At 33.8% G+C, this 217,975-nt stretch overlaps 2 protein-coding genes across 7 annotated transcripts; one reads left to right on the top strand and one right to left on the bottom strand.

The window, feature by feature from the left end:
- Positions 1-22,418: 22,418 nt before the first annotated feature.
- On the top strand, positions 22,419-159,969 carry LOC126773519 (microtubule-associated protein futsch-like). Its single transcript, XM_050494469.1, has 22 exons — positions 22,419-22,635; positions 104,109-104,207; positions 110,957-111,129; positions 112,352-112,577; positions 119,072-119,230; positions 123,967-124,148; positions 124,274-124,445; positions 125,050-130,226; positions 130,587-131,546; positions 131,907-133,586; positions 133,617-134,246; positions 134,487-135,086; positions 135,117-137,913; positions 138,994-139,226; positions 139,257-140,438; positions 140,799-140,885; positions 142,620-142,739; positions 143,874-144,467; positions 144,498-145,754; positions 145,785-147,494; positions 147,525-156,420; positions 156,524-159,969. The coding sequence occupies exons 1-22, from the start codon at positions 22,479-22,481 to the stop codon at positions 156,691-156,693; spliced, it is 27,261 nt and encodes a 9,086-aa protein (XP_050350426.1). The 5' UTR covers positions 22,419-22,478; the 3' UTR covers positions 156,694-159,969.
- A 4,153-nt stretch (positions 159,970-164,122) lies between these two features.
- Positions 164,123-208,895, bottom strand: LOC126773199 (myogenesis-regulating glycosidase). Of its 6 annotated transcripts, none has more exons than XM_050493927.1 (9): positions 208,767-208,895; positions 194,404-194,970; positions 183,704-183,798; positions 173,183-173,327; positions 169,568-169,790; positions 168,904-169,083; positions 167,208-168,616; positions 166,302-166,479; positions 164,123-165,954 (listed from the first exon to the last, which is right to left on the bottom strand). In XM_050493927.1, the coding sequence occupies exons 2-9, from the start codon at positions 194,938-194,940 to the stop codon at positions 165,815-165,817; spliced, it is 2,907 nt and encodes a 968-aa protein (XP_050349884.1). In that variant the 5' UTR covers positions 194,941-194,970; positions 208,767-208,895; the 3' UTR covers positions 164,123-165,814. The 6 variants fall into 6 exon arrangements, with proteins under 6 accessions (XP_050349884.1, XP_050349885.1, XP_050349886.1 ...); XM_050493928.1 differs by lacking the exon at positions 208,767-208,895 and adding an exon at positions 197,727-197,905; XM_050493929.1 differs by lacking the exon at positions 208,767-208,895 and adding an exon at positions 196,531-196,651.
- Positions 208,896-217,975: the final 9,080 nt, after the last annotated feature.

A 217,975-nucleotide genomic window follows, 5' to 3' on the forward strand; every position in this document is an offset into this window, starting at 1 on the left:
CTTTTCTGTTATGTTTGATTATCAGCGTTTTTCCAGGTCTTCTTATTCGTGTAACTTCCTTTGCAAAATTAATAATTGAATAGCTTCATATATTTCTTACAACATAAATGTTCTTTAATGGCCATAATGGTTGTAAATAACTCTAATATGAATTCTAATTCCATCACGTTTATTTGCAGACGTCACGCAATATACTCTGCCAATAATATGAGTAATCGCATCACTTACATATCATTATAACGTCATTTACAACTGGTGGTAGAGCTTTGTGCAAGCTCGTCTGGGTAGGTACCACCCACTCATTAGATATTCTACCGCTCCTTGTGTTCCGGTTTGAGGGGTGAGTGAGTCAGTGTAATTACAGGCACAAGAGAAATAATATCTTAGTAGCCAAGTTTGGTGGCGCATTAGCGATGTAAGCGATGGTTAAAATTTCTTACAATGCCAATGTCTAAGGGCGTTGGTGACCACTTACCATCAGGTGGCCCATATGCTCGTCCGTTTTCATATTCTATAAAAAAAAGCCGAGGCGGTCTTAAAGGTACTAAAGATTTCTGGAGACGTTTAAGTTTTTGACTAACCACAACAGTAATTGTTAGTGAAGTCTAAATTATCGGTTTAAATTATTACAATTTAAAAGTTCATATAACATAAACTTAAATTAATAAAGTACATAGAATAAGAAATTCCGCCACGGTGGCCATTTGTAATTAGACTAGACTTTCCAATTGTAGCATAGCAGTAGATACTATAATACACAAGTGTGTCCCCAAACATGAGAGAATTGTATGTTCCTTCAATCACACCTCTTCAATAATCTAATTAGACGGCCACCCAAGGCGACCGCAGAGAGTTTCGGCACGGTGCCAACTTTAACGTGCTTTCCGAGGTCCGAGGAAGTGTAAAGTGTAGTTCTGTGCTGGCATTTATAATTTCTTAGAAGAAAAAAAAACAATCTTTCCCCTAGCCTGACTTGGGATTTCAACCCAGGACTCTGTGTTTTGTAGCCTTATATACTAGCCACCAGAAAAACGAAATATAAAAAAGAAAATTACAAAAACTTGACTCTTAGCTTAAAGAAGAGCTAACTTTATTCAATTTAAAAGAAAACCAAGTTACTCGTTCCTTTCAAGAATTAACGGTTCCGATTTCGTAGGATTATGGCTGGAGCCGTAACGAATTTAGATTTCGTTTCGATTGGTTCTCTTTGGCGAGTTGTACTTTCAATTTTTCGATAAAATGTTTTATACATTTTGTAATTTATGTAACTAAATAAATTAAACTATGTTTGTGTTAAAATATACGTTCCTCAATAATAAAATGAGACGGAGATTAAAAATAAATAGCTGAGATGGAACAAAGGTTAGGGCACGTAAATCCTAAACCCATCTTGACTTCGCACGGGTAGAATAAGAGTCTACACAAAACGTTTATGTCGTAAAACATAACTATTTTGACGCACACAAATAAAGCTCTCATGGTTTTCCGATTTCTTCAACAATCATCGTCATATTTACACCAATTTATATGAAAGCATTACACTTGTACACCTTCCTCCTAAGTTTTAAGAAGAAAAATCCATCGTCCATTGTTAGAAGCTGTATGAAAATTCGTTCGATAGTTTTTAAGTTTATCGCGTTCAGAAAGACAGACAGACATGACTGGAGGAATTTATTTTTAAACATATAGTGATGTTTTTATAATTTAAAATTCCTAAAGAAAACTTGAAGAAGAAGAACGGGATAAAGAAATTCAGTTTTTTATAACCCTACATTTTTTGTTTTATGAATGAAAAGCCTTGAGGCGATCATTTCATTTTCATAGAGTGCTTTCTTTAAAAATATATATTACAATGTTATTACAATTTAGGTTTATTATTACGGAATTATTTACATTAAAGCTTTAAATATAAACATATCTGTACATATAAATAAAATTGAAGTGTCTGTCTGTGATTTTAAAATTACTGCCTCTTTTAAAGTTAATATGGCGATTTGCGATTTACCAAAACCTAATCATTTTTTTTTATATTTGTTTGTCTGTTTGTCCAGGCTAATCTTGGAAACGGCTAAAAATTACAAATTGAAATTACTAATTTATCATAAGAAGTATTTCCAAGGTCTTTATTTCATCAAAATCGGTTGAGTCTATCAAAAGTTATAAAAACAAACGTATTTTTGTTGATTGTTCCTGACTGATTCATCAACGCAGAGCATAAGCCACAGGGGTTAGAAATTTGAAATTTTGGGATTTGATACATTTTATGATGTAAACATCGACTAAGGACGGATTCTGAAAATTCCATTCCTAAAAGGGTTAAAATAAGGGATGAACGATTGTATATAAGTATAAATTTCATATACAAGCTACTGGTATAAATAAATAAATATGTATTTAAGTGTTTTTGAAAATTTGCCCCTTAAAATAGGGGTTGAAAGTTTGTATGGGGATTCCATCATTTTTGATATAAGAAGAAAGATATTTAATATTAAAGCTTCTGATTAAAAAAAATCTGAACAAATTCATACATATTTCGTCGTTTTTAAAAATTCAACTTCAAACTTTTCGTTTCTTGTTTGAATTGATATACATGTATTTCAAAGATTTTAGACATTCTACCACGGGTGGCAATATTTTTAGCTTTATGTTTTGATCGGTCGTATGTATATATTCGCTTAAAAAACTTCATTCGCATACATCTGGGTGCAAATAACGAAATGAAAAATACACAATGTTTTAATATCAATATCTTCTAGGGAGGTGCAAGTAATAATTTTTTTTTAACAAACTTCAACATGTTAGTGAAGTTTGTATAACGAAAACTTATTCCATTATTGCCATGTGCACCACTTAATTGATAATCTCGAAGCTTTACCTCAACCTGACCCTCAATTCCTACAGATTTATTTTAGGATGTGCTCGAGGAGAGTAGTTTTCATTCCAAGAATACCACCTAGGAGAATATATCATTCGAATTTGAAAGTATATAGTTCCCTCTTAAAGTGTGCTTCCTCGTGACATTAAAAAGTCCCATTGCCTATCTGCCTGCCTGATTTTAGTGCCTGCCTGATTTTAGTGAGAACTGTTATCACACGGACAGTTTTTATGTTGCATGCTCCAGAGTCAGCTCTGCGAGTAACTTAGTAATTTTAGCCCCAAAAGTAAATACCTCAAACGTCGATTTTATTTAAATAATATGTATTTATATAAATAATATCAGAATCGCTGACTCGGATATTACAATTAATATTAGTTTCGGAGTCAGAGGTCCACCACCTATGTTGCTTATGTAAAAACCCTAGATTTAGATAAAACTGCCAAATAAAATTATGTACATGTTTTTGGGTGTAAACAAAATTTATTATTATTATTATTATTTATGTTTTAGATAGCCGGACAGACAAATGAGCCATCTGATGTTAAGTGATAGCCACCGTCCTTAGATATTGGTGCTGTAAGAAATATTAACCATTCCTTACATCGCTAATGCACTACCAATCTTTCATCCTTCAAACCGGAACGCAACCATAGTAAGTATTGCTGTTTAGCTGTAGAATGTTTGATGAGTGGGTGGTACCTACCCAGACGGGTTTCGGGGTCGGGCTTGATAGGGCACAAAGCCTAACATCATTTACAAAGAGGTGCTTTAATTATTATTTGTAAATAAAGTTTACAGTGAGTTGAATAGTTTTGCTTAACATGAGTTTGATAGAATTCAAAAAAATGGTATTCTTGCTCAATTACAGTATTAACTATATCCAACGGCGTGGGTACATGCCGAGGTATTTAAGCAACCATTGAAGAACCATTTTTTTTCTTCAAACCATTGAAGTCACTATAAAATATATTAAGTGAAACTACAGGGATTCACAGTAAGTTCACTGATGATTATTAAAAGAATAACCATTAATCTAAATATAAAAAAGACCATTAACTTACTTTTTTCTAACCAGAATAACATTTCATGCTTCTTACTTTAAATTCACAGACTTCCAAACTATCATTTATCCTTTCCTTATAGTTAGGCGCGTGTAAACCGCGGGCAACAGCTAGTATAAAATAAAAATAGCTAATGCTCAAATCGTGCAATTTATAATTTTATTGTTATTTCTGTAAACGTAATTTTGTAAAATGTACACATACGTTCTTTGTTAGCTTTATAAATAATGTATATAAATTTAATAGATATTAAATAAGTAATGATTACATACAAACATAAATTAGACGGCAAATACTCGGTTCCATTATATTGCTATTAAAATTAATTAGGCGTCTACATGCTGACGTCACACGACCCAAAGTTTGGATAGTGCCATTAGTATTATTTATCTTAATATTACAAAATAGATATATAAATAATTATGTTTGTATATATTTATTTTTTTACTTAAATAAACTTGTTCAGTATGTCAATTGTCATTTGGTCCAGCGCCTGGACGTTATCCAATCGTATCGGATTGCCGTCCTGTTGCATTATGAAAGTGAAGGAATAGGTACCTGTGCTTGCGCACAAACTTGTGCACTATAATATGTCCGGCGCATTTGGCTAGTCTCCCGTGAGATTGGCCGCCGTGGCCGATATCGGTTAGGAGGACATCATATATGATATATAAGTTGATGATTTGCTGCTCCATTTACTATCGAGTAACAATAAAGTGCTATAAACACCTCCATGAAAGTGTCATATAAGAGCAATATTTCATGATACCTAGTAAAATGGTGTCCTGGTAAAAAGTCTTTTAATGATAAACATACACAATAATATCAATATAAATAAAATCCGTAAATATATACTGCTCTTTAGGCTTTATGATTTAACTGTTATATAACTATATTATATGTATATATAACGAGCGTGGATGGTATCAGTTGGTGGTGGGTGAAGTAATAGGCTGATTACGGAATCGATACCGATTTTATTATGGTAATTTGTTAACATTCCTATATTTGTAAAATACCCCTCGAGAAATATTTACGAGTAATACATACATATTTAAACCATGTACTGTAATAATATGTATATTCTTCAATTTAAATTAGGTTATGGGGCAAATGGGCCACCAGATGGTAACTCGTCACTACCACCCGTTGAAAATACTAACCATATTTGACATCAACAATCCATCCCTGTCGAACAATTATACTTAATATTATTAATATTTTCTCGTTCCTCTAGTGTCACTGGCTCACTCATATATCAAACTGGAAAACAGCGTTCGAAACACTGTTTAGCGGTACAATATGTGATGTGTGTGAGGTAGCTCTTTTTTCTCGCTGGAAATTACTCAATTACTCATTTCCCCCATATAAAATGGGGAGTGGGTTAGTGGATTCGTCGGCGCCTAGTGTGCGTATTTAAAAAACTACTGCTTGGGCCTACTTAAAAAGCAACTCTGTCTATTCGAGGGGCGTTGCGGGAGCGTTTGCGCATGCTACCGTGACGCTCCAATGGTTGGTTCGCTTATGCGGGCCTCTATTTCTAGGGTGGTTCCCTATGTATAAACCCTCCTAGCTCAAGCAGCACTAATGAAGCGGGGAGAAGGTGAGCGTAGCGCCGACGCCTCCTCTCCAGTCTTCTTCTTTGGATCGGGTCAGCGGAGGCACTATTCTGAGTATGTGATACCTATCCAGGCTTGTACAAATCCCTACCATCAAGTTGAAATTTATATTAATTACATAAAAGGCTATTGTTACTACTGTACTACTATTATGACGTGAAATTTGGTAAAGATATTCAGTTCGTTATGTACATTGACGCGCCCTGAGGATTCTTGTGAACTTGTGATTTTAAGCGGAAGTGCGGTAACTTATCATCAACTTCATCCAAACGAACCCTTGATACTCATTATTTGTTAGACACCGTTACAAATAATCATGACTATTTACGTTGATAATAACTTGGGGCGTGTAACTAGTTATAAAATATGAAACACCTAAATCTGAATAGCTTTAAGATTTTTTAATGTAAACACAGAATTAACAGCATTATCAGTCTACTTTTTGTGTTCTTTATCGAAGATTGAGAGTTCAATCCCAGGCAAGCCCTACTGAATTTTTCATTTGCTTATTTTAGTTTATAATTTATCTCGTGCTCGTGAGTTAAGAGTAAACATCGTTGGAAAACCTATGCGTTGGATGCGAAATCTGACACATATGTATCCAAAAACCCGCTTTAGAGTAGTATCGTGGAATATGCTCCAAACTTACAACTCAAAAGGAGAGGAGGTAACCTAGCATTAGGCTATTTACGTGGAGATGCAGATCCTGCTCCACAAGATTACCTCTCCCTGCAAGCCACGAGTAGAGCAAAGCACCGGAGAGGCTATGCGTTATATCGATAAAATCCTGCATCCTCTCCTATTTTTTTCTTCTTGTATTGCAGTGTACTATTGTAGTGACTTTTTATTTTTAATTTGTTATTATGTCGATAGCGTTTCTTATATCATTCAAAATTGGATTGTCTGTCACTGAATACAAAATAACTGCCCCTTTTTTATTTTAATATGGCTATCTAATAGATAAAAAAACCAATACAACCATCTTTTTTATTTTAAGCCGCTGCTACCTAACAATTTGAATATTTTATAAGTATAATTCGAATAGGCATTATATTATGTATGTTAAAATAGCAGGTTTTAAAGGATTTACGTCACAAAATTATTCGCTGTCGAATCCGAGGGTTTTGCTAGTAAATAAATAAAAATGTACATTCTTATTGAGAAAAGACGCTTATTAATATGCTGCATCGTTTGATATTCTCTATAATAATATTTGCGACGGTATCTATCGAAGCGTAATCTTGCTTCACAACTTGTTATCTGGAAAAGAACAAGAAAATAAGATTGTTATGAATTTATATTTAATATTCAAACATTAGATTTATTTTATGTTTGTAAAGTTTCAACCTCAAATGGAATTAATTTGTGATAATAAAGTGAATGGTTAGTTTATGCTTATTGACGAGGTCTTGGATTCATACCTCGGGTGAAGGAAATAAAAAAAATATCTGGGTCGTGAATTGCTCAGTTCACTGGAGTCTGGAAGGTAGCAATATGCTATATTAGCGGAAAGTGGGTTATATAGCATGACATTTTCAGTTGTGATACAATGATCAATCTATCAATCGATCGATCAACAATGACAGGTGCGAAGCTCTCCAAAATAAAAAAGGTATGATTGATTATTGTTTTTTATCGATATAATGTAAAAATAAAATCCTATTGGTAAAAAAATCATATTATTTTAGTTTAAAGCTTCAGAACTGACATTAGCTGTATTTTATTTTATTTTTTATTTTTTTTTATTTTTTTATAGAATAGGAAGGTGGACGAGTATATAGGCCACCTGATGATAAGTGGTCAAACGCCCTTAGACATTGGCATTGTAAGAAATGTCAACCATCGCTTATAGCCAATGCGCCACCAAACTTGGGAACTAAGATTTTATGTCCTTTGTGCCTGTAATTACACTGGCTCACTCACCCTTCAAACCGGAACACAACAATATCAAGCATTGCTGTTTTGCGGTAGAATATCTGATGAGTGGGTGGTACCTACCCAGACGAGCTTGCACAAAGCCCTACCACCAGTTTACTATAGTATGTACTATAGTATGTTAATATGTTGTAAATATAATATATTTAAGATATAGCTAAGTAAAGACCGACAATTGGTTAGCTCGTGCAGCGCGGTCCAGACGCTTTCGAAGCGAGCACTGCCAAAACTAACAAATACTAAAATTATGAGAGATCTCAAAAATATCTACAGAAAAGTCAGTCAGTCTATCCTTTATAGATAACTCCTTTCTTTGTCGCACTACCAAAAAATGGAATTCCTTTCCAGCTCACGTGTTCCCCTCCTCTTACAACCCGGGTTCCTTCAAACGAGGCGTGAAGAGGCATCTTGCGGGCCGGCAAGGCGGTGACGGCTAGTGCAGAACATTCTTCCCGACTGTACTGGCCGTCGTCGCGTTTGGACTCTACTACCACTTACCATCAGGTGGAGTAGAGTCATTTGCCATCCCGGACATATAAAAAAAAAAAACTCACATTAACCATTGTTATATTTAAAAATATAAGAATAATGACAATTAGTTAGTTAGTTTAAATTAATTAAAACAGAGTATTATTCCTTATCAAAGTAAATTTAATATTTTAAACGTTTTAGGAAGATAAATATTGATTCATTAAAATTCGAACCAATAAATTTAGAAATATTAAGAGATAAACGCGTGGAAATATTCGCAGGGCTTGTTCTACGATGTATAAGTAAGGGTGAATAGAGCGGTTAGCCAATATTTATATTTCATCGGTTAAAAAAAGCACGGCATAATATTATTTTACCCGTGCGAATACGTAACGGGTAGACAGATTATTCATAAATATGGATAATACATATGTACACGACATGTTATTTACTCATTATTGAATCAATGACTTGGTACACGATGATACGCTGTTTATTAAGCAATCATTTTGGTATAAAATATCGAGATATCTAACAACTGTAGAGCTATTCGAGCTAACTCAAAACGCATCGAAGAAAATGGTCGTAAAGCGTTCAAAAAGTGATATGCCACTTTGACCATAATAATAATAACATTTCAATAATACACGCATCAAAATAGCATATCACCATAAGTCGTTTGTAAACATTTCACGGGTGAGTAATGAAGTTAGTTCTCACAGAATCGTACTGCTGGGAAAAAGTATGAATTTTAAAATGAAAAAAAAAAGAATTGTGTCACAAACGGTAATTGTGTAAAAAAATACACTTCGTTCATTTTTTCACCCAGAGAATCAGAATTACGATCCAGCCGGGAAATGCTGCTGGCATTTTTGCTACCGTTCCGCGCGGCTTGGATTTGTACAATACTTTTGCGGAATTTAAAAAAAAAAAACAATAGTTTATTTACCACTTCTTTCAATTGTTATCGTTTAGATTTATTTATTTTAGTTATTACTGTCAAATCAAATCTAAAAATGTGTAAATAGATGTAATTTGTATTCGAGTAGAATTTTTTTTAAGTAAATAGCCTATGATTGCAGTGAAGCTAAACACTTGTTGGCTTCCTCACGATGTTTTCCTTCACTGTCGAACATGAGATGAATTATAAACACAAATTCAGTACTGATTGCCTGGGTTGAACCTGCTGCTTGAAATCGGTGACGAATAAGATTCACACGTTCTAACCACTGCGCCATCTCGGTTTCCATCTTTTTTATAAGAATTCTTAATAAAATTTGCAATATAATACAGAAAACACTATAAAGTAAACTATTATCTGCCTTAGATGATTATAAACTATTTTAATCAACGAGTAGATGCAGAAGCGTTGTCCATTTAACGCTGAGTGATTTTTCACACTATGAATTGTACGATGCAAATAATTTCCCGGCATCTTCCGAATCTGGGAAAGCCAATTCTTCTGTTAAAAAATGGTTTACCGAGCTTATCAGATGTAATCTTATCAATACAAACTAGTATGTTAGGGTGAAATTTTAGACGATTTTAAAAATAGAACTAAAAATAGCAATGCACAAAGTAAAGTCAAGTAACAGCCTGTAAATAGGGCGTCCTACACTACGTTTGCCTAAGCGTGGTCTCCGCTTTAACACGTGTCAGCTCCATAGGTCATCAATGCACCTGGAGCCATGACCAGCCCACTTACACTTCAGCGAGCTAATATTATACGATATGATATGAAATTAGTTACATTTCTTTAATTTATCGTTTACGTTTAGGTTACGTTTCTGAAGAGAAGTCACCATGTCACAACAATTTGATTACAATTATTTTGCAGCCGTTATATTTGAGTACAAACCACTGTAAGATTGATTACAAAATCCTTGCAAGAGGCTGCTTTAATAATTCATCTCGCGTTCAGCGGAAGGGAAAAAATTGCGATGAAAATTGCGTATTTCGGATTATATTATGGATACAGATATATAGCTTAATATGTTTATCCATCTACCCGCACTGAAGCATAATGGAATGAGCTCCAAACCTTCATATTGTGTCACATTTAAGGGCCGCTTTATTTTTTTCTATATTGTTCATAGTTTGCAGACTCAATATATTATTCGCTTCGCTAGGTTAAGCGAGTGTTGAACTCACTTAGAAGAAAATTGAAAACTAAGACAAAAAAACTGAATACTTTAAACAATGTAAGCACGCGTGGATTTGATAAAAGTTTTCCTATTTAAGTTAGGTAAAATCTATGCAGCGCTATTAGAAAAAGTACTCGCAAGTTAGTTTATTTGCTTATAATAAGACAGCGGTTGAAGTCTGTCCGTGAATTTAAATACCATGTACAAACCACTTATTGTTAATATTGGATAATTGGAGTGACAGTTAAAAACAGAAATAAAGATGGTTGCAGAATTCGAACTGAAGGATCAACAGGGTCAGGATACTGAAGGACGAGCTCACCGCGTTTCCGATTCAGTTAATTCTGTAAAGATAATTTACAATCTGTGTACGTTGTCGAATAAACGGACTTTTATATCAAGTGCCAAGTGTGTTGTAAGATTATATATATATATATATATATATATATATATATATATATATATATATATATATATAATCTTATATATATATATTATCTTATATATATATATATATATATATATATATATATATATATATATATATATATAAGATAAATATGAGGATAAAAGCATAAACATAACAAAGTATGAATTCTGAGATTGTGGAGGCACTTGGTAGTTTATTGGATTGAAAATTAAATAACTTTTATTTATAAGTGAATAATGTTAAAACAATGGAACACCGATTTTATAGTATTATTAAGTTCATTATATTTCTCTCACTTATAATTTTTTTTTCAAATATTTTATTTTATTTTACTCTATTTAAGTAGGCAAGCAGTTTTATATCATTTTATTTAAATTAAATTATAAACTACCACCGTTTATTAAGAAACAGTATCCTGCCCTAGTGTATCATAAGTAAATAACTTGTATATTATAATAGGCTACATAGCTGTAATAAGCGCCTAATGCCTATAAGCCGCTGCTTATGGTCTTAAGGAACCATTTTTCAAAGATCTGCATCGGAATCACTAATTCCATAAGGAGCAGCAATCTTCCGTAACAGCCTTTAAATGTCCTACTGCTGGGCTATAGGTCCCCTCTCCCTTTTTGAGGAGAAGATTTGGAGCTTATTCCACCACGCTGCTCCGATGTGGGTTGGTGGATGAATTATAATCACAAATTAAGCACATGAAAATTCAGTGGCGCTTGCCCGGGCTTGAACCCACGATCATCGGTTAAGATTCACGCGTTCTTACCACTGGACCATCTTGGCTTTTTAACAGAAACCTTCAACTAGTTCAAACGCTAACAAGGGCTTAATATTCAACCCATAAACTCACTAATTACGCCTATTACAATACATCTTCATATCAACAGACTATTTGTGATAAGTGACGAATATATAAGTAACAATTCAGATTCATGCGAATCCAGTCACTTGTGTTATCATGATAAAGGTCATTATGACATGCGTGATATATATGATAATATCTCTACAATTAGTTCTGCATAATATTAATAAAATATTCTCTAATCTCGGTCAGATGAAAATACAAATTAAATAATGGAGTGTTTGTGGAGATATGGAATATAAATGTGTGATTTTATAGTCTCGTTTGCGTGCTCCTTAAATATTGAGCTGAAGTGCAGTTTTTGCTGTCTCTAGACCCTTTTTTGACCGTATTTGTCGAAATAAAAAGCGTCCTTTTCGTGACTTAGAATAAATATTGCTATGCTTAGTCTTATTCAAATTCAAAGAGAGATTTATTATTATCTCATACGATATTAGGAATAGGATTTTCTTTAAATATTTAATAGTTCTAGCTATTATAAGCTAAGAATTGCATGTGACTTTTTGGTTTAAGTTATATGAGTCCAGTCTAAGATCCTCGTGTACCAACCACTATGCCGCTTCTGAAACAAAAGCTTAAATAAGCAATATATACTTAAAACAAGATATTGTTACTTGGCAAGAGAGGCTTCTATCAATCATAAATATGTATTACCTATTTACTCCATAATATATAGCATTACATCCATTCACATAAGTCCTTAAGTAAATTTACGAGCAAAACTAAGTTACATAAAATCGCTTTACGATAACAAATAGCCACGTGTGTGACTACATATCGATAAGTTCTTATACACAACAACGCAGGTTGCACCGGTTTCTAGGGTGGACACTATGGTTTAAGGCCTAATGTTTTTTAAACTATTTCGTGCATATTGGTAGATGGTAAACGAGCATTTAAGCCATTCCACCCATCCATCGCCCCTTGACATTGACATTGGAGTATTGACTATTTCTTCTCAGTAGCAGTTCAGGGTAAGGATTTTGACTGTGTAAACTGAACTCTCACTCTGGATGGATTTGCCATTCCATTGGATTGTGAGATCGAGGGAACATAGAGTACACTTTTGTTTGCAAATACTCTTGTGGACTATACTATGCCATGTACAGTTCTCTAGTCTCCCTTTAGGATATCCGTATCCATCATCAATCACTTTCTTTCGACAAGATATTTGGGATAATCTGAATATTTACGATGCGTTGAAGCGTTGAGCTGTCATTTTTGTATCACAAGCGCTTGGTGACAGACGTGTTGCTAGCCAGCTATCGAGAGTGACATCTCAAAGGCTCGTATATTAGTTAGTAGGTCAATAATAGACGCTTGGACGCTCGCCAAGAAAGTGGAGCCTTGTTTGTTGATACATCTAATGGACTAGAAGTCTAACCTTAATGTGACATTTTCTTTAAATCGATGACGTAAGATATTAGCGGAGTATTCAAAGTAAATAAAAAGGTGATAGTGGTTATACTGAATTAACTAAGATTTTATATATGGTTGTACTATATTGAAGATCCGGTTGTCGTGGTTGGTAGATACTTGCCTTTCACGCCGAAGGTTGTGGGTTTGATTCCCACCCAGGACAGACATTTTTGTGCATAAACATGTCTGTTTGTCCTGAGTCTGGGTGTAATTATCTATATAAGTATGTATTTACAAAAGAAAAGTATTATAGTATATCAGTTGTCTGGTTTCCATAGTACAAGCTCTGCTTAATTCGGGATCAGATGGCCGTGTCTGAATAATGTCCTAGGATATTATATTATATTCCCTGATAGTATTTTTTTATAGAATAGGAAGGCGGACGAGCATGTGGGCCACCTGATGGTAAATGGTCACCAACGCCCTTAGACATTAGCATTGTAAGAAATGTTAACCATCGCTTACATCACCAATGCGCCACCAACCTTAGTTCCCACTAAGATTTTATGTCCCTTGTACCTGTAATTACACTGGCTCACTCACTCTTCAAACCGGAACACAACAATACCAAGTACTGCTGTTTTGCGGTAGAATATCCGATGAGTGGGTGGTACCTACCCAGACGAGCTTGCACAAAGCTTTATCACCAGTAAATGTGGTAGTATGACTCTGTGCAGACTTGTCAGGGGTACCTTCCACCCAATAATTCTACCGCTAAGCATCAATATTCATTCTCCGTTTAATAAATTACAATCCGTTTAATATATATATATATATATTAGATATATGCTTCCTGGTTTGAAAATATTGTAATCAAATCAAATCGAATCTTTATTCATCATAGAGGCATTACAATTTCTTATTGATTGTAAAAAAACAAAAGAAACAGCGGGTTTTTTATTAAAATTTATATTCGCAATTGTATTATTTATCTTTGAAACGGCTTCACCTAATTGTAAGAAGCATGAATGGTAAGAAATATATAAACCGCTCCTTACAACACGCGTCGCCAGCCATGGGATTTAATTTGGCCTATAAATGAATTTCAATCTAATATTACATAAATAAAGCTTATTATCGAGTAAAGGTAAATAATAAAAAAGCCTTGAGTTGGTATTCGTTGAATATCACCGTGCAGGATAAATAATAATGATTTCATTATATAAATATACATAGTTATTTCTTTCCGGTTCTTGATTGTAGAATCTACATTCCAAACCGATGATAGCTTTAACTTTATTTTCAATTGCTTATATGAATTGGATAAATAATAATTTGATTTTGATCTAAAGTATTAACCATCTATATAGAATGTCAGCTATTTTCATATTTCCCTTGTGTATGTTATTACATTATATTTTGTCGAATAACAATGTAGGCTTTTAATGTTTTTTACGACAGATTGTAAATATCAATGCTGGGCTAAGGCCGCTACTCGTCTTGAGAAGGTTTGCTACACGTAGTGAGGTGTTGCTCCAATGCTGATACAAAAGTGGTGGAATTTCATTTGACACATATTGACTACCTCATGATATTTTCTTTTATCGCAATTGAAATATAAACACAAATAAAGTACACGTAAACACCGTGGTACTTGTTTTGATTTAAACCCTCCATCCGCAAGAATTCGCGCGTAATCATTGAGATCTCTTTCGCTTGTAAGCTACAATCGTCTACAGTGCGATTTTAAGAACTCAAACATTTTTACAGGTGGTAGAGCTTTGTGCAAGCTCGTCTGGGTCGGTACCACCCACTCATCAGATATTCTACCACCAAACAGCAGTACTTGGTATTGTTGTGTTCCAGTTTGAAGGGTGAGTGACCCAGTCTAAATACAGGCACAAGGGACATCTTAGTTCCCAAAGTTGGTGGCGCATTGGTGATGTAAGCGATGGTTAAAATTTCCTACAATGCCAATGTCTATGGGCGTTTGGTGACCACTTACCATCAGGTGGCCCATATGCTCGTCCACCTTCCTATTCTAAAAAAAAAACACTTCTTTCTCACGCGTTAAATGCTTAAACCAGACTAACGGTTATACGCTATTATGATAAGTCTTTTAAATGTTATCATAAAAATAGCTGTGACATTTATTTACATGAGAGTTATTTACTTAATCTGTAAATAAATAAAACTTAAAAATAGCTACTGCAAGCAAGTCATGACCGCATGGAATGGTGGCAAGGATTCTAGCAGCATTTCCCCGTTGAATCGCAATTCCAGGAGCGTCAATGATGTCGTATATACTCTTCGGCAATTTCAATTTTCGGAGATTCTGTTCTTACAGAATATCTGTTCAGGTATCGATCCGGTTGAACTGGATGAAAATCAATTATCTTGTGCGGAGGCGGACCCTCCGGGCGCCAACGTGTCTACTAGTCGTATGAATGTAACATGATCATATTATGTATACCTCACGTGTACTATTTGAACTGTATTTATTTTAACAATAACAACAAATTACGAAAATGTAGGTAGATATATAGGTTTCATGAATTCTTGGTGGTAGGGGGTTATTTGTGTCCACCTGGGTAGGTACCACCCACTCATCACATACTCTCACGTCAAACATATAGCTGTTTGTATCTTTGTTTCGCTATGTTCCGGTATAAAGAGTGAGTGAGCTAATGTAACTGAAGACACGAGGGACATTATATTTTAGTTCCCATGGTTGGTGGTGCATTGTAAGTAATGGTATACCTCTTCCAGCGACAATATCTATGGGCGGTATATGATGGTAGACTACTTTCCATCATTTGGTTCATTTGACTGTCCGCCTACCGATTTTATACATATGTACCAAACTGAACTTTACGTCTTCAAATGTAAAGATTTTTAAATAAATGTAAGCTTCCAAAAAATAATACTGGATGTATTATTCTAAATAGAAAGTTCTTAAAAACGAACGAAATACCTCTTTAATTTTAAATATTATACTAAGTTCTTCCAACGTTTTTAATTATTGAAATAAGTTTTGATGTCAATATTGAGAAGAAAATAAGATATTACCGATTAGAAAAACCCAACAGCACAGCTGTATTATTCCAGGAAGACAACAGGACGGATATGACGTCACTCACCCTCGTTCACCCTCATGAGGGAAGCCGTGCCATGCGTCATGCTTCGATAATGTTTCATTCCGTATATGTTTTTAATTAATTACTTTATATACAATACTCATTTTTTTTAATATTAATGAAATTTGTTTATTAATTATTTTTTGTTTTGTTTTTAAATTTTGAAATGTTTTAATTTTAAATTTTATTATTTTTTGTAATATTTGCTGTGGCTTAGTTATATAAGTTGGATGCAGTGGTTTCCTATAATTCTATATAATATTATTCTATATATCTATAGAATTCTGTGTGCATATAAATAAAATGAAAAAAATCTTCCTTATATCCTGTAGGTTTTAAAGTATCACTCAGAGAGTTAATAATTAATTAAATATGAATATTGTAAGCTTGTGATTAAAATAAAATAATTAGTGAATGAAATTGTTATTCTGGTAATACACGCAGATGTTATAAAATAATTCCGACAAACATACATATAAAATTAATGAAAAAAGGTTTTATTTATTTATATAACTTGTAATTTAATATCGGTTTTTTCATTGTATATTCATTAAAATTACACCTTACTAATAATGAAAACTTCTAAGACTGTCGATGTCCTACATTAGAAATGTCACTCAACTTATGTGAAAGGTATAATATATATATTTTTTTTATAGAATAAGAAGGCGGACGAGCATATGGGCCACGTGATGGTAATTGGTCACCAAACGCCCTTAGACATTGGCGTTGTAAGAAATGTTAACCATCGCTTACATCACCAATGCGCCACCAACCTTGGGAACTAAGATGTTATGTCCCTTGTGCCTGTAATTACACTGGCTCACTCACCCTTCAAACCGGAACACAACAATATCAAGTATTACTGTTTTGCGGTAGAATATCTGATGAGTGGGTGGTACCTTCTCAGAGGAGCTTGCACAAAGCCCTACCACCAGTAAAAATTTTAATTATTACAATTGTTAAATTAATTATTGTAGTGTTCGCCCAGCGGTTACGTTTACGAGTAGACCGTAATCATTATTGAATATTTGAGGAATAAATGTGTGTATTTGCATGTTTTAAGCATTTTTTTCTACTCTGCTTTCTATTTATTTTTATTGATAACACGACAGCTCCGTGTTTACTCCCATATGTATGAAAACCTTATACTCTATCTATTACTCCTTAATACAGATTATTTTATAACCTTTTTTTTCACGCTGGAAAAACGCATTACGCGTTTCCCTGGCGGGAATAGTGGGGGGGGGGTATGTTGGGCTCGCTGGTGTCCAAGGCGCCGATTGCGCCCCAAACATCGGAATACCCACTAAAAAACCAGCGCTACCGCGAAGCTCTGACGGACGGCATGCCTATGCAGGCCTCCATTCTCTAGGAGGATTACCAGGCTGCTGAGAACCCCCCTAGTCCCGGAGACGCCTATTGCAGATTATTTTATAACCTAGCGAGGAGTACAGTACGACACTTACTTGATTGGAATTAAATTAATTTGTACAAACCAAATTGTAATAATTACTGTGTTCAATCTCTATTATGAATAATGATATATAATTATTAATATTATAAATTAAGTAAGTAAATAAAAAAAAGGTTAATGACCGCGTGGAATGGTGTAAATGCTAGCAGCGAATCGAATCAATGTGCTGTGAACGAAAACTGAAGCCTTCCTGTTAAAAGTGGGAGCAATAAAAAGGGGCACTAAATTTTTATCCATCGCATGCGCTATTACAGTATTCCGCAGACAATTTTTGATTTATCAAAGGCTTTTTATAGGATAAGGATTGTATAAATAATAAAAGAGTTTTTAGTTAGTATTCGTTTATATAAACGATACACAAATACAATTGCATAGCATTATTTATTACATGACTGTATATTATTTAATTAATGACATAGAGTAACTGCTATTTTTTTGACGGTTCTTGTTCATAGAATCTACATCTCGATCCGTTGGTAGCTTTCCATTAATATTAATCTTGTAAATGATAATCCAAATACTTGTATGAGCATACTTGTATAAAGTGTTCTTTGATTTTGTTTGGTAGGATTTTGTGAAAGCCCGCCTTTGTAGGTATAATCCGCTTATCACATATTCTACCGCCAAACAGCAATACTTAGTGTTGTTGTGTTACGGTTTGATGGGTGAGTGAGCTAGGGTATTTATAGGTACAAGGAACTTACGAGTAACATCTTAGTTCCTAAGTTTGATAGTGCATTGGTGACGTGAGAGATGGTTAATATTTCTTACAGAGCCAATGTCTATATGCCTATCACGTAATTGGCCTAATTGTCAGCTTGTCTATATTTCAATAAAATAAAATAAGCTACCATAGCTTTGGAAAACGAAGAGAATATTTGCCACTCCCTTTGAAGTCTTAATAATTTTCAGATGTTCATTTAAAACTCATGTTTTAAAAGATATTAATAAATAAGGCTTATTGCCGTAAGCCGTAACAGCCTGTGAATGTCCCACTGCTAGGCTAAAGGTCTCCTCTCCTCATTTTTGAAGAGAAGGTTTGGAGCTTATTCCACCACGCTGTTCCAATGCGGGTTGGTGGGATAAGCAGAATTTCAGTGAAATTAGATACATGCAGGTTTCCTCACGATGTTTTCCTTCACCGTAAAGCACGAGATTAATTGTAATCAAAAATTAAGCACATGAAAATTCAGTGGTACTTGCCCGGGTTTGAACCCACGATCATCGGTTAGGATTCACACGTTCTTGCCATTGGGCCATCTTGGCTCTTGAACTTATATAAGGCTTATTGAACAGGATAATATAAATGAGTTTTTAGTTATATAATATAATAAAGAGTATCTTTATTATATTATATTGTATAAACATAGATATTGACATACAAGAAAGATGTACAAGAGGCGGCGTTTTCGCTAAAACAAAGTCCTCTTCCAAGGAACCTTAAATACAGAAAAAAGAAAGGGATGTATATACCAAAAATAAACATAATATATAAATACATTATAATGAAGTAACATCATAAATACAATAAGGGTTATTTAAATATATTGACGCACTGGATGTTTATTTTGTATTTTTTTTTCTACTAAACTTTTAAAAAAAGCAATTTTTTGTGTGTCTACATAAGTTATATACAGACATGTATAATAAATTAGTTGTTATATAATTTTTGTCCAATTAAAGCTTCTTGATCCGTCTAATATAAGTAATGTGAAATCATGAAAAATGTAGGCCACGGCGGCAGTCTTCGTATAATTGTATTGAAAATTTCATCCTAACTTAATTTTAAATACGGCTCATTAGGAAGTTCTCGATGCTTACTTTTCTTAAAAATGAATCTTCAAGCTTTAAATGGAATTCACTTTTTGGGGAAACTAATTACAATTTTATACTTGGATGATAATAGCATCGACAGCGTGTAGTCATATTAGAATGGTAAATGCTTATTTCAGATGATGCTGCAGCATCAGGTCATCATGTTCTTCTCCTGACCGATTTCGGCCACTACAGGCAATCTCAAGAAAGTTTTTTTTTTTTTTATAGAATAGGAGGCGGACGGACATATGGGCCACCTGATGGTAAGTGGTCACCAAAGTCCATAGACATTAGCATTGTAAGAAATATTAACCATCGCTTACATCACCAATGCACCACCAACATTGGGAACTAAGATATTATGTCCCTTGTGCCTGTAATTACACTGGCTCACTCACCCTTCTATCTACCAAAAAAATCTGCAAGAAACTTAGTACTTACGCTTTTTCACCCTTATAATTAATTTACTTAATAAAATAAATTGAATACAACAGAAGCTCATGTATAGGATTCTAATGAATAATTTGCGTATTATTTATTTTATTAATGTACCTCGAAAAAGGCCAGTTCCCATTCATCTGTATATGGACATAAACGTTTCATGTATATGTTTTTATTTGCGAACCGATTATGATGTTTCTTTTTCGTAGGGTATTGCCTTTGTTATTCATATTTGAAGTGTGTATACAGGCAATTTTTTTAAGTATTTTTGTAAAATGCATTGTTTGTATATAGTTCAAGTTTTGTAACAACGTAGGCGAATTGTTTTAATCTATAGCCGGCACATTTGTAAATCGCTCTCCGATTGAATCTTTAATTAATTAATGCGCTACGATTTTCAATTCCATTCGAAATTTAAATTAATATCATCGCTTAAAATCATGTTTAAATAAACTTGACTATGGTATAGTAATATACATCCAAGCGCTCATGAATGTAGTATTTACTTTTTATTAATAAATTCGATGATACATTCGATAATTCAATTATTTAATAAAATTTGCTTTAATTTATATATATTAGAATGTCCAGACAGGAAAGCCAAAGTAGGCATGGAGTGGAGGCCAGTGGAAATACCACTCGCTGATTGGTCAAATAAGGGTTATTTAAATGAAGCACTTAGAACAGGACCTTGAGAGTTGCCGCGCAGGAGAGTCAGTGGTGCTTGCCCGGGTTTGAAACGGGATTGTCATGTTCTAACTACTGGGTCATCACGGCTCTGTCATTTAATGTCGGTTGGAATTGAAACTATCAATCAATCAAAAAATGTTTTCAAATTGAAACTAAAATTTACCCAAATGGGCTTTGTGCAAGCCCGTTTTTGTAGGTACACCCACGTATCCCATCTTCTACCGCCAAAACAGCAATACTGAGTATTGTTTTGTTCCGGATTGAAGGTTGATTGAGCCATTGTAATTACAAGCACAATGGAAATAACATCTTAGTTGCCAACCTTGCGAATAATGTTATATACGTCGTGACTATACTGGTTCACTCACCCTTTACGAAGAACCGCCATGAGTATCTTTTCGACAAATAATTACAAATATATGATTACTTATATTATAAATGCGAGAATTCATTCATTTGTTTGTTACTTTATCACCGATCGTCATGAAATTTTGCATAGTCTGGGACAAAAAGATATACATAGGAAACCTACCCCTTGAAACTAGCGTAAAATAAATTAAATACGATTACACTATTTTTTATCGCTTTGAGTTTAATTAAATTTAATTATAACCTTTTAAAACATCACTATTCTTCAGATGAAATAACAAAGGTGGTTTTACTGGTGGTAGGGCTTTGTGCAAGCTCGTCTGGATCCAACCACTCATCAGATATTCTACTGCAAAACAGCAATACTTGGTATTTTTGTGTTCCGGTTTGAAGTGAGCCAGTGTAATGACAGGCAAATGGGACATAACATCGTAGTTCCCAAGGTTGGTAGCGCATTGGCGATGTAAGCGATGGTTACACTATACTTACCATCAGGCGGCCCATATGCTCGTCCGCCTACCTTATATTTCCCTTATACACTTGACTGCAAAAAGGCAAGTTATATAAATTATTAATTATATAAATTAAGCCGAGATGGCCTAGTGGTAGGAACGCGTGAATCTTAACCGATGATCGTGGGTTCAAACCCGGGCAAGCACCACTGAACTTTCATGTGCTTAATTTGTGTTTATAATTCATCTCGTACTTAACGGTGAAGGAAAACATCGTGAGGAAACCTGCATGTGTCTAATTTCACGAAAATTCTGCCACATGTGTATTCTACCAACCCGCATTGGAGCAGCGTGGTGGAATATGCTCCAAACCTTCTCCTCAAAAGGGAGAGGAGGCCTTAGCCCAGCAGTGGGACATTAACAGGCTGTTACTGTACTGTTATATAAATTATTTAAGCCCACAAAGCAAAGTTTACAAATAATAGAATGTGATATTATTTCAGTCAAATTAAGCAACACAAAATTTTCATGTGCGTAGTATCCACGGGTGAAACATCGTGTGAAAATGTACATGTGTCGTGAATTTAATGGGTCATTTTTTTATGATGATAATGAAAAGCGGTCTTAGGTATTCTCTTTATAATACATTATTATATCATAATATTTTTTATGAAACAAAAATTATTTTATTACATTTTTCGATTTTGAATATTGTTAAATAAATATTTTTTTTATAAATAGAAAAGTACTATTAATTTTATTAAAGTATTTTATCTTTGAAATCTACTTGAGATTTTTATTTGCAAACTTGTGCCGCAGTTATTAAATAAACGAGACGATGTTTTATTGTATGCGAGGCGCTAAGGAAGTTTGGCTCAAGAGCGGAAGGCAATAATGCAAGTGGCCAGCATTCAGATATCCGCAAACAGAACCGCGGCACCACCACGGTTATGTCATTATCGATTGTACAACCTTTGGCTAACAGCTGAGACCGAGGTTATTTAGCCGGCTTGTTTAGACGCAATGCAGATCACGTGTGCGCCGCTCAGCCTAGGGCCTCCTCTGTATACGCCCTACGAATGCACCGTCTCGCTCTTATAAATGGTGAAAGTGACGCGTCGATTGAGAGAGAAAGTCGGGACCGGAGAGACGTCGGCGCGTCTGCGTGGCGCGCACCTAGCACGGTCGATTGCTGAGCATTGCGCGCGCAAACGGGTAGCCCGTCGTCCAAATAGTGACATTCCGTGCGGAGTTGTCGTCCGAAGCGGTCGGTTCATTACGCTTGTACTGGGCGAACCGTCGGCAGTAGCGCCGGCGCCGCCGTCGGCGATGGACCACGACGAGGACAGATCTTTGTCCCTGGGGACGGAGGTCTCGGCCTCCGTGCCTCCACCGAGCCCCTTGACGGGATGCTATCTGCTCGCCGTCATCGGGGAGCCCCACACTGATGAACACAAGGAGATTATCCTTCAGCGGCTCGTTAAAGGTAGGTCTCGGTTGAATGTCAAATTGACAGCTGTCAAATCCCAAAGGGCAATTCCCAGCGCTTTCACCGGCTCGATTCTAGAAAGTTTCTCATTAATTTTTTTCGCGATTTTTGCGTTGTGTAAGTTAGCATTGTTTAATGGCGCTAGAATTTTCTCGGACAGAAAAAGGGTAGTTATTCTTGTAGACAGGATTATTTTTTTCATTAAACATTCGTTTTTCGTGACGTCATCCGTGACGTGTCTAGTTTTTCTGAGCCGGCAACCTAATTGAATCAATTGACCAAGTATATTCGAATAATTTTACTGTTACCGTGTTAGTATCAGATGTAATATATTTTTTGCCGTACGTTATTTATTCACGCCTATTATTGTAAACGGAATTGCTATCGGAAATTAAAATTTAGAATTTAAAGTCTCAAAGAAGTTAGCATAACATTATATATTAGATTTTTATTATAAATTCTTTTAAATATGTAATTTACACGCCAAGGTATATAATTTAAAATCAATTTAATTTTAATGAACATAGCAGATTTATCTTAACATAAAGCAAATCACATTAAACGTAAAACAAACAGACATGTTATGTAACCGTTATAAGCAAGTTTTATAGCTATTCGCGAACAGTACAAACATACATATTGCGCCGACGGCTATGTACTCTACCGCCGGCGAAGGATCAGCTTCTACGTATCGATCTAGTCATCGCATGCGTACAAATATCCAAAGGATGAATCTAGTATACTGTTATACTGTAATACTGTTACAGAACACAAAATACGACAAACAGTTTATAAAATACTGTTCTTAAAAAACCTATTTAAACATATTTTGACATTAAAATATAATCAATTATTTTTAAACAAAATTATTAATTTGGTAAAGTTGCCAGCAATGTAATTAATATAGAACTGCATGTAAAACCTTTTTGAAAAATATTTTAGTTACTGAATATGTCGAATGACGTCATGACTGCAGTGACATAATTTTCCTCACAATGTAATTAGTACTATGAAGATAACAATCATAATTTGAGCCAACTAACATTAAAGTTTTGTTTTTAAATTTAAGATTTGCTCAATATTTAGACTACGGAAGCAAAGTATATAGACGATTCGTGGTAATAACCGTTGTTTATACGAAAATAATTATATTATTTTAAATAATTTTTATTTTGATTTTGAATTTATATCAAATATTAAATAAAGATTGTTTAATTTTAAGTACTATAATCTAAACAAGGGCGGTTAACGTTATTTCAACGGTATTCAAACTTAGAAAGCAACGATTAGGTCCTGCTAAGATTATAATAAACATAAAAAAACGAATACAATGACACCACCAAAAGTTATATTTCTTTTTTTTTTCAGAAAATACAAAGAGACTATATTAGAAAGCCTAAAAATACAAATAATTACTATGATTTTTCATGCTATTGATAACACAAAAATGTAAACTGTAGTTACAATATAATTGCTATAAATAAAGCAAGATACACGGACGCCGTCGGCACATGAACGGAACTATTGAACAAACACCAATCATTAAATAGTTTAAATATCGAACAAGTCAACTGACATTTGGACGAATGATTTCAAATCGAATTTCGATTACAAAAAAAATATTCGAATCGAATTTTTTAATGTCTTTGACTATTAAAAAAAATTACACACAATGATAGAATAAAATTTAGAAATTATACTTTATGCATTTTATATTTTATCGCTTTACGTCATATAATCTCTTAACAATGTTGTTACAAAACAATATATTTCAATTAAAATCATAATTTTTGTTTTTTATAAATACATCTATATAATTATTTATATTGTATGAGTCATTTCATTGATAAATGTTTTCGATTGAAATATATAAAACTTGCTTTTATAAAAAATGCTATTCGTATAAATCGTGAAAACTCTTTCATTAACTTTAACAATACACCCACGTTTGAAGCGTTATAATAAATAAACAAAAATCTCTCATTAAAGTATATACTTATAAGAAATTTTGAATTTTGAATTTTAAAATATTAAATTAAAAATAAAGCCATCACCTCAGAATGCGAAAGCGATAGATGAATCGAAAAGAATTTTAGTATTTTTTTTTTAAACAATCAAAGTACATAATATTATATTACTCTTTATATTGTCATACTTAGTCTTCAAACTTGCATTTTTTTTAATAACTCTAGGAAGTCAGAAAATCATGATTGTAACTGGTAATTGTCAAATATGGATACTGGTATTTAAGAAGTATTAACTCTTCCTAATACCCAATGAGTCAACCATAAGATCTAAATTTATTAGGCCTTATTTTTAAACGTTTTGTAGTTATTTTATTAAACAATGATTTTGCTCTTTCTGTCATTATTAATTTGACATTCGAAAGAAGAAGACAGCATTGTTTTACTAACTACTGGCTAAACAACGTCTATAAGTGAGGCAGTAAAATGTTACATCATTATTTATTACGATATTTTAATTACACTGACTCACTCACCTTTAAGACCGGAACACTCAACGCAGATTATTAATGTTGTTAGTTGAATATAATTCATTCACACGTTAAATATAAAAAAAACCTATATGCTACACGTGAAACCTGAAAGAAAAACTATTATTACAACTTGAGTTAATTTAAATAATATTACATTGAATGTTTGTTTATATTTATTAAAAAAATATCACTACGTATGCGAATGATTGAATGGTTGAACGAATGAAGAACAAAGATCGTCAGCCGTCGGCCGTCGGCCGTCGGCATGATATGCGACAAAGTTGGACAGCTATGGATCTAGATTGTAATAATAGGTAAAAATAAAATTAATCTTTAATAATTGTATGTAATTAATACAATTTTTTTTTTATTTTTAAAATGAGAATAAAGATTTTTCTCCCCGTTACTTCTCGGTAAAATCCACATCTCGAACGGGTAGTCAATTCGCTTGTCACTTCAAAAGTATCTGTAAAATTCTATTTGAATAAATGAAATAATTTTTTTTTTCATCAAGAAATCATCGTTAAGTACCTTAAATGAAAACTTACACAATGATCGGTTAAATAGTTAAGACGAAAAGCGTAACAAACAAACAAATAAACAAATTCACTTTCGCATTTATTAACTAGGATTTATTTTATATATTTATATTAGATTGAAAGCTACCGGTGTTGTCTACACCATATGAGACTCATCAGTTATTCATTTTATTCCCGGAATAAAATATCAGATATATCTTTAAAAACGTGCTCAAAACGTAATCTTTAAAGGTTAAAAAAAAGAATTATAAAATTAATCGATATTCGATTAGATAAGGAGTACCAGAAAGTATATTATCCGATAATTATAAAATTAGTTTCAAAGTTCCACCGTAACCGTAACAGCCTGTGAATGTCCCACTGCTGGGCTAAAGGCCTCCTCTCCTCTTTTTGAGGAGAAGGTTTGGAGCTTATTCCACCACGCTGCTCCAATGCGGGTTGGTAGAATTCACATGTGGCAGAATTTCAGTGAAATTAGACACATGCAGGTTTCCTCACGATGTTTTCCTTCACCGTAAAGCACGAGATGAATTTTACTGGTGGTAGGGCTTTGTGCAAGCTCGTCTGGGTAGGTACCACCCACTCATCAGATATTCTACCGCAAAACAGCAATACTTGATATTGTTGTGTTCCGGTTTGAAGGGTGAGTGAGCCAGTGTAATTACAGGCACAAGGGACATAACATCTTAGTTCCCAAGGTTGGTGGCGCATTGGATATGTAAGCGATGGTTGACATTTCTTACAATGCCAATGTCTAAGAGCGTTGGTGACCATCAGGTGGCCCATATGCTCGTCCGCCTTCCTATTCTATAAAAAAAAAAAAATAAAATAATCACAAATTAAGCACATGAAAATTCAGTGGTGCTTGCCCGGGTTTGAACCCACGATCATCGGTTAAGATTCACGCGTTCTTACCACTGGGCCATCTCCAAAGTTCCACATACACATAATAATAATTTTTATTAGCACGATGACGGAGACATCAGAAATAACACGTTTTTAAATGCACTGAGTTATCATGTTGATAATGCAACGATAAAAATATTTAACAATCTGTGCAATCAAAAACAAACTTTCTTTTTTATTTTGTGTATTAAAAGTCAATTGTGCTGTGTTCCGAGGTCTTACAAATAATCGGATATGACGTAATGTATTAGACGATCTCGTGCTAATTGGCAAAAGTGCTTTTTGGAACACTCGTAAAGTTAGAAATGAAATTAAGAAACTGCAATTTATTATTATAAGTCAAAACATACGTTTATATACACAATTCATATTGTTATTCAAATAAACAAAGTCTATTATTTATTTTCAGTAATAATAAGTGTTAAATGCATATTAAATGGGGACCTTCCAAATTCGCAAATCAAAAGAGACAGCGCCTTTTAGAAATATGAGTGACAAACCCCCTAGTATTGCTCCCTGGTCCCATCGTTAGAGTTAGGAAAAGAAGGCATTAAAATTGTGATTTATAATCGGCAGATATATCGAGTAACATACACAATTATCAGTCTCGCATAAATAATAATAATAAATATATATAACCTTCTTTATTAAATTTCCAATTTACAAATAACAACCTTTCCAATTAAAAATTTAGAACCAAACATTAATAAAATGTTTTCAATGAAATCAATATATTTTCTTCAAATCTAATTAGTCTGAGAATCACCGACGAATTGGAAAATGTTTTACTTCAATCTAATAACGATGACCTTTAATATAAAGAATAAATAAGAACATTTTTAAATATTTTTATTCAAACGATTTATTTGTTGCCCTTTCATATTTAAACTACTCATAAAATGCTGGAATTCTGTGTAATTTTATTGAAATTATTGATATAACTCTGCAGATATAAATTAAATTGTTCATAGATTATGCAATTCATTTAAGAAAAAAAATACTGATATTCTTATCAGTACACACAAATATATATCTACGAGTAAAATGCATTAAAATTTTATTCCAAAATGATAAATACGCTCTTCTAAAAACATCGAGATTTTCGTTCAGAAACGGTTAATCGTTAAATATGCAAATATTATAGTTGTTTTTTGTAAACAAAATGTTACAATACAGTGGTGTATATAATTTTACAACAGTTTCGATATTCGTTGTATTGTATGCTCTTGCTTATGCTCATGTTATGTCATAAATGTCGCGGTGATTTATTATGAAGCAAATAGCCTTATTTATTTCTTGTAGGAAGTCTAGGTATAATTAGAAGATGTTTAATAATTTTAGTTTAGATTTCCGTCATAAATTTGTCAGAATAAATTAAAATTAACAAGATTTTTGCGTTTGTGATGTCAATAGCAGAACTGTATTTTGACGGTTTTTATAAAGACCCACTAAGCCTGCTGCGATACAAAAATATTTTATTTTAAAAATAAACCCGTAAATATGAATTGGTTACAAATTAATTTGACGCCCTGATGAAAAATTTCGTCCGACCTATGCAATCTTACATTGTTTTTCTATTCCCATCATAATCTTATTTCATCATAATAATGGTTCCTTCTCTACCGCACCCAACAAGTTCAGTCGAGGCTCCCTTCACGTCATCGGAACAAAACTTTTATAGTCAATGAAATATCTGCTATGAATCTTAATAGAACATGACGATTAGCATGTCAGATCAACTCTCTAGTGTTAATCTGCAAGAAATCACTTACCCGTGAAAAACAGATAACAGACTTATGACGATGATATACTATTTTAATGCGTGTATACTTAAAACGTGACAATTATAATGGTCAATGTCGCATATTACTTTCTGACTTTTCTCGACGTTTTTCCGCGGTGAATTTCGAGTTTGTTCTTACAGAATAGCCCTACTATTCTAGACTTGTTACAGGCTGAGTGAAAGTTATATTATGTGATCAGCGTAAGACCATTTGTTTCGTTTAAGTATTGAATGCATTGACCAGACTAATCTTTGTGAACAAACAGGAACTTAATGTCCAGTTCAGAAATATCAAAAGGTGACTTTATACGTTGAAAATTATTTAATTTAATTACACTTAAGTGTTTATATATCCAGCAAAAATCATTAGACAGCGTGGTTGAACAAACTCCAAACCTTCTCTCTTCAAAAGGAGCAGAGTGGGAATAGCTCGGACATTAATAGGGCGTTATTTTATTTTACTTTTTAGTTTATATAATATGTATACAGTGTAATGTCTTTTGAAATGTAAAGGCGCGTTAGAGATATTTTTCGGAAAATATAACGATTTAAATATATTTATTAATTTACATTTTTTATTGGCTCATCATTTGTTAATTATACGATAAACGAAACAGATGATAAATGTTACAGTTTTTCAACGAGTTCGTTAAAATATTTATGTATGCGCTCGCGCATTCGTGAAGCAATGACACATGTATTAATGGTAACAAATTGCGTGTGGCTAAATAATCAAATTATATTTTATTACGAAACAATTAATTTAAATTTTAGTAATTTAATCTATATCAGGCATATTGTATTAATAAGTTTTATAAAAATATGCGAAATAGCATATCAGATGGAACGCGTGATTTAAAATATATTATTCATTATGGATTCGTAAAAAATGGCGCCTTGAACGTTGGCAGTAAATTTAAAATTAAAAGAAGTTAAGTGTAATAGTGTTGTACTATATATATAGAAATATTAATCAAGAAATCTACAATCCCCATTTTATTGCTGGTAAATTTTTCGCCGAGAGGATCGGAATTGCGATTCAAAGGGGAAATGCTGTTGATTGAGTTGATTTTTACAGTAGCAATTTTTAATTTTTATTTGTATATATTTAAGGCTTTAATTTATTAAACGATTAAATATAATAATAAAGAGATAAGAACCATTTCACACTAAGCGAATCGGGCAGAATATCTTAATATAATGTTTGTTTATCTTAACTCCTGTAAGTGGTATATACTATATAATATTATAGATATATATCACATATGTTATACTTAATGTTATCTAAAGACAATTTACTGGCAAATCCAGTACTTAACGACGTATGCCGAGCCTTCTAATACTATATAAGAACTTTTATGGCATCCCATTTTGCTGCTTCAATACCCTTTGTTTCTACTAACTTTAGAAATGATGTGAGTTATACGAAACAGTAGGTATTTCATGTGGCTTCACACGCGTGAAATATATTTCTAAGCTTGCGGGTTCAAACTTAAACCAACACTGTATTTTCATGTGTTTAATTTGTAGTTATAATTCATCTTGGCAGTGAATGTGTTCACACCGACCCGCATTGGGGCGTTGTGAAATAAATCTTTTATTTTTTAGCCCAGCGGTGGATCAATTATAGAGCTTTAATTTATTTTTTTAATAGAATGATAGAAAAACTCTTAAATAAAAATCAAATGTTAATAATAAACTGTTTTATCAAACTCAGAAGAAGAAGAAGAACTTGATCTTCATAGATCGATCGATATGCGTGTTTAATGAAGTCTATTAAAGCTTAAAAATTATCGGCGGTGATTAGCTAAACAATGCCGTGTCTCCTTCTTTCGAATGACAAATCAATAATGACAGAAAGAGAGGAATCAGCGTTTCCACAATCTACAAAGTAACGTTTATATGTAAGGTCGTATGTTATATACACTTCTCCATAAGTAACTAAGTGACTTCACTTCGTCATTTATGGAGAAGCGAGTTCCTAAAAGTTTCAATATCACTTCACTTAAAGGATTTCAATGTATGTTTTGTCTGTATTTTATGTATGTTTTATATATATCTTATTGTAATATTATAAATGTGTATTTCCTTTTATTAAGGCACAAACGACCACCATTCCATGTTATCAAGATTTGCACAAGTAATTTTTAATTTATATTTGTATATAGGGCCTTATTTTTAATATTTCTTATATAAATATATTATTGAAAAATATTAATGAAGAAAAACCAATTAAGTTGTACCTGCATTAATGAGGAATAAAATAATTAATAATATTAAAATATTTTTTAATCATTCATTTTTTTTTATATATATTCGTTTTTTATAACGTGTAAAAATATTAATATATCATATACCTTAAATAATTATTATTTAATTCAAAGAAACTGATATAACAATAATATATTGGACATTGATATTATTGTATTTAATGTGCACGTTATTTATCGTTACGCTATTTACAAGCCGAGATGGCCTAGTGGTTAGAACGCGTGAATCTTAACCGATGATCGTGGGTTCAAACCCGGGCAAGCACCGCTGAATTTGTATGTGCTTAATTTGTTTTTATAATTCATCTCATACTTGACGGTGAAGGAAAACATCGTTAGGAAACCTGCACGTGTCTGATTTCATTGAAATTCTGCCACATGTGTATTCTACCAACCCGCATTGGAGCAGCGTGGTGGAATAAGCTCCAGACCTTCTCCTCAAAAGAGAGAGGAGGTCTTAGCCCAGAAGTGGGACATTAAGAAGCTGTTACTGTTCTATTTACCGTGAATGAATTATAACGATGTTAAAATATACATAATGTTATTGACCCGTGTTTAGTGATTTTCTTTTAAATATCTAATTTAAACGAATAAAGAATAAGATCAATATATTTCCAACTTTGCATCGAAGCGTCGGCTATAAAAGAAAGTCAGTATGTGGCTCTAATTAAGACAGTCACATACCGCTGCAATCAGCGATCTTTATCTGTTTCCATTGTGCCAAGATAACGTACACAGTTAAATCAGACACGAATCATTTATAAATATATAAATTTAAGATACATTTACCATCTTATATTTCAAATTCAGACGTCTATTTAGTTAACAATTTTAAGTGAACACAACATCTATGAATTATGTTGTACAACTGTATTTTAATAAACGTGTAACCGTATTAAAATAAATTAAAAATAGCCTACCGTCCCATTGCTGTTATATAAAAAATCGTTATAAAAAAACCTATTCTGAATTTTATCTTTTTAAACTCAGTAGTTTTTGTTTTGTATTAATAGTACGTAAAAATGCATCAAATGCGGACAACACGTCTGTGGAGATACTAATACGACAAATAAAAAATATTATATATAATCTATGTATTTACCCTTGTAATGTAAAACCAAGGACAAAATATGGCGTGCGCTTTAAATTCCTAAAAAACTACAATACATATTGCTTTCACACATGTGTTATTACAAGAAAAGGCCATAAATTCATTTTAACAAAAAAATACATGTCAAAGTGTGTAGGTGACCACTTACCATCGATAGCCAAATGGCTTGTCACCTGTATTAATAAAAAAATGTGCAATGAAATATGTTTTACACCCAAAAATATTCAAACTTCGAATTCATTACACAAAACATCTCGTCATCTAATGTTAACAATAGTTAAAGTGACATTTCGGTACAGCAGATCTATTCAGTACTCACACGTGAAATGTTGAAAAGCGACTTATGGTGATATACTATTTTGATGCGTGTATTCTTGAAATGTTATAATTATTGTGGTCAATTTCGCATATCACATTCTGACATTTCACGATCGTTTTCTCCGCTGAGTTTCGAGTTTATTCTTACATAATAGCCCTACAGACGTTTTATATATGTACTTAAAATCGCAACCTCGCTCAAATTACTGAAAAGAACATATCTGAGACGAAATAGAAGGTCGAGATACAACAGATTAGAGAGTTGTTATATAATTTCCAAGAAGGCTATAAGAATGTGATAAAGAAAGGTCGAAGGGGCAAGGTCAATGCCGGTCGTTACGAAGACGGAGTATAATGGAACCGCAGCATACGTATAACGTATATCAAGTATATTTCGTATTGAAATTACTTTAATTCAAACATTATATATATAACTTTATATAAAATTTTGCAGTCAGCTATATCTATTCATTCTTTTTTTTTTTATAAAATAGGAAGACGGACGAGCATATGGGCCACCTGATGGTAAGTGGTCACCAAACGCCATTAGACATTGGCATTGTAAGAAATATCAACCATCGCTTACATAGCCAATGCGCCACCAACCTTGGGAACTAAGATTTTATATCCCTTGTGCCTGTAATTACACTGCCTCACTGACCCTTCAAACCGGAACACAACAATAATAAGTACTGCTGTTTTGCGGTAGAATATCTGATGAGTGGGTGGTACCTACCCAGACGAGCTTGCACAAAGCTCTACCACCAGTAAAATTAATTCGGTATTTGTCTGGGTAGGTACCAGCCACTGATCACACGTTTTTTCCGCCAAAAAGCAATATTTGATGTTAGGAATGGTTAATGTTTTTTACGGCGCCAATGTCTATGGGCGGTGGTCTCCCTACCAATATTATATAATAAATTAATATTATATATATAAAAAATCTTAATTTTTATGATAATTATGTTTATTTTATATACTTCGCCAGATGTAAATTAATGTTTCGTAACTTTTTCTATGTCTTATTACATACACTCATGAGTCGAATTTCATCGATATTGAACTTACAAAAAAAAAAATTAATAACAGTGTCATAATATTTCAACTCTCGTTTGTTTAATTTTAATATTATAAAAAAAAAACTAATTTAAAAATCGAACATCTTAGAAGTAATCTAATTGAAGATTGAAGGACGAACTTAAAACAAATATACATTAATGAGATTAGCAAACTGAATATACTATTTTATTTATATTTACTGATTAAAGATATTTCTTATTTTTGTCTCTTTCACACACTCGATAATTTTGTAAGTTAAAAAGAAACAACGACATTTAATTATGATAAGTAATTTATAATAATTGATTAAACTACACCGTTTAATAATCAAGAGGAAGTAACAAGATTGTAATGACGCAATGCGCCTGCGCATGCGGATCATTAGTCCATAGCGATCGCTCAGGTTCATCAAAACATTTAATATGTCCTAGAGTAGGGTTACCAACTTTACTATTTTAATTGGATGTATATTTGTTAATAATACTAGTAAGGTGTTTCTTTGACGAGTTAGAAATACTTTTATTTTCATATGTACAATAACTACACATGAAAACACACACAGAATGGGTGTGTCTTTAGCGGGTTGTCTTACTTATTCGATAGCGTTGATGTTGTACAATTTGTATAGAATGACAATAGCGCCATCTATTGACAATATTCAGAATTCCATACAAATCACAGCTATAGACAACGCTATCGACTATGCAAAAAGACACACACTAGGCACACACACAGACTATACTTTGTAGCTCTTTCCTCTAAGTAAAGAGTTTAAGTGAAATTAACTAATTTAAAAACAAAATTGATAGCGTTGAAATGACTGTGCAAAAAGTAGTATAATATTGTATTAGGAATTAATTTATACATATTAAGTAAAATTGCATTTGTTAATCGAATAAATTACCTTTAGATCAATTTTAAGAATACTATTTGAGACTTCGATTACATATCCTGTTTTCTAATATCCTAATTATGGCAACACTGGTCAGGTGTAAAATATGCAAATAATTATGCATTATGTCATGTAACTAATGTATATAGTATCTATACCAGTCGGGCGTAGAGTGACTATGAGTTAAATACCTTCTGCTGTACTTTAGAATTGTTTTTTTTCGTCAGCCTGAAAATCAGCCTGAAAAGGGTTAAAAAAACGATGATTGTGACACTAAATGAACCTGATGATTTTGAGTTCAAACCCTGAATTTTCACGTGTTTAATATGTGGTTATAATTCATTTGAGCTCGTCGGTAAAGGAAAACATCGAACATTGCAGCGTAGTGGAGCAAGCTACAAACATTCTTCATGAAAAAAATACCTTACCCTAGCTGTAGGACATTTTATGTAACAATATTGCAAAGAAAAGTTTGTCATTTATTATTACAGATATATATGACTGTAATTAATGTATTTAATCTTAGTTCCTGTCTTTAAACGCAGTTGCGATCGTAGTTACTTGTGGATGATTCATTTTACTGCCGGAAACGGGCGATGTACGTTTCCTTGCTAGTCGGTGAGGGGTTTGGAGGGGCAATAGGTCACTCGACCCACACTTTGGGCTTCAATACGCTACCGTTAGAATATCGCGTGTCATATTCATAACTGTTATCAATATAAATCACTTCGATTTTTCTGTTACAAATAGAATGTTCTGGATCGCCTATTTGAATATTTTAATTTTTATTATTCGGATAATATTCAATTTATTTAAATTGAAGATTGAGAATTTCCTCTTTTTTTCTTGGATGAATTTGGATGGATGAACTAATTTCGAATAGTACCTGTTTTTCCTTCTATAATAAATAATTAAAAAAAACACTATTTTTTGTAATGTTTTAATACATAGATTAAAAACTAATTGAATTATATCTTCTAGAAGTAAGACCCATTCAGCAGTTTTTATATTTGTATAATATTTCTAATAAAAACAGTTTTGGTCTTGGATTGAATGAATGAATGAATGAGTTAAGGAATGTTGCTGAAGCTTATAAGACTCGTCATATAAGACATTTTGTATTGAAGTTCGTCATTTTTAAAGTAAGATACAATAGTCGGTGCTTAGGGTTCTGTGTATGAGTAAAGAGAGCTACACTTTTTGATAATTCATCACCCAAGTAGTTGAGATTGGGGTTGTCTGATTAGTGTTTCCGGTGTGATATTCCATCGGGTACATAGCTAGTTAAAACTAAAATAGCTTAATCTTACACTATAGAAAAAAATACATAAGTCAATAATTTACGCCTCGTAAAGCGAAAATATCAGTGTAGTCCAAACCAAAATATTGGCAATAAAATTGTTACAAGCAACGAAGACAACAATGACCATTGTAGTAAAAACAAACTACACCATTCGTTACGAAAATTCTCAGACCTTGACTGCTAAATTGTTTGCAATCAGACGCAAAAAGGCGTCGTAATTTGAGCTCGGTCATCGGAAATATTAGATTCCTCAATTATGAATCAACTTTGCATTAAACATTACTGTTTCAGTTTTTATTTAAAACTAGTGTTCGCCCGTGGCTTCATCCATGTTAGGTGTGGTGGTGAAAAAGTAGCCTATGTTCTTCTTCAGGGCTCAAACTTGTTTCATAGCAAATTTCATCAAAATCGGTTCAGTGTTCTAGCTGTGAAAGCGTAGTAAACAGATCTTCTTTTCGGTAAATAGGGAAACAGACTGACAAATTGGACACTTGATGGTTAATCACCTATTAACATTAGTATTGTAAGAAATGAAGCTATCCCTTAAAACGTCAATGCGGCACTGACCTTGGGAACAAATATGTTATATCCGTTGTGCCTGATACTATGGCTTACTCACTATTTATATGAGTGGGTGGTATACCTAGACAGGTTTGCAAAAAACTCAACCACCAGGTAAATTTGCGAACAAATGAAGTTATAGACATTTTCTCGCCAATTGGCATTTGTTATTATGTAGCTGAACAATTCTTATAAATATATGTGTTATATTATACGAAGTAATTTCCACACAATGAAACAAATCATACAATTACAAAATTGTAATTGATACACGATTTAAATTGATGCACTCCAGTCTACCATAGATACAACATAAACTAAACAATAACTAATTCATGTGGACACAATCCTCTATCATAAAGCCGGCTCAGTATAAATCCTATTAGGTAATTTATAAGGCTTCCTAGAAATTTGGATTCCGTGAAGAATCCTCTTGATATCTATACAAAGCATATTAGTATTTGTAATAATATTTAGTAAAAATAAACTAATCATACTATATATATATACATAAAAAAATGCCTAAATAATTTGAAAATGGAACTATGGCGACTACACATACTCGCCTCACGCGTACATACCAACGGAATTTGAATATGTACATTGACTCTGGTTAATGTAAATATTATCAGCAGTGCTGTTTTGTAAGAAATCACTTCATTACTCACCCGCGAAATTTTGTATTCTTGAAATGTTATGATTATTATAGTCAATGTCACAAATCACTTTCTGACATTTCACGAACGTTTTCTGCCGTGAGTTTCGAGTTTGTTCTTACAGATTAGTCTTACAGGTAAATAGTAATAGTAGTGAGGTTTACTTGAAAAAAATCAATACTTAAAAAAAGCCGTTATTCAAGTGGACCCTTAAAGAGACTTTTAATCGTTATTGTTAAGATTAAATAGAAGGCATTACTGATCAAGCTTCTCCTCCCCCCCTGGACTCCTATATAGATAAACTTAAAAAGCAAAACCTTATCTAAAAAGAATATTTGAGACAATTCGTTAAAGCCATTTTCGAGATAATAAGTGAATCAATTTACAAGAACTGCTCATTTATAATTATAATTTACTACAAAAAGTTTAACATGCATCTATAATAACTGGAAACTCACACAGTAATTACTTTATTTACTAATAAAAGTACACGTATCAAATACAATCTTACATTTTAATAAAATTTTACTAATCGCTTATGTGCTACCTAAATTAACTTAACATAGCTAATATTTATTCTACAAATCTGATTACATGGGATGACGGACTTCTTATTTAGCTATTTAGAGCTAACAAGACTACTAGCAGTTCTCTATATCACTTAACTTTATTATTAACATTGTAATTTATCTATGTAAAATCTTTTATCTATGTAATATGTAATCTTATGTATTTCATGTTTATGTATTTACTTTTAGCTTGTTGTATGTAGTTTTCTCTATATATTTGCAGAGATAGTAAGGACTAGAATATTTCCTTTTTATTCGCAAATCAAGATTACTGCGATCGTATTCGCTGAGAGGGACTTCAACCCCATGAACGAGGACGATTAGTTTATAGGGTTGAAGTCCATCTGAGCGGTTTCGGTCAAATCACCATTCTCATCTGAGAGCGCATAATATGAAGTACGGCAATCTGACACGAATGGAGTTCAGGAGGAGAACACGGGAGTGTAAGCGCTTATTTCGAAACTCGGAGGACACTGAAGAAAGCCATAAAATGTATCTTATATAAGTTAGTAAGCTTAATTGCCGTAAATATTTACATTAAAGATTATCTAAGTATGTTTATATCGTATTTTATTACGTATTATGTATTTTAGTCAGGAGTAATATTTATATTATGTGTTTATTTATAAAAAAAGTTTGAATAGATTACATATGTATTTGTGCATAAATATGTTATATATTTTAATTATATACTATTTATAGTTAACAGTTACACATAGTTTTTACCGTATTAAAATAGAACTTTATTATTATAATATAATAAAACTATGTTATATAAAAATTATTGCTTGTCAGACATGACTACTGTTTAATTTCATTATCGTATTAACTAAACTTCTGACGGTTAGCGGACCAATAGCAACGAGTAATGTTATGTCCTGAGAACGTATTTGTTATTTAAAATAAGAATACAAAAATAAATTCAGCAAGATTTAGTATTTACTTAAGAAAAAAACGTTTTTAACGAAAACTGCAAAGTTGAGTAATTTTTTAGTTTAAATTTTGGAAATTTATTAAATCTTCACATAGATTTATTGTATATATTAGAGCAGAATTGTTGCCATTAGCAGATGTGTCATCTACATCAAATTCCAATTACTTCCGGTCAGCGTATATGTTGGCTGTATAGAAATTTTAAATTTAATGTACGGTATTGGCCAATTTAATATGTATTCAACCTAAAATTTTTTGCTGATTTGCTGATTTCCCACAAGCTCACAAGTTGGTAACAATAGTTCCCTTAACTTTTTTACTATTATTAATCGCGATGAGATTCTACTCTACGGTATAAGTGTAATACATAGACGCAGAGAATTGCTAGTAGATATGTGTGGTATACAAAACGATAAATAAAACAAGAGAATACAAACGATGTATTTTATGCAACATGTATTGTTAAAGCCAGTAAGGTAATAATTTCACACCCAGCTAGGGTTGTCAAGTCTATTTATTTTTATAGGAGTTTTAGACAAGAGTTATTGTTGTGCTTCAATGTATCTATGTGAAATATTACATCTTACTACTGAACTTAGTTCAAGCATAATAACATTATTACAGATTAAAGAGCGTTATATTAATTGGCTGTTATTCTATATAATTATATTAATTACAATAACATATGCGGTAGCCCTATACCTGACAGCGATGGTCCGTGTAACGACTTTTATAGAGAGAATTACGAGCGGCTAAAATCTTTAAATAAGTTATTGAAGGACAAGCTTCTGCATATAAGTTTACTTGGTGTATTGTATAAAATAATTAAAATATTAAGGAATAAAGATGTATTTAAAGAGCGAATTAAATAGATTTACTTAATCAAAGGTCTTATATAACTTCAACGTGCTGGCAAACTGTTAAATATATGAAGACGATAAATTTAAAAAAAGGTTTTATTTTAAGTTCTATATTCAGTTCTTTATGGTGTCATCCACTGAATCTGGGGATTTGAAATTTCGAATGGTTTCTGTAATAACGTATGCACACGCTAAGTTTTTTGGACGTAAGTGTTTAGAGCAAGAAAAGTAATTCCTATTATTTTTTTATCAAATTAATTATCATTTAAAATTTTAAATAATATGAAAGTTTATGCTATAGGCGGTTAATTGTGAAAAAAAGCAATATCAGATGTTTTACAAGCTTATCTTTATATTATTTCTGATACGTATAATAAAATATGAAAATAACTTTATAGGTTACCCACATTCCCACTGCTAAGTTAGAAGGTATCCCTTCTTGGGGAGAAGGGGTAGAGTTTATTCGGATACGCTACTCCAGTAAACCAGGATACGAATGTTGCGGAATTTATTCGACGAGAACGAATTGAATTATAAAGACATTAAACACATGAAATCCTAGTGCTTCATGTATGGATTAAAGCCTGTGATCTTAAGTACGAATCTACGAATTCCAGTCACCGTGCCATTCTCCCTTACGTACGAAATAAAAAGCTTCGAACATAATATCTAACTTGAAAACGACGCGACCATAAATTTACACTATATTCTTAAATATGTTTACGTGGTTAAAATATTATGCATAATTACAAAGTATACGCTGGAGAAAATGGTTATTAAGGTACTATTTCATAAGGTGTTATGAGGGAGATAAGTGGCATATTTATTATGCCATACATATAGCTATTTATAATATATTAAACGCCTGAATATAAATGTTCATAAGGTCTGTCTTATGGCTACATTTATTTATTTAATCAACAATGTCCTTTTAAGTGTTGTGATGAAAATTTCAAGGTCGATTTTAAATGCAACGTTTTTAATGCAACGTATAAAATTAAACTCACTGAGTTCGTCACATCCTTTTAATGCGATCTTTTAAGCATCTTGCAATAATTTTAATAATATTAAATATAACTAACCATATAATCAGTCAAAGTTATTGTTTAAAAAATATTAGCTTATCAAATGTATATATATGTTTTCTTTTTATAATAATATAATTTTGAAGAGCTTATTTTATTCGAAATTTAAATTTAATATTATTAATAACTATAAAGCGTTGCTAAAGAACAGATGACCGTGCGTAACTAAAAAAAAAACAATTTGTAATTATAATTGTTTAATTAAAGACTTATATTGCATAAATACCTATTACGTTTAACGGTTAAATGTACGTGTTTGAAGGATGACGGGACTGAGATTCTTTTAATTTTATATCATACGGCGATTATATGTAAATTTACATAATAAGTACATTGTTGGTTAAGATAAACAGACTGAAGGCCAACTGTATAGTATATTGCGAATTTTGCGCTTCTTTAAAACCAAAGACGATTTTGATAAATAGATTCTGTATAAGAAAATTAATTATATTTTTTTCTATAAAATTTATTTTGTCAGCAGCTAGTAGTATGCTAAAGTAAATAGGTGGATTTGAAGCGATGTTTCTGAGCATTATCGAGAACTCCAAAACTTTCTCAAAGAATTATATTTATTGCACCAGTAGTAGTAAAGCTATTTTATATAATTTACTTTTTATCAATAAGGCTTTTATAGACTAATATTATTTCTTAATATCAAGAATAATAGGATATGTAGATGTGATTGAGCGAGCGTTGCGTGTAATGACTAACGCATACTTTTACCGTATCCATACTTAAACATTTCAATAAATTGAATGAATAACATATAAATGAAAAATAGCTTAAATATAGTTTCATAATATTCTCCAAGGAACTCTGAATATTATGCAGCTGGTGTTTTCGACTCTCACAATCTCACGTAGACGTGATCTCATCTGTTTGGACAAACCGTGAAGGTCGCCGGCATGACTTAATGCATTCATTTTTATCTTCCAAATACTCATGCTCTGTGGCTATGAAATGCGGTTTATGTTTTTTTTATCGAGAACTGTTTATTTTTGTCTGTGGCATTTTAACGGAACGCGTAATCTTTATTTGCGAAAAATGTAGTTTGTAATCGAATGTCAACACGGCCGCTTTAATTGAGTTCTACTAACTCGACCATCGTAATACTCACGACAAACACCAAATCCATAGATCCGGTCGACGCTTGTTACCAATATCTGTAATTTTAATAAAACAAAATGTTCTACATATAACCAACTCCTTAATAAAAAGTCGAGTGCCATATGTATATTGAAAAAAAAAAAAAACGTTAGCGTGATACAGGATTTGTTTTATCATACACAATTTTCGTACGGTTACAATTATGATACATTTACCGGAAGTTAAGGAAACTCATAATCATAATCGGCCAATCACAGTCCATTGCTAGAGGTTCACTTTTCGCATCCAGTCGGGTCGTGCCACCTTCTTCAGTGCATCGGTACATTTCGCTTAACTGTGGAGTCGGATGTTATTAAAAATTTGGCTTTTGTTATTGTTAAAACTAGCAGATCAATAGAGATCATCAACGCTGTTATAACTTGAATGACGATGAAACGGATGCGTTGTCATCATAACTACTGTCATAGATAATGCTTTGCCGAAATAGCTTATTCGGAATCTCCAAATTACAATTATTTAATTTTATTTTAAAATAGTTTTTATTCAAAATATCGATTTAGTTCCGCGCATTTTTTTTGATTAAAAGGTGCCACTCAATTGCCAATGTCTATGAAAAATGTCACGTCTTCCGGTCGCTCCATTGCTGCGTAAAAAACGGCAAACCGCTTCGTTAATGTCTATAGTTATATATTAAAGTAAATTTATATACGTTATTTCCGCCACTTCTTAAAAAGGTCGCCTGGTCGAGATTTAAGAAATATATATATATATATATATATAAAGTTTAATTCTTGAGAAGTAAGTTACCGTTTTTTTGTTAGATTCATGTTGACGTTACAAAAAATGGATACTTAAGAAATAATTATTAAATCTCTTAAAAATTTGCGAAAATTAGTTGAAAAGCCTAATTAATGATTTTTTGCCGCTTCATATTTAATTCAATAGTGTAATATGTACATTCATATGTACTCCTATGAGTATTTGAATAAAGAATAAAAAAAAACCAGTTATATCAAAAAAGTTTTTTCAAATTTAGTATTAAAAAAAAAAACATGAGACGGGTTATATAAAGATTTATTCTATACAGACACAATTAGTGTCATCATCGCTCGTTTGAAATCGCACGACGTTAAGAAAAGTTCTAGACATCAAAAGACTATCTAGGTCAAGCAGTCAGGCCGAAAGGTTTGACCTAATTAAGTGGGTTTGAATGTGCAGCTCATTATGAGCGTATGGAGGAAGAGAAATAAGCGCTTAAATATTGTGAACCTTTTTTATTGTAATTATGTATTTAGTTAGGTATTTATGGAAAGACTTGTGGTATTTATATATTTACTTTTGAATCGGTATTTAACGAGATTAAATTAAATTTAAAGCTAACCGAACCGTCAACAAACTCAGCAGTTACCCTTTTTCGATAATAACGTTACAAAGATTATATAGAATCGAATGATTATTTATCCTAGATGGTAATCAACAAATACAAACTCCACAATTCTTATAGTGCCTTATGAGTATTACGCTTTATTAAGCCAAGTTCTTCACGTATAAATTAATTTTGTTAAGTGTCAAAGCTAATTAGTATTTGAAGAAATTTATTATAAAAGCGAAGTCCTTGCCCAAGGAAGGGAATTGACTTTGTGGAGACGGAAATTGGATTTAAATAAATATATAAAAATCAAAATTAAAAATAGCTACCGTACAAATCATGACGTGGAATGAAGGCGAGAATGTTAGCAGTTTCTCACTTGAATCGCAATTTCGATTTCTCTAATTGAAAAATTTCACCGCCTGTCACCTACAGTAAATATAAAGAGCCTATATATATACATTTGTATGTATAGAGCGACTTTTTTTATTCGTACGTATTGAAGCAGCGTTATGGAAAGCGTCAATCCCAGTCCCCATGAAAGGTGAACTTTACCTATCAATCTGAAATTTACTGCCACTCAATTTCCATGAACATATGTCAGAATCCAACGCGTGTAAGTTTCTTCTCATGTAGCAGATTGCAGGTCAATTGCAGTCTTTGACAATAAATCAGTTTTATATTGATCTGAATAAATCGCTCGTTTCTCATGCACAACGCTGTAACTTTAGAGGCCATGACGTAAGCGGAGATTTTTACACATTTTACGACTTCAAACAAATTGATGTTTTCTGCGAACGGTGATCACTGATCGATATCGTTATACTAAAGTGTTGCAGTTTTTATATTTTACTATTAAATAAAACATTATACGGTACGAATAAAATATTATAAGTAACAGCCTGTTAATCTCCACTGCTGGGATAAGACCTCCTCTCCATTTTGAGAAGAAGGTTTGGAGCTTATTCCACCACGCTGCTCCAATGCGGGTTGGTAGAATACACATGTGGCAGAATTTCAATGAAATAAGACACATGCAGGTTTTCTCACGATGTTTTCCTTCACCGTCAAGCACCAGATGAATTATAATGACGAATTAAGCACATGAATATTCAGTGGTGCTTGCCCGGGTTCGAATCTACGATCATCGGTTTAGATTCACGCGTTCTAACCACTAGGCCATCTCGGCTTGAATAGACATATTATAAGTAAATCGAAATACATAACAATAATAATATTATTATATTAATTGAATATATATAATAATAATACATACATTTATATTTGACAGAGCTTAGGCTGCCGTTGTTGAATTTTACTTTTTTGTCTCAGACTTTTAATTCGGAACATAACAATATTAAGTATTGCTATTTGGCGGTAGAATATGCGATAAGTGGGTAGTACTTACTCAGTCCACAAATGTACGAAGCTATCAAGTAAATGGTGGAAAAAGAAAGATGAGTAAATGCCTCTTATGATTTTATTTCTATCTATTGGAAGCTTTAATTACCCAGGCTCATGTAGATGGATCCCATAAATCGGTGTTGTCGATATTAATGTCCTCAATTCGAAATGGCTGAGGATGAAGTTTCCCATTATTGATTATGTTTGCTCAGTACACGTTTCATGAGCGTTCCTAACGGCTTGTATAATGGTTATTTTATGCGCCAGTGTACCTCGAATGGCTCATCGGGGCTGGTTTATGAGACACTCGGACCCGTGACCCAGGGGTCGCTAAATGCTCTGTCTGTAAAGTTATTTAATGTCCCCATTTTGATGGATTTATCACGAGTTGATTATGCAGGTTTACGCGTTAAATTTAGTCCTGAAGCAGATCCATTTTTTTCCAATTTCAGATAAGCTTTATCTTAATTTATGAAGGTAATGACATTCGCAATGTTGCTTAAGAAGTATATACTTATAAAATATTAACATTAAAGGGTTTTTTAAAGTATTTATCTTCAATCAGAAAATATAAGCGATTTTGAACAAACTTCTAAGAAATCAATGGCCTTTCTTCTTCTAGAGAAGGTATGGAAGGTAAGCTTATTTAAATACGAAAATTATGTATGTAGCTTACGAAACTTATGTATGTAGACTTCATTTAAAACAATTAAATCTTGATTTGAAATATTATACACATCAAATGAATGTTGCGTCATAGAATATAGTTTTAGATAAACACAAGACGCCGGACATACGTCTCCAATCGATTTGTTAGCGGAGACAGACGCTGAAAAGCCCTAGCTATATACGGCAAAGTTTTAGTGACTTGCTTGAATTTATTATATAAGACTGCAGAATTTTTATTGATCTCAGTCTACTCTAGCGATCTGCTTGATTATACTGTTTATACGATAAGAGTAGTACTCATACAGTAACAGTAACAGCCTGTTAATGTCCCACTGCTGGGCTAAGGCCTTCTCTCCCTTTTGAGGAGAAGGTTTGGAACTTATTCCACCACGCTGCTCCAATGGGGGTGGGTAGAATACACATGTGGCAGAATTTCAATGAAATCAGACACATGCAGGTTTCCTCACGATTTTTTCCTTCACCATCAAGCACGAGATAAATTATAAACACAAATTAAGCACATGAAAATTCAGTGGTGCTTGCCCGGATTTGAGCCCACGTTCATCGGTTAAGATTCACGCGTTCTAACCACTAGGCCATCTCGACTTATATAGTATATGTAGTACTCATAGAAAACATAATTTATATAATAGTATATGCTAGTCGAGGTAGGTCAGTGGTTTGATCACGTTTATTGAACTGAAGATTGTAGGTTCGAATACAAATGTGTATCCACAAACCTAAAGAACAGCGTCGTTATAAGCTTCAAATCTCCTCCACAAAAAAGAGGAGACTAAGCCCAGAAGTGGGATATTTAAAGGCTGTTACTTAATTTTTTTTTTAATATATGCAATTAAAAAAAAAATAGAAATACTTTTATGAATAAGCTTTAAAACATTGTAATTGCAACTATAAATAACATCGTTGATTAACTCGTGTTAATTATAGTGTAGTGATGTATCCGGCTGCAATGCTTATATCGATAATTATCTAGATTTATCATAAATATATACATTGTAAGATACGATTTTAATATAAGTCTGGTGTAAATGTTTCTGGGGTATCTCCCCGATGACCTCTTATAGTCGAGGGATAATACGCCCTAAATCTGAAATCACGTCGTTTGTGGTAATGGGGGTTGACTTAATTTTAGGGATGAACGTGAAACGATTTCCCATATCCCGATTATAATTGTAAAAAATTCTTAGTTGGAATTGACATCGCTATTTGCTATTAGAATTAATTCGCTGACTTTGATAATGTTATGTATTTCTTTATTGTCTACGATTTCCGATACATATATATAAATATAATTGGTTCGCAACGATACGGATAGTAGATTAAATGTGTTATTCCTAAACTTGGAACTTTTAACACAGAAATATAACATTTTGATAGAGTTAAAATATATAATAATTTGCCAAATTATATTAAAATTTGAATGTTTTTATTCAATAATATTAACAAGCTATAGTTTAATACTAAAACTACTTGTATACCAGCTATGTAAATCTCAACGTAAACCAAATTTTCTTACGATAATAAAGTTTAACCACACGTTAAAAAGTGTTTCTGTGTCTATTCTTTTTTATAGTATCGAATCCGGCCACCACTACCAACCTTCTATGTGATAATTACTCAATTGAAGGCAGATGTAATAAAGTTTTTCTACTGAATGACTCAGTCACCCTTTATTGAATATTCAAAGAAAAAAAAAATCGCAATTCCTTTAACGCGATTGTAAATTGTATGCATTCCACGCTCTCTTGGCTCTACTATTTATTCTTACTTCACAATGATGAATAAAAATAAACAATTGCTTTAACACTTAAGTGTACATATCAATATGTTTCTTAAATGCTTTTGATATTCATTAAAAAGTTATTTCTTTTTATTCACTCATTTTTTTTTTTTATAGAATAGGAAGGTGGACGAGCATATGGGCCACCTGATGGTAAGTGGTCACCAAACGCTCTTAGACATTGGCATTGTAAGAAATGTCAACCATCGCTTATAGCCAATGCGCCACCAACCTTGGGAACTAAGATTTTATGTCCCTGGTGCCTGTAATTACACTGGCTCACTCACCCTTCAAACCGGAACACAACAATATCATTGTGATGTATGTGTATGATATGCGAGTTGTTTGTTTGTCACGCACCGATTATCATGAAATTTCGCACACAAGCTGTCAGGTACAGGACAGGACGTACTTGGCACGTCCCCGCGTCGTGGATGAAGCCATGGGCGGAAACTAGCTTCAAATAAATAAAAAAAATTCAATCGACATTTCGAAAGATTTGTAAGATTCTACCGTAATGAATTTCATTATGTTACACTAACAAATAAATTACAAATACATATTTAATATATACTAACATTATAAATGCGAAAGTAATTCTCTATGTCTGTTTTTGACGCTTTCACGGTAAGACCAATTAATCGATTTTAATGAAATTTCGTAGGTAAACTTGAACCCAAGGTATAATAGGCTAGTTTTTTAATTAATAGCTGCCCCTGGGGAGGCAACACACCACGCCGACGAAGTATATAATAATAATTGACAAAGAAGTGTCTACGGGTTATTTTTATAAAACCGAATAACTTCTCGAGATGAATTTATTTAATATGCAGAATCGAAACTCAAATTAAAACTGCCCCTATCGCTTCAGATGTATAAATCCACATAAATAATTTTTATTTCAGCCCATTTAACTAGGCAACTTCTTTAGCTTAATAAAGCTCTTTAACGCTTTATTCCGATGAATGCATGTTCTACTCCAGTTGTTTTTTATTCGAATTTCAAATTTTAATATCAGGTATTAGTAGCGAATTTCATTACGACTGAAACGTAAGTGATGATTATATAGGTTAATGGATTTATACGGATTATGTTATCACATAGAGCCTAATTACTTAGGAAATTATTTTGACAAATGACATATCGTTAGGTGTGTGAGTGCCTCGAATAATTGGGCTTTGTAAAATCTATTTACCTGGTGTTATTTTTTAATACAGATAATATAAGAAATTGTTTTTTGTAATTTATATAGTAACATGAGATAAAAAAGCACATTTCGTTAAATGAGAGAGAAGAAAGATATGACAAAGAGGAAAAAAGAAAGAGAGCTAAAAGCGAGGAGAAGAGAGTAACGTATACACAAACGTAAATTATTGATTTATATCATTATAATTTGTTATTTGTTCAAATTTTACTCGGTGGTAGGTCTTTATGTAAGCCCGTGTACGTAGGTACCACCCACTCATCACATAACACAGCCAAGCAATAATACTGAATACTGTCGTGTTCCGGTTTGATCACTATAACTACAAACGCAAATGACATAACCGGGGTATTAGTGACGCAGCTGACCCATAAAAATAAAAAATATATATTTTAAGTATATATTTTTTTATGTTTTACCAAATGGGCAAACAATCAATTTTATGGTAAACGGTTTTTTAACGGTAATTGAAATCCGCGATAGCAGTGATGCGATGTCGGCTCGTCTATATTCATAATGGTATATATTATATATAAAGTCGCTTATATTTTATACAAGAATATGAAATTCACGCTTGTCAAGTTAATATTCTAAATTTAAAGCGGAGCGCAGGTACATATTTAATAATATTTTATACTAAAACCTTTTCGCGCTACATCTTCTTTTATAAGTTTTATTCATATTGGTTTAGTAGTTTTTTCAGTTGCAAATTAATGATGTTTGTTTGTTTAAAGTTAATAAACAATGATGTAGGTTTTTATTCCACCCAATATCACCACCGCTAGATGGCGTTGCAGCATTAACTTCTATACAGTTCAGGCTATCGCTTATCTATTAAGATATTTTGTTAAATTCCTCTACTTCAGTTTTAAATACTGAATAAGGCATTTATATCGAAGTCAAGATTACGAGTTGACGCTGGCGCTAAAAAAAGTATTACACATTATACTTTTTGCAATTACTACGTTCGTTCATTCTAAAATAATTCCTATTTATTAATGTATAAGGTCGAAAATTGCTTTCTATTTAATGAGGCTCGACTCGCACTTCTTTTAAGGTTTGTTCGCGTTTATACTCACGTTCGTTTCAAGGTCACAGGTTCATTGCTGGCAATAGATTATTTACGTAATTTTTTCTTCGAAAGGAGAATGGCACATTCAAGTTAATGATATCATTTAAACTTTACAAATATCTGGCTTAAGACAAAAAAAAGGATACATTTCACTTAATATGAGAAATACTCGTTAATATAAGTAAATATATAAATTATGGAACGGGCGGGTATTAGTAAATTCTTAATCTAGTTTGTTATAATTAAACATTGTTTTCGGTGGGTAAAAGGAAAAAAGTAAGGCTACTATTACATATTGTTTACATGGCAAGTCTACGGCTATTACATATTTATTTAAACACCAATATTAGAAACATTATAGGCTTTTTTAAAAGGTTTTTAGAGCTTATTTCATAACGCTGCTCCACCTCGGTGTGGTGGATACACATGTAGATAAATAGTCATCCTACACATGCAGCTCACATTTTTTTCTTTACCGACCACAAATTAATTTTAAGCACATTAAGCAAATGATATTATTTGTTAAAGTTTATTTTTTATTATCTAAGAACTCACTTTGGTTTCGCAAATTCTTAAAACCGATTTATATATAATGTAAAATATATAAAATATCATTATATATCATATATAAAATATATATAATATCATTTTAATTAAACTTTGTTTTGAGATAGTTGAGATGGCTCAGCCCATTTTTCCTCTTTGTCACATCTTTCATTTAAATTATGCCACATGTGTATTGTACCAAACCGCATTAGAGCAGCGTGGTGGAATAAGCTCCAAACCTTTTCCTCAGAAGGGAAAGGAGGCCTTAGCCCAGCAGTGGGACACTAACAGGCTGTTACTGTACTGTACTGTTTGAGGAGCAAAGTTCAATAATAAACAGGTTTTAATGTTAGTCCAGGGTTCAGGTATTAGTCAACAAAAATCGAACTGCTATTAACCTAGATTCAAGTTTATAATTTTAACAAAAAAAACATCATATGTTAATTGATTGAATGTCGTGAGTGCAGGCAGTTTTCGAATGTCTAAATACTTATGTCTGCTAATTGTTATATTAAATTGCGTTTTACGCTTTGAGCCAAGATGGTGGTTAGAACACGAACCTTAAACAAAGATTGTCGGTTCGAATGCGCCGTGGAAAGAGGGCACTTGTTAGGCAAAAAAGTACTTAAGATTCAAATTTGATCCAAATTTTATCCAATCAGTTCATTGGTTTAGCCATAAAAGCATAATGACAGACAGAGTTACTTTCTCATTTTAAATATTAGTATAGATGTTCTTGTTGTTGATCGTTTCAAGTTTGTTTTAACACAATAGCTTGAAAGATCTTGTTGTAAAAGGGCTGAAAATATGAAATCCAATAGGATGATGTAATCAGATGATTTATAAACACTATCATCATCAGCCAGTGTTGGACATAGATCTCCCCTACAATACGCTATTAATTCAATACCATAAAATAAATAATAAATAAAGTTACCATATAATATATTTCAATTCTTCTTTCGAAGTTAGACGATCATTACGGCAATTTGAATGTTCGATACCGCGGCTTTGAATAAGGAACGGGTACTGTTGCCAAACCATTGCCATAAATTTTTTACCCAATATTTTTTTCTATCCAAATTTTGTCTTCCTTGGACTTTGCCCTTTATTACGTTGCAGTTGCAGCTGGTTTCTCATTACGCGGCCGAAGTATCCATGCTTCCTTTTTTAACCACAACAAATTTTTTTTATTAAGGCGACTCAACACTACATTTTTCCTTTGTCTCTCGAGGATATCTTTAGAGGTTCTCCTGTATTCTAACATTTCGGAGGACTGTACTTCGAAAATATAAAGTAAGGCAATGTGACAGTGTTATTTTACTAAAGGATTTGGAGTTATTAGGGTTGTGACATTGATTGCTGACACTGAAACTTTCCATTTATTTCACGTGTAATGAATAATGGTGGGTATAGTTACCCTCGAACCCTATACCAATACTAATTATGTTAGCAATCAATACTAAAATGAATTAAAATTCACCAGACGAAATGTTAACGCCGCTGATTCAATCATGACTCATGTTCACTCACCAAAACCTTGGCCTACCCTGCCCCTCTCGTAACCCAGCTTTCAGTAAATTATACGCGGAGTGAATTGCTTGTCGGAGTTCAGCGTTAAATGGTCATGTCTCACGCAAGTCTCGCCATGACCTCACAGCTGGTATAAATATGTCTACCGTCTCAATGTTTTGTCAAAATGCTGGCCTATTTATGTCATATTTATTGTGTTAATAGGTTATAACAGGCACTTTATTTAAAGGTTATACGTAAAATTGTTTGTGTACTAAAGGTACTAAATAAAGCTTTGTTCACACTGTATTAATATTATGATGAATAAATTATTTAATGACAAAATCGCTACGGATTAGCTAAATTATTCGCACTAGAATGACATTGGATTCCGAAATAGTTGACACGTTACACGACTAAATAGTAAAGTTGCGCGAAACAGGCTAAAGAAGCCTTTGTTAAGCACTCCTTACTCGAGATACATTCTAAGTTATTCTTTCTACATGTAATAAGACATGTCATCAACATTTTATACAAAAATGGAACAATAAAATCTGCTTATTGCACGCTGTCTGTTCATAATTTCTGCCATCAATGTGTGTTCTGACTTCTTTCATCATATAAGCTACTATGTTTTTTGCGGATTAATGTACCCTCATCGTTTGGTAGTCCTAATCCACTACTTTACATATATAGGCTTCTTCCGAGATGTCTTATACATACATATATATTATATTACCGAACTAAATTGCAATGTTCCCCCATTCGGTTTTCATCACACAATTTCTGTTTTTATTCAGCGCTTTCATGTACGCCTATTTGATTAATTTTTTTTCTGTTTTGTACTTTTCTCTGTAAGTGATTTAAATGTAAATCTTTTGAGAAAATAAATGTCTTTAACCGTATACCATTTTTAGGCATCATATTGGTGCTTATGATAATTCCCTAATATTATAAACACAAAATTGAGTATGTTTGTTTGTTACCGATCATCATGAAACTTTGCATATACGTTATCAATAAAATGACATAAGGTATCTAACACGCAGGCGAAGTCGTGGGCGAAACTAATTATAAATATTATTATTTACTTTAGCAAATTAAATTATTGTGTATTATATTTAAAATTATTCTTAAATTCAAGTAATCGATAGTTGAAAAGGTATTAGAAGCATTACCAAATTCTCGATAACTGTTCTAGAAAGTTTGGCGGTTTCAATGAAGGAGTTTTGTTAAATAGCTAAATGTTCTGTAAAGCGATGGAAGTTTGGGAAGCACTTTTATTTTATTTTAGGCACCTCCTCTATGGAGTTAAGGCTTAAGAGCTTACTGCGGTTTCCAAACTGTAAAAGTTTCTGCTTAAAATTATACATAACAAAGATGTTATATAACGAAAAGTTTGTTTTTCTTATATGGTATTTTCTACCTTAGAAAAAATCTAGTAATAATATGTTAAAGTCTCAACAGTTCAACTGTCATAAAAAAGGCTTCTTAGCATTTTTAAAAGAAAATTGATCGATTAAAGAAACTATATACTGTTAGTATAATTTTTATGCAAAATTTTATTAGAAGTACAATAATGTATGTAGGTAGGATAGGTTATATAATGACCAACTATAGGCGTCAGATCCCGAGGTATTGGGTTCAAACCTTAGAAGGGGCCGATATATAGATATAAAAATTATAGAGGTCTTCTGTCAAAAAATTTTGCTCGGAGTCTGAAAGTTGGAAGTACACTCCCTTGCCTCAGAAAGCACATATAGCTGTTGGCCTTACGCCTGACGTGTTTAATTCGCCGTCCCATCGGATTTGGAGAGCGAGGGAATAAAGAAAGCATCTGTATTTGGGAACACACTTCTGTACTTAATATATCCTGCGCAATTCGCCAATCACCCTTGAGTTTAGCCACCGAAATCTTTCAGTAGGACTTCATCATCATCATCAATGTACATATATAGGAAACTAGGTACAACATTAAGTATTATATTAAATATCTTATAATATTTACATACACAATTTTATTAAACCAACATTTGTTTGTCTCCCACTCGTTTGAATGTAGTAAGAAACAATCGTGCTTTTTCCGGTGGATTAATTATCTGCTAATATTCGGTTGGTTTAGATGCTTATATGCACGATTGAGTGTACGAACCAAAAAATCCTTCAATTGACTCTTATGCCACTAATGAATTGAGACGGGTGGCTTTAAATATGTATTGCGGCCCGTCTCGACTTTGTACGGGTAAAATAAAGATTTTATCCTAAGATATTTCATCATCATGAGATATTTCAGTCATGAATAACAATAAGTATTAAAATGAAAAATATAGAGAAGTAAAAAAAATGGATTTTTGTTTGTGTGAGACATCCGCAACTAAATATATTAAAATAAAATTCTTATCAGAAAAAAATCTTGATATTGGTCTCAGCCACTTACCGTACAAGAACCGTTCAGGTTTACCCCGACAATTTATATAAAATGATTTACTCAACAACAACTTGCGTCGTAAATATTCAAAAAGCAAATCCGATCATTTAAAAATCCATGGAAATGTCTGCAAAATCTTAGCACATCAGATATTTCTGTGATAAAAATTCTAAATTCGAGCTAGACATGATTTCTACGAAATAAATTCACAGAACTGACAGCGCTGTAAAGCGTTTCCGCTGGATTTGCACGTCAAAGCGGTGAATTTTAAAGGAAACGTAAACGTTCTCTGTGAACAATGAACGCGTCTATTTAAATTATATTTAGATATATGTCGAATTTAGAATGTATTGTATGAAGAGTTTTATACTTTATAGCTTTATAAATAAAACTCAAAATCAAAATATTCTTTATTCGAGTAGGCTCTTTTAATCACTTATCAGTATTTTGTTAACGATTACCGAATACGTCTTGTATTCGGTAATAAAATTATATAATTATTTCATGTTTATTCTCGTCTCATTGCACTTGTTAGATTGACCCAAGATGTGATATGATGGTTGAACAATTTATATGATTATTTTTAACAGGATCAGACAAGAACTGGTGCCCATTTTATTCTTCTAAAAACCATTGATATATATTATTATAAACTTTAAGAGTTAACTATTCTTTTAATTTCATGTAATAGATGAATTTAAATTAAATAATAATCATAAAATATTTTTTTAATGTACGTTAAATCGTGACACGAACAAAATATCATGTAATCATGTAAGAACCCCAATAGATCCACCCACGTCCATTACACGGATGAAAGTAATGAAAGTTATACATGACATATTATACGTAATATCAATGTCTCATGATCACATTACGAGTATTATCTCATTGACCCCACAATTATAGTCAGCAATCATACCATTGTGGCGCACGCCTTTTTGAATTTTATTAGCGCATGCGCTTTTGGAAGGCCATTGTCTGAGGATGATGTAAGATAAACTGTATTCAGTTCTTGGATGGTTTTCGATATTAATATATGAGGATATGGATTTTTTTTTATTATTATTATACTATCGTTAAATGTGACTAGGTTAATATTTTGCATAATGTGTCTAATTAAAGTCACCAGTCGAGTCTACTGTAAATAAAATCATAATAAGAAATTGTATGATTTTTTTATATAAAAGCCAGCGACTAGGTTAATATTTTGTAAACTCCGTAAAAATTTTTTAAATAAGGAATTATAAGATAGAGAAGAAATTCTTGAGGAATCGTTCATTTTCATTCCGAGTGATAAATAGCGGCTCAAATAATTTTCACGGTCTCTTTTTGGAATCGCTCCCGGCGTACTCATCAGATATGACGCATGGACATAGATGGCGTCGGATTGTCGCAAATCTAATTTAAGCGCCCGCGGCGGAGGCAAATTGCTCCATATTTGCTCGACACGAACTCCAGGCTATGACAGAACATAGTATATTGCATAATTTTGATGATTTGTGCGCGTTTCAGTGTTGACGACATAACGAAGTAAATAGTATAACAAGGATTATAACAGTTTTCCAAGAAACCATTTAATTTTAATTGCAAAAGAAATCTGTATTGCAGTAATCAATCAATTCTAATTATTGGTATAGTTTTTTTTTTTTTATAGAATAGGAAGGCGGACGAGCATATGGGCCACCTGATGGTAAGTGGTCACCAAACGCCCTTAGACATTGGCATTGTAAGAAATGTTAACCATCGCTTCCATCACCAATGCGCCACCAACCTTGGGAACTAAGATGTTATGTCCCTTGTGCCTGTAATTATACTGGCTCACTCACCCTTCAAACCGGAACACAACAATACCAAGTACTGCTGTTTTGCGGTAGAATATCTGATGAGTGGGTGGTACCTACCCAGACGAGCTTGCACAAAGCTCTACCACCAGTATTTCACGTTGTTCAATGTCCTATAACCTTCCTTAAGAATTGGACTATTGAATGCAAAAATAGTTTTGCAAATCCGACGGTAGTTACAGAGATAACAAAAAAAAACATGTTCTTCAGCTTAATTGTAAATACATTTGAAACAAACAATTTATAATATATACAATCAGCAATTAATCGGTACTTATTAATACTGAAATATTGACATTTAATTCTTTTAATATATTTATCAGAGGTAGTGATCGATTCAATTATTTTGTCGTACATATTTATATCTCCTATGCTATTGTTTACAATTCTGATAGTTATTAGAGAAGAACACAACGTCCAATGAAACAATGGTATTGTTTAAGTTTCTGTTGTGACATAAAATACTAGACTTGATATTGTAGGCGATGCTGCATTTGACGTGCGAGGCTGTGAGTGGCAGTTCACAAAGCTTCTGTGTTACATAATTCATACCGTTATATCAATAGCTATAGCTTAGCACATCGTTTATCCCTTTTTAACACACATTTTCGGCTATTAAGGCAGAAAGAGATGGCAAAAGAATGTAAGCCATCAAAATGTTTAGTATAATGTCATTAGATATATTTTCTATACATTTAATTCCATAGATAGGTCGAGATGGCCCAGTGGTAAGAACGCGTGAATCTTAACCGATGAACGTGGGTTCAAACCCGGGCAAGCACTTCTGAATTTTTATGTGCTTAATTTCTGTTTATAATTAATCTCGCGTTTTTTTGTGAAGGAAAACATCGTGAGGAAACCTGCATGTGTCTAATTTCATCGAAATTCTGCCACAGGTGTATTCCACCAACCCGCATTGTGGCAGCCTGGTGGAATAAGCTCTAAACCTTCTCCTCAAAAAGGGAGAGGAGGCCTTAACCCAGCAGTGGGACATTTACAGGCTGTTACTTACTTTTTTTACTTCTAATTCCATAGCAGAGCTAAATGTGTTGTATTTACTCATCATATTTTTGTATGTATGTTACCAATTAAAGTATAAAAGCTTGACTTAACTTAAACATGGAGTGTTGCTATATTTAAAACTATATACGTCTTAATATAAGTACTCGTTTATATGCTATATTAGGTATCGTAAAGAAATTCATCACGGCGTATCGTAACTAATACACTTTAAAATGCTTTAGGCCTTTATATATATTTTTTGTGTTCAATGGAAGGCTAAAAACTACGCAATAGAACGTAGCTTCGTTTTTTGTTACTTTAATGCTATAGTTATATATATAGCATTAATAAAATATAGATGATGGGAGATGTTTTTTATCACGACGACGAAATTTTGGAGGATCAATACGTTGAAATGTTCCAATGTCGTTTTGGTCCTCGTGCAGTATCAGTGGGGTATTTTTGGGTCGCATGTATTTGTGAAGTTCTTTGTTCCATATAACTTTGCATCGCTGTATTAGACGAGTCATTCGTACCAGGGCTTGGATCAGAACAATGTTATTTTTAGAAAAATTTAAACTTTGAACAACAAACTTAAAACAACACTACAATTTATATATTTAAAATGTGAATGTACAACGAAAAAAGCTAAATCCTTTTTAAAATTTTGTTCAAATATCTAATTATGCTTTATGAAAATTATAAGCCTTTGGTAATTGAAGTAGGCTATGAAACACTACGCTAATTATATCCATGAAATATTAAAATCAATAAAACACGCTTAAATAACACACCCCGATGACCCTAATTAAAATATATTAATGTTAGTGTGGCTATAATATAGTATTACGGCTTTGACAATATACCTGTGAAATTTATATTAAAAATTGAATACTCATTTATTATTTCGTCACGCTACGTCATGTGACCAGTAAAAATTGTTAAGAATAAAACAGTTACTTCATGTAAAACTTTTATCTTATAGATATCAATATAAACTTTCACTGCGGGGTTCACCCAACACATTAGGTTTCCTTACAAAGTTTTCCTTTAGAGCAACGTACTTGTTCAAGCTTCCTGCAAGTTTGGGTTAAGGTTCAGATTCTATGCACTGAGCAATCGACTTAATAATATAAATTTAGAATGCTTTAAGAAAATTACGTTTTCTTCAACATGGTATAACAATGTTTGCGTTATAAATTGAATTATTCGCAGTATCCAGTATCAATGTCTTTCCATTTAAATAACTTTAAAAACGGTTACAGTTCTTGATTCAATTTTTTTTTCAAATTCATGAAGAACCTTTCTACGCTTTAGTAAGAATCCTTCAAATTAATCTCATGGCGAGTTGTTTCAAGCATTTCTTGAGAAATTAATCCTGAAATCAAATATTCTTACAAAACAGACCCTTTTTAAAAGAACCTAAACATACATAAATACTTTTCTTCGTTTTTCTTTGACGTCCTTCAAATTCTCAAGTACGTTTTCGTCGCGCTAACGTAAGATTTAAAGTGACGTGACTCAAAAGGGCACGTATAACTTATGTTGAATCCAGTGTAGCTTTGAATCATATTAAAGTTTCCACATAGATGAAGTTCAATCTAAAATCTAATCCTTTGCAAAACTCTAGTTGCAAACATTTCTTCAGCTTTATAAGCTACCTAACCATCTTGACTTTATTCGAAAGTAAATCGATTTTTAAATGGCCAAATATATTCGAAGACTGCAGAATGTATTAAAATGTATTTCTCGTTTAAGATATTTATTATTGTCATAAGAATTAAATTCATTTACATAATGTACATGAGATATTAATGCTATTTTTTAAATTTACACTTACGTTTTATACAATACAATTACAAAAACATTATTATATATTTAATGCGTTCTATATATAACTTAAAAAGTTAAAGTAAATAATAAAATACATTATTACAAAAATGGAAAAATAATTATTATATGTAGGTAGTTTTTGTGGCATCAATACTTGGAGTTAAGGAGTTGGTGGCTATCAAATGTATTTGTTTGTACAGATTATGTCTGAAACATTGGTAATTGGGAATCAAATGGAAAAAAATATATTTAGATATACTATATTTTTGTAGGTCAAAATTTGAATACAGCGAAATGTTATTTCGTCCGTTAACACAGTTGGTTTAGCACGTTAACCGTATTAAGCCTTGTTTCGTCCTATTCCAATGATTGCGAGTGGGCATACCAATTTAAAACAGCACCGTGAAATGTTTCAAATTGAAACGTAGAATTGGGCCTGGATTTGATTGAACACGGACGAATGCGTCTACGAATTGTGCTTGATCTAAATCATACGAAATTGCAATAGCTTTAGACAGAAAATTTTCTAGAATGTTGGTAATATTTTTAGGTTAGTTTTATTTTGCGCATTGCGGTTTTTCATCCGTGACTTGAGAGTTTAATTTCCCAGGACTAGTGCCTTGAGACATTCCACTTTTCACATATGTATTTAAGTTGTTAATATATTATGAAATGTGAGTGTTTCATAGTTTAATATTGTGATATAAAAAGTTAACCTAAAAGGTAACTTTTGTTGAAAATAGACTATAAAAATCAGAGTTCAAAACTGGAACACCCTAATTAGGGAGCTTTGACTGCCTTTACCTACAAGAAACATTTAGGAACCTAATTATGGAATAATTATACAGCTTCTTAAATACAAACATATTGTTCGAAGTAGTATTGACGGGCCGGTTGGCGTTGTAGGTTGATACTTGCATTTCACGCCGAAGGTTGTGGGTTCGATTCCCACCCAGGACAGAAATTCGTGCAAATGAACATGTCTGTTTGTCCTAAGTCTGGGTGAAATTATCTATATAAGTATGTATTTACAAAAGAAAAGTAGTATATGTAGTATATCAGTTGTCTGGTTTCCATAGCTCTGCTTAGTTTGGGATCAGATGGCCCTATATGAATGGCCCAAGATATTATTATTATATTATATTTGATAGATAAAAAAACCTAAATACAATAGCAAATACAAATTAGAGAAAAAATTTAGAGAATAGACAGCTCTATTTTTTTCTAGTAAAAAACGTAAAAATTATCTTCAGTCAAATTTAAAATCAAATCAAAATTAAAGCTCACAATAGTACTAACTTAAACGAGTCTTTAGTTACTTGTTTCAACGGACGAATTGAAAACTCGTATTCCAGAAGCCAGCGAGCCGTGAAGTCAATAAGATGTGAAGTGTCAAAGGCTTTTGTAAAATCCGTCACAGTTGAGTTGATCTTCGTGATATTAAATAGCTATATTTATAAACTTTGAATTTTTAAATTAATTACTTCATTTTAATATTCCGTTTTAAATTAAAATACCTAACTAATTGATCGCGTTTTGTATAAAGCATTTTATTGAATGCTTTTAAATGGTTGACGGAAATTCATTGAAATAAAGTACATCATTATTATTAAAAAAATAACTTAATTAATTAGTTACATACCTTAATTTCGCAAGAAAAGACCTTTGCCTGGCAGTGATACAGGGCCACCCATAGTTTTAGAAAAGGGTGACAAAAATATTATACTCAATATCGAAATACATGACTAAATGACGTTAACTACGTGACTTGCATTGAAAATAATGTATAACAAAGGCTTCTCGGCAGTGTTATAAAAAATATTTCCTTTTGAAAGAAATTACGGCTCTGCGGCTAACGAGTTATTTTCTTCCAACAAAGCAAGCTAGTCTTAAATATATAAAAGGCTGTCGCAAATGCTAGTCCAAAGCATAATACAATGTAATGTTCTGTAAAAATTAATTTAGTTTCATTTACCCTCTTCGTTTTTTATTTCTGATTTCATAGAATTTTGTTTTTTTTTTTGACATAATGTAAAACAATTCTGCTATTAATGTATAATTAAAAGCTTACAGATTATATTTTGTTTTGTATTCTAGTATATTATGAGAAACTGGTTCGTTTTCTTTATTTGCCTTTCAATAGAATGTTATGAAAGATTCCTTTCTTCTATTATAAATTTTATGAACATTCTTTAAAAAAATAAAAAATCTTTTCAACGTAATGTTGTCAATGTACTATTGTTCTTATATTTTCTTTGATCCGAAGGAAACGGTATGGTTTCATCATTTGTGGCTGGATCATTTGTGGTTTAAAATTTGCGCAATTAGTTTAATGCATGGATGCATCTTTAGTGCACGGAATATGATGCATTACATTGTGGTGACATCTAGGATGCTCTTAAGTGATTTATTGTTGGCAAATGACTCTAGCTCTTTGTTGGAGCCAGTTTCCACTGCTTTGATGACGTTTATTGAGTTGTTTGGTTGATAGATCTAGCCCGTGAGATTGTGACGACATGTTTGTGCATCCTGAGTTTGATTTGTTGTTTACGCTTTCTAAAAAGCCGAGATGGCCCAGTAGTTAGAACGTGTGAATCACCAATGAATTTCCATGTACTTAATTTGTTTATAATTCATCTCGTGCTTAACGGTGAAGGAACACGTCTTGAGGAAACCTGCATGAGTCTAATTTCACTGAAATTCTTCCACATGTGTATTCCACCAACCTGCATTGGAGCAGCGTGGTGGAATAAGCTCCAAACTTTCTCCTCAAAAAGGGAGAGGACGTCTTAGCCCAGCAGTGGGAAATTCACAGGCTGTTACTGTTACGCTTTCACGGCTTAACTGTCCAATCATCATGAAATTTTGTAAGCACGTTGTGCGGGATATCTAACACCTACACGATTCTCTCACACGCAGTCTTCAAAAAATGTTTTCTATATATATATACTTATAAATATTATTCCAATATTCCAATGTTTCAACTGCTTGTTAATAGAGTGCGTATTGTCTCCAATTGTGACAACAGGGTTATTTTATCACCCAGATAATCGGAATTGCGATCCAACTGGGAAATACTGCTAACATTCTTGCTACCATTCACCATATGGTTAAATCGGTCGTATTTAAATTGTAGCTTTTTATATTACGTTTCTGTTAGGTTTAGTCCTAAATGTGAACTTTTATTTAAATCAATTTACGGTAAATCTATTTTATTAATCAGTTAATGCATTTTTGTGGTTATATTTTGACTGCCTTGTTGTTCTAGTGGCTAAGATGTAAGACCGCAGACCCGGAGGTCCTGGGTTCAAATCCCATGTAGGGCCAACAAAAAGTTATTGAGTTTTTCTTTTGAAAATTCTCAATAGCAGCCCGGAGTCTCGATGTTGGTAGGGTGAACACTCCCGTGCATCGAAAAGCAAGTAAAGCCGTTGGACCTAAACCTGAATCCTTTCCAGTCGTGTCAGATTGCTGTCCCATCGGATTATCAGAGTTAGGGAATAGAGAGTGCACCTGTGTTTGCGCACACATTTGTGCACTATAATATGTCCTGCATAGTTGGCTATTGTTGGTTGGTAAGGGCTATTATTATTGACTGGCTTCTAAGGACAACCTTCCGTTGTAATCGAAACAGCTGTAAATGTCAATCAAAACCTGAAACGTACACCGCGATATAGAACATGCATTCTAACCGAACGTCAGGTTTTTAAACGTACGTAATTGAGTCCTTCAAATGCCTTGATCCGGGAACCGCATTATTCCGACACGGTAGCCCGTGCGAGTCCGAGCTTACAGAATAACTTTACAGTAATGCGCAAAAGTCGATTCGTTTTTTATCAGCTTAACACACTACTGTTCAATGGCAAATATAGATAAATTAGACGAATATCAGTAGAATGTCTGATATCCCCTGAGGGGTATTCTACCGCAGTATCTCCGAAACGTTCAAATGATCATATATACCCCAAATCCCAAGAGAAGGAGGGAGTTCCTTTTAAAGGTTTCCCCTGAGTAATAAAAAAGACGCCGCCATTGATGTAATTTGAAATGTTATACCTTCATCATGGGCATAAAAAATGTATTTTCATAGAAATAAATAAAAACATTCTCTCATGTGTATTAATTAACAAATAATATGAATAATATTCTCGCTAAAAGTGCGATCTCTTGCAGGAAACTTTAACATAGACTATAATCATAATCATCTTCCGATTACGACATGAATATTTTAAATAATTGCCTGTAATTATTTAAAATAGGGAGACAAGGGACATAACATCTTAGTTCCCAAGGTTGGTGGCGCATTGGTGATGTAAGCGATGGTTAACATTTCTTACAATGCCAATGTCTATGGACATTGGTGACCACTTACCATCGGGTGGCCCATAAGCTCGTCCGCCTTCCTATTCTATAAAAAATAATAATACGCGTTATATAAAACAGGCGCTGAAGGGCTCAGAACAATCACACATTATGTTCAAATCGAAAGCGTCTATTTCTGCAGCCATTGTGTGCAACGGAAATAGACGTCAGATACTATCGGTCTATCTGTTCGTTGTATGGAGAAAACTGGCGTAGGTGTACCACTATATCTTCCTCGCTGACAATGAGGCGAGGAGTTTTAATTCATTCAAAAATAGTCCCAATGGTTCTCAAAACAAACTACATTCGAGATACTTTTATAAGCACTTTTGAAATGTCTTTATTCCTTCAGTTACATAATCTGATGGGACGGCAACTCGACACGAGCGGAAAAATTGGCCGGAATTGACCGGAAAACGGCTAATATACAATAGTGAACCAATGAACTATTGACATACATATATTTATACTATGATCTAATTCTTATTTCTATATCACATATCCAAATTAAATATACTATTTTCCTATAACATAATATATTACAGTTGAAAATCAAGTAAAATATTTTCTTTATATAGGCCTCGTCAATATGTTATGACGGCGTTTGTCAAACTGTCTATAACAAGTTTTTATATCAGCGAGTTTTTCAATAGCCTTGTCGATTTCAGATCGCATTGATAGATGAATGATTGTGTTTGAACTAGATACGATACTTGTGTGAAAGTTACCTTGTTACTTAGATTGAAACTGTCAGAACATTGATACATTGCACTTATTTAACTTAAAGTTTTATAATTATTATATGGTTTAAAGTAGTAGTTTTTTATTTTAATATGTAATTTTTATTTTAATATAACTAATCCCTGTATTATGCATAAAAATTGTTGCTTTTATCTTTTTTTAATGAATCTTTATAATCAAAAGTCTTAAAATGTACTTCGATCATTTCTTATTATTAATAATTTACTAATTTGAGTTTTTGTTTTTTTACAGGTAGGTCATCTTCAAACGCTAATGTCAGGTCGGGGTTTATAGTACAGGTAAGTAAATTCATTAAAAATACATCAATTCTAAACAATTATAATAACAAATTGAATTGGATTTCAATACGAGAATCTTTAGGCTTGAAGAAAGTCCACGATTGTAATTATAATATTTCTATTAGCCAAACATTAATGTTGATAAAACTTTGATCACTATGTCAGTATTTAAAAACATTTTGTATATTTTCACGTATAAGTTAAAATCCATTGGATTAATATAATGAAAAAAATATAATAGCAAGCGTCAAAAATATTACCATATGAATAATAAAAAGGGTTCCCCGGGGACGATTTTTTTAAACAGCATTGAGACGTTATATACAAGTAAATATTTATTATATGATAAAGTAAACCAGCAATAGTAACCTAAAATGGTTTTTCGCCAGAAGGCGCTGTCATACTTTAACTTAATTTCAGTATATACTTAAGTAATATAATAATTAATTATATAATTATAATTAATAATTAATAATAATTATAATATAATAATTAAACTATCTATATTAACCGAATAAAACGTAAAAAAAAATAAAAAAAATAATATTACTTTTCGTAAATAATTATAAAATAATTACTATAGTTGAACAGAAAACGGATTAGCAAATACGCTCAATGTAAGTCCGTCCTGAAATAGACGCGAGTTCGAGACGTTTGCACATGGAAAACAGTCGAAGTCAGAATAGTATGTCTATTAATGGTTGTGTGATATACGGACCCTTAGAGACTTAGATACAAGGCCCTTAGGCACTTTAACATTTCAGGCATACCGTTAGAGTTAAATTATATTTTTTTGGTTGATGTGGCCTCTCGGCTGGTTGAGCCGCTAGGCTGAATTGTAGGTAGAGGCATAGCTCTAGGGCTGTAGATATACGTTCCTACGAACGAATCTAACCTAAGCTACTACGAGCCAATATTTTTTTATATCCAAAATATATTATATGATACATACTTGACAACCTTTATAGCATCAATAAATATACATTTTGAACTTATATTCAACATAAAACACACCGTTTAAATCGTTCATCCAATTAGAAGTTATCGCGTCATACATTGACAGACCCTATTGGCAAATCAACCGTCACTTACATATGACTTTTTACTATCGGGAACAAATTTGCATATAATACGATTATAACAGCTTTCCCCGATCTAATAAAATCATTAAAAACACGCCAAGTTTTTCTGAAACAATCATGCGCTGAACACACGTGCCGTTAATAATGGCTGGCCTTTTTGTAACTTCTTTAAATTATACGTTAGTACGTGTTTTAACAAGTGTGATTAATTGTTATTTACACTAAATAAATACCAATGTTTATTTATGGTTTTATTTCAATTATTAAATAATAGTTATTATTGAAACGAATTTTATTAAATACACTAGATAACTAAGTGTATACAAAATATAGCAAGTCGATTTCAAGCTAATTATCATTTTCAGTCAATAAACTTCCTAAACCGTTAAGACCATAGATTTATAAATTACTCTATTTTTTTAATTGTTTCTAAAAGTATTTCAAAAAAAAAAATTAATATTCTCGTGAAAAGTTAAATTAATTATCCGGGAAGGAATTTAATTATTATCCTTCGTTTAATTTAGTAATTTGACATTAATCTATTAATTTTGTTATAAAATCATTAAATCAAATCGCGGTACTGTACTTGTCTAAAGACGGTTTTTCAAACACACTTTTAAAGAATCGCTTTTCTAGCTTTTAGTCGAAATAAGTAACATGTATTAACCGTAGTTATACATTATGTAAATATCAAAATTAAATAAGTCATACTATTACCATTATGTTATACTATTATTATAATATACTTTTTACATACATTTTACTGGTGGTAGGGCTTTGTGCAAGCTCGTCTGGGTAGGTACCACCCACTCATCAGATATTCTACCGCAAAACAGCAATACTTGATATTGTTGTGTTCCGGTTTGAAGGGTGAGTAAGCCAGTGTAATTACAGGCACAAGGGACGTAAAATCTTAGTTCCCAAGGTTTGTGGCGCATTGGCTATAAGCGATGGTTGACATTTCTTACAATGCCAATGTCTAAGGGCGTTTGGTGACCATTTACCATCAGGTGGCCCATATACTCGTCCGCCTTCCTATTCTATAAAAAAAAATACAGTTAAAATAATAAACAAGAATACGCAGTATTATTGAATTTATTTTTTGGAAAAAAAAAACAATTATTTTATTTGCTTAATATGTAAGTCTCGTTAGAATTAGTTAATGTATTTGATGAATGACGAAAATACTCAGTTGTAACTTTAATTTATTTATATTCTCTAGGTCTCTTTCTGTCTAATCTTCCCTTTCTATCAGTGAATATAAATCCATTGTGTTGTTTCCATAACTAACTTTCACGCTGATATCTGAACTCGTCATTTAGTAAGTTTATATTGTTATAAGTAATATGCCAAATTACCAGTACCAGTACCAGCTCTGAATGTCCCACTACTGGGCTAAGGCCTCCTCTACCTTTTCGAGGAGAAGGTTTTGGAGATTATGCACACGTGTGGCTGAATTTCAGTGCAATTAGACACATGCAGTTTTCCTCACGATGTTTTCCTTCACCGTCAAGCGCGAGATGAATTATAATCACAAATTAAGCACATGAAAATTCAGTGGTGCTTGCCCGGTTTGAAATCCGGTCATCGGTTAAGAATCACGCGCGATTACCACTGGGATGACTGGTATATAAAATTAATTATATAAACAAATTTCACCGTAATAGTGGCCGAACTGCTAATTATGAAGTAAATTTCAAATGATAACAAAATTAAATTATTTCCAGTGTGTTTTAATTGCATTATAATCTTTATATAAATCTTCAGATTCGGTGTTTTATATCAAATAAAGAGAAGTAACGTGCCTGCATTACTTTTTCAAATACGTTAAATTATTATTAAACAGAGGTAATTGTAATGTATATATGTGATCCTGTATGTTATTTAATTCGTTCTATTGTATATCATAAAATAATATAACGGCTTTTACAATACCCCGCGAAATATGTGATTTTAGTCATTCTCGTAAAGGCTTTTGTAATTTTATATTCTATAAATTTATTGAAACATAATATTATTACATTATAATTAAATAGATTTTACATATATACACACATATCCAGACCCCCAACGTATAGTAAATACATTATTTGGGTGAATACTAACAATATTCATAGGCTATTATCAAACTATTTCAAAGTAGGTAATAAAAATATGTCCAGATATTGCAATAGTTAGTTCATTATTTATGTGAAATAAACATAACGGCTCAGTTATAGTGTTACAGTCATTTCTTCCTAAAACGTTATTTGCGCGCGCGCCGGTGTCGACGACACTGATATTCGAGCGTTGCACTCGACAAATTTAGATCACACCAGAGTCAGCGTCGCTTTAGACGTCTAGGTTTTGGCCTTAAATAGACTATGTGTAGCAAACTGAACGGCTAATCTTAATATATTGTTCACTTCAAACACACACACTTGTGCATGTATCTTTATTTATATATCCATGTATGTATGTAACTTCGCGTCTATTATACGATATTTATTACGGTTTGCTAAACTGATATTCTATACATTCGGATGGGTTACTGATTACTAATTATGATTTAAAAATAATTACTCAGTATTAAAATTATGTAATTATAAACTACTAAAACTGTTTAAGTGGTTAATCGGGTCACTTTTTTTTTTTTTGTAGAACTATTTTTAATAAAATCACGGAGTCCATAACTAACATAAACCTTAGGAAAACACGTATTTGGTCCAGCGCCTTAGCTGTTGCCGGTCGAGTAGGATTTGCAAATGGATTACGAGATTGAGGGAATAAAGGATGCATTAGTATTTTCGCACACACTGAAAGGGTACCGCTGGTTTTTAGTGGGTATTCCGATGTTGGGGGCGCACTCGGCGTTTTGGACACCGGCGAGCCCTATATACCCCCCACTGTTCCCTGGGGGGAACGCGTAATGCGTTTTTCCAGCGTGAAAAAGGGTATCAGCATCATCATCTATAACGTTACGTTTTTGTCAATCTCTTTAATACACTCTGTATAAAAAACAGATCCGGCGCGAAAGAAGGACAAATCAATATTCCATTAAAACGCATTTACGTATTTATAACAGTAATTTGCTGTATTGGAGTTTCAATTTGTTGTTTGTTGTCAGGAACTTAATATCGTCTTTCGATACCAAAGTAGTCTAAACTAGTCGAGCCCGAGTATCACCCGAGTTCAACTTGTATTAAACATGTAACCAATATGTATGTAAAGTTTAAGTTGCTATAACTTTTAATACATTAACTGGTGGTAGAGCTTTGTGCAAGCTCGTCTGGGTAGGTACCACCCACTCATCAGATATTCTACCGCAAAACATAAGTACTTGGTATTGTTGTGTTCCAGTTTGAAGGGTGAGTGAGCCAGCGTAATTACAGGCAAAAGGGATATAAAATCTTAGGTCCCAAGGTTGGTGGCGCATTGGCTATGTCAGCGATGGTAACATTTCTTACAATGCCAATGTCTATGGGCGTTTGACCACTTGTGGTCACCACCAGGTGGCTCATATGCTCGTCCACCTTTCTATTCGATTAAAGAGCACTCAGCCGATTTTGATGAGATAAAAACAAAACAGTACCTCGGAATATTATCAATAATAGTTCTAATAATTACCCGTTTTAACGATTACTCCGGACAAATAAACAAACAAACAAAAATAAAAATACTAGTTTTGTTGTAAATTAAAATATCAATATTAACTTGTTATAAAATCACACACAGACGAAGGTATTCTATTTATTTCTATATATGTAGAGATACATATATATTTATATTAATTCTGAACTCAATTTGCTAACGCATTCGCGTATAGTTTTAGTATGAAACAGTTTAATTATAAACCTCTGAATTCAAATTGGATTTGAAAATCTAACGGCGATATGAAATACGCTTTCAAAGATCGGCTAATGTAATTACGATGCGAAATGGTTGAGGATTGGAAATGTTGGAAACTGATTGCAGTCGGTTTAAATTGAACTTCTAGTTGAATCAGTTATAATCTTTGTGGGAATTTATGCCTGTTTTAAAGTTCAATATATAATTGCTAAGCCGTGCACTAAGGATTCGTAACTAACGATATTACGACTCATAAGGATTAACTTGTCCAGAGTCGAAATTAAGTTACCCTATATAACTTATTTGTAACAAGTTTTAATTATTTTCCACATATGTTGTACATTAAATACATTTAATTAGGTATGTGTTATATACTGGCTTGCAACTATTTTATATTTTTAGTTAAAAATAATGAGTAGTTAAATACATGTCAATCAGTGTAAAATGTATTTGCTAGCGGTAATATCCGTATAATTAAATATATTAGTATGTATAGGCGGTATTAGTATGTATAATGAGTTTTTTTTTGTTTAGTGATAAAGACCGAATGAGAAAAAGTTAATAAAAGGTTTCATAGATAAATTGTATATAATATAAGAAATCTAGGGCACAGTCGCAAGGGATTCACGTAAATATATTCTACATCAAGAAGAGTAACGTCTCAAGGTTTGAAAGGAACGAAAGAGTATGTATATATCTGTTAGTGTTATTTTTAATTATAACAATTATTAAGGAATTAGTATTTATAACTCCAATTAAGCATACAGCTTGTAGGAATGGGACAACTATAGCTAAGTTTTCAGTATCAAACGTGCGACTTTTACCTCGCTAGACCCGCAAACTAAAACTTTATTTACGCTTCGTTTTTATTACATGTATCAAAATATTTTTTTTTTTTATACAAATAAGAACTAGAATAATTACTTATCAAATATGTACGCATGAAATGATGAAAAGAATCATATTTCTTAGTTGAATTTCGATTCCACAATGAGTGAGATTTTGGGTTAGAAACCCTCGGTCGGGCGTATTAAAGTTATCGGGTTGTTGGCAGTTTCATTTGGGGAGTTGGTTATGTTTTACTCCAATGCTTTAGAGCTCGTTAACCCATTAGTCCTGGGGTTGATCTCACTCGAGTCGGCTTCGTCATTTTGAAAGTAAAGCTGCCACAGGTTCGCAATGAATCTACCAATATTAATTGTCAACTCACTGCATACTAAATTTCATGAAAATTGAAAATATTTTTATTGTATGTTTTTTAATCTAGTAATATGCTTTGTTATTAAATGACATATATTGCGATTATATAATATTATCATTATATGTAAATAGTAAAAATAAAGAGTAGATGATTATCATTTAAAATATATATATTTAATATGTCTGTAACTAGATGTAAAATAAACACACGATCGCGTTTCCGAGCGTTCGTTTTGTGCCTTCAATAAAAATATAACTTAATATAACTTAACAACAAAGCTGAAACACTTAAATGTGTTCTATTTTTAAAAATCAATTCCATTTATTGGAAATAAAACGTCTTATTATACATATTACGAATAAAACAGAATTTCGTAGACGACACTCGAATAAAGTACATTCCACGCCTCATCTAATAACCAGCGCTTCTCAAAGTGGTAGTTTCTCCCCCCGGGTGGGGTGAGTATTCTTCCGTTACGTAATACTTTATATAACAAGCTGATTTTATGGAAATGTTAGTTGATTCGCTTGTTTAAATTCAGGGTTTGGCTCTTGGTTTAAACATCTTTTAGTAACAATTTATTTAACCTACACCGATTTCGACAAATTATATACCTATACTTGAAAAAAGTGTACGTACGTATATTGTTACCGACTTACAATTATTGTAGTGACCGAAGTTTTATACTTTTTATTTTATTGATAAAAAATACATTAATTTATTTAAAAAAATGTTGCCAGTTTCAATTACTATATATTTTTGAAATGTTTAAAAAAAATAATAATGCCTCAATAACCGAGTAGATTTTAGTTGATAAGATTTTCAACGGAATCGTCTTCGTATAAATTTTGTGCATTTAAAATGTCATACTGCATTGAATGTCAGAACACAAATAGTTTCATCATAATCGTGATAGGTTGAAGACGCGCCTTTTTGAAATAATTCAAATTGAATACCAAGATATATATATTAAATTTTTGAATGATACAGAAAAGTGTTAAGAGTTTTGCCCAACGGTGGGACTTTTAAAATATAAATACTGAGGTGGCCATTTGAGCTTTCACTATTATACCTATTTTATTATATGTCTAGAAGTTTTCAAAGTAACATCATTATTTGATCTTAATGGGCACCCTGCGATATTCTGAAGAGGCTTTGAGCCGTTGCTATAATACTAGACTAGACAAGAATATTATCTTGCAGCAACCGAATCGTTTATGCTGTTGTGAGAAATATTCATATTTTTAGCGTGATTATAAAGATTTTCTTTATTATGCTGGTAAATTAATAAATTATGTCTTGAGGCCTCAAGTGCTAACCAACTGCTCAGTGATATTTTCATTTGATGAAGCACAGGAAGAACGGATTGATTTGTTATTTGTGAATATTTTTTATCTTCAGAATTTTGTGTATATTTTATAATATAAATAGCCACTATGTATATACATTAATTATAAACTGTTTAACGTATAAACCTCCAACGATGCTTCGCTAAGTAAGATCTATTAAAGCCACCCGATACTTGGTTAGTTCTTCAAACAACGCTACGTATCTGTTTTTTATGACCATTTTCAAGTAGTAGTCACTTATATAACTTGGAGCTAGCGTGCTGTTTATGGCTCTGGAATTTAGCTCTGCCAATCTTATAAATCCTAACTGAATTTCTTGATCGATAAACTCTATAACTTTATGGTGTAGGAATAAGACCTCAAGACTTTTTGATTTCATGCTAGACTATTTTAACGCAAGCATTTTCTTCAAAATATAAAAAAAAAAACTTTTATTATATATTTAAAAAAGTATGTACACTAAACAGTTTAATTGTTATACCTGTAGAGGTATAATAGCGAATGTATTTTATACGTTTATAACGATTAGAATTCTTAACGGTTGTTAAAAAGTTATTTCGCCTCTTTCTGTTATTATTGATTTGTCATTTGAAAGAAGAAGACAAAGCATTGTTTAACTTATCACCCGCTAAGCAAAATTTATAAGTAAGGCCGTCAATTTTCAGTGCTATTTAGAACTCGCTTGGTATCCCACTTGTGAAATGTCAAAAACCATCTTACAGTGATATGGTATTTTGTTGCATGTTTTTTTTTTTAATATAATAATGTCAAAGTCGAATAACACATTTTTAAATTTTTTCTTATCTTTTTATTTTTATCTTATTCTTAGTTGACTTCGTGATGGCTCTTACAAAATAATAAAATAAAGAAACAAAATCGCTAAATTTTTAACGTGCCTCATGGTGGGGTGGTATATAATAATATTATATAGTGAATACATTTTTCGTATTTAAGCCGTGATGGGATTGAAACAATCCCGTGAGCCGGGTCGGTCCAGATAACCGGATGAAACCCGGACAATAGCGAGTAATACCCGAGTATGAATGGCGGTAATACCCGTTTATGTGAGTTTAGAGAACGTTTTGATTCTGTATTTTGGATTATAATTTAACTACAATACAAACTGTTATATGAAAAAAATATTAAGCTTTTACTATTATTATTTAAAAAGGTAACAAACTGAAAACGTCCCACTACAATCTCTTAAGAGAACATCCGTTCCCCACAGTTTCGATGTTTTCGTTTACCTTTGAGCACGAGATTGAGCACACTAAAGTGCTTGTCCAGATTTTAACAGCTAAGATTAAAATCTTTTAACCATCTCGGTCCAGCTCATAATTATAATACTGAATCCATTTTCAGACACAAGGGGTATCATGTCTTAGATCCTATGATTGATGGTGTATGGACAGTGTATATACGGTTATACGGTTATATACGGAAGGTTTGTACGGTTACAATGCCATACGAAACGATAACGGCCTATTTGCTCGTCATCATTCCGAAAAAAATAAAAATCGTTTATTAAAATAACGGAAAAAATTGACAAATCGCGCAGACAATCTTAAATCTGAAGGATTTATTGAATACTTAAAAAAGTAATTTTAATATTTCAATAAAGTATGAAACTGCCTATTCATTGAAAACGAATGAAAGAAATGACACAGACCTTTGTGTCACTTGAAAATTGCTTATCTATAGTAGAAATATTCCAATTCATAATTTTCCGTTGAACATTTGCCTTTAAAGCTGCTAAGTCAATACATTTCTCCTGGGACAAGGATTGTCTATAATATCCTTGGACATTATTCACACACGGCCGTCTGATCCCAAACTAAGCAGAGTTTGCACTATGGAAACCAGACAACTGATATACTACATATACTACTTTTCTTTTGTAAATACATACTTATATAAATAATTACACCTAGACTCAGAACAAACAGACATGTTCATGCACACAAATGTCTGTTCTGGGTGGGAATCGAACCCACATCCTTCGGCGTGAAAGGCAAGTATCTACCAACCACGCCAATCGGCTCGTCAAATAAAATAATGCTGAAAATTCTAAAAAAATCTTTCGTTGAAAATGCAATAATAATGTTATAAATACGAAAGTAACTCTGTCGTCTCGCTGTCTTTCTGTTACGCTTTGACGTCTAAGCGACTAAACTGATTTTGATGAATTAGTGTGTTTAGCAAGATCGATACGTAGTTTTATATAAATAAATTTGTTAAATATAGTAAGTTGTTTGCCTATTCGTCTCGGTAGAATTTACAATCCGAACAAACGAATCAATGGTAGTTTTACATATAATAAAATCATGTACTATGATCAGCGAAAATGCACCTTAGAGCCTACTTAAATAAAGTTTATTTCGGTTCAGAGAAACGGGCCAGATATAGATCCGTCCGATTCTCATTATTCCATACGAATTTCCGTATCCGTCAATCCTCCGCAAATATTGCCGGTTCATGAATATCTCATTCGTTCCCCAAATAAATAGTCTATATACCCGCAAAATTGTACTTTAGCATAAGGACCTAGAGCTTGTATTGGAATACCTGGTATTTGCTTCGAGGCCGTAAAATGCTCAGTACGAAAATCATAAAGCTTATGAACTTGGATATAGTGGTCTTTGTTTGGTATAAGTGATGTGATAGAGACAAGTGTCGTTTTGATGCTTATAAAGGATATTTGTAGCTGTAGTTACTCTGGGAATTTATTTTACAATTTTTCATATTTAATAAAGTCTACTGATCAAGCGACATCACCTTGTTTCGTATATTGTTGTGCTGTTTTGTTTGCACACAATTAATTTTAAAAAACACGTATAACGATGACTTTCGCAATTTCTATTAAACATTTTACAAAGCAAAGATAAACGGGAAATAGGAAAAGAAGTAATTTAAACTATTTTTTTTACTACTGATGTTAAAGACAAAATGAACAACTATTAACTTCCACATATATCTCGGGACTGCAATAAAACGTAGACTGAAACAAATTTATATTAATTGTCGTGTCTCCGCAGCCGTTTCTAGTAACTGTTCTAATATTTATTTATTTATATAACTTTACTGGTCCCAAGCAATTATAGTACAACCGGAGGCTCGTTCAGACAGTCGTTAATAAAGAAAATAATTGTTAATCTGGTTTTTGGTTTTGGACAGATAAATATAATTTAAAGCTAAAAATAAAATTAAAGTATTTTTTTATGATGACGGCAAGTTATTGAAAACATATTAACAATAAAAAAGAAAGTATAGCATGGGTAATATTTCAGTGCAAGTTTTTCGAGAAAATATATTACAAACAATTAATTTAATGCGACATTGCAGCGCCGGTCCTTGCTACATTATATAATATACAGAAGAACTTTATTGAATATATATAATTAATATAAGCGAAGTAAGATCCTTATAACCTCTCCATATAACCGAGATGGCCCAGTGGTAAGCGCGCGTACATCTTAACCGATGATCGTGGGTTCAAAACCCGGGCCTATGTGTCTAATTTCACTGAAATTCTACCACATGTGTATTCCACCAACCCACATTGGAGCAGCGTGGTGGAATATGCTCCAAAACTTCTCAAAAAGGGATACCTTTAGCCCAGCAGTGGGACTACAGTAACCGTAACAGGCTGTTACGGTTACGGTAAGATCCTTAAAACTACATAACGTAATACGTTTTGAAATTAAACATATAAAGCATTTGTCCATCAATTTTTGGCCGTTGTTTTAGTTGTGAATAACTTAAGCATGATAAGAACCCATATGAGGGTGTAAGCGGTTTGATAAAACCACACCCATATAATCATATTAATGATAAATATTGAAAAGAAAACGGTAAATTGTTTAAAATACAAATTATATTTAAAATTAAATTGCACACTTTATCCCTTTCGAATGCAATAATCAAATATTGGTTTTTGTCCGCGATTCCATGTGCGCGGCCGCATATGCGGGGAGGGGCAGATTTCATACCAAATTTCATCAAAATCGGTTCAGTAGATCATGAAACATACAGACAGGTACATTCGCATTCATAATATATTGATACGAAACTCAGTAGTTACTATATTCAAAATTAATTAAATTACGTAAATTAATTGTTAAATGTTTTTCAATCAAAATTTCCTCGACCAATCGAACGGCGATTCATTAGAAAAAATAAGAGAAACACGTGTAAAAAAATAAATAAAAAAAGCTTATGAATAGTCATGCTATACAGTACAGTAACAGTAACAGCCTGTTAATGTCCCACTGCTGGGCTAAGGCCTCCTCTCCCTTTTGAGGAGAAGGTTTGGAGCTTATTCCACCACGCTGCTCCAATGCGGGTTGGTAGAATTCACATGTGGCAGAATTTCAATGAAATTAGACACATGCAGGTTTCCTCACGATGTTTTCCTTCACCGTTAAGCACGAGATGAATTATAAACACAAATTAAGCACATGAAAATTCAGTGGTGCTTGCCCGGGTTTGAACCCACGATCATCGGTTAAGATTCACGCGTTCTTACCACTAGGCCATCTCGGCTTTTTAGTCATGCTATATAAATATATAATTATATATATCATATATAATTGTTAATATTAGAACACCGTTTGGTGGTAAAAACGTAGTAATAAAAATACCGTTATTTTATCCCATTTATTATGTACATAGTTCTGATATTCATATAAAGTACTTGGTTACTGGTGGTAGGGCTTTGTGCAAGCTCGTCTGGGTAGGTACCACCCACTCATCAGATATTCCACCGCAAAACAGCAATACTTGATATTGTTGTGTTCCGGTTTGAAGCGTGAGTGAGCCAGTGTTATTACAGGCACAAGGGACATAAAATCTTAGTTCCCAAGGTTGGTGGCGCATTGGCTATAAGCGATGGTTGACATTTCTTACAATGAAAATGTCTAAGGGCGTTTGGTGACCACTTACCATCAGGTGGCCAATATGCTCGTCCACCTTCCTATTCCATAAAAAATAAAGTATTTTATAAATTTCCATAACAATATTTTTCTATTTACTTAAGTAACAATCCATATAAATTAAAGAAATCTCCGAAGGATAAACTTTCATACCTATTGTTATGTAATCCATTCCACTTGGGAAATAACAAGCGTTCAAAGCCAACTTTCTTCGAATTGATACCGATGTTTCTATTTAGAATATAATAAATGTCCAGTGTCGGAGTTATTTAAAGTTCCTAGGATGTTATTATTTAAGAAAAAATATTGAAACTGGACATAGAAATATTAGAAAATGATATTATGTGACATTGTTTGCAATAATTGTAATGTGCACTCCCGTGCCTTGGAAAGCACGTAAAGCCGTTGGTCCTGCGCCTGAACTCATTCCGGTCATGTCGGATTGCCGTCCCATCGGATTATGAGAGCTAGGGAATAAAGAATGCACTTGTGTTTGCGCACATACTTGTGCACTACAATATCTCTTGCGCAGTTAGCTAATCTCGTTTGAGATTTGCTACCGTGGCCGAAATCGCTCTGGAGGACATTATATTTTATTTGGTTTCGTATTATTTTAGTTGTAACCGCCTCAACAATCTGCTATGTGATGAATTTTCACTTTTTTTTTAACTTGATTGGTTTGTGATTTTTTTTAATTTGATATTTTTATGTTTTGTCGTAACTGTTTGTCTGCCTAATAATAAATAAATAAACGTGTTCGCGTTTTTGCAAGTCTCTGAATATGTACACATGTATATTATTTGCACAAAAATGGCAGATAAATCAAATATTTCCGTTGGATAGTTTTTTAAATATAGAAAAAATTATTATGTCGATCGAATCTTGATTTTCTGCATTTTGCTGTCTCAGGCTGAAATCCTAGTGTAAATAATAGCTAGTTTCATAGAAAGTATATCGAATAAATAAAAATACGAGATCCATAATTGTGAATGTATAACTTTAGTACTTTATAACATTTGATTCAATAATAACCATACATATACATATGTATACACAAGTATATGTATTTATTAATAAAAAATAATCAGTTCGTTAATTAGGAGCGGTCTGCTACAAATCAAATACCACAAAAGCAAAGAGAACGAGTAACTTGAAAGTAATTCATTAACAAAATGGAAGAAAGATACGTACGTACGCAGTTGATTAAAGATATAATTCTCAGACGTCTAGTCTCTAACAGTCGTCTCCCGTCTGTAATAATTATCCCAAAAGTCGGAATGGGATATAAAAACTTAATTACTAACCCGATTCCAGTTGACAATTAAATGACCTTTGGTCACAAAAGATCTAAGTAATGTTCGAATTACGTCGGCCTTGCTCTGAATAAGACAGTTGTAATTACACATAATTTAGATGAAAATAGGTGGCAAGCTTCAATCTTTGTGTCCCAATTATTCTCGACGAGAAATTCTCGTAACAATTCTTTTATCTTTAGACAATATATACTTTATTAAAGCAGTATTCATGAGCAAACGTTTTAAAGGGATAATGGGTATAGACTGGCCTTCTGTTGAAATCTCGACAACTTGGAACTTTGAAACGAGCTAGGTCTGATTTTTAACATGAGTTTGAAACGTTTTTTTTTTAAATATTTTTTGTTTTAGTGGATTTATATTAGAAACTGTTCTTAGCTTTTATAGCCAAACGTTTAAGTGATTTTTACTTAAAGAGTTGTCTTTTAGGAAATTCGATTAAAATGTTTAGTGTAAATTTATATACATTTTATTTTAGTATCTTCACAGCTTTATGTATAATTTATCATTATGATTATTAGGTATTTTACTTTGCAATTTTTTTTGGGGCAATCAGAAAAAAATATCGAAGACCATTATTAAAAGATCCAAATGTATCGCCAGTTCGAACCGTGTTTATTATCGGATTTATAATACATCGCTGCTCACTAATCCATTACGAAACTCAATTTAAACCACAATAGCGATTGGCTGTCACATGTATATCATCCAATTGGCTTCGATCCCTAAATTTACATCGCGAAATGATCGAATCACCTCGACAATTCCATGATTAAGCCGTAGATTTGATTATCGAACATCGAAGCGTGTAATTCCGTTAATTTTTCGGTTTGATATTTATATTGCTCACTGGTTTTCGTTCACTATTAACGAATGATTAGCAAAATAATCATATATTTTGCAAGATTTTGTTCAATTTCAAATACGCTGTGTGTTTTAAGATCACCCGCACCGAAGTGAAATTTAACGCAAATTGTTTTTAATTGTATATATTTCTGATTTTGGTTTCTCGATTCTATTTAGGTATTAATACTATAATGATAGCATCGTTTATATCCAAATACAAAGACTTGTATGTACGTTATATGTCAAATTAAAAGATTCATTGTTTAACTTGTATACATTTCTACAATAAATGTTTATTTTTTGTTATTGAGAAGGACATATTGACATATATGGTTATCCAAAATAAATAACTAACACATTTAAAATACGTATTGTAAAAATCACAAATAGAAATAGACGTAGACTAAAATTATAACCAATTAAGTACCTAAGTATATATGTATGTATGTATGTATGTATGTATGTATGTTTGAACTAAAAATTAATACATATATTTTTTTAAATCACTCCGACAAATAATTATTAACATAAAGACATTACAGTTACATTTTATTATTCATTGAAAGCAATTAATTTTATTCGTGTCAGTAAATATTACTTAGTAACAAAATTAACAAAAGCTGTCCACGTCGTATAGACAAACAAATTGAAAAATACGCGAACGAAGTCATGAACAACAGTCACAAGCTTCCATCGACACCACAAGCAATATTAATGAAAGCTTACAACTAAAAATAATTCAATTCGAAATAATTTAATTGAAAATTCATTCATAAGTCCGAGAGAGAGACTTAGGAAAATTAAAAATGTTGAAGTTGATTAAAAGTTACATGAATAGATGACGTAAACTAAAGATATTTAAAATTCCTTTTATAAATTCATTTTATCAGAGTATGATTATGAAGTCCATTGATTTCGATGTGAAAGACTTCGTTGGAGTTTTGAGAAGTTTCTAGAAGCATTGTTGTAACGAAAACAAAAGAAAAAGTGACAAGCGACATTAGTTTCATCGTTAATATTCTTGATATTCATCTATAGTAATATTATAAATGTAGAAGTATCTCTGTCCGTTTATCTACACTAGTATCTCTATACGTTTTCACGGCTCAACCATTGAATATGATGAAAGTTATGCTATTTTTTATATACTTAACACCTGTTCTCGCCTAACACGCGGGCGAAGCCGCAGTCGAAAACTAGTTTAACATATTTGTGAAAAATTTTGTTCATGGACTACGAAAAGTTGTAATAAATATCTTATATTTTAGGATTCGAACGGACTCCTTTAAGGATAGGACCAATCCAACCAACTCACAGTATACTTATAGTTTACAATAACGCTCAAATTTTGAGACGAAATCGGACATATTCAATCCTGTATCGCGGGTTTTTTATATTATATTTTATATATTTCAATTAGTCTATACTTAAGATAAATAAAACAATAAATAATAAAGGTGATCATTATGTGACGAGCTTTTATCATTTAATAAATAATGTATTTAAGCTTGATAGTTTTTATTTACAAGCTACGTTTGTTTAAACTAAACATAAAAATAAATAATCAATCTCGATGCGCAGATTTTTAGATTCGAATTCAAAGGGTAAATTTCGGCTTCATTTTTGATTAAAAATGAAAATGTAACAAAACTTTTGCACTAACACAGTTAGTGAAATTTCCGTATATGTTATGTTATACGGAAAAATATAACAGTAAAGTTTCACTTGATTAAGAGAGGTCAGGTATAACCCCCAATTTAAATCGTATGACTAATATAGAAAAATGCGAATGACATCAGTTTATGAGCTAAACGATTACACGCATCCTGTACGAATTCAACTCATTAATGTCAATAGTATGGCACGTTTAGTAATGTTTAAAAATACCCTTTTTTAACGCTGGCCAAACGCATTACGCGTTTCCCCAACGGGAACAGTGGGGGTGTATGTGGGGCTTGCCGGTTTCCAAAGCGCGGAGTGCGCCAAGCATCGACCCACTAAAAAACCAGCGGTAGCCTTTCCGTATTACCAAAGACCGCCAGGGGATCGCTTGCGCACGCTACCGTCACGATGTTTAAAAATGCCCTTTGTCAAGTTATTAGATATATTAAAAAATGGAAACTATTTTTTTTAAATAAAAAGAAAACCTTTAAGAATAACTTAAGACAATATCCATTATTTTGCGCAATATTTAATTTATTAAAAACCTACCTATCTCGTCATCGCACAACAAACAAATTACACATTTATAATATTCATGATTTATAATAACGATTATATAAATATTACGCCGGTATTAAAAGATAAGCCTCGTTCAGATTGAGTAGATGCACGGTAGATTGAAGAGGTACCGAGAGGTCTATTAGAGGCTACGCTAAAGTTGGGAAGACCAAGTGCAATATCTTAGGAATATTTTCTTAGCATAATTAGTATACGGTGTTCTTTGATAGTTCGGAATACTTAATTAATATTGAAAACTACTTTAATGTTAGCAAATTATGATTAAATGTAAAACTTAACGTCTAGCACTAGTTCGAGATGTAAAAACCTATGAATGTCCCACTGCTGGGCTAAGGCCTCCTCCCTTTTTGAGGAGAAGGTTTTGGAGCTGATTCCACCACGTCTTGTGGAATACACATATGGCAGAATTTCAGTGGAATTAGTCACATGCACGTTTCCTCACGATGTTTTCCTTCACCGTCAAGCATGAGATGAATTATAATCACAAATTAAGCACATGAAAATTCAGTGGTGCTTGCCCGGATTTAATAGGACGGATCGGTTAAGATTAACGCGCTCTTACCACTGGGCCATCTCAGCTTTTGATTTTGAGATGGTTAGTATCTTTTAAGTAGATATATATTTGATAGTTTGACTTAGAACGCTTAGAGGAAGTATACATTAACATTAAGGAGTCATCGTTAATATGTTTTATTTATTTATTATAAGAATCACTAAGACAAATTACAACAGTATTTATTCAATATATAAGTTTAACAATTGTTGATTCTCAAAAATCTACCATCATTTCATAAAGAAACGCTTCAGAATTAATAAAAACCAGCGGAAGAAACACAATAGGATTCACCTTATAAAGAGTCGCTTGTCGCTATTACAGGCTAAAATACATATCTGTAATAAAATGTCCTAGCTCAATTTACTCTCAATGTAACTTAGCTTTTCAAAATATTTGAAATAATCATAAAAAGTAGTTTTTAATAAAATTGCTAAAATAAAGACCAAAGCTTTCAGAAGATATTTAATAGCCTGGGACATTATTCCAACACGGCCATCTGATCCCAAACTAAGCAGAGCTTGTGCTATGGGAACCAGACAACTGATATACTACATATACTATTTTTCTTTTGTAAATGCATACTTATATAGATAATTACACCCAGATACAGGACAAACAGACATGTTAATGCACACAAATGTCTGTCCTAAGTGGGAATCGAACCACCTTCGACGTGAAAGGCAGGTATTTACCGACCACGCCTACCGGCTCGTCAATATTTGAGGCATAGATTAATGCAACACACCTTATTCGCAATGATTAGTAAGACTTTAGTATAAATAAAAATAAGTGTTAAATCCCCAGACAAAACGCATGTCTCAACGCTATCGCTAGTCTGAAACGGGCCTTAGTCGATCAATTACTTGTAATACGATAACGTACCTGAAGTTGAAATTCAATTTAAAATTTTCCTCAGCTCCGAGGGATTTCAGAAACCTCTCGAGTGTAAAGTTTCATATATTGAATTGAAAATTAAATTGTTAGATTGTCTGGTTTTTTTTAATTAAAATTTAGTATATATATATGCGATATTTTAATCTATGTTAAATATGATGTTCGTATATTGGTTTGAGATTAATACACTTTGACCTCATTCCGGTCACATAGTTCGATCTGATTGATTTTTATGAAGACGAATTTTATTTCATCCACTTTGTTTAATCGCTTGATGGCGCTGCGGCATATCAACTCATATTTATAGTTTATATAGAATTCAACCGATCTCGATAACAGTACATACACAGGCAGGACATACACAGGTTAATATAATAAATGCGTTTGTTAGTTCATTTGTTACACTATCACGTCTAAACTACGAAACCGATTATAATTTTGAAACGTTCTTTTGGTTACAGAAAAGGACAAATATTAAAAAAAACACAGGGTCTAGAACCTGATTAACCCCCTTTAAAAAGGACGAAGCCGTGTGCGGATACAAATAAAACACATATATATCATGAATATTTACTTATTATGTATTCCATATATTGTTTGCGGAATTCAGAATAAAAACGCATTAACCGTTTGATAAATCTCTCTGAGACCTTTTCATGTTTTACATCACAAAGGACCAATTTCGAGTCGGAATCTCATCCGCCCATCTGTCACAATCAGTTGCGTTCTATTCAGGAAACTTATAGGACATTCTTCTTATTCAACAAAAGTCCCTTGCAGGGTTAAGAGGTATACGTATGTCTATATATGTTTTATGTTATTAAGGCGCTTAATGTGATCTAAAATCATTGTTCACTTCTATTTTTAATTTAACGCTTGTGATGTTTTGTTTATCGATTTTGTATTTTTATTTTGAGATTAGTTACAAAATATCACGATCCTCTTTGATAATTGTCTGAATATCTTATCCTATGTATTTGTTACTTGTTAAATAACACCAAACCAACAGTTATGTTAAAAATAATGATAAAAGCATTCCGTTTTTGAAATGCTGATGAAAGTCGCTCATTGGGCGCTTATTGCATCATCGGCAGAACTTGACCAATGAGCATTTAGATTACAGCCATATTAGTTATTTAATTTATGGTCAGCGTTTAAAATTGGAGGTTAGAAAAATGAATACACGTAATTACAGACAGGACCAATACATACACTCCGTTGATGTACAATAATATCCGTAAGCAAAATAAAATGTAAATACATTTTATAATAAAAAACCGGACATTAATTATTTTAAAATCTAGAACCAAATATAAAGAGAATGAATTTGTAAGCTCATTAAATATGTCTTACTTTTTCGCTCCAATTCAGTCCAAGTATGTGACAGTTGGTCTAGAATCCTTAATGGAGGAAAGACCGACCATTTCTAGATATCTTATGTTAAAGAAAACACTTTTATCCTTTCTTTTTCGCAATGGAATTTTAACAAATTCGCATTCGAGCTGCGTTATGGAACTCTAAGCTTTTTTCTCAGAACCTTTTCTTTTTTGTATATATTACTTAAGGACTTACGTACTTATAAGTTATATAATAAACTTTCAAGATACGTCCGCTGTTAGGGCAACATCGCAGAACATTGTTTACGAAAAAAATAAACCCACTGAAGACGTGTCTTGATTTTTCCAATATCCGATTACCGTTTATATCCTTACCGACTACCTACCTACTTGATTTTAATTTCTCGAGTATGTTAACGTCCGTTAAAATTGTTATTTCTGTTTGCCTTATCTCTGATATTAATTTTCTAGAATGAAAAAATTGTCTTAATTCTTAATTCCATTTTTAAAAGCGTCGGTAAAAAGTCGGTAATAAATCAATATTTTCGAAGTTTTTTTTTATAAAGTAAGTAGCCTGGCCAATTGTAAATGGTCACTATTTCTGATACACATTGACGCTATAAGAAATATTAACTACTCCTTAAGCATCAATGCGTCACTAACCTTAGGATGTTGTCTTGTGCCTGTAGTTACACTGGCTCACTCACACTTCAAACCCACTATTGCTGTTTGGCATTAGAACATATGATAAGTGGGTGGTACCTGCCGCAAGAAGGGCCGCAAGCCCGTCAACAATTGCAGGTCATATTTTGAGAGTATTTGAGACAAGGATGTGTCCAAACACAATACGTTTGCATACACATATATAAACACGCTGCTAAGACCTGTATTATAATTGCTAGCAGTACTTTATAATATAATTTCACTTGTCCACTCTCTCTATCGCTTTAACTCAAATGCAATGTTTGGTAGGAGGGATTAGCTCTTCTGCCTTGATAATATGAAAAACAACAGATAAACAGGCAGTATTTAATACTACGTATAAATATTATACTAATATTATATTAAGTTCATACGCGAACTTCGTCTGGCGACTCGCTAGTAGTAACTTTTGTTAAGATTACGATGGAATATAATACATTAAAAGCTAGACAGGGCTTTGTTGTTTAACTTTGAGGTGTCTTATATCAAAGTAAGTTGACGTGTTAAGTTATAGTGGCATCAAGTGAAATCTCGGTTGGCGACACTATCAAACTTAACGTCACCCCCTTGTTATAAGAACGGCTCAAGTTACTTGTTACAAGATTCTTATGTGACATCTGACGTAATACAGATATACGAGTATCATTTATAAAAGTATGTACGTAGCTTTGCGTCTATACAATGTATATACTACGTAGAAAATACGTACTATGTATTTTACTTTAAATTGCTGTATCTTAAACATAATAAGGCTTTAAAGAATATTATTACCTCAGTATAATAATTATATTAATCAACAAATTGTTTCAAATATTTTATCAAGGTGACGGAAAAAATGTTTCACATTAAGTGATGGCCGAAAAAAATGAAAAGCCGAGATGGCCTAGTGGTAAGAACGCGTGAATCTTAACCGATGATCGTGGGTTCAAACCCGGGCAAGCACCACTGAATTTTCATGTGCTTAATTTGTGATTATAATTCATCTCGTGCTTTACGGTGAAGGAAAACATCGTGAGGAAACCTGCATGTGTTTTATCTTAATTTCACTGAAATTCTGCCACATGTGAATTCTGCCAACCCGCATTGGAGCAGCGTGGTGGAATAAGCTCCAAACCTTCTCCTCAAAAAGAGGAGAGGAGGCCTTTAGCCCAGCAGTGGGACATTCACAGGCTGTTAAGGTACGGTTACGGATCATACCTTCCAATAAATATTAAAACTGTAAGACATGCCATTCCATCCACTGTCAAACCACCGCCGATCGTGACGTCAAAGATGTGACGTCACATGTGAATGTAATTACACCCAGTGACTCAACCTTAAAACCGAAACAAGGGAAACAAAAATTGATATTTAGTGGTTGAATAATTGAGGGGTCGAAATGCTATCTGAATTTTATATCTATTTAGACCATCTTCTACAAATGGCATACCATTTACCATGTTTTCTAGAGTAGTTCGCGTTTAAACAAGCATTTAAATAAGGCAGTAACTTAGTAAACTGCACAAAATGTCAGCGTCGAAACAGTTTTCACGAAACTCCATAAAATGTAATATTTAAATGTAAAATTATTCGATAAATTCCAGCCGACTATTTTTCTACCAGTATTATTTAACAAAACAAAGTTATAATGCCGATATTTTTCATGAAATATAACGAAGGCTATAAGTGCCAACGAAAATACGTACGTCGTAATATACATAATATAGTCTAAAGTGGTTCACTATAAAGTAACTTTTAAAATATATTTCTGCCATTTATTGTAGTTAACTTGTTATCATAGATTGCACTCAATTTAATGAAATAATATAATTATTAATCATGCCGTTTTTTACGTTTTCTTACGTAGTTTAAAGAATGTCAATATGATAGAAATAATATTCTATAATTATGTAATTATATTAATTTAAAAAAGGTTTTTTGTTAATATATTAATCTCAAAAACGAATTGGAAGCCAGACTCTTATTTTTTAAATTATAAACGCAAGCAAAGGCACTATGACTGTGGTAAGGCTTGTTTAAAAATCGATAAACAAACATCCCCATTCTCCAGGGAAAAGATTAAAACGTTCGGCATTCTGAACTGCCTTTTAACAGCCTTTGTCTGAACGTCTATGAGTGATTAGAAATTCTAGACGTGTCTGTTAACTTAACGATAAGTCTGAACACGTTTTAGAGCTTTTATATCTTACTCGGATATCAAGAACTTGGTTTTTTTCTTTCTTCTTTACTTATACATATATATTGTGTTTTGCTAAACACTGTTTTCTCTCTTTTTGACATAATTGACAGAAAGAGAGAATACACTCGGGGACTAATCAAATTCAAAGAGGATATAATGCAGCAAACACTGGTACCTTCTATAACCTCATGAGTACAGTAAATAGCTATTAATGATTGAAATATTATACATATTTAAAGTGAAAAAGACGACATGGCGAATTTGTTAGAATACGTAAATAACCGAAGATTATGGATTGAAACCCGAGCAAGCACATGTGCTTAATTTGTGTCTATAACTCATCTCTGCGTGTCACATGAATATTTTGAATCCATATATCGAAATGAAGGAACATATGCAGCAAGATACATTAAGAAAATTACAAATTCAAATGCAGCCTTCCTCGATTTGTATATCGATTAAGCTCAGTAATGACAAAGCTTTGATTGCTTTGAAGCTGCAGAGCTAAACTTGTATCTCACTCGAGAAGTGTGAAATGTTAAAGGAATTGTTGAAGGTGTTACACTATTTTCATGTGCTATAAACGTTATCATTATTATAGTGAATGTCGCATGTCACATTTTGACATTTCACGATCATGTTCTGCGGTGGGTTTCGAGTTTGTGCTTACAGAGCAAGTGGTAGCTTTACATCTAAAGTAATCCTGTACACTTAGGAATTGGTGGAATGGGGCGGGAATGTTACCTTTCGCTAGCGATACGGTTATAGCTTTATTTCCCCAGTGGACAATTTTTTGCGATCAAATATAAATTTCACCTTTTCGTCCTTGAATAAAAAAGTGGCGACCACTGAATATCATTTCAAAAATAGAACCATGACTGCATTTAATTATCTTAAGTTCTGGAACAGTGTGTTTTTCAAGAAACATTATTTAGTGTGGACGTAACAGCGCGTTACTTCCACTATCGCCTTTCAATCAATAACGGCGCAGATGGCGAACGTTGTTCGTTGCTGTCTCTTTGTGATCTCTCATCAATTCCGCCGTAACTTTGACACGACATTTTAATATTTAACAAGAAATCTCGATTAATTGTACCATTCCTTTGGATTTTGATTCTGTTTTTAAAAGGGTGTATTTGTGTATCTCTCTCTGTATTGTTTGTTAATGTGTGTATGTGTGTGTGTGTTTGTGCGTGCTATCGAGGTGCACTATATCGAAACGGCAGGCGAAATGAAATATATATAATCATGCCTTAAGTTCGAATTATATAAAGTGGCTAAATTTGAGAAGGGTCGTGACGTAGTTACAATATAACACGAATGTTCTAGATCTTTAAAAACTCCCAGCCTAGACTTCTTTGTCAGTCCCCGTTAGCGAGCCGTGATTGATCGAGGGCCGCTCTAGCCCGTCAATTTGAAATTCTAATGTATTCATGTTGAGAGCCCTCTAACGAATGTTTATTTCGTCACTTTGATTTTAATTGCTAATTTATTTTTTTAACGTTATAGTGATTTCTAATCTCAATGGAACGTGTTTTAGTTTAGTTTTTAATAGTTTAAAAACACCTTATGACGTTTTATTATAACCACTTACGGTTTAACTTATAAATTATATTTATTTAAGCAATCTGTCATCTTATTGAATGACAAATCGATGATGGTATGAACCTTCGTATGAGCAGAGAAATGTTTAACATACCAGCTAATTATAAGTAACACCATAACTACCTAGTCTGATGTTGATATGTGTTTTTAAATATTTCATGACGTCATGACGTCAGATAAAATCAACGTTAAATTTTAGGCGTCGTAACATATTTCTAAATGTCAATCAGTTCATATAAAAACAAACATTATTCATTCGTATTTCTAAGATAATAAGATTCGGTACTACGAATCTATAAAAATGTTTTTGTTTGAACAATATTATAAGGAGAATATCATTTTCATCTTAGTAATTGTCACGCCAGTCGAGCGTTGAATATAAATCAAAACGTCGCTGTCAGTCACGTCTTTGATAAAATTATCAAATAACAGATACTATAGTGTAACTAATATTTCTTTTAATTAATTATAAATAAGCGAAACTTGTTCATCAGTGTTATTTTATAGGAATTCACTTGTAATATGCTTAAAGACTAACGTCGATTTGCTATTTTGTATCTTAAAATGTTACAATGAATGTAGTCAGTTTCAAGTTTGTTCTAACTGAAGCCCTAGAATTAAATAAACTGCAATTCATTTTAATCATTCGCCGATGTTTTGTTTTCTTTGTTCATTGACGTCATAACAGCCTTTACTTACGATTGAATACAACAAAAATTGCAGTTTCAAATGTAATCATGAATTACTATTTATTTTTAAGTACTTACATTAGAAAATCTATGTGTATATTTAGATAAATATTTCAATGCTGCGTGGAAAAAAAGTCATTCGAATTTAGAATATATATCAAAAGAAGGGACGTCACGTCTCGGATATTTGTTTATTAAAAGAAAAATACACACACATATATAAATATATGTGTTACTCATATGCGTTATTTGTGTATACATCAAAAAGTTTGAGTTACTTTGTTGATTTTATCCTTCTAAAAACCTTAATCTGAAAAGGATTCATGCAGTGAGAATGAGAAACATTTTCGGCTAAGCCGACTTAATTAATAATAAAAAATTAAGTAATTTTATTACAAACAAAAGTATATCATAAATCTGAAAAGAATTCATGCAGTGAGAATGAGAAACATTTTCGGCTAAGCCGACTTAATTAATAATAAAAAATTAAGTAATTTTATTACAAACAAAAGTATATCATAATTTGAAAACGGTTAAGTTTTTAAATATTTTTCACGGTCAGCACGGTATTATAATTTTTTTACATTATTATCCGAGCATAATTATTTTCAGACGCTATTTCATATCCTTTGAGGGATGTAAGGCAATTTGGGTGAATTTGCCTTTATTAAAGAGGCCGCACGGAATTTTTAACCGAATATATTTTAAGCTTAATAAAATCAAAAATTTATTATAAGTAAATTAATCAGCAGATAAACGTATAAAAAAAATAATTTCAAGATATTAAAACCAAAATTCACTCTTATTATAAGATATTCTTTTAAGACTACCTCGTTGGTCTAGTGGCTACATGTAAGGCCGCAGACCCGGTGGTCCTGGGTTCAAATCTCAGGTCGAGCCAATAAAATGTTATTGAGATTTTCTGTCGAAAATTGTCAGTAGCAGCCCGGAGTCTAGAAGTTGGAAGTGTGTACACTCCCGTGCCCGCTCACACTTGTGCACTATAATATGTCAGCACCGTTGGCTAATCTCTCTTGAGATTGGCCGCCGTGGCCAAAACCGGTCTGGAGGACTTTTGAAATATAGATATAGATACAAAAATTTTGTTTAATAACAATTATCACTTAATAAACTGATTTTGATTGATTAATTAAAAAGTAAATTTGATTAATTTGATTTCTCCCAAGCACAAAAGTACTCGATGATAATAAAAACAGTTCTTTAATATAATAACATATGTACATAAGTTTAAAACTTCTAAGAAGGCAGCCTTTCTTATAAATGTTGCCTAGTTAAATACCAATCGCTATTTCTGTCATTATTATTATTTGACTATAAAAAAATAAGACACCTCATTGTTTAACTAATCACCAGCTAAGCAACATTTATAGGCGAATCCATTAATGACCCCGCTTTAGTCGAAATCACTCAAGACAATTTTTTTTTTAATAAAAACACATTTTGAACAAGTATCGGTAAGACATGTTGACATTGACCTCAAAAAAACTCGATAGCTACAATTTTTTCTCCGATATTACCATAATCAATCAATTACACAAAAGAAATGATCGTAACCACCAACGCTTCAACAGGAATTGCTTATTTTTCGGAGTAAAAATGAGTTATGAGCTACAGTATGATGGATTACTCCTGAAAAGACTTATGGCATTGTCTGAAAATATTTTTAAATCAAGGTTATGTACTGGTTTATATAATATAAAATGTATTCAAGAAGAGTACATTGAAATATCAAATTCTATATCTGGTTCCGAATGGACATTCATGAAAATGCATTCATAAACTTTATTAGCATCCAAATTTAACAAAATATATATTTGTCTTCCAAATAATAATCTAATGTTGAATTATTTGATCATTAAAATAGCATTCCAGTGTCAGTGCTTTATCGATAATTCAAAGTAAAATTCACACGATATCAGCGTATTAAAACTTTATAATTCGCCTTTCTGGAAATACTTCCAAAGTTATTCGGCACCTGTGATATTATTTTAATAGACACAATTTTAATTAGGGATTCTAATTAAGTCCAACTTGAACACGCGACTGTCTAATTAGTCCCCTCGAGTCTTTCATGACCTAGAACGCCCAAATAGTCTTTTTATACGTCAGTATCTTTTAAGCCGTGAAGAAAATTAGGCGTTCTGTACTTTTTGGAATTATCTTAGAATGGTTTTCTTTTTTTCTCTTAAGATTTTCACTTGGTTTTTTATCCTCCTAAAATAGCGGTGTCCTATTTGGCCAATAAATCTTTATCGGATGAAATATTTCTTAGTTTATTTTATTCTAGTAATATATATTTAAGTATCTTTCTTAATAGCAAACTTTCTTCCATCGATACATTACAAACCACCTCAGTGGCTTAATCAACTAGTGCGGTCAAACAAACAGAGAAAATACCTCATGGTATACCTAATGGTACGTTCATACGTAATGGCCAATTTCCGAACCATTTCCTACACAAACCTTTCAATTTAAATTCCCTTTATGTAACGCGTTGGCTAATTGATGATCACACTCGCAATGACTATAGACATTGTAATACGAGAAATCTTTTCTTTTACATAATAATAAGGAATTCCAACAGAAAGACATAGAAATATACAAACATATTATTTACTAATTACTATATAAGATAATATTTATTGATATTTAAGAACTATAATAAAAAATTTTAACCAATTAATTGTTATTATGTAAAATAATTGTCATTAATTAAATCGTATAAAAATCTTAAACTTTTTGCAATTAACCATCAAAAATTTGATGATTGAAGAAATAGCTTTATATACACATGAATTTCGGTTCTCCAGTTATTATTTTTATATAGTAGGAAGGCCGACGAGCCTATGGTACTGATAGGTCACCAACGCTTATCGACATTGGCATTGTAAGAAATGTTAACCATCGCTTATATCGCCAATGCGCCACCAACCTTGGGCACTAAGACGTTATGTCCCTTGTGCCTGTAATTATCAGGTGTACATTAATTTTGAGACAATTTTCAAATATCAATCAATCAATCAATCAATATCAATATCATGATGATCAATAAACTATACAATCCAAGTAGTATACCAAAATATATAATTTCTCGACGTCCTATTTTCCTTTGTTAGATTTACAATTATACGGTAGGGTTCCGTATAATTTATTGGCCATTATAAATTCTGAAGATATTTAATGGTTGTGTTACGCGTAAGCTTGGCACTTTACATAAATAAATATTAATGGTGTCCGTTGTTACCTTTCCAGACGCATTGATTGATTGAAGATTGTAATAATCAGTGATTAAACCGTTCAAGTGTTCATAACAATTTTGTCTTATATATTTTCATTAGCTTAATCTTAAACGTTCTTAAAACTTACTGAGCGATAATTTTAATTCTAAGTATTGTATAACTTACTTTAAGTTATAATATTACAAAAAATGCACGCATATAAAGCTTTGTGCCGAAATATTTAAATATGTATATTAAAAAATAACATTTACTAATTGTTATGCAAAATATATACAAACAAATTATTGATCACCACCGTCACGAATAATTTTGTACAATTTATTCCAACACGAGCATAAATGAAATACCAGTCATATGCTACAACTTGAATATAATGTATGAAATATTTAATTCGGATCAACAAACAAACAATTACGCCTTACATTATTAAGACAGCTCAACGATAGCGCGATTTAATAAACTATTAACGCCATCTATTGATGAAATATATTAAACATTTATTAATATACAACAAAATATTCTGATATTAACAACTATCATAGTAAAATTAAACGTTATTAATATTATATTATGTTAACATACTCCTTTTAATTCGAATTTATCATAAGAAATGGTTCAATATAAAAAAGCACAGGTACTCGTGTACGTATATTATAATTAAAATATGACTGCAATTTTTTTAAAACTCACGTATTCAAACACTTGCATCTAAAGCAAACATCCCAGAACTAGTAAACTAATAAAAATTTCACCCCGCCGTGTAACATCGGTTCAAACTCGCTAGCAAATATAGCGGACATCGTTTCAAATTGCACTTTTAATGAAAAACTTCCTTTCAAAGCGACCGAGCTGAATATTACAGACTTTCCAACTCAACCTTTAGATACTAAAGTTGGTATTACATTATATGTTTTTATATGCAATTTAATTAGTTTTGTCAAAAAATCAAATAGTTATATTTCTTTTAGTTTTTATAAGTCTTATAAATGTCACAATTTTGTTTTTGGGAGCGCACTCCAATACCATTGTTATCGTCATATTATATAATTCTAAATCCTAACTAATAGTACATGAATGCAAAAGTCTGTTTGTATGTTGTGGACATACATCATAGGTGTATGAAACCAATCATCATGAAATTATTCAAACCAGTTGTGAAGGATAGAAATGACTTAGGGTACCCTATCTATCTCTACTATCAAACTTTTTTTTTTATAGAATAGGAAGGCGAACGAGCATATGGGCCACCTGATGGTAAGTGGTCACCAACGCCACCAACCTTGGGAAATAAGATGTTACGTCCCTTGTGCCTGTAATTACACTGGCTCACTCACCCTTCAAACCGGAACACAACAACACCAAGTACTGCTGTTTTGTGGTAGAATATATGATGAGTGGGTGGTACCTAACCAGACGAGCTTGCACAAAGCCCTACCACCAGTAGACTAGGAACTAATAACTAATCCTCCATTCTAAGATACAGTGTATGACACTTTCGAGACTTGTTTTGACAACATTTGTATGAAGCAAAAATTTTTGGAAAAGTATTTTTCTATCTACAGTCAAAGCATCGAGTCTGTTTTTTTTTAAGAATTTATCATGCTCTTTTTTTAAGGAGTTGATAATATTTTTCTTTATCCACAATTAAGTGTAAATCGGTTTTAGAAGTGGGGACGACAAATGTTGGGATCGAAATTGTAATTTTTACATCGCTAGGCGCCCCGCAAACCATTGATGCTTAACTGATTCTTCTCTAGGAAAAAAAAACAGGAAGATCTTACAATAAGGAAGATTCTCCATAATCCTGGCGTATTACGTAATAATGGTAGATCATTTTAGCAAACATTTTTTTTATTGGTTGAACCTCGAATTACAGATAATGCTCAAATAAACGAAATACATGATGCTCATTGTCATATCTTATCATAGATACCCGCTCCTTACCAACAGATTTTAATACGTACCTATGTACCTATGTATGCGTTGTAATGTCTCTTTTGAGTAGAAGTTGATATGCTGCAAGAGTTGCAGGGACATTTCGTGAGTTACAACTGAGTAGATTTCAGGCAAGATACACGTATTCTGTGCTGATTTCCCTGGCGATCAAACAGGGGCGAAATATATTCGCAATCAATCGTCCATTTTTACAATAAGATGATTCTTAAAGATATCTCATCTTATAGGTAAGGTTTCTTGTTTTTTTGTTAAGTTGAAATTAAACAATGGAAATTGTAAACGCTTTACTTTGCAAATTTGTTGTACCAACAATGTTTGTTTTACTAAAAGCTATGTCTATATTTAACGTTATATTTTAACAGTCGATACTGTAATAGAAATGCCAGCGGCGATGAGAGGGCGTGGTCGTTCAATAGTTCTAAACTCTCTGCTGTATTACATGAACGGTTTAGTTCTATATTACTTTATAGAGGTGACTAATGATTTATGTAACTGCTTAGTTTATATATTTATTTGTATGTTCTTTTTTTTACTTCGAAAACTTTAAATACTTTTTATATCATATAACGATAATTCGTGAGTTACGACATATCGTCATAATCGTGGTACTATTACGTATAAAATTCTTTGATATTACAGAAGTTACAACGTCTTAAAACTTTGATGTGAGTTATTTGCTATAATTACTGACTGATTAATCTTATGAATCTTCGATAATATAACAAACAGACTGCCATTAAAATTTACTTTGTAATTCTATGTTTACCTAAATAAAAAATATATATAATTTTCAGAACAATCTTTGTTCTAAAACTGTGATGATATTGCATTTAATTGTTATTATTTTCATTCTCTCCTCTCATCGTCTGTTCTCTGCTTCTTGTCTTTATTAATTATTAATGGAAGCTTGATTGGTTCATGTGTTATCTTATAATTATTCATTATATTTTGTTTTCTCAGTGTCAAACATTTACCAAAATAAAGTCGCGATCACAATTTACTTAAACAATTGTTAATACAACGTGTTCCATCTTTACATTGTAGTATTTCGAACACGCAACAAAATGCAGTTTTTATTACACTATCAGCTATTTAGATTTTAAATAAAGAATGACATTTCAAATAGAATTAATGCTTATTTAATTCTATTTGAAATTACGAAATTCATTTGTGTTGTTAAAGTGAGGTATCATTAAGGCGTGTTCATATAAATGAACAACTGCAGGTATAAAGATCGATTCTCGTCAAACAACATTAATTCATATAGAAGACATGACGCAGACATTAATTTTAATATATATTCTATAAAATCAAAATATATTTAATTCCTTTAGGCACTTTTGAATCTTCAATTTACAAGATTAAATTTAATCAGTAGCCGCCTTCTGTTCGGAATGTAGATTCTACCGAGAATAACAGTCAAGAAACTTATTTGTTACTCTTTTTCGTCAATCATATACAATCAGACATAATTGAATTTAAATATCCTGTATGTAAATAAAAAAAATACTAATAGCAATCTCTTTTATCATCTGAACAATCTTATACAGTACAATATGCTTTATTTATTAATACATTGCAAACTTTAGCTTTAATATATTGTAAAAAAGAAGACTGTACCAAATTATAAAGTAATCAATACAATGTAGAAGGTATTTAAGAGGAAGCAATAAAAGATATAACTCAACATATTATTATATTGTAGCATAATAGGAAGTGGGTGAGGCTCATCACCTAAGAATAAGCGCATAGGGCTGACGCAAATGTATTAATGTTGAGATCTTCTATATTCAAAAGCTAAAAATTAATACATTTTCTTTTTATATTTTAGTATACAATTTTCTTATTCTGGTAATTAGTGATTACACATTATAATTTAACGTGCTTGCAATTGAAAATATGTTAGACAATTATGGTAGACCAAGTATTCACCTTCCTAGTAAGATAATAAGGTTTAAGCGAGAGAGGAGAAATTCGTCGTCTTTCAGTCGTTTCTCAACTTAACATTCAGGCTTTGTGCAAGCCTGTCAGGGTTTCTACCGCCAAACTTAGTATTGTTATGTTCCGGTTTTCATTTTCCAACATTCCATGGTTGGTGGAGCATTTACGATGTAAGGGATTGTTAATATTTCTTACAGTGTCGATGACTATGGGAGGAGGTGACTTTCTAGCAGGCCAATAAGCTCGACCGCTCATAAAATTTAATAAAAGGTTTCATTATATTATAAATGGTTATTTAAAAAATATTGCAACTAGATTGCTATTTAAATTTACTGTACATTTTACTACTAAAACATAACTGGATAAATGCACTGTAACGATTATTTTCTTTCAATTTAAATACATTACGTATAAACAAATAATGGCGGAAACCATAATATTTTATTTTAGTATTTTATTTCTTTCGTGAAAACTATTTAATATTACGCGTTATTTTCCCATTAGGAGTAACCAACTATGGTGCGGTAAGAAAAGACAAGAATTTCAGCAACTTGGTCCAATTTTAGTGATTTTAAGCCCAACAACGAGGAATATTGTTTTAATTAAGCTTTGCTTGTTGAAACTATTTAAATTAAATCATAAGTCCAATTCGAACGTCGAGTAAACCACACACACGTCTTTCTAAAATATTTTAGGGTATTACGCAAAACCAACGTTCGTATTTGGTGAGCCTTGTGGTCGTTTTGTTGTTCAAATGTAGGATTGCTGTACAATAATTTGTATTAATTAAAATGAGACTATTATATTTACTTGTGTGTGTTATATAGCTTATACTAAGCTTATAAAGCAGTGTAATTTGTTTATTTTGGAGGTACTATCTCACTCATGCTCACTAATAAATGACTGAATCATGAAAAACTTATAACTTAATATGTTTGAACTCATAGCTAGGTCCTAAGTTTTTATTTAATAATAAAATTTATATATACTACATTTGGTATATATTGATAACTTGTAAATGAGACACTACTGAGCAAAGGCTTGTCTTTTAATTTCCCTTTAAGAAGAAGGTTTAGAGCATATTTCATCACTAAGTTCTCGTGCAGGTTATACCATGATGCGGAGTTGCAGCATTTCATTCCACATCCAAATTTCCTCACAATATCATTCACGTTGATTTATTTAAAAACATGGTAAGTATAAGAAAAATTGTGTCGTCCTTGGATTTGAGCAGCGACTGTCGGCAAAGTTGCTCTTTTGATCCACTTGGAATAAAAACAAAGATATTCTTAAAGCAATTAATTTTTTTCCAATAATAGTCATAAGATGAAAGAGACAGGCGTGTTTCCGTTATAGTAACAATTTTCAATAACTTCCCTTGACTGAAACTTTTTTAATATCCTGCGCGTACCGCGGCATTAGTTTCAGGAAGACAATAATCCCACAGTTTCACTCTTTGTCCAGAGGGGCCAGGTAGCCAAAGCAATATTTCATTTTTCAAATACATTTTATGAAAAGTGTCTGTATTTTATGAGGCTGTTGGTAAATGCTTATTTTTAATCTGTTCTCTTTTATTTGCATATATATGTGTATGCGTATAGTCAATTCACTAGTCTTCTATATACTTAAGGAGAGGTTTTTTAGTATACATCTATAATATAATAATCGTGTTAAATGATTTAAAGGATTTCTATAAAATGATTAAATTTTTATTTATATATAAAAGTCGGTTTAATTTTATACGAAAAATAAAATAAAATATATGTATTCATGTTGTTTTAGAAGTTATTTAAAAAAATATATTTATATTTTATATATATTCCGTTTTGTATGTGTGCGGTGAATGGGCGTTAATGAGACAAAGAAATTTAATGCCAGTAATTCAAAGAGCTCTCAATGAATAAAAAAAAAACCTATAAGAAACTTAAAAATAAAGAAAGTCGCGGACAGTTATATTCTTCGTATTCAATATAGCTTGAACAGCGAGACGTATTATTTATTAACGTGAAAAATACTATGACGTTTCATGAAATATTATGACGCTTTTCGTTAAAGTAAAAAACGGTAGCTTAAATATTTATACTCAAATATACGTGTCACGCTGCACCATGTTAACGTTTTATAAAGCTCAAATATTTTATACAATAAAATATTTATTTGGTACTGGGGCCTTGCGGTTGAAGGTTCAAGCCGCTCATCATTTCCATCAACAAATCGCAATACTTCATATTGCTATTTGGTTTAAAACGTGATACAGTAGAATTATATTACATAAGAAGTTAAATAATACTGCCTATAATATATCATATAAAACCGGCGAAATGGTTCGCTTTCTGTATTCTCTATGTGTGATGTCACTTTGAATAATTCAATATCGCGGGCTTAATTTCGAAAAGTACGTCGGTGTTTATTAAAAATGGAATGAGAATGGGGCATCAAATATATTGGATTTTGTAATTTATTTAAAAAAATATTATCGGAACAGAGAAAATTATGTAAATAAATAAAATTTATATGTATATAGGTAGGCGAACGAGCATATGGGCCACCTGATGGTAAGTGGTCACCAACGCCCATAGATATTGGCATTGTAAGAAATGTTAACCATCGCTTACATCGCCAACGCGCCACCAACATTGAAAACTAAGATGTTATATTCCTTGTGCCTGTAATTACACTGGCTCACATACCCTTCAAACCAGAACACAACAATACCGAGTACTGCTGTTTAGCCATAGAATATCTGATGAGTGGGTGGTACCTACTCAGACGAGCTTTCACAAAGTTCTACCACCAGTAAAATAATATATTAACGTAAATAGCTTGTTAACATTTGCCCATGGATGCCTTGATGGGCTGAGGCCTCCACCGACGCAATTTGGTGAATGCTTCGTTGCCGCTCGCACAAATTGAATACAGATAAAGAGAGCACAAGAAAAGTCAACTTAACCGAGTTTGAACTTGGAATCTTTAATTAAGATAATGTTTAACCACTAGCCCATCCCAGCTTTATATGTATGAATAAATTAAATTGAATGATTAACTTAATAAAACTCAGGTACTTACCCGATTTATACGTGCAAACGGAAGTGCAATATTTCAAACAGTTTTGCTTTATATAGATAATCAGTACGCCTATGTCAGGGTAACCTTGCCCTTCCTAAGGGTTCAAGCTTACTTCATACAAAATTTCAATAAATTCGGTTTAATAACGGTATAAGCATAACAGACAGACAAAGTGACTTTCCCATTTATATTCGTACAGATTAGTATATATAGTATAACTAACGATCTACATAATATATAACGTACATATACGAAATGGACTTTGTTTTATTATATATAAATAGCTGACTACCACAAAAGGCTTATATTAACAAATTAGGTTAAGTGAAATTATATGAACTAGTTTTTTACCAGAATTTTCTACTGTGTTAATTAATTAAAATTAGACCCCAAACTTTCTAGACTTCAATTACGCGTAATTCATCCTGATGAGTTAATCTCTTGAGCGAAGGTGAGTTATTAAATATTATGGTAAAAGCTTTTATACCGTCCACTTTATTATACTCACCGCTAGATGGCGCTGTATCACAAATTCAACGAATATCCCATCTATACATATTAACGATGAAAGGCATGATAAAACAACCTTCTTTTTATTAAAAAAAATACTTTGCAAGTTATGGATGTGTTAAATAGTGGAACAAATGCTAGCTTTTGTAGCTTGAAATTTTAATCACCAATATTTGCTGTACGAAGTGGTTGACTTTCATAACATAGAAGTATGAAATTTACTATTTAAAACGAAATAGAAAAATCAAAGAAAATTAATGAAGTCACATATTTAAAATGAGAGTACGTTTGCCGCATTTATGCAAAAAAAATGAAATACGCTTTGCTATTTATTCATTAAGCTTGCGTTACAGTGAATTAAATCTGCACGCGAGTGAAAGAGGTCGCCTTTTAAAAGAGGTCGGGTGTTAAAAGGCGCCCGACCTTTAGCCTCATTAGCCTAAACAGGGTTTATCGGCCTTTGGTCTAATCTCACCCTTTGAAAATATTGACGTTCACTTCCATTTGTCTAAATGACTATTCAATATTTACTATACATACATATGACTATATGAGTATCGAGTTATTCTATTAATTTCAGGTATAACCCGACCATGAAGGTTTGTTATAAAAAGTATGAATATAAAATAACAGAAAGAACGTGTTGAAGAAATACTTCTACTTATAATAAGAACTAATTAAAAACCGTAACATTAGAATATGAAACATGTTTCCTTCAATAATTATAGCAATGTAACTGATCAAAAATATAGTAATAAACTTTATCCAAATAAAACTTCTAAATACTTACGAATCTTCAATATAATCAGGTATTTGTTAGAACGAAAACGGTATAGTAAAATGGTTAGACAATTGACCAACTCAAACATAAATGCAAAATATATTTACCTGAAATAATTCCAATAACGTCGGTTCAGAAATTTAAAATGAACGCTGATAGATTTTAAGACTATATAAAATATAATGACGATATACAGACGACGATAAATAAGGTTTATTATAAACCTAAAAAAACACCAATTAGTAAGTAGTTCATAAAATTGTTTCGTCGCGTAGATTAACCAGAACTCCTATATAAGCCTAATTCTTAATTTATGTAACGATTCGAGTTGCGTGTTATTTTTGTTATTAGATTCACTTCATTAGACGAAATAGCGTGTTTAGTTAAATATTACGATCGATAAGATGAAGGTTTTTATTCCAATGTACTGTTTATATAAGTTTTATTACACATGATAAGGGAAGTCAAGCCCTACATTCTTTATTATGACTCTTGTTTATGGTAACGCTGAGTTGAAAATATTTGCCTAGTGATAGGTTAAGTTGGGCTTTTAAAAAAGTCAAATTACGTTGACTGTCCATACTAATATTATTAATGAGACAGTTAGCTTGAGTGTTTGTTACCTTTTCACACATAACTATTCACGATGAGTGAAGGGTGAGTGAGACAGTAATATTACGGACTCAAGGAACATAGCATCGTTAGCACCATGGGGTAAGCGGTGTCTTGGCAATATAATAGTTTAAACGTCCTACTCATCTATGGCTAAAGGCAGAAGTTTACTATCAGGTCGACTGTTTGAGCGTCGAAACTTTAACTCCAAAACCTGTCAACAATTATTTTACGCAGTTTCCTTATAAAATATTTAAATTGCACGTTAATATCACTCAATACCAAAAAAATCCGTTTTTATCAGTAGTTATGTTCAAAAGTCGTTAATACGCTAATATTTGCGCATCCGTGATCTGCGCCCATAAAATTCATAGTTTTTTTGTGCAGTTATGCATTCGAGCGAATTGCTAAACTAATTTCCATTGTTTGATGATAAGTCAAATAGCAAAAACGTCTTCGTGTCCCAATGAATTTTGATATCCAAATGTTTTATGGACATGCTAATTTTATGTTTGAATTATTTATCCTATTTATATATTTAACAATTTTTTAATGTAAATTCAGTAAAACATATTGAAGAAGACTTGATTAACATGAGAAGTATTTTACGAAATTCAGTTTCCAAGAATTTCTATCAATCCTGACAGCATCGTAAAGCATATAACAAAAAGATTAATCATAAAATTATCACATTTTTTATAAGAAAACAGTTATTCATATTCTGAAACAATGTCGGTTTTTTGTCTTAATTTTTCGATGCTGTCATCCATTTGATGATGGACATCTAGATGTATTTATTTATTTATTTATACTAACAGCTATATTTGTAATTAACAGCGTTACAGAAATGGTTGTACTTATTACTAAAGTAAAGCCACATAGAATTACAATTTTAGAATATGAAACATGAGAAAAAAATATTAAAAATAGAGACACAGTAGTATTAATATTTACAGTGAAAAACATTCTTGCGTAATATTGATGTGAAAAAATCGTATGCGTGCGTGCGTATTGGTGGGTGTATGTTTGTGTGTGTGTGTGTGTGCAATCACTAACTCCCTTTGTATGTTATCTTTAATATATTCTTACCAAATATATATATAATATGTGTTCTTGAAAATATAACTTGCTGTTCTCCATGTCACATATCACCTCAGTCTTATGGTAATAATAAAACCCATTAAAAACATCGTCATTATTACATAAAATAGTAGTAAATTCAATTTTCAATGTATTATACGTTGATGTGAAATCGAAAGCCTTAAAATAGACCAAACTCAAGCAGAGATCGTAAATCATTCAAGATAATTTGACAGCAATTGTTCTAAATCATCTCCAAGTGTTAACATTAATAAACTACTAATACATCTGATACACCAATTAAATTATTACGAATGATATCGTCCGTTTATATATTATATAATTTTGCGATTCAAATCCTCAATTCAAATATTCAACACAATATTTATTTACTAAACATTGTCTGTTCATTTCAGCTAACAATGATTTATTACTCATCCCGATTTCATTGTAAATATAAATTCAACAGGTTCCCTATTCTTTTTACTCTTTTAGGGTTTGAAAAAAATATTTTCAGGGTTTGAGCTATCCTCTTACAAAATTTAATCAAAATCAATTCCGCGATTCATTTAAAACGATGCAAACAGAGACTAGCTTCTGCATTCATAATATATACACACTATTGTAAATTTAACCCGAGCACATCTGTTGAATAGATCCACAATCAAACCTAGAAATAATGCAAAACATTAATTTCAAATCCCTGACCTATAAACAAAGAAATGAACATTAAAACGGGTCGTTCAAAATGAAAAGAAATGTTGCAACTTTTAATTACTGCTAAACTGCCTCTCATTATGGGAGGTTGCGTTTTTATTGTCTCGGAATCATTTATGGCTGTTGTATTTGTTAATATGGGATATTAATGTAAAGTTGAATTAAGCCGTTCGTAATTATCATACTGCTGTGTATAATTATCAAGAACTATTTCACGCATATACTAATCCGATTGATATGAAACTTTATCAATGGAATAGCTTATATTGTATTGTTGTGTCCCAGTTAGTAGGGTGAGTGAGCCAGTGTAACAACAGGAAACTTATTTCCCAAAGTTGGCGGCACATTGTTGATGTATGGAATTATTAATATTTTTTTACGCCAATGTGTACGGGTGGTGGCTACCATCACCATTTGCCAAATTGTGCTAGATATTCTTATTAACATTAGATAGACGTAAAGACAGATACAAAAATGAATGTTTCACGGTACTTAAACCTTATAACCTTAGAAAGATAAACTATAAAATAATATAAAGTTATCTTTATAGTATTTTTAAACTTTCCTTTAAAAAAATAATTAAAAACATTGTTTTTAAATAGTGCATTACCTTTAAAATTGTGAACCTCAACTATTCTTGTCTAGAACTTAGAACAATACATGCTTAGAATAGTAACAAAGTTATCACTTGACCTCTCTCTTCGTTCCACTCTAACCTAGAAATACCGCTTCAACAAAATTACATCTACCTTCAAATAAAACTTTTGAAATAAACCTAGAATTACGTACAATGTATATGCTACTATGTATGCACCGATATACATGATACTGTTTGTTGGTCTCGTGGGTTCGAACCCAGGTCGAGCCAGTCAAACGTTAGGCAGTTGGCATTTTAACACTCACGTCCCTTGGAAAATAAATAAAGCCAATGGTCTCATAAGGAATCCCCGGTGTATACAGTGTATATTTACGCAATATATGGCTTAACAATGCTGATCATTTGACGTAAAATTTATTAAAGTTAAACCAACATAACGGAGATGAATAAGGGCATCATGATGATATAGAAGGTTAATAAAATTGAAAGACAAATTCTCATGATAATTAGACGTTTATTGAAGAAATGAGTGAATACGTACATGAAGTACAGCAACGTTTCGAAATAGAATTGTTATATTATTTAGTTCCTATTCGATGTGGTTGATGGATTATTATTAATATAACAGTGCAGTGAGCTCGACGTAAGGAAACTTTTCCCCCGGGATACCACGGGAAGTAATAAAGGAAATTGTGGTCGGTACACAGTTCACGAGTCTTTTGTACGTTTGTTTGCGCTGTTTGTGGACATACATCGTATTCGAAGTCATTGTTGCGGAAAATTGTATTCTCGTAATATAAGAGTGTTATTTTCGTCACCGGTTATTAATGATTTTTGGAATTAATCGTTTCATTTCTAGATTCTTAGTTTAGTGGAAAGTTTATGAAAATAGTTGTATATAGGTCTATTAGAAAGCAGTTCCTTTGTGAAACATTATGTCAACTAACTGTCAATTTTGTAATTTACGGCAAAGGCATAATTGCTAAGTTCAAACAAAACATAAATATATACTTATATACTAAATAGTTTATAAATCTAAAAAATATGCGCTATCTTATATCTTAACGAATATAATAAAGTTTTAAAAGTTTAAAAAAATCAGAGGACAAACAATTTGTTTTTTGCAATATTTTGTCATTTAAAAAAAAATAGGATATTTAATTAATTAACCACAGAAACTTGTGGTAGGGCTTTGTGCAAGCTCGTCTGGGTAGGTACCACCCACTCATCAGATATTCTACCGCAAAACAGCAATACTTGATATTGTTGTGTTCCGGTTTGAAGGGTGAGTGAGCCAGTGTAATTACAGGCACAAGGGACATAAAATCTTAGTTCCCAAGGTTGGTGGCGCATTGGCTATAAGCGACGGTTGACATTTCTTACAATGCCAATGTCTAAGGGCGTTTGGTGACCACTTACCATCAGGTGGCCCATATGCTCGTCCACCTTCCTATTCTATAAAAAAAAAAAGAAACATATAGCTGACCAAATCGATCTTAATAATATTAGCACTATACAGCTGTGACCAAGATATCAGCTTTTAAGACACTCATACATATATCATCATGTATTATTAATACACATATTATAATTCGGTTAAGAAACTATTTTTTATAAAATAATCGTTATGAAATGGATGATAATGAAATTAATTGTTACAGGGCTCCTGTCATGGGATTCTGGCGAGCACCAGGTCGATCTGGAGAAAGAATTGGCCACCCTCTCGGCTCAGGCACCCGAGGGGGAGGAGGCCAGATATGGTATGTATCTTATTTAACTAGCTTTAAGATTACCCGATGATCGCTTTTTAATGATCATTTTAATGCAATTTATATTCACTCAAAACGTTTTTTATTACTATTACTTAAAGTCGAATATCACAGACAGTAAAATTGTCTTAATATAAACATAAAATATATCTAAGTTAAGTGCCGAGTGCCTTTTACAGATTTCTTCTAAGTAAGTTTTCCTTAAGATATTTGTTTAGTGCAAGAGAAATATAATTTATTATATTAGTTAATAAACCTACGTTGTTATTCATAAATTGCTTAGATATATATTATACTATGAAAAAAAAGTCATAAATCTTAACTATCAAATAAAACTTTCAGCGTCTCTGTGTCGCCGTAATAAATAATATAGGTAACCTAGTAAATCTTTATAGCGACAGTGGCTATAAAAGGAGGCTACCTTTCTCTAAATGTAGGCCAAAATGTTTGATACAAAATTCACGTTACCAAGTTCTTTTCTAGTGTTGGAAGTTTTATAATATCTCAAAGCACTTTTATTTGACTGTTGATATATTTTAAGCCGAGATGGCCTAGTGGTAAGAACGCGTGAATCTTAACCGATGATCGTGGGTTCAAACCCGGGCAAGCACCACTGAATTTTCATGTGCTTAATTTGTGATTATAATTCATCTCTTGCTTTACGGTAATGTGCAGGTTGCATGTGTCTAATTTCACTGAAATTCTGCCACATGTGAATTCTACCAACCCGCATTGGAGCAGCGTGGTGGAATAAGCTCCAAACCTCCTCCTCAAAAGGGAGAGAGGAGGCCTTGGCCCAGCAGTGGGACATTCACAGGTTGTTACGGAATATTTTTTTGCGGTTGATGTTAAAATTTAGCCAATAAATGATTTGATTTATAGTATAACTTTGCATTTCGGTAAATATATAGAAAATTAAACAAAATATCAAATGGTTTTCATTTAATGCAAGTAGTCTATTGATAAAAAATTTCAAAGACAAATATAAGAGAAGCTATCACCTTGTATATGTCTTATATAAAAAGCAATATTATATTCTACAGAGTTTCAATAGGTGCTGCAATTGAAAAAATTACCTACGTCTAATGTCATACAGAAAAATTTGACACAATATAGAAAGTGCGCTTTTTTTACAATTTGAGATTTATTAAAGTAAAGTAAACGCTCATTTTAAGGAGAGGGTTTGAAGATTATTCCACCACGCGGCTCAAATGGGCTAGTGGGTACCGACAGGTACCGACTTTATCCGACACACGCAGATAAACTCTCGATATTTTTGATATTATTTAAAAAATAGCATAAAAGTCGCCATAACGGTATCGTTTTCTTTCATTACAAATATTAGGTAAAGTACGACATAGAGAACACGCTATGGGTGTTTTTATGGTAAATATGATTATTTTTTACGATGACCCTCGTATTTCGCTTTAACGGTTAAAGGCAATTTATCGTAGTTTATTATTATGTTTAAGTTATGTTCAATAATTCGTCATTTCCGTTAATTTATGATCGGACTTACTGATTTCAGGCTTAAGAGGAAAAATAAATTAAGATATTTTAGTCCCAAAGGATTAAAATATTTTAATAAGATTTTGTAGGAACGATTAAATTTGCATAATCTTTTGATCTATTATCGCTGCTAAGCGTGCCGAGCTTAGAATTGGTTTTTTTATCCAAGACTTTGATGTTAAATATATACTAGCGCACCTTGAGTGTTAAACCGACTCGTATGCCGTGACGTCAAACGCCATGACGCTCTCTTAAATCGTCATATAAGTATCCGTGGCATATATACTCTATTTATGTTGCTGTATATTATTATAAAAATAAGTAAATATATTTATTACATTAACGCAGCTGTTTTTTCGTTTATTTATTCCATATTTGTTTATTGGTTTATTTAATCGTTAAGTCTTTCAATAGCCATCAATCTTAATATTTCAAATTTGTTGGGCGTGCTCTGTTGGCCACATTTTTAACGTATTACGTTGATATTATCGATTGTACATGATGCGTTTTTATTAAACCATTTTCCATCCTGATTAATGTCAAATATGATATACAGTGCAAATCGCATTATAATCAGATGTTTTCCTTTTAAAAATATCCAATTTCATCCCATCACTTTTAATCAATAAAAAACTTTTAGTCCGCTGCGTATATAAGCTCTACTTTAATATGTAGATGAGTTATTGTGAACTGGCTTCATTCCAACATCGAGTTTTATCTCAGTTTCTAGTTGAATAAGTTTCCCAAAACACGGCTTTATGTTGAAAGTGAATTATGATTTCGCAACGAACTGTGAAACTTATAATATTAATTATAACTGAAAATAGATTTCGAACTTTAACTGGACTTGTTCAGGTCTTTTTTCATGACGTTTATTCAACAGACACTAATATAATTAATAATGTAAGTAATTTAGTTAATGGAAACATTATATAAGCAAGTTATTCAAATTTTGTTAGGTTTCTTAAAAAGATGAATAGGACATTATTCAAAGAGTCGAGACAGATCAGTGGTTAGAATAGGTGATTCATAACCAATGATTACGAGTTCAACTCAGGCAAGCACCACTGAAATTTCATTTAAGCACATGAAGGACTTACGTCCATTGTACATGTGTATATGTGCACATTTGTATTCATTTCGAACTCGGCAGTGATGGAAAACATCGTGAGGAAACCTACATGTGTCAGATGAAAATCTGTCATGTATAAGTAGAGCACAGCGTGAAATAAGCTTCAAAATCTTTCTTACTTAAGGAAAGTAGGCTCCCACTGCTCCGACAGTAGTCTTTCTGTCTTTACAGTATATTACTTTCGTGCATTCTTTAGGTAAAATACAAAATGGTTGAATTAATTTAAATTATTAATGCCAACAGAAAAGTTCCTAAAACGCTCAACTTATTACGAAAAAGAAATTAAAATTCGCAATTTCCAACTAGCTAAATGATTTCTCGAGTAAGCTAGCATAATAAAATGGCAAAAAAAATTTCGTAATGTCAAGGCGCGAAAGCCGCATCGAGCGTCACAACTGACGCGGTTGCGAGGGACATTTTTGCGAGAATATTTTTCAAGTAATTTCTTTTGAAACTCCACGGGCGACCATTTTATTATAGTTGTATGGAATAAATAAAAGTAGAAAAGCCGGTGAAAAATGGAGCATGATATAACTTGACACGAGAGAAATATTTTATTTTAATAATAGTTTGTTGGCTGGAAATTATATGACATCGGCTTTGACGAAACAGGAGCGTCATATTGAAAAGATTTATTACGTCATATAAGAGACAATCGATTATAAAGTAGATCGCTGATCAAATTATTAATAAGGTTTTTATGGCTTTTAATATAGTTGTCATTTATATGGAGCTGGTTTCCAAAATAAATGAGCCAATAAATCGCGTATCTAATCCTAATTTGCATAGTGTACATTATTAAGTTGCTGTGTTCATATTAACTAAAATTGGGATCATCATCAATTCGCAATAGATGATTTGAGTTTATCCAAATTGAATTGATATGTATACATATATATATCTAATAAATATTTGCTGCGTAGAAAAATCACCAAAGGTGGATTTAAAGCTACTGCATCCTCTCGAGCCTATTATTAGCATCTCATAAATGCCGAAAACCTTTTAAAAATGTAAAGTTAAAATGATTCGCTTTGCTTCTTCAGATTAATCGTTTCCCCTCTCGAAGCGTTATGTCAGCCATTCATGCTATTCATTCTGTTTTCAAGTGTCGTTAATCCGATCGTCGTTGAGTGGGACTGTTTACGGCTGTCGTCGAGTTTCGAGGGAAGCTTATCAATGAAGTGAATATCAGTTAGCATTTCAGACGAAGAGGGCTTATACTGGTTACTTTTGATATACAATTTGGATTTTATTTGTAAAATGATAAAAAGGAAAATAAAATAAATAATTTGTTTAACATAATATTTGAAAACAAATTACATAGTATTATATACTTATCAGTAGCTGCTTATCTATTTTATTTGGAAAAAGAATAAGTGGGTACTGAGTTTCATGCTCGAATGAATGAATGAATCCGGTGAAGCTTTATATTAAATTTAATCCAATGACTTAATTTATTTTTAACAAGAGTAATATATAAAATATTACATATATTCTCGCATTATGTAAAAACTACTAATTGATTTTATTATGAAATTTTATTTTTTATAATCCTGAAAGAAATATAACACGTGTATGACATGATATAATGATATATAAAATTGTACTCGTTATAGCTTAGTGAATAATATGTAATAAGATGAACAGAAAGGGGTTGCCTCGAAATGCTGACTCTTACTAGTGTAGACTTCGTGGGTTCGTACCCTTGAACTTCACACACACACTTAAAGAATTGTGTTCTTCAAGTGATGGGAGATCGTATTGTAGGATTGAGGAAGAAAGGCGCTTTCACAATACATATGTCGGTTCTACTCGAGAAGGGAGGGACGTCTTACGTCAAAATCAAAACATTAATAAGAAATGAAGTTCCATTCCACGCATTAGTTTAAATACACTTCAATAATTATCATGAGAGGAAAGTCACAAAATAATAAAAAAATAAATCTTAGATAAATAAATATTTAGACAAATATTAAAAAGTTTATCACTCAAATAACAAAGAACCGCTTGTAACACTTTTCGAAGATAAAGAATTAAGCAGCAGAAAGAGTTATTCCTTTCTTTAAGGTGAGAGCTGCGAACAAAGGGCCGTAATTTTAATTGCCCTTCTTCAAAAGTTCAAGGTCGTTCGAGGGCATTAAAAATTCCCCTCTATTTTATATTAAGTCAAGACTTTTCGTCGCGTTCCTTCGGAATTGTAAAATTTACCTAATGACGCGTAATTTTTTCACCTTTGAATAATTAAATGAATAAATTTGCATTTTATTTAAATTAGGAACTTCAACATGTCCTGTGACATAAAAAATCATTATGCAAATAATAATAATATCCTGGGAAATTTTTCACACACGGCCATCTACTTATATAGATAATTACACCCAGACTCAGGACAAACAGATATGTTCATGAACAATGTCTGTCCTGGATGGGAATCGAACCAACAACCTATTTTTTTTATAGAATAGGAAGGCGGACGAGCATATGGGCCACCTGATGGGAAGTGGTCACCAAACGCCCTTAGACATTGGCATTGTAAGAAATGTCAACCATTGCTTATACAGCCAATGCGCCACCAACCTTGGGAACTACACTGGCTCACTCACCCTTCAAACCGGAACACAACAATAACAAGTACTGCTGTTTTGCGGTAGAATATCTGATGAGTGGGTGGTACCTACCCAGACGAGCTTGCACAAAGCTCTACCTTAGCGTACCTTCAGCGTGAAAGTATCTACCAACCACGCCAACCGGCTCGTCAATATTTTTAATGAAATAATTGTAAATGTATGTTTGTAATTTACTTAGTGATAGGGATTTATATAAGCCCGTCGGGGTAGGTAGCACCCATTCATAAGATTCTAACGTTAAACAGCAATATTTAGTATTGTCGCGATCCACTTTGAAGGGTGAGTGAGCCAGTGAAACTACAGTTAAAGGGACTTAACATCTTAGTTAAAAAGTACTGCATTGTTAAAATCACTAATGTCTATGGGCGGTGGTGATCACTTACCATCAGTAAGCCTATTTGCCAGTCCGCCTACCTTTAACATAAATATATATAATTCTAAAGAGGAATGTTAAATGCCAAATTCAACAATAGAACATGCTACAATGCCTTAGAGATAAGATGTGTTATGGTTTTACCCTCAAAAACTATTACACAAGAGAATTTGTATTTTCCCTTTTTTGTACATTTCTTACATTTTCCGCTTAACTGAGTGTGATAGAGATAAACGACTCAATATCCGGGCGTGGTTTAATGTCATTAGTTTTGTTTACGAAGACAAAGACAAGGTCCAGATAGCCATTTTGTCTTTTACACCGAGAAAGATATAATCTTGTGTCTCCCTTTCTCTTGGATGAATTTGTTTTTAGTCTACTCTCATACTTTGATTTAAGACATAATTTCGTTGAATATATATAATATTAGGATTTTTTTTATAAAACGGTTATTCAAAATTATTGTAAAAACGAGAAAGGTCACCAATATTTAATGGAAGAAGGATAGGAAGCCTAGTTTACGACTTGGGTGGGACTTTGTGCAAGCCCGGCTACCACTAGTCACTACTAGTAGGTACCACCACTCATCATATATTTTACCACTAAAGAGCTATACTTGATATTGTTGTGTTCCGGCTTGAAGGGTGAGTGAGCCAGTGTAATTACAGGCACAAGAGACATAAAATCTTAGTTCCCAAGGTTGGTGGCGCATTGGCTATAAGCGATGGTTGACATTTCTTACAATGCCAATGTCTAAGGGCGTTTGGTGACCACTTACCATCAGGTGGCCCATATGCTCGTCCACCTTCCTATTCTGTAAAAAAAAAATTGGCAAGTACGGAATGGTTAATAATATTTGCAGTGTCAATATCCATTGGCGTAGGACCACTTACCATTAGGTGGCCCATTTGCCCGTCCTCTTACTTTATATATATATTTAATAACTTAAATACTATTTTTTAAAAGATGGCAAATATGAGAACAAATTGTATCAATAAATTAAATTCAGAGAAAGCATAATAATTACGTTAAATAAAACCTGAAATATTTAATTTAATACACTACGATATCATAATTCTAATACTCATTTTATTTTCAGGCGAAAGATTGATCCAGTTCGCGTCCGAGAATCTCGTGACGGAGATCCTGATTCACCCACAGATGAACACGCTAATGCAGTGCATGAGGAACCTGCTTAGTTCGTTCACTAGACACAGACATCTTATTCACGCTGGATACACATTTGCCGGCAATGGTTCATGGATTATGCAGGTACATAGACTCGTTAAAAATTCTCCATTTACTAAAAAATATGTACTTTTAAGGGGCAAATTTAATTATAAGATTGAATTTTTCCATACAAGATGGTAAATTCTAATCAATATCTTAAGCGCAAATTGAACTTTTGATCGAACGAACAAAAACAGTTAGGTATACTATTGAAAAAAAAATTACTTTAATGTAAATTTATAAATGTATTTTCATTAATTAAAAATTGTCATTCTTGTTACTTTATAAATACCGTATTATATAGTACATGTTATAGTTTTATCATCAGCAGGCGAAACTCGTTACTGGCGTTTAATTTCCGCTCCACTGCAACATGACATTAACGGATTGAAATTAAATGACACAGTTATCCGGAAAATGTTACGTTTTCATGATTTTAAATTTATCATTTTCTTACAAATTGACAGTTTGACAGTTAATATTGTAGAAAATAAAAGTTGAAGTAATAGAGAAAATAAAAGTTAAACAGAACTTAAATTAATGAAAAGTTTTAAGAAAAAATTACTGTAAGTAAACTCATTTAGATTCTTAACGAATTCTTAATTGTAGGATTGTAAGTTGTTTTAACTTTTTATCAAAGTAAAAATCCGATGTTGGTTCTAAATTATTCATCTAAAGCCGAAGAGTATTTCTTTACCGTAGGATTTTTAGAATGGTCCCCATTAGTCACGGGGTTGTTTATTACCCAACCCTATTCTTAATATTGTATATTTATTTTCTCTTTACCCTTACTGCTTCTTATCTAATCAAATTTAAAACCATTTCACTCTACCCTGTTTACATAATTTTATACTGTCTCTGGTTTTATGTAAGATTAAATTGTCAATATTTAAGTTTGTCTTTGGGACTTAATATTTTTTATTTATAGTGTACAATTAATACATATCTTAAACAATATATACGATTGTAATTACAATAGTATTAAACTATGTCGTAGCTCCCTCCCTAATGCCCACAAATTCGACAACACATTTATTTAAAACAACGTTTAAAGGACTTTTGTTAAACAGCTGCAATTATGCAAGTATTTTCTTAGGCGTTATATAAGTTATTTGTGTGTAAAAATAAGGTATCATTAAACATAACCAAATGTTATTAAAATGACGAGTGGTTAATAACGATACGGATAGTTGTTCAGCTAATCAAATGAGCTGTTTAATTGTTTTTGCATCATTCAGGTTTCAAATTGCGACTTCTGTTTCAGGATGGGACATTTTCTCTATCCGATTTTACTGACGCTTACCAAGAGAATGAAGTTCAGCGCGTCATTCGCGCATATGAAAACTCGATCTCCATTGATATACACTGCTCGACCGGCGGTGGCGAGTGGCAGAAGCTACTTGAAACGCCATTCGTCAAACACTGCAAGATTAGAATCAACCCCACCGATATACTCGACTCTGGCTCTCAGGCCATCAAGGATTTTATCAGTAAGTACAAGTTCATATTTAAATTATTACAAATTAAAATCTTCCCCGTCAAGTATTCAGTCACAAGATTTTTTGAAAATTTAAGAATCAGATAAAAGTTTTACGTCTGAAGAAATATTCCTTCAAATATGGTCATCAAATTTAGAGCGAAGATATGATCTTGAAATGTGAAAACTCTAACATTTAAGTACGGGAATATAATAAATGTCGAACAGGTTTTATTGGACTTTCGTGATCAAAAACAGACAAAACTTCGACGCTTAAATTAATTGCTGCCTTTGATGTTCTAAAATATCTTTACTGTGTTTCTCGAAAACCGCAGTATTTATATAAATAGTTATTAATGCTTACTATGTGAGTAAAACCGAAGTAATTAAAAAAATATTCCGTTATTCAATATTAGAATAGACATAAATTATATCGAATCCTAAATATCTTTGAAATCTCATTTGATATTAATTTTATTAGCGTTACAACGATATGACTCACTGATAATAGGGTTTTCAGGCTTAAAATACAAAAGACGGCTTTTAAAAGGCCGGACGTTTGACCCTAAAGGTCGAATTATATATTCGACCTTTTTCTAAAGCCAGACGTACGTTTTTAATGCTTTCTGGCCTCTGTCATTTTTGTAAAATTATTCGCTTTATTCGCATTCTCTGCATCCAACGACATAACGTTTAGTTTGACATACTTAAATAAATCTTAACAAAAATTATTAGGGCTGAACATAAATTTAAAAAGCAGAATATCCAGTTGAAATCGGATGTATAATGGCATATGTATACTCGGTATATCGGTAGATGGCGGTAATAAAACATGCCAGTTACCTGAATCGCGCTGTCTAGATTCGCTACTGAATATATATAATGTGAAAGTGAGTTTGTTTAAATGTTCAGACAAAATAAATTACTGTGTGAACATTAGAAAGCTCTTCCTTAGTTTCATTTACCGTTTGATCCCCCAATATTTGTTCGGCGTAATCACCGGACTTACATAATTACACTTATGTCATAAGGAAATTATGTAATCAAAAATAGTTTATTTTACAGCAAAAACATTACACACTTGATAAAATATCTGGGTTATTTGCTGAAACGATATTATAATTGTATTTCCGGTGGAACCACACTAAGCAAGCTTGTGTCGTGGATACCTTGCTACGATTTACAGATTATATTTTAATAGTGAGTTCTAGAAACATTTTTGTAAATTTTATAGAAAGAAAAAAATATATATTATTTATTTTTAAATAAATATTATTATATTCGCTTTTAATTTCTTATCAGTGAATTTCTCATCAACAATTTTCATGTTATAATTACAGAATACTAAAATGATAATAATATTGAATACAAGTAAATTAAACTTCTATGTTTCGTGATATTTGTCAAATGCATGCATCTCACAAGCATTCCGTCTCGTGTTTTGCTATTTAGCATATGAATAACGTAATTTACCTAAACTTCAGAACATAGTTTGCCGGTACCATTCCAATATTCAAAACTAATGAGGCCACTTGTACAACAACTTGAATAGAAGTGACAGTTGAATCTAGTACACATCTCGGCTGATATAAGTGTACAACTTCAGGAGACACATATTGTGACCTATTAATGTCATCGATTGATATACATATGGATTCTAAAAAAAACAAATACTGAAAAACATCTAAAGCTAAGGAAAACTAGTATCAGATTATAGTTTTACAGAGCTAGGCTAGGTAAAAGTTAAATAAAAAAACGGAGCGTGGTTACAATGACAGATACATCCTTTTTTTATTTTTTCAACAAAAATAATAAACGTGTGTGCCATTTTATTTGCAATCTATCTATTTTTTACTACAATGTTATTATACTTAATAAAAAAGTACTTTCTTGTAATAAATAGTCTAAAATATTTCATTTAGACTCAATTTGTAAGAACATATTGTCTAGAAACAAAATGTTTGTTTAATACATTATGTTAATTTTTGCTAAGTAATTATTTGAAATTAAGTTATAACATACAAAGTTCTGATAAAATGAATTAATTGGTGTATATTCAACTCAGAATTATTCCACTGCAACTAAAACTCAAGTTCCATCCTAATAAGAAAGTTCTATAACAAGGCTAACTATGCTACTCAAATACGATGCCATTGTTGGAAATGTCACTAACTTACATACGTGAAATTACAAATTCCGCTCAGTTAATTTGTCGTCTCGAGTTTCTGTTGCAAAGTTAGACGCCTTCAAGCGCCTGAAGCGTTTCAATAGCTGTACAAATTACAGACGTGAAGCGAAAACTCATTTAAATGCTAAACGAAATGTTTTAGTTTTGTAAAGTATGAGCGAAAATATCATGTTGAATCATGAAAATGATCAGTCATATTTAGGTTTTAAAAGCTCTATTAAAATGATTTACGTAACATTAAGGGACGTTCATAATGGATGCGACTAGCACAGGACCGGGAGAATTGGCGCGTCTGTGAGGAGGTCTATGTCCAGCAGTGGATTAATGTGGGCTGAATATGATGATGAAGGGACGTTCATATTTTTTACGAAAATAAATTATATAAATACATTTAAAAAAGTCATGTTTGACTAGGGAAACCGTTACACATTACGTTACAATTATCACTTCTTCATCTCAAGCCAGTAATTTTAAATTAAGAACCTTAACTTCGTTTCATAATGTAACTTATAACTCGATTAGTCGTTGTATATTTGATTACAAAGGCAGGTAAAGACAATTCAAAATTTCTATTCTAAATTTAAACTGGTTTGCACGATTTCGCTATATGGCTTTTCGTTTAAAAGTTTCGAATTTTATATTTTGTAATCAATTAGAAAATGAAATAATTTGTCTACTCTTTACAAACATAGACTACTTTACTTTACGTATAAAAAAATCATTTTGTTTTCATTTTTACGATAATCAAAGAACAAAAAGTATATATAAAATACTTTTTGCATAACTATGTAACATGTAAATCTACTAAGTACTAAATACATTTTAAATACATACACAAGATTATGATCATTTTATATAATAAAAATTAACCTGACAACATTTAAAATAAATTCCACGATCTTAAATTAAGAAGAAAATAAGTCTTAAAGACATTGCAAAAAAACTTGAAGTTGTAATTAGGTTCTAGGTTGTACAAATAAAAATGAAAATGTCTTATACGTAACGTTAATAGCACTTTAAAGGTATGTGATGTTTCAGTAATTTCATCAAGGTATCTTTTAAACTAACCAACACTCGTTTAAAGTGGTAGTGAATCAGTATATAATATTTAATTTTGGACTTTGTTATAAGCTTTTAGATGTCATTGCGAATTACCGTGTCAGTTTTGATACACAAATAATTTTGTTTAAGTAACAATATTGCTCCTACTATTTTTATCTTAGCAATTATTTTGATCACTTGTTTTGCTATTGATGATTTTAAAGGGTTCGTAATTTTATAATATGGATTTTTTTTTCAATATTACGGATTGAATTGATATGGAATATAATTCTTCGTAAAGTGTATATAATATGTACACGTTTATCTAGAAGAACAAAATATTTTCCTGTAAGTAATCAAAATACACTCCATTATTATATCGAATGTCACGAGAACGGTTCTGAAATAACTATACTTAAAATAACGAACGTTTTAACGAAACAATACAATTAATTCCTTCTGAATAAGCCCATCTCTGAGCGAACTTAATGACTCGCTACATTTTACTGGCTTACTGAAATGGCTTAAGAGACTTGAGTTTTTTTCCGTGCCGATAAACATTTTAAGCCATTTACTCTTACAAGTTTTAAAACAATTGCGTCTATTCTATTGTTACTTTACTAACAAATCTGTGGTTTATAATTTTCAATTCACGTTTTAGCAGTTTATATTTGAATGAAGTACTCTTGTCTTCTTTGTAAAAACATTATACTATGATATAATTTATGACCAAATCATACAAATATATGCAGGATGTTTTCGTGTAATTTCATCATAATATGTTACATACATAATATGTTGTTTTATGTACTTACGCAAGATCGTTATATTATTTAAATTAAAATGTTTTGTATAAAGAAATTAAAAAAAAAATTAATTACGTTGACTATATTATTTTATAACCAATTGGGTAGAATTGTGTGGAAGGTGGAAGGGTGAAGTGACACACGCAAACATATATTATATGTACGTACTAACAGGTGAAGTTAAATAATAGATTATAAAAAGGCGTGGTCCATTGAGTAAGATGTATGAGCGTTGTGCGCCAGTGGAGTAATCGATAACGCTCGGTGCGATACCAATTGTATTATAATATTTGTATACACATCCCTATATAAGATAAAATATTGTTGAATCTTCATTGTTCAATCGAAATTAAGGCACGTATTTAGCTCGGATTGTTCTCTTTGAATTCTAAAGAAATACCATATAATATAAGACAAAATATTTATTAATAATAATAATAGTCTTAACTTCAACATAAAACAAAAAACTATAATAATAATGGTAGTTACAAAACAAAAAACTAATACTTCAACTACGTAACATTGTGACGTCACTAATAAATTAGGCAATCAGCTTATGTTGGTAGCCTAAAAGCTTATAACGACTTTCCAATGGATTCCAATGCTGATTCGCAGTGAATAATGCTGTTATTGTAAATTCATTGAAATGACTAGATATTCGTTTGCTTAAGCTAGAATTTCTGAAAATATAACATTTATAGTATAACAGAAATACACATTGCAACTCTATATACATATATAAAATACCGGTTTGCGTATGTATAACTTTGAATTAATATTTTTTTTATACTTGTGAGGTCATCTGGATGGTTTTTTAGCTGTAATTGCAACTGATAGATTTCGCTTTTGCTGACATATAGATATTTTCCAATCAAATTCTTTATTTCTCACATATATAAAATAAAATTCGTAACTTTTAAACCCTAGCACCTTTTAATGTCATTCAATTGAAAATATTAGTATAATAACTCAATATCGTCTAATTATTTAAAGCAAAAATTAGTATATATAGTATTACAGGATGAACTTCTTACCCGTACAAAGTCTAGAACTAATAATAATAATAATATGAGCTAATTTAAATTGTGAAAATTAATAAAATAAGCTTTAAATGTATTACCATTCTTACATACGCTTCGCTTAACGTAACGTAACGTAACAAATATTAATTTGTACGCATGCAAAACGTTCCGAATTCGTTTATAAACTCTGTGACTAATTAGCTTTTACCGAAGCTATCTAAACAAACTTGCATCTTGTATATCGTGTAACCTAATGGAGACAGGAAGTCCATCAGCTCAACCTCTACTAGGGCAATTTAATCAATGCAGGGGCAGCAATATTTCTGCTCCAATTACCTATGTAATATGGCAGTAACATGGCAGCGTTATCACTTGAAATTTGAAGGTAATGTTACGTGATATTAAAGTATTAACGTTTCTCGTTAACGTTATAAGCTTAAACGTTACAAGTAGGTAATATGTTATTTAAATGAATTCAGCTCAGATTAAAAGTCTTATCTCTATAATTATAGTTAAGAATTTGTTAAGAATGAAAAATATAAAGGCTATCTTTTTACAAAATAAAATTATTCCAAGAAAATATTACTTACATTTCGAAATGAAATTGTCTTACGACTGCATTATCTTAATCTAAATTTATTTGCGGGTGACGTAATAAAAGATACTCCTCGCGGGCTTAATTTTATCTCGGTAAATGTCTGAAAATATTCCACGAAGCTGAAACAGAAAAAAGGTAGTGTTCAAATTAATCCCAAAGGAGAAGCTTAAGGCGCTCGAAAATTTAACAAAATCTTATATTATGAAAATTTATTACTAAGACTACCGCCGCCTCATCCGCCACTCATCCATTAATTCTACTGCCAAACATGAATACTTTTTTTTTGTGTTCTGTTTTAGCAAGGAACAACTTAAATTTTTTTATAATTTTTATCAACTTGTTTAATTTCGAATACTTTCAACTGATCAGGAGATTAATTAAAGTTGTTCTTATAATTTCTTCAATTTACTATATTGAATGTTACTGTATCGTATAGCACCTTTGTTTTACCTACTATTTATTTATATATGATTGGTTCTAGAATGTTCCTAATAATTATGATTTAAACATAACTAGACTAGAGATTAAACTATCGATACATTTAACTAAAAGAATCATTAAATATTTTTATAGTTTGCGATGTTAAATAATTGTTATATACCTATTATATGCTCGTAGAAAGAAAAACAGATAATGTATTTATGCATTGTTATTCTCGTTGTGTATATAATATATCTAACTTTATTAATAATATCTATATAATAATATATTGTGTTCTGAAACAATGAATTGATTATAAATGCGCGACATATGTATATAAATAAATAATTATTAACAGAATATTTAAAAAGGCATTACAACGCATTCCTGTTATTGAGTAGTCATTACTACATATATTTATTTTTTCAACAGCATACCTCGACCCATACATAGTGCCAGCCAGTCTTGAACAGCTGCTGGTATCCAGTGACGTGGTTGGCAATATACGCTTCAGCCACCCAACCCTGTATGTCTTCCCTGGAGGTCAGGGAGATGCTGCTCTATTTGGCATCAACGGATTTAATATGCTCGGTAAGTACTTTGATCATATTACGGTAACAACAATACAACGGACCAATGAGAAACGAAAGAAAACTAGAATAAAACAACTTGGCCAATGGTTCAACGTGAGCTAAAAGTCAGTGTTCAGAGAAGCGTTAAACAAAATCTAGTTATCAGATGGCACGAAATATACACGGTATTTGAAACAATTACACACAATGGTAGCTTATAGAAGATAAATATTTATAGATAAAACTTTTGATAAATAATAAAGATAATCCCACCGTTTCAATTACCGGTTCTTCTCAATGTTTCGAACAAGTATCAGACTATGGAGATATAATGAACATATGTAATCCTTATATACACTCGTGAAATGATCTTGAATTCGTTATTTGGAAAATGAATAGTGGAACAACATGATAGGGCCGAAATTTATGAAGTGTAAGAAGTAAATAAGTTTTATTACTACGTATATACCGCCAAAAAAAAATTAACGTATCATTTACTTATTACTTTGATAGAACTAAATTCGATGTTCATATTACTGACGCTGCAAATCAACTTTTTAGTGAAATATATCCATTAGACTGTAAAAACATTTTACTAGATCATAAAATAAAAATCGAAAAATAAATATTATTTGATAAAAGAAAAGTACTCGATGATGGAAAATCAATATTCCGCTTGGCATTGTGCCAAGACCGGCTCTTTAGCCAAGGTTGGTCTAGCCTCGGGGCATCGGTGATTTAAGCCTCTTATACGCCAACGGGGCGCGAATCCGACTTCTATTGTATTTTATATATAGTAGTTTCCAACTCAAACACTAATGTGATTGATAAAACATATACAGTTATGTTGAAATTCAATCCAAGAGATAATTTAATTTTTAGACACTTTGTAGACCGTTAAAAGCTGACTTAATATTTCAAAGTATTTAGTGAACTTAGTGTTTTATTGTTTAAATAAGGAGACATATAATATACATTGTTTACTTAGAACTCAACTCTAAGCATATATATAATATTCGACCGTCACCCGGACAAATCATTATACACGTATATTTGTACCTATTTGCTTATATGTTTTTCAGATCCAACGAAAAGTATTTACATAGATTGAACCTATTGACGGCATTGATTGAATAATTGTCATAAACATAATAAAATCCATCCCTACAAAAAGTCAAGTGATTTTTTAAAATAATATAAAATCAATAAACATAAGTGGTCACCAACGCCCATAGACATTGGCATTGTAAGAAATGTTAACCATCGCTTACATCACCAATGCGCCACCAACCTTGGAAACTAAGATGTTACGTCCCTTGTGCCTTTAATTACACTGGCTCACTCCCCTTCAAACCGGAACACAACAATACCAAGTACTGCTGTGTTGCTTTAGAATATCTGATGAGTGAGTGGTGCCTACCCAGACGAGTTTGCACAAAGCTCAACCACCACTAAATACAAATGATACGATAGAAGATGCACCAAAAACAATTTGCATTTTTCCTTTAAAACCGTTCGTTAAGCGAACTAAACATAAACGATATCAAGATTAAACCACGCTAATAAGTATTAAAAAATAGAAGAAAAAAATTGCCTCACTCAGATGACAACGACATCACTAAAACCGAAAAAAGAGACATAATTTTACTCCGCTAACTTTGGCTCGCAGCCAGACGCGATGAGAAAAAAAAAATTACACGCTGCTTAAGCGTCTTACTGAAACATGAACGTGTGTTTAACATAATATTTAACAATTATGATCAAATTATGTCTATAGAGAGTTATTATCAAAGCGAAATTATTGCATTCGATATAACAAGTATAATTTGATTTTTTTTCAACGACAACTTGATCATTTTCTCCTTTGGATTTATTTTAATCATTTACGATATTAAATATTTTTTTACTACCAATTTTCTTTTTATAAGATTTTTTTGTTTAAATGTGACTTTTAAATTACAGGATATTTATAGTGTATAAGTACTTTTTAAGTACATCGTAATTCCACTGTTGTGTACTAGATGGCGGCATAAAATAATTGTCATATATCTACATCGCGATGACAAGATTTCCTATCAATTCCTATAGCATTGAAAACAGTGGCAACTAAGTGTTTTATTTAACAATAGTGTCGTCGAAGTAAAGTACATCCTTAGGATCTAGGGAACAAGTTATTTACATAGCTAAATTCGTCAATTGTTAAAATAGCAATAAAATAATATGTATATCCTAGTGGAGTTAGTCTTCGTTGAATTTTATACAGGATATACAAATTTCATATATACGAATACTAACGGATGAAATAGTGTAACTACAAAGTGTCTTGCTGTTTCGTCTCATTCGTAAAATCAATTACATCAAATATACTTTGTAACTATTTAAATAAAATATGTATCATGTTTATGACCAAGCCGAGATGGCCTAGTAGTAAGAACGCGTGAAACTTAACCGATGATCGTGGGTTCAAACCCGGGCAAGCACCACTGAATTTTCCTGTGCTTAATTTGTGATTATAATTCATCTCGTGCTTGACGGTAAAGGAAAACATCGTGAGGAAACCTGCTTGTATCGAATTTTACTGAAATTCTACCACATGTGTATTCCACCAACCCGCATTGGAGCAGCGTGGTGGAATAAGCTCCAAACCTCAAAAAGGGAGAGGAGGCCTTAGCCCAGCAGAGACATTCACAGGCTGTTACTGTTATGTTACCAACAAGTGAACAATGGCTATGCTATCAACGGTTATTTTTGAAATATTAAAACATATATGGCAGACATATGACTAGCATAAATTAGTCTGCATTGTCGTTCAACGTTTCTACTCATTTCGCATTGTACAAGTTGCAATTCGCATTCGTCTGCACGAATCCTTTTCGGTAGTTATGTCGGAAATTGCTCTTTTGTTCGCATTTGGCTGGAAGCCAGAATACAAAAGCTGTTCATGTATCTTCTAAGGCGTTTAATGACTGTATTCTTCCACTTACATGTTTTAAGGGCCAATGTTTACATGGGACCAATACACATAATATATTCAATATCACTTTATTTAATATTAATATTGAGTTAACAGTTATAATGATATACTTGTAAGTACATAGTGTTACTCTAGAGACAATTGTATTAAAAAACCTCTACAGTTAAAAATATAATATCGTCCTTTGAGAATTGAAAACATCTTTGACAAGGGATCAGAGACAATTGGTGAATTTGATTATTTGTACAGCTTGAAAATATATATTATTTTTATATGGGCTAGGTCTTAAACATTCGTTACATTAGTACTCAACGAAATATATTAGTAACAGTTTATATACTAATATTAACGAACCTGCAAACGAAGCTGAGCGCTTATGTTGGCAACCTATTAAGCATATGTATATTTCGGACCCACGAGTTCCAACACTAATTATACAAAGCCGTTATTCCTTCACAGGAACAGTGAAAAATAAATATACATAAATATACATATATCTGGAATGTACTAAGGTATTAATTATTCAACAAGGTGATCGAATTTGACCATAATTTTTTTTTTAAATGGACAAATAATTGAAAGCGACATGTAAATACAGAAAGCGCATCGAGTGTCATCCGAGCCAATTTATTTTTCAATCAGTTGGACAGTTCGCTGCGAAGATTGTATCTCGGCCGCGAGTTGTGTGATCCATAAATATTATGTTTACTTTTATTTAAAATTGAAACGTTATGAATGTTAAATAAATATTCGCGTACAATAATTGGAGTAAGCCCAAAATCAATATCCAAACAATTTTATAGCATAAAGTAATGAATACGTTTTTATAAATTCATCTTTATTTGATTTGTGTGAAGATGGACTTTTTTCATTGTATTAGGTATTTTCATTATAATGTTAATTATTGTATTAGGCTGACGGTAGTTACCAGCGGCCATGGACATTGGCACAATAAAATAACCATCCCTTTCATCGCTGATACGCCACCAACTTTGGGAATTAAGATGTTATACCTGTAGTTACACTGACTCACTCATCCTTTAAACTGGGACGAAACTAAATATTTGACGGTAGAATGTATGTATGTAGGGGAATCTACCACCAGTGTAATTATATATATAATTTCGATCTAATGTTATTGTAAATTCTTGATTTATGCATGCAATTGCAACTTAACATTAAGATTAAAATATTTAAAACACTTAGTAAAATATGAAAATGTTAATATAATTATGTATATATGTAGTACACGTAATAATATTTTTGGAAAGATCCATTGAGTTAGAGGATCATCTTGATTCTTTCTCTCGTAATAGATGCCTTTTCATTACATACACAAAAAATTTAACGATTTAAGTTTATTTATTCCTTGTATGTTAGTGTTTTGTTTTGTTTTGTTAACCACGTCGTGGCCAATGAAAATGTCCATATATATAAATGATATTTGTAGTATATGTCAATATTCACAAGCTACCCTACAAGTTAATTCGGTTGTTTTCGTTATCACGGCAATGATATAGTATATAAATATCAACCCGACCAGAGAGAAGTTAGTCGTTGTTAGACCGTGGATGGAAGCACCACCACTTGGTTATACATATACTTTGTGTTAACAATCTTATATATACGACATAACTCGGTCGATAGAAGAAATATATTTTAAGCAAACTCAAGCCAAGCCATACTTAGTTTCTCATGGTTATTTCATTGTACCTACTATTGTTCGAAGGTATGTAATCTTAATTTGAGCATTTTGTTATAAGTAATTCTTAACGTTACAGTCGATGGCGGTTTCTCCCGCAAGGCATGCTGGTGGGACTTCGCGCGTCACTTGGACAGACTCGACGCTGTACTATTCACACGGCTCAACAACTGTTCGGTTTCGGGCATGGCTTCAGTGCTCCATCGTAAGGCAACAGCAACCGTTTACCCACAAATTGGCCATTTCTTCTGTAACCTTGAAGTGAGTTTTATCATTTTTCACTTTTACTTACTATTTTTAAGAATTAAATTTAATAAAATTATCAATATATATTGTATATATCAAAGATAAAGCAATTTTATAAAACTGGCACTGAATGTTAACAGGAACGTCGTGGACTCGCTAGCCCTGATGGTGACAAAGACTCAGACCCTTTGCTAGTATCACTCTTGCAATCCGGTTCTGATATGATGACAGATCTTCGACATCTTAATCTGAAACCACAACATTGCTATCGAAGCCCTGAACCAATTAATTTGTACCACAAAGTTGGACATGGTAAGTCCGCTTCATAAATATTATCAAACAATAACAATAGTACCAGGTACTGCTGTTTTGCGGTAGAATATTTGATGAGTGGGTGGTACCTACACAGACGAGCTTGCACAAGGCTCTACCACCAGTACTGTAACCCATGTCTCATGCTCAACTTGATATATTTATTTAAACGAATCATAATTTTTCATTATGAATTGTTTCATGTAAATGTATCATCAAGTTATTTAACGCCATACAGCAATACTTTGTGTTACTGTGTTTCAGATTAAAGCCTTAGTGATAAAGTGATATCACAGGCATTAGGGATGTGAATTCTTTGACCTCATAAACAGTAATAGTCACTGTCTTATCATTAAATTTTGTGAATAGAAGAACATATTTTTTATTAATTCTGTCTGAAAGTAGAAGAAATTATTATATAAACTATGATAAATTTTTTAGTAGAGTTATAAAGTTACTAAATAACTATAATATTAAAAGCTATAAAAGCTGTAAAATACTTGCAATGCTTTTAATGTATTTTTTTTTACAAAATCATTATGTGCATTTTATCTAATTTTCTTTCTTTGAATATAATTAAAACAATTAATTATTTATTTTTCAGGGACCTTAGATATGTATGTGCTTAATCCGTCCAAGGACTCTAAATATGTTCGAGAGTTCCTAAAGAGGTGGCATAACAGTGAACAAAAACTTTTTGAAGGGGCCAGTATATCGGGACAATTTAATTTTCCTATTCCTAATTTAGTATCGATATGTGCGTTGTTGGTATGGCGGCCGGCTAACCCTGACGATACAATTACAAGAATAATGTTTCCTGGGTCAACCCCACAGCACAAAATTTTCGAAGGACTTGAAAGGTTAAGACATTTAGAATTTTTGCAGCATCCTACATACACAGGACGTCAAATGTTACCAGTGTCGGTACCAGCTACTACAATTACTTCTACAAAAACAACCAAGCAAGCAACAACAAAAGTTAGTAAAGAAAAAAGTATTATTACAGAAAAGAAAGATGATAAAGTTTTTGATTTGGATCATTCAAAGTTAACAAAAGATGAAACAGATTCTAAAAATATCATCGACAATAAATTATTAAGTGAATTAGCTGACAGTGAAGAGAAAAAAATTGAATCAGTTTTAAAAGATGCTATAACTGCTAGAGTTGATACCAAATTAGACGATAAATTCGCTCAGTATGAAAGCACCGTCATAGACGGCTTATCAAAAAAGAAGGACACAAAGAAAAAAGTCTTTGAAAAGAAATTAAAACGTACTGATAAGGCTGATGAAGTTAAAGACCCTATTCATAAAACTTCTGAAATAAAGAAATTAGAATCGGATAGTAAATCAAAAACTGAACCACGGAAAAAAACAGATAGAATGAAAATTGATACGATGACATCATCAGTGGCTAAAAGTAAGACTAGTCATCGACCAGTACTTAAAGCTGGTGAGAAAAAATCGACATTAAGTTCAGTAGATAAAAAACTATTTGCAGATGACAAAAAGTCTCCCCCTACCACACCAAAGAAAATAATAGACACAAGAACCTCTACAACAATAGCAAAGGATAAAATTAAGATAAAAACAAGAAAAGTAAGCCCAGGGAGCACTCCTGCTAAAAGTATGAAAGAAGCAAATAATAGACGTGTAGTTGAATCCAAATACAAACAATCTTCTCCTAAACGGGAACTAACACAAAAAGTTTCCGATAAGAAAGATACAAAAACTAAACGTGAACCAATTTCTCGTCGACCAAGACCCTTAGCATCACCTATTAAAGGAATCAAAGCATTAAAAAGCCCTACTAAATCAATAAAATCTGTCAAATCTGATACTTCAAAGTTAAAAGGCCTTCAAAGAGTAAATTATGAAGATATATTAAAGGATGCTAAAAAGTCAGATGAAGAAACCTCAAGATCTCTTGATGATATTAAGCAGCAAGAGTTAGATGAGAGGGAAGAACAAGAAATTGTTAGGGAAATTGAAGCAGTTTTTAATAGAGACAGTGAAGCAGATGAAAAAGTGGAATTTGTTGGAAGGTCTGATATAGAAAAAATTACGTGTTTATTAGATGATGTTAAAACTGAAACAACTGCTGATGGTGAATTTGAAGAAGAATATCTAATTATTGAAAAAGAAGAAGTTGAACAGTATACGGAAGAATCTATGGCTGATCGAGACAGTAGTCATGAAAAGGAAGATGAATTACATAAGCACGTAAAAGATAAAGAAGAATCTGAAAAACAAAAAAATAATAAAGATTACATTGAGGCGGATAAAATTAAACCTGATACTGTTACTGAAAAAGAAAGTAAAGAGATAGAATCAAAAGATCATTCTGTAAGTGTAGAAGAGAAACAAGATATAAGTAGTGAAAAGAAAACTTCTGATAGCAAAAGTGGCCTTATTAAACCTAAGGATTCTCTGGAAAATATCATACAAGAAACACATCCAGATGAAAAAATATCAACGACTGTCGAATCAGGTGCTACAACTGCTCCTACTCTTCCCGAAGACGAACGTATAACGCTAGACGAAATCAAGGAAGATCAACATATTGAAGAAAAATATATAAAAGAAGAAACTAAAGAAATCTTACTTATGCGAAATCAAATTGATATTCAAAAGCCAACGTCTTTAGAAAAAAGTCCAAAAATTGCAACTTTGCCTGCGCCTATTAGGGAAATAGTAAAAACACCAGATGAAGTCGCAGACTTACCATTACATGAAGAAGTAGACTATCACACATATGAAGAGAAAAAAACACCATTGGAAGATGATTACAAGCGAAAACCAGAGATTGGCTTAGACCATCACGTAAAAATACCCAAAGACTTACCACTTGTTGATAAACAATCAGGTTATAAAGAAACAAAAACTATTCAAGATGTTATTGTCAAAACTGTTCAACGTCCATCTCATGCAGAATTGGTAACAGTTACACCTGGCTCTGCTCCAGAATCGCCAATGTATCATGATCAAATGAAGGATTCATTAATGCCTGGGAAGGATTTAAAACCAGTCGAGGATTATGATGGCTCAGCTTTTGGATATGGTCAATTTACAGAAAAATTAAGAGAAACTCATATTACAACTGTAGATTCACCAAATAAAGATGACATAATAATTATTGAAGATATTTCTTCGATACCAGAAAAGATACCATCTATACCAGAAGACATTGAAAAAGAAATGGAAGAAGCAGGCAAATTAGAAGCAATCGATAAACCTTTACTTAGTCCTAAAGACGTTGAAAAGATTGTTGCGGACGTAGCTGAAGTTTTGAAATCTGATAAAAGCCTGGAAGAACTTATTGCTGAAAAATCACCTATGCTTCGAAAATCTCCAGAAATATTCGGCAAAATAAATATTGCCGATGAAAATGCAATTGAATCAACAAAAATGTTCTTACAAGAAGAAAGAACAACTAATGAACAAGTAGTTGTTAGATCAGATATTGACGAAAAATTGAAATCAGATACAAAAGAAAGAGTTATAGACGCAAAACGAACGCAACTTGTTTCAGGGAGGGAAACGAAACCTCGAAAAGAAGAGTCGCCTGTAAGATCAGTAACATCTGAAGACATCAGTGATGTATCTGATAAGACCGTTCTTAGTGAAGGCAAGAAAATAAAGCGTGAAAGTATGGAAGACAAAGACAGTTCAATTATGCACCAGAACTTAGAAAAAGGTAAACCTGAAGTGGATACTATTGTAAAACCAACGCAAATTAACGGATTTGGTGTTGATACACCTGCAACTAAAGATAAGACTGATTCTTACAATGTTTTAGATGGACAAAGTGAGAAAAGGTTGAGTATTACCTTAGAATCTGCCAAAACACTTGAAAAGCTCGAAGAAAGAATGGCAGATCTAAAGAAAAAAGAGGATCAAAGAGAAACTTCAGGAAGCTTAGATACTATAAGCAGTGAAAAACAGTACTTCCAAAAGCTTTCAGAAAATATCGCCATCGATTCATCAATCCCAAAACTGGAACTTGACTCACTCACTAAAGTTCTTGAAAAAGAACTTGTTACTGAGGAAGAAAAGAAGCCTGATGAGGTTGTTGACACAACTAAGCATGACGCTTATGTAAATATACCTTTAGAAATCGAAGTGAAAGAAGAATCTCCTATTTTAACTCAAATAACTTCAAGCGAATTAGAGAAAAGATCAAGCCCTGATTTAATACAAGACATTAAATATACAATAAAACCAAATGAATTGGAAGATAAACTAAAACCCAATATCGTTTCTGACAAACTTGATGAAAAGCAAGTAAGTTTAGAAAGAGATATAAGGGAATCTTTAACAGATGAAGAAAGAATGAAAAAAATCGATGGTGATGAAGTAAAACAAATAAAGCAAGAAGAGAAAAAAAAAGAAAGTAAATCTATGATTAGTAGTTTTATGAACAAATTTGATGAAAAACTTACTAAAGCCAAAGGGCTGTTCACAAAAAAGACTGATAGATCTCTTGAACAAGATGATAGTATGTTACCTGAAAAACCAACTCAAGGAAAACATGTTGAAGTGATAAAGTCGATGCGTGAAAATGAAAACAAAAGAATGTTAAATTCTATAAAGCTATTTGAAAATTATATGATAGCTTTACTCTCATCCCAAAGAGAAATTGAAGAGATACTGCGTGAATATTCCATACATGGAGAACCAACTGATAGTTACGATATAAAATCAGAAAACATACTTGAGGAACAGATTTTAATTATTCGGACTACTACTACTAGAGTAATCAAAACTAAATATGCTGATAGATATGGAATTGTTAGAAAATTAAAAACCGTCACAATTACAACAATAACGAGTAGTCGTCCTGATGGATCCTCGACTACAGATATAGATGGGAATACAGTATTAAGTGATATTGACGATAAAATTATATCCGAAATAAGACGTTTTAACATAAAAGAAGATACGAATATTGTTGAACAACATCTCAAAAGAGTAATAAACGTGAATGAAAAATTAATAATAGAAACGTCAGATACAAATATAATCAAGGAAATAATCACAAATCAAATGAGACTGCGCAGAAAATTAAAAACAACAATCGAAACAAAGAGACAGATCAACTTATCAGAGAGAAATGTTGAGAGAGTAGTAACTACAACAACATACATAGGAGATTTTAATACAATAACGAAACGTATATCAAATGAAAAACTTGTCAAAATTCTCATATCATCAAAAAAAACGGTCCTAAATATAACAGAATCACATATTTTACCAGACATAAATTCAATTCAAAAGCAACTAAATATCGTCAAGGACGAGAAGACAGAACCTCTACAAGAAGAGCCAGACAAGGCTCCTAAGCCCGTTACAGAAGACAAAGTAAAATCAGTATTCGACACGCCAGAGGAGAAACCACCTAGCCCAATTAAAGAAGATAAAGAAAAACCTGTTTTCGTAGAGACAGATGCGAAGGTTCCTAGTCCTGTCAAAGATGTACATTTAAAACAACTTCTAGAAAAGCCAGACGATAAGATTCCTAGCCCCGTTAAAGAAGACGAGGTAATACCATCAATCAAAAAGCCAGATGAGAAAACTCCAAGTCCAATTAAAGATGACACGGAAAAACACGATATCGAAAAACCAGATGAGAAGGCGCCCAGCCCTGTGAAAGATGACAAGGTAGAAACGCTTTTAGAAAAGGAAGAGAAGAAGGCTCTAAGCCCCGTAAAGGACGACGAGGCTAAACCAATAATCGAAAAGCCAGGCGACAAGGCTCCGAGCCCCATTAAAGAACATGAGGTGAAACCATCAATCGAAAAGCTGGGAAAGAAAGCACCTAGCCCAATTAAAGAAGATAAAGAAAAACCTGTTTTCGTAGAGACACATGCGATGGTTCCTAGTCCTGTCAAAGATGTACATTTAAAACAACTTTTAGAAAAGCCCGACGAGAAGGCTCCTAGCCCCGTTAAAGAAGACGAGGTAATACCATCAATCAAAAAGCCAGATGAGAAGGCGCCCAGCCCTGTGAAAGATGACAAGGTAGAAACGCTTTTAGAAAAGGAAGAGAAGAAGGCTCTAAGCCCCGTAAAGGACGACGAGGCTAAACCAATAATCGAAAAGCCAGGCGACAAGACTCCGAGCCCCATTAAAGAACATGAGGTGAAACCATCAATCGAAAAGCTGGGAGAGAAAGCACCTAGCCCAATTAAAGTTGACACGGAAAAACACGATATCGAAAAACCAGAGGAGAAGGCGTCCAGCCCTGTGAAAGATGACAAGGTAGAAACGCTTTTAGAAAAGGAAGAGAAGAAGGCTCCCAGCCCCGTTAAGGACGATGAGGCTAAACCAACACTCGAAAAGCCAGGCGACAAGGCTCCGAGCCCCATTAAAGAACATGAGGTGAAACCATCAATCGAAAAGCTGGGAGAGAAAGCACCTAGTCCAATTAAAGATGACACGGAAAAACACGATATCGAAAAACCAGAGGAGAAGACGCCCAGCCCTGTGAAAGATGACAAGGTAGAAACGCTTTTAGAAAAGGAAGAGAAGAAGGCTCTAAGCCCCGTAAAGGACGACGAGGCTAAACCAATAATCGAAAAGCCAGGCGACAAGGCTCCGAGCCCCATTAAAGAACATGAGGTGAAACCATCAATCGAAAAGCTGGGAGAGAAAGCACCTAGCCCAATTAAAGTTGACACGGAAAAACACGATATCGAAAAACCAGAGGAGAAGGCGCCCAGCCCTGTGAAAGATGACAAGGTAGAAACGCTTTTAGAAAAGGAAGAGAAGAAGGCTCCCAGCCCCGTTAAGGACGATGAGGCTAAACCAACACTCGAAAAGCCAGGCGACAAGGCTCCGAGCCCCATTAAAGAACATGAGGTGAAACCATCAATCGAAAAGCTGGGAGAGAAAGCACCTAGTCCAATTAAAGATGACACGGAAAAACACGATATCGAAAAACCAGAGGAGAAGGCGCCCAGCCCTGTGAAAGATGACAAGGTAGAAACGCTTTTAGAAAAGAAAGAGAAGAAGGCTCTAAGCCCCGCAAAGGACGACGAGGCTAAACCAATAATCGAAAAGCCAGGCGACAAGGCTCCGAGCCCCATTAAAGAACATGAGGTGAAACCATCAATCGAAAAGCTGGGAAAGAAAGCACCTAGCCCAATTAAAGAAGATAAAGAAAAACCTGTTTTCGTAGAGACAGATGCGATGGTTCCTAGTCCTGTCAAAGATGTACATTTAAAACAACTTTTAGAAAAGCCCGACGAGAAGGCTCCTAGCCCCGTTAAAGAAGACGAGGTAATACCATCAATCAAAAAGCCAGATGAGAAGGCGCCCAGCCCTGTGAAAGATGACAAGGTAGAAACGCTTTTAGAAAAGGAAGAGAAGAAGGCTCTAAGCCCCGTAAAGGACGACGAGGCTAAACCAATAATCGAAAAGCCAGGCGACAAGACTCCGAGCCCCATTAAAGAACATGAGGTGAAACCATCAATCGAAAAGCTGGGAGAGAAAGCACCTAGTCCAATTAAAGATGACACGGAAAAACACGATATCGAAAAACCAGAGGAGAAGGCGCCCAGCCCTGTGAAAGATGACAAGGTAGAAACGCTTTTAGAAAAGGAAGAGAAGAAGGCTCTAAGCCCCGTAAAGGACGACGAGGCTAAACCAATAATCGAAAAGCCAGGCGACAAGGCTCCGAGCCCCATTAAAGAACATGAGGTGAAACCATCAATCGAAAAGCTGGGAGAGAAAGCACCTAGCCCAATTAAAGTTGACACGGAAAAACACGATATCGAAAAACCAGAGGAGAAGGCGCCCAGCCCTGTGAAAGATGACAAGGTAGAAACGCTTTTAGAAAAGGAAGAGAAGAAGGCTCCCAGCCCCGTTAAGGACGATGAGGCTAAACCAACACTCGAAAAGCCAGGCGACAAGGCTCCGAGCCCCATTAAAGAACATGAGGTGAAACCATCAATCGAAAAGCTGGGAGAGAAAGCACCTAGTCCAATTAAAGATGACACGGAAAAACACGATATCGAAAAACCAGAGGAGAAGGCGCCCAGCCCTGTGAAAGATGACAAGGTAGAAACGCTTTTAGAAAAGAAAGAGAAGAAGGCTCTAAGCCCCGCAAAGGACGACGAGGCTAAACCAATAATCGAAAAGCCAGGCGACAAGGCTCCGAGCCCCATTAAAGAACATGAGGTGAAACCATCAATCGAAAAGCTGGGAAAGAAAGCACCTAGCCCAATTAAAGAAGATAAAGAAAAACCTGTTTTCGTAGAGACAGATGCGATGGTTCCTAGTCCTGTCAAAGATGTACATTTAAAACAACTTTTAGAAAAGCCCGACGAGAAGGCTCCTAGCCCCGTTAAAGAAGACGAGGTAATACCATCAATCAAAAAGCCAGATGAGAAGGCGCCCAGCCCTGTGAAAGATGACAAGGTAGAAACGCTTTTAGAAAAGGAAGAGAAGAAGGCTCTAAGCCCCGTAAAGGACGACGAGGCTAAACCAATAATCGAAAAGCCAGGCGACAAGACTCCGAGCCCCATTAAAGAACATGAGGTGAAACCATCAATCGAAAAGCTGGGAGAGAAAGCACCTAGTCCAATTAAAGATGACACGGAAAAACACGATATCGAAAAACCAGAGGAGAAGGCGCCCAGCCCTGTGAAAGATGACAAGGTAGAAACGCTTTTAGAAAAGAAAGAGAAGAAGGTTCCCAGCCCCGTTAAGGACGACGAGGCTAAACTGACACTCGAAAAGCCAGGCGACAAGGCTCCGAGCCCCATTAAAGAACATGAGGTGAAACCATCAATCGAACAGTTGGGAGAGAAAGCACCTAGTCCAATTAAAGATGACACGGAAAAACACGATATCGAAAAACCAGAGGAGAAGGCGCCCAGCCCTGTGAAAGATGACAAGGTAGAAACGCTTTTAGAAAAGGAAGAGAAGAAGGCTCCCAGCCCCGTTAAGGACGATGAGGCTAAACCAACACTCGAAAAGCCAGGCGACAAGGCTCCGAGCCCTATTAAAGAACATGGGGTGAAACCATCAATCGAAAAGCTGGGTGAGAAAGCACCTAGCCCAATTAAAGTTGACACGGAAAAACACGATATCGAAAAACCAGAGGAGAAGGCGCCCAGCCCTGTGAAAGATGACAAGGTAGAAACGCTTTTAGAAAAGGAAGAGAAGAAGGCTCCCAGCCCCGTTAAGGACGATGAGGCTAAACCAACACTCGAAAAGCCAGGCGACAAGGCTCCGAGCCCCATTAAAGAACATGAGGTGAAACCATCAATCGAAAAGCTGGGAGAGAAAGCACCTAGTCCAATTAAAGATGACACGGAAAAACACGATATCGAAAAACCAGAGGAGAAGGCGCCCAGCCCTGTGAAAGATGACAAGGTAGAAACGCTTTTAGAAAAGAAAGAGAAGAAGGTTCTAAGCCCCGCAAAGGACGACGAGGCTAAACCAATAATCGAAAAGCCAGGCGACAAGGCTCCGAGCCCCATTAAAGAACATGAGGTGAAACCATCAATCGAAAAGCTGGGAGAGAAAGCACCTAGCCCAATTAAAGAAGATAAAGAAAAACCTGTTTTCGTAGAGACAGATGCGATGGTTCCTAGTCCTGTCAAAGATGTACATTTAAAACAACTTTTAGAAAAGCCCGACGAGAAGGCTCCTAGCCCCGTTAAAGAAGACGAGGTAATACCATCAATCAAAAAGCCAGATGAGAAAACTCCAAGTCCAATTAAAAATGACACGGAAAAACACGATATCGAAAAACCAGAGGAGAAGGCGCCCAGCCCTGTGAAAGATGACAAGGTAGAAACGCTTTTAGAAAAGAAAGAGAAGAAGGCTCCCAGCCCCGTTAAGGACGATGAGGCTAAACCAACACTCGAAAAGCCAGGCGACAAGGCTCCGAGCCCTATTAAAGAACATGGGGTGAAACCATCAATCGAAAAGCTGGGTGAGAAAGCACCTAGCCCAATTAAAGTTGACACGGAAAAACACGATATCGAAAAACCAGAGGTGAAGGCGCCCAGCCCTGTGAAAGATGACAAGGTAGAAACGCTTTTAGAAAAGGAAGAGAAGAAGGCTCCCAGCCCCGTTAAGGACGATGAGGCTAAACCAACACTCGAAAAGCCAGGCGACAAGGCTCCGAGCCCCATTAAAGAACATGAGGTGAAACCATCAATCGAAAAGCTGGGAGAGAAAGCACCTAGTCCAATTAAAGATGACACGGAAAAACACGATATCGAAAAACCAGAGGAGAAGGCGCCCAGCCCTGTGAAAGATGACAAGGTAGAAACGCTTTTAGAAAAGAAAGAGAAGAAGGTTCCCAGCCCCGTTAAGGACGACGAGGCTAAACTGACACTCGAAAAGCCAGGCGACAAGGCTCCGAGCCCCATTAAAGAACATGAGGTGAAACCATCAATCGAAAAGCTGGGAGAGAAAGCACCTAGCCCAATTAAAGAAGATAAAGAAAAACCTGTTTTCGTAGAGACAGATGCGATGGTTCCTAGTCCTGTCAAAGATGTACATTTAAAACAACTTTTAGAAAAGCCCGACGAGAAGGCTCCTAGCCCCGTTAAAGAAGACGAGGTAATACCATCAATCAAAAAGCCAGATGAGAAGGCGCCCAGCCCTGTGAAAGATGACAAGGTAGAAACGCTTTTAGAAAAGGAAGAGAAGAAGGCTCTAAGCCCCGTAAAGGACGACGAGGCTAAACCAATAATCGAAAAGCCAGGCGACAAGACTCCGAGCCCCATTAAAGAACATGAGGTGAAAGCATCAATCGAAAAGCTGGGAGAGAAAGCACCTAGTCCAATTAAAGATGACACGGAAAAACACGATATCGAAAAACCAGAGGAGAAGGCGCCCAGCCCTGTGAAAGATGACAAGGTAGAAACGCTTTTAGAAAAGAAAGAGAAGAAGGCTCTAAGCCCCGTAAAGGACGACGAGGCTAAACCAATAATCGAAAAGCCAGGCGACAAGGCTCCGAGCCCCATTAAAGAACATGAGGTGAAACCATCAATCGAAAAGCTGGGAGAGAAAGCACCTAGCCCAATTAAAGAAGATAAAGAAAAACCTGTTTTCGTAGAGACAGATGCGATGGTTCCTAGTCCTGTCAAAGATGTACATTTAAAACAACTTTTAGAAAAGCCCGACGAGAAGGCTCCTAGCCCCGTTAAAGAAGACGAGGTAATACCATCAATCAAAAAGCCAGATGAGAAGGCGCCCAGCCCTGTGAAAGATGACAAGGTAGAAACGCTTTTAGAAAAGGAAGAGAAGAAGGCTCCCAGCCCCGTTAAGGACGATGAGGCTAAACCAACACTCGAAAAGCCAGGCGACAAGGCTCCGAGTTCCTTTAAAGAACATGAGGTGAAACCATCAATCGAAAAGCTGGGAGAGAAAGCACCTAGTCCAATTAAAGATGACACGGAAAAACACGATATCGAAAAACCAGAGGAGAAGGCGCCCAGCCCTGTGAAAGATGACAAGGTAGAAACGCTTTTAGAAAAGGAAGAGAAGAAGGCTCCCAGCCCCGTTAAGGACGATGAGGCTAAACCAACACTCGAAAAGACAGGCGACAAGGCTCCGAGCCCCATTAAAGAACATGAGGTGAAACCATCAATCGAAAAGCTGGGAGAGAAAGCACCTAGTCCAAATAAAGATGACACGGAAAAACACGATATCGAAAAACCAGAGGAGAAGGCGCCCAGCCCTGTGAAAGATGACAAGGTAGAAACGCTTCTAGAAAAGAAAGAGAAGAAGGCTCTAAGCCCCGTAAAGGACGACGAGGCTAAACCAATAATCGAAAAGCCAGGCGACAAGGCTCCGAGCCCCATTAAAGAACATGAGGTGAAACCATCAATCGAAAAGCTGGGAGAGAAAGCACCTAGCCCAATTAAAGAAGATAAAGAAAAACCTGTTTTCGTTGAGACAGATGCGAAGGTTCCTAGTCCTGTCGAAGATGTACATTTAAAACAACTTTTGGAAAAGCCCGACGAGAAGACTCCTAGCCTCGTTAAAGAAGACGAGGTAATACCATCAATCAAAAAGCCAGATGATAAGGCTCAAAGCCCATTTAAAGATGACACGGAAAAACACGATATCGAAAAACCAGAGGAGAAGGCGCCCAGCCCTGTGAAAGATGACAAGGTAGAAACGCTTTTAGAAAAGGAAGAGAAGAAGGCTCCCAGCCCCGTTAAGTACGATGAGGCTAAACCAACACTCGAAAAGCCAGGCGACAAGGCTCCGAGCCCCATTAAAGAACATGAGGTGAAACCATCAATCGAAAAGCTGGGAGAGAAAGCACCTAGTCCAATTAAAGATGACACGGAAAAACACGATATCGAAAAACCAGAGGAGAAGGCGCCCAGCCCTGTGAAAGATGACAAGGTAGAAACGCTTTTAGAAAAGGAAGAGAAGAAGGCTCCCAGCCCCGTTAAGGACGATGAGGCTAAACCAACACTCGAAAAGCCAGGCGACAAGGCTCCGAGCCCCATTAAAGAACATGAGGTGAAACCATCAATCGAAAAGCTGGGAGAGAAAGCACCTAGTCCAATTAAAGATGACACGGAAAAACACGATATCGAAAAACCAGAGGAGAAGGCGCCCAGCCCTGTGAAAGATGACAAGGTAGAAACGCTTTTAGAAAAGGAAGAGAAGAAGGCTCCCAGCCCCGTTAAGGACGATGAGGCTAAACCAACACTCGAAAAGCCAGGCGACAAGGCTCCGAGCCCCATTAAAGAACATGAAGTGAAACCATCAATCGAAAAGCTGGGAGAGAAAGCACCTAGCCCAATTAAAGAAGATAAAGAAAAACCTGTTTTCGTAGAGACAGATGAGAAGGTTCCTAGTCCTGTCAAAGATGTACATTTAAAACAACTTTTAGAAAAGCCCGACGAGAAGATTCCTAGCCCCGTTAAAGAAGACGAGGTAATACCATCAATCAAAAAGCCAGATGAGAAAACTCCAAGTCCAATTAAAGATGACACGGAAAAACACGATATCGAAAAACCAGATGAGAAGGCGCCCAGCCCTGTGAAAGATGACAAGGTAGAAACGCTTTTAGAAAAGGAAGAGAAGAAGGCTCTAAGCCCCGTAAAGGACGACGAGGCTAAACCAATAATCGAAAAGCCAGGCGACAAGGCTCGGAGCCCTATTAAAGAACATGGGGTGAAACCATCAATCGAAAAGCTGGGTGAAAAAGCACCTAGCCCAATTAAAGATGACACGGAAAAACACGATATCGAAAAACCAGAGGTGAAGGCGCCCAGCCCTGTGAAAGAAGACAAGGTAGAAACGCTTTTAGAAAAGGAAGAGAAGAAGGCTCCCAGCCCCGTTAAGGACGATGAGGCTAAACCAACACTCGAAAAGCCAGGCGACAAGGCTCCGAGCCCCATTAAAGAACATCTGGTGAAACCATCAATCGAAAAGCTGGGAGGGAAAGCACCTAGCCCAATTAAAGAAGATAAAGAAAAACCTGTTTTCGTAGAGACAGATGCGAAGGTTCCTAGTCCTGTCAAAGATGTACATTTCAAACAACTTTTAGAAAAGCCCGACGAGAAGACTCCTAGCCCCGTTAAAGAAGACGAGGTAATACCATATATCAAAAAGCCAGATGAGAAAACTCCAAGTCCAATTAAAGATGACACGGAAAAACACGATATCGAAAAACCAGAGGAGAAGGCGCCCAGCCCTGTGAAAGATGACAAGGTAGAAATGCTTTTAGAAAAGGAAGAGAAGAAGGCTCTAAGCCCCGTAAAGGATGACGAGCCTAAACCAATAATCGAAAAGCCAGGCGACAAGGCTCCGAGCCCCATTAAAGAACATAAGGTGAAACCATCAATCGAAAAGCTGGGAGAGAAAGCACCTAGCGCAATTAAAGAAGATAAAGAAAAACCTGTTTTCGTAGAGACAGATGCGATGGTTCCTAGTCCTGTCAAAGATGTACATTTAAAACAACTTTTAGAAAAGCCCGACGAGAAGGCTCCTAGCCCCGTTAAAGAAGACGAGGTAATACCATCAATTAAAAAGCCAGATGAGAAAGCGCCAAGCCCAATTAAAGATGACACGGAAAAACACGATATCGAAAAACCAGAGGAGAAGGCGCCGAGCCCTGCGAAAGATGACAAGGTAGAAACGCTTTTAGAAAAGGAAGAGAAGAAGGCTCTAAGCCCCGTAAAGGACGACGAGGCTAAACCAATAATCGAAAAGCCAGGCGACAAGGCTCCGAGCCCTATTAAAGAACATGGGGTGGAACCATCAATCGAAAAGCTGGGTGAGAAAGCACCTAGCCCAATTAAAGATGACACGGAAAAACACGATATCGAAAAACCAGAGGTGAAGGCGCCCAGCCCTGTGAAAGAAGACAAGGTAGAAACGCTTTTAGAAAAGGAAGAGAAGAAGGCTCCCAGCCCCGTTAAGGACGATGAGGCTAAACCAACACTCGAAAAGCCAGGCGACAAGGCTCCGAGCCCCATTAAAGAACATGAGGTGAAACCATCAATCGAAAAGCTGGGAGGGAAAGCACCTAGCCTAATTAAAGAAGATAAAGAAAAACCTGTTTTCGTAGAGACACATGCGAAGGTTCCTAGTCCTGTCAAAGATGTACATTTGCAACAACTTTTAGAAAAGCCCGACGAGAAGACTCCTAGCCCCGTTAAAGAAGACGAGGTAATACCATATATCAAAAAGCCAGATGAGAAAACTCCAAGTCCAATTAAAGATGACACGGAAAAACACGATATCGAAAAACCAGAGGAGAAGGCGCCCAGCCCTGTGAAAGATGACAAGGTAGAAATGCTTTTAGAAAAGGAAGAGAAGAAGGCTCTAAGCCCCGTAAAGGATGACGAGCCTAAACCAATAATCGAAAAGCCAGGCGACAAGGCTCCGAGCCCCATTAAAGAACACGAGGTGAAACCATCAATCGAAAAGCTGGGAGAGAAAGCACCTAGCCCAATTAAAGAAGATAAAGAAAAACCTGTTTTCGTAGAGACAGATGCGATGGTTCCTAGTCCTGTCAAAGATGTACATTCAAAACAACTTTTAGAAAAGCCCGACGAGAAGGCTCCTAGCCCCGTTAAAGAAGACGAGGTAATACCATCAATTAAAAAGCCAGATGAGAAAGCGCCAAGCCCAATTAAAGATGACACGGAAAAACACGATATCGAAAAACCAGAGGAGAAGGCGCCGAGCCCTGTGAAAGATGACAAGGTAGAAACGCTTTTAGAAAAGGAAGAGAAGAAGGCTCCCAGCCCCGTAAAGGATGACGAGGCTAAACCAACACTCGAAAAGCCAGGTGAGAAGGCTCCGAGCCCCATTAAAGAACATGATGTGAAACCATCAATTGAAAAGCTGGAAGAGAAAGCACCTAGCCCAATTAAAGATGACACGGAAAAACACGATATCGATAAACCAGAGGAGAAGGCGCCCAGCCCCGTTAAGGATGACAAGCCTGACGACAAGGCTCCGAGCCTCATTAAAGAACATAAGAAAAAACCATCAATCGAAAAGCTGGAAGAAAAAGCATTTAGCCCAATTAAAGATGACAAGGAAAAACCTGTTCTCGTACAGAAAGATGCAAAGGTCCCTAGTCCTGTAAAAGATGAAAAAGCGGATCAACTTTTAGAAAAGCCCGACGAGAAGGCTCCTAGCCCCGTTAAAGAAGACGAGGTAACACGATTAATTAAAAAGCCAGATGAGAAGACTCAAAGCCCAATTAAAGATGACACGGAAAAACACGATATCGAAAAACAAGAGATGAAGGCGCCCAGCCCTGTGAAAGAAGACAAGGTAGAAACGCTTTTAGAAAAGGAAGAGAAGAAGGCTCCCAGCCCCGTTAAGGACGATGAGGCTAAACCAACACTCGAAAAGCCAGGCGACAAGGCTCCGATCCCCATTAAAGAACATGAGGTGAAACCATCAATCGAAAAGCTGGGAGAGAAAGCACCTAGCCCAATTAAAGAAGATAAAGAAAAACCTGTTTTCGTAGAGACAGATGCGAAGGTTCCTAGTCCTGTCAAAGATGTACAATTAAAACAACTTTTAGAAAAGCCCGACGAGAAGACTCCGAGCCCCGTTAAAGAAGACGTGGTAATACCATCAATTAAAAAGCCAGATGAGAAAGCGCCAAGCCCAATTAAAGATGACACGGAAAAACACGATATCGATAAACCAGAGGAGATGGCGCCTAGCCCCGTAAAAGATGACAAGGCTAAACCTACTCTCGAAAAGTCTGACGACAAGGCTCCGGGCCTCATTAAAGAACATGAGGTGAAACCATCGATCGAAAAGCTGGAAGAAAAAGCATTTAGCCCAATTAAAGATGACAAGGAAAAACCTATTCTCGTAGAGAAAGATGCAAAGGTCCCTAGTCCTGTAAAAGATGAAAAAGCGGATCAACTTTTAGAAAAGCCCGACGAGAAGGCTCCTAGCCCCGTTAAAGAAGACGAGGTAATACCATCAATTAAAAAGCCAGATGAAAAAGTGCCAAGCCCAATTAAAGATGACACGGTAAAATACGATATCGAAAAACCAGAGGAGAAGGCGCCCAGCTCTGTGAAAGATGACAAGGTAGAAACGCTTTTAGAAAAGGAAGAGAAGAAGGCTCCCAGCCCCGTAAAGGATGACGAGGCTAAACCAACACTCGAAAAGCCAGGTGACAAGGCTCCTAGCCCCATTAAAGAATATGATGTGAAACCATCAATCGGAAAGCTGGAAGAGAAAGCACCTAGCCCAATTAAAGATGACACTGGAAAACACGATATCGAAAAACCAGAGGAGAAGGCGCCCAGCCCTGTGAAAGATGAGAAGGTAGAAACGCTTTTAGAAAAGGAAGAAAAGAAGGCTCCCAGCCCCGTAAAGGATGACAAGGCTCCAAGTCCCATTAAAGAAAACGAGGTGAAACCATCAATCGAAAAGCTTAAAGACAAAGCACCTAGCCCAATTAAAGATGACACGGAAAAACACGATATCGATAAACCAGAGGAGATGGCGCCCAGCCCCGTAAAAGATGACAAGGCTAAACCTACTCTCGAAAAGTCTGACGACAAGGCTCCGGGCCTCATTAAAGAACATGAGGTGAAACCATCAATCGAAAAGCTGGAAGAAAAAGCATTTAGCCCAATTAAAGATGACAAAGAAAAACCTCATCTCGTAGAGAAAGATGCAAAGGTTCCTAGTCATGTAAAAGATGAAAAAGCGGATCAACTTTTAGAAAAGCCCGACGAGGAGGCTTCTAGCCCCGTTAAAGAAGACGAGGTAATACCATCAATTAAAAAGCCAGATGAGAAAGCGCCAAGCCCAATTAAAGATGACACGGAAAAATACGATATCGAAAAACCAGAGGAGAAGGCGCCCAGCCCTGTGAAAGATGACAAGGTAGAAATGCTTTTAGAAAAGGAAGAGAAGAAGGCTCCCAGCCCCGTAAAGGATGACAAGGCTCCAAGTCCCATTAAAGAACATGAGGTGAAACCATCAATCGAAAAGCTAGAAGAGAAAGAACCTAGCCCAATTAAAGATGACACGGAAACACACGATATCGATAAACCAGAGGAGAAGGCGCCCAGCCCCGTAAAGGATGACAAGGCTAAACCTACTCTCGAAAAGCCTGACGACAAGGCTCCGAGCCCCATTAAAGAACATGAGGTGAAACCATCAATCGAAAAGCTGGAAGAAAAAGCATTTAGCCCAATTAAAGATGACAAGGAAAAACCTGTTCTCGTAGAGAAAGATGCAAAGGTTCCTAGTCCTTTAAAAGATGAAAAAGCGGATCAACTTTTAGAAAAATCCGACGAGGAGGCTTCTAGCCCCGTTAAAGAAGACGAGGTAATACCATCAATTAAAAAGCCAGATGAGATAGCGCCAAGCCCAATTAAAGATGACACGGAAAAATACGATATCGAAAAACCAGAGGAGAAGGCGCCCAGCCCCGTAAAAGATGACAAGGCTAAACCTACTCTCGAAAAGTCTGACGACAAGGCTCCGGGCCTCATTAAAGAACATGAGGTGAAACCATCAATCGAAAAGCTGGAAGAAAAAGCATTTAGCCCAATTAAAGATGACAAAGAAAAACCTCATCTCGTAGAGAAAGATGCAAAGGTTCCTAGTCATGTAAAAGATGAAAAAGCGGATCAACTTTTAGAAAAGCCCGACGAGGAGGCTTCTAGCCCCGTTAAAGAAGACGAGGTAATACCATCAATTAAAAAGCCAGATGAGAAAGCGCCAAGCCCAATTAAAGATGACACGGAAAAATACGATATCGAAAAACCAGAGGAGAAGGCGCCCAGCCCTGTGAAAGATGACAAGGTAGAAATGCTTTTAGAAAAGGAAGAGATGAAGGCTCCCAGCCCCGTAAAGGATGACAAGGCTCCAAGTCCCATTAAAGAACATGAGGTGAAACCATCAATCGAAAAGCTAGAAGAGAAAGAACCTAGCCCAATTAAAGATGACACGGAAACACACGATATCGATAAACCAGAGGAGAAGGCGCCCAGCCCCGTAAAGGATGACAAGGCTAAACCTACTCTCGAAAAGCCTGACGACAAGGCTCCGAGCCCCATTAAAGAACATGAGGTGAAACCATCAATCGAAAAGCTGGAAGAAAAAGCATTTAGCCCAATTAAAGATGACAAGGAAAAACCTGTTCTCGTAGAGAAAGATGCAAAGGTTCCTAGTCCTTTAAAAGATGAAAAAGGGGATCAACTTTTAGAAAAATCCGACGAGGAGGCTTCTAGCCCCGTTAAAGAAGACGAGGTAATACCATCAATTAAAAAGCCAGATGAGATAGCGCCAAGCCCAATTAAAGATGACACGGAAAAATACGATATCGAAAAACCAGAGGAGAAGGCGCCCAGCCCTGTGAAAGATGACAAGGTAGAAACGCTTTTAGAAAAGGAAGAGAAGAAGGCTCCCAGCCCCGTAAAGGATGACAAGGCTCCAAGTCCCATTAAAGAACATGAGGTGAAACCATCAATCGAAAAGCTAGAAGAGAAAGAACCTAGCCCAATTAAAGATGACACGGAAACACACGATATCGATAAACCAGAGGAGAAGGCGCCCAGCCCCGTAAAGGATGACAAGGCTAAACCTACTCTCGAAAAGCCTGACGACAAGGCTCCGAGCCCCATTAAAGAACATGAGGTGAAACCATCAATCGAAAAGCTGGAAGAAAAAGCATTTAGCCCAATTAAAGATGACAAGGAAAAACCTGTTCTCGTAGAGAAAGATGCAAAGGTTCCTAGTCCTTTAAAAGATGAAAAAGCGGATCAACTTTTAGAAAAATCCGACGAGGAGGCTTCTAGCCCCGTTAAAGAAGACGAGGTAATACCATCAATTAAAAAGCCAGATGAGATAGCGCCAAGCCCAATTAAAGATGACACGGAAAAATACGATATCGAAAAACCAGAGGAGAAGGCGCCCAGCCCTATGAAAGATGACAAGGTAGAAACGCTTTTAGAAAAGGAAGAGAAGAAGGCTCCCAGCCCCGTAAAGGATGAAAAGGCTCCAAGTCCCATTAAAGAACATGAGGTGAAACCATCAATCGAAAAGCTAGAAGAGAAAGAACCTAGCCCAACTAAAGATGACACGGAAAAACACGATATCGATAAACCAGAGGAGAAGGCGCCCAGCCCCGTAAAGGATGACGAGGCTAAGCCAACGCTCGAAAAGCCAGGCGACAAGGCTCCGAGCCCCATTAAAGAACATGATGTGAAACCATCAATTGAAAAGCTGGAAGAGAAAGCACCTAGCCCAATTAAAGATGACACTGAAAAACACGATATCGAAAAACCAGAGGAGAAGGCGCCCAGCCCTGTGAAAGATGACAAGGTAGAAACGCTTCTAGAAAAGGAAGAGAAGAAGGCTCCCAGCCCAGTAAAGGATGATAACGCTCCAAGTACCATTAAAGAACATGAGGAGAAATCATCAATCGAAAAGCTGGAAGAGAAAGCACCTAGCCCAATTAAAGATGACACGGAAAAACACGATATCGAAAAACTAGAGGAGAAGGCACCTAGCCCTGTCAAAGATGACAAGGTTAAAACACTTTTAGAAAAGGAAGACAAGAAGGCTCCAAGCCCCGTTAAGGAGGACAAGGCTCCAAGTCCCGTTAAAGAACATGAGGTAAAACCATCAATTGAAAAACTGGAAGAGAAAGAACATAGCCCAATTAAAGATGACACGGAAAAACACGATATCGATAAACCAGAGGAGAAGGCGCCCAGCCCTGTGAAAGATGACAAAGTAGAAACGCTTTTAGAAAAGGAAGAGAAGAAGGCTCCCAGCCCCGTAAAGGATGACGAGGCTAAACCAACACTCGAAAAGCCTGACGACAAGGCACCGTGCCCCATTAAAAAACACGAGGTGAAACCATCAATCGAAAAGCTAGAAGAGAAAGCACCTAGCCCAATTAAAGATGACAAGGAGAAACACGATATCGAAAAACCAGACGAGAAGGCGCCCAGCCTTGTGAAAGATGACAAGGTAGAAACACTGTTAGAAAAGGCAGAGAAAAAGACTCCCAGCCCCGTAAAGGACGACGAGGCTAAGCCATTATTCGAAAAGCCAGGCGACAAGGCTTCAAGTCCCATTAAAGAACATGAGGTAAAACCATCCATCGAAAAGCTGGAAGAAAAAGCATCTAGCCCAATTAAAGATGATAAAGAAAAACCTGTCCTCGTAGCGACAGATGCGAAGGTCCCTAGTCCTGTAAAAGATGAAAAAGTGGATCAACTTTTAGAAAAGTCCGACGCGAAGACTCCTAGTCCCGTTAAAGAAGACGAGGGAATACCATCAATCAAAAAGCCAGATGAGAAAACTCCAAGTGCAATTAAAGATGACACGGAAAAACACGATATCGAAAAACCAGAGGAGAAGGCGCCCAGCCCTGTGAAAGATGACAAGGTAGAAACACTTTTAGAAAAGGAAGAAAAGAAGGCTCTCAGCCCCGTAAAGGACGACAAGGCTAAACCTACTCTCGAAAAGCCTGATGACAAGGCACCGAGCCCCATTAAAGAACACGAGGTGAAACCATCAATCGAAAAGCTGGAAGAGAAAGCACCTAGCCCAATTAAAGATGACACGGAAAAACACGATATCGATAAACCAGAGGAGATGGCGCCCAGCCCCGTAAAGGATGACAAGGCTAAGCCTACTCTCGAAAAGTCTGACGACAAGGCTCCGAGCCCCATTAAAGAACATGATGTGAAACCATCAATCGAAAAGCTGGAAGAGAAAGCACCTAGCCCAATTAAAGATGACACTGAAAAACACGATATCGAAAAACCAGAGGAGAAGGCGCCCAGCCCTGTGAAAGATGACAAGGTACAAACGCTTTCAGAAAAGGAAGAGAAGAAGGCTCCCAGCCCCGTAAAGGATGACAAGGCTAAGCCTATTCTCGAAAAGCCTGACGACAAGTCTCCGAGCCCCATTAAAGAACACGAGGTGAAACCATCAATCGAGAAGCTGGAAGAGAAAGCACCTAGCCCAATTAAAGATGACACGGTGAAACACGATATCGAAAAACCAGACGAGAAGGCGCCCAGCCCTGTGAAAGATGACAAGGTAGAAACACTGTTAGAAAAGGCAGAGAAGAAGACTCCCAGCCCCGTAAAGGACGACGAGGCTATACCAATATTCGAAAAGCCAGTCGACAAGGCTCCAAGTCCCATTAAAGAACATGAGGTAAAACCATCCATCGAAAAGCTGGAAGAAAAAGCATCTAGCCCAATTAAAGATGACAAAGAAAAACCTGTTCTCGTAGCGACAGATGCGAAGGTCCCTAGTCCTGTAAAAGATGAAAAAGCGCATCAACTTTTAGAAAAGCCTGACGAGAAGGCTCCTAGCCCCGTTAAAGAAGACGAGGTAATACCATTAATTAAAAAGCCAGATGAAAAAGCGCCAAGCCCAATTAAAGATGACACGGAAAAACACGAAATCGAAAAACCAGACGAGAAGGCGCCCAGCCCTGTGAAAGATGACAAGGTAGAAACACTTTTAGAAAAGGCAGAGAAGAAGACTCCCAGCCCCGTAAAGGACGACGAGGCTAAACCAACATTCGAAAAGCCAGGCGACAAGGCTCCGAGCCCCATTAAAGAACATGAGGTAAAACCATCCATCGAAAAGCTGGAAGAAAAAGCATCTAGCCCAATTAAAGATGATATAGAAAAACCTGTTCTCCTAGAGACAGATGCGAAGGTCCCTAGTCCTGTAAAAGATAAAAAAGTTGATGAACTTTTAGAAAAGCCCGACGCGAAAACTCCTAGTCCCGTTAAAGAAGACGAGGGAATACCATCAATCAAAAAGCCAGATGAGAAAACTCCAAGTGCAATTAAAGATGACACGGAAAAACACGATATCGAAAAACTAGAGGAGAAGGCGCCCAGCCCTGTGAAAGATGACAAGGTAGAAAAACTTTTAGAAAAGGAAGAAAAGAAGGCTCTCAGCCCCGTAAAGGACGACAAGGCTAAACCTACTCTCGAAAAGCCTGACGACAAGGCACCGAGCCCCATTAAAGAACACGAGGTGAAACCATCAATCGAGAAGCTGGAAGAGAAAGCACCTAGCCCAATTAAAGATGACACGGAAAAACACGAAATCGAAAAACCAGACGAGAAGGCGCCCAGCCCTGTGAAAGATGACAAGGTAGAAACACTGTTAGAAAAGGCAGAGAAGAAGACTCCCAGCCCCGTAAAGGACGACGAGGCTATACCAACATTCGAAAAGCCAGGCGACAAGGCTCCAAGTACCATTAAAGAACATGAGGTAAAACCATCCATCGAAAAGCTGGAAGAAAAAGCATCTAGCCCAATTAAAGATGACAAAGAAAAACCTGTTCTCGTAGCGACAGATGCGAAGGTCCCTAGTCCTGTAAAAGATGAAAAAGTGGATCAACTTTTAGAAAAGCCCGACGAGAAGGCTCCTAGCCCCGTTAAAGAAGACGAGGTAATACCATCAATTAAAAAGCCAGATGAGAAAGCGCCAAGCCCAATTAAAGATGACACGGAAAAATACGATATCGAAAAACCAGAGGAGAAGGCGCTCAGCCCTGTGAAAGATGACAAGGTAGAAACGCTTTTAGAAAAGGAAGAGAAGAAGGCTCCCAGCCCCGTAAAGGATGACGAGGCCAAACCAACACTCGAAAAGCCAGGTGGCTACGGCAAGGCTACGAGCCCCATTAAAGAACATGATGTGAAACCATCAATCGAAAAGCTGGAAGAGAAAGCACCTAGCCCAATTAAAGATGACACGAAAAAACACGATATCGAAAAACCAAAAGAGAAGGCGCCCAGCCCCTTAAAGGATGATGTGGCTAAACCAACATTCGAAAAGCTAGGCGACAAGGCTCCAAGCCCCATTAAAGAACATGAAGTGAAAGCATCAATCGAAAAGCTTGGAGAGAAAGCACCTAGCCCAATTAAAGAAGAAAAAGAAAAACCTGTTCTAGAAGAAAGAGATGCGAAGGTGCCTAGTCCTGTAAAATTTGAAAAAGTGGATCAACTTTTAGAGAAGACTGACGACACGACTCCTAGCCTCAGTATAAAAGACGAGGGAATACCTTCAATCAAAAAGCCAGATGAGAAAACTCCAAGTGCAATTAAAGATGACACGGAAAAACACGATATCGAAAAACTAGAGGAGAAGGCGCCCAGCCCTGTGAAAGATGACAAGGTAGAAACACTTTTAGAAAAGGAAGAAAAGAAGGCTCTCAGCCCCGTAAAGGACGACGAGGCTAAACCAACACTCGAAAAGCCTGACGACAAGGCTGCGAGCCCCATTAAAGAACATGAGGTGAAACTATCAATCAAAAAGGTGGAAGAGAAAGCACCTAGCCCAATTAAAGATGACACGGAAAAACACGATATCGAAAAACCAGAGGAGAAGGCGCCCAGCCCTGTGAAAGATGACAAGGTAGAAACGCTTTTAGAAAAGGAAGAAAAGAAGGCACCCAGCTCCGTAAAGGATGACGTGGTTAAACCAACATTCGAAAAGCTAGGCGACAAGTCTCCGAGCCCCATTAAAGAACATGAAGTGAAACCATCAATCGAAAAGCTGGGAGAGAAAGCACCTAGCCCAATTAAAGAAGATAAAGGAAAACCTGTTCTAGAAGAGACAGATGCGAAGGTGCCTAGTCCTGTAAAAATTGATAAAGTGGATCAACTTTTAGAGAAGGCTGACGATAAGACTTCTAGCCCCGTTAAAGAAGACGAGGGAATACCATCAATCAAAAAGCCAGATGACAAGGCTCCAAGCCCAATTAAAGATGACACGGAAAAACACGATATCGAAAAACCAGAGGAGAAGACGCTCAGCCCTGTGAAAGATGACAAGCTAGAAACGCTTTTAGAAAAGGCAGAGAAGAGCGCTCCCAGCCCCGTAAAGGACGACGAGGCTAAACCAACACTCGAAAAGCCTGACGACAAGGCTCCGAGCCCCATTAAAGAACATGAGGTGAAACCATCAATCAAAAAGGTGGAAGAGAAAGCACCTAGCCCAATTAAAGATGGCTCGGAAAAACACGATATCGAAAAACCAGAGGAGAAGGCGCCCAGCCCTGTGAAAGATGACAAGGTAGAATCGCTTTTAGAAAAGGAAGAGAAGAAGACTCCCAGCCCCGTAAAGGACGACGAGTCTAAACCAATACTCGAACGGCCAGGTGACAAGGCTCCGAGCCTCATTAAAGAACATGAGGTGGAACTATCAATCGAAAAGCTGGGAGGGAAAGTACCTAGCACAATTAAAGATGACACGGAAAAACACGATATCGAAAAACCAGAGGAGAAGGCGCCCAGCCCTGTGAAAGATGACAAGGTAGAAACACTTTTAGAAAAGGAAGAGAAGAAAGCTTCCAGCCCCGTAAAGGACGACGAGTCTAAACCCACACTCGAAAAGCCTGACGACAAGGCTCCGAGCCCCATTAAAGAACATGAGGTGAAACCATCAATCGAAAAGCTGGGAGAGAAAGCGCCTAGCCCAATTAAAGAAGATATAGAAAAACCTGTTCTCGTAGAGACAGATGCGATGGTGCCTAGTCCTGTAAAAGTTGAAAAAGTGGATCAACTTTCAGAGAAGCCCGACGTAAAGACTCCTAGCCCTGTTAGAGAAGACGAGGTAAAACCAGAAGAGAAGGCGCCCAGCCCTGTGAAAGATGACAAGGTAGAAACGCTTTTAGAAAAGGAAGAGAAGAAGGCTTCCAGCCCTGTAAAGGACGACGAGGCTAAATCAGCATGTGAGAAGCCTGACGACAAGTCTCCGAGCCCCATTACAAAACATGAACATGAGGTCACACCGTCAATTGGAAAGCTGGAAGAGAAAGCATCTAGCTCAATTAAAGAATATGAAGAAAAAAGTTTTCTCGACAAGGCAGAGGATTTATGTGTTAAAGAATTTCCAATTATTGATGAAACTTCGGTTACTGAGGACAAACAGGAAAAAACGATTATTGTTAATGGCAAAAGTATTTTACAAATTCTTACCATAACTACAACTAAACAAATTTTATCAAATGAAAAGAGATCAAAAAGAAAATTAAGAACTACTGTGGTAACTATTACTAAATCAATTTTACCTGATGGTCTTACAGAAGAAACGAAGGATATTAAAGTTTATTTTGCTGATTATGATGCATCTGATACTGATGGTAATCTTTGTGAAATTCTTGAACCAATCGTAGCAACTGATTCTGAATCAACAAAACAATATAAAGAAAATATTCAAGGTGAACCAACAGTTAAATCGGCAGCTGTTAAAGATCGCGAAATATGTGATATGATTGAAGACGATATTCCTGAAGGATTTAATTTAATAGAAAAACCACTTGAGTTTACAACTGTTGATACGGATTGTATTATAGAAAATAATGTTAAAATAAATAGAAAAACTACTAAAACTACAATAAAACAAACTTTCAGTAATATTCAAGCTAATATAAAGAGGATTAGAACTATTACAATAACAACTATTGAAGATGAATATCCCGATGGAACAATTACTACTAAAACTAGCAAAGAAATAACTCAAGTGGATGAACTTTTAAATGTTACTGAAAATTTGTCACTTGAGAAGACGCAAATAGTTACCATGGATGATACAGAAGGAATTGAATTTTCTGATGAGCCAGTAGAAGAAACTACTTCACAAGTTGATACTGTTTTAGAAAATGGCATAACTATTAAAAGAAGAATCACTGTTTCGAAAATTATTCAATCCTTCTATTTTATACCTAAAAATATTAAACGTACCAAAACTACTATTAAAACGACTATTGAGGACGAACTTCCTAATGGAAACATTACTATTAAAACCAGTGATAAGATCTCATCAGTAGATGAAATCGTTGACAATGTATATATAAATGAAAAACTACATAAATATAATATAAGTCATAACATTGAAAAACAAGAAGAAAATATCAGAAAAGAATTAGAAAAATATGAAGAAAAGGATATAGATGAACAAGACATTGTCAAAATTAATGGTGAATCTTCAAGTGAAGAGACGACAGTAATTCAAACCAGTACCAGAGAAAAGTCTTTAAATATTAATGAAACAACGGATAAAAATCTTAAATCCATATCTGTACTCAAAGATAGTCATGACGAAATTAATAAGTCTCTGCAATCTCAGCCAATAAACAAAATTCTGAAAGAAACGGAACAAATGCTTCATGAAGAAAGATTAAGACATGAAACAAAGTTAAAAGAACCTGCAGATATTCATAGCAAACATTTCGGTGATGAAATTATGACAGACAAAGAAAATTTATTGCAAAAATTGGTACATAGCAGTTCTGAAGATGTTTCTAAAGAAATCAGCTTAGAAGAAAAATATTCATATGAAAGTACTGAGAAAACTGAAAAATCTGAAGCACGTAAAGAAAAAAAAGACCTGGTTGACGATAAGATATTGTCATCGTTAAATAAAACTGAAACACGTGTCAGTGCAACAAAAGTTGGAGAGGCTTCAGCACATACTACTGATGTAACTCTTAAAGATGAAATTCTTCTATCCGATGCTTCTGATTCTGGAGTACATAGCATTCTATTCGATGTGGATACTACTTTACCCATGGCTGATCGCCCTACACATACACTTACAGAAAATGCAAGACACCTAATGGAATCCATACATAAAGCATTTAGCGATGATACTATACAGCAGGGTATTAAGTCGGAAGGTGTTGAATCTCTTACTGTGTATCCTGAAATTGATAGAGTATCCACACCACCAACAGTCCCTGTCAGCCCCTTGCCAAAAATACCAAGTAGTTTTCAAGATATTAAAATAAGTGACGGTGTTCAAAGTGAAGTATCATATGATAAATCTGATGGAAATGAAGAAACAATAACTAAGGTGGTACATGTAGGTGATGATATACTTACACAAAAAATATCTACTTCTACTGAAAAAGTACCCAAAACAATAAAAAGTGACATTGAAGACGATAGTGATTCAGACATTTTGAACTTGATGCAAACAATTGGAAAAATCAAAACAGAAACTGATACGGTAACAAAAATAATAAAAGAGGGTGAAAATGTTGTTACTCAAACAATAACGACGGTGACAACAAAGGAAATAATTTCAAAAGAAGATGGCACTCCTCAAAATATTAAAACAACGATCGAAACTACTACACTAAGTAAAAGTTCAGATGGTTCTACCACCACTACAACAGATACACAGACTTTATTATCAGAATGTTCTTCCAGCCTTAAGTCTACCTCACTCATGGATTTATATACAAAAGATAAAAAATTAGACAAATTCTACCTCGATACAAGTGATCAAAAGACTGAAACTACTACAAGTAGCCATATAAAAGATAGTACTGATAAAATAACGAAAATGTCTTCCAGTAAAAGTAAAATTACCAAAAAAGAAGATACAATGCTCAAACTTGATTTCTCGGAAGATTCTGATGATTCAGAGGAAAATATTGAAGATACAGTAATTGATACTGACGTAAGTAAGCGAGTAATTAAAGAAAATAATGTAGACATCGTTGAAACTATTACAACTACTACAAAGAAGGAAACGATAAAAATAAGTGATAAAGAAAAAAATCTAAAGACAACCATTGAAACAACCTCTACCAAAGAATATCCTGATGGTTCTAAAGATGTTCAAAAGACCGTAGAAGTTAAAACAGAAGAATTAGTTACTAGTTCAAGCAGTAACATTGATAAGATATTAAGCGAATATATTAGCATAGGAGAACCTGAAGAAAGTTTATCTACTAAAAGTGAAGAACTGGTAATTAAAAACGTTATTATTAAGCGAACAACGTTAACAAAAATTGTTAAAACAAAATACGCTGATAATTATGGAAGATTAAGAAAAATAAAAACGGAAACTACTGTAACAACAACTGATGAGTATCCAGATGGATCTTCTCAAACGAAAATTGATTGTAGTACTGCTTTAAGTGACGCAGAAGATAAAAATGTGATTGAAGCAACAGAACTTAATGATTACACGGAAATAGAAGACAAAACAATTGATGTTGATAAGCACGAGAAGGATGTTGTTATTGAAGGAAAGAACATTCATCAGATCATCACGACAAACACGACGAGAGAAATTTTAACAACAAGTGATAAATCCAAGAAAAAGGTTAAAACTACTATAGAAACTGTAACCGAATCTATACTACCAAACGGAGAAGTAGACATAACCAAGGAAACTAAGATACAAATATCGGATCATATAATCGAAACTGAAGATGAAATACCTGAAGGATTTGAATCCGGTGGTAAACCTAAGGAAGAAATAACTGAAAAAATGGAAGTCATCAACGAAAATGGTATTCAAATCAAAAGAAAAACAAAAGTTGCTATTGTCAGTCAAGAGTATCTCAATAAATTGAATAATATAAAACGAGTTAAGGTAACCACTAAAACTATTATTGAAGATGAATATCCAGATGGATCTGTAATAACCAAAACTAGTGAAAAAATTTCGGTCATAGATGATATTCTATCACCTCATGTAGATGAAACAGTTACACCTGCATTATTGACAACGGAACACGTTTCATGTAGTCCCGTATGTGAAGATAGTAGTGAAAAAGTAGAAGAAGTGTTACAAAATCTTACTGTGATAGGTGATCCAGTAGAAAATGAATATAGTGAAGAAAAATATATTAAACATGATGATCTAGTTATACAAAGAATAATTTTAACTAAAATCGTTAAAACAAATTATGCTGATGCAAATGAAACTATCAAAAAAATTAAGACAGTCACAACTGTAACAACTACTGATAAGTATCCAGATGGATCCTCCCGTATAAGTGTAGATAAAAGACAATCAATTACAGATATTGGCGGCGACGACACGATGAAATCTGAAGAATTAAAACAATTTTCCGAATTATTAGATAAAACAGTTAATATCGATAACCAACAAAAGGTAATTACTAGAGATGGCATTAAAGTTAATCAATTAATAAATATTACTACTACAAAGGAAATATTAGCCACAAAAGATAATGCTAAGAAAATAATTAAAACAACCATTGAAACTATTACAGAAACTAAATTACCTAACGGAACAACTGAAGTGACTAAAGATGTCAAAATTACTGTATCTGATTGTGAAAGCGACTCTTTTGATGAAAACTTTATTGGCTATACACAATTGGGAGAACCTAATATACAAACTAGTTCACAAATCGAACAAATAATTGACGGCGAAAAAACGATCAACAGGAAAACAACCATTACTACAATTCGGGAAGAATTTGAAAACGTTGAAATCAAATCTAAAAAAGTGAAAACAACTGTTAAAACAACTATTGAAGACGAATATCCCGATGGAACCGTGATTACCAAGAAGAGTGAGAAAGTTTCCGTTGCCGATTTTCTTTTAACGATTCCTTTGGCTGATGATGGAATAGAACCAACAGAATCATACATAGGTGAGAGTGAAATAGTTGAAGATACGTCTGAAGATTCTGTTGTGAAAAATGAGATTATCAAAAAGGATGACATAGAAATTAACCGCACTATAACAACTAAAACAAAACGTGAAATTCTAGCTAGCTCTGACAAAGACATTGAACGCGTTAGAACTACTATAGAAACAATTACAGATGATGAATACCCTAATGGATTAATTGAAACAACTAAAGATATAAAAATAACAATTTCTGAATCGCAAAAAACGTATGACAGTGATTTACAAGCTGCGTTACGGGGTCTTAAACCAACTGGCAAAGTAAAATCATCAGTTGATAAAAAATCAAACGTTATTTTTACAGATGAAGCAAAAAAAATTAATCAGACGGTAACAACATATGTTACAAAAGAGGAAATGATTAATGCAGACAAGAATCAAATAGCGGTTAAAACAGTAACAGAAACTGTAACAGAAAATGCAAATGAAGATGGTACAACACAGATAACTAATGATATAAGTACTCAAGTGACATATCTCCCCATGGGAACGGCACTTGAGGATTGGTCTCCAGAAGAATTAGAAGAAATCGAAAAACAGTCGTTGTCTCGAAGTAGTGGCGCGATGTTACACACAGATGAAAAACCAACAATTAACGAATTGCCTTTAGAATCAAAAAGTGAACCACAACATGAAACTAAACCAAAAAAGCGATCACCCGTAGGAGAAATAACTACGGAAACAGACACTTTTACTAAAATAATAAAAGAGGGCGATAATGAAATCACTCAAACTATTACAGTAGTTACTACTAAAGAAGTTATTACTCCGGAAAAAATTAAAGTTACTGTCGAGACCACTACAGTTAGTAAAGGAAGCGATGGTATTACAAAAACCACAAAATCTACCAAAACAACAATATCGGAGATAAAAGAAGAATATGAGGAAATCATCGACACAGGTGAAAGTGAGAAATCATTTTCTAAATTGTCGTCTAAAACTAGTGATATGCGAAGCTCATCTGCCGCAAGTGACGATTTAGATCATCCTGGTATATCATCCCCACCATCCGATATTAGCTCAAGAGAATCGCGAGCTGCTACACATATTTGGGGAACTGAGAGTAGTGGAATGTATTACAGTGACGATGATGGCCAAGCAAGTCCAAGTAGTACAAAATCTCAAATAGCACATTCGCCAAGGTCAAATTTAAGTTTTGAGCTAGACACAAAATTCACACAGCACAAAGAACATGATACATTGATGACAAGAACAGGTTTTGATCCAATGTCTACCTCAATTTACGGACAATTGCCGGATGATGATTCTTGTACATATTCAACACATTCCGATGAAAAGACTGAGATACATTTTATAGATAAGTCAGAAACAAAATTATCCGAGGTATTATTTTCAACAAAAGATACTAGCTCAGATGCGTCATTTTTAAAAGAAGCAGATGAACAATTTGAGAAAGCAATTGAAGAGCATAAAAAAGTAAGCGGTTCCGAAGTGATATCTAGCGTTACAGGGAAATATAAACTTGACCTGCATGATTTCTCTAGCTCTAGCCATCAAGAATGTAAAAGAGAAACGACTTCTTTGACTCTTAAAGATATTAAAACAGATTCGAAAAAAATTACACAAATGAGCTCTTCATCAAGCAGCAGCAAAGAGTCAAAAACGGAAAAAATTGAACAGGCTGAGTCTAGCAGCGTTTTAAAAGATCCTATAGAGTCTTGGGGTAAGCCGCTCGGCCTACCAAGTCCTATCTTGCCACCTAATCAGACAGATGGTAAAAGTACACCGAAAAAACAAATTAGTTCTACGGTAGCAAATAAAAATAAAATTAATCAAGAGAAGAGTAAAGAAGCAAAGAGAGCATCCGAATCTCCAACTAAGAAAAAAGCTTCAGCACCTGTTTACATGGACTTGACCTACGTTCCTCATCATGGTAATTCATACTATTCTGCTATTGAATTTTTCAAAAGAGTTCGGGCTAGATATTACGTATTTTCCGGAACGGAACCCTCTAAAGAAATTTATAACGCTCTTCTAGACGCTAAGAAAACATGGGAAAATAAAGATTTAGGTAAGATTTACCTTCATTTAGACTAATATAATATAATTTTAATTTATATATATTATATAAAGAATATGTAAATAATAATAATCGATATTGGTTTATTTTACAGAAGTCACTATAATTCCCACATACGACACTGACGTTCTTGGTTACTGGGTTACCGAAAATGAAGAAGCACTCGAAAAATACAAGATCGACTTGTCACCGTCCGCTTCCCGCTGTACGATTAACTTGCAAGACCACGAGACCTCATGTGCGGCGTATAGACTTGAATTCTAGGTGTCGGGTCTATTTGTAGCCTTCTCATCGAAGAAGTGATCCCCTTTATAAAATTAGGTACTTTTGAATGGGGAACCAAAGAGACATTTATTGTTGTAGGAAATAAAGGCTGTGATAAAGATCGGAGCATTCAAAAGCACCTACTTTGAAGGACACTACTCCGTATGAGATAGCTTGCAAATAGATGCAGTAAAGACTATGTGATATTTAAATGCAACTGACTACGGTGGAGTTTAAAAAACCCATAGAAGTTTAACAAAGTGTATAGTGTTCAAACGGCCAAGTGACGATCCTGAAATATAATGTCCTTAACCGCATCCAACACGAATCTCAATAACCAAATTTTCGACCTAAAAACAAAAACGTCCATTTTTTTCTAAAACTGTTTTCTAGTAGCGTCATTGACAAAAATAGGACATGCCATTTAAAATATTTTTCTGACGATATTTTTAAATTTGGTCTTATACAATCAGTAGTGCTTTTATACACGATTTTTAGCGAAACCAGTCCATTTTGTTTAGCCAAAAACACCGCTTGTGCGAAATATCTAAATTTTTAAAATAAAATTATTTTGCTAAAGCATTGTCTTCTTAATAGGACGTATTATTAAATATTATATACGTATTGCATATTATTTTAGCTATTCGCTTTATAACGGACGTAATATTCGAAAATAAGTCCAATTCTAATTGATAAACGATAAAACAAGGACGAATATAATTAAATTAATCTGAATTACACGAATGATTTTGTAAGGTGATTAATATATATATATATTTGAAGAGTATATTTTACTAATTGTCTTAAAAAGACGCCTCTGAAACGTCACACGACGAGCTAGTGCTGCTTGCACTAATTACGTAATATTATTAAAAAAATTGACGTCTTTATGTTCAATTTTGATCTAGAAGACAAAGATAGTTGTGATGCTGACCGTAGACGACTATTGAAAGAATTGAAAAAATATAATCCTCAATACTTTTTTCAATTCAAATCGAGTGTCGCGAAATGGGACCTTTAAAAGAATGTACAAATACATTTGAAACTATAAACGGTGCAATGATGGAAGCTATTAAACGTTGCCTGAGTTTAATATCGCCCTACATGCACTGTTGTTCATTATGTATTGTCCCAAATAGATACAGCTGTTTGTCTGTCTAGATAACGATCAGCCTAAGATGATAGAGAGCTTACTCCATATAAAAATAAATGTTTTATTAGATTTATTAATACAAATAAAACAATATATTTACCTTTGTTTTAAGTTGATATCTGCTTGTTGCGATGACTATGATATATTTTAAGTGAGTGTTGTTTAAATTGAGCTCATTTCATGTACAGATGACAGAATTATTACAGAATCTCCGATTTTACTATTGTTTGGCAATGATCATTTTTGGTACATGTTTGTTGAATAGTTAAATTTCTAGTCGATTCCAACCCAAAAACTTGTGAATGTCTATTAGTATTATATGTTCCTATGATAATTTGATTTATAGATTTTTATTCTTTTGATTTCGACGAAATGTCGGTATTTTACTACGTGTAAAGACTTTCCCTTTATATGGATATTTGTTTAAAAATTACCGTTTTATTCAAGTTGTGTGAGAGAATGTGATATTTATAAAATTCATCAAATTTTACCATCTAGTCTAGTGGATAAGCTATAAGAATACTTTCCTTGGATTAAAAAAAATCCTCCTTTCATTTGCCAATTCAAGTGAAGATTTTGAGTCAATTAATTTTAAGTCATTCATAGAGATAAGCCGACGAAGCCTGTCATCGCTTACTTTGCCAAACTTACTAACTATAATTAAAAATAGTGAAAATGATTCTGTATAATTGATGGCACCAGCACAATGTAAGAACATAAATAAATAAAACAAATGCATTAAACAGATACATAAATTATACATATATTTATTTTATATGTGAAAACATATGTGAATTTATTTTATAGTTGTATTGTTGTAATGTTTATTATTACTGATATTAATGTGTTTGAGTTGAGTGTTAGTGGGTGTGAGCACAACAATTATGTTCTCTGTTACGTGGAATGCTTATAACAGTCGTGAATGGGACGAAACAGGGAGATGAATCTTGTTTAAAGTATAAATATATATGGTTCACAATTGATGCATTTTCAAAGAAATAATACTCTCAACTAATTTTAAATGGTGCATGCTTTATTTAAATATATTATAAGCTTTCGCTGTAACAATATAATTATGAATTACTTTACCTGCTGTACTATTAGCCGGTTTTGTATCTTCAGTTTTGATAAGATTATTTTATGTCTCTCCAAGTCTTATTGACGATGCATCAATCTTGGACCATTTGCTTTTTGAGTGTTAGGGGTGTATTTCTTGGCTTTCTAATCTCCAGCGACCACATTCGCTGGAACTAAAAGCCCAACCCAAAATATTACTATTGTATTGAATAGCTAGAACTCTAATTAATGCATATTATATTAGGAATATTAAAATGTTATTAAAATAAGAATTGTATCAGCTTAGTAAACATCAATAGCTCTGAGAAATAAATCATTATTAAAATTATTAAATGTTGTATCCTTAATAACACGAAAGCTTATGTTGATTTTATAATTACTAAATGTTTCATAATAAGATTCGTTACAAATGACCAGATGTTAAATTTAAAAAATTGCAATTAATAATGATTTTTGTTTTGAATCTCTTTAAATCTAAGATTTATGTATTCTAGTTGATTCGATCGGCTTAAATATATTCCCGATATATTAGTGTTATTTAATTAAAAATTGAGAAAGAGCAATGTATACGGGAGTTTAAACTAGTATGGATACGGTTTGGATAAATTACGTAATTGCGTATATGTGGTGCTAACAACTGACATGCAATGTTGTAATGTTTATAATAATAACCAAAATAAATCGCGATCTAATTATATTAATAAATTAATTATTTCATCTCTTGCTTTGTCACTTAGGTCGCGATTTATCTTGGAATTAATGACACGCTTGATGGCTAGAGACTGATGAATGTTTTTGGTGAGAAATTATAATATTTTGCGTTTATTTATAAAATTGGTTATCATTTAGAATATATATGTAGATGCTTAATAATTTGAATAATGATGTAATCCTTTCGTGGTCTTTAGGTATTTGTAAGGATAACTGTATTATGAAAATTAATATTAAAAATTAAAATCATTCATTGTATCAGTCATGTCGCTATTCCCATTCGGCGTGTTTGGTGTGAGAATCATTAAAGTAATAAAAAATATTTCAAAATGTTATCGTTTCTTTTATTTCCAATAGTTTTATTTAGTCTTAAAAACACTAAGATAAAAAAAAAACTTTTTTTTAAATAAAAGTTGCCTGCATGAGTCGCTGTAATGATGAGGCCTTTGCATACCTTATGATCTACTTGTTTTTTTAAATACTATCATATATTATTTGTAAATTGTGTGCAATAAGGACTTAATAAATAAATGAATAAATAAAAAAACTCTTGAGTCAAATAACAAGTATATATTAAATGTGAAGCTAACTACATACATGATGAAATGTAGTTCTAACAAAACATAAGCTGCTAGAAATTAAAATTTATCTTTTATAAATAATAATATCCTGGGACATTTTTCACACACGGCCATCTGATCCCAAATTAAGCTTGTACAAAGCTTGTGCTATGGAAACCAGACAACTGATATACTACATATACTACTTTTCTTTTGTAAATACATACTTATATAGATAATTACACCCAGACTCAGGACAAACAGACATGTTCATGCACACAAATGTATTTTCTGGGTGGGAATCGAACCCACAACCTTCGGCGTGAAAGGCAAGTGTTCTACCAACCACGCCAACCGGCAATAAATGGCCTTATTAGCTTGACTTCGTATATTTTTTTGGTTTAAATAATGTGAAAGCTTTCTTCTACTGAAGCGATTCATATTAAACTTAGGACATAAATTGATTTCCTGTCAATACAACATTGTGACAGCTTGAACTTAGTTGCTTAGTTTAGATGATCTAATCTTGAGGTGGTCAGTGCAGCTCTTAAGCAGCTACAGAGTTGCGCTTATTTTATTGATCATGACATTTGTATTACACTTTATGACGAGCCACATTATCCATAGACATTAACAGCTTTGTGTTACAATAAAAGTATAGCAAGATTAAGTTCATATTTTAAAAAAGAATAATTGTTTAATTGGTGGTAGGATGCTAACATCCGCCTGGCTTGTTACCACCGTACGCATGGTGAAAAACTCGTGAAGTGGCTTGCAGCCGCGTTTCGAGGTCAGCCAGCGTACAGCCAGAGCCCGAGCGAGTATTGCCGCGATGGGTGTTGGTCCGATTGGAGACGGCTGTTGAACCAATGCCGGGGGAAACTGTATTGACCTGCCGGACAGGGAGACCCGAAAAAACGGCTGTTCCGCTGGCCGCCCGTGGCATAGTACAGGGGCCCGAGCGTGCCTAACCAGCTCGTGAGGCTGCCCCACCAGGCCACGCATAATCTCGGGGTGGACCGTCGTGCCGGTTGGTGACCGGTAGGTGGGGTCCCGGCGGCCACTTCCGGGGGGGTTCGGGGGCCCTTCCGTCTGGCGGGTCAGTGTACTTTTCCTTTTGGCAACCACTTGGGGAAACACGCCTCCACACTTTGCCCATCCCTATCGTGGCAATACATCGCTCGCTTCACGTCTCTTTTCCATTTCTTTTTTCCCAAATGGCGCAACAAAAAAGAAATAACGGTCGTACAGCGGTGCACACCCCCACCATACCCTCGCTGTTTGAGGTCGAGTTCTCTAACATCCGAGGACTCCACACTAACCTCAACGCTGTCCACCACCATCTCGAGACAGCACGGCCAGCAATGTTGTTTCTCACGGAGACACAAATACTCCGTCCTGCCGATACCAGCTACCTTAATTATCCCGGCTACACGCTTGAAGAATCCTTCAAAGCGAAAGCCGGAGTATGCTTGTTCGTCAGGACGGATGTTTGCTTTCACCGACTGCGCTGCTTGGAGGACCCCTCCTTCTCCATGTTGGTGGTACGTGTGGACCTGGTTCGTCAGAGCCGAGTCTACGTGTGCCTCTACAGATCCCACAATGGTGACTTGGAGACAAGCCGATTATTTGACCATCTTAGTCGGGTGGCAGATGCTGCGCAAGAGCAATTTCCTAACGCGGAATTGGTGTTTTTAGGGGATTTTAATGCTCACCACGAATCCTGGTTGAAATCCCTCAAAACTGACCATGCTGGAAGGACTGCTCATGCTTTTGCTCTCACACATGACTTGACCCAACTGGTTGATCAGCCCACCAGGATCCCAGACATTGATGGGCAAGCACCTTCTCTACTGGACCTTCTGCTGACTTCTCACCCGGTGGAATATCAGATTGTGGTTCAGGCTCCTCTTGGCTCTTCGGATCACAGCCTTATTTCTACCAGAGTGCCACAGGCCAAGCTGCCGCCACTAGCGGTATGCAAACGTCGCGTTTGGCACTATAAGTCGGCGGATTGGGACGGTATGCGCGATTACTATGCGTCGGTCCCTTGGAAGGAACGTTGCTTCAGTGGGAATGACCCGACAGCTAGTGCCGCTGCTGTTGCTGGCGAGATCATGCTGGGAATGGTATACTACATTCCTAGCTCAGATCTCGTCAGTAGGAGTACGCGTAACCGTTGGTTCACTCGTGAATGTGCCGATGCTGTATCAGCTAAGCAGGCGGCATATCGCAAGTGGATCAACGGCTGCATTAGCGGGGCATCTAACATTGACTCACTGAAAGCAAACTATCGGGAAACTCTTCGGGAAGTGTGCCGGAGGCTTGGAGAGGAGCTAATGTGCAAGCGGTTCCCAAAAAAGGGGATCGGTCTGACCCGGCAAATTATCGGCCAATAGCTATCACCTCAGTACTTTGTAAGGTGATGGAACGGATTTTAAACAACCAACTGATCCATTACCTAGAAGATCACTGTCTGATTAATGATCGTCAGTACGGGTTTCGACCAAAACGGTCCACAGGTGATCTTCTAGCGTACGTAACACACCTCTGGGGTGAAGCTATCGACAAGCATGGAGAATCGTTGGCTGTCAGCCTCGATATCTCCAAGGCTTTCGACAGGGTCTGGCACAGAAGTCTTCTCTCCAAGCTACCGGCATATGGTCTGCCTGCTCAGCTATGCACCTGGATTGCCAGCTTCCTACACAAGCGTAGCCTTCGTGTTTTAGTAGATGGTTGCGCTTCACAATTCTATGTAGTGAATGCTGGGGTCCCCCAGGGATCTGTGCTATCTCCCACACTCTTTCTTTTGCATATCAATGATATGCTCTCCCTTGGGAACATACATTGCTATGCAGATGATAGTACAATGCATGGTGGATACCACGGACGCGCAGTGGCTGGGGGGGCGGAAACTGAGGAGAGGCGGGAGAATCTTGTCATTGAACTCGATAGGACGTTAGAGCTCATCGCCAAATGGGGCTCTGATAATCTTGTTGAGTTTAATGCCAAGAAAACACAGGTATACGCTCTCACGGCGAAAAAGTCAACATTTTCCCCTCTTCCCTCCCTCTGTGGTACTCCGCTGGTGATGCAAAGCAAAATCGCCATGCTGGGGATTGACGTTCGCTGTGACCTTAGTCCAAGGGATTACATCGAGGCTGTTATAAAAACAGCTTCACGGAAACTCGGAGTTCTGAACAAGGTGCGGCGCTTTTTCACGCCACAACAACTGTGCCTGCTGTACAAAACACAGGTACGGTCTTGCGTGGAATATTGCTCGCACCTTTGGGATGGCTCCGCTAAGTACCTACTTGAGGCCTTGGACCGGTTGCAGCGACGTGCCGTACGCATTATTGGCGACGTAAAGGTCACAAACACCCTTGAACCTTTACAATTGCGTCGTGAGATAGCAGCACTGAGCGCTTTCTATCGACTATATCACGGCGAGTGCTCTGAGGAATTATTCTCTCTAATTCCTGCTTCCCCCTTCCTTCTTAAGTCCACGCGAGCTGGTTCTCGATGTCACCGCCTAACTGTGACATCAATTCCATCGCGAACAAAGAAATTTGGCAACTCCTTTCTTTGTCGCACTTCCAAAAAATGGAATTCCTTACCAGCTCACGTGTTCCCCTCCTCTTACAACCCGGGTTCCTTCAAACGAGGCGTGAAGAGGCATCTTGCGGGCCGGCAAGGCGAAGGCGGCTAGTGCAGAACGTTTTTCCCGTCTGTACTGGCCGTCGTCGCGTTTGGACTCTACTACCACTTACCATCAGGTGGAGTAGAGTCATTTGCCTTCCCGGCGAATATAAAAAAAAAAAAAAAAAATTAAATACAAAAATTGATAAAAATACCGCAACACTTACATTTGCTTATAAAAAGCGGGCAGGTTATAAGTAAAAAAATAGTCATAAATAAAAACAACATATCAACAAAATACAATTTATTGTACGACATATATAAAGAAACATTGAAACAATATATTGAAAAAAAATATATCTATAATAGGACTAGAATCAAGATCAAAACAGATGACAGTTAGCAGAAGACGCGTAGATATCATTTACTCATAATAACTTACTTAAAATATAATAAATATAAAATATAATAACTGACTGACTGTCAAATCAAAGCATAACGCAAACGATCGGGTAATATGTAAGACTACGTTCCTTTTACATAGTTTTTAAAACTAAGGAAGAATTTTTGGAAACGTGATAAATGGTATGGACGTTTTTCCAAACATTCTTCATTTTTGAAGAGATATTTAGATATTCTGAATCATGACGCAAGCGATGCAACGGGACTTTGATTATGATAATTATAGCGTTTAAAAGAATACACGCATCAAAATAGCGTATCACCCTTAGTCGGTTTTCAGTTTTTTATATGTGAGATACGAAATCTTCTAAAAGAATATCAATTCTAATGGTATTGTGTATAGTAAACAAAGATGAATAAATCGCAAATCAACATTAGTTATATAAACATAACGCAATTAACTTAAGATAGATAGGTATTATGTTGTTCGATTCATATTGATTTTTCATTTGATCAATACTTAATATTAATCAATTAACTTATTCTAAAACTTGTAACAAAACATTAGAATACTGTAACTTATACCTTTGGTAATTTTCGCATAGTGTATTGACCTCGTTCCGTAAATGAATAAAAAAAAATATTTAAAAAAATAATTGAAATGAAATGCAAACGATCGCTCTATGCTCCATATGATATTGTAAGAAAAAACGCATTGCACTTTCAGCCTTAGAATCTATCTTCTACAAATTAAATAATTACTGGAACAATTTAATTAAAACATTCAAAGAACACTTTACGGTGCGTGATTCCATATGGCTTATGAAAGATGAACTTCCGTTTAAAAATAATACGAATGAAAATTATATTGAATCTAATATTTTTATTTAATTTTAAACAGTTAGAGAAGTCATACAGACAGTTATCGGCATGTTTAATTTAAAACCAGAGAGAGGTACAAAATTCACAAGAAGCAATCGAATCGATTGGAAACTATCACGCAATGAATCGTGTTATTGTAATTACTTTTATATATTAAACTATTTCTGGTTGCACTTTTAATAATGGATTTAAGATGTTAAGTCCCTTGTGCCTGTAATCACACCGGTTCTCTTACCCTTCAAATTGAAAGTATTATTATAAAGGCTATGCCCAAACCAGGATTAAGTCCTACCAATTTTTAAATTTATTTTGAATGGAATAACATCTCAATTTTTTATTTAATTGATACTTAATTGTTTATTTATTATACAATTTCTTTCGTGTTAATTGGTTGTATCAGGTCAAGGCAAAGAATCCTTAAGAAGTTTTAGGTTTTTAAGACCGTCTTTGGTGTTATAGGAAATACTTAATTACGTTTCTTAAAACTAGTAAAGATTTTAATCTAAATTTTGATAATTATGACATAAAATGATATTTTATATAACGTCGAAAATGATTCATCAAATATCTAGGATGCGTCATCACTTATCCCATGTAGCATAATGCTACTGTCATTTACTAAAAAAATAATATAACAGTTGGCATTGCTACAAACATTAAACACGCCTGTTGGTTAAGTTGGTTGGTATTATTTTTTTCATTTGAAACGCAAATCGTCTGGTTTCCTTAGGAAGTAAGCGACCCGTTCTGTTGGTACTTTGTATTCGTGCATCCATCTGTTCCCCTTACGTAGTGAACCGTCGATGCCGTCTTGCCACAGGCCTGCTGGGAGATACACTGAAAAAATTACAATTTAAAAACATTGATTACTGCGAATACTGGGAAAATATCAATCCAAGGTCATATTTTGATATACTGATTGTTTAACCAATGAGTTATCACTTTATTATCACCTTAAAAACTTAAATGCGACATTATTGAAGTATATAAGTAACGTAAAAAGTAAATACTAAAGATGTTAACTTTCAAAGTTCATTAATTCAATATCTAGTTTAAGGTGCGTGTCATCTTACGATGCGATACCTCTCCTGTACAAGGATTTAGAAGTCATTTTTTTTAAAAGTGCCTAAATTTCACCAGACAAAATACAGTAAGTAGGTATATAAAAAAAAAAGTGTCGTCACCTTCTCTGGTAGTTTCTCCCTGTCTCAAAACTGGTGCCACGACGATCTCGTCACCGATCGCGAACTCATCTTGTACCAATAGTGGTGCGTCTCCATCCGCCACCAACCACAGCGGACGCACTAGTGGCAGACCCTCTTCAAGCGCTTCGCGCTTGTACTTGAGCAGGAGGGGAGTAACCTGAAAGAAAAATACTGACTTTTATAACTGTTGATTATATAAATGATAAAAGCGTAGAGTAAATTTGTTGGTTTTTAAGCAGAATATGTATAAAATTAATTGTATTTCATTGACTCTGTAATTAAAATGGAAAAAAGAGTATCTACTGATTTTTTTTATCTACATTCCGAACCATTGGAAGCATTAAATTAAATTCAATACACGACGATTCAAAAGTACCTTTATGAATTTATATAAAGAATTATTTGATTTGACTTGTTGCTATTGAACAAGTGATTACGTCGATATTTTCACTATCATTTTAATGTCACGTCATTTTCTGTCATTTTAATGTTTGAAATTATTTTATAAAAAATATTACATATAGGGCGTTGTTCACTTTAAGCTATAATAAATAATTATTGTTGTAGAGTTGTTGTTATAGATGCGTAGCTTTAATGGTATATCACTATAAAAGACTCGTACAGATTTAAATGAAGCTATTTAGTAAACCCTGTAATTTATTAACATGCTTTCCAAATTAAACTCTAATTTCTCCAATAATGTTCATTAAATAAGATAAATAGAATAACTCGAAATAATTAATTTAAAAAAAGTAACTAATAAAAACGCAGATACATTTTTCCATTCGGAGAAAATCCTTATTAAGAATACCATTATAATAATTAAAAAAGGAAATGTATTTAAAAGTATAAGCAAAGTGTTTGAAATAAATGGTTTGTACTTACAAGTTTTTGTCTTAACAACGTCAAATTTTTCGCCATTTCTAGAACTCTTTCATCATTGTACTTGCTAGGAAGATGTGTGAACTTCATAACCGGTAAAAATGTAGCCATTTGCAACCATCTCATATAGAGTTCTCTTTCTGGTAATGCAATACCATTATCTTGTGTGGTATTAGAATTCGATTCCACCGCTCCTTTAGACGATGGTAGAAATTGTTCACTACCAGGCCAATATATATCACCACCAACAGCTCCTGGCATTGTGAAGGGAAATCCATTCACACCATAGGTTAACATCGTTGGAATTACTCTTCTTAAAGCTTCCCAAGTTGATTCGAATGGCGGTAACGAGACAAAAGTGGGAGGCCTCGGCAAACTAACAGCAGAAGAGACTCCTATTATATTTAAAGTTTTTTCAAAAGTTCTTGTGAAAACTGTTTTGTAACGATCAGGGTTAACCAATTGCTTCTCACAGCGGTAGTAATGGGGCATATCGTATGCGGTCCCGAGGTCAAAATAAAATGAATCTATATGGTACTCATCGATAACAGCTTGAAGTTTGTTCAATATCCAAGGGACGGATCTCTCGTTCGTGATGTCCAAAACACCAGCACTAGCTGATGTCTTAAATCTAGTTAAAGCTGGTATACGTCTATCGCTATTTCTTTCACTAACAAGCAGTCTCTTTTGCACTGTCTCAGCGAAGTTTTTACTCTCTGTACTTATAAATGGCTGAACAGTAAATGCTACTTTGAACCCACGCCTGTGGAGTTTGTCCACAGTAACATTTAACGTTGCAAATCTACTTGCATCCACAGTTAGATCGCCAATTTCGTTTTGCCAAAATTCGTTTATTAGTACATGACCTTGTTTTAGAAAACCCAAATTAATAACGTCTTCTGTGTATTTTGAAATGGTTTCATCTTGCAGTTCGTGTCTGAATCGTGGCGCAATCTGCCACACTGGTTCGGATATGAGAGATTCTAAGGTTTTCATATCAGCTGGTTTTAAGCCATCCCATAATGGAGCTCGTCTGTGGCTATGAATGGACGTGTGTAACGATTTCATATCTCTGGACGTACATATATTGTATTTCATTTCAGGAAATTCTGTGAGCTTATTAGCGAAAGCGAAATCATCAAATTTTGCTTTAAGACATATTTCTCTTCTTTCTTTATTAACGGAAATGTGTAATGGAGTTTCGTCGTCAATAATTATGGCAGCTCCTTTGGAGTTAATCAAGTACCGTGTTAGGACATTACCCCATTGGGATTTTTGCATGTCACCAGTTATAAATGGCGTGTAGTCAATAGCTCCAGTATTAAGTGGCCATGTGAGGTTGATTGATTGACCGGCGCCGAACCAGTGTACTTTCGTATCGCTCCAATCGAAGCAATCATTTGGAGTGACATCTAAAAAAAGTAGTAACTTATTTTCAAACACAAAATCGATCCAATAACACAATCCATCTTTCTATAATCGATCTTTTATGATGATGATTATAAGTAAATACAAAATTTCTATTTTTCTATTAGGACCACCTTAAGATATTTGTATATATTTTACGGTGATGAATATAAAGACAACGTGAGTCAGCAGACAATTCGTATATTGCTAATCTAATGAGGTTTAAATATTTCTTTTATGAATGGCATATATACATATGTATGTGTTATGTAAGTAGTAAATAATAGCTCACCTGGTTTTAGAGCCTTCCAATGAACAGAATAGCAAGTAGTATTATCAACTCCAGGATCATGGGGAAGACATTTCAAATAGAAACGAAGATTGTGCAGCCATTCCAAGCATTCTGACCCATCAGGCCGACGATGTTCAGGGAGACAGGGAAATGCCTTCTGCTTGCCTTGAATACCAACAGCTGCAATTGTAATAGAAATTATTGTATATATATGATTGCCTTGCTAGTGGTTAGCTTATAGTGCTGCCAAACTCAATTCCAAAAGTCAAAACTTACAGAATGACCTTAAAATTCAGAGTTTCATCTGTTCAGTTGACTAGACTGCGTTGTAAATGGCCACCGTAAAATCAGCAGTAAGGATGTTATCGATATAATAGTTATGTAATTCCAAAAGGACATAGTACATATTTAATACTAAATTTAAATAATTATTATAAACGATCAAATTACTGCAAACAAGTTCTTAAAGACAATCTCGAAATCTTCCTTACGTCTTACGTAAGTTCAGTCTATTCCGTCGTTTCCAAAATCCGATGGGACGGCAAATCCGACACGATAGAGAGGTTTCAGGAAAAGACTATTTTGTGTAGCATACACACAAAAAAGGACAAGGACTTTTTCCTACAGGAAATATTCATCATTCAATAATGAAAGAAAATCATACCCAAATTGGCTTTCAAAATTTCCACGTCGTCCTTATTGAAGACCCTGATGAGTCGTTTCGGTTCGTTGAACTGCACGCTTTTGAAGTAAGCCTTGGTGAGAGCCTGCTGGTGGTAGAGGACGTACGCGAAGCCAACGAAGAAGACGATAGCGAGGAACATGAGACCAACGAAGGCACGAAGTTTGTAATCAGTTGGTTTCTTCCTTATCTTCTGAGGAATGCTCTATATAAAAAAAGAAAATATATATTTATGTTTCTATAGCCTATCAATTCATTTATGTCCAAATATTTGATGTGTAGATCCTCATTGAATATAAGTTATAGGCTTTAAAAGTAAAAATAACAGCCTGTAAATGTTCTACTGCTCATTTTTTGAGGAGGAGGTATGGTCCCATATAAGTGGTAGGATATAAGTGACAGAATTTCATCCGCCAAATGTAGGCGTCCTCAAGATGTTTTAATTCACAGCAGAGCACGAGATAAACTATAAACCCATTACGTACATGAAAATTTAGTTATGTTCACCCAGGTTTGAACTTATATAATATTATATAATATACTAGCTACCAGTCCCGGCTTCACATGATTAGAATAATATTGATATCGTAATTCACATAACTCTATTAGTTTACGCGGTGTACACCAGTATAACTCCCAGTTGGCATGATTTTTTAGAGCATATTCAACAATCATCGTCACATGTTTTCAAAACTTACACAAACATTAGTTATCAGTCCATTGGTTATGTCCCTTGTGCCTGTCATTACACTTGCTCACTCACCCATCAACAGTAACAGCCTGTTAATGTCCCACGGCTGGGCTGAGGCCTCCTCTCCCTTTTGAGGAGAAGGTTTGAAGCTTATCCACCATGCTGCTCCAATGCGGTTTGGTAGAATATACATGTGGCAGAATTTCAATGAAATTAGACACTTGCAGGTTTCCTCACGATGTTTTCCTTCACCTTCAAACACGAGGTGAATTGTAAACACAAATTAAGCACATGTAAATTCAGTTTAGCTTGCCCGGGCTTGAACCCACGATCATCGGTTAAGATTCACGCGTTCTAATCCCTAGGCCAACTCGGCTATGTATATTAAATAATTAGTAATAATTATGCAAAAATATTATCAATTAATTTTTATTGTTCGAAACAATTAACTTGATGAAACTACTGGTGGTAGGGCTTTGTGCAAGCTCGTCTGGGTAGGTACCACCCACTCATCAGATATTCTACCGCAAAACAGCAATACTTGATATTGTTGTGTTCCGGTTTGAAGGGTGAGTGAGCCAGTGTAATTACAGGCACAAGGGACATAAAATCTTAGTTCCCAAGGTTGGTGGCGCATTGGATATGTAAGCGATGGTTGACATTTCTTACAATGCCAATGTCTAAGAGCGTTGGTGACCACTTACCATCAGGTGGCCCATATGCTCGTCCGCCTTCCTTTTCTATAAAAAAAAAAAAATTTAATCGTATAGAAAATTATATTTAAATAATTCTTTTATAGTAAGTAATCAAATTCAATCCTTATCAATATAAAATCATTACACGTGATTATTGATTGATAAAAATCATAAAGAAACATTAAAAACGTGAGACGAACCAACAAACGAACTTCGGTGGGATTTTTAAAACTTCTAGTGACTTAAAATATGCGAAACCCGCTTGATTTATTATCCTGTCGCTTTGGCTAAACACAGTGAACGTGATGTATTTTAGCAAAGCTTTGATTTATCGATGTCAATACGGAAACATGGGAATGAATTCAGGAGGCTTATGTGTATAAGGCTTGCTTGTTTTATTGATATTTTCATGATGAAAAGTACTACACACTATAATGTTAAATAAAATTTATTTGAGGAGAACTAGATCGACGTGACAGGTAATACGAATTAATTCCTTTCAGCAAAAAAGGCCGTTTTGTAAATATAATTTGCATAAAATAATCGATGTTTCAAGTATATTTGTTAGTTTTTTTTAACTAAAATATAAACAAACTATAAATAACAAATTTAAAGAAAAAACACGACATTCTAACAATTGTCCTCTGTTATTGTCACTCAAGACGTTACATTATACCCTTTTTGTAAAATTGTTCAATATAATAAATATTTATGTTTTTATTTTCTACTAAACTGCAATTAAATAAACTTTAATTGAGTCTATTACAGTATATTTTTTTTTCCAAAATACAAGAACAAACATTAAAAAAATATGATTTATTTATTGCTGGTACATTTCGAACAGGTGAACTTTACATTAATTTATTCCTGTCACATGACGATTTAAAAGTGCTTGTAGTTAGTAAGTTTAGTTTGGACGCTGACGACTTTTAACGTTTCAACTTACCTCTATCAGTTGAAACGCTCCTTGGAGTATTAGTGCAAAAAAATTTATCAAATATAAAACGCCTCGTCTTATTGCCTCTACTAGTGACCTAGTACATTTTTCGCTCAGAGTATCGGAATTGCGATTCGAATAGAAAATACTGCAACATTCTTGCCACCATTCCACGCGTCACGATTTCTAAAGTATTTTTTTTTATTTATTTTTTTATAAATAATATAACGTTATTTATTTAGTTACGCATATCATGCCGATATAAATATAGCTCTAAAAGCTACTGCCTTCCAGTCAACGCTAAATTAATTTAAGCGTCAATAGTGCAATGGTTTACGGGCCGGCAATCAGTATTAAAGTAACAAGGTTCAATTTTTTTTTATAGAGTAGGTAGGCGGACGAGCAAATGGACCACCTGATGGTAAGTGGTCAACAACACCCATACATTACATTGTAAGAAATATTAACCATCGCTTACATCACCAATGCGCCACCTACCTTGGGAACTAAGATGTTATGTCCCTTGTGCCTGTAATTACACTGGCTATTCACCCTTCAAACCGGAACACAACAATACTAAGTACTGCTGTTTTACTGTAGAATATTCGATGAGTGGGTGGTGCCTACCCAGACGTGCTTGCACAAAGCCCTACCACTTAGTATAATTGATCTTGACCCTTTGGGCTTTGGCATCCCCACTTCTAAAACAAGCTGTACGCTTAAGTGGATGGGTAAATGGGAATATTAGTAAGAACCTTACACGGGCATTGCTATTATAAATTAAAAAAAATTGAACAGAGAACTTTAAATTTTTCTTTTTTATCGATTTGATTGCAGCTGTAGTCCTAAACGGCGTCACCGGGCGGGACATAAGAAGAGCTCATAATACAAATATAACAATTATTAAATAATCATAGTAACAATGAGCAATGTACACACAATGCACAAATTCAAATACAATTATAATAAAATGAAATACAAACATTAGCTGTTATAAGAACAATATTTATTAGTCTAGAACGACGACGACGACGACGAGCCGCTGGGCGTGGTTGCTGGATGCTTGCCTTTCATGCCGAAGCTTGTGGCTTCGATTCCCACCCAGGACAGACATTTGTGTGCATGAACATGTATGTTTGTCCTGAGTCTGGTTGTAATTATCTATATAAGTACATATTTACAAAAGAAAAATAGTATATCAGTTGTCTGTTTTCCATAGTATAAGCTCTGTACAAGCTTAATTTTGGATATGTATTATATGTATTATATTTTACCTGTAATTTTTCCTTCAACAAGCTAGCTAGCGAGTTGACGCTGGTCACCGAGTTACTTGGGGAGTACTCGTCGTCATCCATGCTGAATTCTGATCTGAACCTTCGAGGAGCTGTTGATTTACGACGAGGTGATCTGAGGGGTACTCTGAAAGGCAAAAAGCATATAATTAAATCTATGATTGAAAAGAAAAGCTAGCCAGTAACTAGATGGAAGTTAGAGCTCTATTAATAATTTTATTCTTCTCGTAGTAAGTTGTAATTAATTAAAAATGTTTTCTTTTTTGTAACTTAATAATTTATATATTAAATAAATTATCATGTATAATTTATTGATTAAAGTGGAACAAAAAATACATAATTTATTTCGTAATTATTATTACTTTAATTCATTTTAAAAGAATCTTATAATTTATATAAGTAGGAAACAAAACAAAAATTTATCATTCAAAATTATTATACCATAAATATGAGAGACGCGTATCGTCACAGCTAAGCAAGCTAAGGTAAGTAAGTAAGGCCTCCTTAAGCATATTCTGTATTTAAACTATATCAATTAAAGGTAATTAATTTGTATGTATACTAAAATGTGGAAAAAATATTATACGATTACTTTTTCAATTGATTTATTTGTAATAATTTAAATTTCATATTGAATGCATAGGAAATTAGTACTTACACCTTAAAGCATATGGCTCATATTGCAATTAACTATTACATAGTGTCACAATTTTGCGTGTTAGCTTATTTCCACCGACTGACATTCCCTCACGGTTTCCTTATTACCTTAAATTCCCGTTTCTGGCGAAGGTCGTATGACGTCACTGAAGACATCTGTCCCACACGGGGACGTTCAATGTGAAAATAATCTAGATTTTATCTTAAATGCGTAACTAGCGGTACCATTCATATTTTTAAATTATTTTGTTTTTTAAATAAGCGTACACGTTCAATCGAGATAGCGCAACGATTTGAATTTGAATTTCGAAGATTGAGGTCAATCCACAACACTGTCTTTTCATGTGCTCTGTGTGTGCGTGCATTTGTGTTTATAATTAATCTGGTTCGGCGGTTAAGAAAAATAACAGGAAGTATGTATATATCAGATAAAGATCTGCCATATGTGTATATATACAACAAATCTTCTTTTCCAGAGGAGAGGCGGCCTTATCCCAACATTATTGATACCTATACATCATTGGTCATTGACATTTATCGAAAATATTTCGTGTGTTTTAAGGAATTAATAAAACCAGGCCTATAGCTAACACGGAGATCGTCGGGTGAGTCATTAGAAAATTAAACTTGCTTTTACATAATACTTTTTCAAGCGAGATCATATAATTAATTCATTCAGACTTCGCAGGAGTGCATTGACCTAGAGTTTTTTGAATAATAAGTCATGACCGGAAAGACAAGTTCAGGCGCAGGTCCAACGGATTTACGTGCTTTCCGAGATACGGAAGTCTTGGCTAGAGAGAGCTTTCTGACAGAAAAACCCAATAACTTTTTATTGGCCCGACCTCCTAATTGAACCCAAGACTACACAGGATAGAATTAGCTGGACGCAAATGGGTCGCCGAATTGTAAGTGGTCACCACTGCCCATAGACATTGGGATACTAAGAAATATACCACTCCTTAGTATTACTGTTAGTGTAGTAGTAGTATTGTTTGGTTTCGGTTAGAAGAGTGAGTGAGCCAGGGTTAGTACAGGGCTAAGGAACATAACGTCTTGGTATAGTCTCCAGCATAAGTGGCGCATTGGAGATTTTAAAGAATTTATATTCACATGAGGGTAGTATTTCTTCCACGCCAATGTCTGTGATGACCACTTACGATCAAATGGGTATTAATCAGTCCGCCTACCTAAAGAAAACCTCGCTCACCAGTTTAAAACTATCGCTAACTTTGAAATACCGAACCGCTATTGAGATTTTCTTAACGGAAAAACCGACTAACTTTTCACCAAAACATCCCGATCGAAACGCCGATTTAAATCCACCACCACGGTTTATGGAGCCTTTCTAACTTATCCGCTAGACCAACAATGCAATCAATACATAACATATTACTTAGGCCATGCTGGGGATTGACGTTCGCTGCGACCTTAGTCCAAGGGATTACATCGAGGCTGTTATAAAAACAGCTTCACGGAAACTCGGAGTTCTGAACAAGGTGCGGCGCTTTTTCACGCCACAAGAACTGTGCCTGCTGTACAAAACACAGGTACGGTCTTGCGTGGAATATTGCTCGCACCTTTGGGATGGCTCCGCTAAGTACCTACTTGAGGCCTTGGACCGGTTGCAGCGACGTGCCGTACGCATTATTGGCGACGTAAAGGTCACAAACACCCTTGAACCTTTACAATTGCGTCGTGAGATAGCAGCACTGAGCGCTTTCTATCGACTGTATCACGGCGAGTGCTCTGAGGAATTATTCTCTCTAATTTCTGCTTCCCCCTTCCTTCTTAAGTCCACGCGAGCTGGTTCTCGATGTCACCGCCTAACTGTGACATCAATTCCATCGCGAACAAAGAAATTTGGCAACTCCTTTCTTTGTCGCACTTCCAAAAAATGGAATTCCTTACCAGCTCACGTGTTCCCCTACTCTTACAACCCGGGTTCCTTCAAACGAGGCGTGAAGAGGCATCTTGCGGGCCGGCAAGGCGAAGGCGGCTAGTGCAGAACGTTTTTCCCGTCTGTACTGGCCGTCGTCGCGTTTGGACTCTACTACCACTTACCATCAGGTGGAGTAGAGTCATTTGCCCTCCCGGCGAATATAAAAAAAAAAAAAAAACTTAGGTAGTGTTATACATACGCAAAGTTAAATTAATGAGTTAAGTTAAGCTTAATTTGTTACACTTAGAATATGTAAAAAAAATCTAGTTATAAACATAACTTTATATTTTATACTAATTTGTTTATATATACTTATATTGTTTGGGTATTTGCTTATTGTTTTACCATTTCTATATTTTTGTTTTACTTTAGCTTACTATCGATATTAGTTTATTGAAAGAAAAAAAATATGAAAACTAACGTAAAAATCCAAAAACCGTCGATAATATTTCCGGTTAGGGAGTTGGCGAGCGAGATTTCTATATGATTTGTGGATGTTGCAGACATTAATAGAGATCATAGTACCATAAGAAACATAAGGAACAGTGTTTGCCATCATCGTAAGTCTGCATTATCAGTTGACAGCACTTTGAACATGTAAACAATAGCCTGCATAAAAACATATTTCAAATATTTCCTTCAAGTCTGTACAGCTCGAAATCAATGAGCAAAATATCTGACAATTTTTTTTTTTGCTTTAGGAAGTCCTATCGAATCCGAAGGAAGCAACTAGAAACATGTGTAAATGATGATGCTTATTTTTTTACATTTTCAAAACAAGATAATGCAGAGCCTTGGATGTCTGCCTCATTAATTTTCTTTGTTTCCAGGATGATTTCAACTGTTTGAATCGGAGGCAGACATATGCCAATAACTTAGTACCCTTTTTTTTGTAAATGAAACCCACCGTTGTGGGACTTTTATTAACTGGAATAAATCGATTAAGCTTAATTAACTAAAATTTAGCTTATTTATTTTTAAAACATATAAAATCATATTACTACAACTTACGAACCGTCATTATACAAAATTAAATTAAATATAAGACTACCACCAGTTCGTAATGTAGATTGTAACGAGATAAACTGATAAGTGGCAAACTGACTCTTTTTAACAATTTCAATTTATATAATAAGAAATAATTTTCAAAAGAAAATACTCACACTTAACTTATTTAGCACACGAGAGCACACTTGCACAAAGTCAGCACACAACCGTGTCACAGCGCATGCGTCAAGACATACTGACCGGCTTGACGTTAGTGGCACCGACATAGTGAAAATTAAACTCGAGTTCATAGTGCTGGTTCAACACATTAAAAATATAAAACTAAAATATTGCATATATATTTTAAGTGATATTCGGTAGATAAAATAAAATAAATTTATGTTTCGCGTGCTTTATGTAACTTAACATAAAAGTTACAAAAATAACGATTATAATAACTCAAAAATTATTACGTCAAACAAAAATTAGCGTTTCATTTTGATACAAATACATATCTATACAAATAAATACAATTGATTAATTTGTCTTTGTTCTGCCTCTTTTTAATTTAATATTTGCGAGTTACCAAAACAATTTTTTTCTCTGTCTGTAGAACGATTAAAAAATGCAAATAACTGTATTATTAGGAGTATTTCAAGATACCACATAGTTATATATTTTTCATCAAAATTGTTTGTCTATTATGTACAATTCAAACATTAAAATGGGAGATTTTGAAGAATTTTCGTCACAGGCTGGGTCAAACGCTGGCGAAGCACGAAAGTTTTTTTAGTTACAAAATAATTTTAAAAATAGACAGCGAATCAATTGAAATTTCTTTTAAAATTTATACAAAAAATAAGCAAAAAACGCGTATGAAGTGCGATACGCCACATGGTAAAAATATTTATATAAACAAATATCAAATATGCAATGTCACTCGTAGCACGACCCAATTTTCGCGTAAAAATAAAACTATTCAGTTTCTTTTATACTACAAAATTTACTTTATTATTTATATGAATAAAATTCTGACATTAAGTTAACAACAAAATTAATTATATGTAATAAATATTTTACGATCTATGTATTTTTTATTAAAATAAGCATGAACGGCTAAGTATACGAATCCGATTTAGATTTTAGAGAATTTTCTACGAGTCAACTCAATTTGACTAGCCAGACCCCGCCTCGTTTCTTTTGAATCATATTCCCTTCGTGAGGGCTCCGCGTAAGCTCTGTGCATCCTTACCTCTTACAACTTATTTTTTTTTTAAGAACTGTGTGCTATCGTGTATCGGTGTGTTCTTTGTTGACGATCTAATAAATAAATAAATAAATCACATATACTACCGTCTACAATACTTACTATTGTTCTGTTTTGGTTTGAATGGTGAGCGAGCCATTGTAACTACAGACACAAATCATCTTCATTACCAGGAATAATTGACGATGTAAGGGATAGTTAAAATTTCTTGTGCTAATATCTATGGCCGTTGTTGCAATGAAATTATAGAATATGTATGAAATGAATTATTTCGTATAATATCTTATATACATAGAGATAGAATGAATAAAACAGAGAGAGTTACGTTTAAATTTGTAGTATATAAAGTAGCTATGTATTCAAAAGCGAGAAACGAGTGTGTCAAGTACTTGGGGTAAAATTAACATACATCACAATGCTTAACACGTGTCAATGAATTTCAAATCACTTCTTGCTTACGTACGTATTTGAATGGCACTAATATAGAGTATTTATTACATGACTGTGTGACTCGTTAGTATAGTGGATATATGGCAACAAAACCCGAGGTTGGGTTCATCACAGGATCTATAAAAACAACGATAAGTTAATCATCTCAAATGAAAACATTGTACGGAGGCTGGAATTATATCTAAAATAATCAACTTAAAAAATGTGGCTACCACAGGATGAAAGGCCGATGCGGAATTGTACCAATAAATTTATCTTATAATATTTGACGAGCCGGTTGGTAGATAGTTGCCTTTCACGCCGAAGGTTGTGGGTTCGATTCCCACCCAGGACAGACATTTGTGTGCATGAACATATCTGTTTGTCCTGAGTATGGCAATAATTATCTATATAAGTACATACTTATTATACATATATATATAATTACAAAAAAAAGTAGTATATGTAGTATATCAGTTGTCTGGTTTCCATAGTACAAGCTCTGCTTAATTTGGGATCAGATGGCCGTGTGTGAATAATGTCCCAGGATATTATTATTATAATAAATAAATATAGTGTGAAATTATTAAATACATAAATGTGCCGTTCAATATCCTTGAATGGACTGTCAATAATATTATTTATATAATTCTGCAATTCCACGTATCGCTCGTATTATGTATTCTAAGCAATTAATTTACTTCATTGAAACATTACATAACATTTTAATGTGATAAAGACGCAAGTCTTGTTTGTTTGTGTTTGTGAGTCACACGAAGAACTACTAATCCGTTTGATATGAAATTTTCATATTATGATAGGATGTAGTTTCAGGAAGAGGCAGGTGTAGTTCCTTCCTTAAGGTTCAAGCTTTCTTTTTAGATATATAAAATTTATAAAACACTCCAGGATACTTTATATTTATTTTTAATAGATAAGTTGTGAAATAGTTTTTATCGATACAGATAATTTTTGTTTTACTTTTTCGTCAAACAAATTGTGTCAAATCGAGAGAAGCTCGATCGATCGGGTGGTACCAATAACTCATGGCAATCAGTTGAATATGGAAGTTGACATTTTGCAGATCACCTATCGAGTTACAACAAAGTAGATAGCATAAAAAAATAATAATATCCACAATAATATCCAATTAATATAATATCCAATTTAAATTTAAATAATAATATCCAATTTGTGTTGAATACAATCCCACTGTATTCAACACAATTTTTTATATAAGAATTAAAATAGAAAGTTTTAAAAAAATAGGGTGAATCCCTAATTCTACCCATGCCAAGTCGGTACATGTAGCAGTATATAAAGCATCCGGCTTGATATTTATATTTAAAGCTTTGATAACTACATATAAATAAAATAATTAATTTTAAGTATGATTATTATAATACGAACTTGCATTTGATTATTAAAAAAAATATTTGAGTTCCAAGGTACTCACGAGAATTTTTGTGTAAACATGTGAGCTCTCAGTGTCAGTTAGCCCTTACCTGACGTCATCTGACGCTTAAATCTTATGCTTACTCGACTGACGCTCGAAATCTTACGCCTACTCATCTGACGCTCGAAATCTTATGCTTAAACATCTGACGCTCGAAGTCTCAGTTAGCCCCTACCGTGTAACGAGCGTTAAGATGTTCCAACATCAAAAATATAGTTTTAGTAATAAATATGTATAAATGGAAATTGGCCTTTATTTTATTCTAATTCAAGATTATGCTAGTCAAAAGTATTTATAATAGTAGTTACTATTATAGAGAAATGAAAATAAATGTCTATTAGAATAGATGGTTAGATAAGTTTAATTATTCAAGAAAATATTATAATAACTGAATATTCTCTAACTCATTGTATATCGTGGACAAATATCACAACGCTGGTAACTCTGCCCGAGGCCTATAAGGAGGAGGTTTTACATAGTTATATGAAATGTATAAGCTGTAATTTTTTTATGACTGATAATAGTTAGTGTAAGTTTTAATGATAATATTTTTAGTAATATTAGTAACAGCCTGTGAATGTCCCACTGCTGGGCTAAGACCTCCTCTCCTTCTTTCGAGAAGAAGGTTTTGGAGCTTATTCACATATTAATAAGCTCCGAAACCTTGAGTAATATATTTTGTGTCATTTACAATGAATTCATTTAATTAAAATTGTATTAAAAATTTAACTAAAACAGCAAATATGCAAAAATACATTGTAAATACAAATTCGAAGCTCAACAACGCAATAGCAAATATAAAAATGCATAACACTGAAGCTGCGATTAAACTTATTATATTAGCACTTATAATACTATGATATCCGATTTAGATTCCGAAGGTCATTTTCAAGAGATACTAACACATCAGATCTAGTGCCAAAGTCCGCTAACTCAAATGCACTCTTTACTCCTACGATGTCATTAAAAGATGGCGCGGTAATCCGACACGAGTGGGGAGTTCTAGCGATTCTTTGACAACACAGTAACACTTGTTATCGTTAGGTTCACTCCATGTTTGTTTGTATAAGTGGAAACTTTGTTGGCTTAAGTGAAATTTATTTTGTTACTAAATTTTATGTATTATATTATGCTGTATGTTTCCCAAATAAATAAAAAATAAAAAATAAAAATAACACAGGCCAGTCTCATTAATAAATGTAACTCTAAAATGCTTGTTTTCAAAGGACATAATGAGTAATACAGTTAAGATAACTGACTGACTATATTTGCGCCTGAAAGTGTTTTCATAGCAATTACTTATATATGTAAAGCTATTATTTGAGAAATAAAAACATACCAATATATTTCAATTTTATTTGATTTTGAAATCCAATATGTTTGCATCATTATAATGAATAATTAAATGATAAATAATAATAAATAGCAAAATAACCGTCATATTATGTAAAAATTAAACATAACTAAAGCGGTATATTTTTTTCGCAATTGAGATATTCTGTTAGAACAAATCTAAAACTCAACGCAGAACACAAACAGTAATTTCAGAAATTGTTTTGATAATACACGCATCAAAAAAGCGTATCACATTTAGATCTTAAATTTTTAGATTTCTCCTTTTAGAAAAAGTTGTGAAGCTTATTCCAGCAAGCAGCTTCAAAGCGCATTGTTGGGCTTATATTTAATAACAATAACATTCAAATTTAGCTATAATCTTAATTTAAAATTTAGTTAGTCAAAATTATTTCTTTTTCGCAATTGGTTTAATTCACTTTACATACTAATGAACCCACACTCACATACATACATATTCTCTAAGTGCGTTACTCTTTGTGTCAACGTGGTTGAGTAATAAGTGTCAAAAGCGACACATGATACAATAATGGTCAGTGATAAATCACTGTTGCACGATGTGTGTCAATTGCTTGTTTAGCTTAATGGAGGAAGGGTGCTCTGAAGGCTGAAGAGTTCTTGACCTGTTCAGTGAAAACCCAAAAGAAAGTTACTACTATGACAAATATGACATTAGTATTACTAATACTGGTGATAAGGCTATGGGCAAGCTCGTCTGGTGGCACCACCCACTCATCAGATATTCTACCGCAAAACAGCAGTATTGTATTGGTATTATTGTGTTCCTTTTTGAAGGGTGTGTGAGCAAGTGTAATTACAGGCACAAGGGACATATCTTAGTTCCAAAGGTTGGTGGCGCATTGGCGAAGTTGATGGTTAACATTTCTTTTAATGCCAATGTCTATGGGTGGTAGTGACCACTTCTATTCAGGTGGCCCATTTTCTTCAATTTCAAATAAACAAAGATAGACAGTGAAAACTAAACTTAACTAAACATCTACTAAACAACATTATTACGCAAGGCCAGTAATAATTGGCTTAAGGGGTTAACCCACTACGTGATGGAATAATCTCTTAACTTTCTTAAGGAGATCTTTTTCATCTCTCTCATCTCAGATCACATTAACTTAAAAGTATTTTATAATATCGCAAGCCTCAAACGCAAAGCGGCGGTTAGTCTAATAAATAATCGGTATGAAATACAATCTTCTACTATAAGACGACAAGGTTTAACTACCTTCCTTTGTGCATATGTACTACGGAAGACTTAATATTCGCCATCCAACGCCTATGTCCTACATTATGATTAGGAAAAGGGCAGGAGATATCGGGTCAACGCACGAGTGCACTTCCTCATTAAGTCGCAGACATTGCGCATGCGCAGCACTGACCGCGTGAACGCGATGCGACTTGACCACTATATGATTCGTGATTTAGCCCTGGCTTTATTGCATTATATAGCATTTAAATGATTTAATAGAGAGGAAAAGGGTAACTTACTCTCTACAGCTCGATGTGAAAGGCAATGAGAACGTTATGTATTTGTTTAAATGTAAATAAAGATCTATAAGGAATTTATTCGATGTACAAATTGATAGAAAATAAAAAAATTGTAATCTAATTTGTAATCGAGGTCCTGCAAGAGTTTGTTTATGGATTTTTATTTATTTAATCTTTATTTATATTTTATCTGTTATTTTTCTTAATCACTTTATTGTACAGAAATATTATAATATTAGAGCTGGGTTAATATTCGTTAACTATAATGCAAGATATACATAATTTAATTGTGAATCATATATATAAATAAAAGTAATGAAGCAATATATGCCTTTCAGCTATTATGCTGGAGACAAAGTAAAACGACGATAATATTACGAATCACATTTAAAAATAACTCTTGAAAATTTTGGTATACAACAGGATGGAATAAATTATCAATATTATTATATTTGTTGTTTTTTTTTATATAGATATTCGTAACAAATGAAAGAAATAATTACAAAAAATATATTTAAAATAAATTAATAATACTTGCGGCTACATTTTGATAGGCCAGCGGAACCGTATTTATCTTAATTATAGATAATAATTGTACTTTAATAGTTTATCAGGAGAAAGTAGACATCTCGCGGTGGGGTCTTAGGCTAATATGTCGTTTGTTTTTTATCGTTAATATAGTAAAACTTTATATAAAATCCAGTTGAAATATATGAAATATAAAATGATGTGCGGCCAAGGCACTCAAGAGAATTGATGTATAAATAACAAATCTTACGCTGACGTCATCTGACGCTCGAAATCTTACACTTAAGCGTCTGATGCTCGAAGTCTCAGTTCGCTCCCACAGTGTATCGAGCGCTAAGACGTTTACACATTAAATTGATATATTATTGATACATGGAATCTTACTTGGTGCGCTCTTCGTCTGACAGTACGTTGCTGTCATCTGCAGGAGTATCGCCATCACTGAAGACGGACGCTGAACTCTGGTGATGTTCAGGGATCTGAAGACAAAAGTTAAAGAGTGAAGTTTTGTAAATACACTTGCTGTCTTTTGTTAAACGTGTGTCAAAGAATAATTAATATTTTTTATATAAAAAGTACAAAAAATATCTCCAATATTAATAATATTTTCAGGATCTATATTTTTGTACTTATTTACTTGGTAGAAAAGGTATACTACTGAGTGTCTTGCCGTTACTTTACATTAACATAATTCTAAAGCGACGCTTCAAAAGAGCTTACTAGAGTCTTTTTTTACGCTGGAAAAACGCATTAAGCGTTTCATGGGAACAGTGGGGGGTTATGTGGGGCTCGCCGGTGTCCGAGGCGCCGAGTGCGCCCCGAACATCGGAATACCCACTAAAATACTAGCGGTACCCTTTCCGTCTTAACGAGGAGCGCCACAGGATCGCTTGCGCTTCCGCAACGCTCTGACTGAGAGCTAGAGCCTTCGAATAGAGTCAATAATAATATTTAATAATATAATTTTAATTTGTGTCTGTGTGTAAGCTGGCTCATTCAACCTATAAACTGAAACATTGTAACGTGATGAGTGTACTATATTGGTGGTACTAGCCTAAACGAATTTGCAAAAAACCCTACTATACTTTTTTTAAATATAATATAGGTCGACGGGCAAATGTGCCACCTGACGAGAAGTCATCACACAACCCATAAACGCTGCAAGTAATATTAACGTTCCTTACAATAACCCACCAGTCTTGGGTACTAAGATGTTATGATGCTTAAGCCTGTTGTTACACTGGATCGCTCACCCGGAATCGGAACACGACAATATTAAGTACTGCTATTTTGCGGTAGAATATCTGAGAAGTTGGGGGTAACCTACGAAGACGAGCTTACACACAGGTATACCACCAGGCATATATAACAAACATATAATCAAAAGGTTTTATGACAGGAGAAATTCCATAACCCCACAATACAACCACCTTATCACAAACAAATGTAACACTATAGTACCACTAACCGCATAAATGGATCCTAAATATTTTAAATCCATCATTAAATTTTATTTAAAACTGATAATATACATATATAACAATTTCTAAATATCTAACGACGCAAAAATAAGTACCGATGCTTAGTACTATTTAATAAAGCTTCATAACGTTAATATCAACGAGTTCCTCAATCGTGTCATTATTATCGTAAGTCAATACACCGATTTAATAATGAAGATGCCCTTTTGTAATTAAATATTTGTCCCAGACAAATATTTAATAAATTTTATTTAAACAAACAAGCGGATATGGCTAAGTGGTTAGAAGACGTGAATCTTAACCGATGATCGTGAGTTCAAACCCGGGCAAGCACCACTGAATTTTCATGTGCTTAATTTGTGTTTATAATTCATCTCGTGCTTGACGGTGAAGGAAAACATCGTGAGGAAATCTGCATGTGTCAAATTTCATTGAAATTCTGCCACATGTGTATTCCATCAACCCGCATTGGAGCAGCGTGGAGGAATAAGCTCACAACCCTCTCCCAAAAAAAAAAAAAGGAGAGGCCTTAGTTCAGCAGTGGGACATTCAGGCTGTTACTGCACTGTAACAAACAAACTTATTATTTATACCCATTGGCATTCGTTTCAATTCGGTTGGTTAATAATTGGCTACGTATGAAACTGCAGAGAGCGCTCGTGAAAATAAAAACAATTTAATTTTACCACCAAACAGTCCAATAAGAAAGTTGGTTACATTCTCGTAAACATATAAAGTCTTGGTCCGTGAAGGATTACTCTCCCATCGAATTTTTAGAATTAAGTAATAGAGAGTGAACTTGCGTTCGCATGTGCACTATACCTTCTACACTGTGCAGTTGAATAACCCGTACAATTGGCCACTGTTTCCAAAATTTGGTCAATTCCTTATAATATCTGCCAAGCGAACAGTTCTAACTTGTGAGCCGTAAATAGTTGTCACGTTATATATTAAATAGACATATACGGTATTTTGTTATAGTTGCCACGTTTTAAATTAAATATAGAGGTTATTTAGTTGTATTACAAATTAATTCCTGAGGTTTTATACATTTAAGAATATAACTTATAATGAGATTACAATAACACTTTAATATAATTATTACAATCGTAAGCAGTTGCGTCTAAGAAATATAACTGATTAAAAAAAACAGCTTCAATGTATTTTTACTTTACGATTAGACATTGAAAAATAATCATTAGGAAAATTATATAACAATATTGCGTTCCTTTAAATTCTATTGTTTTAATTTCACATTTAGTTCCGGTCACAGGTAAATCTAGTTTGTACCGGTTCCTTGTATTTTATTTTAAAAGCCATTTGTGTATTCTTATGTACATTATTTGTGAGTTAATTTCTTTGCTTCCTAAATTATTAAAGAATTGATCCATATATTTCATCATATCTACACGATACTTTAATATTTAATAGCTTAGTATTTAAATAAAAACCTATTTTAATTGTTTTAAATATACATTGTTTTTGCTATATCTCGTAGAAATTATATTACTTATTAATATTTTATTTACTGGTGGTAGGGCTTTGTGCAAGCTCGTCTGGGTAGGTACCACCCACTCATCAGATATTCTACCGCAAAACAGCAGTGAGAAGCCGAGATGGCCTAGTGGTAAGAACGCGTGAATCTTAACCGATGATCGTGGGTTCAAACCCGGGCAAGCACCACTGAGTTTTCATGTGCTTAATTTGTGTTTATAATTCATCTCGTGCTTAACGGTGAAGGAAAACATCGTGAGGAAACCTGCATGTGTCTAATTTCATTGAAATTCTGCCACATGTGTATTCTACCAACCCGCATTGGAGCAGCGTGGTGGAATAAGCTCCAAACCTTCTCCTCAAAAGGGAGAGGAGGCCTTAGCCCAGCAGTGGGACATTAACAGGCTGTTACTGTACTGTACTGTAAAACAGCAGTATTTGGTATTGTTGTGTTCCGGTTTGAAGGGTGAGTGAGCCAGTGTAATTACAGGCACAAGGGACATAACATCTTAGTTCCCAAGGTTGGTGGCGCATTGGTGATGTAAGCGATGGTTAACATTTCTTACAATGCCAATGTCTAAGGGCGTTTGGTGACCACTTACCATCAGGTGGCCCATATGCTCGTCCACCTTCCTATTCTATAAAAAAAAATATATATATTAAATAAACACGAACGTAAGTCCAGCGCAAGCGTTATCGAGTAGCCGGTATTTTGTCTTATCAAGCTAATATTTACAATCGCTATCAGTGTGCCTTTAAGATCCTAAGGAAAATACATTGTTTTGAATGAAAATAACGATCCTATTTATAAACTTAGATCACAGTCATGGTGTGAGAAAATCTATCCATAAATTGTAATTTGAAATTTTAACTCAAAATACTCGTGACAAAACTAAAGAGCAACAGATAGGAGATACTTAAATTTTTGTAGTGCTTTTTATTAAGGAGCCTGAAGGTCTATCTAGGTATTGATTTACTTTAAACATAATTTAATTGTGGAAGTTTTGTGGTACATTTTATTAAGAAGTTGTACACTTTGCGTAGTCTGTTATATTTCTTGATCAACGTTAATCATTTAACTTACTCAAATTAAAATATCATTATTCAATTAGACTTTTACAAGTACTTTTGAATAGTAACACCAATATTAATCATGTCTTTGTGCTACTTGTTTACTGCTTAGAGGTATGTTACAGTTGCTTTCGTTATTAAAAACAACATAATTAAATAAGAGACCCTTTGACTACTGCGGCTAATATGAACGAAACCAACTGCGTAGGGAATATTAAAGTGAACAGGTATGTGCATTACAGGTGCACTCACTATTCCTTCACTTCCATAATTTAATACTCTCCAATTCAACATGACTGCGAGAGCTTAGCAGGTTAAATGGCTTTATGTTCTTTTCGAAGCCTTGAAGACGTCGAAGTTAGTTCATAGAATACTTTTTGGAATATATATTACGATGGTGGTATGTCCCATGTCAAATATGCAAATAGAAATACTTTCAAAATAATTCCGTATACGCTTATAACTTTAACCTCACATATTTATAGTCATGTTACATGAAAGACAAGCAAGTTTCCTCACTGCCAAAAATTAAGTTTATGAAAATTCAGTGATGCTTGTCGCCAATTTAACGTGCAATCGGTTAAGTTTTTATATGTTTCACTCATTTATCTATTTCAGCTTTCTTTAGCTAAGCGCTTTTTTACAACAATTACTACAATGGTACCAAAGTGAGCTTACAGAATTCCTGCAATGTGATCAAGAACTTTTTTTTTCGACAAAATTGGATGGTTTTGTGCATTTAGTGTATTGCTACAAATAAAATGTTTCTCAAACCTTAGTGAGAGGAATGCAATCAAAATCACGTCGTTTCACGCCGCGCATGTTGCACTAATGTTGGGCTGCTGCGTCTTAATAGAACAATTAGATCTGTTAATTAATTACGTCTGTCATGTGTCTAGATGTACGTTCCTTTGACCTGGATATATTAAATCCTATTTATAATAGGTTGCCTTCCGATATTAACGATCTGCCTTATTTAAAATTAAAAAAAAAAATACATGACTGGTTGATTGACAAATACTTTTACACTGTAAAAGAATTCCTGCAATAAATATTTAACATTTATTTATCAATGTTATAAGTATTATTTAAATGAAGAATTATATATAATTTAATGGCAAAATGTATATTGTGACTTGTAACCTTATAATGAAATGAAATGTAATGTAATGTAATATTTAACTTAAGTTAAAATATTTGCATGTCATAAATATAGTGACTGTTAAACATGTTTATTATGTTTAAACCAAATAAATTGAATTGAATTGAAAAGAAACTAAATTTATTTTTTATTTATTTACTATTCTTATATAAGGTGACGTGTGAAATTCAAAATTATTGTTGTTTGCTCTTAAGAGCACTTTGATGTATGTTACAAGAATTCATTGAATTAAAAACTACCGGAGGTCTTAGAAAGTATATTGTACAGAGAAAAACTAGTTAGAAATTCGTAGTTACTTAGATCAGTAACTTCATATTTTATATAACCAAAACTTTATATATGCATATGTATTTTTTTTAAATGAATACCAAATTATAAACGAGTAAATATTTTTTGGAAATGAATAATGTCATCCTGATCGATTTCAGCTGACTTTTATTTGACCTGGATTTTGAACAAAGGATCCCGGAATCTGCGACCTTATTTAGATACTAGACCAACGAAGCCGTCAGTTTTGGAAATACTGTAATACATGTACTATTTCAAAGAATCTAAATTAATTGTATAAAGTTAGATTATAGTAGACCTATAGATAGTAGTATAGTAACATAAAAATGAAAATAAAAAAAATATACTGTTCGTATTAACTGTATGAGTGATGAGTTACGCTTTTTAACTCACTAGCTCCATCTATCCCACTACAACTGAAACGACTTGTAATCGAGCCAGCAAACGATTCTGACCTTAATATAAAAGTTCCAAACCATGCCAGTAGAGGAATCTACTATCGACATCCGGCTTTGCTCGGTACAAAGATATTAATGAGGTAACTCATAAAAAAAGTTATTGTTTTGTCAACGGTTCGTAAAACGTGTGCAAAATTCAAAAAATATTTTCTAAGTCTTAAAGTGACAAATCGTTAACTTTATTGATATAATATTTAAAAATAAAACATTACAGTTGCGTCGATTTATACAATTAATTGTATCCGATTTTATCTGCCTTGAAAATTCAGTTTATATGGCTGTTTCATATACATTAGTAGTAGACTATTATTATTCCAGTTAGTCATATTAGTTAACTGTTATAATTTCTGCTCCACTTCTTGTTTAGTTTGTCTAGTTTTAGTTGTTTAGATTAGTTATATAGCTTTCCCTTTCCTCAATAAAGTGAGGCTAGAGCGTTCAAACATCCTCTTAAGGTAGCCGACGTAGCAAAGTTAGCAAGCTGAAATTGCAATGGGCAGATCTCATCGATCGAAGGAAAAACCAACTGGGAAGAAAATTTTTCGAATGGAAAAGAGGTTGCCCTGGGACTGTTAACTGATCACGGTAGCATGCAATGCAAGAATCCCGTTTCGCTCCTCGTTAAGACGGAAAGGGTACCGCTGCTTTTTTAGTGGGTATTCCGAAGTTCGGGGCGCACTCGGCGCCTTGGATTTAGTTGAGCCCCACACACCCCCTACTGTTCCCGTGGGGGAAATGCGTAAAGCATTTTTCTAGCATTAAAAAAGGGGCTGTAAACTGGCAGCTTAAGAGAGCACAGGATGAGTTGGAGTTGGAGTGGCATCACTTAGGCCCCTCCTACTGTTCCTTGGGGAAACGCGTAACGCGTTTTTCCGGCATCGATTAGGAGCTATGGCTCGGCCTAAGTTCATTATTAGTCATTTGAAATCTGATGAATATACTAAGAATATAATCATATGTAACCTTAATTTACGCGTGCAAAGCCGTGGCAAGTTACTAGTACGTAATGATATATAATCACTACATAATTAACACGTCCGTTTGTTCGTTATCTCGTGTGTTGTTATTGTTTGTAAATGTTGTACCTTTTGTTTTACCGCTTCCTGTGCAACTATGATATATTATCTTCTGTTATATATGTATATACCTAAGCATTATTACAATTACATATTTACACATTACATATACTTCACAAATGACATACTTAAAATGAATTATTTAATAGTTTTTGCGTACCAAAAATAAATCATACAAAAAATTACTGAAGAGAACTAATTATACAAGGCTGGCTTATCCCTCGAAGATAATTCTTCCAGCACAGCCAAGAAAAAAACCTCATCATTGTAAAAACATGCCAAGCCTTCTCCTTAGAAGAAAAGGAGACCAAGAGTAGGACATTTACTTTACTTATTTATATTACCAATGCAATAAAAAAAATATACTGTATAAGATTTTTAACCTGATTGTGGGTAACACCCATTCATCTGTCACTGTACAGTAAACATTACTTAGTATTGCTTTATTCCAGTTTGAATAGTGAGTTAATCAGTTTAATTCATAAGAATCACAAGGAATATTGCAACTTATAGCTCGTGGTATGCGACGCATTGATGGAGTACGAGCAGAGAGGAGGTGGTTGATATTTCTTACCGTTCTTTCGTATTGTCTATGGGCGAAGGACTTACCATCTATGGTCTGCTAATTGTAAGTTTGCTTGCATTTGCAGCTACCTTACAAACGTATATTATATATAATATAATTGCTATGTACATGATAAATTAAAAAATGATCACTTCAGGCTTGAATGTGTGCACGCCAAACGAAAGCGCTTACAGAACTCATAAGTCACACGTGGCGCCTTAGGTTGATATTTTTATTTACTGAATACGTTTGTTAAGTAAAATAAATTAGTCCTATATTTTCATTTTAAGTGTGTAAAAGTAAAGTAAAGTGTAAAGTGGCACAGGATCCTATACCACTAGGTTTAATGAACATTTTCATATGCAAAAGACTTTTTTGCTAGCGGCCGAATAGAATAGTCTAATTATATCACACTTTCATATTGACCTTTATACTAGACAGCTATAATAATAATTTATTAACCTAAAATAAAATTTAAAAAAAAATATGATTAAGCTCAATATACCTTTTTATCCAAGAAATTGTTGATACTGTCGGAACTATTAGAACTGCACTCCAAGCTTTCGTCACTGTTGCCCAAACCACCACCAATCCCACTTCCTCCCCCACTGTCACTCTTACTGATGTCCGAATCAGATTCAATCCACAATGGCGATCGATATTTGAAAGTTTGAGCGAATGCGTTAAACCGGGATTCATTGTCCATTTGAGAGGTTGAATATGCAGTTTTCATTATTTTTCCTTAATTTATTGACAAATAGGAAATGTCTAATTAGCAAATTGGGATTAGTAGTTTGTATTTGGAAAAGATAATTAATGATTTCCCGGCAATGGCTTTATTTTTATTAACGATGTTTGATTGATTGATTTGAGTTATTCGATTTCTTCGATCAAATTCCCAAACGGATTTAAGATAACATATGATTTGTAAGATCACGGGCGCTGGATGTAGGCAAATAGACAACAGGGACGTTTAGGAGCGACCTTTAAGTTTTAGTGATGGGACCATTTATTGGTACAGTAATCGTAAAATTATTAATCTGCGAATATATGGACAAGACAGTAATTGAGGTCAAATATTTCTTGATAATAGAGAGTGTGATAAGATAATAAATCTTCATGCAAAAGAATATATATTATTGTAAGAAGTATGAAATTTTATCGCTGATTGAATATTTCATTTATTAATTTGGAGAATAAAGATTTCCTTCTCGAAATTAATATATATATAAAAATGTTACTTCAGAATTCAACTCAAATTCAGAATCAATTATGAAGTAAGTAAAGTCGACTTTTTTTGTTTATTTATATCTAAATATGTATTTATTTTATTACATTAGTATAATATATTTAAAAATTGATGTTAAACTATTTCGCCTTGTGAGTTAAGTTAGTTTTCATTGAGAAAAAAGTAAGAGATCGCTTATAAAAATATATCGTTATAAAAATGCACATCCCTCGACAGGATGTCGGGCAATTTTGTTAAGATGTGTCTCAAAACGAGTCGCAGACGTTTCTCAGTCGCTTATGAATATATTATTGAAGAGAAAAAGTGATATATCCATTTCTAAATATTATTTTATAAGCTTTGCAAACTAAATTAGTTACTAAAACTAATACATAAACAAGACAAGGCGCAAAATTAATTAAAACAGTAACTAGACTTAATAATATTCATAAAAGATATAATTTGTGTTTTTCTTAAACTCTATAATTGTTTTCCATAAATCTGTTTGAAGTAGATTACTTATCATTAAAAATTTTGCTACGATAATTAACTAGTTTTACTCTAAGATAAGGTATTTGAGGTATATTATGTTAAAACTAGATACTAGATGAATATATATTTTTTTATATAGAATAGGAAGGCGGACGAGCATATGGGCCACCTGATGGTAAGTGGTCACCAAACGCCCTTAGACATTGGCATTGTAAGAAATGTCAACCATCGCTTATAGCCAATGCGCCACCAACCTTGGGAACTAAGATTTTATGTCCCTTGTGCCTGTAATTACACTGGCTCACTCACCCTTCAAACCGGAACACAACAATATCAAGTATTGCTGTTTTGCGGTAGAATATCTGATGAGTGGGTACTGAATATCTGATCCAGGCGAGCTTGCACAAAGCCCTACCACCAGTAAATTATATATAATATATTATGTTAAGACTACATACTAAAAGGAATCAATAAAGTCACAAGATATCATCTATTTATTTATATTCTTATCTGTTTATTTCATATTATCGATCGATACTTGTGTGAAATATAATGATTGCTAGTGTATCGTTAAGTTTGTCATGTTCTATATTATATTACTCACATTATTTGAATGATTTTTTGACTCCTGTCTTTCGTAGTGCCTTAATCTATCTGGAACGGAGAGGGATGACCGTTTGAAGTCTCTATAGACTACAGGACTGGCCCCGTCCACTGACGGCGATGGTGCATGTTCAACCTTGCTCCCATAATTCGCATCATAATCTGGTCCAAAAATTTTGATTTCTGGTGTTGATGAGCGAAATTCTAACTTGTTTTCAAATTGAAGACTACCAACTCGGAAATTAATTTCAGAATTATTTGGTTCGTCAGCATCAATGTATTGTATATCGTTTGGTGTTCTGTTCGCTTCGTGAATTAGTCGTCTGGTGTCTGATGGCATTTCTACGTAGTCATGTGGATACGATGGTATGTTCAGACGCAAGTCTGGCTTCTTCCTTGTTCTCATTGTTAACTTTCTTTTATATCATTCACTTCGACTTCACTTTATCGTGTAAATGTTTTTTTTCACGTAAATATTTAATATATAAGTCACAAGATAAAGCTTATCACTAGCCAAGGATATAATTTGGCGATCACGTCAAAGTAGGAAGCAATGCTAATCTCGATAAGCGTGTAATAGAACCTTCTTAGTGAAGATTGAGACTGCGTGAGACCGATTATATCCAACGTCAAATTTCTCGTCGCAATTTATTGAATGCAACTTAAACAATTGTATCACAGGAACAACAACTTTAAACTGAAGTCAATTTCTTTCTTGTATTTATCAAATTTGCCGCTATCATTTCGCGTTGATAAAAACTGACGTAAGATAATGAAACGATTGTCAAATAAATATTTATTTTATCGTTTGTATGATGTATCGTCACAAAACGTACAGCGTTATTTGACTAATTTCTACATTTAATGTCTTAACAGGGTTATCTTTACAGATCTTGGATTAGCTTTAATTTTGTCTACACACTAATTTGCAATTAATACACTTCTATGCAATAAAAATTAATTAGGTTACAGTAAGTAGGTTAACCACTTTATTGCATTTATGGCTTTAATTATCTTGTCTTAATAATCTTTTTTAGTTTCAAAGTAATAAATTGTTGTTAAGCAAATCACCATTATAAGCCTCTGGACTTAACAAAAATATTGTCATACGAAATTATACATATATATAATATTGTGCTAAAAATAATACAGAATTAAAAACTTACCTGATCTTGTGTGTTCCTCATGTACTCCTGTTTCAATAGTTCCATATTTGGCAGAGTTGGCATTGATATTGAATTCCTTCTTAGACTAGTCCTTCTTTGTTCCACTTCTCTTTCCACCGTTATCAAATCATCTGACTCCAGTGCTCCAAATGCTTTGGGCGTAGTTGGCGTTGTCTCAGATATATCAGTAGATTGGGTACTTGGACTTGTAGGTTTTGATGATTTAGAAGATTCTGGATCAAGTGTTATGTAAAGTGTTCCCTCGGGCGTGTCTACAACAATAGTGTCACTATTTGGAGAATGAACTGCGCCTAAATCTGACGCATGAATTTTTCTATCTTCTTTTACATCAAATGCCTCTACACCTCTTTCTACATCTCTGAGACGTTTTGGTCGCATTGGTTCATCAGCTTTAACGTGTTCTAGTTCAACGAACTCGTCAACGTAAGGTATGTTTTTATTCGATCGTATTTCGGGTGAGTTAAGCCCTTTCGCGACATCTTCGTGAGGAGCGTTGTTTTCGTATCGGTTTTCCATAGTCTCGCGTGATTATTTCATAGTAATGGCCTGTAAAAAATAGATGTACATTTTAATGAGGACATTTAATGCAACCTTAGCTATTTACCTTTGTAAGAATTATTAGCCCTTTTGATAAAATGATCTAATCTAGTCGATTCAAAGTTTTCAACATAGTTTTATATCTCTATATATCGTATGCAGAATACATTAGCTTCTATCTTTCGTTAATAAAGAATATCCTGTTAATGACTTAACAGCTTATTCATCGCCAATGTGCTCAATTTTCATGCTAGCTAAAGTTCGGTATACGTTGTGATGTTCCTTCCTTATTTACAAAAATATACACATTACTGCTTGCGCTTGCGATTAGAAATTATACTATTTGAAAGCTGTCAGTTAAGTTGTTGTTAAGTTAAAGATAGACGAAAACATAGAGTACACCAACAAACGCATTCATTGGAAGCTTTTATTTATTTTCATCTGTAAGTATTGATGGTAGGGCTTTGTGCAAGCTCGTCTGGGTAGATACCACCCACTCATCAGATATTCTACCGCAAAACAGCAGTACTTGTTATTGTTGTGTTCCGGTTTGAAGGGTGAGTGAGCCAGTGTAATTACCGGCAAAAGGGATATAAAATCTTAGGTCCCAAGGTTGGTGGCGCATTGGTTATGTCAGCGATGGTAACATTTCTTACAATGCCAATGTCTATGGGCGTTGTACCACATGGTGGTAAGTGGTCACCACCAGGTGGCTTATATGCTAGTCCACCTTTCTATTCGATTAAAAAGCACAATCCCAATGTCTAAGGGCGTTTGGTGACCACTTATCATCAGGTGGCCCATATGCTCGTCCGCCTTCCTATACTATAAAAAAAAAAATTTACGTCAATGTGTGCAATTGGATTTTAAGCCAGCTCCACAAAGCCGATTGAGCTAAAATTTTGCATTGTCTTGTTATTTATCCTGTTATTTGTTTATAATAAATAAATGTTTTTTAATTTAGCGTAATCCTGTTTTATTGACTGTGTATTTCTTCACTTTTGTATTTAAAAAATTGATGCTATGTATGTATTTGCGAGTAACAAAACAGATAGTATTAATATAAAACCTTCTTCATGTTAATAAGGCAAAGTGTTAGAGTCTATTAAACCTAAACAGATATACCAACACACATTCTTATATATAGACGTACACGCATGATTGAGCATAAGTGATTCCGTCGCTAAGTGTCCAGACAAATCCGCGATTTGTTAATTAAGTTAGACGACTCGTGTCAGTCCAACACACTGAACACTTAAGCAACTTTATAAGTTAAGACATAAAACGTAATGTTTACTATAAGGATTTTTCTAAAGCAGATCGGATTGCAGAAATAATCCATTTAATTAATAAAAAGTAATACATATATTAAAATTATTTTTATATAATAAAAAAAAAAGTATAATATTTTTAAAATAATTTTTATCAAATTTAATAGTTAATATTACATAATAAATTCAATCAACAATATAACGAAACGAACAAAAATTTAACGAAAAATTATTTTTTTATATGTATGCGTAACACTGAAAATCCACAGACTCACAAAACAACAGATAAAACACATACAGATAATCTTAACTTTAAACGCAGATATTTCTATAACAGATAAGGTATTTATTTCCACAAATTTCCGTTACATGGTGCCTCGCTTAATGCTATGCACACACTACACTCCAGATATGTTTGCTATGATTATCTCGCGATTAACTTGTTCACACTTACCGTTTTATATACACAATGTGCATACGTCATTTATATACATATCTATATTTTCAATTTTCAGGACCTTGGAGACACATAATGGTGATAAGAATTTCAAAAGTCTGTCGATTAAGTATTTGATTAAATTACACTATCATTTATCGTTATAATTAATATTGCGTTAAATATGTATTTATGCTATTCATTTCAATTAATTAATGTTTAATCCTTGCTAGTATCGTAGTACTAGATTATAATTGATCCTGAAACCTTGAGTTGGGATAATTTAAACCATTTTTTTTTCTATTATTATGCCTGTTTTATTAGTAACTTAATACGTAGCTTATAAGCCTTATCTAAGATCCTGTTCAAATCTTTTCAGCAGCAGCTCTAGGCTTGTCACTGGGCAGCGTTAACACTCAAGTGATTCATTAACAAAGTCGATGATTCCTGCGTCTATAATTTTTCCATCTGGTTGTGCCGTCCAATCGAATTATGAGAGTGAGGGAATAGAAAATGTTTGCGGACACATCCATGCACAACGATCACGACGATAGCAGGATATATTATTATTATTTCCTGAGGATTTGCGGTCAAACAATATTTTCCTATATTCTATTGGTAGCGGCTTTCCAAGTGAGAAGTTCAATAAAACATGTAATTGGGAATTCAGCTCGACACGTTAATTATATTCTAAAAACGTATTTGACGATATTTATCTTGATGTTAGTACAATATGACACTTTGTACATGTTGATTGGATGAAGTTCATAGTGGATCTAGTGAATCTTCTCCAAGCAAGTGTCATGTTTTATAATTAAAATCTTTGCATTCATATATAATAGTTAATCAAAACATTACCATTAACATTATAAGATGTAATGATAAAATTAAAAAAATAAGTAATTAAGGAATATGGTAAATACCATATACAGAGAGGCTATTATTAATTCCTTATAATATTAGTATAGACGATTAGCGCGTTCCTTTAAACTCTGCAGCTTCATAGTATAGGTACAGGTTATAAACAAAACTGGATTCAATTTAAAAAAAATGTTTACCTGAATTCTGAAGCACCATCCTAAGTAATCACCATGAAATACACGAACAATATTATTAACGCGATTGTTAACACTCCATAGATAATGTAGTCCAAGTTAAAAACGCACCAGAAACAATATCCCTTATCGTCAGACAAACATTCCACGTTCTTCATTTTTTTATTTTTATAAATGATCCCGTTTTGAAACAGCGTATCTATTAAAATTTAATTAATATTTTTGGTCGAGTCGAACTTTATTTTTTTTAAATTAATAATCCAAGAATGACATAATCATTATTGTTATTTGTGTATAATATTATATATTATTTAATGAGTAAGTTAAGGAAAAGCTATCAATACGTTATTTGCGTTGCTCTCGTTCCCGTTTTGTGAATTTTAATGAAGCGTTAAAGAGTTTTAAGTACATTGCTATACTAAACTTTAATTTCTTGTATTTCTTTTTTTTAAATAATTTTATTGTATTATGCGTGCATATGTATATCATGCTGGGTCTTCTTTTTTGATTATATTACTTGTTTTAGGGCTTTGAGGAACACGTCTAGGTAGGTCTGTGGTAGCTTCAGTGATCACATACTCTACCGCCAAACAGCAATATTTAGTGTTGTTTTGTATGGGCACAAGGGACACATAACAACTTAGTTCCCAAGCTTGGTGTATAAGGCCCATTTGCCAGATCGCCTACCTTCATACGAAACCGTAACAGCCTGTGAATATCCCACTGCTGGGCTAAAGGCCTCCTCTCCTCTTTTTGAGGAGAAGGTTTGGAGCTTATTCCACCACGCTGCTCCAATGCGGGTTGGTGGAATACACATGTGCCAGAATTTCAATAAAATTAGACACATGCAGGTTTCCTCACGATATTTTCCTTCACCGTAAAGCACGAGATGAATTATAATCACAAATTAAGCACATGAAAATTCAGTGGTGCTTACCCGGGCTTGAACCCACGATCATCGGTTAAGATTCACGCGTTCTTACCACTGGGTCATCTCGGCTATACAAAAACTATAATTCTATTCTACTTCAATACATATACATAATAATTTTATTTATGAATGTTACATTATCGTTTATTTTAGATTTTTGATTAATATTTCACGATAATTTTAATAACATTCTTTGTATCAACTTGACGAGTATGAGATGAGTTGTATAAACAATTTTAGCACTTGTAGCAATGCTTAACCGGATTTGAACCCGTGACCTTTAGTTACGATACACGTGTTTAATCATCTATTACTGAGCGTCTCTTTTATTATGATTTAATTATTAAAAATACTTCTGTAACTTATTATAATTTATATGTAATTGTGTAATTTTATTGGTAATAAAATTTAAATTTCTTAAAATATATACATATTGATATATAATAATTATTTCTTCTATTATATTCTAAAAACCTTTGATTAAATTAAAACTTTATTATAATTAAAATGACAATCTCAAATATACATACATTTACATATAATACACATATTTATTTTATGTAACATTTCAAGCATTTCATTCAATCGTTCATTCATTCATCGTTGCAAATTAATTACTAAGTCAAAGTTTGAAAGGTGACCGTTTACCATTAAATGGAAATCAACAAAAAAAGTTGACATTTTATAAACATTTTATAGTAAGTAAGTTATTTCTGCCCGCGACTTCGCTCGCTTCGTTACTCCTGACAGCGTGTATGCAAAAATTCATGATCATAAACAAACTCACTGTCCCCTTTATAATATTAATTAAGATTTAACGGCGATATAAATATGATGAATTACTATGTAGGGTCACTAAAATGAGAACACATTTATTCATAAATTTCAGTTTAACAAATAAAATACAAAAAAAAAGTTCAAAAAATAAAGATTAAATAAATACTGTGTACAGTACAGTACAGTAACAGCCTGTTAATGTCCCACTGCTGGGCTAAGGCCTCCTCTCCCTTTTGAGGAGAAGGTTTGGAGCTTATTCCACCACGCTGCTCCAATGCGGGTTGGTAGAATACACTGAATACTGTGTAGGAAATAGATAATCACGTGCATGTGTTCGTGTGTGTATTTATTTGTTCTGTATGTGTAAGCATGTATGGGTGTGTGTGTATTATATAAAAAAAAATTGTACAATACTAATATCATTGAAATATAAAAAATATGAAATATGAAAAAGGGAAACATTTTTTTCCTATGGTAATTATGATAATGACTTGCTAACGATTGCTAGATTGAAAATCGTGCGTTTCTTAGTCATTCAATTTAACGAATTTATTTTAACGAAGGTATAATCAAATTGTCGAGTTATTGATAACAAATAAAAACTTGTATTTTTAAGTTATCGGTAGAGGGGAAATGAGTGCATGCGAACTTCAGACTTTGATTTCAGTCTTCAGACTTGTCTTTTATTTGATTTAGAAGCATTATACTTTTGCTCTTAATGAAAGTCAAATAAAAATTAAGTATCATCATATCGGAAAGAAAGTATCCAGACCTAGTAGTAACAGCCTGTAAATGTCCCACTGCTGGGCTAAGGCCTCCTCTCCCTTTTGAGGAGAAGGTTTGGAGCTTATTCCACCACGCTGCTCCAATGCGGGTATCCAGACCTAAAAAGAACTATTAAAAATAACGGTTTTTTTTTTTAGTTAATACTGATTGCTTACAAAATAATAAATAATTATATTATCTCTACACTATTGTGGTTTTTTTAATCAATTTATTGAAATACAAATTTTTTTTTAACTAATGTATTATAAGTACATTGAAAAAACCACAAAGGTTTGACGTCAGTCTATTAATAAGATAAATGTACATACCTAATTATAATTAAGAAATAAAATAAAGCAAATATGAAATACATTGAAAATAATAATTAAATAATTAATATACCTATAGTTTGGCCAGGAAATATTTTTTCAGCTTTTGCGTGATACTGTTGCGCGTTATTGTACCCGACTAATCGAGTTTATTTTTTTTATTTTACGTAATCTTAGTAGTCGTTGATCATACAAGCACGTACCGTTTACAGAAACAGACATACGAAACAAAACAGCAATTTGGGGTCAAAATAACTGTAATTGAGCTACTGTAAAAGACCACAAAGGGATACGACAAACTCTACATTGAGAGACAAAACCTTGAGAGAGATATTTCTTTAGAGAAAGTTTATTCTATTTTGGTCTTAATAAAATTGAACCAGAAAATTAATTTAAAAACATATTTCTCTTATTTGCAAAATAACACTATCTTTTCACTCCAAAGATATTATATCTTTTGACATGGCTTCGTTTAATTCTGGTATAAATATCGCTGACTCAGAACCGTAATTGCCCCCCATGTAGATCTATTATATATCTTGGAAAGCATTACGTTGTTTATGTGCTTAAATTGTGTATATAACTGATCTCATACTTGACGATGAAAGAAAGCCGCGCAAAATGTATGCGTTTGTCAATTATTCTGAAAACAATCTGCCAAATGGATGACCAACCGTAAGTAGAGCAGTGTCATGGGCCGCCTGATGGTAAGTGGTCACCATCGCATGATTGCTGTAACAACTGTAACGAATATAAATCTTTACTTACATCGCCAATGCACCACCAACCTTGGGAACTATGTTATGTCGCTCAAGCCGTAACAAACAGGGCCGTTTTTAACCTATTGGAGACCCGGGGCACATTAAGATAATACCCCACCCCCCCTATGACCGTGAAATTAAATTGTTTTTTCGGTAATGAGTATCGGTTATCAGTTGGAAGGACTAGGGGACTCGATAGGGGATCGATGACGGGCCCTCTTGCCAAAGAGGGGCTTGTTAGCAGAACAATACTTATTTCTGTTTAGCGGTAGAATATCTGATGAGTGGTGGGTGGAGATAACACAGACTTGCTTGGTTGAGGGCTTGTACAAAGTATTACCAACAAGTGAAGTAATAGTCAATTCTTCTCCATAAAACGAGAAAAAGTGTATTCAAATGTTAACACTGCATTCAATTTTTTTATTAAAGAAGATTTAAGTAGCAATACACGTGATGTGATATGATACCATGTGTTTGCAACTTAGCTGACTGAATACGTACGTTATTTGAAATATATAATATAATAAAATATCTGTATATTACGTGATCACGCTATCCTACATTTCATATACATTAAAATATTCTCGACACCACTGCACATATTCTCGTAAGCTTATTACTCTTATTATAATTTGTCATTAGAAAAACAATTTTAAACAATCACTTGGCTTATAAATTAATTTAATTGCAACATAATCCTCGCTCACTGAATATGAATTACTACTAAATTTTGTTCGTAATGTTACACCTCGTTAGTAGTACTATGTGCAGTCATTCTTATCAAAACGGGACATTGAGAATAATATTTTTAATTATTGAATTAATTAATGTAAGTAGTTTTTGTTTTCATTTAATTGAATATTTTTGCGTTTGAAATTTATTTGAGAGAGACTGAGCCGTCATCGATTGAGATTATCTAATGTAGATGAGAGTGATTGCAAATTTTTTGCTATTGTCGCTCCGGCGTACGTCTAAGGTGCTCGTGGTTGAACATCATCGATAGATCACCGTTAATTTTAATTTCGTTTGATTTTTTATGCAATAGATTGGACTGGCATATGGGCCACATGACGGTTAGTGGTCATCACCGCTCATAGACATTGGCGATGTTAGAAATAACAATCATTCCTTACATAGCCAATGCGCCACAAATATTGGGAACTAAGATGTCTCTTGTGCCTGTAGTTACACTGGGTCAATCACCCTTCAAACCGGAACAACAATACTAAATTGCTGTTAAGCGGTAGATTATCTGAGTGGTACCTACCCAGACAGCCTTACATATCCTACCTATATGGCACTATTATGATATGTCAACGAATTTTCTTGTTAAAAATGCATTTAAATTATTTTTCTAGTATTATTGTCTTACAAATGTTAACATATGTAACATTATTGCAATTTCAAAGTTAATGGAAGTAATATGTTGTGATTTAAGTAACGACACCATTACCGTCCGCCGAGTTAACTGTAGCTATTATATATAATGGTATGGATGGTCACACTCGCGCAGAACTTTATTTTAAAATTATTTTTATTATTTAATACATTTTTAAAAAGGTTTAAGAAGTTTAAAAATCGTGAAGAAACCTGCATGTGTCTAATTTCACTGAAATTCTACCACGTGAGTATTCCACCAACACGCACTGGGGCAGCGTGGTGGAATAAGTTCCAAACCTTTTCCTCAAAAATGGAGAGCAGGCCTTTAGCTCAGCAGTAGGACATTCACAGGCTGTTACCGATACGGTTTTCCATCACCGTTGAGCACGATATTGTTATTCTATCTCTTAACAGAAGTCGTTTGTATTTCTGTGTCCTGATTTCAATGGTGAGGTGGTATAGGCATAATGGAAAATATATCTCATGGTTGTAAGAAATGATGATGGATAATTCTTATCGTTTATGCTGAAGGTGACCACTTACCATCAGGCGATCACATCACCTACCATATTTTCTAGTCTCTGTCTGTTACATCATTATTAAAATACAATTTTATTTCTAATAAAATATACATTCAAGCTATGTTACTGACGTCATATATTACGTCATATATAATTAGATTACGGATCCGTAATTAACATATATAAGAAACGTGAAACCTGCTAGGTCTCTGTGTAATATTTATTTTTCATTATTAAATTTATAAGTGCATTTTTCATTTTAAATTTCGCTAGTATTCTATAGGGTTATGTGATTTAAGAGCTTATGAGGCTGCAGGTCCCGGAGTTCCTGGGTGCGCGTACGGTCTGGATTACTTATATTGAACTTAATATCATCATCTATATCATAAATGGGAAAGACAAGTAAGAAGATTGGCTATTTGTTTTGATACCATATATCTGACTCCCCCGTTCCCGGTCAAACGCGGGTCAATTCGCGGTCGAAAACTAGTATCTTATATTTTCAAAATAATGTTTAATATTTGCTTGAGAAATTTAATATAACCTCGGAATACATATATATATATATATATATATATTAAAACAATTAATATTCAAACAAATTAAGAAAAATCATCCCATATGATTTGTTATATATGTTGTATATATAATATTTGAGTATGTTAATCTTGTTTTCTCAAATATTTAAAGTGAATTGTATTCTTTTTTTGAGAAATAAATTCTTAAGCCATACATATCGATTGTCAGGACTTTGTAACGCAATATCAACAGTAGACATTGGTTTTGACAATTTTAATGTATTCCGAGAGAATATGTTAATTATAATAATATGTCATTATTATTGAATACCGTATCCTTGGTAATGTGATACATAATTTATTTTTATGAGTTTTAATGTACTAATTTTAATTAATGTAATGTATTTGCACTGGTAGGGCCTTGTGCAAGCTCGTCTGGTAAGTAATACCCACTCATCAGATCTTCAAAACAGCAGTACTTGGTTGTTTTGTTCCGGTTTAAAGGGGGAGTGAGCCAGTGTAATCACAGGCACAAGGGACATAAAATCTTAGTTCGCAAGGTTGGTGGCGCATTGGCGATGTTAGCGATGGTTAACATTTCTTACAATGCCATTGTCGATGGGCGTTGGTGACCAATTACCGTCAGGTGGCCCATGTGCTCGTCCACCTACCTATGATATAAAAAAAAAATGTAATCGGCAATATTCTGATGCATATTGTGTTCCAGTAGTTGGGGGTACATTTGAACGCTAACTACTAAACTAGTATTTTTATATTATGTACTTATGGAGTTATATCTTATTAAATAAAATAAAAGTATTATATGACATATGGTTATGTTACGTCGAAATTGAACTGTATAAGGTTTTTGTAATCAATAGTTATTGATAAGATTCTAATCTTCAGCGAAAAAACAATTAAGAAGATAGATGGAAAAAAGGCCGTCACGGGACTTAGAACATGACAGTTGATTTAAAACATGACACTTGATGGTTAGGAAAATCATTTATAATTAAAGAAAACAAATAAATAAATATGGACTAAAATAAGTAAAAACATACGAGCTTCGAATAATAAAATAAATATATTTCTGATTATTATAATTTTAAGCATATGAAGCAACGTAGAACGTTACCGCGTGAGAGTATAAAGCGGGGGAAGAGAGTCATGCTGTTTGCCGTCACGGCATGCGAGTCGATCTTACCCCATAGCCAATAGATGTTTCACATCATTATTGGGTTTTCCTAGAGCCAGTATATTAATACTTTTAATACGAGGAACAAAAACAATTTACTTCAACCTGACTAAACAGGGTTAATATAATTTTCATGTTTCCTACGAAACATCCAAACATACTAACTTCATTAGCCAAAGGGAATAACCGAAATCACTACATATTATAAAAAGTGTGTATTTGTCTGTGTCTGCCTAAACGCGATAAACTCAAAAACTGCAGAACGGATTTTCGTACGGTTTTCACCAATGAAGGAAGTGATTAAATGTATTATTCATTAAGGTTTTGTGTATAAATCACGCAGAATTATGACGATTATTGTTTAAGATGTCGAAAAAAGTCATGCCAACTGAGAGTTATACTGGCGTGATTGGAATAAACCAAAATATTTATAATATTATGTATTAAGATATAAAGGTTTTATGTACACTCGTGCGAAGTCGGGTCGGGTAGCTAGTCACAGATAAATATAGTTATATCTGAACTCAAATAATACCACAAATATATAAAACGAAGTTACATGTTTGTCCTCAATGCATTCTTTAAATATTCATCTGATTGTAATGAAACTTTGGTGAGATGTTCTGTGTCAACCAGCAAAGATCTTAGACTAAGAAAAACAGGAATTTTCCTTTGTATATTGGTCCTTTAATGTAAACATTTAATGTAGAGCCTTATGTATAAGTTTAAGTGCGAAGCCGGATGAGAAGTTATTACATTAATATAATCATAACCAAATCACGATCTCTAAACCGCGGTATTCACATGTAAATAGATACCTCGTGTCGTACAATAAACTGGTATTCACGCGCATGTACATCTTCATGAATTCATTTCAACATGGCGATAATAAATAGTGTGCTCAATTTAAGTGTTATTGTTTTTGAGGTGATTTACAAAGTTTTAGTTGAAATGGCATATTAGTTAACCGAAGAACGAAAGTTCAAATCCGGGCGTTAATGAATTCTCATGTTCTTAATTTGTGTTTATAATTCGTCTTGCGTTCGTAAATGATAACATCGTAGCGAAACCTGTGTGATTTTCGTGTTCATGAATTTAACCTACTATCCGTTATCCGTTCACTTTGTTCCGTAAGCACCGCTGAATTTTCACGTGTTTAATTTACCTCGTTTTTGTTGAAGGAAAAAATCGTACATTCCATGTGTCAAATGAGGTTATCATGTGATGTATCAATGTCTTTGTTTCCACTAACCCAGACCGGGGAGAAGACGTCGGCGCTATGCGCATCTTCTCTTCCCGCCGTGAGTGTCGCCGGGGTCAGGGGGTCTCTGTACCCCGAGTACCCCCCAGGATTTGGAGGCCCGCTGAAGTGGGCCAACCGTCGGGATGGCACGGTAGTATGCGCAAGCGATCCCTTGACGTCCCCCGACAAGACGGAATGGGTACCGCTGGATTTTTAGTGGGTATTCCGGCGCCTTCAGCGCCGGCAAGTCCCACATACCCCCCACCTCATGTGGGGGAAACACATAAATGTGTTTTTCCAGCGAGAAAAAAAAAACTATATTGGAGCGTGGCGGTATACTCTACACATTTACCTCAAAAAAGAGCAGTAACTTTACTTTAATATTCATAACATTGTATAAACACATGGATTTAATGTTTGAATATGAATATCAATCTATTATTTATTTTTTTTTGCAACTGTTCGACTATCGACTTTTCAAATATAAATTTTGGAAAATTACACTTATTAATCCGTTACAGCTTTATACTACATCACATCTTGTAAATAATACAATAATTATTGTTAAAAATCCTTTAATCTGTACTAACAAATGAGGAGACGTGTTTTTTGTAACGACTAATTGAAAAGTCTACAAAACCTATTTACATATAACTTCTGTATATATAACTGTATACATTACATATAACTTTATACATTACATATAACTTCTATATAAGGGTTTAGTATAAGGAATTATTATAAAAGTTGCGTTCACTTTCACCCATTTCAAATTTAGAATATTGTCATGTCAAGCGTGTTCATTTCATGCTCTTGTAAAATTAATTTCAATTTTATTTACTTGCCGTCATTTATAAACCAATACATAAGAATTAGAAAACAATATTTTTATCTTTTCAAATTACATCCGCTTTAAAATTATCTATATATAATACAGTAACACACATACACCCGAACGGGTTACTTTAGAACTCACGCGTATTTATATTATAAATATAATTAATAATTATATACTTTAATAATATATAAACAAACTATTTAACCTGTATACATAATAAGGTCATTTAAGTCGATTGATGATTAAGTTATCACTTACTTATATTACTGTCATCGCATTACTTATATTTAAAGAGCCGGTCAAGTGCGAGTCGGACTGCGTGAACCAGGAGACAAATCTACTAACCTATGACGATTACGATACGTTCCCGATTCAATTCCAATCCAATTTGAACTATTCTATATTCATTCGAATCGGAACCGGACCGATATGATGTTAATATTAATGGCATTAGTTGATAATTAAATAAAGAAAGAGCCGAGATGGCCTAGTGGTAAGAAGGCATGATTCTTAACCGATGATCGTAGGTTCAAACTCGGGCAAGCACCAATGAATTTTCATGTGCTTAATTTGTGTTTATAATTCATCTCGTGCTTGACGGTGATAGAAAAAGATCGTGAGGAAACTTGCATTTGTCTAATTTCACTTAAAATTCTGCCACATGTGTATTCCACCGACTCGCATTGGAGCAGCGTGGTGGAATAAGCTCCAAACCTTCTCCTCAAAAAACGAGAAGAGGCCTTAGCCCAGCAGTGGTAAATTTATAGGCTGTTGCTTTTACTACTAAATAAAAGAATAGGAAAACTGATAAACGGACTTAATCATGCTTCGATTCGATTGCGATAAAGTTACAATTTGTTAGAAGAATTGGCTCCCAGTATAGGCAAGATCTTCACCCAATAGATACAGGTATCCTCATGATGTTTTCTTTAACAGTTGAGAACGAAATTTATTATAAACGCAAATTAGGCACATGTAAGTCAGTCATGGTTTGCCGAATTTTAAGTTAATCCTTGATTATGACTTGACTTTACTTCGTGGTAGGACTTTGGGCAAGCCCGTCTGGTTAGTCATCATTTAGTATGGTTGTACCCGGTCGGAAGTCTGACTGAGCCAGTGTAATTACAGGCACAAAGTACAATTCTAATCTAAGTTGTTATCTGATCTTCTAAAAATGTGTTTAAGTAATTTGTTTATAACTTATTAGTAATTAATTATCATGTATTTATCATGTAGTAAAATTAATGATGTATTATTGTTTTGTTTATAAAACAGTAAAAACAATTATTGTTATCCTTAAGAATTTTGAAATAAAATATTCAAAAAGTTATAACATGAATTCATGTTAAATTGTAATTAATATTTAAATAATAATCATTTATATCGATGACTTTATTTAGTAGCTGTTAATGTTAACCGCATTTCCGCGTTCATTTGTGATTTTCTAAATTTTTTCATGTTAGGATTATATCTTTAGTAAATACTTTTGCCTTATTACAACGAGTTTCTAAGTTTTTCAACTGCAAACGGCACAAATATATAATTTGCAATTGAAACTTATAATTGTTCCGTTTATTAGCTTCGACATTTTCCCAAAACTCCAACTCTTTTTTTATATGTAATGATTGAAATTATATAAATATTAAGGCGCTTTATAGATATCATTTAAATGTATCAATGTTTTAATTTCTATTTTATTTGACATAAAAAAAACGTGAAAAACACAACAATTGTTATAATTATTAAACACGTAAACACACAGATTAATAATACAACAATACTAACCACAAATTCACCAAAACGTCACCAAAAGCGACAGCTAAAAAAAGTCTTAATTAAAAAAAACACTACACTCGAATAAAAATCCAAAGATGCGCAAGAGTTGGTAGCGCGCGTCGGACTGCGTGGTATCTATAATTTTCACTGAGCACCATCTCAACTGTGAACTTCAAGAATTTATACCACTTACATCACGTTAGCTAATATGTTAATCAAATATGCGTCGCTAATAACTTAACATATACATAGCTGGAAATATTTCTGTATTCGATTTTTTTAATGTTCAATTAATTAAAAAAAAACACTTAAGAACCGTTGGTTTTACCCGACTACGGTTAATCAGAGAGAAGGGTTACGGCTTTCGCAGTCTACGTATTATTTATTTTATTTTAAAAGAATATTAGCAATGGCCGTATTTAAGTACAAATATTACTAAATATTTCAACATACCCTCCAATTAAGCGTATAGCTTGTGTGTATACATACATTTTGTCAAATAATTTTATTTGTTATTTATAATGTTAGTTATAATTATATTACATAGCCTTATATTACGCGAATACTAATTTTCAAAATGTGATAAGTAGCCTAAAAGCAGGGAAACAGATAAACGTACTAGAATACCATTCGGTTACCACGTTAATAGAGCAATGGATTACTGGCCGCCTAGCGATGTAAAATTCGCAGGTTTGATCTTGAGCCCTAGGGTGATGTGTCACCCCAATCCTAGAGTAAGGAGTGGTAAATAGGAATATCAGTAATTCCTTAAAAACAGGCATTCCATCTATTTAAAAAATTCTTGAATGAAAAAGCAAATGCAATATTTTGGATGCGAGCAGCGCAAGACCGGCCAAACATGGAAATCCTTGGGAGACTCCAAGGATTCCTTTGCCTAGCAGTGGACGTCTTCCAGCTGATATGACTCAATAAACAGAAATTTCTATGACATTAATTATAAGGATTGCTTCGGCTTCACCTCAGTTTATTTTTTCCTCGTGCATTTATCCTCATAATTGTTTTTTAGTTTTAATTCAAGAACTAATTTAATAACAATATCCTTTATCCTATTAAATACATTTGTAATTAAGAGCGTGTTTAAATTGAGCGCTCATTCCACCACGCTGTTTCAATGCGGATTGGTGGATACACATGTGGCAGATTTTCATCCGACACATGCATTTCCTTACGAGGTTTTCACATATTTCACATGAAAATTCAGCGGTGCTTCCCCGGGTTTGACCCGACTTCGGTTAAGATTCACGTCTTCGAACCACTGAGCCATTAAGATTAGTATAAATTAAAGGTCATAAGCTTACAAACAAATAAAATTGTACATTTTATAACAATATTATATTACATCAAATCTAGAGCATGGAGTTTATACTTAATTTTTTTTAAATTAATAATTATGATTATATAAATACTCGTAATACCTATAAAATGATATTTTAATATTGTATGTATGTACGAGAACAGTTAACTTTCGTATTTATTTTAAATGTTAAAAAATACTCAAATACAATACAGAAGAATACAATATACATTATTTTTCGAAGTCGGTTAAAATACACAAGCATGCAAAATAATCCTTAAAATAGATAACGTTCTACAAAATCAGGTGAACACCCAAATATTCATCCTAAATTTTCTTATCTTCGAGAGCGCGTGAATTTCGACAAACATGCTCGAGGTCGGTTGCCATATATTTGCTTAATATCTTTATACTGAAGAAGTCCACCTCAATGAACGTCGGCAACGATATTGTTCTGATCATTTCAAATATAAATTAAAATATACATTATTTAAGTACGCTCTAACTATGAACTTTTGTATTGTTTTTATTTTCGGATAACATCTACATATATATATAAGCTAAATTCCGCTTATCATGAGACCTAAACTATCCGCCCGATTGACTTGAAATTTGTCACAGCTACTCCTTCCCTGACGTAGACGCTCACTAAGAACGGATTTTATGCAAACACCATACAAAATAAATTTTTCTTCTTATCTACCCGTGCGAAGCCGGGTCGATTAACTAGTCTATACTTATAATAGAGCAATAGAAACTATGAATAAATTTATCACAAAACGTTTGGGCGATTAAAAACAGAACATGAAAATGAATTTAAACTATACGAAACGAAACTACAGAAATGAAATGACAGTGAAAAAAGTAATCGTCACTTAAGGATAATTTTAAATTCGTCTTCAATACATATAATAAGGCAGTAGTCAAATTTTTGGGTTTGTCAAACATACGAAGAACGAACGAACGAGACGAAGTCACGGGCGCCAACTAGTTACATTTAAAATCGGTGCGTAATGCTTACTGTCGATAATTTTCCATGTTGGTAATTTCATACATAACTTAGTGTAAAATTTTGGGTTTTCCTGCCTAGAAATTCCGAAAAGCATCCTGGAAGTACGAAGTTAACAGCTTACGTTCTCATCCCTCAGCAAGCACGTCAAGTTGCCATGTGCTTCTGCCTTGGATTTAATGCCATATCTCCTCCGTGATGTGTTCAAAACTCAACTGATGCATTTTAATTTTAACTGGGATGCATTTCAAAATCATATAAATGATCTATAGGACCACTTATGCTGGAGGCAATTCGGCTTGTGAAGGAAGTTTTTTTTAAAACACATAATATTGGCACTCCCTGAAACTGATACCTAGGTTTGCACCAAGAACCTAGCCCTTATCTATGGGATTATCTTAATATATGTAACAATATATTATTCATGTAATAGGATGGGATGAGACCCTCCTGATGGAATATTACTACCACCGCCCATGGACATCTGCAACACCGAAGAGCTTGCAGGTGAGTTGCTGGCCTTAAATATCCATCTACTTAGATTCTTCTTAAATAAAGTAACTAGAAGTAATATACTGTTAGCGTGGTCGTATGTTATAGGTATCTGAAATTGTTATAAGTAGGACAGAATATTTTAATTGAAATAGGTAAATCTTTATGAATAAGGCCTTAAGTCTAGTAAGCCAGTAAAGCGGTTAATTCAGTAATGGCGGCTGTCTGCGGAGGAAGCTTTAATAGGCGCATGAGATTCCGTTTCCAGATAGCGTTACATTAGGGCGATTGCACATTAAAATTATTATAATTCATTGAAAATGTTATGGTTCCTATTCTAAAAAAGCTGTTCGAATATGTAAACAAACTTATAAACTACGAGATATTTTTATTTTAGGTAATGAAAATCGGTAACGAACCTTTTAACGAGAAATATAATACACAAACCGCTTAAACTCAAACGCGTGTGTGCGTCGCACGTCACACGTCAACATACACTCACATACAAAAACGACAAAAAATCTCTATTAATTCTTTGTATTTATTTTTTGTTCTTTCTAAAGTAAGAAAGTATAACACCGTCGACTTTTTTATTATTATAGAATAGGAAGGCGGACGAGCATATGGGCCACCTGATGGTAAGTGGTCACCAACGCCCATAGACATTGGCATTGTAAGAAATGTTAACCATCGCTTACATCACCAGAGCACCACCAACCTTGGTAACTAAGATGTTATGTCCCTCGTGCCTGTAATTACACTGGCTCACTCACCCTTTAAACTGACACACAACAATAACAAGTACAGCTGTTTTGCGGTAGAATATCCGATGAGTGGGTGATGCCTACCCAGACGAGCTTGCACAAAGCTCTACCACCAGTAAACTTCTTCTTTGTTGTTACACATCTTGAGATACAACTCCAAAAAGTTTTATTGATGCTACAAAAGATTTGAACCTTTATAAAATAGGCACTAAGCCAACGAGTCGTTAGTTTAAAGTGAGCCTTACAAGCTGCATTGTTACTTAACTTAAAGAAACACTAGACTCAATACGTTTAAATGAAACGGAAGGTATAAGTTGACCTTATTAGGAAGATAACATGCTGTGGCTGGAACTGCGTGACAACTAAACAATACGTAAGGAGTTTTTATTGGTATTTGTTTTATTTTATAATGTAGGTATAATCGCGTATATTACTACTCGGTAGCGATAGATGGCGTTAATTGAATCTGTCACATTTCTAAATCGCCCTGTCTTAGATATTCGCTACTGTGTATATTGTGGAACTGATTATCATAAGCATATCAAATAAATTTTACTTATACGAACAGTGGAAAGAACTTACTTTGTTTCATTTATCATTTGGTCCCTCGATATTTCTTCGGCGTAAACAGTAGGTTATAGTATTTTATCTAAATTCTGAATATAGAAGGAAACAACACAAACAATGCTATAAAAATAAATACTTATTCAATAAAACAATTCGATTACAAGAATATTTTTTGTTGTTATTGGCGTATATTTACAAAGCTTTTCAATTGTCAAAGATTTTGTTAAGATTGTTATTGATTTTTAGTCCATCCAGAACATGAGTGGCTTGTGCTGTTACAGGGACAGCAGTAGCATATTATTAAGGACTACCTATTTTATATAATATATGCACTGGCTAATGGATCACCTGGTGGTAAGTGGTCACCATCGCCCATAGCATTTGCACTCTAAGAAATACCCTTGTGCCTCGTAGGAACACTGGCTCACTCAGCATTCCTACCGGACTTGCACTCATCCCTACCACGAATTATCTCAATTGAATGGTAACATTTTTTTTATAATATTAAAAAGATAAATCTATCTATTATATTTATTATCAACAATCTTCTATTGAAGAAACAACGATACTTCAACAGGTAACCTTAAAGTATTGCATTGTAACGTATTGACGGCCTCCTTGAACATTCGTGAGAGACGAATTAGTGCGCTCTGTTAATCACGTGAGCATGTGATACTGGTTCGTTCACGTGGCGCATTACGCATATTTTATATAATACTATCTCGTAAGTCAATTGAGCAACTTATAAGGCTATAAACATCGAGGTCCTGGATTCACCCCAACAATGTTTATCTGGCAAGATTTTTTTAATAGACGTTTTGAAGTTAGCGTTGTTTCACTCATGTGCTTCAGAAAGGTTGTTTTATTTATTAAAACGGAAGGCGGAAGCGCTGATAAGCCATATGGTACATTGTCACCATCGCCCATAGACAATGGCGCTGGAAGAAATATTATATTAACCTTCCCTTACGTCGCCATTGCGCCACCAACCTTGGGAGCTAAGATGAAGGGCACAAGGGATATGCCTGTAGTCACACTGACTCACTCACCATTCATACCGGAACATAACATTATACTTATTATTGCTTGGCGATTTAATATGTTGAGTGTGTGGTACCTACCCAGACGAGCTTGCATAACGCTCTTGGTCTTCCTTTGCTCTGTTGGCTTACCGTCCTAAGGGCTACAATATGAAGTTGCACTCTAGCCCCTGTGCTTGAGCACACACTTGTGTTATATAATATCCTGCGAAGGAAGCTAGTTTTCGGGAAAGGCCGCAGTCGCAAACAACATTCCGTTATAAAATTACTCAGCCACTTCGCTAAGCGCTTACATTTTGACAGAAACAAGAAATTTTACAGGTGATAGTTTTTCATGTTTGTTCTAATGTTACGCTGTGGTTTTACTAACAAATGTAATTTTTGCTTTTTAGCCCTCATATAAGCTTGTGATGTCCACAACGAGAGGACTCAATTGTAAATATTTTCGGTTAAAATTACTTTGTCATTGTTGATTGTATAATTGTTGTCAGTATTGTGGACTAAACAAAAAAAATTACCCAACGTTAATATAATATTATGGCATATTACAAATATGGCTAAGTACTTTATGCCATAATTATAAAGCAGTCTCTTAATAAATCAGTAGAAGCAGTTATTTGGTTTCCAGTCGCTTCCATTTATTTAAACAGATAAAGCTAAGGGTAGGGTTAGCAGCAAAATGAAACATCATAAATGTAATACAATTTATTTAAGTGAAATCTATACATATTGATAGTTTACACGTAAAACCGTCCCACGTACAATATCATAACATTAATCTAACATTTGTAACTACTAATGAAACTGGAATGTAAACGATGACATATGATGACGTAAGACTACCCTCACATTAAGAAAAAAAAATTAATACTTTTTAAAAAGGTAAAGGTTAACAGCTCCGTCTTTAATAATTTCGCTTTTATTATTTAAGGATTATATCCCGAACCGCTTTATTAAATTACTCCATAGCATCGTCAATGCAAACACTCAGACGACGAAATTTTCTTGGCAGAATATTTTCAAAACTAATGTTGAAAAATAAAAACAATAAACGAAAGCACACAAAACATTATCGAAATAAAATTGTACTAATTGGCGTCTACAATGACGTTATCATTCACGCAAAAAATTTAGTTAAATGATTCATCTCATAAATGAGTTATATTACAATCCAATGGCAGGAGAACGATAAGAAAAGCATGCGATTTGCTAAAAACTCTGCTATGTAATTACAAAAATTACTTGATTAATATTTAACTAAACTACTTAAATACATTACAAATATGCTTTCAAAGTTCCGATACCAACTTCGACATTCAAAACGCGTCAACATTCAAACGTGACTTTTTTTTCACGACTCCATAATAAATACCACTGAGTATTTTAGATCTCGACCAGTAAAGTTATGTCAATTCATGGTCAAAGTTGTTATATTTCTTTAAGTCTACTACCATTGGTATTTGATATATATGCATACTTGTGTAGCTACCTGCCCATGCAAACCACTTAATACCTTAGTTAAAATTATCAACTAATTAATTAAACTCTTTTTTTAAAACCTTATTGTGAAGGTTGCCTTACAAAATGATTCCATAGATTAAAAAGTTTCTCATTTTAAGTGTATAATTATATGTTAATGATATTAAGAATTAATTCGGAACTTTAAATCGATATCAAAAAGCTTTTACTAACAAATATTTCTAAATTAGCGCCGTCTCTAAGTTAAATACAATGAAACGGTAACCATAAAACCTCTTTTTATGTACACAGATTATAAAAGATGACATGACTAAATAATAAGGGTCTGAGATATTTTTATAATCTGTATTTAAAAATGCTATCCTTATCTATGCTTTTCTCTTTTTCTTCTGGTTTGTTATTTATTTATTATTATTATTATTATTAAATAATGTAGTTTCATTGACGTTATTTAATTGTCATTTTGACGACATCATTAGCCATAGCGGACTAGAGGATGATGGGATTCGTAGGATTCCCGAAAAAATTCTAACATTCTTCGATAAATAAGTCAAACCGGATTATATAATAACAATAATATCATAAACACTTACGGTTCATTAAATTGGAAAACTATTTTTAAACCTTAGAATAGAACTAAATTATATCCATAAAATGCAACTTAAGCTGTCAAATGAAACAAAAAGAGGTTATATCGTTCTGTGCCATTTTACATGTTCGGATACAAGAAACAGTATAAAGTAAAATTTATAAAAAAATACACGATTAAGTGACCTTACAACAACGTTTATACATATCTTATTAATAGAAGCTGTGATATTTAACAAATCTATTTCCTTACAGGCGATTTAACATTCATTGCACTTGTTTTAAAATATTCAAACATTAAAGTCGGAAACGTAATCGATTTCACGACTCGATTTTAATCAATCGAACATTGAAAATCATTAATTTGATATAGCAACACCAAATTTCAATATAACACTCTAAAATTCCGAGTTAACACAATAAAATGCGACATAAGCTAAGTACACGTCAATAATTAAAAAAAAATACCAAATATTAACAGCATATATAACAATCTATGACATAAATATCTATATACAGAATAAACAAAAAATATATCATATATATAATAATAATAATACAAAATGATCACATTACAATTAACATTTGAACTGATTTTATATAAATACTGTGTAATTAAATAAATCATGTGATTATATAATATGTGAAATGTAACAATGATATTTATATAGCGTAAATCTATACACAGATTATACATACATAATAAATATCTAACAGTGCCTGATAGACGCATAGCATAAGTATGTCTATAATCATGATATTTTTAAGATAAAACATTTCCATCTCCCAGAGGGGTTGAATATGGTTCTAGAGATGTTGGAGAGAAAAATCGACCGGTCCAATTCATACCGAATAATATAAGACAATAGATTTCTTGCTGAGCCGATTTACTGTGTATAGTATTACTTAATCATACATTTATAGTGGATGCTTTATGGCACCTATATTATATATTTATTCTTAAATTAATACTGTTTAGAATTTCAATATTTCATAATAAACGACAATAGAAGATAAACGTTCGAAAAGCAAACCCCAAATGTTTTCACTCTTCGACGGTTAATAGGGACAAAAAAAAAGAAAAAATTAAAAAGGAATTGCACAACTTTATTTTTAGATAATATTATGGCATAATATATTTATGGCTAAGTACTTATGCCATATATATATATTTTTAAACAATCTCCTATGAAAACTATAATTTTCAAATTTACATATCATATACATAGATATCTATGGTAAATATGAGAAATAAAACATTGAGTTGTGCCCAAAAATAAGTCTACAGATTGAGAAATTAAATTTTATAAATACTTTTAAAATAAAAATTAATTTGAATTAAATAAATTAAATGAAAAATGATTTAAAATAATAAGTTACAAATTTAAATATTTAATTGTCCTTAACGAGAATGAACTTAAAAAAAAAATTAAGCTTAAATCGATGTGTCTATAATAATTGACGATTAATTAAGTCATGGTTAAGTTTCAACTTGGTTTAAATAAACGCAAGTGGAGAAGAACAGTTTGAAATTGGAACTCGCATCTTATCTACTTTGGTGTTGGCCAAACCTGCGACCAACACATTTTTAAGCGAAGTTTGTTGTATAAAGAAAATACCAACAAGTTACTTTAAACAGATAGCAACAGTGTGTGCAGCATAAGTTTAATAATTATTTAGTTAAAATGTAAATTGTAATTTTAATTAACTAATATGCATATGCGTTTTCGGTTTACGAATTGATATTAACAAACATATAATTTTTCCAATTAAGACAAAAAATAATATATCAAACAATATTATTTGATTATGTTAAAATCTTTAAAATTGTTGGTTCAAAAAAAAAAAAATATCAATACATATATTTGTTCTTAATATTATATATTGAAGGTAAAGAAAACAAAATTTTAATTTAGATAATTAACGAAGGAATATCTTTTATTTATGGCTTTAATTTATATATT

Source organism: Nymphalis io, chromosome 14, assembly GCF_905147045.1.
Source record: "Nymphalis io chromosome 14, ilAglIoxx1.1, whole genome shotgun sequence".
In the NCBI taxonomy this organism is placed as follows: domain Eukaryota; kingdom Metazoa; phylum Arthropoda; class Insecta; order Lepidoptera; family Nymphalidae; genus Nymphalis; species Nymphalis io.

Excerpts from the sequence above, each read along its gene's own strand:
- LOC126773519 (XM_050494469.1), top strand. The coding sequence starts at position 22,479 with ATGGACCACGACGAGGACAGATCTTTGTCCCTGGGGACGGAGGTCTCG. Across the intron at positions 104,208-110,956 it reads GGGGGAGGAGGCCAGATATG|GCGAAAGATTGATCCAGTTC; the intron begins GTATGTATCTTA and ends TTTTATTTTCAG. Across the intron at positions 145,755-145,784 it reads GCCCTGTGAAAGATGACAAG|AAGGCTCCCAGCCCCGTAAA; the intron begins GTACAAACGCTT and ends AAGGAAGAGAAG.
- LOC126773199 (XM_050493927.1), bottom strand. The coding sequence starts at position 194,940 with ATGGAAAACCGATACGAAAACAACGCTCCTCACGAAGATGTCGCGAAA. Across the intron at positions 169,791-173,182 it reads TGTTGAAGGAAAAATTACAG|AGCATTCCTCAGAAGATAAG; the intron begins GTAAAATATAAT and ends TTTTTTATATAG. Across the intron at positions 168,617-168,903 it reads TTGGAAGGCTCTAAAACCAG|ATGTCACTCCAAATGATTGC; the intron begins GTGAGCTATTAT and ends TACTTTTTTTAG.